The sequence below is a fragment of the Heterocephalus glaber genome, unplaced genomic scaffold, assembly GCF_053883595.1.
Source record: "Heterocephalus glaber isolate CG9 unplaced genomic scaffold, H.glaber_assembly_v1.0 deba00001729, whole genome shotgun sequence".
NCBI classification, from domain to species: domain Eukaryota; kingdom Metazoa; phylum Chordata; class Mammalia; order Rodentia; family Bathyergidae; genus Heterocephalus; species Heterocephalus glaber.
Window position 1 is genome coordinate 4952066 of NW_028258440.1, and position 259111 is coordinate 5211176.

A 259111-nucleotide genomic window follows, 5' to 3' on the forward strand; every position below is an offset into this window, starting at 1 on the left:
AGAAGAGAGGTGCTAGTAGGACTCAGTTAATCCACACCTCACAATCTGCGACAAAATGAGAGCCTGGTGCCTGACTTCTGGCTTTAGTGGCCAGAGTAGCTGGAGGTGATAACCGCAAAGCCGCCCAGGTGCGACCGTTATCCAATAAGCTACACCCGAATTTATTTATTTATAGAAGGGTCTTGCTATGTAGTTCAGGCTGGCTTTAAGCTCACTGTGTAGTCCAGGCTGGCCTCGAACTCCTGGCAATCCTCTTGCCTTAGCCTCCGGAGTGCGGGGATTACAGGCGTGCACCACCACCCCGGCTACTACACCCAAATAAATGATTTTTATAAATGTATTAAAATAGCAGTCATGGAAGCAACGTTATAAACACACACCACACTCAACACATTTGCGGTTTGGTTTCTTAGAGTTCATTTTCAACATTTTCCAAATCTATTACGTAAAAAAAAAATTATCCTCTCAAAGTTGGTCATTTTCCTTATAATTTCTCCTGTATCATTTGCAGTCTCTACCACAAAGACCAGTGTTTGACTAAACATATTCAGTCTTGTGTTAATCTTGAATTCTGATCCCTCTAAAATATAAACTATTCAAGATAATAGAATCAAGGAATCTAATCACTGGGAAGAAATTAGAAGTTCATTCCATAATATTTATTATAGACAGTTGTCTAGTCTTTGGTAGAATACTTCTAGTGTAGGTATACAGCACAAGTCAGCTCACTGCACTATTAGATAACTCTTAAAAAGTTCTAATGTGTATTGAACCAAAGTGTGCCTTCCATTTTCTACTAACTCCAGAAAGACAACTGGTCTGAATAAAAAGAACACTGTACTTGGAGCGAGAATGACTTTTTCTTTAATGTGAAGTTGGCGTGACATAAAGTTAACCTTTTTAAAGTGCACAATTTACATTGACAACATTGTGCCACCATTTTCATCACTCTACATTTTCCAACCCCATATCCATTAAGCAATTGCTTCCCATTCCTCCCTCCCCTGCACCACTAGCAACCACCAATCTGCTTTCTGTCTATGGATTTACCTATTCTGAAAGTCTTATATAAATGGAATCATACCATATGCAAACTTTTGTGTCTGGCTTCTCTCATTTAGTATGTTTTTAAGGTTCATCCAAATTGTAGCAAGTGTCAGTACTTCATTCCTTTTTATGGCTAAATAACATCCCATTGCATTTAAACAACACAAATTCTTCATCCATTCATCCACTGATAAACATCTGGGCTGTTTCCAATTTTAGGTTCTTGTTAATAGTTCTGCTATGAATTCAGACATTCCTTGTTTAATGACTGAGCTCCATACCTGCGACTAGGTCATTAAATGACTTGGTCGCTAAATGAGGAAGTGTATATCATATATGCATTACAATATTCAGAACAAAGAAATGGTCCAAGCAAACTGCAACTTGATGAATTTGCTTTTATTTGCATAACTCTTACATGCAGTACTATAATGTATAACAGAATATAAAACTACAGTACTATACAGTACAATCAGCAAAAATTACAGCACTATTATAAACAAGGTATACAAAGACATTGAGGCTCTACAAACAAGATGAATAGAACTGTACCAAAAAATAAAAGGGTCGTAAGTCCAAACAATCGTTAAAACAGGTAGATCAGCCAGGCATGGTGTCACACGCCTGTACCAGCACTTGGGAGGCTGAGGCAGGAGGACTGCCAAGAGTTCAAGGCCAGCTTGAGCTACATAGTGAGTTCAAGGCCAGCCTGAACTACATAGTGAGACCCTATCTCAAAAAACCAAAAAAAAAAAAAAATTAAAAAATTTTTAAAAACCAGAGAGCGGGCAGCGGGACGCTGCGCGCGCAGCTAGAGGAGGGAGGGCGCGCATACCGGCCCTACGGCCATGTGAAGAATTTTCAAATTTTCAACCGCCACTGTCTAGGCGGCTGTGCTTCTTTCCCCTTCCTCCGCTGCGCCTCCGAGCCGGATCCAGCCCCGGAAACTCGGCCCACGGAGCCTGCTCCCTACTGCGTGGCGGCCGTTCGGTCCACCAGCCCCGAGAAGCCTGTTTCCTGTGGCCCTGTGGCGCGGCTCCCGCCCAGACCCAGCATATAGAGCCGGGCGGCTGCCATGAACCGCGGAGCCATGCGGATCCCGGCAAAGAGCCCTTCCAGGGTGGAATCCAAGTGAAAAATGAAAAGAACAGATCATCTTTGAAATCTCTTAAAAATAGTAACAGAGCAGAAAAATCCAAATATAAGCCACTCTGGGGAAAAATATTTTATCTTGACTTACCTTCTACCACTTATCTGAAAAACTACAAAAAACATAAAGGACCTAGGAGGGCGAGTTGAAGAATTTCTCAGCAAAGATATCAGTTATCTTATTTCAAATAAAAAGAAAGCAAAATTTATGCAAGCACTGAGTCGAATTTCTCCTGTCCCAAGTCTAGAATCCGCGCTGTCGCGAGCAGGTACCGCGGGTAAAGAGGACTCAGACTCGGATGGCAGTTCACACACTTATATTATTATAATTCACTTCTATGCAATTATCACACGATATTAAATAAGACGATATTAAGTCTGCCAATTAGCACGTCCCTGTACCTGTACTGCGCAAGTCCTTATGGGAGCGCGACGTTTCCTCCCGTCGGGTCAGAGGGTCCGATCCGTAGACGAAGGGCGTCGAGTCGGCGCTAGGCTGTCCGTCTCTCTGCTGGCCTCGTCCTCTGGTCTCGTCTGGTCGGCGGCGATGCTCCTTCCAGCGGGATCAGGTGCAGGTGTCCCGGTCGATAGATCAACAGACTGACTAGTAGACTGGTCGGTGGGACGGATCGTCGACTTGCTTGAGGTCTTCAGCTCCTTTTATACTATTCTAACTGGGCGTTTGTGGTATTGGTTCAGACTTATCACACTGTCCATTTTGGACCACGCCCTGTCCAGTTCAGGGTACATCCTTATCAATTCCATACCGCTTAAGGTTCTACTTCTATATCTTATGGTCACTATGGTTACATATCACTCACAGCACTCTTAAAGTCACAGCACACTTTAGGGTTACAGCACGCTTAGGGTTATACAATTCCATCTTATTTCAAAGTGTTCTCCACACGCATATACTGCAGAAACCACTTCACCTCATCCCAGTCGTGATGGGAGTTCATTTAAGACTCCTGACACAATGTGTTTAAGCAGAGGAAAATTATTAGTTGAAAAAGCTATCAAGGATCATGATCTTATTCCTTCATGCCTTATCATAGGGAGTAAAGATTCTTCATATTGATGATATTAATGCTACATTGAACAAAAGAAAAAAGAGCTCTACTTAATCAAGAAATCAAGTACTTCTGTAAGAGCCACATGGAAAAAAATTGGTATTGGAACACAAAAAACAAGAACAGGAAGACTCAAAAAGGCTTTTGTTAAAGTAGAAGATATGAGCCAATTTTATAGGCCATTTTATCTTCAGCTGACCAATATGCCTTTTATAAACTATTCTGTTCAGAAGCCCTGCAGTCCATTTGATGTAGATAAGCCAGCTAGCATCCAGAAGCAAGCTCAGGTTAAACTAAGAATCCAAACAGATGGCGATAAATGTGGTGGAATCCCAGTTCAACTCCAGCTGAAAGAGAAGGAAAAAAAAGGATATTGTGAATGTTGTTTATAGAAACGTGAAGATCTTGAAACTCACCTTCTCAGTGGGCAGCACAGAAACTTTGCAGAAAGTAACCAGTACCAAGTTGTTGATAATATTGTGTCTAAATTAGTTTTTGATTTTGTGGAAAATGAAAAAGACACACCTAAAAAGAAAAGAATAAAATACAGTGTTGGATCCCTTTCTCTTCTTCAAATGTCCACAAAAAGACTGAACCAAAAGAAAGGCTAGACTTGCAACATATTTCTCAGAAAGACTTCAGGGAAGATAATGTACAGATGATGAAGCAGACTTTCCTTGAAGAAACCCAGGAACCCAAAGAAAAGTTCATGTTTATTTCAGAACCCATCCCTTTCCGTTCAAATGAATTGAAAGGACTTTATGAGAAAATGATTAATGAATGTTCCATGTTAAATGCAGCTGAAAATGACACAAAACAGAGTTTTACACAGCTACCTCCATGTAAAAACAAACAGGATTGCATTCTTGACATATCTGAACATGAATTAATTGTAAATGAAAATTCTAGTAGTCTACAGACATCTGTACAAGTTTCTCCTTTCAAGATGAATAATAATGCATCCTATCCAAAACAAAAGTCAGATACTATGCTTTTTCCAGCAAAAGACCTTCATTCGGTATTTGGTCATGATTCTGATCTGTTAACGACGAACAGTTCAAAAGAGCACCTAACAATAAAGACAAAACTCCCGTCCTGTCATCCTCCTGAGGAACTCAATGAATATGAAATCAAAAATATGGATAATTTACCTTCCAGTAAGAACAATCGAAAAGTGAGGATATTATTAGGATGAAATAAAAAAGAAAATCTGGAACCAAACGCTGAATCAGATAAGAAAAGAACTGAATTTCTTATTACACAAGAAGAAAACAGAATTTGTAGTTCACCAGTACAATCCCTACTGGATTTATCTCAGACTAGTGAAGAGAAGTCAGAATTTTTGGGTTTTATAAGCTACACTGAAAACAGTGGTATATGCAATATTTTGGATATTTGGGAAGAGGACAATTCAAATAATCTGTTGTCAGCATTTTTCTCTTCTCCTTCAACTTCTACATTTACTGGCTTTTAATGTTTAAAAAAATATACTCAGAAATAAGGTTCATGTTCTCACAATTTTTATAATTAGGATTTTTTGCTGACTTTGTTTACAGAACTATATTTAAATATTAATAAAGGTGATGTTTGCAATTTTTTACAGAATTGAATACCTATTACATAAAAATAAACTTGAGTCATTTAAAAAATTAAAATTAAAATTAAAAAAACAGGTTGGTCATTAAATGAGGAATATACAAGCATTTGATTGAGTACCAGTGTTACTTTTTTTTTTTTTTTTGGTACCAGGGATTGAACTCGGGACCTTGCGCTTGCAAGGCAGGCACCAGAACCACTGAGCTAAATCCCCAGCCCAAGTACCAGTGTTATGTTCTTGGAGTTATGTATACTTAGTGGTGAAATTGTCAGAAAACTTATTTGAAGCCAAATTTCTTCTTATTTCTAGCTATAAGCATTTCTATAAAATCCTTAATTTTTCTAAGTGTCGGTTTCTTAATCTGAAGATTATTTTTTTTTTTTTGGTACCAGGGATCGAACTTGGGACTTTGTGCTTGTGAGGCAGGCAGTGGAACCACTGAGCTAAATCCCTGGCCCATAAATATTTTAATGCTTCTATCGGAGTAAAGAGCTTAGCATATACTTAGTAAATGTTCATTGCTTTCTTTTCTTCTTTCTCCCCTTAATAGTCCTTCCATATATCATCCATCCCAGTAATGTTTTCTTCCACAGCCTTGATATCCCCTTAACCTGTCTTCATAGTGTATATTTTCTAGATCTCCCACCATCTTAGTTACCCTGCTCCCAGATGTCAGGGGGCCAAAACTTTCACTCTGCCATCTTAGGACCTATGGCTAAAGGGGAGAGTAGCTGGGAATCACACTTTGAATAAAAACAGATTAACAGGAAAAAAGACACAATTTCCATTAATATTCACATGCGTGGGAGTTCACAGAAAAGTAAAACTCAAAGTGGATAGAATCAAGGAATTAAATTAAATCAAGGAATTAAAAGGAATTTCTGTTAGATGTCTATCACTGTAACAAAATAGCTGACAAAAACAACTTACATGGAGGAAATATTTATTTTGGCACATAATTCCAGAGGTTTCAATCAATGATCTCTTGGCCAGGTTGATTTTAGGCCTGTAGTGAAGCAGTATTAGCACAGCAGAAGCACGTGACAGAGGAAAGCTGCTCACTTAATAGTGGCCAGGAAGCAAAGAGAGCACTCACTTTAATAACAAAACCCAACTCTCCAAACCCATTAAGCTTTGAATCTATGAGTGGATTAATCCATTCATGAAGTCAGAGCCTCATGATTCAATCACTTCCCAAAGGCCCCACCTTTGAACAATCCACCTTGGGGACCAAGCCTTCAACACATGACCTTTTAGGGAACATTTAAGATCCAAACCATAATACCCTTTTAAGAAAGGAGAGAGGGTTTCAGCTTCAAGGGATGAAAAATTGTGGGGAAGTGAAGAGGAAATATATGGGGGCTGGGGGGCTAATAGAAGACAAGGGCTATTTTCGTATGAAGTGTTTATGCAAATTCATCATCATGTCCATTCCCCATTTTCCATGGTAAGAGTTGCTCTCTTTTTCCTGGCATGAGGGGGGGTGATCATTCTCAAAGGGAAATTTATGCCCTGTTATTTTCTTAGACATGTAAAAGAAGAGTAGGGAACTCTTTCTGCTTCTGTTGATACTCAATTGTATTTAATTCAAAATAATACTTGCACTGGGCCCGGAATGTAGCTCAGCATCACAGCACCTGCCTGGCAAGCATGAGGTCCTGAGTTTGATCCCTGGTACAAAAACAATTTTTTGAATTAAAATAATAATAATAATAATAATAATGCTTTCACCAAAGTGCCATATTTTGGAGTGGCATATTCTAATCTCCTTCAAAACCAAATTGCCTACTTGTGGGATTTGGGGGCTCTGTTCAATGTACAGGACTAGATGCTAAACCTAAAGTGTGTTTTTTATTTGAAAATTTAGAATGTTTTTTATTTTCATTAAAAGACATTATTAAAAGAGTGAAAGGAGAGCTGGGGATTTAGCTCAGTGGTTCCACCACCTGCTTTGCAAGCACAAGTTCCCGAATTCAGTCCCCAGTACCAAAAAAAAAAAAAAAAGTGAAAGGGCAATCTCCAGAGAGAGAGAAGAGATTTTTAACCTATGTACCCTATAAAATAACATATCCAGTATATACAATGAACTCCTAAATCTCAATAACAATAAGATAAGCAACTCAATTTTGTAATAGGAGAAATATTTAAAAGGCAGTTTATAAAAGATTATATTCAAATGACCAATATGAAAAAGTGTTCATTATTACCCATCAAGAAAATTAAAATCATATGCACCCATCACCACCAGAGTGAAAAGGATTGATAATACAAAAGGTTGTGAGGGAAGTGAAGCATCTCAAATTTTCACACATTGCTGATAAAAGTATGTATTATATTTCTATTGCTGCGTTTAAAAATTGCCACAGATTCAACAACTTAGAATGACACACATCTACTGTCTCAGAGTTTTTGTAGGTCAAGAGTCTAGTCATTACTTCACCAGTGCTCTGGGGTCTCACAAGGCTGCAAATCAAAGTGTCAGCCAGATTGTTTTTATCTTGAGCCTTACTTGGGGAAAAACCTGCTTCCACACTCACTCAAATTGTTGAAGAATTTATTTCCTTGCAGCTGTAGCACTGAAGGCTTCAGTTTCTTGCTGACTTCGGGCCAGAGGCCACTCAGCTCCTGAAGCTGCCCCCAGTTTCCCTCTCCGTAGGCAGCTCACAACATGGCCACTTGCTTCTTCTAGGTAGAAAAATGAGAGTCTAAGATGGGGTTCAGTCATCACAGAGAACAGTAGGACTATTACTATGATGAAGATTATATCTAATTTTCAAAATTATAATAGGCCTCTTTTTCTCACTATAAAAAAGGCATAATCATAAAACAAACTATACACAAAGGTGGAAAGAAGAAAATGCAAATTATCTGAAATCCAAACATCTAAAAACTACCATTCTTGACAGCCTTCAGAGCCTCCTTCTAGTCCTCACCACGCATATACACAAGCTAATACCATAGTTCTTGTGATGTATGTGTTCCTCTCACATTCTCTTGTGGGGTGGCTTCACGTGTTGAAGTCAGTGGCCCAACTATTGCATTTTATGGACCTACTACATTGGGAAATAGATGTCTGCTTTTGTGTTCACAGTAATGCTGTCCCTTGATTTTAAAAGTTATGAAACTCTATGGAAGGGCGAAAAATACAAAAGAAAAAATTTTAAACAAGAAGATAAAAAACAAAGCAAATGCACAATATATCAGCTCTACTACCCAGATATCAGCCTTAACATCTTTTAATTACATTTATCTTCTTATCATTGACATTTTGAACCTTTTCCTTCCAGTCTTCTGTGTTTCATATAATGATATGAATATAGAATAAACCCTATTTTACCTGCAGCCTCCTCAAAGGCCTGACTTCTTCCCTCATCCCTCCTTGCTGCCCTCTCCTGTCTCATTTATCTTTCCTATCAGCTTCATGTTCTTCCCAGGGTTCCAAAACAAACAAACAGAAAGAAACTTGTCTAATTTTTTGTACCTTCTAGACACTACATGATCTCCCTTGATTCATAGCCCTTTTTAAATTTTTAATTTAACCCAATATATTCAAAATATTATCATTTAGCATGTAATCAACATAAAATTGTTAAGGAGAGAGTTTAGCCTTTTATACTATATTTTCATGTACTTCATACTCATGGCACATCTCAATTCAGAACAGACACATTTCAAGTGCTCAATAGCCACATGTGGCGAAGGGCCATCAGAGCAACCATGATGATAAATTTGCCATTACTATAATTAAAAACTTCTCCTTTTCAAATGACAATGTGATCTTAGAATAAGAAAATATTTAAGCTATGTCACAAAAATCACAAACTTTAAAAGAAAAATAGCCAAGCATGGATGGTGACACATGCCTGTAATCCCAGCACTCTGGAGACTAAGGCAGGTGGATCACTGCAAGTCCAAGGCCAGCCTCGCTACATAGTGAGTTCAAGGCCATTCTGAAGTACATAGCAAGACCTTGTTTCAAAAAACCAGATAAAGAAAAACAAATGATCTGGCTCCACCCAATGAATTATCACATAACTTCTCTAGTATGTCCCCCAAAGAATGTGGCCACTCAAATGTGGCCAACTGGCAGCAGCAGCATCCACTGGAGCTTGTTAGAAATGCATATTCTCAGGCTCCAGCCAGAGCCTATTTAAATTCGAATTTGCATTTTTACACTATCCCTAGGAGAGTTATTTGTCTGTTTGTTTACACATGAAACTGTTCTCTTAAACACCTCCAGTAGCAAGCAACTCATTATCCCATCCCCAAGGAAGACAAATCCATCTGTAAATACTTCTAAATTCTTAGAAAAGCATTTATCCTTTCTTTCTTTTTTTTTTTTCCCTGTCATCCCATTTATTAAAGAAACAGTAAGAAAAGATACAATGCAGGAAAAACACCAACCATCCTTCACATCAGGCTGAACAAAGCACAGTGATTTCTCCCCTTCTCCCCGCACCCCCACCCTAATTTCCATCCACACCAGTTTAAAGTTTGAGGGTTTTTGATAGGGAGTACCAGTGGAGAGGGAGTCAGATGAACAGAGCAGCCTTAAACATGGCCACCTCTAAGTCCAGGAGAAAGGAGCTGCAGGCCTAGTCAGTCAAGCAGAAATTTATCTGGTGGGTTGAAGTGGTTGTCCACATCCCCGTTCTGTGTTCAAGCCCCCAGGGAAAGGTCTGGCAGTAGGTGACCAGGTCCAAGCTGCCCATGTCAGAGCTATTGAAGTATGGTCCGTTCACCAATGCAACATCTCTAGAGCAGTGAGCTTGATTCTCCAGTGGGGAGCAGGAGATTACACATAAACTGGGACCAGGTCAATGTATCCCTGAGGAAAAGTCCACAAGAACAATTCAAGAAACTGGTAAGAAACAAAAAGCAGAAAGCTGTGGAACAAAAGCACATCAGGCTTCTGAAAGGCCCAAGTTCCTTCCTCTTGAGGCAAGTTATCATTCCCAATTTTTCACAGTCCATGTCCCACAAATAACATTTCACCTCCAGTCAAGAAAAAAGTAGAGGAAAAAGATAGCTCTTCTGAACTTGAGTCTCAGCTAAGTTCTTCAGACAGTAGTAGCTCTGTATGTAGATACAGAGCTCTTTACCTAAAGAGACAGTCCCTGCCCAGAACCACAGTGGAAAACAAATCGTCCTGGAGGGAAGGTGGTGTTTAAGGGGGTAACATTCCATTTGGGTACATTGTAGCCATTGGCCCCCCTGGTCTGGAGAAAGCAGCTGGGTTTGTGCAGGGAGGTTTCCCACCCTAGGAAACCGGACCACACTCTTGGCAACAGGGCCATTCATCCTTGGAAACGAAGCTGGGTTTAGACCCAGGGTTCCTGTTGGCCTTGCAAAAGGAGCTGGGTTGATACCCATAGGGCCTGCTGGAGAAGAGCCCAGATGCCCACCCGCCGACCTGGGGAAAGCAACTTGACCTGGGCCTAAAGGACCAGTAGACCTTGGGAAGGCAGCTGGACTTGGACCCTGCAGGCCAGTGGCCCTTGGGAAGTTAGCTGGGTTGGGGAATAGTGGCCCAGAGGCTCATGGGAAAATTGCTGGACTTGAGCCCTGGAGGCCAGCAGACCTTTGGAAGGTACCTGGGTTTGAAGCCAATGTCCCAGAAGACTGAGAGAAGGCAGTTGGGTTCAGTCCCCCTGAACTTGTCCCCCTGGGAAAGGGATTAGCATTCACCCCCATGGGGCCACCTGGCCTTGAGAAATGAGCTGAATTAGGGCCAATGGGGCCAGGAGCCCTTAACATGGGAGATGGATTTGGCCCTGGAAGGCCAATTCCTCGAGAGCTAGGACCTGTGTTTGGGCCTAGGGGGCCAGGTACTCTTGTCATGGATGATGGGCTTGTGCCCATGTTTCCAGAAGCCTGTGAGAAAGAAGCAGAATTTGCTCCAAAAAGGCCTGCTGCTCTTAAAATTGGGGCAAGATCCAGGCTTTGGGGTCCAGCCATTCTTAAGTTAAGACCAGATCCTGTGCCTAAGAGGCCACCTGCTCGGGTGTCCAGATTTGGGCCTGGACCCAGGCCTCCTGCCCTTGGGTTGGGCCCAAGACCTGGACCCACACCACTTGCTCGTGGGTTAGGCCCAAGGCCTGGGCCTGGGCCTGGGCCTGGAAACATACCTGACCTAGGGGCAGGGTTTGTACCTAAAAAGCCTGATCTCAGATTGGGATTTGGTCCAGGCCCCAGGCCAACTGGCCTAGGATTAGGAGGACCATTCCCAGAAGACAACAAGACACCTGATTGCAGACTGGGTCCAGATCCAGGTCCCATGGGGGCACCACTTCTGGGGTCAGGACTTGCTCCCAGGAGACCCCCTGTCCTTGGATTGGTCATAGGGCCTGGGCCTGGGAGACCTCCTAATCTGGGGTTAGACATAGGACCTGGGCCCGGAAGAGCGCCTGTTCTAGGGTTTAGAGCTGGTCCTGGTCCTGCACCCAAAAGGCCACCTGGCCTTGGGAAAGACACTGTGCCTGTGCCAGTAGGATTTATCCCTCTTGGAAAAGAAGCCATGCTTGGGTCACGAGCACCACCAGGAAAAGGTGCTGGATTTGAAGCCAATAAGCCTGATGAAGATGGAAAAGATGGGTTCCTTGGAAATGGGGCCAGATTTCCACCAAGAGAACTGGCTGCCATAAGGAAAGGATCCGAGTTCATGCCTAATGGGTGGCCTGTGTTCAGAACAGGACTCCCTGTGGTCCTAGGGAACTGTCAAGCCGTCCTCGAGGTAGCAGTGGTGCACGAGTCCAAGGAGTTGGCCGCTCTCTAGGGAAAATCCGGGGTTCCTTCATACTTTCTTGGGGACGTTGGTGATAATGGGATTGGGGCGGGTTTTTAAAAGGATCTTGTCTTTGATGAGTGCTGTCACCAGGTACCGGGTGGTGCCAGGCTCGTGGCCAAGCTCATCACAGTCCTGTTCCCCAGGAGTGTGTTTGATAAGAACTGCAAAAGGCTTCTCCAGGTGGATGATTTTCCCATACAGGATATGATGCCCCAGGATCAGCACCAGAATTCCCTCAGTGGTTGTAATGTAGGTCTCCCAGGAGGTTTCCAGCTAATTCAGTGCTGTAGCGAGCCTCGATCTCCCCCTGTAGCTCCATCAGCACCCATTCTGCCAGGCCTTCAGCCCCCGCACTGGAAATAACAATCTGCACCATGAGCTTTCTTTCTTTAAAAAGCAAGTGAAAATAAACTGCAATGGCGGCCACCTAGCGCAGCGCCTCGCGGCCAACGGGCGACAATCGAACCTCCCGCCGCCATCGCGGCCGCCGCGAGCCACATTTATCCTTTCTTTCTTAAATTTTCTATATGAGCCCAGCACTGTGCCAAACACTTCACTCAAATTATTTCATTTAAGCCCAGCACTCTATGAGATAGAGACTAATTCTGGCACCTTATTTTTTGTGGTCATGGTTGTTTTGTGGTAAAATACACATTGCATAAAGTTTACTATTTTAAAGTCGTTTTAAATGTACAATTCAGTTACATTAAATACTGTATATTCACAATGTTTGCAACCATCACCCCTATTAATTTCCAGAACTTTTTCATTATCTCAAATTGAAACCCACTAAATAATCACTTCCCCTTCTCCCCTTTTCTTCCAGTCTCTGGTAACCACTATTCTACTTTCAGTGTGTATGAATATGCCTATTCTAAGTGCCTAATATAAGTAAAATCATATAATATTTGACCTTCTATGTCTGGGATTCAAAACACATTGAAACCAAACACACTGAAAACAAAAATACTAAAAGAAAAGCTGGTTCTTTGAGAATGTCAATAAAATAAATAAACTCATAGCCAAATTGATCAGGGGAATAAAGACACAATTAACCAATATCAGGAATAAGATGGGGAGCTTAATTATAAATGCTACGGATATTGTGGCAGGTAGAATCTAAGATGATCCCTAATGACCCCAGTCTCCTGGTATTTGTGCCCTTGTATAAGCCCCTTCCCACTGAGTGTAGGCTGACCCAGTGACTTGCTTTTAACCAATGCAGTACAGAAAAGGTAGTGAAATATGACATCTGTGATTAGGCTAATGACAAGTCATCTTGCTTCAATGTCTCTGTTGCTAGATTTAATGAAGCAAGCTACCATATTGGAGAGGACAATGTGGCAAGTAACTGAGGACAACCTCTGTCCAACAGCCAGTAGTAAATAAGGTCTTCAGTCCAATAACCCACAAGAAACTGAGTTCTGTCAACAACTATATAAGCTAAGAAATAGGTCCTTTCCCATATAAGTCTTCAGATGAGATTCTAGTCTTGGTAACACTGATAACAGGTAGTGAGAGATCCTGAACAGAGAAACCACGTAGGCTGTGTCCAAATTTCTAACCTGCAAAGTCTGTGAGATAATAAATATGTGTTGATTTAAGCCACAAAACTTATACAAATTTGTTCCAGAAATAGAAAACTAGTACAGAGGTTAAAATAAGGAAATAATATCAACAATTTTATTCCAGTAAATTTAGCAACTTCAGTAAAATGGACAACTGAACTACTTTCTAAAAATATAGGAACAGGGATGTAGCTCAGTGGTACTGCACCTATCTGGCAAGTGCAAGGTCCTGAGTTCAACTCCCGGTACCAAAAATAAATAAATTAATTAAAATATATAAAATGACAAAGCTCATTCGAGAAGAAATCAATAATAGAAATAGTCTCATAACTATACAAAAATTAATTTGTAATTCTCACAAACAAAATTTGGGCCTAGACTTTACTGCATTTAAGGAAGAAATAATTATAATTCTGTAGAATCTCTTCCAGAAAATAAGAGAATACTTCCCAAATCATCCCATAAGCATTACCCTGATACCAAAATCAGAGATATCCCCCAAAAAACTAAAGACCAATGCCCCTGAAGAAGTTAAATTTAAAACTTAACAAAATTTTAGCAAATTGAATCTAACATATAAACATATAAAAAAAGATCTTTTATCATGACTACAAGGGTTTTGAGGAATATAAAGTGGGTTTAAAATCAAAATCTGTCACTGCAATTCACCACGTTAACAAAATAAAGAAAAATCCTATAATCATCTCTAAAAACACAGATAAAACATTTGACAAAATGCATCATCCATACTTGATTAAATCTCTTAGCAAATGAGGAATAGAAGGTGGAGGATTGCTTCAAAAGACCTACAGCTAACATTACACTTATTAATGAGAGACTGAATGCTTTTCCCCTAACATCAGAAACAAGGTAAGGCTATCCACTCTTAACCACTCACATGTATTCAGCAGGATTATACTAAAGAGAAGAAATGCTAGCCAGTGAAATTAGGCAAGAAAAAAAGGCATCCAGATTGTAAAGGAAAACCTTAAGCCCCCATTACTCACGAACAACATGCTGTCCAAATAGAAAACTTTCTACACTGTGCAACAAAAGCTACAACTAATAAGTGAGTTTAGTAAGGTTACAATATATAGAGTCAATAGATAGGAATCAATTGTATTTTTAATATATTAGTCATAAATAGTTGGATTTTTAAATTTTCAAATATTTAAAACAGCATAAAATATAAAATATTTTGTGATAAATTTGATGAAAAATGAACAACATTTGTACATTGAAAATTACAAAGAATTACTAAGAGAAAATTAAAATAGAAATGCTATACTAATGGTTTGGAAGACTCAGTAAAATGAAAATGTCAATTCTTCTCAAAATGATCAATAGGATCAACACAACACCAACTAAACTCTTAGATGCTTTCTTATAAAAACTAAAAACTGACTCTAAATTTCTTGCAAAAGAATCTAGAATAGACAAAACAATTTTGAAAAAGAATAACAAAATTAAAAGACACTAACCTTGATTTCAGGATTTATTTATAAAGTTACACTTTTCAAGATAGGGTAGTTTTATAAGAAATATAGATACATAGATTAATGGAAGAGAATAGAGAGTTTAGAATTGTGGCTATTTTTGACTGAGATGGCAAGGCCATTCAATGAATCTGTTTAACTTTGCTTAACCTAGTAACACTGTATACAAATATATTTAACCACAGAGATCTTTATTTGGACATTAGTGACACTCTATGAAACATTTTGGATACCATGATCTTGTTCCAACTTTTGCTTTAAATATGAGAAATGTAATGCCTAGAAAGTGTAATTCACTTGACCAAGATCATTCCTGTAATGGGAGATGTTTTCAGACATAAATCATCTGCTTCTTGTATTACACAACAAATTATCATTTTTATTAGTATGAACTATACCTTGAAGTTTTCAGAAGCAAATATTGCTTCTATTTCTGTGCTTTCACTATTTTCTGGTCCATCTGTATTATAAGACTTACTCTATACTACAATAAGCTGTTTTCCCCATGATTGACCACTTGATTGACCAATCTGATTCCCCAGATTGACCACTTCTTCCGCTTGGAGGATGTGGTCTGGTCCTTTTTGTTTTGCCCAATTAGTTCCAGTGATTACAATATGTTGGAATTTTACTAAATATTTTATGAATAAAATAGGTGAAATGATTTCTAAGAGAACATCTCAAGAACAAGAGTACAAACATCTGAAAGTATAGGACTCTACATTGGGAAAAGATAAAATATTAAGGGAGGAATATTTTCACAACAATGAATCAAGGAAGTGGATAGAGTAAGATATAGTCATATCACCATAACAGAGAAGATTTCTGGTTCAGGATAGCTGGTATGTTATTGCATAAACACTAAATAATTATATGCATTAAGCACCAAGTATATACTGTGTTCTATCCCAAAAAAGCATATTATGACATAATAGCCACATTAAAATAATTATTCCCATTTAATAGCACTGGACATATAGGTTTAAGTATCAATTCAATATGTTAAATAAAATCATTTAATTTATTCATTTATTCATTCATTCACTGGGAGACAAGGTTGCCCAGGCTGGCCTCCAACTCCTGGGCTCAAGTGATCCTCCTATCTCAGCATCCCAAGTAGCTCAGAATACAGGTTGGGAAATCACGATTTTTGCTCTCAAAATAAAGATGTTAGAATAAAAGAAAACAAAAGTATGTCACAGAAGGAACTAACATTTATGGATTCTGACATACATAAGTTCATTTAGATTTCATAACTACCATATAAAGTGTTATGGCTTGTATATAGATGTACCCACAAAGCCTCATGTGAATGAGGTGATGCCTTTTTTTCAGAGGTGGCTGAATCTAGAGTGTGTGATGCTGGGATTCAGGGAGTGTCATTACTAAATCAGTCCACTGATTAGTTTGACATCAACCTAATCCCTGTAGCCTAGATAGAGTATGAAAGGGGCAAAAAGACGCTGTTAAGGTTGCTTGTTGGTTCCCCTTGTTGCTTTTGCTGTCTTCTGCTGCCCTGAATTGTTGTCCCTCTGCCATGTGCCACCCTCCCTTGGAGCTAGCCATTTATTGACTGAAACCTCTACAAACCATGAGGTAAATAAATCTTTCCTCCTTTAACTTTGGATGTCAGGTATTTTGCCTCAGCAATGAAAAACGTAACTAAGACATGAGGTAAATATCCTGTCCCTTTTAAAGATTTTATAAACTGAAGCATCCTCTCTTCTAACAATCTGCATTCTGTGAGAACCTAGGTTGCCTAAATGTTCCTCTAGAAATTTCCAAATCCTAAAAAATTTTTGAAAAAAATATACAGAAAATGAGAAGACACTTAAGCAAGATGCAACCCCAAACTTCCAGCTCATCAAAGGCAAAGCCAGTTGGCCATGAGGTGGAACAGTTTGAAACCCACCTACCTGGACTCTCTGAAGTAACAGGAGAAGTAACAAAACAGATGAATGAGGCTCTAGAAAAAAATCAAATCAGAAATAGTTTCTCAGATAACTACAGAGATGGTGAGCATAAGGGAAGACATGGTTAGTGACTCTAGAGCAGATAGAGATTAAAAAAAAATAGAGGCGCTTAGGATAACGATGGAAACTATGAACGCCCAACAAAGGAAAGAAATGGAATCCATGAAACAGATTTAAACAGATATCCAGGAGGTTAAAAATTTCATATCCACTGAAAGTATACACAGCAGAATAAGCCAATGTGAGCATGGAATATCAGATGTAGAAGACAGGATTATAGCTAGCGATCATGAAAAGAAAGAGTTTTTTTTTTTTTTTTTTTTTTTTGGTACCAGGGATTGAACTCAAGTCCTTGCACTTGTGCAGCAGGCGGCGAAACCACTGAGCTAAATCCCTGGCCCAAGAAAGAGTTCTTAAAATAACAAAGAACTACTAAAAATTTTGATGCAGTGAACTTTTACAATGATTCCTATTTTTAAAGAGTTTAGTTTTTCTGACTTGAACCTCTTGCTGAACATTTAAAAAATGATAACATAGCTGAATATCAGAGGGCAAGTTTATCATTCCCAAGCCCTAGGTTCAGTCCTTAACACACACAAATACACACACACACACACACACACACACACACACACAAAATGATATCGGGTCCATCTGGTTCAGGACATGGAAATTAAAAACAGGTGCTGTTCAAAAGAGCATCCAAATTTTTAAAGAGTAGTTAACATCCTTTTAGGTAAAAAAGTAATTGTAACATTTTGTGGAACAAGTACAAAGGAAATGAGCATAAAATGCTTAATAAATTCCAGATAGTGTGCTAAACACTAATTCTCACATCTTCCTTATGACATTTTAAAAGTGGACTCTGTTTCTGAAATGTTTATAAAAATTATGAGCTTTAAAAAGTTATTTTGAGGGCCAGGGATTTAGCTCAGTGGTGCCGCGCCTGCCTCGAAAGCGCAAGGTCCTGAGTTCAATGCCCGGTATTAAAAAAAAAAATTTTTTTTAAGTTATTTTACAAAAGGAAAATTCAACCCATTGTAAAAACAGGATGCACTGGGAATGCAACTCAGTGAATAGACTACATTGTGGGAAGCCCTGAGTTAGATCCTTGGCACTGCAATAAATGAATGAATAAATAAATGAAAGTAAGGGCAGTGAGCCTTCGCTTTCAGCTGTGTGTGTACACGTGCATGTATGGGCATGTGTGTATGTGTGTGTGTGGTACTGGAGATTTAACCCAGGGCCTTCACACTGAGCTACATCCCTGGACCTTTATTATTTTTATTTTTATTCTTATCTTTATTTGAGGCAGATTCTCCCTAAGTTCTAAATTGCCCACTCTGGGCTCCAATTTGTGATCCTCCTGCCTCAGCTTCCGAAAGTGCCTGGATTACAGGCATGCACCATACCAGGCTTAGCCCATATTTTTAAATCATTAAATTATCTCCCATGTCAAAAAAATTACACAGTGATCTTAACATAAATGTGCATAGCTTTAAGGGCTAGAAACTAGTTCTGAACTAGCTTTCTTATTTATAACTGACATCTTTCCAGTATCATGAACTATATCAACCACATCTTGGGGACAATGGAAAGGAATCTGAGAGAAAATCAAGGTTTTTATATAAAATTCCAAATTCCTAAATGTCTAATAAACGTAAGGGTCAAAAGGTGGTTCATTATTACACTGTTTTCCTTTTGACTGGATAAATAAAATGATTGCTCTAGCATTATAGTTTTAAATCTGCAAATCCAGCCATTACATTGAAGTTCAGATGTCCAATTCCAGGAAGCTGCATTCCAGCCCAAAATCTCCAGCTCAAAGCTACCTTATCGCCACATCAACTCTCTCTCCTTCCTCCCTCTCTTCTCCTTTTCCTTTCTTTCTTTGCAAAACTCATCAGAATCTCAAGATGCCACAGAAAATTCACACTGCATCAAAGTCCAGCAGGGCACTCAGCTCCTTGCTGTTCCCTATTAGCACCCATGAGCTGCTCCTGGAATTCCTTTTTGGCCACTTCCTGCAGATCCTAAGGCAAAGAAAAAGGAGTCAGTGAGAGATCACTGAGGCTCAAAGTACAGAGTGGGGTGAGGGCACCAAGCTGACATTCAATACACACCCACCCCCCTAGATTCCCAAAGCAGTCCTTGCTGGATCCTTGAGAGTCCAGTGCCTGTGCCCAACCAAGTGTCCCCCATGCTACCAGGATCAGGCGACAGTTCCAACAACTGGCAACTGGTCTCTGCCCCATCCCAGCGCCCTCTATCCAGCTGCTGCCTGGGCTCCTAAGCATGTAGGACCAAGGCCAGATGAATGGTCACTTCTGCTCCCACCTGGCCAAGTGACAGCAGCCAGGGGGGATTTGAAATGACCAGCTTGCTTGGCAATTACAGAACTGACAAATTGCAGACAACTTGTCTCTAACAAAGCTATATCTGAGACTTCTAACACCTGGACGTCCCCGCCAGTGCCCCAGGGGTCAAAAAGCTCCCCTTTGGATGTCCAAGGCATGTTATCAAAAAAAAAATAAAAACATTGACAACTAGTCCTGTTATTGCCCACCTACCTTCTTCCCCAGCTCGGCCACCTCCCACTTTTGCTGCCCTACCCCAAGTCTGGCCATCCCTGGACTGAGAGCTGATAGCACACACCTCAGAGCAGGGACAAGTGCTCTCCTATGTAAAGGGGACTCTGGAGTCTGCACTGTACAAAGGAGCAGGAGGCCAGGGTGCTTCCTTACCTGGAACATCCTTGCCTCCCACCCCCAGCCACATGGAACCACTCGGATTAAAGTTCACTTGGCCTAGAGGAGCAGTCTTGGGCTTCCTCCTCCACTAGGAGCTGCCACTGTTCACTCTGCCCCATGGGGGATCAGGGAGAAGAGTGGAGCTTCTCAGATGGACATTGTTTTCCCTGGAGTGGTCTAAGCACCGAGTTAGGCTCCAGTGCCTACCCCTTGCCCTCAGACCTGAGGTGGTGAGCCCCCAGTTAACTTCTTAGTCTCTGTTTTGCTCCCACTACCAGCTTGGAGGAGGTGAGAGGCCAGAGAGTAGACTCAGAAGAGGCAGAGAGATCCTGAAGGTCACACCCCTCAGTAGTAGGGGGCTATGTGTATGTGCAGGCCTGCCTCCCCCCAAGGCAGGGGTGCCCCGGCCCACCAGAGCAGTGGGCACCTTGGCACCCTCTCCTTCTAGCTCTTTTCATGCCCTCCAGGGGCTCTGAAAAGGGGCCAGAAGGAGACAGCTGCACACACAACTGGATCAACTATCCAGTCTAATGATGGCTTGCAGTCCCTGGACTAGCCAAGTGCACAGATGCTCTACATCAGGGAAGGGAGGAGTAGGAATAGGGATTCATCTTTGGCCACAGATGAACTAGTTGACCAAATTGGTGTGAGCCCAATGCAGGAAAAAATGCAAAGCTTCTCTCAAACTCCACAAAGCTTGGTGAACTTCACTCAAACCTCCCTCCCCACACACACACATCTAAGGTCACTTCTAATCATCTGGCTGAGAGCCACAGAGTTGTACGGCAGGACAAGTCCTTGGGAAATGGATTAGGACAGTCGTTTTCATTTTACAGAGGAAGACTAGACAGGTTCTGTCACATAGCCACTATCTGATACAAGTTCAGAACTTTTCCTGGAGAAGAAACCTCAAGCAGGGTAGAAAGAAGACAAATCTCAATACTGTGAATTTAAGAATAGAAGAATCTCTCCAGGACAGTCAATCAGTTTTTGCGTTAGTGAATGCAATAAAGACATGTAAGATCCAAGCAGAAGAGACCCTGCTGAGGAAGGAGGCATATCCAGAATAATAAATCGCAAGAAGCAGCCAGGGTCCGAGAGCGACAGCATGGCAAGATGGAGCCACTGGTCAGTAAGTACATGAAAAAGTGCTCAGCATCTTTGGCCATTAAAGAAACACAATCAAAACAACACTGAGATTCCATCTTACTCCAGAAAGAATGACTATCATTAAGGACTGGATAAAAAACAAAAGCTGTCTAGGTTGTGGGAAAAAAGGAGCCCTTCTATATTGTTGGTAAAATGTAAACTAATATAAATGCTACAGAAATCAATATGGAGATTCTTCAACACACTAAAAATAAGGACTGGGGATGTAGCTCAGCAGCACAGTGCCTGCCTGACAAGCACGAGTCCCTGAGTTCAATTCCCGGTACCAAAAAAGAAAAGAAAAAAAACACCTAAAAATAGAAATCCCATTTGACCCAGGTATTATCTCTCCTGGGCACCTTCCTGAATTAAAGACATCATATTACAGTGATACAAGCACATCTATGTTTATAGCATTAAAATTCACAATAGCTAAATTATGAAAGCCGGCTATATGCCCATCAATAGATTAATGGATAAAGTAAATGTGACATACACAGTAAAAACAAAGGAGCACTACTCAGCCATAAAGATTTAAATTGGAGCCACTGGTAGGAAAACAAGTAGATCTTGAGCCCATAATACTAAGGGAAGTAAATCAGACACTGAAGACTAAATATTGCATGGTTTCGCTAATATGAGAGAGTCAAAATTTAAACAATTTAAGGAGAAAAATAAAAGAGAGAGATAGGAAACAAGGAAGTAAATTATGAGGAAATGGAAAGTGGATCAGGGGAAGGAAGAAAAAGGGAGTGTTAGGGGTGTAGAGTAAAAATGATCAAGATGCAGTATGTATATGTACCAATTCTCTAAGATGAATGTAATTATTATCTATCACAAATATATACTAATAAAAAACAAAAACATTGAGGCTCTGAGTTGACGAGAACAGGGAAGTAGATTCAGAGGAAGATATGGAAATACTTCCTTATACCTGGAGTTGTGCAGTGGGGAAGGCAATTGCATCTTGGGGATGGAGATTGCTGTGGTGTTTTCAATGGTGAAACCAAGACCTGTGCCAGCCCCTGTGGTAGTCACCCCAGTGTTCACTCCCTTTCCTTGGTGGCCATGTCCCTAACCTGGCCCCCTCCAGGAACATATGATTCTAATATAAGCAAATTAGCATAATTCCTATCTAAATAAATCTGCATAATCCCGTTCCCAATATTGGTTGGCTGTGGCTATGACCCAATGGAGGGAAATGGGAATAGTTATTTCCTTGAGAATTTTGGAAAAGTTTTTCTTTTATATTCTATAGGAGTTTCAGGGCAACTCTCTCTTCTGCATGTGCTCAGAGAAACAGGGAGCCATGCAGCTGTGAGCAGCCATATTCCAGCCAAAGGAGAGGCAAGTTAAAATTAAGAAAACCTTCACAAAGCATAGGTAGAACTAATCTGACTTTGGTGCCATTTTTGAGCCTCTGTGTCAAACAACTTCTGAATCCAGATCCACTTTTAAGGATTAAGTCAGCAGGGTTTGTGTTCTCTATCCCTTATAATCTAGTATTTCTGGCCAGGTATGGTGGCGCATGCCTGTAATCCCAGAACTTGGGAGGCTGAGGCAGGAGGAATGCTGTGAGTTCCAGGCCAGCCTGGGCTACACAATGAGTTCAAGACCAGCTTGAACTACACAGTGAGACTGTCTCAAAAACAAAACAAAACAAAATTTAGCATTTCTGATGCAGGCATAATGGTCATTTATCATAACAAAGGTCCAAGCATGAAATGGGCAGATGGATTTGATAACTTTTAAGGTCTCATCTGAGTGGTAAGATTCCACAGATGACTGATAGAGTTTGAAGGAAATCCTGGGCAAAGTGGAGCCATGTGATCTGTTCTCATGAATTAGTGTCCGTTCTCAAGAGTAATGGACAGCCAACTTTTCACTTTTCCCATACAACTGATTCAGAGAAAGAAGTAGCTATCTGCTCAGTTCCTTATAATGAGAGCTCCTGCAGGAGGCTAACTGAAAAAAATTCTTCATGTCTATTATGGCCCATAATGGTTTATTTTATAAATCTTTGTATCAGTCAGTATTTACTAGAGAAAGATATAACAAGATACACAAATATATATGAATTTACAATACTGGGTTACCATAGCCAGCCACAAAGTCAGATGAGGAAGAGTGCAGAAGCACACTGGAGACCCAGTGATTTAGTCAAAGGTCTGTAGCTCATTGCAGTGTCCCATTCAAGTCCATATCAGAAGGCCTACGAGTCTGCGTTGGAAGGCTGAAGAGTCTACACCGAAAGGCTAAGGAATCTGCACCAGAAGCCAAAGAGTCTGCACCGGAAGCCAGGAGATCACATCCAAGGTGAAGGCGAACACTGGAGCTCCTCTGAAGAAACAGAAACAGATCCATCCTTCCTCATTTCCCCTTTATACCATCCAGGTGATGAGCTGTCCTAGGGCGGGTCCTTCAGATCCTAAGGCAAGTCCTCCACACCCTAGGGAATGGAATTGCTGAGCCAATTTAGTTAAACTTCTTTTAACCAAACTTCTAGAGTTGACATAATCAATCAACCATCACAATCCTTTTCCTCATTGAGTTAGGGTTAGGGTTAGTCCTTTGAGAGTTAGCTGACAAAAAAAATTTTCCCATTCTGTATGTTATCTCTTCACTCTGTAGGTGGTTTCCCTTGGTTTGCAGAAACTCTTTATGTGATCCCATTTGTTCATTCTTGGTATTATTTCTTCTGCAACCAGGGCTCTGTTCAAAATGTCTTTGCCTACACTATGTCTTCAAGAGTTACACCTATTTTGTCTTCCAACAGATTGTTTCTGTTCTAATGTTTAGATCTTTCATACATTTTGATTTTAGTTTAGTGCATGATGAGAGATATGGGTCTAGATTAAATCTTTGGCATGTCAATAGATAGCCAGTTTTCCCAACACCATTTGTTAGAAGCTATCCTTCCTCCAGTGAACATGTTTGGCTCCTTTGTCAAAGATAAGGTAGCTGAGTGGGCCTACAGTTGTTTCTACATCCTCTATTCTGTTCTATTGATCCATAAGTCTGGTTGTTCCTTTTATTTTTATTTTTTCTAATACTGAGATAGGAGATTAGGGCATGGCAAAAACTGGCTGGGGAAGTAGGTGTGACCTGTTAATTACAAGATCCCAAACACTGCACAGAACAGTTCCCAAAGCCCAGCACATAGAGTTCTTGTGGGCCTGGGATTTAGCTCAGGGGTTCCACTGCCTGCCTCACAAGCACAAGGTCCCAAGTTCGATCCCTGGTGCAAAAAAAAAATTGCTATGCATAGAGTTCTTGTGAGAACTCAAGCAGGTTTTCAACAGGATGGCCTAGACTTGACATCAGCCTGAGACATGTAATCCCAGCACCACCTCTCACCAGATACGGAAGTTCTCATGGGTTTCCTTGAGATTTGGACAATATAAAACAAAGGCTGTGATGAGGAACCAGGAGAAAGCATATGGTCTCAAGGTGCACTCATTTAGCTATAAATGTCTGATGTTCATCCTTTATAGCAGAGTAGTACTCCATTGTATTAAAAAACAAAACATCTTTATCCATTCATCGGTTGATGGGTATTTAGGTTGTTTCCAAGATTTAGCTATTACAAACTGTGCCGCTATAAACATGGGTGTGCATATATTGCTGGGGCATGATGCTTTTAATTCTTGCAGGAAGATACCAAGAGGGGGAATACCTGGGTCAGATGGAACCTCTAGTTTTAGTTTTTTGAGAAATCTCCACACTGATTTCCACAGTGTGTACTTTTATCTTTGCTATTACCCTCTTTTTATATTTACTCAGCCCAAGCTCTCTCTGAAGAGCCAGTTCCTCTCCTACTCTTCACTTTTACTTTCTTGAATAAACTTTGCCACTGCTTTTTGCTTGTTTCATTCACTTCTTTGTTCAAGATGAGAAGAACCTGGAAGCCAACTCTAGGAGAGGCCGAACAACCCCAAACCTTTTAATGGTTGTTTAGTTGGTGAGCCACTTTGTAGAAGCAAGCTACCTGATAACAATACCATGTTGTTTTTATCACTGTAGCTTTGTAGTGTAACCTAAAGTCCAGGATTGTGATGCCCCCACCTTGTCCTTGTTGCTTAGAATTGCTTCTGCTACTCTAGGTCTCTTCTGGTTCCATATGAATTTTAGGATTGCTAATCCTAATTCTCTAGGGAATGCTACTGGTATTTTGATTGGGGTCTTATGTGGAGAGGATCATGTCATCCACAAATAATGTTAATTTAACTTCTTTCTTTCCTATCCATATTCCTTTCATTTGTTTCTCTTGTCTAATTGCTCTAGCTAATGTTTCAAGAATTATATTGAACAGGAGTGGTAATAGCAGACATCCTTGTCTTGTTCCTGATTTTAGAGTGGAAGCTTTCAGTTTTTGGCCACTTAGTATGTTTCTTTCCTTATTTTGGTAAGATTAGCTAAGGGTTTGTCTATTTTGTTAATCTTTCAAAGAACCAACTCTTCAATTCATTGATTCTTTGTATTGTTATTTTAGTCTAAATTTCACTAATTTCTGCTCTGATATTTATAATTTCCTTCCTTGAATAACTTTTGGGTTTGGATTGTTCTTATTTTTCTAAGACCTTGAGGTACATTATTAGGTTATTTATTTGAGTTCATTCTGTTTTTCTGATGTGGGAATTCACTGCTATAATCTTTCCTTTTAGGACTGCTTTCATTGTGTCCCATAGGTTCCAATGTGTCATACTAGCTATTTCTTGTTTGTAGAAACTGTCTAATTTCTTCTTTAATTTCATCTGTGACTCACTGATTATTCAAGTGGATATTATTTAATTTCCGTGTGTTTGCAGTTTGTCTTTTGCCACTGACTTCTAGTTTCATTACACTATGATCTGAACATATTTATTTGTTGCTTTTTGTCTAGTTGATCTGTCTCTTTGTGACAGTAGGGTATTGAGGTCACTCATTACAATTGTATTGGTGTTCATCTGATTTTTCCTGTCCATCAGTGTTTGTTTAGTGAAGTTGGGTATATATTTGTTAGCTCTTCCTGTTGAATTGTTCCCTTAACCAATATGTAGTGACCTTATTTGCCTCTTCTCACCAGTCTTGGCTTGAAATCCAGTTTGTCTGAGATTGGGATAGCAACTTCTGCTTTTTTCCAGGTTCCCCTTTGCATGGAATATTGTTTTCCATCCTTTGATTTTTTTCTCATCTGTGAGTTTCTTTTTTAATTCAATGTGTTTCTTGTATACTACATATTGTTGGGTTTTCTTTCTTGATCTATTCTGCCAATCTATGTCATTTGTTTGGAGAATTCACACTGACTATTCACATTGAAAGGTATTACTAAGAGGTAATGACTTATTCCTGTCATTGCTTTATTTTCCTGTTGCTGATTTCCTTATTTTTTCCCTTTTACCTATTCACTCATCCTGCCAAGTATATTCATTCTTTTTGACTTACTGGCATTACTTCCTTTATTTTCTCTTTGTAAGTTATCCTTGAAAATGTTTTGCAATCCTGGTTTGGTGATCATGAATTTCTTGAGGTGTTCCTTGTCATGAAAATACCTTATTTCACCATCAGTTTTAAAGGAAAGTTTTGCAGGATACATAAGTTGGGGTTGGAAGTTATTATACTTTAAAACTTAAAACACATCACTACAAGCCCTCATGGCCTTTAGGGTTTATGGAGAGAGCTCTGCTGTAATTCCAATGTGATATTGCCTTTCTCTAACGGCATTTAAGAATTTTGTCTCTGAGATGAACTTTAGGTGCTTTGAGTATAATGTAGTGCAGAGAGATTCTCTTTTGGTCATGGTTATTTGGGGTTCTATATGCCTCAGCTACATCTACGTTTATTTCTTTTCCTATATTTGGGACGTTTTCTGCAATTTTATGAGATTTGTGTTGTCGTCTGATTTTTCGCTTATTCCAATTATTCTTAGATTAATCTTCTTTGGATCATCTAACAATTGTTGGATCCATTATTTGTGTTACAGTGGACACTCAAGTTACAACTAGATTGGCATATAAACAACTTGAGTTATGACCCAAGTTACAACGGAATTTTAGTTTGTGTGTGTGTGTGTGTGGTACTGGGGATCAAACTCAGGAACTCACACTTGTCAGGCAGGCATGACACCACTGAGCTACATCCCTGGCCCTGGAATTTTAGTTTTAACTTACTAGCAAAGTCTTGAGTTTTGTCATGAATGCCGGCCACTTGTGCTTCCAGATGGTCTCAGATACAGATTTAACCCTTAAAGAGTTCTGGAAGGAACATTACAACATCCTTTCCTGTGTGGGGTTAATTGTGAAATCCTGGGCCAATGTTTCTCTAAGGACACTGAGATCTGCCTGTATATAAGAGAGAGACTTTGAAGGCTATGTAGGGGAGCCTGAGCCTTCAACTGACCAACTTGAGTTACAATCAGACTTCGTGATCGAATTGAGTTCGTAAGTCAAGGGTCCACTGTATCTTGTTTGTGAAGTGTCTTTGAGTATCATTGTCTTCTAGTTCTAAAGTTCTGTCCTCACATTCATCAATTCTGCTGCCCATACTTTCCATATGATTTTTAATCTCCTGGATTTCTAATTGAAATCTTTTCATGGACTCTAATTAATTCTTGGTTAAACTGGTCATTTTGTATTGTTTTGTTTAACTCATCTAGCTTTTTATTAGTATCTTTTGAAACCTCCTGCACCTTTTGGGGTATTACTTTCATTATCTGTTTAGTTACATCTTCTCTAACCCCATGGAGTATCTCTTTGAACTGTTTCCTAATCCCCTCTGTTATCCTTTTGACTAATTCAGGTGTGTGGCTTTCGCTATTCTACCTTTTGGTGCCCTGTGGATTGGCTTCTAGGGACCTGGGAGTTTTGGGAGGCATTTCTGTTGCCTTGCCTTCTCATGTTTCTATTGTGTTTGTTTGTTTGTTTGTTTTGTCCTGAGGTGTGTGGATGCTTATAGTCTAAAGACTTTGTTGCTAGTATAGAGATCTTTTTAGTTGCTTTTCAGTGATGTACTTTGGGTGTGGCTAACTATAATCCTTTGCCACAGGCCGAAGATCTGACCACCTTGGTTAATTTGAGAGGGTAGAATGCAGTGTACTTGGTCCAGCAGCCGAGTTCTCTAGAATATACTCTAGAATTGTTAATGTCACAGCGTTGGCTTACAGAAAAATAGTGACAATTATGTGACCTTGTTCATATCAAGCAAATCCGCTACAGTTAGTATCATCTAAGACAAACTAGATATTAACATACCATAATATGTACCACCCTTAATTCTAGAGAAGAAATCCACAATTATGGTGTAAACATTAAGACAACCCAGGTATTGACTTACAGCTAATATATACTAAATGCGACAGCTATTTCTCCACTAATGGTAGAAAAGAATTCAACAGGAATTTTACAGAGTTAACTAAGTATCAAAAGATTAATAAAAGCGCCAGGGATTTAGCTCAGTGGCACCGCACCTGCCTCACAAGTTCAAGGTCCTGAGTTTGATCCCCCATACCAAAAAAAATAAGATTAATGAAGCTTTATGGTCATACTATTAAAGATATAAGGTTTGGGAATGAGGAAATGCAAAAGGAAACTTTGAAACTTTAAACTCTGTGATATGAGAAAGAGGAGAGAGAAGTGGTACAAAGGATCTTATTGGAGAATAGGAGGATGTTTATAGAATTAAGGTAAGAGAAAAACTGGCAAGAAATAGATGAAAGTAAAAGAAAGAAAAATAAAGGAATTATATAGAGAATAAAAATGAATAAATAAAGCAAGAAAAAATTAAAAGGGAGAAGAGAAAAATAAAGAAAAAAAAGAAGGAAGAAAGAAAATAATTAAGGGACAAGGACAAAAAAAATTTTCAAAAACCTCAGTAAACTGATGAAGAAAAAAAGGGAGATAAAGAGAAGAGAACACAAAAACAAAACAATAAAAAGAATGTACATGGAGGAGAAAGGAAGGAAGAAAAAAGTGAACTTAGAAGGAAAAAATGGAAACAAAGCTTCTGTATGTAGGGAAGGGAGGGGGCTTGAGGGGGGAATGGGATAAAATAAAATAAAATTTATTTTAAAAAAAGAATATACACACTCCAAAAATTTTTTTCAACTTAAAAACAAAAAAAAAGAAAACAAGAAATTTCTCTGTAATTTCAAACATGTGGTTTTCTTCCAGAGTCTGCAACTTTGAGGCAGTGTCCAATTCAAGACGTGCTCTCCTTGTTCATTCTATTTAATAAAGAAGAAAGTCAGATCCCAGATCCAGGCTGGATGCAGTCAACAGCAGGCAGTAGGATTAAGGTAAGAGTGGTAATTCTGTGGCTTTCACATTCACTGTGATTCAGGCTGAGCCTAGCCTCTGGCTGTGGGGGTGGGTCTTGTGTCCTTTAGCTTAAACACCACAGGTGGTCTCTTGTCCGCTTGACCACAGCTCCCTGACCACAGCTGTCTCCAATAGCTGTTTTTCATCCAGTCACTGTGGAAGCATAACACTGAGACCCCTGAACTGAAGCCAACCTGTGGCTGCTCTGAGTCCCAGGTTCAGTCAGTCCTTCCCTGGAATGGTCTCTGACCACTCTCTCCAGGGGATATGGCAGGTGCTTGGATTAGAGTCACTCTCCAGCTGTTGCAGCAAACAGCATCCAACAATCTGTTCCACAGCTGCATTTGTCCCTGAAAGCCTCTAGAGTCCCCTTTTTCTTGTGAGCCATGAGTCAGGACCCAGGGAGGAAGTGCAGATTGTCCCTTCCTTTTTTCACTTTGTGTTTTCAAGAGATTCTTATAAAAGTATGTCCTCTCTCTGGCCACACAGACTTCCTATCTTGCCATATGATTTCTCTTGTTCATGCTCCCATCATGATGCCATCCACCACGAAGCTTTCACCAGAGCTAGCTGATCCTGACACATGCTCGTGAACCTCCAAAATTGTGAAACAAAGAAATCTTTTTTCTTTATGAAGTACCTAGGTTTGGGTATTTCATTATAGTAACAGAAAATGGACTAATACAGGGAAATATACATCAAAACCATGATGAGATAATAGGTTAGGTATAATTTTTAAGTGTTTTGCAAGGATATAGAGAAATTCAACATTCATCCAAGCTAGAATAAATATTAAAAATTATGGCCATCATGGAAATAGATTTAGCAATAGCTCACAAAGTTAAACTATAGTAAACCATATGACTAAAAAATTCTTAGGTATATATAGAGAATATTTAAAATATATATTCCCACAGTGACTTGTATACCAATGTTTATTGTAACATTATTAATAGGCCAGAGTACAATTAACTCAAATGTTCTTCAGCTGATGAGTGTCAATGGAAGCACACCTAAAGTACTTCTATATGCTACCACATGGAAAAACATTTAAATTCTTTATGTTAACTGAAAAAAGACAAAAGATCTATAACTTAACTGTGAACTTATATTTTATGAAATGTTTAGATTATGCAAACTTAAAAAGAGAATAAATATATTAGTGTTTATCATTAGGACATATCATGGGAAAGACAAATAGATGGTAGCCAAAATGTAAGGGAATTCTTTCTGAGGTGATGAAATTGTGCTATAATCACCACCTCTGGTGATGGTTGCACGTAACTGTGACATTAGTAAGTACCACTGGAGCCAGATGATGTAGCATACATCTGTAGTCCCAGAACTCAGAAAGTGATGGCAGGAGGTTCAGTTGAGCTGTGGAGTTATAGATCTGCTTCAGCAATATAACAAGACACTGTCACACAGAAAAATTAAATGCCATTAAATTTTATACTTTAAATGTGTAATTGTGTATCTATAAACTATATCTTTAAAAAGCAGGAATCACCCCACTGCAGACAGGCAGGTCTGCCCATGCCCTACCGAGGTCCCCAGTTGCGCAGAATACGGCGAATCAGCCCGCTGCACACAGGAAGGTCTGTGCATGCCCTACCAAGGTCCTGAGTGTCCTGAGTCGCGCGGAAGACACTGAATCGCCCCGCTGCAGACAAGCAGCCACCTAGTTCCACACTACAAAGACGCAGAGGACACCAGACCACCAGACCAAGGTACTGAGTCCCGCTGTTCCCGGCCCAGAGGTAGGGGCTTCTGAGCCGCTGTCCCACTGCTCCTGGTCCAGAGAAAGGGGCTTCCCAGCCACCATCCCTCCCGCTGCTCCCAGCCCAGAGGAAAGGGCTTTTGGGCCACCTTCTGTCCCGCTGCTCCTGGCCCAGAGGAAGGGGCTTCCAGGCCACGATCCCTCCCGCTGCTCCCAGCCCACAGGAAAGGGCTTTTGGGGCACCATCCCTACCGCTGCTCCTGGCCCCTGTCCCACCTCACCCAGCTCAGAGGAGGTAATCCATGCAGGCGCTAACAGCCCCCCGTGCCAGTCCAAATGAGAAAACACGTAAATAAGTCTCAAAACCAGACTTCCAGATCACCTACAGCAACCCCAAAGGGAAATGAGATGGAACACTCTGATACTCAACCACCTGGACCCACTGAACTGGCAACAAAAAGGGATCTGGAAAAAAGGAAATCAGAAATAATTTCTCAGATAACAGGAGAAATTGTGCCCCTAGTTCAAGACATGATTAATAAATCTAGAGAGGAGCTGAGGAACATGATGGAATCCCAACATAAGAAACAAATGGAATCCATAAAACAGATGCAAAGAGATTTCCAGGACACGAAAAATGCCACTGAAAGTCTACACAGCAGAATGAGCCAATGTGAGGACAGAATTTCAGATATAGAAGACAAGATTGCAATTAGTGACCAGGAAAAGAAAAATTGCTTCAAAATTATAAGGGAACATGAGAAATCAATCCAGCAGCTGCTAGATGATGCAAAGAAGAATAATATAACACTGATTGGGCTCAATGAGGAAACAGGAGAGAGTGCAGATGACATAAAAAAATCTCTTCACAGAAATAATGGCAGAAAACTTCCCAAGCAGGGGAAAAGAGCTTGACATACAGATGAGTGAGGCATATAGGACTCCAAATAGCCCTGATCAAAAAAAATCTCCACATAGGCATATAATTGTTAAGATTCCAGAAACACAACAGAAGAACAAAGTTCTCCAAGCAGTCAGAGAAAAGAAACAAATCACATAGAAAGGAAAGTCCATCAGAACCACAGCAGACTTCTCAACACAAACCATCAAGGCAAGAAGAACTTGAAGTGACATATTCCAAGCCCTAGAAGAAAACAGCCTCCAACCCAGATTGATGTACCCTGCAAAACTATCTTTCAAAATGGATGGAGAAATAAGATACTTTCATGACAAAGAGCACCTTAGGTACTTTGTGAATACCAAACCAGCACTCCAAAGACTTTTACACAGTATCCTAGGAACAGACATTGAGGATCACAACCCCAGGAAGGAAAGGAGAATGAACTCATCTGGCATGACAAGAAATTAAATGGAAAGGGGGAGAACCCAACAAAAAGAAAAAGTCATGGCAATGACAATACGTTTCAGTTATAACAATCAATGTTATTGGTCTCAATTCACCAATCAAAAGAAATAGACTGGCAGAATGGGTCAAGAAGCAAAATCCAACAATATGCTGCATACAAGAAACACACTTAATTTAAAAGGAAACTCATAGACTGAAAGTGAAAGGGTGGAAAACAATACTCCATGTGACAGGAACCCAAAAAAAAAAGCAGGAGTAGCTATCCTCTTGGCAGATGAAGTAGATTTGAAACCAGCACTGATTAAGAGAGATGAAGAAGGACACTACATCCTTGTAAAGGGAAGAATCCAAGAGGAAGAGATGACAATCATAAATATCTATGCACCAAACACTAGTGCACCCAACTATATAAAACAAATAGTAAAGGACATGAAAAGTCATATATGCACTAATACAATTGTAGTGGGGGACCTCAACACCCCACTGTCACAAATAGATAGATCAACTAGACTAAAAATAAGTAATGAAATACTAGAACTCAATCGAACTCTTGAACAAATGAACTTAACAGATGTTTACAAAGTCTTCCACCCCACAAAATCAGAATACACATTCTTCTCAGCTGCACATGGGTCATTCTCAAAAATAGACCACATACTCACACACAGAACATGTTTAAGTAAGTGCAAAGGAATTGAAGTTATCCCCTGCACATTATCAGACCATACTGGGATGAAATTGGAGATCCATAGCAAAAGAAACTCAAAAAATTTCATAAACACATGGAAATTGAACAACACACTTCTGAATAACCAATGGGTCACAGAGGAAATTAAAGAAGAAATCAGACAGTTCCCTCAGTTAAATGACAATGACAATACAACATATCGGAATCTATGGGACACAATGAAAACAGTGTTACGAGGGAAATTCATAGCAGTGAATACACATATTAGGAAAACAGAACGAGCCCATTAAACAACCTGATGCTGAACCTCAAGCTTCTAGAAAAAGAAAAGCAGGACAACCCCAAAGCTCATACAAGGGAGGAAATTATAAAGATCAGAGGAGAAATCAATGCAATGGAGACTAAGAGAACAATACAAAAAAATCAATGAAGCCAAGAGTTGGTTCTTTGAAAGAATCAACAAAATTGACAAACCTTTAGCCAACCTTGTCAGAAAAAGGAAAGAAAAGACCTAAATCCATGCAATTAGGAATGAAAAGGGTGAAATTACAACAGACCCAGCAGAAATCCAGAGGATCATCAATACCTACTTCCAGAACCTATACACCAATAAGATGGACAGCACAGAAGAAATGGGCAGATTCCTAGATACATATGAATTACCAGAGTTGAACGAAGAAGACCTAAACATTCTGAATAACCCAATATCAACCAATGAAGTTGAAAATGTAATTAAAAACTTATCAACTAAGAAAAGCCTGGGCCCTGATGGCTTCACTGCTGAATTCTACAAGACATTTAGAGAGGAACTGCTGCCACTACTGTTTAAACTCTTCAATGAAATTGAAAGGGAAGCAATACTCCCAAATTCATTCCTGAAGCAAGCATCACCTTGATCCCCAAAGCAGAAAAAGACCCAACTGAAAATGAGCACTATTGGCCAATCTCACTAATGAACACAGATGCAAAAATCCTTAATAAGATACTGGCAAACAGAATGCAGAAGATCATCAAGAAGATCATACACCCTGATCAAGTGGGATTCATCCCAGGGATGCAGGGGTGGTTCAATATATGAAAATCAATCAATGTAATACACTATATCAATAGAGCCAAGGACAAAAACCATATGATTATCTCCATAGATGCAGAAAAAGCATTTGACAAAAATCCAACATGCATTTATGATAAAAACCCTACAAAAAAGTGGAATAGATGGTCTCTACCTCAAACTGATAGAAGCCATCTATGAAAAACCAACAGCCAATATCATACTAAATGGTCACAAACTGAAATCCTTCACAGTAAAATCAGGAACAAGACAAGGATGTCCACTATCACCACTCTTGTTCAATATAGTTCTGGAAACATTAGCCATGGCAATTAGACAAGAGAAAGAAATAAAAGGAATAAAGATAGGAAATGAAGAAGTCAAAGTGTCATTATTTGCAGATGACATGATACTCTATATAGAAGACCCCAAGAACTCCACCAAAAGTCTTCTACACTTAATAACCAAATTCAGTCAAGTAGCTGGTTACAAGGTCAACACACAAAAATCAATAGCTTTCCTCTACACAAATGACAGACTCACTGAGAGAGAAATAGGGCAAATAATTCCTTTCACAATAGCATCCAAAAAACTGAAATACCTAGGAATCATCCTAATGAAAGAAATCAAAGGCCTCTTCTCTGAAAACTATGGCACACTGAAAAGAAAGATTGAAGATGATATCAGAAAATGGACAGACATCCCCTGCTCCTGGGTAGGAAGGATTAATATAGTGAAAATGGCCATACTTCCAAAACTGCTATATAGATTTAATGCAATTCCAATTGAGATTCCAGCAGCATACTTCATGGACCTTGAGAACACAATCCAAAAATTCATTTGGAACAAGAAGAGACCCAGAATAGCAAAAGCAATTCTAGGTAACAGAGACATGGCAGGGGGTATCACAATCCCTAATTTGAAACTATACTACAAAGCTACTGTGATAAAAACAGCATGGTACTGGCAAAGAAACAAACTTGAGGACCAGTGGAACAGATTAGAAGATGCAGAAACAATGCCAGACACACTCAGCCATCTCATCTTCGACAAAGGAGCCAAACACCGTCACTGGAGGAAAGATAGCCTCTTGAATAAATGGTGCTGGAAAAATTGGGCTTCAACTTGCCAAAGATTAAAGCTAGACCTATATCTCTCACCATGCACTAAACTAAAATCAAAATGCATTAAAGATCTAAATATTAAAATAGAAACTCTGAACCAGTTGGAACAGAGGTTAGGTAGAACCCTTGAAGACATCGGTGTAGGAAAAGATTTTATGAACAAAACCTCAGTTGCCCGAGAACTAGCACAAACAATCAATAAGTGGGATCTCTTCTTATTAAAAGGCTTCTGCACAGCAAGAGAAACCACCAGCAGCAGTGTGAAGAGACAACCCACAATGTGGGAAAAAATCTTCACCTGCTCTTCCTCAGACAAAGGTCTAGTATCTCGAATCTATAAAGAACTTAAAAAGATCAGACCTCCCAAATTTAAAGACCCAATCTGAAAATGGGCATCTGAAATGATCAGACATTTCTCAGACCAAGAAGTAGAAATAGCAAATAAATACATGAAAAAATGTTCAACATCACTGGCCATTCAAGAGATACAAATGAAAACAATGCTGAGATTCCACCTCACTCCAGAAAGAATGGCTGCTATCATGAAATCAACCAATAACAAATGCTGGTGGGGCTGTGGGGAAAGAGGAACCCTGCTCCACTGCTGGTGGGAGTGTAGACTGGTGCAACCACTGTGGAAATCAGTATGGAGATACCTCAAAGAACTAGGACTGGAAGTCCCATTTGACCCTGCTATTCCACTGCTGAGGCTCTTCCCCAAAGAATTAAAAGAATCATACCACAGTGATATATGTGTGCCCATGTTCAGAGCAGCTCAGTTTGTAATAGCTAAATCTTGGAAACAGCCCAAATGCCCATCAACTAGAGACTGGATAAAGAAAATGCGGTTTTTTAATAAAATGGAGTACTACTCACCCATAAAAAATGAGAAATTAGAGACATTTATAGCTAAGTGGATGCATATTGAGGCAATACTCTTAAGTGAAATAAATAGGACACACCTGTATAAATACCAAATAGTTTCTCTGGTGTGAGAAACTGAAAGTGTAAATAAGGACTAAATGTATAATAGGTAATGTGAAATAGGAAGAAAAGGGGCAAAGGGGAAGGAAGTGGGAGGGCTAGGGGAAAGGATAGAAGGGAATGGGATTAATATGAGAAAATGGAAAAATAGGAACAAAATCTTTGTAAATAGGGAGGACTGGAGTGGTTGAAGGGAGGGCTGGGCAAGGGTGAAAAATAAGAACCAAGAGAGACTATGTAAAGGTGCACATTTCCAATGATGAATGTCATTATATTGTATACCTACAATGTACCAATGATTAGAATGAATAATCGATAATGTAAAATAGGAAGAAAAGGTCCAAAGGGGTAGGGGTAGTGGGAGGGGCAAGAGAAAGGAAAGAAGGGAAAGGAAAAATGATGAGAAATGGAAAAAAGGGAAATAAAGTCTTTGTAAATAGGGAAGGGTGGAGGGTGTGAAGGGAGGCCTAGGAATCCGGAAAAAATAAGAACCAAGGTGCATTATGTAAATGTACAATTCCCAATGAGAAATGTAATTGTGTTGTATACCTACAATGTACCAATAAAAGAATTTAATACAAAAAAATTAAATAAACAGCAGAGTGTGTTTGTGTGTGTGTGTGTGTTTTGCTGGGGATTGAACTCAGAGCCTTTGCACTAAGCTACATCCCCGGCACTTTTTTTTTGAGACAGGGTCTCAGAAGTTGCTAAACTGCCAAGGCTGAGCTCGAACTTGCAGTCCTCACGTCTTCACTTCCCAGAGTGCTGGGATTTTAGGTGTACACCACCAACATTTTTTTTTTGGTTTTGTTTTGGTACCAGGGATTGAACTCAGGTCCTTATGCTTGCACAGCACATGGCGAAACCACTGAGCTAAATCCCTAGCCCACCCCAATATTTTTAAAATCCTACTAGTATTTCTATACTAAAAAATCAATAGCATTCCTGTACACAAGTAACAGACTCACTGAGAGAGAAATTATGGAAACAATACCTTTCATAATAGCATCAAAAAATGATATACTCAGGAATCAATCCAACAAAGAAAAAGACCTTTACATTAAAAATTACAGTTCTCTGAAAAAGGAGATAGAAGAGGATATCAGAAAATGGAAAGATATCCCTTGCTCTTGGGTAGAAAGAACCAACATAGAGAAAATGGCCATAATCCCAAAATTGCTATACAGATTTAATTCAATTCCAATCAAAGTACCTTTAGCATACCTCAAAGAACTAGAGAAAACTTGCCTAAAATTTATTTGGAACCAGAAGAGACCTAGAATAGTGAAAACAATTCTAGGAAAGAAAGGCAAGGCAGAGGGGGCATCATAATCCCTCACTTGGAATTGTACAACAAAGCTACAGTGACAAAAACAGTATGGTATAGGCAAAAAAAAATGGACTCAAGGATCAGTGCAACAGATAAGAGAATGCAGAAACAACCCCAAACACATATGGTCACCTTATCTTTGACAAAGGGGCCAAACACATTCACTGGAAGAAAGCCTCTTTAATAAATGGTGCTGGGAAAACTGGCTTTCAACATGCCAAAGATTAAAACTAGACCCATGTCTCTTGTCATGAACTAAACTAAAGATCTAAATATTAAAAGAGAAACACTAAGTCTGCTGGAAGAGAGAATAGGTAAAACTCTTGAAGACATAGGTATAGGCAAAGACTTCAGGAACAAAACCCAGACCGCATGGGAACTATCACAAAGAATCAACAACTGGGATCTCATCTTATTAAAAAGCTTTTTCACACCAAAAGAAATCACCAACACAGTGAAAGACAACCGCACAGAGTGGGAAAAATTTTTAGCCAGTTGCTCCTCAGATAAAGGACTAATATCTGGAACATACAAAGAATTGAAAAAAATCAGACTCCTCAAATTTAAAGACACAATCCAAAAATGGGCATCTGAGAAGAATGCACATTTCTCAGATGCAAAAGTACAAACAGCAAATAAATATTTGAAAAATGTTCAACATCACTGGTCGTTCAAGAAATACAAATTTAAAAAATGCTGAGATTCCATCGCACTCTAGAAAAAATGGCTATTATCAAGAAATCACCAACAACAAAGACTGGAGGGACTGTGGGGAGAAAGGAACCCTTCTCCACTGTTGGTGGAAGTGTAGACTGGTGCAACCACTGTGAAAATAAGTGTAAAGATTTCTCAAAAACCTAGGAAGAGTGATCTCATTTGACCCAGCTATTCCCCTTCTAGGTATCTTCCCAAAAGAATTAAAAGCATCATACCACAGTGATATATGCACATTGGCATTTATAGCAGCACAGTTTGTAATAGCTAAATCTTGGAAATGGAAAAAATGCCCATCAACTGATGAGTGGATAAAGAAAATGTGGTTTTTTAATATAATGGAGTACTACTCAGCCATAAAGAAGGATAAACTTGAGACATTCCTAGGTACATGGATGTACCTTGAGATCATACTCTTAAGTGTAATAAGTCAGACACACATGTTTAAATACTACATTGTTTCTCTATTGTGAGAAATTGAAAGTAGGAATAAGGATTGAAATGTATGATGGATGGTGGGAAATGGAAAGAAAGTGTTCAAATGGGAAGGGAAATAAGAGAAGAAAGAGGGAGAAAGGAAGGAAGTAACAAGAAAAAAATGAAAATAGAAGGAAAAATTGGAAACAAAGCTTTTCTACATAGAGAGAGAAGGGGGCTTGAGGGGAGAATGGGCTAAAATAAAACAAAATTAATTAAAAATTTTTTTTAAATAAAAAACTTCTGCACAGCAAATGAAACAGCCAATAGAGTGAAGAGACAACCTACATAATGGGAAAAATTTTTTGCCGGCTACTCCTCAGCCCAAGGATAAATTTCTAGAATAAAGAACTGAAAAATAATTAGACACTCCAAAATAAAAGACCTAATCAAAAATGGGCAACTGAAATGAACAGACATTTCTCAGAAAAACAAATAAAAATGGCCAGTAAATATATGAAAAATCATTCAACAACTCTGGCCATTAAAGAAATGCAAATTAAAACAATACTGAGATGAGGACCCCCCCAGGCACACCCACCAGCCACCAGCTTGGCCTGGTGGTAAGACACAGGTGGCTGTATCCTTCTCCTTCCAGCTTATCCCAACCAATTACATCCAGGAGACTGTGAGGACCACCCGGGCACTCCCACCAGCCACCAGATTGGCTGCATGGGAGCCTGGAACAACAGCCCCCTCCTCCCCTGGCCTCTGGCCTCTTGGCTGTGTAGCTACCTGGTTCCACACTACAGAGGCACAGGTGGACATAAAGGCCATTGTCCTGAGTTGCAGAAGTGGACATAGAGAGGGCCTCTCTCAGGCTCCCTGATGAAGACTGAAGCCCACTGGAAAGGTAAAGAGAATCTCTGCAATAAAGGCACACCAGACCACTGTACTTGGTAAGTTGGAGGGATCATCACCTCCCATTTGAACCTGGACTATCTTTAAGGGAAAGGCAGCTGGAACTGTAATAGAACCTTGCAGAGTTCAACTCTGCAGGAGGACAGGGAGCTCAAATTGGGACTAGCAGCCAGAAATCTGCCTCAATCTCACAGGTCTGTGACTGGCTTACTGAGACTCATTGACTTATAACTGCACACTATTGCCCACATTGTTTATTGTGACAGCAGATAAACAATATCAGGGTATGTGACACATACCCTGAAGGAGGCCCTTCATTTTTATTTTTTAATAAAAATAATTTTTATTTGTTATTTTCAAAATTACCACTATTATTTTGCTCTTATTTTTTATTTTTTTCCTTCTTTTTCTACTATTTGAAAATTTCTTTTTCTCTTTTTTCTTTTTCTCTTTTCTTTCTCTCTTTCTCTCTCCCTTCTTCCCATGCTGTCCCACATTGTTCTTCATCTCCTTTTCTTTCCTGTTCTGGGCCTAATTCGTATTTATTTTTCTTCTTTCCTTCTCTCGCCTGTGCCCTCTGGCCTCACTGCTAACCTCCCTCTATCCCTTTACCTACTTATTCCTCCCTCCCCAAATCCTTCTAACTCACCATCCAGAAGGGTAAAATTGCTATATTGAAGAGTTTATTTGCTATAAATATGTGTTGGCTTGGTCCTTGATCTTGATTTAATTCACACAATTAAAGGTGATAGGTTAACAACCTCCACAAATTTATCATTTTCTAAAAGGTACTTGATGCTATTGTGTTGCTGCTTGTGTCACTTGGGCTAAAGTTTTGTGATTGATCTAATCAGTTGTCCTTCCTAGTATAATGAAAATGAGATAGCCTCAGAGCCATTAGAGACTCAAAACGTAAAGACCAGCTATACTTGGAAGACACCTCTGAGAAGCAATCATTCCATAAGGGTTCTAAATACATCAACAAAGATACTTACAATAAGCAACTTCAAAGTATCAACCCAGGAACTAAACCAAGGACAGTAAGAAAAACAAAAATGAGAAGACATTTAAGCAAGTCACAAACTCAGACTTTCACCCCACAAAAGGCAAATTCTGGGGAAAACAAGGTGGAAAAGTCTGATAATCAACCACCTGGACACCCAGAACTGATAGCACAGGAAGTAACAAAACAGATGAATGAGGCACTTGAAAAATTCAAAGCAGAAATAATCTCCCAGATAATTACAGAGATAGTGAGCAGAGTGAAAGACATGATTAGAGGCTCTAGAACTGAAACAGATAAAATATAGATGAGGTCAGAAACATGCTGGAAGCCATGAATGCCCATTATGAGAAAGAAATGGAAACCATGATTGCCCAACATAAGAAAGAAATGGAATCCATGAAACAGATTCAAACAGATATTCAGGAGATTGCAAACTCCACTGAAAGCATGCAGAGCCAACTAAGAGAATCAGAAGACAGAATATTAGATGTAGAAGACAGGATTGCGGTTAAGGACCATGAAAACAGAGATTTCTTAAAAATAGTAAGGGACCACGAGAAATCAAACCAGCAGCTGCTAGATGATGCAAGGAAGAATAGCATAAGACTGATAGGAGGCCACGAAAAAACAGGAGAAAGTACAATTGACATAAAAAAACTGTTCACAGAAGTAATAGAAAACTTCCCAGACAGAGGTGGAGAATTGGACACACAGATAAGTGAGGCATACAGAACTCCAACTAGCCATAATAAAAAAAAATCTATGCCTAGACATATAATAGTCAAGATCCCAGAAACCCAACTGAACAAAATCCTACAGGCAGCTAGAGAAAAGAAAGAAATCACCTACAAAGGAAAACCCATCAGAATCACGGCAGATTTTTCAACACAAACCCTCAAATCAGAGAGCCTGCAGTGAAGTGTTTCAAGCCCTAAAAGAAAATAACTTCCAACCTAGACTGTTGTATCCTGCAAAATTGTCTTTCAAAATCTGTGGGGAAATTAGATACTTTCATGACAAAGAACACCTGAGAAATTTCATAAACACCAAACCAGCACTCCAAACAATCCTAAGCAATATCCTAGAAAAAGACAGTGAAGGTCACAACTCCATGAGGTCCAACAGAGGGAAGCCACCAGGCAAGGTAAGAAACTACAGGGAAAGGGAGGGAAAAAAAAGAAATAAAAGAGCCAACAATGAGACCATTATAAGCCAATATATATCAATTATAACTATCAATGTTAATGCTCTCAATTCACCAATCAAAAGAAATAGACTGGCAGAATGGATTAAGAGGCAAAATACAACAATATGCTGTATACAAGAAATACACCTAACTCAAAAAGAAATACATAGACTTAAAGTAAAAGGATGGAAAAGAGTTCTCCACATGACAGGAACCCAGAAAAAAGCAGGGGTAGCAATTTTATTTGCAGACAAAGTAGATTTCAAATCAAAATTAATTAAGAGAGATAAAGATGGTTACTACATCCTTGGGAAGGGAACAGTCCAAGAGTAAGAGATGACAATCATAAATATATATGCACCAAATATGAATGCACAGAAATATACAAAACAAATATTAATGGACATGAAAAACCAACTAAGCACTAATGCAATTGTAGTGAGGGATCTCAATACCCCATTTTCACAAATAGACAGATCATCTAGACAAAAAATTAACAACGAAATTCTAGAATTGGAGCAAGCTATTGAACAAATGGACTTAATAGATGTTTACAGAGTGTTCCATCCCACAAAACAAGAATATACATTCTTTTCAGCTGCACATGTGCATTCTCCAAAATAGACCACATGCTAGGTCATAGGACACGTCTAAGTAAATGTAAAAGAAGTGAAGTTACCCCCTGTATATTATCAGACCATAGTGCAATAAAATTGGAGAACATGACATAAGAAACTACAAACTCGCACAAACACAGGGAAACTGAATAACACCTTCCTGAACAACCGGTGGGTCACAGATGAAATTAAAGAAGAAATTAGACAGCTTCTACAAGTAAATGAAAATGCCAGTACAACATACAGGAATCTATGGGACATAATGAAAGTAGTTCTACCCAGGAAATTCATAGCAGTGAATGCCCATATTAGGAAAACTGAGAGAACTTAAATAAATAACCTAATGCAGAACTTCAAGCTCCTAGAAAAAGAAGAGCATAACAAACCCAAAGCTCATACAAGAGAGGAAATTATAAAGATCAGAGAAGAAATCAAAGCAATGGAGACTAAGAGAACAATACAAAAATCAATGAACCAAAGAGTTGGTTTTTCAAAGAATAAATAAAATTGATAAACCCTTAGCCAACCTTATCAAAAAAAAGGAAAGAAAAGGCTCAAATCCATGCAATTAAGAATGAAAAAGGTGGGCTGGGGATTTAGCTCTGTGGTTCTGATTCCTGCCTCCCAAGTGCAAGGTCCTGAGTTCGATCCCCAGTACCAAAAAAAAAAAAAAAGAAGAATAAAAAAGGTGAAGTCAAAACAGACCCAGCAGAAATCCAGAGCATCATCAATACCTACTTCAAGAACCTGTACTCTAATAAAATGGAAAACACAGAAGAAATGGACAGATTCCTAGATACATACGAATTGCCAAAGTTATATGAAGAAGATATAGAAATTCTAAACACTCCAATTACAATGAGTGAAATTGAAAATGTAATAAAAAATTTATGAACAAAGAAAAGCCCAGGTCCTGAAGCCTTCAATGCTGAATTCTACAAGACATTTAAAGAAGAACTACTGCCATTACTCTTTAAACTCATCAAGGAAATTGACAGGGAAGCAAGGCTTCCAAATTCATTACTGGAAGCAAGTGCTACTTTGATTCCAAAACCAGGGAAAGACACAACCCAAAAACAGAACTACAGGCCAATCTCCCTAATGAATATTAATGCAAAAATCCTCAACAAGATACTGGCAAACAGAATACAAAGGGTCATCAAGAAGTTCATACGCCCTGACCAAGTTGGATTTATCCCAGGGATGCAAGGATGGTTCAACATTCGTAAATCAATAAATGTAATACACTATATTGACAGAGTCAAGGACAAAAACCATATGATCATCTCAATAGATGCAGGAAAGGCATTTGACAAAATCCAACACCAATTCATGATAAAAACCCTACAGAAAATTGGAATAGAAGGTCTTTATCTCAACTTGATTAAGGCTATCTATGAAAAGCCAATAGCCAACATCATACTAAATGGTCAAAATCTGAAAGCTTTCACAGTATAATCAGGAACAAGACAAGGATGCCCACTATCACCACTCCTGTTCAATATAATTCTGGAAACATTAGCCACAGAAATTAGAAAAGAGAAAGAAATAAAAGATTAAATATATTAAAGGAAGAAGTTAAACTGTCATTATTTGCTGATGACAAGATACTTTACATAGAAGACCCAAAATACTCTGCCAAAAGAATTCTAGACTTAATTGAAAGATTCAGTAGAGTAGCTGGATATAAGGTCAACACTCAAAAAACAATAGCCTTTTTATATACAAATAATAGACTCACTGAGAGAGAAATTCAGGAAACAATTCCTTTTATAATAGCATCGCAAAAAAATGAAATATCTAGGAATCAGTCTAATAAAGGAAGCCAAAGACCTCTACAGTGAAAACTATAGCACTCTGAAAAAGGAGATCAAGGGGCTGAGGATGTAGCTCAGTGGTTCTGCTGCCTGCCTCGCAAGCGCAAGGACCCATGTTCAATCCCTGGTACCCCCCCCAAAAAAAAAAATCTCTTTTGGGCTGGGGATTTAGCTCAGTGGTTCCACCACCTGCCTTGCAAGCACAAGGTCCTAAGTTTGATCCTCCGTACCAAAAAAAAAAAAAAAATGAAAAGACATCCCTTGTTCCTGGGTAGGAAGAACCAATATAGCGAAAATGGCCATACTTCCAAAACTACTATATAGGTTTAATGCAATGCCGATTGAAATTCCAACAATATACTTCACAGAACTAGAGAAAACAATCCAAAAATTCATTTGGAACCAGAAGAGACCTAGAATAGCAAAAGCAATTCTAGGCAACAGAGATATGGCTGGGGGTATTACAATCCCCACCTTGAAATTATACTATAAAGCTACTGTGATTAAAAACAGCATGCTACTGGCAAAGGAACAGGCCCGAGGATCAGATGAATAGATTAGAAGATGCAGAAACAACTACAGATATACTCAGCCACCTCATCTTTGACAAAGGAGCCACCTATCATCATTGGAGGAAAGATAGCCTATTTAATAAATGGTGTTGGAAAAACTGGATTTCACCCTGCCAGAGATTAAAACTAGATCCATATCTATCACCATGCACTAAACTAAGATTGAAGTGGATTAAAGATCTAAATATTAAGACAGAAATTAAATTTGCTGGAAGATAAGTTAGGTAGAATTCTTGAAGGCACTGGCATAGGAAAAGACTTTATGAACAAAACCTCAGTAGCACAGGAACTAGCACAAAGAATCATCAACTGGGATCTCATCTTATTCAAAAGCTTCTGCACTGCAAGAGAAACTACCAACAGAGCTAACAGGCAACCTACAATGTGGAAGTGGCCTATATGTCCATCAATAGATGAATGGATAAAGAAAATGTATTTTTCAGTTGTCAGCTCACCCTCCTCGCTGGGCTGTGGGTATCCCCGAGGCGGGAGGAGCCCATGGGGGCACAGGCCTGCATGTTTCAGAAGCCGGCTCTTCCACTCCTCCCCTGGGGCAAGGCTCACCTCTGCCAGACCTTCCTTCCCAAGGGATTTCACATTGGAAGACATGGATGCTATTGCTAATGAGCTCAGCATCTATGACAAACTTTTGGAGACTGTTGACTTGGTGCGGCAGACTGGCCAGCAGTGTGGCATGTCAGAGAAGGCCATCGAGAAGTTCATCAGGCAGCTGCTGGAAAAGAATGAGCCCCAGCGGGGGCCCCCCCAGTACCCCATGCTTATCACTGTGTACAAGGTGCTCCTGACCCTGACCTTAGTCTTGCTCACTACCTACTTTGTGATCCAGCCTTTCAGCCCGCTAGCACCAGAGCCTGCGCTCTCCGGGGCTCATAGCTGGCGCACGCTCATCCACCACAACCGCCTCATGTCCTTACCTATCACCAAGAAATACCTGCCGGAGAGCAAGGGCCCTGTCCTGCCCACCGAGGAGGACAGACACTTCGCAGACCTCGACCCCTGGTGGCCCTACAACTGTGAGCACAACGAGTCGGAGCAAGTCCCTGCCAACTGCACTGTGTGCGCCCACCATCTGCCCCTCGAGGTGATGCTCCCGGAGGACACCCTGAGGATGTTCGACAGCCTGCGGCAGCTGGTGATCAAAACAGGACAGCCTCTGCTGACCGAGGAGATCCAGCGCTTCCTGTGCCAGTACCCAGAGGCTGCGGAAGGCTTCCCGGAAGGCTTGCTTGCCAAGTGGCAGCGTTGCTTTCCTGAGCAGTGGTTCCCGTTTCCTTACCCGTGGAGGAGACCTCTGAACAGATCACAAATTTTACATGAACTTTTTCCTGTTTTTACCCACCTCTCATTTCCAAAAGATGCCTCCTTAAAAAAGTGCTTCCTTCTTCACCCGGAACCTGTTATGGGGAGTAAGATGTATAAACTGCATGACCTGTTTGTAGTAGGCAGTGGCGAGGCCCTGTTGCAGCTCATCCAGCCCTTCCATTGCCGGCGACACTGTCAGTCCGTGGCCATGCCAGTCGAGGCAGGGGACATCGGCTACACCAGCGCCGCCCACTGGAAGGCCTACATCATAGCCAGAGGGGTCCAGCCTTTGGTCATCTGCGACGGAACCACGCTCTCAGAACTGTAGGCACCAGGACTACCTACCTATGGAGTGAGTCTGAGACCTGAAAGGCAGGTTGATAGAGAAGAAATAAAAACAAACAATGAAACCACAAAAAAAAAAAAAAAAAGAAAATGTATTTTCATACAATGGACTACTACTCTGTCATAAAGAAGGATAAATTTGGGGTGTTCTGCTCTAGCGGCAGCGGCGGCGGCAGGACGCGGAGCCTCCCCCGGGACTTGGCCTCAGCAACGAGGTGGCGGTGGCTGCGGAGGCTCAGGCAGCAGCTGAGGCGGCAGCGGTCTCAGGTGCAGCCGCTGAGTGAAGACCTAGTCCAGAAAGGGAAGTGTAAAGCTCCAGGTATGGGCTCCCTGCTGGATGGGTGTGCTCCATGGCCAACTTTTAACCTTCTTGCATGAGGCCTGCTGTGCAGACATGAAAAGTTGCTTTCAGAAAGCTCAAAGAAGATGAACGGCACCCTGGACCACTCAGACCAACCGGATCTTGATGCTATCAAGATGTTTGTGGGCCAGGTTCCCAGGACCTGGTCTGAGAAGGACTTGAGAGAACTCTTCGAACAGTATGGTGCTGTCTATGAAATCAACGTCCTAAGGGATAGGAGCCAAAACCCTCCTCAGAGCAAAGGGTGCTGTTCTGTTACATTTTACACCCGTAAAGCTGCATTAGAAGCACAGAACGCTCTTCACAACATGAAAGTCCTCCCTGGGATGCATCATCCTATACAGATGAAACCTGCTGACAGCGAGAAGAACAATGCAGTGGAAGACAGGAAGCTGTTTATTGGTATGATTTCCGAGAAGTGCACTGAAAATGACATCCGAGTCATGTTCTCTTCATTTGGACAGATTGAAGAGTACCGGATATTGCGGGGACCTGATGGCCTGAGCCGAGGTTGTGCATTTGTGACTTTTACAACAAGAGGCATGGCACAGACAGCTATCAAGGCAATGCACCAAGCACAGACCATGGAGGGCTGCTCGTCCCCCATGGTGGTGAAGTTTGCTGATACGCAGAAGGACAAAGAGCAGAAGAGAATGGCCCGGCAGCTCCAGCAGCAGATGCAGCAGATCAGCGCAGCATCCGTGTGGGGGAACCTTGCTGGGCTGAACACTCTCAGACCGCAGTACTTAGCACTCCTTCAGCAGATTGCCTCCTCTGGGACCCTCAACACCCTGAGCAGCCTCCACCCGATGGGAGAGCTCAATGCGATGCAGTTACAGAATTTGGCTGCACTGGCTGCTGCAGCTAGCGCAGCTCAAAACACACCCAGTGGTACCAATGCTCTCGCTACATCCAGCAGTCCCCTCAGCATCCTTGCCAGTTCAGGGTCCTCACCCAGCTCCAGCAGCAGTAACTCTGTCAACCCCATAGCCTCACTTGGAGCCCTGCAGACACTTGCTGGAGCAACAGCTGGCCTTAACGTCGGCTCTTTGGCAGGGATGGCTGCTTTAAATGGTGGCCTTGGCAACAGTGGCCTTTCAAATGGCACCAGTAGCACCATGGAAGCCCTCACCCAGGCCTACTCTGGTATCCAGCAATACACTGCGGCTGCGCTCCCCACCCTGTACAACCAAAATCTGTTGACACAGCAGAGTATTGGTGCTGCTGGAAGCCAAAAGGAAGGTCCACAGGGAGCCAACCTGTTCATCTACCACCTCCCCCAGGAGTTCGGAGATCAGGACCTGCTGCAGATGTTTGTGCCCTTTGGGAATGTTGTGTCTGCCAAGGTTTTTATAGATAAGCAGACAAACCTGAGCAAGTGTTTCAGTTTCGTGAGTTATGACAATCCACTTTCAGCTCAAGCTGCCATCCAGTCCGTGAATGGCTTTCAGATTGGCATGAAGCAGCTCAAAGTGCAGCTCAAGCGTTCTTCGAAGAATGACAACAAGCCCTACTGAGTGCCCCCCTCTGAGACTGGAGAGGGTCTTCTGATTCCTGCCGTTTGTTCATTGTTGTGCCTAAAGCATGTCGATGTGGCGTCAAGTACATCGTCCAAATCCCTGTCTCTTCAGCTTCTCTGATGCTTGAACTCTCACCTTTGACCTTGTGTTGATCTTTGATGCTGATGTGTATTTTTTATTATGTTTGTTTCTTTCTTTGTTTTTTCTTTCCTTTTTTTTTTTCTTTTCCTTTTTGTGCTGCCAAAATTGGTTTTGCTAGAATGACTGCTGAAGGGGAAATATTTAAACTTGCATTTGAATACAAAAATCTATTTTTCTAGAACTTCATAAGATAACCACTTGATTTTGTGATTCCAATTCTTTGTAATTGTCTTCAGAGTAGCCCTACTAGCACATACCGCGTGGTGTTTGTGTTTCTGTGAACACACAGCCGGTCTGTTTCTAGGCTTTGTTTCTGTGTGCTTAGTTTTAAAGACAACTTTGAAGTAAATAATGAAATAAAGGGTGTCACTAAACCTTTGAGGCTCCTGAGCACATTTTGCTGATACAGTTTGTGGGGCTTGAGGAGACCACATGTGTTGTTCTTATTTTTGTTTTTCTGAGTTCTTGACTGCAGAACACACCTGAACCCTCTCTTTGACAGCAGGCTGCAGTTTGGGCCCCAGCTATCCCTTTCACTTTTCTTCTGTGGTCTTCCTTGGGGTGACCCTGTTGGGCGCCCAGGACCTCTCCGGCCCATCCCTCAGCCTGCGGCTCACCTCCGTGCTTGTGCTACAGTCTCCACAGCAAAATGTGATGCTTTGATTTTTTTTGTTTTTGTATTGTTTTTGTTTTTATTTTGAATATTTTGCCCACTAAGATCATGCTCAGAAAAAACTAGTTTTGCATGTTTCCTGCTATTTCTTCACACCTTCGTATATATCACCTTCACCTCTCTGTTTTCTATAGTTTGTGCAAAAACTGACTGATTTAAAAGGGTTTCAAAGAAGCTGTTTTAAATTGTTGTGGGTTTGGTTATTTTTTTCAAGATAATATTGTTTTATTTTGAAGTGGCAACTTTCTCCTTATTGCCCATGGAGCGTGTGCCTGTGCACTTAGACTGTCACCTCGTGTGGCGTCAGGTCTGAGCAGGGTACCCAGGGTGCCCGGGAACTGGGCCGCTCCCCAGAGGGGAGGGGAGGGAGTGGCAGGGAAGCGGAGACAGAGCCTGCCGGCCAAGGGGCACAGGGGCACAGGAGGCCTAGCGCAGGACCAGCACCCAGCAAGGAGGGCGCTCTACACCTGCCCACGCTTTCCTGGGCCACAAGCACAATACCACAGTCTGCACACTGTTTACAGCCCTGAGCACCGCCCACCCCGCTCGCCGGCTCTTCCTGGCTCTGCTCTGCTGGCTACTGCGGTGGGGGCCAGGGCGGGGACACGTTTTCTTAATTGGGTGAAGAGCCACATAGCTGCTGTCCCTGGGTGCCAGGCCAGCCAGTACTTTGGCTCCCCGAAGGGAACTTCCCCTCTTCTCGTGTGGCACCGTCCACCATCCAGCCTCGGGGTCTAGGGGACTTGAGGAAGAATGTGAATGAAGGGGGAGAGGCCAGAGAGAAGAGAAGGCAAGATGGTCTGAGGAGGAAGAGGGAGCAGGAGAGGTGTTGGTGGCAGGACCTCCCCAGGCCTAAGTGCTGGGGACGGGACCGCCAGGGAGGAGGGTGCAGGAGTGCTGAGGGACGGGTCGGGTAGAAGCACTGGTCAGCACCGTGCACGCTAGGCTGGAGAGGGGTGTCCGCGGCAGGCTACCAGGCCATGCTGGAGGCCACTCCTCCTGGCAGGAGGGGCAGCCGGCCCCGGTGTCCACCAGGCTCAGCAATTCCTGGGGAGATGGGTGGGGAGAGCCAGGCCTGGCCCAGTACCCACCGCGCCCACAGTCTGACTGCACAGAGCCACCTCGAGGCAGGGGCGCCAAGGCTGCCTCCCTGGGATTGAGAAATTGTGCTTGCCAATATATTTTGCTTTCAATTCCAAGAGGAGCCCTGGGAAAACCTGTGGATAAAACCAAATGCCAAATGTTGGACGTTGTTTCCTTTTCCTTTTCTCTCTCTGATTGTTTTAATTGTTCTGTGGTGGTTTTAATGGATTTGAGACCCTGGAGCGGCAGCTGCCTTTCTGATTTCCGGCTGCTTTTTGTGAATAATTTAAAAAGAAAAAAAAAAGAAACTTTACATTTTGGAGACAAACCTGTGTGAGTTTTTTATTGGTACAAACGTTGTATTTAACACTAGGGGTTTTGTACAGTTTTTTGCCTTTTCTACTAGAAAACAATGTAAAGTGATTTCACAATGTGAAGAGAAAAAAAATTGCCACTATGACCAAACGCACAGTCTGTTCTTTAGCAACAACGGGATTCAATCAACTCAAGTCGAGATTCAGCCCTAGAAACGCTTTTCCTTGGCCTTGTTCGAGCTTTCCTTTCTTTCCTGTTTTGATTTGCAAAAGAAAATGTCTTTTTTATGTGAACTTATGTTGTACTCTGTAGAAAATTATGGATTTTATTTTAATGGTTAAAAAAAAGGTAAGAAAAGCCTTTGTTGCTTTTCTCACCCAATCACAGTTTGTGTAGTGGATTAAAAAAGAAAAAAATTGTTACCAGTTTGGAGCAAGGGAGTATGTGTTTCAAAGGACTCGCCTTCCTTTTTTGTGTGTTTTTCCTTTTGTCCCAATGGGAAACCTAAATCTGTTTTAATTGCACAGACACACAGACAAAAACTCATTTTGTATCTGCCAAGTGTGGTACCTTCCTTTGTTTATTTGCTATTAAACTGTTTGAGAAGAACAGAAAAAAAAAAAGGATAAATTTGAGTCATTTGAAGCAAAATGGAAGCACCTGAAAATCACAATGTCATGTGAAATAAATCAGACACACAAGCTTAAATATGACATGGTTTCTTTTGTCTGAGAAACCAAAAATATAAATGAAGAGCAAGCTAAAGGACAGGTTATAGGAAAAAGGGAGATAGATGTTTTTTTCAAAAGGGAAGTGGAACAAGAGATGGTGGGGGAGAAGTGAGCCAAAGAATGAAAAAGAATTAAGATGTGTTGTGAATTAAAGATATAAATATAAAAACAAAAACGCTGAACTGGCTGGAACAGAGGTAAGTTAGAACTCTTGAAGACATTGGGGAAGGAAAAGACTTTATGAACAAAATCTCAGCTGCCCATGAACTAGCAGAAACAATCAACAAGTAGGATCTCTTCTTATTAAAAAGCTTCTGCACAACAAGAGAAACCACCAGCAGTGTGAAGAGACAACCCACAATGTGGGAAAAAATCTTCACCTGCTCTTCCTCAGACAAAGGTCTACTATCTCAAATCTATAAAGAACTTAAAAAGATCAGACCTAACAAATTTAAAGGCCCAATCCAAAAATGGGCATCTGAAATGAACAGACATTTCTCACACAAAGAAGTAGAAATAGCAAATAAATACATTAAAAAGTGTTCAACATCACTGGTCATTCGAGAGATGCAAATGAAAACAACACTGAGATTCCACTTCACTTCAGAAAGAATGGCTGCTATCATGAAATCAACCAATAACAAATGCTGGCTGGGCTGTGGGGAAAGAGGAACCCTGCTCCACTGCTGGTGGGAGTGTAGACTGGTGCAACCACTGTGGAAATCAGTATGGAGATACCTCAAAGAACTAGGACTGGAAGTGCTATTTGACCCCACTATTCCACTGCTGGGGATCTTCCCCAAAGAATTAAAAGAATCATATCACAGTGATATATGTGTGCCCATGTTCAGAGCAGCTCAGTTTGTAATAGCTAAAACTTGGAAACAGCCCAAATGCCCATCAACTGGAGACTGGATAAAGAAAATGTGTTTTTTTAATAAAATGGAGTACTACTAAGCCATAAAAAATGAGAAATTAGAGACATTTATAGCTAAGTGGATGCACATTGAGGCGATTCTCTTAAGTGAAATAAATAGGACACACATGTGTAAATACTGAATAGTTTCTCTGGTGTGAGAAACTGAAAGTGTAAATAAGGACTAAATGTATAATAGGTAATGTGAAATAGGAAGAAAGGGGGCGAAGGGGAAGGAAGTGGGAGGGCTAGGGGAAAGGGTAGAAGGGAATGGGATTAATATGAGAAAATGGAAAAATAGGAACAAAATCTTTGTAAATAGGGAGGAATGGAGGGGTTGAAGGGAGGGCTGGGCAAGGGTGAAAAATAAGAACCAAGAGAGATTATATAAAGGTGCAAATTTCCAATGATGAATGTCATTATATTGTATACCTAAAATGTACCAATGATTAGAGTGAATAATTGATAATGCAAAATAGGAAGAAAAGGTCCAAAGGAATAGGGGTAGTGGGAGGGGCAGGGGAAAGGAAAGAAGGGAAAGGAAAAATGATGAGAAATGGAAAAAAGGGAAATAAAGTCTTTGTAAATAGGGAAGGGTGGAGGGTGTGAAGGGAGGCCTAGGAATAGGGAAAAAATAAGAACGAAGATGCATTATGTAAAGGTACAATTCCCAATGAGAAATGTAATTGTGGTGTATACCTACAATGTACCAATATAAGAATTTAATACAAAAACAATAGATCAACTAGACAAAAAATAAGTAATGAAATACTAGAACTCAATCGAACTCTTGAACAAATGAACTTAATAGATGTTTACAGAGTCTTTCACCCCACAAAATCAGAATACACATTCTTCTCAGCTGCACATGGGTCATTCTCAAAAATAGACCACATACTCACACATAGAACATATTTAAGTAAGTGCAAAGGAATTGAAGTTATCCCCTGCACATTATCAGACCATACTGGGATGAAATTGGAGATCCATAGCAAAAGAAACTCAAAAAATTTCATAAACACGTGGAAATTGAACAACACATTTCTGAATAACCAATGGGTCACAGAGGAAATTAAAGAAGAAATAAGACAGTTCCTTCAATTAAATGACAATGACAATACAACATATCGGAATCTATGGGACACAATGAAAGCAGTCTTACGAGGGAAATTCATAGCAGTGAATACGCACATTAGGAAAATAGAACAAGCCCAATTAAACAACCTGATGCTAAACCTCAAGCTTCTAGAAAAAGAAGAGCAGGACAAGCCCAAAGCTCATCCAAGGGAGGAAATTATAAAGATCAGAGGAGAAATCAATGCAATGGAGACTAAGAGAACGATACAAAAAATCAATGAAGCCAAGAGTTGGTTCTTCGAAAGAATCAACAAAATTGATAAACCCTTAGCCAACCTTATCAGAAAAAGGAAAGAAAAGGTCCAAATCCATGCAATTAGGAATGAAAAGGGTGAAATTAAAACAGACCTAGCAGAAATCCAGAGGATCATCAATACCTACTTCCAGAACCTATACGCCAATAAGATGGACAGCACAGAAGAAATGGACAGATTCCTAGATACATATGAATTACCAAAGTTGAATGAAGAAGACCTAAAAATTCTGAACAACCCAATATCAACCAATGAAATTGAAAATGTATTTAAAAACTTATCAACTAAGAAAAGCCCAGGCCCTGATGGCTTCACTGCTGAATTCTACAAGACATTTAGAGAGGAACTGCTGCCACTACTGTTTAAACTCTTCAATGAAATTGAAAGGGAAGCAATACTCCCAAATTCATTCCTGGAAACAAGCATTACCTTGATCCCCAAAGCAGAGAAAGACCCAACCGAAAAGGAGAACTACAGGCCAATCTCACTAATGAACATAGATGCAAAAATCCTTAATAAGATACTGGCAAGAGAGGGTGAGCCGGTCCCAGCACCCGGAAGGAAGCTCCCCCACCACCATCCCAGGTTCCTAGGGCAGTGAAGCTGAGCCGGTCCTAGCACCCGGAAGGAAGCTCCCTGCTTCCATCCCAGGCTCCTAGGGCAGAGAGGGTGAGCCGGTCCCAGCACCCGGAAGGAAGCTCCCCACCTCCATCCCAGGCTCCTAGTGCAGTGAAGCTGAGCCAGTCCCAGGAACCCGAAGCAAGCTCCCCGCCTCCATCCCAGGCTCCTAGGGCAGAGAGGGTGAGCCGGTCCCAGCACACGGAAGGAAGCTCCCCCACCGCCTTCCCAGGCTCCTAGGGCAGTGAAGCTCAGCCAGTCCCCGCACCTGAAAGGAAGCTCCCCTGCTGCCATCCCAAGCTCCTAGGGCAGAGAAGGTGAGCCGCATGCACGCCAGAAGCACCCCCCGACCCATGGAAATGAGAAGACACATAAACAAGCCTCAAAAATAGACTTCCAGATCACCTACAGCAACCCCAAAGGGAAAAGAGATGGAACACTCTAATACTCAACCACCTGGACTCTCTGAACTGGCAACAAAAGAGGATCTGGGAAAAATGAAATCAGAAATAATTACTCAGATAACAGCATAGATTTTGCTCATGGTGCAAGACATGATTAATAAATCTAGAGAGGACACAGATTAAAAAAAATAGAGGATCTGAGGAATATGATGGAATCCCAACATAGGAAACAAATGGAATCCATAAAACAAATACAAACAGATTTCCAAGAGATTAAAGTCTGCACAGCAGAATGAACCAATGTGAGGATAGAATTTCACATATAGAAGATAAGATTGCAATTAGTGAGGAGGAAAAGAATAATTGCTTTAAAATTGTAAGGGAACATGAGAAATCAATCCAGCAGCTGCTAGACGATGCAGAGAAGAATAACATAAGACTGATTGGAGTCAATGAAGAAAGAGGAGAGAGTGCAGATGACATAAAAAAAAAACTGTTCACAGAAGTGATGGCAGAAAACTTCCCAAGAAGGGGAAAAGAACTTGACATACAGATAAGGGAGGCATATAGGACTCCAGCTAGCCTTAATCAAAAACAATCTACACATAGGCATATAGTAGTTAGGATTCCAGAAATCCAACAGAAGAACAAAATTCTACAAGCAGTGAGAGAAAAGAAACAAATCACATGCAAAGGAAAGCCCATCAGAATCACAGCAGACTTCTCAATGCAAACCCTCAAGGCAAGAAGAGCTTGGAGTGATGTATTTCAAGCCCTAAAGGAAAACAGCCTCCAACCCAGATTGATGTACTCTGCAAAGCTATCTTTCAAAATTGATGGAGAAATAAGATACTTTCATGATAAAGAGCACCTCAGGAACTTCATGAATACCAAACCGGCACTCCAAAAAATTTTAGACAATACCCTAGGAAAAGACGATGAGGAACACAACCCCAGGAAACCCAGCAGAATGAATCCATTGGGTGTGACAAATTAAACGCAAAGAGGGAGAATCCAACAAAAAGAAAAAGTCATGACAAGGCTTTTAAAACTTTTGACTTCATCTCCCTAATGAGTGTATAATTCAATCTTATTATTGTACTGATTAGTATTTTTCTGATTCTAGAATTGCACACCTTTCCTTGTGCTATACTGGCTGTTTATCATCTTATGTCTACATTTTAATTGGGTTGTGTATTAATGAGCTCTAAGAATTCTTTATATATTCTGCTCATAGGTTATATGCATTGTAAATATGGTCTGTTTAAGGACTACTTTTCATTTTAATGATGTCATTTAAAGTTCTAAATTTTGATGGAATCTCATTTATCAATTTTTTTCTTTTATACTTCATGTTTTTTGTATCCTAGGTAGTTCTTGCCTGCCCTCAATTCATAAATATTTTCCCTTATAATTTCTTCTTAAAGGTTTATACTTTTAGGCTTTCTTATTTAGGTTCATATACCCCTTCAAGTTATTTTCATGTATGGAAAAAAAGGGTTGAGGTTTATTTTTTATATACGGATACCAGGTGTTCTAGTGCAGTTTGCTAAAGACTCTATCTCTTACTCGGCTCTTGAATCAAGTTTATATTCCATAAAATACTAATGTTAAATAATCTTTCAAAACTCAGTGAACCATATATGTGTGGTTCTATTTCTAGATTCTCTGTTTTATTCCAATGATCTATATGTCTTTCCTTACACCAACACTGCCTTGATTACTGTAGCTCTAGAAGAAGTCTTAAAATTGGGTGCTAAACGTCTTCCAACACTGTTTTTGTTTTTGTTTTTGGCTTTTCTGGGTCCTTTGTACTCCTACATAACTTTTAAATTTCAATATCCAGTTCTTCATTTATAGCAAGTATACACAGACCTGAATTTTTATATATACCTTGTATTTTCTAATCCTGCTAAATTCAAGTACATGTTCTAGGGGCTCCTAGAGATTTTAGTATTTTCTCTGTAGATGATCATTTCATCTACATATGAAGATTTTGCTTCTGCCGTGCCAATCCTATCCTAGTTGTGTCATTTTTTTTGCCAGACTATTTTGGTGGGGACTAGGTTTCAAAGTTTAACGAACAGATAAAGAGTAAATATATCTGCCCTTGTTCCCCACCTTAAGGAGAAAGCATTGTATCTTCTCCATTCATACAAGGCATTCTGGCTGGAAGTATGGAGTACATGTCTTTAATTTGTTGAGAAGTTTCTGTTCTACTTCTAGGCTTCTGATAGCTTTTACCATGAACAGCTGTAGAGTTTGGTCCAATACTTTTTCTCCAACTAGTGACAGGATCATATGGCTTTTTCCTTTCCTCTGTTAAAATGATGACTTTTGGGGTTGGATCTTCCAGTGCTGAACCAACACTGCCATCTCTATAACCAAACCACTTTGTACATCCTGCCAGAAATGACTTCCAATAGTTTGTTTTGTTAAACAAATTTCTATCTATGTTCATACTTTTTTCTTCTATTATCTTTATCCAGTTTTAGGATTAGCACAATGTTGAGTTCCTAAAATGAGGGGAGAAGTGTTCCTTCTTTTTTCTGCTTTGTTTGATATAATTTATCAGTTAAAATGTTTATGAGCCTGCTGTTGTCATATAGGTAGGTTTTTAAGCTAGGAATATACTTTCTTTAATAGGTGCTATTCAAATTTTATATTTCCTCCAGAGTTAGTTTCATTAATTTGTCTTCCAAGGTACTTCTTAGAAGTCATCAAATTTACTTCAAAAAAGATTTTTCTAATTTGCTTCCTATATCCTTTTAAATTCTGTAAAATCTGTGGTAATGTCTCCTAGATCTTAATATTGTAATTTTAAAAATGTATAACTGATATTGTGTAACAGGAAGAAAAGGTCTAAAAGAGCAGGGGAATTGGGAGGGGTAGGGGAAGGGAAAAAAAAGGGAGAGGAAAAAAATGGAAATAAGGTTGTTGCAAATAGGGGAGGGTGGAGGGGGTGAAGGGAGGGCAAGGGAAGGGGAAAAAGTAAGAACCAAGAGACTCATGTAATGGTACAAGATCCCAATGATGAATGCAACTGTATTGTATACCTAAAATGTACCAATAAAATTAATGGGGGGAAAAATAAGATACTGGCAAACAGAATGCAGAAGATCATCAAGAAGATCATACACCCTGATCAAGTGGGATTCATCCCAGGGATGCAGGGATGGTTCAATATACGAAAATCAATCAATGGAATACACTATATCAATAGAGCCAAGGACAAAAACCATATGATTATCTCCATAGATGCAGAAAAAGCATTTGACAAAATCCAACATGCATTTATGATAAAAACCCTACAAAAAATTGGAATAGATGGTCTCTAACTCAAACTGATAAAAGCCATCTATGAAAAACCAATAGCCAATATCATACTAAATGGGCAAAGACCAAAATCCTTCACACTGAAATCAGGAACAAAACAAGGATGTCCACAATCACCACTTTTGTTCAATATAGTTCTGGAAACATTAGCCACGGCAATTAGATAAGAGAAAGAAATAAAAGAATACAGTTAGGAAACGAAGAAGTCAAATTGTCATTATTTGCAGATGACATGATACTCTATATAGAAGACCCCAAGAACACCAAAAGTCTTCTACACTTAATAACCAAATTCAGTCACGTAGCTGGTTACAAGGTCAACATGCAAAAATCAATAGCTTTCCTCTACACCAATGACAGACTCACTGAGAGAGAAATAGGGCAAATAATTCTTCACAATAGCATCCAAAAAACTGAAATACCTAGGAATCATCCTAATGAAAGAAATCAAAGGCCTCTTCTCTGAAAACTATGGCACTCTGAAAAGAGAGATTGAAGATGATATCAGAAAATGGACAGACATCCCCTGCTCCTGGGTAGGAAGGATTAATATAGTGAAAATGGCCATACTTCCAAAACTGCTATATAGATTTAATGCAATTCCAATTGAGATCCTAGCATTATACTTCATGGACCTTGAGAAAACAATCCAAAAATTCATTTGGAACAAGAAGAGACCTAGAATAGCAAAAGCAATTCTAGGTAACAGAGACATGGCAGGGGATAGCACAATCCCCAACCTGCAACTATACTATAAAGCTACTGTGATAAAAACAGCATGGTACTGGCAAAGAAACAGACCTGAGGACCAGTGGAACAGATTAGAAGATGCAGAAACAACTCCAGACACACTCAGCCATCTCATCTTCGACAAAGGAGCCAAACACCGTCACTGGAGGAATGATAGCCTCTTTAATAAATGGTGCTGAAAAAATTGGGCTTCAACTTGCCAAAGATTAAAACTAGACCTATATCTCTCACCATGCACTAAACTAAAATCAAAATGGATTAAAGATCTAAATATTAAAATAGAAACTCTGAACCAGTTGGAACAGAGGTTAGGTAGAACTCTTAAAGACATTGGGGTAGGAAAGGATTTTATGAACAAAAGCTCAGTTGCCCGAGAACTAGCACAAACAATCAATAAGTGGGATCTCTTCTTATTAAAAGGCTTCTGCACAGCAAGAGAAACCACCAGCAGTGTGAAGAGACAACCCACAATGTGGGAAAAAAATCTTCACCTGCTCTTCCTTAGGCAAGGTCTACTATCTCAAATCCATAAAGAACTCAAAAAGATCAGACCTCCCAAATTTAAAGACCCAATCCAAAAATGGGCATCTGAAATGAACAGACATTTCTCAGGCAAAGAAGTAGAAATAGCAAATAAATACATGAAAAAAATGTTCAACATCACTGATCATTCGAGAGATGCAAATGAAAACAATGCTGAGATTCCACCTCACTCCAGAAAGAATGGCTGCTATCATGAAATCAACCAATAACAAATGCTGGTGGGGCTGTGGGGAAAGAGGGACCTTGCTCCACTGCTGGTAGGAGTGTAGACTGGTGCAAGCACTGTGGAAATCAGTATGGAGATACCTCAAAGAACTAGGACTGGAAGTCCCATTTGACCCTGCTATTCCACTGCTGGGGATCTTCCCCAAAGAATTAAAAGAATCATACCACAGTGATATATGTGCACCCATGTTCATAGCAGCACAGTTTGTGATAACTAAAACTTGGAAACAGCCCAAGTGTCCATCAAGTGGAGACTGGATAAAGAAAATGTGGGGGTTTTTTTATAAAATGGAGTACTACTCAGCCATAAAAAATGAGAAATTAGAGACATTTATAGCTAAGTGCATACACATTGAGGCGATATTCTTAATTGAAATAAATAGGACACACCTGTATAAATACCAAATAGTTTCTCTGGTGTGAGAAACTGAAAGTGTAAATAAGGACTAAAATGTTTAATAGGTAATGTGAAATAGGAAGAAAAGGGGCAAAGGGGAAGGAAGTGGGAGGGCTAGGGGAGAGGATAGAAGGGAATGTGATTAATATGAGAAAATGGCAAAATAGGAACAAAATCTTTGTAAATAGGGAGGAATGCAGGGGTTGGAGGGCTGGGCAAGGGTGAATAATAAGAACCAAGAGAGATTATGTAAAGGTGCAAATTTCCAATGATGAATGTCATTATATTGTATACCTAAAATGTACCAATGATTAGCATGAATAATCGATTATGCAAAATAGGAAGAAAAGGTCCAAAGGGGTAGGGATAGTGGGAGGGGCAGAGGAAAGGAAAGAAGGGAAAGGAAAAATGATGAGAAATGGAAAAAAGGGAAATAAAGTCTTTGTAAATAGGGAAGGGTGGAGTGGGTGAAGGGAGGGCTAGGAATGGGGAAAAAATAAGAACCAAGATGCATTGTGTAAATGTACAATTCCCAATGAGAAATGTAATTGTGTTGTATACCTAAAATGTACCAATAAAAGAATTTAACAACAACAAAAAAAGACTTCTTTACGTGTCTTCTCATTTCAACTTGGCGCGGGGGTGTGTGTGCTGCTGGTACTAGTGTGGTTCACCTCCTCGGCACTGGGGGCAGTGGTTTGGTGGCACAGAAGGTTGACCTCCCCTGAGCTGGGTGCAGCTCTGCTCATTGGTGCTATGGGAAGTGGTACAGCAGCCCAGAAGGTTCACCTTCTGACGGAGCCCACCGTCACTTGTCGAACAGCACCTGAATGGGGGAGTGAGGATGAAGAAAAAGAAAGACACAGAAATAGAGTCGGGAGGGCTCCCAGGGAGACTGAGAGCGCCTGTTTATTTTTCTCCTTCCCTTTATATCACAGGTGAGCTTGGTCATTAATCATGACCCTTATCCAAAGACACCTACTTCCTTGTTCTCTAGCTCTTTGGAAATTCCCCACCCTTATGGGCTTTCTTGTTTCTCGGGGTTACAAAACATTCATCATGTTCCAGGGCAATTTCTGGAGGTAAACATCTAATTTGGCAAGGACGCAGTTCCTCATAACATAGTCTTCTTACTCTATACGATGGAGGGTAAGATTTAACATGGGGCCTCTATGGCTAACACCGCTCTCCACAACCTTCTCTCTTGTTTTGTTTTTTGAGACAGGATCTTGCTATGTAGTTCAGGTTAGCATGAAACTCATGGCAATCCTCCTGCCTCAGCCTCCCAAGTGCTGGGATTACAGGTGCATATCATCATTCCTGGCTAGTTTGAGATTTGCTAGAATACTTTATGTTTGATGTTGTATGCATGCCATCAGGAGGCAAATATCTACTTGTCTGTTTTCATAAGGATCCTTTCCTAGCTGTACTGTTTCATCAGAGATGATAAAATGATGACACTCGATCATTTCTTCTTCATTTATTACTTGAAATATTTCTCTAAAGAGAAACCTTTCCATTTTAACTGAGTGATTGGCCCAGACCAAAAAAAGTGCAAATGATTTCCTTCTATTTTCATTTTCAAAATCTTGAATTGATTCCTTAATGTTCTTTTACAGTAGTTATGGCAAACCTTTTAGAGACAAGTGCCTGAACAGCAACCTGAAACCCACTTATTTATTGCAAAATGCCAACACTGCAATTAAACCCGAATACTGAGGTTTTAGTTTAGAAAAAACAACTCATACATTAACATCTTTTGTCTTAAAAGAAAAGTAAATAACACATATGCCATAGGTTCACCACCAGTGTTTTAGAGTATCAATCTAAATAAATGCATATATTTCAATCCATTATATTTATTATTCTAATTGATGCTCAAATTGTTTCCTCTTTGAGCAGCAGGAGAATCTTCAAAGTAGCTCCTGAGTTTTTGACATGATTCAGTGAGTGGCCTTTGATGCATAACCTCTGGTAAGACAAGATATTCTAGGATCATCTCACAATGTCTTGCCCCAATTCCAATTAATGTTTAAAAAACACTTGCAATTGGCCCATTTATGGCCTGATCTATAAAATAAACTAGGATGCATTATTCACCTATTAGAAATATTCACCTCTAGCATGAGCCTTGCAAACATTGAATTGAAAGATGGCAGCAGATGTGAAATAAAACATGTGGGAGAAAAAGTATATATATTTAGTCCATAGAACTCATTCATCCCTCAAAATATTCTGCATCTTGGAACAATGATTTCCTCTGATAGTTCCTGCCCATTTCATCATCAGCCCAGAAGATGAGAGTTGATGGAAATCTGATAACTGAAAGTATTTTGTCCATAAGCTTCACTGGAATTAGCTTGCTACTTACTCACCTGTGCAGGAAGTTTTTATCTAAAAGATTATTCCCTTACTCTTAAGAATTGTAAACAGAAAGACACTCTCTCCCAACCACCCAAAATTCACTATTTGGTTGCATGGCAACATTTGTTTATTTGTATTGGCTAAAATGTTAGTGTGAATTAAGCCATCCTATACATAAAAGCAATTAGTGTGTTTTTTAGAATACTGAAAGTTTTCTTTAATTTCTGAACATGATGCTTCTAATTCTGACTGATATATCATACAATCTGCCTCTTTCCTAGACAGAATGTTTGAAAGCTATTTTTCTAAGACTCCTGGATATTACCAACTCTTTTCTTTGTGAAAAAGTGAAGCATTCTCCAGAGGCAAGCCAGCATATATTTTCATGTTACACATATTTTCTTTATTTACTTAAGATTCATTTTATAACATTTTGAAAGAAATAAAAGTAAGATTCTATGGGCTAAAAATATTATAGCTCAGGAATAGAGCACTTGTCTAGCATGCCCAAGGCCCTAGGTTCTATCCTCAGCACTGAAAAAAAAATACTGTTGGCCAAATTTAAATAGCCAAGTATGGTGACACATGTCAGTAATCCCAGCACTTTAGGAGGCTACGGCAAGAGGATGACAAATTTGAACTCAGCCTGGGCAACTTAGCAACTTAGCAAGACCCTGTCTTAAAGTTAAAAATTTAAAAATGGGCTGATGCTGGGGATTTAGCTCAGTGGTTCTGGCACCTGCCTCGCAAGCACAAGGTCCCGAGTTCAATCCCTGGTACCAAAAAATAAAAATAAAAATTGATAAAAATGGACTGATGGTGTAACTCACTGTAAAGACCCTGGCTCAATTCCCAGCACTGCAAAAAAATTAAAAGCAATTAAAATGTATATCTTAAAAACACAAAATAACATTACTCTATGGAACAGTTAATAGGAGAAGTCTATTATCTTTCAAATTATAGGGATCTGAGACATGGAATGTTTATGTAGAACTCAGTGTACTTGAAACTGTAGAATTTACATGTTCTGCTCTCATGCTGTTTTATACTGTTATGTATTCTCAAAACTTAGTGTGAATGCATTCATATAGTCCATTCTGTCCATTTCTCCTTCTTATGGTTCATTTTGCTAACTGTGGGGACAGGAATATGTGGATGAGTAGGGTTTCCAGATAAAAATCCAAGACACACTTCCACTAAAAAGTGAATGATTCACTGTTTATTTTGAAATTCAAACCTAACTCTAATTGGGAGTCTTCTGGGGTTTTTTGTTGTTTATTTGTTTGTTTTAGTTGCTAACTCAGACAGCCCTATGGATGAATGGAAAGTACTGGTGATTGATCTTTTTAATTAATTAATTTTATTGGTACATTTGAGATATACAATATAATGACATTCATCATTGGAAATTTGCACCTTTACATAATCTCTCTTGGTTCTTATTTTTTCCCCATTCCCCTGCCCTCCCTTCAAACTCCTCCATCCCTCCCTATTTACAAAGACTTTGTTCCCATTTTGTCATTTTCTCATATTAATTCCATTCCCTTCTTTCCTTTCCCCTACCCCTCCCACTTCCCCTTCCCCTCTGCCCTTTTTCCTCCTATTTCACATTATCTATTATACCTTTTAGTCCTTATTTACATTTTCTGTTTCTTACACTAGAGAAACTATTAGGTATTACACATGTGTGTCCTATTTATTTCACTTAAGAATATCGCCTCAATGTGCATCCATTTAGCTATAAATGTCTCTAGTTTCTCATTTTTTATGGCTGAGTAGTACTCCATTTTATTAAAAAACCACATTTTCTTTATCCAGTCTCCAGTTGAAGGGCATTTGGGCTGTTTCCAAGCTTTAGCTATTGCGAACTGTGCCACTATAAATGTGGGTCCACATGTATCACTATATTATGATTCTTTTAATTCTTTGGGGAAGATACCCAGCAGGGGAATAGCTGGGGCAAATGGGACTTCCAGTCCTAGTTCTTTGAGGTATCTCCATACTGGTGATTGATTTTTGAAAATTAAAAATGACTATACTATATAATGTAGAGCAATAATTTCAAACTTTAATGTACATACAAATTAGCCTAAGTATTTGTTAAAAGGCAGATTCTGATTCTGAAGACATAGAGCAGAACTCGAGGTTCTGCTTTTCTTTCCTTTTGCAATATCTAGGACTGAATCTAGGACCTTCACACTGAACTACATCCCAGCCCTTTATAAAAAAATTTTGGACAGGATCTCACTAAGTCACTAAGTTTCCCAACTGGGCTGGAATTTGCAATCCCCCTGCTCAGTCTCTCAAAGCACTAGGATTACAGTCGTGTGCCACCATGCCCTGCTCATAAGCTTCTACTTTTCTAACAATGCTAGTAATCCTGATCTATGGACCACAGTTTGAGAAGACTGGAGTGAAAATATATTTCTGAGAGTTTGTGTGTGCACACTTGTGCACACGGCCCAGCATCTGAACTCACAGTCTGCACTTAGGGAATTCATCAACATATGAGTCTTGGCAAAAAGTTGATCCAGGTTCCCACTATGGAATCTAAGAAAGGTTCCAAATACCACTTTACCAGCCTTCCTTGCAGTCTAGATTTAGTTGCATGATCTACACTCCACCAATCAGAATTCTTACACAGGAACTTGAGTCAAGTTCTAGTAACACAAAAATGTTAGGATAGCAGAGCATTCTCTTACTTGTAACAGCCACAGCTGTGGACAAATCGAATTCCCAGGGCAGTGGTAGTAGTGGTGGAAGGAGGCAGAGCTCAACACACTCAGCACCATCTGTTAAATCAGTCTTCTCCCTGGGCTGAATCTGCAGCATGTTTTAGAATGGTTTCTGCTTTAAGAGGAGAGGACCAGCAGAGGGTGGTGCTGCAAGTCTGTAATCTCAGCACTCAGGAAGCTGAGGCAAAAACAGTGGGAGTTTCAAGCCAGCTTCAGTTGCTTAGAGAGTTCAAAGCCATCCTGGTCTAAATAGCAAGGCCCTCCCTGTCTCGAGGAGGAGGAGGAGGAGGAAGAGGAGGTGGAGGAGAAGGAGAAGGAGGAAGATGAAGAAGAAGAAGACATGAGAGGGGGCAGTTTCCGCTGTGGGAAGATTATCTATTTCCTGGCATACACCTTTATGTGTCTTCTTTTATATTACCTCTGCTGGTGACTGGTCTTGGCAAAATAGCACTAGATTTATATAACACTATCAAAACCAGTTATGTGACTCTGGGCAAATCACTTAGCCTCCAATTCCTTGGCCACTGAAAGACAATAAGATTCCATAATTGTATCACTGCATATATTCACATTATTATAATTATTTGCTTTCTACAACTTCATTGAGGCACAAACTACACATAGCAAAATTCACCAATTTCTTTTCTTTTTGCAGTACTGAGGATGAAACTCAAGGACACTCTACCACTGAACTACACCCTCAGCCTTTTTTATTTTATTTTGTGACAGAGTCGCACAGAATTGCCCAGGCTGGCCTCCAACCTGTGATCCTTCTGCCTCAGCCTCCCAAGTAGCTTGGATTACAGGCATGTGTCATTGTTCCTGGTATTACCCATTTCAAGTATACAACTCAATGACATTTAGTAAAATTACTAAATTGCACAATATCACCATAATCCAGCTTTAGAATACTTTCATCACCCCATTAAGATCCCTCAAAAACCCACTTATAATTAATCTTTATATCTACCCTTAGCTCCAGGTAACCACTAATCTACTTTCTAAAATTTTTTATAAAAATGTTTCTATAAATTTTATTTTTCTGGCCATTTCAAATAAATGAGATCAGACAATAGTAATTATTTGTTATACAAAATTTTTGGCTAGATAGTTCCCAAAAGGCCTTTGTCTAAGAGCAAAAATCAATGAAATTGAAAACAAAATGAAAAAATAAAGAAGAAAATCAATGACATCAAGAGCTGGATCGTTGAAAAGTTCAATGAAATTGACAAATTTTCAGCAAGTCTGACAAAGAAAAAAAGACAAATTACCAGCATCAGGAATGAAACAGATATTACTAAATATTCTGCAGACAATGAACAAATAGCAAGAGAATAATACAAGCAATTTTCTGCAAATATATTTTAGAACTTTCATGAAGCAGATCAGTTGATTGAAAATCACAAATACTATGTATCGAAGAAAACAAAACCAGATCATCTGAACACTCCTACAACTATTAGAGAATGTGAATTTATCATTTAAAACCTTCTCAAAAAAAAACTGGCAGGCTCAGATGATTTTACTGAATAATTTTATCAAACATTTAAACAGAAATAACACCAATCTTCACAGTCTTCTCCAGAAAACAGAACAGGATGTAACACTTCCCAACTTATTTTATGAGACCAGTATTCTTTTTTTTAATTAAGTTTATTGGTACATTTTAGGTATAAAATACAGTTACATTCATTGTTGGGATCTCATACCTTTACATGATGTATCTTAGTTCTTATTTTTTCCCCATTTCCCTGCCCTCCCTTCAGCCCCTCCACCCTTCCCTGTTTACAGAGACTTTGTTTCCATTTTTTCCTTCTCTCATATTTTTTCTTTTTGAGGCCAGTATTCTTTTGATACCGAAACCAAATAATACAAAACAAGAAAACCACAGACCAAGAGCTCCCATGAAGATCTTCCCACAAGATCTTCAACAAAATACTAGCAAACTAAACCCCACAATGTGTAAAAAGAATTACACACCAGGGGCAAGTGGGATTTATCCCATGCAGGAAAGGTTAGTTCAACATTTTAAAATTATTCTACATAACAAACTATACTAACAGTCTAAAAAAGAAAAATCCTGTGATTATAACACTTGATACCCGAGAAGTACTTGGCAAAATCCAACCCCAATTAATAAGAAAAGCTCTCAGTAAACTAGGAATAGAAGAGCACTTACTCAAATTGATAAAGGACATTTACAAAAACTTTCAGTTAGTGTTGTGCTTAACAATAAAAGTGCAGCATACTTAGTGATGTGAGGCTTTTTCCTAGCAAATCAAAATCCACTCAGGAGAGGACCAGAGTCCAGCCCACCCACCAACTTCCCTATGCCACTGGGCAGCTCCCCAAACCACTTAAGGAATTTTTTGTCCTTGCACCTGTTCTCTTTGTCTGCTGGAATGAGCGGCAGTGCCTTATCTTAGCCTAGGGGAGCTCCACAATCGCTTCTGTAGAAATCCTCAGACCTCCTCCGGGTTTGGTTCCCTCCACTGTGCTGTCTAAAGTGGAAATAAATGAGGGAAAAGTCAAAGCGTCCCTTAGACTAATATCAATTAGCATTTCTGTCAAGGTTTACACTAAATCCTGCACCCACATAAGGCTTTCTTAAAACTGCAAGGAGAGTGATGGTCTCTAAACTCTTCAGTTAGTCCCCTGCTTCAGCCTCCCAAATGCCAGAATTATAGGCATGGGCAACCACTCTTGACTCTCAACATTCTTGAGTTATCTCTATTATAGAGGACTTTAAACTAGAGAATTTTTCACCTGATATTCAGATTTGATCCATTCAAAGCACTTGTATTTTTGTTTTCATATTTGGAGAAACAAACCACCACACTCTCCTACACGTTTTCAGACTTATGACTATATATATATATATGAAAGAGAAACATAATGTGCCTTATTTTCTCAACTGAACTACATTCTCCTGAGACTGTGGCTGAACCGTAGGCCCATGGTATTCTTGAATATGATTAGCATGGGTAATTAACAGGCTAGTAAGGAAGGAAAGAAGAAAGTGCTAAAAAAAAAAAAAAAAAAAGGAGGGCCAGGGTTTAGCTCAGTGGTTCCAGTGCCTGCCTCACAAGTGCAAGGTCCCAAGTTCGATCCCCAGTACCGGAAATAAATAAATAAATAAATAAAAGAACAGCAAGGTCATGATGGTGTACTCTTAATCCCAGCATTCTGAGAGGGATCACAAGTTCTTAGCAACTTAGGGAGACCCTGGTACAAAATTTAAAAATAAAAAGTAAAAGAGGACTAGAGATGAGCAAGGATCCTGGATTTGACCCCCAGTGCCATGGACACACACAGGCGCGCACATACCTCAAAAAAAATGGCTTGAGAGCTAGCCGTCCTGCTCTGCAACAGACACCCTCTGGAATCTTGGTCAAGTCAGGCCATGCCTTTTTCTTTCTTCTTGAGAAATTAAAAACAAAAACTATTCCTACCACTCCCCATTTCACAAACATGCCATAAAAATAAACAAATAACTGAGGTGAAGCTGTACATGCTGGCACATACATGTAAATCCCAGCACTCTGAGGCTGAGGCAAGATGATCACAATTTCTAGCCCAGCCTGGGCAACTTAGTGACTTACTGAGACCCTTTCTCAAAAAGAAAAAATCTGGGGATGTAGCTCAGTTCAAAGGCCCAATACCTCCCCCGATCCCTCGCCAAAAAAAAAGCCTGAGGTGAAAATATTTAAGATTTTGTTTTGGAGGAAGGGAGCGGCAGACGAAAGACACTCCTTAAATAGACAATTTAGTGATAGGAAGCCACTTGACCTTCTGTTTAGAGACCAATCATTTAATTAAATTCAGCACACATCTGTTGAGCACTGATTGTGTATGTGCATTCTGTGCTGTATGTTATTAGCTTTCATAAGAGTAAAAATCTATTGATGTCATGCTAACTCTGGCGTACTCTGACCTTCTCCCATGCCTGCACCAGTTTCCAACCCTGAATCTGGCCCATTTTCCCTCTCTCTGTGCTCAAAGGCATCAGAGCATTGCTACATACATGCAAAAATGGTGTTATTTTTAGTGTTCTCCACTTTAGCATAAGCTGTGGCTTGTGATTCAAATATATCTGACAGGACAACACCCCAAGATCTTGTTTACTCCAGTGACTTGGGAGTCTCCTGGGAAAGAACATGTGGCTTTTTTTAAAATAAGGATTTATCATCTTATAAAATAAATGTGGGAGATGGTGTTTGGTCATATGAGTAGCTCAAGAATGTCATCATGTAACGACAAACGGGAAACACCAAAAGGCACCTAGGACTTGGAGGCAGAAAGTAAACTTTATTTATGTTGACGGGTCTGGTTGGGATAGTTTTTTAAAGAACCAGGCCAATTGTCTTTTGGTTTTTTATAGCTTATATAGGGTTTGTAAGCAGGAACTAAGTATAGAAGCAGAGAAAGCAGTTGATTGGTTATATATGGTATCATTATTATTGATTGGTTTATAGTAAGCTTAAATTCAGGTTAGAAAACATTAGTCTAGGGGAAGGTCAGCTAGATAAGGGTGACAGATATTTGGAATATGTATCAGTTTGGGTATGGTCTGTCAAGAAGGAATAGATAAGGGAGACATGTATTTGGAGTGGACATCAGTTTAGGACAGGATTGGCCTCTATGAACTGTAAGCCAAATAAACCCTTTCCCCCTCTAACTTTGGGTGTCAGGTATTTTGTCTCAGCAATGAGAGAAAAGTAACTAACACATGTGGCAGGCGATGCTCTGAACAACACCAAATTTTGCCAGAAAGAAATAAAAAGCTGCTGTGGTGTAGGTCACAAGTTCCTTCACTTTCCCTCTCACCCTCTTCAAAAGTTTGTAATACTCCCCTTTATTGCAAAATGTTTCTGTACCTTTCTTCCTCACCTCTAAATTATTTGTCTTCACCTAGATTTCTCACTATCTCAAAGGGAATGGTAATGCTCCCCTTATTTCAAGACCTGGCCCCCATTTGTCTCCCTTCTAGGTCCTTGCTTTTGTTCTAGCCCCTCACAGTGGTCCTTGAACCACACCTGCAGCCTGTTCTACCTGGCATAACATTAGTGAGAGTCTTAATTAATTTTCACATTGCTGAGACAAAATACCCAACATCAAATTTAAAGGAGGAAAGGTTTATTTAGCTCACAGTTTGTAGAGATTTCAGTCAATAATCAACTGGCTCCAAGGCAAGGTGGCATGGCAGAGAGGCATGAAGAGGGCTAAAGGTAGCAAAGCAGGGAAGTAGCAAAGCAGCAGCAAGCAACAACAGCCCTCTTTCTGTCCCTTATATTCTATCCAGCCTACCTACCATTAGGGAGTAGTAAGTAATCAAACCCAGGGTGGGCCTTACCATTATCCACGCCCAAAAATATGCTGAACCAATCAGTAGACTAATTTAGTAATCATATACCCTTGATCCTAGCATCACACACTCTAGATCCAGCCACCTCTGAAAAGTCCCACCTATGTCGACTGCATGAGGCTTTGGGGGACATCTAGACCCAAGCCATATCAGTGAAAATCCAAAGAGAGCTGAAGCCTTGTCTTTGAGGAAAATCCAGATTTTAAAAGGCAAAAACCTTCAAATCCTATTAGTTGATGCAGGGGTGGGGTAAAGAGTCAAGGACCAAGGGCATGCATTGCTGTTGCCTACTTGTATTTGGTACGTAAGGATTCTATGTTCCACTTTGGGGTGTAGGAGTTTTCAAGTGGTATCCTCAGAGACTTGGCTAGGGACTGCTTCCATCCCCTACCAGTGCCCCCTGTTTGTCCCAATCCCCTAAAATTGGGTTCCACTCTAATTTCCTAAAGAAACTCTGAGAATGACTTGGCTTGAACCTGAAACTTGATCCATTTCTCTCCTACACTTCCACTGATTTATTTATTCACTCAACAGATACTAAATTCTGTTCCAAGCACTCTGTTAAGGGAACTTTGGCAAACCAGCCAGCGTTCCCTGGCTTCATGGTGCTTCCATTCCGGTGGGGGAGCTTTGTCTCTCCCATAAAGCTTGGCTTGAAATACATGACTCTCTATGGTGACCAGGATGGCAACAAAACTTAACAGTCGGGCTGAGTTATTAGCTCTACATAGTATAACTCAATGTTTTATCCTTTACATGCAATAGCTGCTATTAGTTTAAATCATTTTGATATTTATACACCTCATAGCACGTCACAATTTTCACTGAGGCCATTGTTTTCGGAAAATTACAATCCTCAACAAAATAAACACAGTGTAGGGCAGTATTCTTGTGGTACAGTATGCTTTATTATAAACATGCCTTGTGTTTTTTTTGAATATTTTTAAAAATTCTTTTATTGGAAAGAATTTTTTTTAAAAAACATGCCTTGTCCGCTGAGCAGGTTAGGCCACGGATGGATGATTACACAAAACTAGGGTATGAGATCTGAGTTTATACATCATCAGTGTTATTGCCCTTTCTCTGCTCACACCTGTAACCTGTCAGATTATTTGGAACACTGCAGTGAGCTCCAGACCTTCGACTAAATCCTTTGGTCTCCACTGTGCTGACAGACCTGGACTCTTCCTCATCTGACTCTGTGGGTGGCCATTGTAAGCCAATCTTATAAATTCTTATATATTTGTATATCTTGTGTTATTTCTGTTTCTCTAGTAAATACTGACTGATACAGTGACTAAGTTGCCCAGGTTGGGCTCGAACTTGTGATCCTCCTGATTCACCCTCCCATCTAACTGTGCACTGCTTCATTTCCTCTTTTTTTGTTTGTTTGTTTGTTTTGGTTTTGGTTTTGATTTTGGTTTGGTCTTGTTTGCTTTTCAAAATTCACTGCAGTTTATCATTCCCATTTTTCCCCTTAGGAAAAAAAGAGATTCTCAAAAAATGTTATACCATACGGAACTACAAGACTGCTTTTGTACTTTCTACTAATCACAGTTCTGTTTCAGATGATGTCATGCATCCATAGTATCTAGTTTATCCTGAGAGTATCTGAACTAAAGCAACTCAGACTGCAGGCCATAAAATATGAGTCTGAGGAGGTAGATAGAACAGAAATCAAAATGAGGCCATTTAAATAAAATATGATTGAGTCCAGGAACACACCTCTGTGATAATATTCATATGTATGTGTATGTACGTATATATACATATTTATGTATGCATTTGTTTGTGAACCCATTTTCACTACTTCAATATAAGCAACTTGAGGTAAGAGACTGCCATTTATCTCAGTCTTCCCAATACTTGGCATAGTGCTCAATGAGCTTTTTCTGAATGAATTGATTAATTAATTAATATGTAAATGATAATTAAATGAATAATATTCAAACTCCTTTTCCCTACCACTATTATACAACATCTCTTCTAATCAGTTTGGTCCCTTTATTGTCTCACAGAAGCATACTTTTTTTTTTAGTACTGGGGATTGAACCCAGGGCCTTCACACTAAACTACATCCCAGCCCTTTTTATTTTTTGCTTTGAGATAGGGTCTCACTAAGTCACTAAGTTGGCCAGGCTAGGCTGGAATTTGTGATCCTCCTGCCTCAGTCTCCCATAGTACTGGGATGGTGGGCATTCACCATCACGTCCATCTCATACTTTTCATTTGTCTTGTTACCTTCCTACATGTCCTTGCTCTTACTACCTAAAATGCCTCTTTCTTGCCTTGTCAAGTTCAATTCATCCTTCAAGACACTGCTCAGTTGAAAATCTGTTTAAGGCCGGGCCTTCCACGTTTACTTCCATCTGCTGTAATTTCCCATTTCTATTAATTTACTCCATGATCTAAACCACATAGTTAGTCCTTGATTATACATATTCTTACATTGCTTACTAATAATTCCTGGGATGTTGAGCCTAGCTTGCCAATTAAATGTTAATGCCATAAGAAGAGTCTATGTTGTATACTTTTTCATGCCTGTCTCTAACATATGACATAATTCAAAGTAATGATTGCATAGCTTTAAACCTTTTACTTTGGGGACAGGGATGTAACTCGGTGGCGCTGCACCTGCCTGGCAAGCGCAAGGTCCTGAGTTTGATCCCCAGTACCACAAAACAAAACAACAACAACAAAAAAACTGAAGCTTCAAACATTTTACTTTGAAGAGGTAACTCAATCCCTGCCTAGAGTGCCACAAGAGCATGAAAACTCTCTTTTCCTGAAAATTATCTAAGTGGTCTAATCATCCTTGGAACTTATTTAAGAGCCTTCTACTGCTAAGTGGTTTAATTAGAAATGTGAAAGGCATAGAAAGGCCTTAATTGGAATCTTAGAAATCTGAGTGATTAAGCATAGTTATTCTGCCAAAACTTATGACACGAGTGACTTTTTCTTGCTGGGAGCTTCATTCTACTAGCTACTTATTCTGTTTATACAGTATTTGATTCTACAAGAAAACATGATTTGATATCCCCTCTATTATGTGCTGTATCCCCCAAATCACCAATCCTGATCTCTCATATTATCTGTGCATTTATTTATTCATTTATTCAACATATATTAGTGAGCATCTAAAGAAGTACAGTTATATAATATCTGAAATGCCAGAGCTAGAACCAGAATGTCTGGGATCAAATCCTGGTTTTATCACTTTGTAGTTGTATGATGCCTAACATGGTATTTAACATCTCTATGCCATCTCTAATCACGTCCTGGGGTGTACGGACAGAGGGGCCTCTAGAGTAGTAGGGCATCTCACAGGCCAATAGGCCACAAAGCTAGTTGAAGATAGCAGTGACTTGAGGCACACAGAAGGGCAAAAACAACAAAAGCCTCTGGAGTGAATACAGCCCTGAAGCAGACTGACCCTGCCCAGCCTGAAAAGTAGGTGTTACGGTTTATATCTAGATGTCACCCAAAAGCCTCATCTGCCCATAGGCAGAGCTTTTGGAAGGTGATTGGATTATGGTGGCTTATAGCTGACATGCTGTTAGGAGGTAGGGCCTGGTCAGAAGAGGTGAGTCACTGGGGTGTGTGGCCTGGAAGAGTTTATCTTTTTGATGTTCTCTCTGCTTCCTGTCTGTCCTACCATGAGCAGCTCTCCTCTGCCATGCTGCCCTGCTTTGGAGCCAGCAAACTATAGACTGAAACCTCTACAAACTGTGAGTCAAAATTAACTTCCTTCTTTAAATTGTGGGTGCCAAGTATTTTGTCCCAGTGATGAAAAAAGTAACTAAGATAGCAGGGCCAGCACTCAGCATTCAAATAGCAAAGTGGGTGTGGAAACACAACAGGTCTCAGTTGTAACTCATTATCCCTCACCAATATCTAGATGCCTTGGAAAGAAATGACCCAATCAAACATCTAGATGTGGAAAAAATTTTTGGACTCATTTCTTTTTGTTGTTGTTTGTTTTTTGGCATTTTTTTGTTGTTGTCTTCTTTATTTCCTCTTTTTGCTCTTTGTTCATTCCTTTTTCTTCTTTTTCTTCTCTTTTCATATTTGTATTTTCTGCTAATTTTACCTAATTGTATTTACTCTTTTTATTCCCTAATTGGATTTTTATCTCACTTTTCTCTCCTCATCTTCTGTCTTTCTTTATCTTTCAAGTTTTGATTCTATTTTTCCCTTTTCTCCTCCTTAATTTTTTTTTTTTTTTTTTTTTTGGTACCGGGGATCGAACTTGGGTCCTTGCACTTGCGCAGCAGGTGGCAAAACCGCTGAGCTAAATCCCTGGCCCTCTCCTCCTTAATTTTTAATTATTATTACTATTAACCCTTATTACTTTTTCACTATTAGATTATGCTATGGTTATTTATTTTATATTGTTAATGGTGGTATAGTTGTTGCTTTTAGTAGATCTTTACTGTATGTCAATATCTGTTTTAAAATTTATATTATTACTGCTGATCTGTTTTTTATTCTTAAGTGATACAGTTTCTTTTAATTGGTTTTTATAGTAATTCAATATCTAATTTGTCTCTAAGTCATTATTGGTCATTTCTATTGTTAATAGTGGGATAGGGTTGTTTTTACTGTATGTCAATATCCGATTCATCTTTGTGTCATCAACATTACTATAGTTTGTTTTCTCTTCTCTGAGTGGTTCTGGGGATCAAGCCCCCAAAAGAAGGCTGAATACTAAGAATACCTTCAAATAAAAGTGGAAGAGCTATCCATCCCAATAGGTGCACAAATCCCAATATAGAAACATGAGAAGTGTGAAAAAAGAAGGTATTTTGATGCCTCCAAATTTCCATAATTCATCAGTAACTGAATGCAAAGATATCAAAGTGGATAAAATACCAGACAAAGAAATTAAAAGACTGACTTATAAAACAATCCATGACTCTAGAGAAGACACAAATAAATAGCTGAAAGAAATAAGGAAGAATATATAGGATGTAAGGGGCAATTCCACAAAGAGAGATTCTGAGGAAGAACCAAAGAGAAATTCTGAGACTGAAAAGCTCAATAAGTCAAATAAAAAAAACTCAGTGGAAATTCTTCCAATCAATAGGACTAAGCAGAAGACAGAATTTCAGGGCTTGAAGATAAGGTTGAGGAACTATTACACAGATATACACACATGCCAGAAATTATGAACCAACCTCCAATAATTTGGTACATGTTTGAACCACCAAATTGTGATTTTTTTGGTGTAGAACTGGGCACCAAGGTTCACCAAGGCATATATAATATATTTAAAGAAATAACAACAGAAAATTTTACAAATCTTGGGAAGATGTGGATATCAAGTTACACGAAGCATTCAGAACCCCAAACACACATGACCAGAAGAAAACCTCCCCATACGACATTATAAGTAAGATGACAAGAGTACAGAAGAGAGAATTTTTTTGGGGGGGGACAGGGTCTCGCTATGTAGTTCAGGCTGACCTTGAACTCATTATGTAGCCCAGGCTGGCCTCGAACTTATGGCGATCCTCCTTCCTCAGCCTCCCGAGTGCTGGGATTACAGGCAGGAAAGAAAGAATATTGAAAGCGGCAAGTCATTTACAAAGGCAAACCTATCAGAATAACTCCAGACTTCTCTGCAGAAACTCTAAAGGGAGGTGGGGTGGCATGAGGTATTTCAATCCCTGGAAGAAAATAACTGCAAACACAGAATATTAGATCCACCAAAATTCAAAATTGAAGGAGAGAAAACTACTCTTGACCACCGCCAAAGGCCTCCAAGGCCCAATGTGCCTGGCTCCCACCCCCTCCTCCTGCCCTTTCCCTCAGCCTGTTCCCCTGCTCACTCTGCCCCCTCCCCCCACCCAGCTCTGCAGCTCTGCTCTTAGCAGCAGTAGCAGCAGCAGCAGCCACCGACAGCTCTGCCACCATGCCCCAGCCACAGGTTGCCCACAGTCTAGCAGGCTGATATAAGATCCCAGCTCCTATTAAAAGAATCATACCACAGTGATATATGTGCACCCATGTTCATAGCAGCACAGTTTGTAATAGCTAAAACTTGGAAACAGCCCAAATGCCCATCAACTGGAGACTGGATAAAGAAAATGTGGTTTTTTTATAAAATGGAGTACTATTCAGCTATAAAAAATGAGAAATTAGAGACATTTATAGCTAAGTGGATGCACATTGAGGCGATTCTCTTAAGTGAAATAAATAGGACACACATGTGTAAATACTGAATAGCTTCTCTGGTGTGAGAAACTGAAAGTGTAAATAAGGACTAAATGTATAATAGGTAATGTGAAATAGGAAGAAAGGGGGCAAAGGGGAAGGAAGTGGGAGGGCTAGGGGAAAGGATAGAAGGGAATGGGATTAATATGAGAAAATGGAAAAATAGGAACAAAATCTTTGTAAATAGGGAGGACTGGAGGGGTTGAAGGGAGGGCTGGGCAAGGGTGAAAAATAAGAACCAAGAGAGACTATGTAAAGGTGCACATTTCCAATGATGAATGTCATTATATTGTATACCTAAAATGTACCAATGATTAGAATGAATGATCGATAATGTAAAATAGGAAGAAAAGGTCCAAAGGGGTAGGGGTAGTGGGAGGGGCAGGGGAAAGGAAAGAAGGGAAAGAAAAAATGATGAGAAATGGAAAAAAGGGAAATAAAGTCTTTGTAAATAGGGAAGGGTGGAGGGGGTGAAGGGAGGGCTAGGAATGGGGAAAAAATAAGAACCAAGATGCATCATGTAAAGGTACAAGTTCCCAACGAGAAATGTAATTGTGTTGTATACCTACAATGTACCAATAAAAGAATTTAATTAAAAAAAAAAAAAAAAGATCCCAGCTCCTGGGCAACAAGAGTGAGCAGATGCGCTGCTGCCTCAGCCTCAGTCTGGCAGGGAGGAGGAGGAGCAACAGCAGGCCTTGTGCCTGGCACCCACTGCCCACTTGCTGATGATTCACGGAATGTGACTGTCACTTGCTCTGAAGGTATGTTTCCTCCCTGGAGCACATGATCCCAATCAAAGACATTTCTGATTCATTTACATCCTTGAAGAGCATCTGTAGATGAGGAAGGAAGAAGTGGGTGTGAAAACATTTACTCATAGCTCCTCTTCCCACAGTCAAGAAATACTTGGAAAACTAAATATGCTGTGAAATGATGGACATTTTTGTGATATCCCTATTCATCTCGAGGTCAAAATCTTCCAGGCACATAAGGCTCAGTATATGAAGTCATTACCAAGGAATTGCCTACACTTCAAAGCACTGCTAACACTAATGCTCATGTGGTTGCTGATGATCATACAGAACAACCAAGTCCAGATGGTTATCAGGGAAAGGGTTAAAAGTGATGAGAGTCAGCAAAATGCAGGTGTCCACTGAAGTGACTTTAGCTGCTGCCTTTTTGCAGAGAAACTGGCTATTTCCCCAGGAAAGAAATGTTATGTACAGGTAGCCTTTAGTGTGCTGTGAGAGTGTCCTTGGTTTTAGCCAGACCCAAGACACCAGTCTGCTGTAAGACATGCAGGCCTGTTAGCACCAAGCCTCATTTTATTCTGAACGCAGTAGTTAAGAAACTAACAAATTGGGTACAGGTGTTGGCATTTTCTCCCTCACTTGCCAAAGGCTCATTCTCATGCAGATTCTTCCCCAGAGGATTCTCCATCTTTGGTGCTGTCCCTTGCCTCCTTGTATGGTAATGTATTATTGGACTACGCTCACTTTTGCTGTACTTTTATAATAAACTTACTTTCATCTGTATAAAATCATGATGTGACTCTTTTTTGTTGGCGGAGATCCAAACGTCAACTTTCTGTGGCCACTACATATATGTGGCTCCTTGCTGTTGCAATGGTCCAGATAGACCTTTTTAGAGTCCAAGCTATGGGATGCACTTCACCCATATTCAGAACCTAAAACAGCACATGCTTATCCACTCAGGAATTAAGCCATTTCAGTGTGACTGCTGCAGGGAAAAAGTTCACCAGGGCTTACTCACTAAAGATGCATTGCCTAAAGCACGAAGTAATTTCCTAGTACTGGACTACTTAAACCAAGAACAAGAGAACCTTCTTCAGTATGATCTTGCAGAGTAGGTTTAGAAAGCAATTCCTCTGTTCAAATGTCTGTAGTTTCACAGGTTTCCTCAATCCAGAATTGTGAAAGCACTTTCCCCTTGGGACCTCTTGCTGGGCTGGCAGAAAAGCAAGAGGTGCCAGAGCAGCCAAAGACAAGCACTTGTGCTGAATCTACCAGAGATTATCCCTCAAAACCAGAGCTGTTTTCCATAACTATCGAGTAATTTTGTGGTTTGGCTTCATATTTTGGGAAATGGCTGTGCTTGGTCTTGCACATTTAAATTTAATTTTTTAAGCAAGAAAGGGTTCAGGAAAGAATCTCCCTTTTCACTTCATAAGCCCTGCCAATGATATTTTCTTAACTGAGAGACTGCTTCAGTAAGGATGCAACAACATGATGTTGAAACAGTAGAAATCATGAGACCTAGGAGAACCAATTGACTTAAAACATGTGCCAGATTTTTCCTTTCATTTTTTTTTTGTTTTTTTTTTGGTATCGGGGATCAAACTCAGGTCCTTGTGCTTGCAAGGCAGGCAGCAGAACCACTGAGGTAAATCCCCGGCCCTCCTTTCATTTTCATAAGTAGGCTAACAATAGATCATTAGGTAAAGAAGAAATCAGATAATTATTGACTGTCTTAAGCTGAAGGGGTACATGAGAAACAAGTTACTAAGAAAAATTTGACTAAGAGCCTGAGTAGATCTTTACTACTTTATGCAGGACATTGTAAAGCCTGTTGTTTTTAGAAGTGTTTATGGTAATCTTTCTTAAAAATTATTAAATACTTGCTGGGGATGTAGCTCAGTGGTGCCACACCTGCCTGGCAAGCCCAAGGTCCTGAGTTTGATCCCCGGTACCACAAACAAACAAACAAAGAAAAAAACCCTTCCAAAACCCAGCATACTTTTTAAAAGTGTTGTCTTCTTTTTTGTTTGTTTGTTTGTTTGTTTTTAAGACATTATGCAGTTCAGGCTGCGGTTGAACTCACTATGTAGCCCCGGCTGACCTCGAACTCACAGTGATCCTCCTGCCTCAGCCTCCTGAGTGGTGGAATTACTGGTGTGTGCCACCACTCCCAGCAGCTTTGTCATTTCTATTATGATTTTGGGGGCTGAAAATTTGTTATTAGGTAGGTATTCCCTGTACCTTTTAGTACCACTCCAAATGCAAAAAAAAGAAAATGACTGAGAAGTCAGGCTGTGGATGAAATGGCCGGGAATGCAGAATAAAATACACAAGTACCAACTTCATAGAAGCTCTTCTAATACTCCTTTTCTGATTAAAATTGACATTTACCTGGTCTTTGAAGTTGAATGCTTGGCTAACTAGGTCACTGCCCAAATCACTTCTCCCTTTGGCCCATCAACAGTACTTTCTCTTGCATATACTGGTGTGCTACCATATAAAGGAAAAATATTGGCGATTTTCTATATTTTATACAGAAGTTTATATATTGTTGGAGATGTCTTTACTGTGCTGTTTTGGGCAAAATAAAGAATTCTGTATTGAGACTAATTTTTTAACCCAACTAAGGTTGTTTACAAAATCTCACTCCCCAGAAATTGAAGGAGAAATAAAGATCTTCCAAGATAGGCATATAGTAAAAAACTTAATGATCACTGGACCAGTAATGCAGAAAATACTTGAAGGAATCTTGCATACAGAATAGGAAGTGTAGACAAGCTATTGAGAATTAGGAAAGAATCAAACATCAGAAAAATAACAAAATGACAGGAATTAGTATATACTTTTCTGAATGTAATTAGAAAAGTATGTAATGTTTTTCTGAATGAATAACTCTGAATGTAAATGGTCTTAATTCAGCAATTAAAGGGAAGACTGGCTGGTTGGATTGAAAAACAAGACCCAACTCTGCTGATTGCAAGAAACACCTCTCAATACCGAAGATATACAGAGACTGAAACTGAAAGGATGGAAAGCAATATTCTATGCAAATGGAACTTGAAAGCAAGAAGGAGTTGCCATGTTCATATCTGAAAAAGCAGACTTCAAGACAAAAATTAGACAAGACAAATAAGGTCTCTAAATATTGGTATATGGAGCAATCTATTAAGAAGATATATCAAGTGTAAAACATATGCACCAAATTATGTTGTGCTCAACTTCATTAAAAAAAAAAACACTACTTGGGCCAGGGGTTTAGCTCAGTGGCACTGCGGCTGCCTCACAAGCACAAGGTCCTGAGTTCAATCCATGGTACTAAAAACATAACAAAACAAAAAGCACTATTTAACATAAAGCAAAAAGTAGGCCACAATCCAATACTGGGTGACTTCAATATTTTACTCATATCAATAGATACGTTCTTTAGACAAGAAAACAACAGGGAAGCTTCAGAGTTAATATACACTTGGCCAGGGATTTAGCTCAGTGGTTCCAGCACCTGCCTTGCAAGCTCAAGGTCACAGAGATCCATCCCCAGTACCAAAAAAAAAAAAAGAGTTAATGTACACTATAACAGATGTCTACAGAACATTCCATGCAACAACTACAGAATACACATACTTCTCAGCAGCTCCTGGCATATTTCCAAAGTAGATCATATTTTAGACCATAAAAGAAGCCTTAACAAATTCAAAAAAGTTGAAATAATTTCCTTCATCTTACCAAATCATAATAGAATGAAATTAGAAGTCAACAGCAAGAGAAACTATACAAACATGAAAATTGAATAATTCACTTTTGAATGATTGATGAGTAACTGGAGAAATTAGAGAAGTAATTACAAAAATTCCTAGGGGCCAGAGATGTAGCTCAGTGGTGCCACACCTGCATGGAAAGCACAAGGTCCTGAGTTGATTCCTGGTACTGGAAAAAAAATTTCTAGAAGCAAATAAAAATGGAAACACAAGATACTAGAATCTCTGGGTTACAGCAAAGGCTGTTCTAATTGAGAAGTTATAGCTATGAGTGCTTATATTTTTAAAAAATCAGAGAGAACTAAAATAACCTAATGATACATCTCAAAGTTCTGAAAAAAAGAGAGAAAAATCAAAACCAAGAGAAGAAAAGAAATAATAAAGATCAGAGCTGAAAATAATGAAATAGAGACTAAAAGAACAATCCACAGGATCAGTGAAACAAATAGTTGGATCTTTGAAAAGATAAACAAGCTTTCTGTTCCCGTAGACAAACTAACAAAAAGAAACAAAGATGACCCAAATCAATACAATTAGAGATGAAAAGGGGGATGTCACAAAAGATACCATTTAAATCCAGACAATTATTGGTGACTACATTGAAAACCTATATTTGAATACATTAAAGAATCTAGAAGAAATGGATAAATTTCTAGACACATATAACCTACAAAAATTGAACCTACTGAATATAAAAAAAACCCTCAGTAGATCAAAAACAAGCAAGGGGGTTGAAGCACTAATAAAAAGTCTCTCAACAAAGAAAAGCCCAATACCAGCTGAGTTCGCTGGTGAATTTTACCAGACATTTAAAGAACAATTAACACAGGGCCAGGGATTTAGCTCGGTGGTTTCGCCACCTGCTGCACAAGCGCAAGGACCTGAGTTCGGTTCCCGGTATCCGCCCCCCAAAAAAGGAACAATGAACACTAATGTACCTCCAAGTATTCCATGAAATAGAAAGGGAATTAATGCTTCAGAACTAGTTCTCCTAGGCCAACATCACCATGATACCAAAATCAGACAAGGACACACACAAAACAAGAAAGTTATACATCAATATCCTTGATGAGCATAGATGCAAAAATTCATAATAAATACTTGCAAAATGAATTCAACAACACAATTAAAAGATTATACATGGGACAGGGATTTAGCTCAGTGGCACTATGCCTGCCTCGAAAGCACAAGGTCCTGAGTTTGATCTGCGGTACCAAAATAAATAAATAAATAACTTTTTAAAAAGAAAGGAAAAAGATTAAAAGATTATACATGATCAACTTGGCTTCATTCCACAGATGCAAGGATGGTTAACCTTATGCAAATAAATAAATGTAATAAGCCACATAAATAAAATCAGTGATGAAATCACATGATCTTCTAAGTTGACACAGAAAAGGTCTTTGACAAATTCAGTAACTCTTCATGATAAAAGTCCTGAGGAAACTAGGTATTGAAGGGTCATTCCTCAATATAGTAAAGGCCATACATGAAAAATCCACAGTCAATATCATTTTGAAAGTAGAAAATCTGAAAGCATTTCCCCTAAAATTAAGAACAAGCCAAGGATGCCCTCTCTTACCACTATTATTTAATATATTTCTTGAAATTTTAGCTAATGCACTTAGCCAAGAGAAAGCAATAAAGGGGATATAAATAGGAAAGGGAGAAGTCAAATTATGGATTACAGGTGATATGTTCCTATGTATGAGACCCTAAATATTTCACCAAAAAACTTTCAGAGCTGATAAAAATTCAGAAAAAGTAGCAGAATATTAAAATGACATTTAAAAATAAATAGCTTTCCTATGAAAAAATGTTCAGCATCACTGGTCATGCGAGAGATGCAGATGAAAACAACACTGAAATTCCACCTCACCCCAGAAAGAATAGCTGCTATCAAGAAATCATCCAATAACAGATGCTGGCGGGGGTGTGGGGAGAAAAGAACCCTTCTCCATTGTTGGTGGGAGTGCAGACTGGTGCGACCACTGTGGAAATCAGTATGGAGATGCCTCCAAAAACTAGGATTAGAGGTCCCATTTGACCCAGCTATTCCTCTGCTAGGTATCTCCCCAAAAGAATTAAAAGAATCATACCACAGTGATATATGTGTACCCATGTTTATAGCAGCACAGTTTGTAATAGCTGAAACTTGGAAACAGCCCTGTTGCCCATCAACTGGAGACTGGATAAAGAAGATGTGGGGTTTTTAAAAATAAAATGGAGTACTACTCAGCCATAAAGAATAAGAAACTAGAGACATTTCCAGCTAAGTGGATACACATTGAGGCAATACCCTTAAGTGAAATAAACAGGACACATACCAAATAGTTTCTATGTTGTGAAAAACTAAAAGTGTAAATAAGGATCAAAATGTATAATTGATATTGTGAAATAGGAAGAAAAGGTTTAAAGTAGTAGGGGAAGTGGGAGGGGTAGGGGAAAGGAAAGAAGGGAAAAGAAAATATGAGAGAGGGGAAAAAAGGGAAACAAAGTCTTTGTAAATAGGGAAGGGTGGCGGGGGTAAGGGAGGGCAGGGGAATGGGGAAAAAATAAGAACGAAGATACATAATGTGAGGGTACAAGATCCCAGTGATGAATGTAACTGTATTGTATACCTAAAATGTACCAATAAACTTATGAAAAAAAATAAAAATAAATAACTTTCCTATACACTAACGATGGACAGGTTAAGAAAGGAACCAAGAAAACAATCCATTCACAAAAACTTGAAAAAATCCAAAAATACCTAGGGATCTATCTAAACAAAGAAGTAAAAGACCTGTACAATGAAAATTTTAGAACACTGAAAAAAGAAATTGAAGTAGACACTTGAAGATGGGAAGACCTCCCATGTTCATGGATTTGCAGAATTAATATTGTTAAAAGATCATACTTGCCGATCATTTGTACTTCTTCCTCTGTGAAGTGTCTGTTCATTTCTTTTGCACATTTCTTGACTGTATCTTTAATTTTAGGTGGTTTAATCTTTTTTAGTTTGCTTTTTGTTTTGGGGTGGGGGGGCAAGGTCCCACCATGTAATCCAAGCTGGCCTCTAATTCACTATGTAGCCCAAGCCGGCCTAGAACTCATAGTGATCCTTGTGCCTCAGCTCCCTGAATGCTGGGATTACAGGTGAGAGCCACCATGCCCAGTTTTGAGTTCTTTATATTTTATAGACATTAGTCCTCTGTTTGAGGAGTAGCTGGCAAAATTTTTTTCTCATTCTGTAGGTTTCCTCTTCACTCTACTAATTGATTCTTTTGCTATACAGAAGCTTTTTAGTTTGATATAATCCCATTTGTTGATTCTTGTTGCTATTTCTGTGCAATTGAGGTACTGTTTAGAAAATCCTACACCTGTGTCTTCAGGTATTTTCCCTATTTTATCTTCCAGTAGGTTTAATGTTTTTGTTTTAATATTTAGATCTCTGAACTACTTTGATTTTAGCTTAGTACATGATAAGAGATAAGAGTCCAGTTTCAATCTTCTGCAAACAGATAACCACTTTTCCCAGCACCACTTATTGAATAGATTATCTTTCTTCCAACATGTTTTTGGCTCCTTTGTCAAAGATCAAATAGCCTAATGTATCTGAGGATGTTTCTGTACCTTCTATTCTGTTCCATTGATTGATGTATCTGTTTTCATTCCAGTACCATGTTGTTTTGATCACTATTGCTTTGTAATACAGTCTGAAGTCAGGTATTGCAAAGCCTCCTCTTTTGCTCCTCTTGACCAAAAATGATTTTGCTATTCTGGGTCTTTTCTGAATCCATATGAATATTAGGATTGTTTTCTCTAGTTCTGTGAAGTATGCTGTTGGTATTTTGACTGGGTTTGATTTGATTGGGTTGGTATTTTGATTGGGTTTTATTTTGGTTGCATTGAATCTGTGTAACAGTTTGGGGAGTGTGACCATTTTGAAAATATTGGTTCTGCCTATCCAGGAGCAGGGGGTCATCTTTCCATTTTCTGAACTCCTCTTCAATCTCCTTTTTCAGAACACTATAGTTGTCTTTGTGGAGGTCTTTCACTTCTGTGGTTAGGTTAATTCCTACATATTTCATTTTTCTTAAAGCTACTGAGAATGGCATTGTTTTCATAATTTCCTTGTCATCAAATTCATATTGATGTACACAACTGCTAATGATCCTTGTGTGTTTATCTTGTATCCAGTTACATTCCTAAAGTTGATGATTAATTCTAAGAGTTTTTTGATGGAGTTCTTTGGGTCTTCTATGTTTAGTATCATGTCATCTGCAAATTATGATAATTTGAGTTCTTCCATTTCCCTTATGTATCCCTTTTATTTCCTTCTCTTCCCTGATTGGTCTGGCTAATGTTTCAAGTACTATGTTGATTAGAAGTTGTGTTGCCAAGGATTTAGCTCAGTGGTTCCGGCGCATGCCTTGAAGGCACAATGTCCATAGTTCTATCTCCGGTACCACAAAAAAAAAAAAAAAAAAAAAAAAAAGAAGTGGTGATAGTTGACATTCTTGTCTTGTTGCTAGTTTGTGGGGGGAATGCTTTTAGTTTTTCCCCATTTAGTATGATGCTGACTGTTGGTTTGTCATGCATAGCTTTTATTAAATTTAGGTATGATCCTATAAAAACATTTTCAACATCTCTGGCCATTAGAGATATGCAAATTAAAACAACACTTAGATTCCATCTTACTCTGTAAATAATGGTAATCATTATGGAATCAAATAATAACAAATGTTGGTGTGGCTGTGGTGAAAAAGGAATCTTCCTACATTGTTGGTGGGAATATAAACCAATACAACTATTATGGAAATCAGTAATGGATATTTCTCAAAGAATTGAAATTAGAAATTCCAGATGATCCTCTTGCTAGGTATGTTCCCCAAAGAACTTAAGACATCATACTGTTTCGGAAAGAAATACACAAAAACACAGAATTCGGATAAAATAATAAAATTTCTTCTCGCCAATGGGCAGGAATGCCAGAAACCCGTCTGGTCAGTATTCGGGCCCCTTTTTTTCAGTGTTTCCTTTTTTATATCCTTTTTAGCCATTATCTCATCCCTAGTGGTCTTTGATGTGTAAATACAATTCCAGTTCCTATTTACAAGTCACAGACACAAGATAGGCACATATACATTGTAAATTCACCTTGCCATGGTAACTTTGTTAGGTTAATGAAGTTATGGGTTAGAGTCAGAGTCAGATAATCGTCACCTTAAACAAGGAGTTATGAGAAAAGCAAATCTTTTTTTGTTGTTGTTAAATTCTTCTATTGGTACATTTTAGGTATACAACACAATTACATTTCTCATTGGGAACTTGTACCTTTACATGATGCATCTTGGTTCTTATTTTATCCCCATTCCTAGCCCTCCCTTCACCCCCTCCACCCTTCCCTATTTACAAAGACTTTATTTCCCTTTTTTCCATTTCTCATCATTTTTTCTTTCCCTTCTTTCCTTTCCCCTGCCCCTCCCACTACCCCTACCCCTTTGGACCTTTTCTTCCTATTTTGCATTATGGAGTATTCATTCTCATCATTGGTACATTTTAGGTATACAATATAATGACATACATCATTGGAAATTTGCACCTTTACATAGTCTCTCTTGGTTCTTATTTTTCACCCTTGCCCAGCCCTCCCTTCAACCCCTCCAGTCCTCCCTATTTACAAAGATTTTGTTCCTATTTTTCCATTTTCTCATATTAATTCCATTCCCTTCTGGGAAAAACAAATCTTAAAAGAACACATTACTTATTTTGTTTCTACAACTACCTTAATATTCAATCTATTAAGTTATCTAAAACTTTTCCGTATCAATACTACAGTGATACATACATACCAATGTTTATAAAAGCACAATTCATAATAGCTAAATCTTGGAAGCAGCCTGTATACCCATCAACAGATGATTAAATTTTAAAATGTGACATCTATATATAATAGAATACTACTCAGCTATAAAGAACAACAAATTTGAGATATTTGTAAGAAAATGGGTGCACATAGAAAATATAAAGTTGAATGAAATAAACAAGACACATAAGCTTAAATACCATATGGTATCTCTCACTTGAATGAGGCACAGTACAAACAAAGAGAATAGTAAAAGATGATTAGAAGGGGAAAAGGGAGTGGATTTCTTGCAATAAAGAAGGTGTCCAAGGGAAAAAGCATAAGGGGTTAGGAACAGCAGAAGGGAAAATAAGTAGAAAAAGATATATCATGTCCAGGAACTTAATAACCTTGAATGTAAATATTATATTCCATAACATGAGCTAAGATTAATAATATAAACAAGAATGAAAATCTGTATAGGGGAATTAGAGGAGAAGCAGGATGTGGGAGGGAAGGGGAAGGGGATTTTAAAAAGAAATAAGCTATAGAATGTACATGTAACCATTCCCCAAGTTGACTGTAAATTGCATGTACGGCAAACATGTACTAATTAAATTTTTATAGTTTTGGGGAAAAGAGGGCCATACTACCAAAAACAATCTACAGATTCGTTGCCATCACCATCAAAATACCAATTATATTCATCACTAAACCAGAAAACACAATCCTAAAATTCATAAGGAAACACAAAAGACCCAGAATAGCAAATGCAATCCTAAACAACAAGAGCATGGCTAGAGGTATCACAATATCCAATTTGAAATCATACTACGAAGTCATGGCAACAAAAACATCACAGTACTGGTACAAAAGTAGATATTTAGGCCAATGAAACAGAATAGAGGATACAGAAACAAACCTAGGCAACTATAAGCATCTGATTCTGGACAAAGGAGCCAAAAGTATATGTTGAAGTAAAGACAGCCTGTTTAACAAATGGTGCTGGGAAAACTGGATCCCTATCTCACAATGTACAAAAATCAATTCAAAATGCATCAAAGACCTAGGGATAAGACCTAAAACTTTGAAACTGTTAAGGGAAAACAACTGAAGCCATAGACATAGGCAAGGATTTCTTGACTAGAACTCCAGTAGCACCAGAATTGATAGTAAATATCAATAAATGGTACTACATCAAATTAAAAAGTTTCTAAAGCCAGGCATGGTGGTGCACACCTGTAATCCTAACACCTAGGAGGTTGAGGCAAGTGGATCGCCGGGAGTTTGAGGCCAGCCTGGACTGCATAGCAAGATGCTGTTTAAAAAAAACAACAACAATAACAATAATAATAAAGTTTATGTATAGCAAGAGAAATAACCTCCCAAATTTAAAGACCCAATGCCAAAATGGGCATCTGAAATGAAAAGACACTTCTCAGATAAAGAGTTAGAAACAGCAAATATACATATGAAAAAATGTTCAACATCACTGGTCATTTGTGAAATAAAAATGAAAACAACACAGATCCCACTTCACTCCAGAAAGAATGGCTGCTATCATGATACCAACCAATAACAAATGCTTGAGGGGCTGTGGGGAAAAAAGGAACCCTTCTCCACTGTTGGTGGGAGTGCAGACTGGTGCAAGCACTGTGGAAATCAGTATGAAGATACTTCAAAGAACTAGGGCTAGAGGTCCTATTTGACCCTGCTATTCCCCTGCTGGGGATCTTCCCAAAAGAATTAAAAGAATCATACCACAGCAATATATGTGCACCCATGTTTATAGCGACACAGTGTGTAATAGCTAAAGCTTGGAAACAGCCCAAGTGCCCATCAACTGGAAACTGCATAAAGAAGACGTGGTTTTCTTTATATAATGGAGTACTACTCAGCCATAAAGAATGAGAAACTAGAGACATTTATAGCTAAATAGATGCACATTGAGGCCATACTCTTAAAGGAAATAAATAGGACACACATGTATGTAGGGAACAGGGGAAGGGGACGTTACCAGAACCTCTGCAGTAAGTCCTAGTCTCCTGCGAGCCACGGCAGCACACGGCGAATTACAGGAAAGGTAGACAAATGAGACTGAGAAGAAGCTGAGCTTTGGGTCTGATCAGTGCTGCTCTGGGCGGCAAAGACAAGAAGCCCAACCTTGCAGCACCTTTTATTTAGTACATCAGGAGAAACAAATGTAACAAACGAATATGTAGATTTCAGTATCACATTGGGATGAACAAGGTGTAACAGAAGACTGGGTGGGGACAGCGGAAATCTAAGAACAATGAGGAACTATGCAGATGAAGATTTAGTTCCTCCCAGGAACTACACAGATGAAGATTTGGTTCCTCCCAGGGTGTCTCTTGCAGGTGTGGTCTTGTCCTGGACCATTACAGCATCATGGGATCATTGAGATCTCCCTTGTGACCTGAGGCCAAAATGGAATTACGTCTTGGAATGTTATAGCTGGCCTGTAGGCAAGAGAACTAGGCCTACTCAAATGATTTTTCCCTAGAATTATGTAGCATTGCTCCCAACACATGTATAAATACCAAATAGTTTCTCTAGTGTGAGAAACTGAAAGTGTAAATAAGGATTAAAATGATTAAAATGAATAATTGATAATTTGAAATAGTAAGAAAAGGTCCAAAGGGGTAGAGGAAGTGGGAGGAAAAGGGGAAAGGAAAGAAGGGAAAGGAAAAAATATGAGAAAAGGAAAAAATGGCAACAAAGTCTATGTAAATAGGGAAGGGTGGAGGGGGTGAAGGGAACACAGGTAATGGGGAAAAAATAAGAACCAAGATACATCATGTACAGGTACAAGCACCCAATGATAAATGTAAATGTATTGTATACCTAAAATGTACCAATAAAAGAATTTAAACAAAAAATTAAGTATGAACAGTACATAAATACATGAAAAAATGTTCAACGTAACTGGTCATTCGAGAGATGCAAATGAAAACAACACTGAGATTCCACCTCACCCCAGAAAGAATGTCTATTATCAAGAAATCAACCAATAACAAATGCTGGAGGGGGTGTGGGGAAAAAGGAACCCTTCTCCATTGTTGGTAGAAGTGTAAAGTGGTACAACCAATATGGAAATCAGTATGGAGATTCCTCAAAAAGCTAAAATTAGAGGGTCCATTTGACCTAGCTATTCCTCTTCTTGGTATCTTTCTGAGTTAAAAGCATAATACCACCGAGATATATGCATACCCACGTTTATGGCAGCACAATTTGTAATAGCTAACTCTTGGAAACAGCCCAGATGCCCATCATTATATGGTACAGAATTATCTCCAACCCCTGAAGCATCATGGTCATTTTCATTATCGCTACCGCCTTCTTCTTCTTCTTCTTCTTCTTCTTCTTCTTCTTCTTCTTCTTCTTCTTCTTCTTCTTCTTCTTCTTCTTCTTCTTCTTCTTCTTCTTCATCTTCTTCACTTCATTACTATGATAAGAATCTGAACCATTCACTGAACAGTTCAATTTACTATTCACTTGACCTCTGAATAGTTCTGAACTTACAACACCCTTTGGACAACTGGTGGGAATAAGGAAGTCTGTTACTTGATGCATCACACTCACGTGATGTTTTGATCTTTCTCCTCTTCGGAAGAGGTTGTATCTTCTCCATTTGTAATCACAGAATCAGGTTTACTGTCAAATTCACCCAGTAATTCTTCTTGTCTCTCTAGTTCTTCAAGTCTAGCCCACAGTTTCTTATCAGCAAGAAAATCCTTGGATTTTACATCATTGGCAAAATCTGCTTCAAAAATATCTTAAGTTTTTTGTTTAGAATGAGGTTTATGAGCAATTCGTTGTTTTCCTTTAAATTTGAAGTCACTTTTAATTTCTTCCCTTATGTTAACAATATCACCTGCAGCATCACTCATTTTCTGCAAATCTTCTGTGAATTCAACTCTGGATTCAAAATTTTTCATCACTTTTTAAGAACCATCTATTGTTTTTCTTATATGTTCCTTCCAGTGCTCAACTAAACCTATAGCCTGCTTTGCGGAGCACTTTGCAAACCAGTTGCCCCCAAGTAAAACAGTCACTTCATTGGTATGGACCAGTTTTCCTGGCATGAAGGCAAAGGGGCCAAATGGTACCATGATATTCTAAGTACTGAGTCTTTCTTGAAGAGCATTATAGTCATCACCTACCTTCTTCCTTCTTCTGCTCCCCACGGAGTCGCGCCACCTCCTGGGCACGCAGCAGCGCCGCGGCGGAGGCGTCGGGTTCGGGTAGGAAGGGGGTTCCATGCCAGGGCCGCCGAGGGCCTCAGAGAGGCTAACGAGTCCTAAACAAGTGTTCATGGGAGTCGCGTGGCCGGCGGCTGCCCTGTGCCCCCCGTGCTCGCCCTCATGTACCCCGCGCCAGGCACCGAGGAGGCCGCGCCCGCCTTCGCTGCCACCGCGGGGGTTGCTGCTCACCTCTGGGCTGCCGGCGGCAGCATCTCACACGCGCTTGCCGCCCGCCGCCGCCGCTGCCGCAGGCTCGGAGCAGCAGACCGGCTGTGGAGAGCAGGAGGTGCCCCTCCTCTGGCCGGGCCCAGCCAGGCATCCCGCCCGTCATTACATGAATGGATGAAGAAAACGTGGTTTTTACGCATAATGGAGTACTGCTCTGCCATAAAAAGGATAAACTTGGGGGGTCTGGGGAATTAGCTCAGTGGTTCTAGCGCCTGCCGCGCAAATGCAAGGTCCTGAGTTCAATTCCTGGTACTGGAAAAAAAAAAAAAGGATAAACTTGAGATATTTTTAGGTAAATGGATGCACCTTGAGATCATACTCTGAAATGAAATAAATGAGACATACATGTTTAAATATCACATTGTTTTTCTGGTGTGAGAAACCAAAAGAGTAAACAAGGACCAAAATGGATGATAGATATAGGAAAGTAGGAAGAAGATGTTCAAATGTGAAGGGGAACAAGGGAGGGAGGAGGGGGAAGGGAAGGAAAGGAAAAGGGAAAAAAAGAATAGGAGAAAAAATGGAAACAAAGCTTTTGTAAATAAAAAGAGGAAGAAGAGTTGAAGGGAGAGGAGAGGAATGGGGAAAAAAAGAAAAATCAAGATATATCATGTACAAGTACAAATTCCCTGTGATGAATGTGATCATTACAAATATATATCAAAAGTGTACCAATAAAATAAATTTAAAAATAGAAATAAAATGCAATGTGGAAAAAAATGCGTTATACTCATTGAAACCCCTTCCAAAAAATGTGAAACTAGAAGGGAGGGTGGGGCAAGAGAGAAGTCGGGGAAGATTAAAGTATATTCTGTGCAGGTACAAATCTGCCAAAATGAAACCCATTAATCGGTATAATGAATATGCACTGATAAGAAAATGTGGGGCAGAAAAAATATTATGCAAGTTTTATGATAAGTATAGTAAGTTACAAACACAGATAACCTATCAGCCTATTTCATAAAGTTGCCTGGGGTCAGGTGTGATGGTGCATGCCTGTGATACCAGCACTCAGGAGGTTGAGGCAGGAGGATCACCGCAAGTTCAAGGCTACATAGTGAGTTCAAGGCCAGCCTGGACTACATAGCAAGAGCCTGTCTCTAAATAAATAAGTAAATAAAATTCCCTGGGCAGCCAAATAGATATTCCTATGTGATCTGCCTCAAACCTCTCTGGCCTTAGGAACATTATAGCTGATAAATACATGGCTAACACCTACCTTAGGCATTAGGCTCAGCCCAAATTCAGGCCAAGAAAGAAACCAGAGATAGAACTAGAGGAATAATGTTAACTTTTTTGTGTGTGGTGCTGGAGATTGAACTCAGGGCCCTCAGCTGGGCGTGCTGAGCAAGTGCTGTACCACTGAGCTACGTCCCCAGCTGCATTGACTTTTTTCAGGCCTTGGATAATTCTCCCTTCCTTTCCATCCTTTTTCATCTCGCCCCCTCCCTTCTAACTCTCTCATCCTCATTCCCTCCTTTCTCCTCCTGCCTTTCCTCCCACTCTTTCTTCCCAACACCACAATTGTCATCTTACTCTGGAAGAAAGTTGTTTCTTGTGCTGTCCTGTAATAACTTGGACAAGTTGGAGCCAGGCCATTGGATTTTTGTCTCAGTGTCAAAAGACTAATGATAGTTTATACCTAAATCACCCAATTCACAATCTTATGTATATCTTTACACCTTGTATTGAGTTTGTCTACAGAGAAGTCCTTTCACACTATAAAATTACTCTGTTGGGCTGGGGATTTAGCTCAGTGGTGCCACCGCCTGCCTCACAAGCACAAGGTCCTGAGTTCAATTCCCGGCACCAAAACAATTAAAAAATAAAATAAAATTACTCTGTTTCCTCTTTACTGAGAATAAAGTCATTGAATGTAGTGAATTAATGAAAGCATTAGTACTTAAGCTTTGCCCTCTGCCTCATTTCTCTAAATGTCCTGATACTGTACATACCAATAAAATACTGGTCCTCAAGTGTGTTCAGACTCTGTTTTCTAGATAACTAGGCTAAGACATCTGCTCCGGATACAAAAATATACATAATTGTTCTTTGTGAAAATTAAGAGTTCTTGAAAATAAAGAGTGAAAAATTATGTCTAAAAAACCAACTCTTAGATGTTCATAACATTAACTGAAAAAGGCAAAATGTAAATTTGTGTATACAGTCTAGCCTTAATTGTGGAAAAGGGAGAAAAAAGAATTGAAATTGAAGAAAATAAAATTTAACCATGATGCCTCTGAGTGGTGGCATCATATATGGTTTTCATCTTCTTTAAACTTTGCTATACAGTCAAAGTTTCCTGTAATGAACTTGTATTTTCTTTAATATTCAAAAAATATACTAAGAACTAAATTTAAAAATCCAAAAACAATAGTTTCTTGGTATGCACAATATTTATCGACAAAAATAATTATTTGTGAGTGTACATATTTCGGAGTTCACAACTGTTGCTCGGCTCAAAGATGAGTGATTACTTGGAGTTGATGTCCAATTCAAACTCCAAGAAGGCCCAGAGAGACTGCGCTTAACTGAGAACCCTCAGAGTAAGAGAGTCTCATAAAGACAGCCCCAAACTGAAGCTTCTGTGGCTTTTATTGATAGAACCAGGAAGGACAGGGAAAGGTCAGATTAGTCTGTTACATGATTAATCTTAGGTTCAATCTATGTGATAAATCAGTGTATGGGGAGGAGAGGGCCAGAGCATTCATTCCTTAAGGCAATGTGTTTTGATCCTACTTGGACTTGTGGCCCTGTAGGATATCTTTAATCTTTAACCATGCATTCTGGGAGGTTTTGAGCCTGTGGGTCCAAAATTTCCTTATCTCTGCATATCCAACTCGTAGGTACCTCTGGCCAACAATCCCCCCCATATATATGAACATATGTATGAAATTGATTAAAAGTTTTGAAATTTTCTAGAAAGGTTGATTCTTGATTCCTAGTGTTACAGAAATCTCAGAAAGAAATACACAGAGACACAGAATTTGGATAAAATAATAAAATTTCTTCTCCCAAGCGGGCAGGAATGCCAGAAACCCATCTGGTCAGTATCCACATCCCCTTTGTTCAGCATTTCCCTTTTTGTATGCTTTTTAGCCATTATCTCATCCCTAGTGGTCCTTGATATGTAAATACAATTCCAGTTCCTATTTACAAGTCACAGACACAAGATAGGCCATAAACATGTAAATTCACCCTGGCATGGTAACTTTGTTAGGTTAATGAAGTTACCCCTTAGAGTCAGATAATCCTCACCTTAAAAAAGGAGTTATGGGAAAAACAAATCTTAAAAGAACACATTACTTATTTTGCTTCTACAATTACCTTAATATTCAATCTATTAAGTTATCTAAAACTTTTCCATATCATTAGAGGATATAGTTGTTGCTGAATAATTTAACTGTTAATATTAGGAAATTCATCTACATATTCAAGTTTGTTGAAAATTAGTCTTTGAAACTAACAAGGCACAGGCATAAATACAGGAAAAATTAAATATGTAAAGACACAATAGGTACTAAAATTCACAATGATCAATTTTTAATACCAAGCATTGATTTATTGTTATTTCTGTTGTTATTTCAGAACTTTTTTTTTTTTTTTGCAGTGCTGGGAATTGAACTCAGGGCCTTACGTGTGCTAGGAATGCACTCTACCACTGACTTATATCCCAGTCCCTTTCTATTTTTGTTTTTTTTTGTTTTTTTTGAGGAAAGGTCTTAGTAAATTGCCCAGGCTGGTCTTGAATTTGCAAACCTTCTACCTCAGCCTACCGAATAACTGGGATTAAAGGTCTTTATCACCATACACAGCTGACCATGTTTTTGAATTATGCAATCCTTGTTTACAGATTATTAAGTATTTGGAGGTTTGTCTGATTTCTTGATTAGATTCAATATACACAAATCTGGCCAGATCATATATGTGATGTTGTGTTTTTGTGTCCTTCCCACGGCATCACACCTGGAGGTATATAATATCCATCTAGGCCTCAGTGACAATTATTTTAATCATTTATCCTGTTTTTAAGGTGTGCACTTAAATATCTAAGTTTCTGCTTACAGCTTGACAACATCATCTTCAGTATGATAATGGGCTTCATTATTTTTGACTCATACAACCTTTCATTATTATTGACTCATGCACCAGCTCCTCAATAGCCCCCTAAACTGTAAAAACCACAGAAGAGTCATTAACAGTTTTATTCAGTGATACAGTACATTCAGCACAGTATAGTACATTGGAATATATATTCCAAGCACCTAATACCAACCCATATTTGTTGAGTTAATGAACCAACAGGTGATTATGGTTGATAGAATATTGGCTAACACATAATTTATTATAATAAGTATCCTTATGGTAGAACATTTTTTTTCCGATACCAGGGATGGAACTCAGGACCTTGCGCTTATCAGGCAGATGCAGTGTCCCTGAGCTACACCCCCGGCCCTGGTACAGCATTATTAAAACAATGATAATTCAATATGTCCTGATTTGGCATACAAGAAAAAGATGGAAAATATATGGCTAATTATAATCACCATTTCCTCCATTTTGCCAGTATATTTAACTGAAACTTAATAGCCAAAACTGTCCAGTTTAGACTGCATTGCAGGCCAGGGATTTAGCTCAGTGGTGCCAGCGCCTGCCTGGCAAGCACAAGCTCCTGAGTTTGATCCCCAGTACCAGGAAAAAAAAGAACATAGACTGCATTACACATTCCCATCATCACTCTCTGGAGACATCATGAATAGCCTAGTTGGAGATAGGTCATTGGAGACATGACCTGGAAGGATTCATTCTTGTTCCTGATTTCTCCCTTCCCTCTATGCTTCATGGCTGCCATGAGCTGAGCATCTTTACCTCTCCATGCCCCTGTGCCATCCTGTTTCTTCCTTGGAGCCAACTGATCATAGACTGAAACCACGAGCTAAAATAAACCCATCCTCCATTAAGTTGTAGGTGTCATATATTATATCCCAGCAATAAGGGAAATGCCTAAGACAACCATACTCTCACCACAAAACAAAAAAAAATAAGTATATAAGGTGATGAATATGTTAATGTGTTTAACTTAAACATTCCATAATGTATACCTGTATAAATATATCATACTTGTCAATTAAAAAGAAAAAAAAAGGCCAGGGATTTGGCTCAGTGGTACCACACCTGCCTTGCAAGCACAAGGTCCTGAGTGAGTTTGATCTCCCTTACCAAAAAAAAAAAAAAAAAAGGAAAAAAGAAAACCACAGAGTGATATCCCTTGTTAGCACACACTAAAAATACTCAATGCAAGTTAAATAAATGGATAGATAACCTGGTTTTATGGGTTAGAAAACTAAATTTTTTAAGATGGTACCCCAATTGATTGATGGAATAAATGCAATCTCAGTAAAAATTCCAACTGTCTATTTTTGTTCAGAAATGGACAAGCTAATCCTAAAGTTCCAATGGAAGACACTCTAAAGAACCAAAAAAATATTAATAGCATTGGAAGATTCTTACTTCCCAATTTCAAATATTTCTAGAAACCTATAGTAATCAAGAGAGCATGGTACTGGCACAAGGATAAACATAGATCAATGGAATAGAACTGGGAGTCCAGAAATAGATCCTCATATTTACACTCAATTGATTTCAACAAAGGTGCCAAGACCATTCAATGGAGAAAGAATACTCTTCTTAGAGAATGGGGCTAGGACAACCGCAGATTCACATGCCAAAGAATGAAATTGACCCCATATATCACACTATATGCAAATATTAACTCAAAATAATCAAAGGCCTAAATATAAAATCTAAAACTATGAAACTCTTAGAAAAAAATCAGTTAATGTTTGTGACCTTGGATTAGCAACAGCTTCTTAGATATGACACCTGTTATAGTTTGAATCTTAAAAGTTCACCAGGCTATCTTAACTTTCTGTGATAGTCCATGCTGCATTTCCCAGACACAGCATGCACCTTTATCTTTCCTCTCTCCCTCTTTTTCTGTTTACTAAACCCAAGTTCACTCTGCAGAGCCAATCTCTACCTCATCTTCACTTTTACTTGGCCACTGGGGAAAAAGAAAGTCCACCAAAGGCTATGTGTTAAAGGCTTAGTCATCAGCATGTGGTGCTACTGGGAGGGGAGGGAACTTTAGAAGATGGTGCCTAATGGAAGGAAATGGGATTATTGAGGATATATCCTTGAAGAGAATTTTGGAACCTTGGTCTCTTCCTCTCTCCTCTTTTTCTTCCTGGCCACCAAAAGGTGAAGAATTTCCTCTGCCACACACTTCTGCCATGATGTGCTGCCTCACCACAGCCCCAAAGGCAACAGGGCCAAACAACCACAGACTGAAACCTCTAAAACCATAACCCAAAATAAATCATTTCTACTTAAAACTTCTTTTTTTATAACAATAAACACTTTTATTACATGAAGTAAGCCAGGAGGGAGGACTTTTTGCCTTTCCAGGCCTGAATTTTCCTCAGACAGAATTCCAGCTCCTTGCCTTCTAGCACATAGCCATCTACTCAGCCACGCTAGCCTGGTCTTGATGCAATGCAGGTGAGAAGCTTGCCCTGCTGAAACTGCTCCTCCAGAAGACTGCTAATTTTAGCATTCTTTTTCCTTTCGTCATATTTCTTTTGAATTTTTTTTTATCATTTTTTGTGTAAAATCTCTTTCTCCTCAGGAGTAATCTTAGCCCCTTCTTATGGCCTAGGGACAGTGCATAGTTGGATTAGTATCACTGTCGGTACAGTGTGCTGTCAATGAACACAAAGCAGTTCTTCACTAGAGTTTTACTGCAGACCAGCTCATTATTGGTTGCATTGTAGACAACATTAATGATCCTTGTTTTTTGAGTACAACACACAGAGCCCCAGGAGAAATTTCCCACATCTAGCCTCAGGGCACAGTACTTCCTGTTGCCTCCTCAGACTGTATGTATGTGGCAGGGGCCAATCTTAGTGTTGGAAGCAGGAGTCCCAACTCATACTTCCATTTTTTGTGGTAAGGCTTTCTTTTGCCCTGGTTTTTGTGGCACTTGTGCCAGTTGTCCCCAGAGATGCCTTTCTCTCAGCACTGGCTGGAAAGAGCTCATCAGTTCTTTATCTCAGGTATTTTGTCATAGTGGTGGACAGCTGACTAACAGCACCTGAAACACAAGTAACAAAAAAATGTACATTGGATTTCATTAAAACCAAACATTTGTGCATCAAAAGGAACCAACAAGTTAGTGCAAAGACAACTCCCAGGACAGGAAAAAATATTTTCCAGTCATATATCCATAAGGGCCTAGTATCTAGAATGTATAATGAATCCTTTCAATTTAACAATAGAAAGATAAACTGCAATTAGAAAATCAGCAAAAGTTCTAAAGTAAAATGAACTCTCATTCAAAGACTATAGTATAGCCACTTTTGAAGACAATATGGCAGTTTCATACAAAATTAAAATACCCTTGCCATATAATTCAGCATAAATGTTCCTTGGCATTTACTCAAAGGGGTTGAAAACCTATATCCACATAAAAACCTGCGTGTGGTTGTTTATAGAAACTTTAATTGCCAAAACTTAAAAGCAACCAAAATATACTTCAGTAGATGAATGGATAAATAATCTGTGGTACATCCAGACAATGGAAATATTATTCAGTACTGAAAAGAAATGAACCCATTAAGCCATGAAAGGGCATGGAGGAGCCTTAAACGTATTTTACTAAGTAAAAGAACGCAGCATGAAAAGACTACATCTATAGGATTCCAACCACATGACATTTTGGAAAAGGCAACACCATGGAGACAGTAAAGTCCAGTGATTGTCAAGAGCTAAGGGGGAGGGAGGAATGAATAGGTAGAACATAAAGGATTTTTTAGTGTAACTACTCTCTATAATACTATAATAGTGGATATGTGTCATTATAAATGTGTCCAGCCCCACAAGATGTACACCAAAAGTGAAGTCTAATGTAAACTATAGTTTGGGGACAATAATGTGTTAGTGTAGGTTCATCAGTTGTGATGAATGTACCAGTTTGGTAGGGAATTTTGATAATAGGGACAGCTATGTAGCAGGGTGGAGGGTATACAGGAAATTTCCATACCTTCTGCTAAACTTCTCGGTAAACCAAATACTTCTCTAAAATCATAAAGCCTATTTTTAAAATCAACAAAGTATTTGGATAGAAACCAAAAGATTATGTACAATTATGGCCAATAAGCAAATGAAAGGATGCTCAACAACATTAGTCATTTGAAAATGCAAATCAAAACCACAAGAAGGTTATAGGATGGCTATAAACAAACAGATAAAAATGGAAAAGTTCAAGTATTAGTGAGGTGGTGGAGAAATTGGAATCATAATAACTCCAGAAGGAATGAGAAAGTGGTATAATCACTATGGAAAAATTTGATAGTCTATCAAAAAGTTAATTATGGAGTTATTATATGATCCAATATTTACACTTCCATGATGGTTAAGGTTAATTGTCAACTTGATAGGCTTGGCAGCTCCCAAACTTCTTGGTGTATCTGGGTGGATCATAGAGGCATGACCTTGGACACCATATCTGGTCTCCAGCTTCTTTCTCACTGGTGCTGTCCCCCTGCTCTGCTTGCCAGACATCATGAGGGGAACAGCATCCCTCTGCCAAGCCCTTCTACCATGATGTCCTGCCTTGGAGCCAGTCAGCCTTAGACTGAATCCCCTGAATATACAAATATGTACACAAATATTCATAATAGCCAAAATATTGAAGCAACACAAATGTCCATCAACTAACAAGTGGATAAACAAAATGTCTTAAATCTACATAATGAATATCATTCAGCTATAAATAGGAAATATGCACTGCTCCAACATAGATGAACTTTGAAAACATTATACTAGAGGAAACCAGTCAAAAAAGATAAAATATTATATACTTCATTTACATAAAGTGTCCAGAACAGAAAAATCTACACAGACAAAAGGTAGACTTGTGGCTGAATAGGTCTGAAAGGTAGCTGGGGGTGAGTGGGTTGGGGTGAGTAGGAGTACGGTAGCTAATGTGTACAGGGTTTCCTTTTGGGGTAATGAAAGTATTCTAAAATGGATTATGATAATGGTCATACGTATTTGGGGATATACAAAAAAACATTGCATTGTGCCCTATACACATGCAAATTGTATGGACTTTGAACTATATCTCAATAAAACTGGTTTTAAAATCTTATACAGCAATATTCATGGTTACATTATTTATAATAGCAAAAAACAGGAAGCAACCCAAATGTCCATCAACTGAAGATTGAATGAACAAAAAGTTATATATTTCTGCAATGGACTATTATGCAGCCACAAAGAGGCTGATACACTGATACATGCTACAACATGGAAGACTCTACCTCAAAAATTATGCCTTGTCATATTACAAAAAAAGATATGTAGATTTAATGCAATACTCATTAAAATACCATCAGCTTTTTCATAGAACTGCAAAAAAATCTAAAATTTGTATCAAACCAAAAGTGCCCCAGAATAGCCAAAGCAATCCTGGGCAACAAGAGCAAGGCAGGAGGCATTACAATCCCCAGACTTCAAGTTATACTACAAAGCCACAGTAGTAGAAACAGCCTAGTACTGGCACAAAGAGAGACATTGATCAATGGACTAGAATAGAGGATGCTAAAGCTATCTGATTTTTTTTTTTTTTTTGATACCGGGGATTGAACTCAGGACCTTGCACTTGCGAGGCAGGTGCCGGAACCACTGAACTAAATCCCTGGCCCACTATCTGATTTTTGACAAAGGGGCCAATAATATAAGATAGAGAAAAGATAATCTCTTTAACAAAAGGTACTGGAAAAACTGGATATCCACAGGCAGAAGAATAAATCTTGATCTCTATCTCTTACCATGTACTAAATTTTTAAAAAATGGATCAAAAAACCTATGCATAAAAAAACATTGAATATGCTGGAAGAAAAAATTGGTAAAACTCTTAAAGTTACAGTTCCTGAACAGGAGCTCCATTGCATAAATAATATTAAGAATCAACAAATGGAATTATACCAAATTAAACAGCTTTTGCACAGCAAAGGAAACAACCAACAGAGTGCAGAGATAACCTAGAGAATGGGAAAAATTTTTTCACCAGCTACTCCTCAGACAGAGGATTAATACTTAAAATCTGTAAAGAACTCAAAAAATTAGACCACCACAAATAAAAGACCCAACCAAAACATGGGCAACCGAAAGAAATAGTCACTTCATAGAAGAAGATGTATAAATGGCTAATAAATACATTTTTAGAAAATGTTCAGTATCACTGGCTATTGGAGAATGCAAATCAAAACAACACTGAGATTCCACCTTACTCCAGTAAGAATGGTCATTATCCAGGACTCAAAAAAGCAACAAATCCGGTGGGGAAAAAGGAACCCTCTTATACTATCAGTGGGAATGTAAATTAGTAAAACAACTTTGGAAATAAGTATGAAGGTTTCTCAAAATCTGAAAATAGAAATTCCATTTTGACCCACCTATGGTTCTCCTGGGTATCATTCCAAAAGAGCTAAAGTCATCATACTACAGTAATACGTACATACCCATGTTTATAGCAGCACAATTCATAATAGCTAAATCATGGAAGTGATCTATATGCCCATCAACAGATGAATGGATAAAGAAAATGTGGTATATATACACAATGAAGTACTACTCAGCCATGGAGAAGGATAAATTTGAACCCTTTTTTTTTTTTTAAATGAATAGATCTTGAGACCATAATGCTACATGAAATATGTCAGTCACAAAATGTTAAATACTACATGATTTCTCTAACATGAAAGACCCCCAAATAGAAATAATCTAAAGAGCAAAATAAAGAGCCATGTTAAGAAACAAGGAGGTAGACTCTGTAGAGGTGATTTGGGGAAGGAAAAAACAGGGAGGTCTGAAGGGATAGGGGAAATACAACTAATCAAGATGTGATTTGCATATCTATCAAACTCCCAAACTGAATGTAATCACTATGTATTGCAAATATCTACTAATAAAAAAGGGTTTAAAAAAAATACATGTCTTGTGAAATAAATCAGACACAAAAACTACATATTGTATGATCCTCTTTATGTTTGATGTTAAATCCATAGATACACAAAATTAATTAATTACTGGTGGGGATCGAGGGTAGGAAGAATTGGGAGTTCATATTCATAAGCTAGAGGGTTTCTTTGGGGGATAGTGTAAATGTTCTGAAAATAGATCATGATGATTATGGTACATAATATAATAATACAATTGTAATAATATAATTGTCAATACATATGAAAATAATGCTATTGTATAATTTTAAATGGTGTCATGTTAGTTACTTTTCTTGTTGCTGAGACAAAATACCCGACACTCAAAGTTAAAGAGGGAAAGGTTTATTTAGCCCACAGTTTGTAGAGGTTTCAGTCCATAATCAGCTGGCTCCAAGGCAGGGGGCACAGCTGAGAAACAGTTCATGGCAGGCAAAGGTAGGAAAGCAACAAGGGAACCCTAAGAGTGTCTTTCTGCACCTTTTATCTTAGCTAGACTACCTGGATTAGGGCGGTGCCAAACCAATCAGAGTACTGGTTTAGTAATCACATACCCTTAACCCCAGCATCACACACTCTAGATTCAGCTACCTCTGAAAAACCTACCTATGACCCCATGAGGCTTTGGAGGACATCTAGACCAAACCGTAACATTTAGTGATCTTATCTCTTTTATTTTTTATTTTTTCAGTACTGCAGATTTAACCCAGGGCCATAACATTGAGTTACATTCCCAAGCCTTCTTTATTTTTTATTTTGATACAAGTCTTTCTAAGTCTCAAAGTTGACCAGGTTGGGTTTGAACTTGTGATCTCCTGTCTCAGTCTCCTAGAATGCTGAGATTGCAGGTGTGCAGCCACCCTCCACCCCCAGCTATTTTATCTCAATGTTCATAGTCGCCCTCCAAAAGCTATAAAGGAAAAGGTATATATAATGGAATTCTGGGAAAAATGAGCATACATGGAAAGTTAAGAGAACCAAGAATGGTTTTCTAGAAGCATAGGGAGGAGTTTTAAGAATAGTCATGAGGCCAAAGGTCTACTATCTAGAATATATAACGAACTCAAAAAAATCAGAACCCCCAAATATAGAGACCCAATTCAAAAATGGGCATCTGAAATGAATAGACATTTCTCAGACAAAGAAGTAAATGCAGCGAATAAACATATGAAAAAATGTTCAACATCACTGGTCATGCGAGAGATGCAGATGAAAACAACACTGAGATTCCACCTCACCCCAGAAAGAATGGCTGCTATCATGAAATCAACCAATAACAAATGCTGGCAGGGGTGTGGGGAGAAAGTAACCCTTCTCCATTGTTGGTGGGAGTGCAGACTGGTGCAACCAGTGGGGAAATCAGTATGGAAATACCTCAAAAAACTAGGATTAGAGGTCCCATTTGACCCAGCTATTCCTCTCCTGGGTATCTTCCCCAAAGAATTAAAAGCATCATACCACAGTGATATATGTGCACCCACGTTTATAGCTACACAGTTCGTAATAGCTAAAACTTGGAAACAGCCCAATTGCCCGTCAACTGGAGACTGGATAAAGAAGATGTGTTTTTTTTAATAAAAGGGAGCACTACTCAGCCATAAAGAATGAGAAACTAGAGACATTTAAAGCTAAGTGGATCCACATTGAGGTCATACTCTTTTTTTTTTTTTTTTTTTTTTTTTGGTACCGGGGATTGAGCTCAGGTACTTGTGCTTGCAAAGCAAGTGGCAGAACCATTGAACTAAATCCCCAGCCTGAGGCCATTCTCTTAAGTGAAATAAATAGGACACACGTGTAAATACCGAATAGTTTCTCTGGTGTGAAAAACTAAAAGTGTAAATAAGAATCAAAATGTGTAATCGATATTGTGAAATAGGAAGAAAAGATCTAAAGTAATAGGTGAAGTGTGAGGGGAAGAGGAAAGGAAAGAAGGGAAAAGAAAAAATATGAGAAAAGGAGAAAATGGAAACAATGTCTTTGTAAATAGGGAAGGGTGGGCAGGGGAATGGGGAAAAAATAAGAATGAAGATACATAATGTGAGGGTACAAGATCCCAGTGATGAATGTAACTGTATTGTATATCTAAAATGTACCAATAAACTAAATGGAAAATAAAAAAAGAATAGTCATGATGCTAGATGTGGTGGCACCTGCCTGTAACCCCAGAACTTGGGAGACTGAGGCAGGAGGATTGCTGAGTTTGTGGACAGCCTGGGCTACACAATTCAAGGCCAGACTCAACTACAAAGCATGATCTTGTCTTAAAAAAAATAAAGTAGTCAAAACGTCTAACTTCCCATGTGCTAATTCCATTGTCACCAGACATTCTTTTCATTATGATTTGGCTTCTCATGTAGACTGCGGACTTCTTTCTTTCTTTCTTTCTTTCTTTCTTTCTTTCTTTCTTTCTTTCTTTCTTTTTCCTTCCATCCCTCCTTCCTTCTTTCCTTCCATTTTTTGTTTTGTTGTTGTTATTTGACAGAAAATTTGCTAATATGTATTATACTTGCTAATATATATTTATATATAATATATATATATATTATTTATTTATTTATTTATTTATTTATTTTTCTTGAACTCAGGACTTTGCGCTTGCTAGGCAGGCATGGAGCCACTGAGCTACATCCCTGGCCAACAGTTATATTTTTTGAACGAAAGTTAGATCGAAATTTTAGTGTTATAAGTGTTTTCTAGGGCCGGGGATTTAGCTCAGTGGTTTCGCCCCCTGCTGTGCAAGCGCAAGGACCCGAGTTCAATCCCCGGTACCAAAAATAATAATAATAATAATAATAATAATAATAATAATAATAATGTGTTTTCTGGCCATTCTGCTGAGGCAAATTGACCCTCTCCCTTCCTAATTTTAGTTTGGATGTGTAGGCTTATGACCCTATTATTCACCAAGAGCATTTGTGAGCAATTTTATGACTAGGGGCATGCAAATAGGTCTGGGTTGGCTGGAGACAGGCAGTGGGAGTCCTTGGGCTTTTATGGTGTCTGAGGTGTGGGGCTGTAGATTAGTTTGAAATTTCTGCCATTGCTGAAGGGATGGCGAGCAGGTTGTAGAGTTGCCAAATTTCCCACCTGCAGCAAAAGATATGACAGGAGGATTGGAGAGTTGCCATTTTTATGAGCCAAAGACAGAAACACGTGATCTGCTGATTCATTAGTATAAATTCTTTCCTGTTGCAACGGAGATGGTGAGTCTGCTTTCTTATCAGCCTGTCTGATTTTGGAACGTTCAACTTTCCATGTTTTGTCATTTTGATTTTTCTCTGTCTTTTTCAGTACAGCTTATTTTTAGGGACTGAAGCAAATGGCTGCAGAGATGCGAAATAAGAAGCCAGTTCAATAGGAAATATCTGTCATGGAATAAGCCACACTGTGAAGTCTGGGTGGCTCTTAAGAAGTGAACCACTGGTGCCATAGACCTCATGAGAGAACTAGAAGAGGAAACATTCTTTACAAAAGCATAATGTTGAGAAAATGTCTGTGAAAAAGAGCATTTTGGCAAGTGTTTTTTTCTGTTTCCTTTTTCTTTTCTTTTTTAGAACTGTGTTACATCCCCAGCCCTTTTTTATTTTTTATTTTAAGACAGAGTCTTGCTAAGTCTCTGAATGGCCCAGGCTAGGCTTGAACTTTCAATCCTCCTGCCTCTGACTCCCCAAGTGTTGACAGGGGTGTCACCACACCTGGGTCAGTATTGTGCTTTATGTTAAAACTTGAGGACTCCTTTATATTTTTTTGATTTTTTTCTTTACATTTTATTTCTTTAAATATTGGTTTTGGTCCCCTCTTGTATATGGTTGGACGGTTTTTCTTGGTGTTTGCAACTGAAATATGAGGAAATGCATAGTGCTGTTGAGCAGGTGTAGGGACTGCAGACAGTACAGTGGCTGCCAGGGAACCGCTTTTGTCTTTTATTTCACATCTTTGGGTGATCATTGCTACTGTGTATTTGCATAAATGTTGTGCTTATCACCACTTTCTGTTCTTTTGGATTTGGAGTGGAGAAAAATCACACGGAAGGATCATGCAAGGGATTATAACAGTTAATAGCTACTTGGCTGCCTTTAAGTGAAGTTTTGTGGATTTTCTTTCCTTTTAAAATATCATGTGTCATTTGTGTGGTTAAACTTTGGGGTTCATCCTCTCATATACTGATTTACAAAGGGAAAATGTTTTTCTGGATTTTAAACTCGAAAATGCACCGCACATGGAGGTGTACACCTGTAATTCCAGCATTGTATGAGGTTGAGGCAGGAGGATGGAAGTTCTAGCCAAGACAGGGCTATTTAGCAATTTAGCCAGACCCTGTCATAAAAGAATGAATGAATAAATGAATGAACAAATAAGGGCCAGGATGTAGCTTGGTGTAAGATGTAGGTTTCACTAGGGGAGAGGGAGTAGGTAGTAATGCCTTGCATGGAGAAAGCTAGATTCTTGAAAATGCCCTCAGTCTGTGCAGGAGTTACTCAATGACTTTAAAAGCTTTCCGTTGTCTTCAGGCCATTTTATATCATTATAAAGCACACTTCTGTACTTTATACTGTATTCAATCAAACATTGTCCAACTGTGAGGCCAGAGTGATCCCGAGCACTTTCCTCCCCCCCCCACAGGGTCTTCCTGAATTGCTAAACTGCCCAGGTTGGGCTATACTTTGCAATCTTCCCACCTCAGCCTCCTAGAGTGCTGGTATTACAGGCATGTGCCACCAATCCCGGCTGTGTTTTGTTTTGTTTTGTTGAGACAGGGTCAGGCTAGCCCTGAACTCACTGTGTAGCCCAGCCTGGCCTCGAACTCGAGGCGCTCCTCCTGCCTCAGTCTCCTGAGTGCTGGGATTATAAGTGTGCACCACCACGCCTAGCTTTGTTAATGTATTTTTTCTTAAACTTGTTATTGGCAATCAAATGAGAGAATTAGGAATAATAAAGACAAGCAAAACCAAATATTTAAAATAAACCTGGTGAAATTAACCAATTAAATAACTTGATTCATATTCCATATATTTGGTTTAAAAAGTGAGAAATTGTCAAATGGGATTTAAAAAAACAAACAAAACTGGTGCCTCTAGACCTTTCGCATAGGACTCAAAATTCGCCTTTCCATGTGGTCAGATACAAGTTGGAAGACAGGTTCCCTGGTGAGATTGGCATCCCAGTTTGCCCCTCCCCCTTGCCCCAAGCCCCTGTCCCAGAGCCTACAAGCCCAGCGCCATTGCCTTCGAGCGTGTGTAAAGCAGTGCACATGTTTGCAATCGCGACCCGCGGTCCGTTAGAAGAGTTGCCCGGATGTGCAGAGGCGGAGCCGGCGACTACCCATGAGGCAACTCGCGTGGTTAAATACTCTACCCTCGCTGAGGCGCTCATTCCGCGCTGGAAATCTCTGTGACCGCTGTTGTTTCTTCAGCGGTCGCCTAGTATTTTCGCGCTCCTCCCTTTCCTCTTTCTCCTCCTCCTCCTCTGAGACCCAGTCAGGCCGACGTGCTCTGCTCTCGGTAAGCGGCTCCCGCTTCTGCTTCTGCCTGTGCCGCGAGTATACAGGCAGCGGCTCTCCCTCGTGGCCGTCAGGGCGACTGTGGCCGCCTGGCTCTGAGGAGAGCGGGCAAAGGGTCTTGATGCCCGCGTGGGTCGCCGGGATCCACTGGGGCGCGGGGGAGGGGAATGGACTTGGCGGCAAGGCGGCGGGTGGGCCACCATCTTGCGTCGGCTCCGGAGGGGGAGAGGGGGAGAGGGGGAGGGCTCTCGGAAAGGTAGCTGCTTGGCGGCGAGGTTTGGCCGCTCAAGGCGGGCCGCGGTCGCGAGGGCAGCTACCTCGCGGTCCTGGGCCGCGCGGCCCGCCACCGCCGCCGCCACCACCGCCGCCACCGCCGCCACCGCCTCCTCGTCCTATTCTCCCGAGGCCTGTGACTCTGTCCCCAGCTTGGTTTTGGCTTTTCTTTCTGAAGACAACTCCCTTTGGTCTTTTGTACGTTTGCGGCCGGTGTTCGATGGAGACCCGCCCACCCCCAAGTCCCTTCAGTCCGGGGAGTGATGGGGGGGCTCGGAACTTTGAGGCGTCTGGGCTCTCGCTGTCCCTCAGTTCTTTCCAGGTTCCCCCTCCCCCAACCAGGGTTCCCAATAATTCTGTGATCACACCTTTTTTGTTGCCAAAGGGACTGCCCTTCTGTGTCAGAAATCGTGCTCCATTCCGTTATTGTCTCAACTACGGTAAGAGCCCTGAAGAGAAACGTGGAGTTAGATGCGTGATTTTTCTAAGTGAGCTCTGCCGGTTTTTCTTAACGAGATGGAAAAAATTATCTCATTCTGAGGTTTTTTTCAGGAAACCTGCTCTAAAGATGGAAGAAGTACTGTCAACTTACCTCAAGTTTTAATGCTTTTTAAGGAGATATCTGAGGACATTATCAAGTGAACGAGTTTCCACAAGCATAGGAGACCCTCATCTAAGGGATTCTCTTTGTTTGAAAGAATTTGGTGGGTTTTTTTTTTTTAATCTGTGAACATCAATTTTTCGCTTTATTTTTTTTCTGTTTAGGCCTATGAGTTTTAATGTCTTTTAGTGCCATTAAACATAAATTTCAAACCTAGAAGTAGAGTTTTAAACTACACAAGTGTCCTTAGCTTTTGTGAGGTGTCCTTTTTTAGGGGTTACAGTGCAAACTCAAAGTGTCTCCTTAAGCAGAAACTTCACTGAGCCTATGAAGACACTGGCTTGCCCATAAAATTAAATTGGATCTGTGTACTTTTGGTGCTATAATATCAGTACAAATTGCGTTATAATTATGCATTGCATTTGCTTATTACATTGATATTACCCCTTTTGAGGTGGCCTGTGGGGTGTTGATAGAATTGTTTTGAGGATGAGGAATCGCCTCAAGGGGAGGACTTTACCAAGTGGCTAAGATTTTTTTTTTTTTTTTGGCAGTACTAGAACCCTACCCCCCACCCCCCTTTGAGACAGAGTCTTGCTCAGTTACCCAGGCTGGGCTCAGACTTGCAGTCCTCCTGCCTCAGCTTCCATGATTGCTGGGTTTACAGACAGGCATCATCACACCTAGTTTATGCCCTAATTTTTATGGGAGTGAGGTGGTGGAGAAGAGTAAGCAAGGCAATTCACCTAACATTTTTTTAAGAGATACTCATTTCTCCTCTCCTTTATATTTTTGACATTTTTTTCAACTTTTTAATATTTAAATACTGTTATTTCTAACCATGTTGAAAAGTTGAAGAATAACCCATTGAAAAAATTCTGATGTTGAAATTCAAATCTCAGTTTTTCCTGTCCAACTTATTTTCGCCAGTCAGATTTTATAGTCCAGTCTGCTTTTTTCAGTCCAGCGTTTTACAACTCTGCACTGTCCTTTTTTTTTTTTTTTTTTTGGTATCAGGGATTGAACTCGGGACCTTGTGCTTGTGAGGCAGTCACCAGAACCACTGAGCTAAATCCCCGGCCCTAATTGTCTTTCATTAGGGGAGAGGAAAGGGAAAGGGATGTACTGTATAGAGCTATATACCCTTCTTTCCCACTTGTTTTCCTTTTTCAGGAGGACATTGAGAACTGAACCACGATTTTTTCTTTTTTTCCCCAGGGCTGAGGATGGAGCATAGAACCTGGCACATGCTACGCAAGTGCTCTGTCTCTGGCCTACACCCAGCCCATTAAGAATGTTTTTGCTGCTCAATTCTTCTAATTGAGCAGGGGAATTTCCAAATGGTGTTTCTTTTTTTTTTTTGGTACCAGGGATCGAACTCGGTACTTTGTGCTTTCGAGGCAGGTGGTGGAACCACTGAGCTAAATCCCTGGCCCTGGGAATTTCCAAATGGAATCGGAATTTTGGTAACTAGAAATAATCTTAACATATTTACACTTGAAAAGAAAATCTATAGTCCCTCTGTTTCCTCATTGAATCCAGGTCCTTCCCACTGAGCTACATCTCTTTTTTGGCAGTTCTGGAGATCAAACCCAAGACCTTCATACTGAGCTACATCCTCAGCCCCCTTTTTTTGTTTCTTTGTTTGTTTATTGAGACAGGGTCTCACTATGTAGTTCAGGCTGGCCTTGAACTCACTATGTAGCCCAGGCTGGCCTCAAACTTGTGGCAATCCTCCTGCCTTAGCCTCCCAAATGTTGGGATTACAGGTGTAAGCCACCATGCACAGCTTCAGCCCTTTTTTATATTTTGAGACAGTTTCTAAATTCCCAGGCTAGAGATACTTCTGCCTCAGCCTCCCAGAGTGCTGAGATTGAGGCTTATGCCACCATGCCTGGTTTATAGTTTTTTAAAATGATAGAATATTGGAAGTTTATATTGAAAATATTATTTAAAAGTAACTTTTTAAAGACCAGAAATATTTATTCATGTATATTCACTAATAGACGTATAACTGAAAAATATTCAGAGAAGGACTTTGAAAAATATTTGATTTTCAGTCAGGTATTTTTAACCCTTCAGAGGTTGTAGCTTATCTGAGAGATACAAACTCTTACATATTGTAAGACTAACACATGACCTGAAACCTCAGGGTAAATAATGATTCAAGAAAATTTGATTTGCTCATTAATTTAAATAAAAATGTGTACCTAGACTTTTAAAATTCATTCTCTGCACAGCAGTTTTTTTTTTAAGGAATATCTCTGTTTACCCGCAGAATATCAGGAAAACCAGTCATCACTATGTATCGTCCAGGTTGAATAGACCATTTTATTTCTTACCTTTTTAAGTTCTTTTACAAATAATTTACATAATAAAGGAATGGTGAAAACTATTAGATATTTGTAAGAATTTAGATACGGCATACTTCATACTTAGAAAAGTGAAAATTCATTTTAGAAACTAAGAGAATCTAGTTATATTAAGACGGATACTAAAAATATATTGCAGAAATATAAGCCAGTGCCACTCTTACTAGGTGTTTTGTTTTAGAATTATTTTCATTAAAAGTATGTATGTTAATGTCTAATATACTTTTATTTTAGAATTTTCTTTTTACTGCTTGTACTCATGCCTTGTGGTATGATTTCAGGTAAAAAAGTTGAGCAAAGTACTCCAAAGTACTGTGGATGAATTTCTGGCACTTTTCAGTAGTGCTGCAAGCAAGGTATTGCTGTTTTCACTTTACAGATAAAACTAAGACTCCAAAAGGTTGATTAAGATTCTGTAGGTTTGGCAGCCAGAAGTGGTAGACCCAAAATTCCCAGATTTTCTGCCTCTATTTTCAGTGTTCCCACCATGACATTTACTTGACATTTTCTCTTGTAGATAATTTTTACTCCTATAAAATATGAATTAATAATAAATACATATTTCCTGGGATTACTTTAGCAATTAATTATTGTAGAATATCTTATGAAAATTATATATTTACTATATAGACTGGCTTTGAAAGTCGAGCAATTATGCATTCGTCTTTTTCCCAAACTGTGTATCTTTTACGTGTAAATAGTGATAAAAGTATACTTCTGCTGGGCATGGTGGCAGCACATGGTATAATCCCAGTGACTCCGTAGGCTGAAGCAGGAGGATCACAAGTTGAAGGCCGGTCTGGGTAATTTAGCAAGACCTCGTCTCAAAATAAAAAAATAAAATGTGCCAGAGATGTAGCTTAGCAGTAGAGTACCACTGGGTTTGGTACTAGGGAGTGCCACCAGAAAAGGGAAAAAAGTATTCCTAGAGACAGTCTTTAGCCAGAATATAATATAAAATTATTTTGCAGAAAGGAAATTGTATTATAATGCTACATCCCAAAAATGAACACAAAATAAAATGTTTTAAAATATAAGAAACTTCACAAGTATTATGTATGGTAAGGAACTTTGAATCCTATTGTAAACTAGCTGTTTTCATCAAATAGGTGAAGTGTAAAAACAGACAAAAAATGAAAACATAAATGAGGAAAATAGTAAAGTCATTAAAGAAATATCTTATCAAAATGCATCTGTATTTCATTTGTTTAGGCTTTCAAAATTAATTTGCACAGGGGCCGGGGATTTAGCTCAGTGGTTTCGCCTCCTGCTGTGCAAGCGCAAGGACCTGAGATCGATCCCCGGTACCAAAAAAAAAAAAAAATTAATTTGCACAGTGCAAAATTTTTTGGACAGAAAAAGGATGATGACTATGTATTTTCTTCCTAAGTTTTATGTGATTTGTTCCCCAAAACCTGGTTTGGGAGTTTGAATTGCTTAGATGCCAATGAAATTGTCTGAAGAAACCAAGGTATAAACCAGTGATGGTGAACGCTTTAGAGATGAATGTTCAAACTGCAATCCAAAACCCACTTATTTATCACAAAGTGTCAACACTGCAATTAAACCTGAATACTGAGGTTTTAATTTAGAAAAAACAACTCATACCTTAGCATCTTTTGTCTTAATACAAGTGCCATAGGTTTGCCGTTGTGTATAAACTGTTGTGCCTTGGATTTGAATACTGTGCCAGTTAACTCCTGTTATAACATTTTCAGACACCCATACTTAAAATGTTTAAAATATTCTCAGTGTTCTTAACACAACCATAAAACAAACAAGTGAAACTATAAAACTAATGACATTTGAGTCAACTTTAATATGTTGAATGAATAATATATTTTGCTGAAACAGTCGCTAGTGTTTTTCATGCCCACACTTTATACCTATTATTGAAATTATGTGGCCAGCCTAACTTAGTTATGAGATGCTAACCCCAGAGTTTGCTTGTTAGAGTTTTTTTTCTAAATAGCAAAACAAAAATCCTGAAATATTGTTAAAGAGCTCTCTTGGTTTATCTCTATTCCCAGAGGTCTGTTACCTATGGTTTGAAAAATGTTGGGATAATCCATTGATGACTTTATTTTTTAATAAAGTGCCAGAAATCTAGCTTGGAGTAGATTAAACGAAAAATAAACAATTATTTTCTCTCTTAACTGAAACCTTTTAGTGGATAATTTACTTCAAGCATGATTAGTGTCAGGTGTTCAAATGGTGTCATCAAGACTTGAATTGTCTCCCCTCTACCTCTTCCCTTTTTCTACCCCCAGAATCTTACAGTGTTACTATTCTCTTTGTTGGCTCTTTCCTCACAGGGTGATTCCGTCACTAACAGGCTTATATTTTACCAGCTTGTTTTCTTAATAGCTTTGTTGAGATACAATTCACCCTTTTTATTTTTTATTTTGCAGTACTAGGGATTTAATCCAGGGGCTCTCACATGCTAAGCAAGTGCTCTAACACTGAACTACCTCACAACCCCTTATTTATTTATTTACTTATATTTTAAGATGGAGTCTTGCTAAGTTCCCCAGGCTTGGCTGGAACTTGAGTCCTCTTCATTCAACCTCCGAAGTAGCTGAGATGATAGGCATGTGCTGCATGGCACAAAGCTCAATTTACCCATTTATTTTTTTTCCCATTAAGTTTATTGGTACATTTTTGGTATAAAATAGTTATATTCATCATTGGGATCTTGTACCTTTACATGAGTATCTTGGTTCTTATTGTTTTCCCCTTCCCTTGCCCTCCCCTCTTCACCAGCTCCACCCTTCCCTATTTGCAAAGACCTTGTTTCCATTTTTTTCCTTTTTATACTTTTCCTTTTCCCTTTTTTCCCTTCCCCTACCCCTCCCAATTCCCCTGCTCTTTTAGACCTTTTCTTCCTGTTACACAATATCAGTTATACATTTTTTAAATTACAATATCAAGATCTAGGAGACATTACCACAGATTTTACAGAATTTAAAAGGATATAGAAAGCATATTACAAAAATCTTTTTTGAAATAAATTTGACAACTTCTAAGAAGTACCTTGGAAGACAAATTAATGAAACTAACTCTGGAGGAAATATAAAATTTGAATAGCACCTATTAAAGAAAGTATATTCCTAGCTTAAAAACCTACCTATATGACAACAGCAGGCTCATATACATTTTAACTGATAAATTATATCAAACAATTAAAGCAGAAAAAAGAAGGAACACTTCTCCCCTCATTTTAGGAACTCAACATTGTGCTAATCCTAAAACTGGACAAAGATAATAGAAGAAAAGAGTATGAACATAGATAGAAATTTGTTTAACAAAACAAACTATTGGAAGTCAGATCTGGCAGGATGTAGAAAGTGGTTTTGTTATAGGGATGGCAGTGTTGGTCCAGCACTGGAAGATCCACCCCCAAAAGTCATCATTTAAACAGAGGAAAGGAGAAAGCCATATGATCCTGTCACTAGTCGGAGAAAAAGCACTGGACTAAATTCCACAGCTGTTCATGGCAAAAGCTATCAGGAGACTAGAAGTAGAACAGAAACTTCTCATCAGATCAAAGACATGTACTCCACATCTCCAGCGAGAATGCCTTATATAAATGGAGAAGATACAATGCCCTCTCCTTAAGGTGGGGAACAAGGGCAGATATGTTTACTCTTTATCTGTCCATTAAACTTTGAAACCTAGTCCCCACCAAAATAGTCTGGCAATAAAATGACACAACTAGGATAGGATTGGCAGGGCAGAAGCAAAATCTTTATATGTAGATGAAATGATCATCTACAGAGAAAATACTAAGAAATCTCTAGGAGTCCCTAGAACTTGTACTTGAATTTAACAGGATTAGAAAACACAAGGTATATATAAAAATTCAGGTCTGTGTATACTTGCTATAAATGAAGAATTGGATATTGAAATTTAAAAGTTATGTAGGAGTACAAAGGACCTAGAAAAGTTAAAAACAAAAACAAAAACAGTGTTGGAAGACGTTTAGCACCCAATTTTAAGACTTCTAAAGCTACAGTAACCAAGGCAGTGTTGGTGTAAGGAAAGACATATAGATCATTTGAATAAAACAGAATCTAGAAATAGAATCACACATATATGGTCCACTGAGTTTTGAAAGATTATTTAACATTAGCATTTTATAGAATATAAACTCAATTCAAGAGCCGAGGAAGAGATAGTGTTTTCAGGAAACGGCACTAGAACACCTGGGATCCGTATATAAAAAATTAACCTCAACCCTTTATTTCCATACATGAAAATAACTTGAAGGGATCTATGAACCTAAATAAGAAAGCCTAAAAGTATAAAACTTTAAGAAGAAATTATAAGGGAAAATATTTATGAATTCAGGGTAGGCAGGAACTACCTAGGATACAAAAAACATGATGTATAAAAGAAAAAAATTGATAAATGGGATTCCATCAAAATTTAGAACTTTAAATGACATCATTAAAATGAAAAGTAGGGCTGGGGATTTAGCTCAGTGGTTCCGCCGCCTGCCTTGCAAGCACAAGCACCTGAGTTCGATCCCCGGTACCAAAAAAAAGAAAAGCAGTCCTTAAACAGACCATATTTACAATGCATATAACCTATGACCAGAATATATAAAGAATTCTTAGAGCTCATTAATAGACAACCCAATTAAAATGTAGACATAAGAAGATGATAAATAACCAGTATAGCACAAAGAATGGTGTACAACTCTAGAATCCAAAAAATATTAATCAGTACAATAGTAAGACTGAATTATACACTCATTAGGGAGATGAAGTTAAAAGTTTTAAAAGCCTTGTCATGACTTTCTTTTTGTTGGATTCTCCCTCTTTGCGTTTAATTTGTCACACCCAATGGATTCATTCTGCTGGGTTTCCTGGGGTTGTGTTCCTCATCGTCTTTTCCTAGGGTATTGTCTAAAATTTTTTGGAGTGCCGGTTTGGTATTCATGAAGTTCCTGAGGTGCTCTTTATCATGAAAGTATCTTATTTCTCCATCAATTTTGAAAGATAGCTTTGCAGGGCACATCAATCTGGATTGGAGGCTGTTTTCCTTTAGGGCTTGAAATACATCACTCCAAGCTCTTCTTGCCTTGAGGGTTTGCATTGAGAAGTCTGCTGTGATTCTGATGGGCTTTCCTTTGCATGTGATTTGTTTCTTTTCTCTCACTGCTTGTAGAATTTTGTTCTTCTGTTGGATTTCTGGAATCCTAACTACTATATGCCTATGTGTAGATTGTTTTTGATTAAGGCTAGCTGGAGTCCTATATGCCTCCCTTATCTGTATGTCAAGTTCTTTTCCCCTCCTTGGGAAGTTTTCTGCAATCACTTCTGTGAAGGGTTTTTTTATGTCATCTGCACTCTCTCTTCTTTCTTCATTGACTCCAATCAGTCTTATGTTATTCTTCTTTGTATTATGTAGCAGCTTCTGGATTGATTTCTCGTGTTCCCTTACAATTTTAAAGCAACTTTTCTTTTTCTCCTCACTAATTGCAATCTTATCTTCTATATGTGAAATTCTATCCTCACATTGGTTCATTCTGCTGTGCAGACTTTCAATGGAGTTTTTAATCTCTTGGAAATCTGTTTGTATCTGTTTCATGGATTCCATTTGTTTCCTATGTTGGGATCCCATCATATTCCTCAGATCCTCTATTTTTTTATCTGTATCCTCTCTAGATTTATTAATCATGTCTTGCACCATGAGCAAAATCTTTGCTGTTATCTGAGTAATTATTTCTGATTTCATTTTTCCCAGATCTTCTTTTGTTGCCAGTTCAGAGAGTCCAGGTGGTTGAGTATCAGATTGTTCCATCTCATTTCCCTTTGGGGTTGCTGTAGATGATCTGGAACTCTGTTTTTGAGGCTTGTTTATGTGTTTTCTCATTTCCACGGTGTCAGGGGGTGCTTCTGGTGCCCACGCGGCTCACCTTCTCTGCCCTAGTAGCTTGGGATGGCAGCGGGGGAGCTTCCTTCAGGCTTCTGGGACCGGCTCACCTTCTCTGCCCTAGGAGCCTAAGATGGCAGCAAGGGAGCTTTCTTCCAGGTTCTGGGACCAGTTGAGCTTCTCTGTCCTAGGAGCCTGGGATGGAGGTGGGGAGCTTCCTTCCGGGTGCTGGGACTGGCTCAGCTTCAACAGAGAGTTTTTTAAAAGTGCTTAGAAATTTATATTTTGTAGAGGTTTCAGTGCATAATTGGCTGGCTCCAAGGCAGGGTGAATGGCAGACAGGCATCGGAGAGGAGAAACAACATGGCACACACAAGGGAGCAAAAGCAACAAGGGCTACTACCCATTTAAAGTATACATATACAGTTCAGGGCCGGGGATTTAGCTCAGTGGTTCTGGCGCCTGCCTCACAAGTACAAGGTTCCGAGTTCGATCCCCGTTACCAAAAAAAAAAAAACAATAAAGTATGCAGTTCAGTTGTTTTAGTATGCTCAGAGTTGTATAACCATCACCACAATCAATTTTTTAACATTTTCATCACCCTAGAAAGAAGCTCTGTGCCCAATAGCAAACATTCCCTTTTCCTCAAACCCAGCCCTTGGCAGCCATTACCCTACTTTCTGTCTGTGGATTTGCCATTTCTGGACATTTCATATAAATCATGTAGTATGTGATTTGTTTGACTTCTTCACTTTGTATAATATCCTCAAGGTCCATGTGTATAACATGTATCAGTGTTTAATTTTATCGATAATCTATAACATGGATATATCACATTTTGTTACCCATTCATCAGTTGATAGGTATTTGAATGTTTTTCAGGTTTTGGAGGTTATTAATACTGCTGTGTACAAACATCTGTGTACAAACTTTAATTTATGTATATTTCTAATTGCCTAGGAGTGAAATTTCTGAGACATATGTAACTAATGTTTAACTTTGTGAGGAGCTAAAATGTTCTCCACAGTGACTCTACCATTTTACATTCCTACTAGCAGTGTATGAAGGTACCAGTTTCATTATGTGCTTGTCAACACTAGTTGTCTTTTGATTACAGCCATCCTTGTGGGTACTAAGTGATATCTTTTAATTTAAAAAGTATTTTGAATTAAGTTAATTCATAATTTTAAGCTTTCTGTGGAATAAACTCTTTTAAAAGATGCTTAAATTTTATATGTATAAAAGTTGAAGCAAGCTGTGGGTGATGGCACATACCTATGATCCCAGCACTTGTGAGGCTGAGGCAGGAGGTTCACCATGAGTTCAAGGTTAGCCTGCACTACATAGTTGAGGCCCTGTCTCAAAAAAGTTGAAACCAAAAAATAAAAAGTCAATTACAATTATTTTTACAGGGTCTCAAAAAATTAATGGGTTGTGTTCAAGCCATGTATCATTTGAAATTCATATGTCCCCATAAGAACAGTGTATTAAACATGGCCATATTATCTCTACCTGAATCAGTAGCTGAAATGGAAAGTTCTTTCCTCATTTATTTTCACAATAACTCTTAGCTGCAGAACCAAGAGACCCTCTAGAGTTGCTATTATCAGAGCTTTAGGATCCCTACTCTGCGTATCTTTGCTGGATGTTCCATTTTTTTTCTGACAGCCAGCTTGATCCTCCACACCATTCCTTTCCTTGTCACCAAATCTCTGAAGTGCTAACTTGAAGGGGTTTCAAGGTGATAGTTTTAGAGGGCTCCAATCCTCCCAAAGAAAACCATAAAGATTTATATTAAACTAAAACTAATGTTATGATCCTTGAGGCTTGTGTTGACCAGTAGAAATGTTCTGTAGTGATACTGTCCGATATAGTAGCCACTAGTGACTTGTAGATTTTGAGCACTTGAAACATGGGTAGAATGACTGAAGAGCTAAATTTTTTATTTTAATTATTTTAAATTTAAGTAGCCATGTGTGGCTAGTTAATACCTCATTGGGTAATACAGTTTTAAATTGAAGTTTTGAAATAGGAAGAAAAGGGGCAAAGGGGAAGGAAGTAGGAGGGCTAGGGGAAAGGATAGAAGGGAATGGGATTAATATGAGAAAATGGAAAAATAGGAACAAAATCTTTGTAAATAGGGAGGACTGGAGGGGTTGAAGGGAGGGCTGGGCAAGGGTGAAAAATAAGAACCAAGAGAGACTATGTAAAGGTGCAAATTTCCAATGATGAATGTCATTATATTGTATACCTAAAATGTACCAATGATTAGAATGAATAATTGATAATGCAAAATAGGAAGAAAAGGTCCAAAGGAATAGGGGTAGTGGGAGGGGCAGGGGAAAGGAAAGAAGGGAATGGAAAAATGATGAGAAATGGAAAAAAGGGAAATAAAGTCTTTGTAAATAGGAAAGGGTGGAGGGGGTGAAGGGAGGGCTAGGAATGGGGAAAAAATAAGAACCAGGATGCATTATGTAAAGGTTCAATTCCCAATGAGAAATGTAATTGTGTTGTATACCTAAAATGTACCAATAAAATAATTTTTTTAAAAAGTAGTAAAATAAATTGAAGTTTTAGTTCAAGTGTTTATGAATATACCAGTTGAGGCTCCTAATTTCTGCTATGGGCCTCAAAACATCTCTGTAGCCATGGGCAGTAGATAGGACTTGTTTATAGACTACTTACACATTTAGTACTCATTTTAGGGTTTTTATACCAATAGATACTTTATATAATCATCTAATATAAAAGTGTTATGTTAATCTCGTAGACTATACAGTTATGACTCTTAAAAATATTTTCTGTGTGTATGTGTGTGGTACTAGGGATTGAACCCAGAGCCTTCACACTGGGCCACATCCCCAGCCCTTTATTTTTTGAGACAGGGTCTTGAGAGGAGTCTCTTAATTTTCCCAGGCTGGCCCCAAACTTGAAATCCTACCTCAGCCTCCCAGAGTGCTAGGATTACACATGTGTGCCATCATGCCCAGTTTATTTTGTATTCTTGATAGTCATGGATACTTAATGTTGAGCAGGAATTGTCATATTTATCTGCTTGATATATACATTATCTTAGTTCTAGTTTAGGGACAAAGCACTGTTAAAGTAGTTGAGTTGAAGAGATTTGTAAATAGATCTCAGAAATTTGCTAAAGGACAAAATTTACTAGAGAATCTTGTAATAAAAATTCAAACATTTGTAACCAGTAACTTTGAATTAAAGCAATATTTTTTTTCTGTGGACTAATCAATACAAAAAATACAGCATAAGGAAAAATTTGCTCTTGCCAATCTGAGGATACAGACAAAGATGAAGACTGAATTATTTCTGTATAGCCTACTTACCTTAGATTTGGATGCCTAATTTTGACCTTTCTGTTCTGCAACTGAAATAGTGTAAAAGTAGTATTTATATTGTATGTAGACCATATAGGATATGTTTGAGAATTCAGAATGCAATTCAGAATCAAATTCTTATTCTAAATAAAACGATTCAAATGTTTCTTGATAACATTTAATATAACAGCTTTTTGTGTGTGTGGTGCTAGGAATTGAACCCAAGACCTTCAAGCTGGGCTATGTCTCTGGCACCTTTTTATTTTTTATTTTTTTTGGTACCAGGGATCAAACTCAGAACCTTGCACTTGCGAGACAGGCGCCAGAACCACTGAGCCCTGGCCCCTCTGGCACTTTTTATTATTTTTTAAATTTTTTATTTGTTTATTTATTTAACTAAAAAGTTCCAGGGATCGAACTCAGGACCTTGCGCTTGTGAGGCAGGCAGTGGAACCACTGAGCTAAAAATCCCTGCCTATATATTTTTTTTTTGTATAGAAACATCTTTTATTCAGCTAATATGTCCCAAAACAGGTCAGTTAGTAAAATAGATTCTAGAGAATATGGCCTATACACAGCCCTCCCTCTCCAAAAATAACCCTGGGGGCGAACATTTCCCTCCCCCTGGGCTCATTGGGCATAAAAATGTTTGGCAGCTCTATTTATTATTTAGGCATGGGACACCATGTCCATGTCCCTCCCCTATTCCTAGGGTGCAGCAGCAGTAGGTGGTCACAGGTCTCCCCTCAAACCAGCCTAGTCAAAATTTTTGCCCCACCCCAAATATGGAACCAAAACAAAGAGCAAGTAGGTCCCCTGCACTGAGGTGTTGGGCAGGGCCCACCCCTGCCTATTTTTTAAATTTTGAGACAGTATCTCACTAAGTTGCCCAAGCAAGACTCAAACTTGAGATCCTCCTGCCTCAGCCTCCTGAGTCACTGAGTTATAGGCATGCAACAACCACTATGCCTGGTTTAAAATTTGTCATTTAATCATTAGATTCGCTCAAGTAGTAAATGTTAAAACATTCAGGGCCGGCAATTTAGTTCAGTGGCACCGGGCCTACCTCATAAGTGCAAGGTCTTGAGTTCGATCCCCAGTACCAAAAAAAGCATTCTGTTATGGAAATTTAATTACATGTATATATTAAACATACCAAACTCAGATTGCAAGGTTTTTGGAGGAGAAAAAGATTAGGTTTGTGTACATTTAACTTAACAAAATCCACTCCAAGAGTAAGTATCTTTATAGGGTAGAAATCTAAGACCTAACTTGCTACTTTGTCTAGTGTCACATGAATATGCTGGAGATTGAAATTAAACCCACAGGTTTCTAAATGAAGTTTCATGTTTCTTTTTTGTTGTTGTTGTTTTGTTTTGTTTTTGGTACCGAGGATTGAACTCATGACCTTGTGCTTGCAACGCAAGTGTGGTGCCACTGAGCTAACTCCCTGACCCTATGTTTCAGTATTTGATGTTAAAGTTACTCAAAATTGATTGATGTCATGTATTTATTCTTAGGTGATTCTGCAGCTTGATGGATGACAACAGCCCTTTTCAACAAAAAAGTAGGTATTAACTGCTGCAATTGGTAATAGTATGCGTAGATTTTGTACTGATAAATTTTCTTCAAGAGAACAGGTGAAAGACGACACATTTTCTTAAAAGCAAAAATGCTTAGGGCTGGCATGGTGGTACATGCCTGTATAATCCTAGCTCTGGAAAGCTGAGGCAGGAGGATCCCAAATTTGACCCCAGCCTGAGCAACTTAGTGCTATAGCAAGACCTGGTCTCCAAAAAAACCAAACTGCTGGGGATGGGGATGTAGCTCAGTGTAAAAGCTTTGAGTTTGATCCCTAGTACCACCAAAAAAGAAAAGGAAAAGAAAAACGCTTAGATTTATTAAAGTAATACATGCTATACTCATGGTTAAAAATGAACAATATACAATAAAAATCTAAGCAAAGTAGATATTAAATGTTTCCTCCGCATCCACAGAGATAGCTACTATTATAGTCTTGACAAACATAATCACAAACTTCCTCTAGACAAAATCTTTATTTTCTTTTTTAAATTTTTAAATTTTTCCATTAAGTTTATTGGTACATTTTAGGTATACAATACATTTACATTCATTATTGGTTACCTGTACTTTACATGATGCATCTTGGTTCTTATTTTTTCCCCATTCCCCTGCCCTCCCTTCACCCCCTCCACCCTTCCCTATTTACAAAGACTTTATTTCCATTCTTTTCCTTTTCTCATATTTTTTCTTTTCCCATCTTTCCTTTCCTCTACCCCTCCCACTTCCCCTACTCCTTTAGACCTTTTCTTCCTATTTCACAATATCAATTACACATTTTGATCCTTATTTACACTTTTAGAAAAACTTTATTTCTAAAACTGATGATGCTCTATGTGCTGTTATATAACTTAAATTTTTTCTTCAACAATATATCTTAACTATATTGACAATGGAAGTATCCAGTTTAAAAGAATAAAGAAGACCTATATGTTCATATGGTTTCACTATGATATCAGTATACATTAACTTCTGTCATTTGTTTAAATTTGGTATGCCTGACTTTGCCAAGTTTAAGTGCCTACTATATATCTAATAGACTACTGTATGCAAGAGGAAGTACAAAGGAAAGTGTTCTTCACTCTCGAGAAGCTTACTTTGAAGTTGAAAGTATGTAATTAAGACACATTAAAAATAGTGAGCAGTTTGAGATCTTATATAATAAACCTTAAATTACATGGTATAGACTATCAGTATAGTAAGAGGTGAAAGAAAAACAGGTTTAAACGTTTATTGAGGAAGTTGTAAATGTTCTGAGTTGGGAAAGGACAGCATTGATATTTTGTAGAGTATCTGCTTGAAATTACATATAGCATTTTCTTCAATCTCTGTAACCACTTCTATTAGGTAGACATTTTAAGCATATCAGAAGCGAGGAAATAGGCCAAATAATTTCTCCAGGGTCACATAATTAGGAAAAACTGCAATAAAGATTTGAACTTATGAAAGATATATTCCAAGAACATCATTGAATGCTAAAACCACAGATTGTAGGAAAACTAATGATTTAATTCCTTTTTTGTCTTAAAGTATTTATATTATGCACTGTGGCTGTAACTTTTGCAGTTTAAGGCACAACAGCAAAAACAACCGTGGATTTCTTTTTCTTTCCTCCAGTCTCACAGAGGGTGTGTTTTTGCCATAGATCTTAACAACCTTGACATACAAGGTTTTTTTCTTTCATTATTGAGACAGGAACTTTTATTTTTTCACTTAATGGAAGCAATTTGCAGCTTATCTTTGTCATATTTGGATCACCAGCAGCATTACTCTTGTGCTTTGGGGCCATTATTAGGTAAAATAATGGCTACTTCAATAAAAGCACTGTTGGACTGATAACCACGGTAACTACTAAGTGACCACCAGGTAGGTCGTATACACAGTGTGGATACATTGGACAAAGGGATGGCTCGTGTGACAGAGCAGAGTAACAGAGCAGCAAAGTGTAAGATTTCTTTATGGTACTCAGAATGACACACAATTAAAAGCCTATGAATTGTTTATTTCTGGAACTTTCCATTACTGTTTTCTGAACACAGTTGATTACAGGTAACCGAAACTATGGCATGTAAAATTGTAGGTAAGGAGGAACTACTGTATTCAATTCCATGTTGAGTCCTTGTTCCTTCCACTCTTAGAATAATGTGGGCAGTACAAGGTGAGGAGAAAGGATATTCTAAGTAGAAAAAATAGTGCAGATGAGAGCTCCAGGGAACACAGGGAGGAAGGTGATTTTTAAGTATGACTTTTAAGGTGAATTTTAAGTATGCAGAATACACAAATATTAAACTGAATTATGCTTTTAATTATTTGAGGACAATCTGTATACTATTTTTGAGGTATTTAGAAAAGGAGTCAGTTCATAATATTAATTACATTTGGGAGGATGGGAACAGTTTTTGCTTTGCGATTTTTTTTTTTTGGAGGGGGTTCTGTATGCTAAGAAATGATTTGGGGGCCTCCTAGGGCAGAGAAGCTCAGCCGGTCCTAGCGCCCGGAAGGAAGCTCCCCGCCTCCATCCCAGGCTCCTAGGGCAGAGAAGGTGAGCCAGTCCCAGCACCCGGAAGGAAGCTCCCCACCTCCATCCCAGGCTCCTAGGGCAGAGAAGCTCAGCTGGTCCCAGCACCCGGAAGGAAGCTCCCCAACCCCATCCTAAGCTTCTAGGGCAGAGAAGCTGAGCTGGACCCAGAACCCGGAAGGAAGCTCCCCCGCTGCCATCCCAAACTCCTAGGGCAGAGAAGGTGAGCCACGTGGGTGCCAGAAGCACCCCCTCCCATGGAAATGAGAAGACACGTAAACAAGTCTCAAAAACAGACTTCTGGATCACCTACAGCAACCTCAAAGGGAAATGAGATGGAACAATTTGATACTCAACCACCTGGACTGGACTCTCTGAACTGGCAACAAAAGAGGATCTGGGAAAAATGAAATCAGAAATAATTACTCAGATAACAGCAAAGATTTTGCTCATGGTGCAAGACATGATTAATAAATCTAGAGAGGACACAGATAAAAAAATAGAGGATCTGAGGAATATGATGGGATCCCAACATAGGAAACAAATGGAATCCATAAAACAAATACAAACAGATTTCCAAGAGATTAAAAACTCCACTGAAAGTCTGCACAGCAGAATGAACCAATGTGAGGATAGAATTTCACATATAGAAGATAAGATTGCAATTAGTGAGGAGGAAAAGAAAAGTTGCTTTAAAATTGTAAGGGAACACGAGAAATCAATCCAGCAGCTGCTAGACGATGCAGAGAAGAATAACATAAGACTGATTGGAGTCAATGAAGAAAGAGGAGAGAGCACAGATGACATAAAAAAACTCTTCACAGAAGTGATGGCAGAAAACTTCCCAAGGAGGGGAAAAGAACTTGACATACAGATGAGGGAGGCATATAGGACTCCAGCTAGCCTTAATAAAAAACAATCTACACATAGGCATATAGTAGTTAGGATTCCAGAAATCCAACAGAAGAACAAAATTCTACAAGCAGTGAGAGAAAAGAAACAAATCACATGCAAAGGAAAGCCCATCAGAATCACAGCAGACTTCTCAATGCAAACCCTCAAGGCAAGAAGAGCTTGGAGTGATGTATTTCAAGCCCTAAAGGAAAACAGCCTCCAACCCAGATTGATGTGCCCTGCAAAGCTATCTTTCAAAATTGATGGAGAAATAAGATACTTTCATGATAAAGAGCACCTCAGGAACTTCATGAATACCAAACCGGCACTCCAAGAAATTTTAGACAATACCCTAGGAAAAGACGATGAGGAACACAACCCCAGGAAACCCAGCAGAATGAATCCATTGGGTGTGACAAATTAAACGCAAAGAGGGAGAATCCAACAAAAAGAAAAAGTCATGACAAGGCTTTTAAAACTTTTAACTTCATCTCCCTAATGAGTATATAATTCAATCTTATTATTGTACTGATTAGTATTTTTCTGAATCTAGAGTTGTACACCATTCCTTGTGCTATACTGGCTGTTTATCATCTTCTTATGTCTACATTTTAATTGGGTTGTCTATTAATGAGCTCTAAGAATTCTTTATATATTCTGGTCATAGGTTATATGTATTGTAAATGTGGTCTGTTTAAGGATTACTTTTCATTTTAATGATGTCATTTGAAGTTCTAAATTTTGATGGAATCCCATTTATCAATTTTTTTCTTTTATACTTCATGTTTTTTGTATCCTAGGTAGTTCTTGCCTACCCTGAATTCATAAATATTTTCCCTTATAATTTCTTCTTAATGTTTTATACTTTTAGGCTTTCTTATTTAGGTTCATAGATCCCTTCAAGTTATTTTCACGTGTGGAAAAAAAGGGTTGAAGTTTATTTTTTATATACGGATCCCAGGTGTTCTAGTGCCATTTGCCGAAAACACTATCTCTTCCTCGGCTCTTGAATTGAGTTTATATTCTATAAAATGCTAATGTTAAATAATCGTTCAAAACTCAGTGGACCATATATGTGTGGTTCTATTTCTAGATTCTCTGTTTATTCCAATGATCTATATGTCTTTCCTTACACCAATGCTGTCTTGATTACTGTAGCTTTAAAGGAGGTCTTAAAATTAGGTACTGAACGCCTTACAACACTGTTTTTGTTTTTGGCTTTTCTAGGTCCTTTGTACTCCTACATAACTTTTAAATTTCAATATCCAATTCTTCATTTATAGCAAGTATACACAGACCTGAATTTTTATATATACCTTGTGTTTTCTAATCCTGCTAAATTCAAGTACAAGTTCTAGGGACTCCTAGAGATTTCTTAGTATTTTCTCTGTAGATGATCATTTCATCTACATATAAAGATTTTGCTTCTGCCCTGCCAATCCTATCCTAGTTGTGTCATTTTATTGCCAGACTATTTTGGTGGGGACTAGGTTTCAAAGTTTAATGGACAGATAAAGAGTAAACATATCTGCCCTTGTTCCCCACCTTAAGGAGAGGGCATTGTATCTTCTCCATTTATATAAGGCATTCTCGCTGGAGATGTGGAGTACATGTCTTTGATCTGATGAGAAGTTTCTGTTCTACTTCTAGTCTCCTGATAGCTTTTGCCATGAACAGCTGTGGAATTTAGTCCAGTGCTTTTTCTCCGACTAGTGACAGGATCATATGGCTTTCTCCTTTCCTCTGTTTAAATGATGACTTTTGGGGGTGGATCTTCCAGTGCTGGACCAACACTGCCATCCCTGTAACAAAACCACTTTCTACATCCTGCCAGATCTGACTTCCAATAGTTTGTTTTGTTAAACAAATTTCTATCTATGTTCATACTCTTTTCTTCTATTATCTTTGTCCAGTTTTAGGATTAGCACAATGTTGAGTTCCTAAAATGAGGGGAGAAGTGTTCCTTCTTTTTTCTGCTTTAATTGTTTGATATAATTTATCAGTTAAAATGTATATGAGCCTGCTGTTGTCATATAGGTAGGTTTTTAAGCTAGGAATATACTTTCTTTAATAGGTGCTATTCAAATTTTATATTTCCTCCAGAGTTAGTTTCATTAATTTGTCTTCCAAGGTACTTCTTAGAAGTTGTCAAATTTATTTCAAAAAAGATTTTTGTAATATGCTTTCTATATCCTTTTAAATTCTGTAAAATCTGTGGTAATGTCTCCTAGATCTTGATATTGTAATTTAAAAAATGTATAACTGATATTGTGTAACAGGAAGAAAAGGTCTAAAAGAGCAGGGGAATTGGGAGGGGTAGGGGAAGGGAAAAAAGGGAAAAGGAAAAGTATAAAAAGGAAAAAAATGGAAACAAGGTCTTTGCAAATAGGGAAGGGTGGAGCTGGTGAAGAGGGGAGGGCAAGGGAAGGGGAAAACAATAAGAACCAAGATACTCATGTAAAGGTACAAGATCCCAATGATGAATATAACTATTTTATACCAAAAATGTACCAATAAACTTAATGGGGAAAAAAAAATTTTACTATGGCCTTCCAGAGACTTCCAAGTCCTCAGTATTTCCATAAATTTTGTCCTATCTACTCATTATTTTACTTTGTCATTTTCTTCTAATCCAGAACTTTATAGTCGTTATTCAACAGATACTTGGAATAAAGGCAACAAATATAGTAAAGCTCTGGATTTTAAATAAACCTATTTGCAAACCACTTAAAAAAAAAAAGATGATTTGGGGCTGGGGTGTATGTCAGTGGCAGAGTGCTTGCCTAACATGAGCAAGGCCTTGGGTAGGAATAAAAGAAAAAAGAAATGATTTGTGGCATAGCTGTGTAGAGGAGGAAAATCACATTAAAAGAACGGCACCGATTTGTTAAGATGTTTCTTTTGTATGCCATCTTCACGCCATTGTTTTCAAGTAGTGCCTTTTAAGGTCATGCTAAACTATGGTCTTAATTTTGGATTGAAAGTAGAAATGGCATTATTTTAATATAATAGAATTACCTTTAGAAATGGCTGCATTTTAAAATAAAGATTTTCTTGTCTAAGCCAGAACTCTGAAGTTACTAGTTGTCCCCCATCCACCTCTCTACCACTTACATACAATCTTCATTGTTGTTATTTTACTTTAGGTCTACTTCAGTACTTCTTTTTAATAGAAAGAACGCAGTTTAAGTCAAACAAATCTGAAAAGGGTTTAAGTTGCATAACCACAATTTCTTTAAAGGAGTGGGGGTAAACAGGTGTGTCTGAACCCGTGTACACCTGTATGCTACCTCCTCCCCCAGCCTCAAGGCATCTACTTTCCCTTATTTAGCTGTTTTTCTAATTCTTTCCAAATTTGTTTTCAAACGTACATGTATGTACTACTCTTAAATTAATCAGTTTTTGTCATTAAATTCTATAGCCAAGTCTTATCATATTCTTATATAACCTCTTAATTTTTACATGATAAAATGCGTCAGGTGATCTAAATTTAATTTTTAATATGTTTGGGTTGGAGAAGTATCTCCTTGCAGTAATATTATAATATTCCCTGGCTGATTTGCTCCATAGGCCCATTGAGCAATTACTATCCTGAAACTTTCCTTTGTTTTTATATTGTGTTGAATGTCATGTTTTCTGCATTCTGTATTTTTCTCCTTCTTAAGTCCCATAATCCAGTGGATTCTGCCTGAGAAAGAAAGAGTAAATGGAAGGTAAATTTTGGCAAACTGAAATTCTCATCTTTCTTGATAGAAAATTATTAGATAATGACAAAAACTAATGATTTAAGAAAGAGCAGTATGTACACCTGTTGATCATTAACTCTTTTTTTTTTTTTTTTTTTTTTTTTTTTTACACATTACCTCATTTATTCTCACAACATGCCTGTGAGGTAGGGAGGGGCAGGGACTGTCCCCATTTTACAGAGGAGGAAGTTGAGGCACACAGAGGTCAAGTGACTTGTGCAAGGCCCCAGACAGCGGCCAAGCTGGAATGGGGCTCCAGAGCAGGCCCTTGGTTCACCCCTGCAGCACGCACCAGACAAGAGGATATCTCCAATGCCCTTGAGTCGTATACACAATAGAGAGCAGCCCTATACACAATAGAGAGCAGCCCGTTGTGTGCTGAGCTCTGCTGCACACGGCCCCGGCCGGGCTGCCTGCTCTTGCCTTGCTCTCCCCACCCCACCCTGCAGACCTGGGCCTTTGCAGCTCAGGGCTCATGACACCCTGGGAGTGGGGATTCAGGGGAGGATGACTGGGGTAAAAAAAAAATAGAACAGGAAACTCAGAGGCTGGGCTGATAGGAGGTAAGACCCCTCCCCACCAAAAGGCTGCTTACACACAAGTTATATATTTTTACACACACTTGTACACACATCTAGATATAGTACATGTAAAAATATATGCTATTCACATACCCGCCTCCTGCCAGGTGCCCGAGAGCCAGTGGTGGCAGCGCTGGTGGGCATGGTTGAGCAGATGGGCGTTTGTTAAATATACACTGTAAGGTCTGTGTGCATATGTACACATACATACAGACCGCCACTTGCCCTTGGGGACTGGACACAGGCGTAGCCAAGGACAGACAACCCCCACGCTGGCCAAAGCCATTCCGAGTCCTAGATTTGGTGAAGGAAGAAGGGGCTGGGAAGAAAAACCGCTGGAGGGTGGTAACCTGGCTTCACCTCATTTCCCCCAAGACCAACACCTTTCTCATCTGCGGAGAGGTAAGTCCTGCCTGACCCTGCCTAGGGCTGGCAGGTCACAGCGGAGGGCAGCCCTATCTGTGTGTGCACGTGCAAGTGTGTGCGAGCACTTGATGGCGAAGGAGGGATGTGTGTCCATCTCGCTGTTCTCTGGGCCCTTAGCCACAAAAAGGACTGAACCAGAAAGCTGCTGGCCTTGATGGTGACCCTGAGAGTGCTCTGAAGGGAAAAGAAAAATGTAGAATGAAAAATCCAAGGTCAGAGCAGGGTAGCTGGGAGGAGGAGGGACATGGCAGGTGCCCAAGGCTGCCCTTGGACAGTCGTCATCTTGTAAACAAGCTAGTGTAAGTTCTCATTAGATAGAACAAGTAAAAAGACCGCAGTCTGAGGCTGTGCCAGGGAGTTGCTGAGGTCCGCCTATCTAGTCCACCACGGCCAGCAAGAGGGAAAAAAAAGTTTTCTAGTTTTGTTGACGATTTTTGTGTGTGAAGTCTTCATAGCCTAAAGCTGGGAGGGACCCAAAAAAGCCAAATTGTGAGCCCTTGTATGCATCAATATGAAAATTGGCTCAGGGTCTCTAGAGAGAATAACCATACTAAAGGTTGATTAAATTTTGTTCCATCTGCATTGTTTTTTTTAATGATTTAAAATTGTTTCCTTCCTCCTTCGTGGTCTCAGAGCCTGGTCTGGGCCACGGGGACATAAATCTCAATGCTGTCTGCACTTTCTGTGGCTGAGTTCTGCTGCACAGAAGCTGCCCGCTTGGCTGTCAGGAGTCTCTTGTGGGCCTCCTGACACTGCTTGTCCCCTGCATCTGAGGCCTTGTCACGGCTCACTGCCGGCTTGGATTTGGCTGGCTTCTTTGGGACTGGAGGGGGTGGTTTCTTCTCTTCCTTCCCCTTCTCTGGGGTCTCCACCAGCTGCCAGCTGTTGGCCTTGAGGTGGTAGAGTTCATCAGACTTCATGTTGATGTCCTCAATGGACAGCTGTAGCAGGTCCCAGAACCCTGCCAGGTCCTGGGCTGTTGGATGTGGGTTGGCGTCAGGGTTCAAGTTCTGCTCACAGAGTCCTCGGAACTGCTGGAATTTCTGGGACATTAGTAGCTGGGCACTGCCCACAGCACTGAGGACCTTTCCTAAGACTTCTTCAGAGAGGTTGTTCTCTTTGGTCTCCTTGTCCATTTGGCAGCACCAGCCTTCCAGACACTCTGTTTCCGCCTGAAGTAGCTTCAAGGACCAGTAGCCATCTCGGTGGCAGGCCCCTGGTTGTGCTGGCTCTGCCGGGGAGCTGGAGGTCGACTCAAGCCAGGGGTCAAGTGGGGGCAGTGAGGACACCTCCAGGGCAGGGTCACTGTTGTCTCCATAGGAGAGGTTGCGCTTGATCTGGGCAATCTTGGGCACCTGCCGGGGGCCAGCATCAATGTTGATGGAGTTGGCATGTGGGGTACAGTCTGGGAGACTCCTCTCAGATGACTTACAGCTTGAGTCATTAGCATCCTGGGTATCCGAGTCAGTGTCCCGTCGGGAGGACATACTGTGAGAGGGGGTGCTGCTTTGCCAGTCGTCCTCTACCTGAACCCTGATGGACTGGAATTTGGTAGCGGGACTGGGCTCCTCTTTTGGCACTGGCTGAATGCAGTCAACTTGTATTCCTATTGTTGACAGTTTCCTTTTGGGGATGGTCTCAGAGTGGGACTCAGAGCTGGTCAGCATCCCTTGTTCACTTTTCAGAGCTGCATGTTTTGGGGGTGCCTCCGGGGCTTCAGGGGCTTGGGCAACTCCACCCCGCGTCACGCTAGGTGGTCGAGTACTACTGTCCAGGCTGTCCGACGAGTTGCTCAGGCCCGACTGGCTTGTCACTTCACTCTTGTGATCCTGGCTGTCCAGGTAGGTGTCCTGAGCAGACTCAGTACTGCTCTGGACTGTGACTGAGATGAACGGCTTTGATGTGGTGCAAGGAGGGACCGGTGGTGGGATCTTCTTATACGCCACTAGACATGATGAACCCTCCTCCCTCACGCGGCCCGTCCCGAGGCTCCGGTTTTGTACCGATTATTAACTCTTGATGAAAAAAATATGTACCTTGTGCTGAGTATAGTAGATTGGCTAAGTATAGAAAATTATTTTTAGTAAGATTTTTATATAAGCATTATTTTAACTCTTACACCTCCACCCCAACTTTAGGGTGTTCTTTTTTTTAAATAAATTTTATTTTATCCCATCCCCCCCAAACTCCCTCCCCTCTTTATGTACAAAAGCTTTGTTTCCATTTTTTAATTCTATTGTCACTTTTTTTCTTGTCTCTTTCTTCCTTTCTCCCTCCCTCCTCCCTTGTTCCCCTTCCCATTTGAACATTTTCTCCCCATTTCCCAACATCCATTATAAATCTCAGTCCTTATTTCCACATCCAGTTTCTTATACCAGAGAAACAATGCAATATTTAAACATGTATGTCCAATTTATTTCACTTAAGAGTATGGTCTCAAGGCCCATCCATTTAGCTATAAATGTCTGAAGCTCGTCCTTCTTTATGGCAGAGTAGTACTCCATTGTATTAAAAAAAACCACATCTTCTTTATCCATTCGTCAGTTGATGGGCATTTCGGCTGTTTCCAAGATTTAGCTATTACAAACTCTGCTGCCATAAACATGAGTGTGCATATATCGCTGTGGTATGATGCTTTTAATTCTTTTGGGAAGATACCAAGAAGAGGTATGGCTGGGTCAAATAGAACCTCTTAGTTTTAGTGACTGCACCAGTCTACACTCCCAGCAGCAGTGGAGAAGGATGTTCTCTTATTTCCAGCCTGAAATTTTATATCATGTCCCTCAGTGTAATTTTCTTTTCTATTCTTGATCAATTTGCTGGGTGCTGGTGGCCTTTCATTTTGGAGATTTATGTCCTTTAGAACTGGGAATTTTGCTTTGATTACCTTACCCTCCTTTTTCTCTCTCCTGTTTCAGAATTATTTTCAGTATGGGGGATTGAATCTAGGGCCTTTACACTGAGCTACACCCCTGGACATTTTTTTCTCTTGAACTGGTCTCTCTAAATTGCCCAGGCTGCGCTGGAACTAGAAATCCTCCTGCCTTAGCCTCCCAGAGTGCTGGGATTACAGGTATATGCCGTCACACCCTACTTATTTATTTTGAGACAGGATTTCAGTAAGTTGCACAGGCTGGGCTTGAACTTACAGTCTTCCTGCCTTAGCCTCCCAAGTAGCTAGCATTATAGGCATGTGCCACTGTGACCAGTTTTTATTAGATGTCTGTTGTACATTTTAAATTGATTTTTCTAACAATCTTGGCTTTTCTATTTGGTATTTTTTTTATCTTTTAGTTCCATAGTTGCTCAACTTTGGCATTTTGAGTTTTGTTTTTTTGTTTTTTGGGGTTTTTTTAACCTGAAATTTGGCTTTCTTATTTTTACTCTTTTCCTAAATGTTATTTATTTATAATAATTTTGTCTAGGGCCGGGGATTTAGCTCAGTGGTTTCGTTGCCTGCTATGCAAGTGCAAGGACCCAAGTTCGATCCCTGGTACCAAAAATAATAATAATAATAATAATAATAATAATAATAATAATTTTGTCTTATCTCTCTAAATGTGCTAATTGTAATCTCTGTAATATTTTTCTGCCCTGTGTCTGTGTTCCTGGTTAGAACTTAACAGGCTGAGTATATTCACAATGTGTTCTTTGCTTATTTTCTTCAGGTGAAAAATATGTAATCTGCTTTGGAATGGAATAAGCTTCATTTAATATCCCTATTTTCAGTCTGGTATTTCATCCTTGCTTTGCTTTGTGCCTAGTGGCCCTGAATCTAGTTTAGTTTTTCTTTTGTCTCTTATTCTCAATTTATCTCCCTGAATTTTTTCTCAGATAATGGTTAGGTATAATCCTCTTTGTAAATAGAATCATATCTTGTAATATAACTGAAACTCACTTCAAATGAATTTGACCTTAAAATTTATTGGCCATGGTAATTTACTGTCTTCTGTTATCTATCTAGTGACCAAGTCTTACTAGTTTATGTCTTATAGATTAAGTTCTCCAGTTTTTACTTTTGCTACCATGTACCAACTACAAATATAATCTATTTATATTGCAAAAATATTTTTTTAAAATAAAGTTTCTCTCCTTTTGAAAATCAGATAATTCAAAAATGGCTGAACTCTTCATGGAATGTGAAGAAGAAGAGCTGGAACCATGGCAGAAAAAAGTAGAAGAAACTCAGGTTGAAGATGATGATGATGATGAGCTAATCTTTGTTGGAGAAATATCAAGTTCAAAACCAGCCATTTCAAGTAAGCATTTATTTCAGTGAAGTTTCGTAAGATGGTTGTTCTTTTCTTTTTTATGGTATGTAAACAGATTTATCATAATTCATTACCTCCTATGTGACAAAAGATATATTCCTGATGTTCTCTGGCAAGACTACACTCAAATCAGCCAGAGGTATCTTTTGTACAAAGAACAAAGGACAAATTATAAGCCCCATGTATGTTTTTAAAATGTAAGCATATTGAAGATGGTTATTCTTTGTTTTGAATGGAAAAACCTGTGGACTATCATACATGTCCTTGATATATTTGTTCTGAAAGGAGCTGGAGGGGAAGAGGGCTAGAAGTTAGTAAAACCTTGTGATAATCATGGTGAGGATGTAGTTAGGGACAGGAATAAGGAAGTGAGAGGTTAAAATACCATATGTGAGAAAACAGTTAAACAGTGAGATTACCTAACAGCATTGTAGGCCTTCTGAGATCCTACTTTTTAAGGAAGCTATGTAGCCTATTTAATTTTGTTTTCTGTTTCTCTTTGCACCCCTGAAATAAAGAAAAGGAAATTATGTACTTTATTTAAAACAATCAGAATATACTAAATAGGTTTGTGTTAGTGTCTGATAAAGGTTGTCATATCCAAGCAACTGTCTCATCAAAGTGTCCACTTGATTCGTGGCTATTAAAATGCCTAGGTACTGCATGATTATGCAGTCTCTGGTCTGTGTACCAACAAGTGCTGTAGCTTCTGGCTACAGCCACCTTACAGCAAATACTGTGGTTGCTTGGTTGGTTGGTTTGTTTGAGACAGTCTCATTATGTACTGTAGTTCAGGCTGGCCTTGACCACACTATGTAGCCTAGGTTGGCTTCAAACTCATGGCTATTCTCCTGCCTCAGCCTCTTGAGTGCTGAGATTACAGACGTGTACCACCATGCCTGGCTGACAACTGCTATTTGTATTCATGGAGGAAAGGCCTACCCTTTAGCCGCTATACTTGGATGATATGGTCAGTCAGTACACTTTTACATCCTTATGGATTTCTGGCAAAAGATGCCCAGTGCCTTTGTGAATTATTAGACATTGTTATAAGGTCAAAATGAAGCTACCAGTGATAGCTTGTTAAAATTCCTCTCAAAAATGTAAAAGTACATGGGACAGAATACTGAATTTAAGGAAAGAAGAAGCAGATACTTTCCCATTTTGTTTACTTCTTTAAGCTGGAGAATTTACCAAATAATGTGGCCAGCATGCCCTTTTTCTTACTTACCATGGCAATGAACAACTGGCCCCTACCACTGATAATTTTTATGCTGAAATATTACCATATTTCAAAATTGTTACTCAAATCATTGTATTGAAAGCAAACAATTCACATTCATATTGGATTTATATCAATTGTAGATGACTGTTAATAGTACTCAAATACAATAATGTCTTGGTTTTAAGTGATTCTATCAAAAAGAGGATTGGACCCAGTAGAATTTCTTTTCGAAATTGTTAACTGAAAATTTGATTTTATTGATATTTGATGTGTAATCTGCAAACTATGTTAGCATGTTGAATATGAGCTAAATGTTTTTATAGAATTATCATGGGCCATGTAAAACTTGTGTTTGTTAGACTACACCCACCAAATAATAGCAATAACTCTTTAATGGATTGAGTAAATACTTACTGTGAATTTCTGAATGCAAACAGTGTCAAATTGTTCGAATAGGTCTTTTTCTCCTAGAAGACTTCTGTAGTACTTAATCGTGAGTATTTCATTTCCATGATGAGAAAACAACTGTACTTCTGTATGACCTATTATTTTATAGAATTATTGTGGAATCTGGTTGTGGTGGAAGATAAAAGGGAAAATTTTTGAGGATTTATGGTGTATTTTCATGCTTTGTACCTTTTCCTGATAAGCAATTTTAGGCAAATTTCTGCTCTCCTAAATTTCAATTTGATTCCTCAGTTACCTAGAAGTTAGAGTTCACATGAGTGCAAGAGGGAGCAATCTTGAATTGATCCAGAGTGTCCTGTCTGGCACAGATTGACTTCTGATGTAGTATTTCTGAAACCACTTAGGCTAATCCAATACTAAATTCTAGGTTTGATGATAATTTAAAACTCAAGAGCAGTGGTGATAAGTAATCCATTGAAAAGTAATCCAGTTGCCCCACCCATAATGCAAATTCGGGCATTTAGGAGTGTATATGTGGCATGAGGATTGGGGAAGGGCTTGATTTCAAGACTATACATAATCCTTACCATTAAGGGAAAGAAATGTATTTCTATTTTTTGTTATTATGGCTATATTTTTGGAGTTTTTATCTTAATATATTTCAAATAATGATTATTAAAATATAATTTTTATAGATATTTTGAACAGAAGTAACACCAGCTCATCTTCAAAGGGAATAAAGAATGAGTCACTTGGTCCAGGTACAATATTGCCATACTAATTTAAAGAAAAATATTTTGATACAATTGGTTATATAATAATATATTCAATGTGTTGTATAATTTTAAATACAGGTATTCCTGATATATTTAAGCCTGCAAGTCAACATTACAAAGACCCAACATCAAATCCAGTGGCTGCCTTGCCTAGATTTCATCCTGAATCTAAATCTTCACAGAGTTCTGCTATTGTTCAGAATATATCTAAATCTGTAAGTGTTTCTGAAATTACAGTTAGGTTAGGGACATATTGGGTATTATAATACTAAGTTAGAATTATGAACTGTCATAACTAGTTACCATTCCAGTAGAAGCATAATCACCATCAGAAAATGTCTCTTTATGATATGATTCAAACAATATCCAAAATACTAGCTACAAAAACTACTCAGCATGTTATTAAATCAGGTAATATGCTTAAATAAGTATAGTATTGAAAACTGCAATTTAAACGTAAATAAAATAAGCATAACTAGTAAATAATGACAGCTTTTTGTTGGTGTTAATGTTTAAATTCTTAAAAATTATTTAATATACTGTGTTGAGAACATTATAATCCTTTTAGCTATTTTGAAATATATCATAGATTATTGTTAACTATGGTCACGTTGCTGTGCTAGAACACCGGAACTGATCCATGTTTTTTATTTATGTATCAGCCTCTGACTATCTTCCCCATCATGATGTTGCATAGTAGTCTGTCGTTCATTTAACCACTCTACCATTGTTAGATGTAAAGGGGTTGGTGTTTTGTTTTGTTTTGTTTTGTTTTGTTTTTGCTATAGTTCTCCATTAAGCATTTTCATTCCCTTAGCATAAATTCTTAGAAGTGGAATAGTTAGATCAAAGGATGTCGATTTTTCAAAGCCCTTGATAAACACTACTGAATTTTATTTGCAGAAAAGTTTTACCAAAATATAATCTCTACTTTGCCATATTATTATTTTTTAAACTACTGTTTTTTTTGTTGTTTTTTTGTGTTTTTTGGTACTGGGGATCGAACTCGGGACCTTGCATTTGCGAGGCAGGCACCGGAAACACTGAGCTAAATCCCCAGTCCTGTATTATTATTTTTTAATTTTAACTTTTTTTTTCAAATTAATTCCAGATTTCTAGAAAATTATAAAAATAATGCAGATTAATAATTACTTTTGTGCTAATTTTTAGCCATTGAGTCTAAGTTTATCTTTACAGTCTAAGAATACAGTTAAATTTGCCCTTATATAAAATTTACTAAACAAAAAAACTAACATTTTGCAGGACTTTTCAAAGAATTCATCACAAGTTCAATTGGATAATTCTTCAGTCTTACTGTTTGACTCGTCCCAGGATACAATACCACTGTCCGCAGGTATACCAAAAACTCTTTTGGAAGGTTTGGTTTAGCATTTTTTCATAAAAATTATTTTAAAAAGACTTGGTGAATGTGTGTATGAAATTGAATTTCTATTTAGAAGTCTGTATTTTCATGTTATCTTTTCATGTTACAAGATGGATGATGCTAATCATTTCTGAATGCCCTTCTTGGATGATTTTATGTAAAATATTTAATAGATTTTTTTATTAATAAGGTAGCATGTATCCTTAAATACTCTGTGAAAAAAATATTTGAAAGACCATTAGTCACATGGTTATACTTGAATTTTTTTTTTTTTTTTGTACTGGGGATTGAACTCAGGACCTCGTGCTTGCCAGGCAGGCACTGTGCCACTGAGCTAAATCCCCAGCCCCTATACTTGAATTTTTAATAAACATCTTTCTATCCAAATGAATGATGTAAATATAGTTAGATGTGAATATAAGTTATAAGATGGTAGAACTAAAGAAATGGTGTTTTGCACGTGATACTCATTATATATATCCATTAAATAAATAGTGAAATTTCCCAATTAAAGAAGGGTTTGATTGTCTACCATGATAAAGTTCTTAGCTGAGCGTGGTGATTCACACCTGTACTTCAGTGCTCAAGAGGCTGAGGCAGGAGGATCACCATGAGTTTGAGACCAGTCTATATTATATAGTGAGTTCAAGCCTAGCCTGAACTACATAGTGAAACCCTACCTCAAAAAAAAAAAAACACAAAAAAACCTCTTCGTTAACTTAAATGAGTGTTTCAAAATAATTCTATCTACTTAAAAAATTTCCTACCATCAAAAAATTACTATATTAATACATATTTCACTAGAGAGAATTTTTTCAATTTTTAATTACTAACAAGTTGGCATACATTTATCAAACCAAAACAACAACTTCTGTAGTGATATGAGTGTCAAAATATTTTCCCATTTTGATAATACTGTACTTGACTTGATATTTACATATCTAGGGGTCTAGTAAAATAACCAAGAGCCAAAATAAATAGATATATAAAATAGTCATTTTAATTCTGATTTTACAAAACACCTGGTCTTAGTCGTAGAAAAATTCTGAATTAATGGAGCATCTGTAGGTTAAAGACAATGACTCTTCTCTCTTTTAAGAAGTCTATAATGCAGAGAGTAGATCTTTGCCTTGAATGGTAAGTACAATTGTAGTTGGCTAGAAAGATATAGGTTTGTTTGAAACAGGTCTTGCTGTGTAGATCAGGCTGACCTTGAACTCATTATTTAGCCCTGGCTGGCCTTAAATTTGTGGTGATTTTTGTCTCAGCAATCTGAGTGCTGGAATTATAGGCATGTACCATGATGCCCAGCTTAAAGTTTTTCCTTTATTTTTTCTTTTTCTTCCCCTGGTGCTGAGGATCAAACCAGGGCCTCATGCATGCTAGGCAGTTGCTCTGCCACTGAGCCACAGCCTCAGACTAAAGCATCTGTTCTAAAGATTTTTGTGGTCTTTACCAAGTCACCTAACTTCTTTATACTTCCAGTTTTCTCACATTATTAAAATAAATACTTTTGGTTTTTTTCTGCATAATACATGCATTGTCCAAACCTAAACTGAACCATTGGGAGATAAAGTTACTTATCTCAGGGCTTTTGTGAGGCCCAAATAAGATAACTGAAAAATGAAAACTGCATTATTATTAAAGGACTTAATAAATAATTGTTGCGTTGATAATTATGATAATATGTGGTATATATTTGGAAGCATGAATAATCAACTCCTGTCTAGAATGATCGTACAAGCTCAAATATACTTAAACATCAAAAGATAAGTTCATTTGAAGGAACTTAGTCCAAAGTATTCTCTGTGCTATAATTTTTCTCTTTCTTTTGGCTCCAAGTTTTTTGGTCTGACTTCTTTCATGATACATATTTTTTTATTTGAAAGAATCTTTAGAATTTTCTTCTATAAACCCTACTCCTAGTGGCACATTTCTATAATCTCATTATCCAGCAGGCTGAGGAAGGAAGATCAAGAGTTCTTGCCCAGACTGTAGTGAGACCCTGTCTTGAAAAATTTTTTTAAAAGGACTGGAGATGTAATTCAGTTGAAGAGTGCTTGCCTAACTTGCAGAAGGCTCTAGGTTCAATCCCCAGTACCATACACAAAAATAATTCTCTTGCATAAAACTTTAGTTCATTAATTTGTCAAATATATTTAGTCCATAAAAGCTGTTTGTACAATTTTTACTCCTTAGTTATATAAATATTCATTGTTCTTTTTTGTCATTTGTATGGTAGTTTAAATATATTATCTTTAATTTGCTCAAAGGTATTTTTAGTTAATTTTAAATGTAAGACCATTTTTAGTAGGCAGTTTTACATAACATTGTATATGAAAACATTTATAAATATCTTTTGAACTATTTAAATCTTTGTAGGTGTGGGTCAAACGTCATTTGGATTAAAACGTCCTTCTGCTTCTAAAATAAACAGTGTTAATCCAAAAAAGCCGAAGACCGGCAAACGTGTTTCTGAAATAAATCCCTCCTCTTCGTTGTCTTTAAATAATTCTTCAGAGGCATCTTCCCAGGTTATGGTATCACCGGGTAAGTATGAAATCCAGCATGTGAAAAAAAAATCATCTTACTTACGTATAAAGTTTAGAAATTGTGTCAAAATTTTAAATTATTACTAGTAGTTATTTGAGGTTTTAAAATAGGTGAATTTCGGTCATGAAAGTCCTTCATTTATTTTAGGTCCAAATAAATCATCAACTGAACAGAAAACCGAAGAGCCTCTCCTAAGATCTTGTCCAAAGTGCAATATTCAGTACAATCTTTTGGATCCTTTGAAATACCACATGAAGGTAAAAGCTTTTGTCAAAATTTTTTTTAAATGTTTAAAAATCCCTGAAAATATTAAGGATTGATATATAGTGAATGATGGTTTGTCCAGATATTCAGATAATAAATCTCATATTGGTGTTTTCATATAATTTAAGTAAAAATTGATATTCATGATTGTTGTCATACAAGTTGTGGTTGCTGTTGGTTTTTTGTTCTGTTTTGTTTTGTTTTTGTGGTACTGGGTATTGAACACAAGGCCCTACACAAGCTAGGCAAGTGCTCTACCATGAGACTATATCCCTAGCCTATTTTTAAGGACAAGATCTCACTAAGTAGCTCAGGCTGGATTCAAACTTCCAATCCTCCTTTCTCAGCCTCCCAAGTAGCTGGGATGACAATAGGCTACCACACTGAGCCCAATCATGAAATTTTAAAAATTAAATTCATATACACACTACAGTTTGTGCCTATTGCATTTCAATTTTAAATGAAAATATTGTATTAATCAGAATATTTTATTGACTGAATCATGTCATTCTTTTCAAGCTTCTGGTAAAGTAGGCATTTTTTAGGTGTTTAAACCTTCATATGACCTAAAAATGCCTTTTATTTTCTGTTCATGGTGTTATATGCATGTTACATTACTCATTGAAAATCTTAGTTTTGCCTTTTGTTTTTCATCACTCAGAAATAAACTGATGGAGCATTTCATTTGAAGTGATAGCTACAACTTAATACAGAATATAGCAGATGTAGTTATACATTAATTCTACCTTTATATTAGTGTAGGAAGCTCTTGAAATTAGGTTTTAAATAATTCTCAAAGTACTAACAAAGACAGGATTTAGAAAACATTCCTCTTGAATTTAGATGTTACAATAGCCTATTGTGTCATTGTAAAGATAGTCTTATTCTCTCTTTGCATGCCCTGTGTAAATATCATGAAGTTGGGGAGGAGACAAGAAAAAAGGTAATGTAGATGATAATATAGGGAAGAAAGTTTGAGAAGAGTGCAAAGTAAAGAAACAACTTAGGAGAAGATATTCTTTGCTGGTCCATTAATTAGCAAGCTTTTATTGAAATTCAGCGTTGTATGATGTGGGTGTGGTGGTACATGTGATCCCAGCACTGGAGAGGCTGAGACAAGAGGATTGCGAGTTGAAGGCCAGCCTGGACTACATGCATAGTGAGACCCAGTATCCAAAGAAAAACTGTGTGAGGAGGAAGGGGGACTGTTCTAAAATTCTGAATACAAATCTCTGTTCGGGGCAAAGCTGTATTGTTCTATCACTGCATCTACCTCTGTGAATGTGTTTGAGGAAGGTAAATCCCAAGTTCCACATTATCAATATTTTCTTTGATATTGTCCAATTCTATTTTATGGTATTTGTCTTTAGGATGTTACTGAGTCTACCTTTGTAACTTCAATGTGAATGCATTCTCTTTTGTCTTACTGTTAATGCTTTTTAGCCTTAATTCCATTTTGATTGATATCAAGCTCATAACCCTTGATTTCTTATTGTTTTCATTTACCTACTACATTCTTTGTTTATCACTTTATTTTTATCCCTTCCAAATCACATTGTTTTTAGGATATTTCTTACTTTCACCAAAATTATTTTTGCTTTCATAAGCATACATGAAAATCTCTATTAGGAGTTGAGTTAAACCCATTTATATTTGGATACTAAAGATTTAATTGATAGGATAGACTTAATTGGTTTTGGTTCTGTAGCAACTTTTTGTTATGCTTTCTTTTCTAAGACTTTCACTTTGTACTTGTCTTTTGTATATGTAGCTTGGATTTTTTGTAAAGTTTCTTTCCATCCTAACTTGTTTTATTATGCGGTCTTGTCCCTTTTTTACACCACTTGATTGAGGTAATGATTGACATACCTCAAATCAATAGTGCTTCATATATACAACTCAGTGTGTTCAGAGATAAGTACACATCTGCGAAAACATTATAATCTATGCCATAAACACATCCATTGCCTTCAAAAGTTTCTACACACCCCCTATTTTGTGTGTATAAGAAAAACACAACATAATTCCTACCCTATTAGCAATTTTTTAAGTATCCAATACAGTATTAACTACATGCTATGCTGCCATGTACAGGTGCAAATTCCTTATGATGAGTGTTATCATATGTATGCCTAAAATGTACCTATAAATGTTTTGCTTTTTTTTATTTTTTATTTTTTTAATTTTTTTTTTTTTTGGTACCGGGGATTGAACTCGGGTCCTTGCGCTTGTGCAGCAGGCAGCGAAACCACTGAGCTAAATCCCCGGCCCCAAGTTTTTTTGTTTTGTTTTGTTTTGTTTTTTTGGTACCGGGGATTGAATTTGGGACCTTGTGCTTGCGAGGCAGGCGCTGGAACCACTGAGCTAAATCCCCCGCCCTTTTTATTCTTTTATTGGTACATTTTAGGTATACAATACGTTTACATTTATCATTGGGTGCTTGTACCTGTACATGATGTATCTTAGTTCTTATTTTTTTCCCCTATTACCTGTGCGCACTTCACCCCCCCCCAGGCTTCCCTATTTACATAGATTTCATTCTCATTTTTTTCCTTTTCTCATAATTTTTCCTTTCCCTTTCCTTTCCCCTTCTCCTCCCACCACCCCTACACCTTTCAACCTTTTCCTATTTCAAATTATCAATTGTTCATTTTAATCATTTTAATCCTTATTTATACTTTCACTTTCTCACACTAGAGATACTATCGGTATTTACACGTGTCCTATTTATTTCACTTAAGAGTATGGCCTCAATATGCATCCATTTAGCTATAAATGTCTCTAGTTTCTCGTTCTTTATGGCTGAGTAGTACTCCATTTTATAAAAAACCACACCTTCTTCATCCAGTTTCCAGTTGATGGGCACTTGGGCTGTTTCCAAGCTTTAGATATTACAAACTGTGCCGCTATAAACAATGGGTGCACATATATTGCTGTGGTATGATTCTTTTAATTCTTTTGGGAAGATACCCAGCAGGGGAATAGCAGGGTCAAATGGGACCTCTAGCCCTAGTTCTTTGAAGTATCTCCATACTGATTTCCACAGTGGTTGCACCAGTCTGCACTCCCACCAACAATGGAGAAGGGTTCCTTTCTCCTCACACCCCTGCCAGCATTTGTTATTGGTTGATTTCATGATAGCAGCCATTCTTCCTGGGGTGAGGTGGAATCTCAGTGTTGTTTTCATCTGCATCTCTCGAATGACCAGTGATGTTGAACACTTTTTCATATGTTTATTTGCTGCTTTTACTTCTTTGTCTGAGAAATGTCTGTTCATTTCACATGCCCATTTTTGAATTGGGTCTTTGAATTTGGGGGAGGGTCTGATTTTTTTGAGTTCTTGATATATTCTAGATAGTAGTCCTTTGTCTGAGGTACAGCTGCTAAAAATTTTTTCCCACATTGTAGGTCATCAGCTCTGTTGGTCGTTTCTCTTGCAGTGCAGAAGCTTTTTAATAAGATGAGATCCCAGTTGTTGATTTTTTTGTGCTAATCCCTGTGCTACTGAGGTTTTGTTCATAAAGTCTTTTCCTATGCCAGTGCCTTCAAGAGTTCTGTCTAACTTATCTTTCAGCAAGTTTAGCGTTTCTGTCTTAATATTTAGATCTTTAATACGCTTTGATCTTAGATTAGTGCATGCTGATAGGTATGGGTTTAGTTTTAATCTTTGGCAGGGTGAAATCCAGTTTTCCCAACACCATTTATTAAATAGGCTATCTTTCCTCCAGTGAGGGTGGTTGGCTCCTTTGTCAAAGATGAGGTGGCTGAGTATGTCTGAAGTTGTTTCTGTATCTTCTAATCTATTCCATTGATCCTCAGGTCTGTTCCTTTGCCAGTACTATGCTGATTTTATCACCGTAGCTTTGTAGTATAGTTTCAAGTTGGGGGTTGTGATACCCCCAGCCGTGTCTCGGTTGCCTAGAATTGCTTTTGGTATTCTAGGTCTCTTCTTGTTCCAAATGAATTTTTGGATTGTTTTCTCTAGTTCTGTGAAGTATGTTGTTGGAATTATAATTGGTATTGCATTACATCTGTATAGTAGTTTTGGAAGTATGGCCATTTTCACTATATTGGTTCTTCCTACCCAGGAACAAGGGATGTGTTTCCATTTTCTTATATCCTCCTCGATCTCCTTTTCCAGAGTGCTGTAGCTTTCAGTGTAGAGTTCTTTTGCTTCCTTTGTTAGGTTGATTCTTGGATATTTCATTTTTTTTTCGATGCTATTGTGAAAGGAATTGTTTCCCGAATTTCTCTCTCAGTGAGTCTATTTGTGTATAAGAAGGCTATTGTTTTTTGTGTGTTGACCTTATATCCAGCTACTCTACTGAATCTGTCAATTAGGTCTGGAAGACTTTTGGCTGAGTTTTTTGGGTATTCTATGTAAAGTATCATATCATCAGCAAATAATGACAGTTTAACTTCTTCCTTTCCTGTCTTTATTCCTTTTAATTCTTTCTCTTTTCTAATTTCTGTGGCTAATGTTTCTAGAAGTATATTGAACAGGAGTGGTGATAGTGGGCATCCTTGTCTTGTTCCTGATTTTAGTGTGAAAGTTTTCAGTTTTTGACCATTTAGTATGATGTTGACTGTTGGTTTTTCATAGATAGCCTTAATCAAGTTAGGATAAAGACCTTCTGTTGCAATTTTCTGTAGCATTTTTATCATGAATTGGTGTTGGATTTTGTCAAATGCCTGTTCTGCATCTATTGAAATGATCACATGGTTATTGTCCTTGGCTCTATTAATATAATGTATTACATTTATTGATTTACAAATGTTGAACCATCCTTGCATCCCTGGGATAAATGCGACTTGGTCAGGGTATATGATCTTCTTCATGACCCTCTGTATTCTGTTTGCCAGTATCTTGTTGAGGATTTTTGCGTCTGTTTTTATTAGGGAGATTGGCCTGTAGTTCTGTTTTTGGGTTGTGTCTTTCCCTGGTTTTGGAATCAAAGTAGCACTTGCTTCCAGGAATGAATTTGGAAGCCTTGCTTCCCTTTCAATTTCCTTGATGAGTTTAAAAGTAATGGTGATAGTTCTTTAAATGTCTTGTAGAATTCAGCAGTGAAGCCATCAGGACCTGGGCTTTTCTTTGTTCGTAAATTTTTTATTACATTTTCAATTTCACTCATTGTAATTGGGGTGTTTATAATTTCTATATCTTCTTCATTTAACTTTGGCAATTCGTATGTATCTAGGAATCTGTCCATTTCTTCTGTGTTTTCCATTTTATTAGAGTACAGGTTCTCAAAGTAGGTATTTGATGATCCTCTGGATTTCTGCTGGGTCTGTTGTGACTTCACCTTTTTCGTTCTTAATTGCATGAATTTGAGCCTTTTCTTTCCTTTTTTTGATAAGGTTGGCTAAAGGTTTATCAATTTTATTTATTCTTTTGAAAAACCAACTCTTTGATTCATTAATTTATTGTATCGTTCTCTTAGTCTCCATTGCATTGATTTCTTCTCTGATCTTTGTAATTTCCTCTCTTGTATGAGCTTTGGGTTTGTTATGCTCTTCTTTTTCTAGGAGCTTGAAGTTCTGCAGTAGGTTATTTATCTGAGTTCTCTCTGTTTTCCTAATACGGGCATTCACTGCTATGAATTTTCTGCGTAGAACTGCTTTCATTGTGTCCCATAGATTCCTGTATGTTGTACTGGCATTATCATTTACTTGTAGAAACGGTCTGATTTCTTCTTTAATTTCCTCTGTGACCCATTGGTTGTTCAGGAGGGTGTTACTCAATTTCCATGTGTTTGTGAGAGTTTTGCGGTTTCTTATGTTATTGACCTCCAATTTTATTGCACTATAGTCTGATAATATACAGGGGGTAATTTCAGTTCTTCTGCACTTACTTAGACATGTCCTATGAGCTAGCATGTGGTCCATTTTGGAGAATGCACATGTGCAGCTGAAAAGAATGTGTATTCTGATTTTGTGGGGTGGAACACTCTGTAAACATTAAGTCCATTTGTTCAGTAGCTTGGTTCAGTTCTCAAATTTCATTGTTAATTTTTTGTCTAGATGATGTCTTGCTATATTTTTTAAAGTTAAAACTACATGCTATGCTGTATATTAGATATTTAGGCCTTATTCAGCTTTAATAACTGAACTTTTGTACCCTTTGACTAAATTGCCCTTTCTTTCGGACCATGACCGTCACCATTCTACTCTCAGCATTATTAGTTTGACTACTTTCGATTTCTCATGTAAGAGGAATCATGTAGTATTTTCCTTCCTGCAAGGATATATAATATTCCATATTATGTATAGAACCACATTCTCTTTATCCATTTGTATGTGACTAGACATTTAGAATTGCTTTCATGCCTTGAGTATTGTGAATAGTGAATGCTGCAGTGAATGAGACTGTACATTTGTCTTTGAGATTATGATTTCAATTTCTTTGACTACATAAGCATCATGCTGGATCATATGGTGGTTCTATTTTTAATTTTTTGAGGAACTTCCCATACATTTTCCACTGCATCATTTTACATCCCATCAACAGAGTACAAGGGTTGTCTTTACTCCACATCTTGGCAACACTTATTTTTTGTCTTTGATATGCCATCATAACAAGTATGAGGTGATGCCAGATTGTGGTTTTGATTTCTATTTTCTAAAGATTACTGAAATTGAATGCCTTTTATAAAATAAATTTTTCTTTCTTTTTTTTTCTCTTTTTTTGCACTGAGGATTTGCACTTTTAAAATTTTCATTGTTTTTAATTTTTAAAATTTTGAGACAGTCTTGCTAAATTGCCCAGGCTGGACTTGAAATTGTGATTCTCTTGCTTCAAGCCTCTCAGAGAACTGGGATTACAGATGTGTGCCACTACCCTTGAATGCCTTTCCTTTTTTTTTTTTTTTTTGGTACCGGACATCAAACTCGGTACCTTGCGCTTGCGAGGCAGGCGCTGGAACCACTGAGCTAAATCCCCGGCCCCTTGAATGTTTTTACACGTGGCTTTTGGCTTGGCTATTTCTATGTCTTCTTTTGAGAAATACCTATTCAGTCCATTTGCCCATTTTTAAATCAGTTTGATTTTTTTACTATTGAGTCGTGAGAGTTTTTATATGGTGTGGATATCAGATCAGATTTATATCTATGCTTTGCAAGTATTTTCCATTTATATTTGATTTTTGGTTCTTAAAGAATCCTTCGAGACATTCTACAACTGAAAATATATAATAAATTTTCTTATTGATATGGTTCATATATGGAAGTATTTCACATTAGTATCAACTTATATTAGATACTGATTTTATTTATGAGGTAGATGTCCCTGTTAGATATAAAAGCAAATAGATAGAAAACATTGAGATTTTTCAAAGCATTGAGATATAACTGGTGTTTAAGCCCCGTATCTTTTATCACCTTGAGTCTGCAAAATGTAAGACTGGCTGTTCTCAACATCTAATTCCAACCAAGCTTGATAAAACCTACTATTGTATGCTACTTGATAATTGAACTCATACATAATGGTGTATAAAAGTGCATTTCCCTTTAGACCATATCTTAACACATAAAATACATAATTTTTATCCAAGAAACAAATTATTAAATATTTACATCTGGAAAGCAGGAATTACAGTTACAGAGGTATTAGGTATATAGATATCCCTGATCTTACGGGTTTCAGTTTGTTCTTGAAGTTATTAAGATAATAGATATTTACTGTTGGAACTTTGTAGAATTGATAAGGAAAGAAGCCAGTATTTTGATGAGTGTTCCCAGGTATATTGCCAAGCATAGTTTCCCATGATCCAGCCCTAGTTGTAAACACAGAACTGGTTTTTGTTTTGATTTTTTTTTTTTTGATACAAGGTCTCACTATGTAGTTCACACTGGCCTTGAACTCACTATGTGGCCTAGTCTGGTCTCATACTTGCAGTGATCCTCCTGCCTCAGCCTCCAGAGTGCTGGGATTATAGGCATGCACCACCATGCTCAGCTGTTTTTGATTTTTTGAAACAGTGTGTTGCTATGTAGTTCAGGCTGGCTTTGAACTCACTTTGTAGCCCAGGCTGGCTTCAAACTCATGGGAGTCTTCCTGCCTCGGCCTCCCAAGTACTGGGATTACAGACGTGCACCACCACACCTGGCTCTTAATTTTGTTTTTGTTTTTCAAAATTGGTTTTTGGCATCTAGTATTTTCCTAAATCAGATGAGAACCCGGCGCATTCAGGGTGATATGGCCGTAGACAGGCATCTAATATTTTAGGAGATATAAATAAGGCTTTTTTTTTCCTCTTTCAGCGTTGTTGTCCAGACATGTTAAATAACTTTCTGGGAACTATTAAAACAGAACTTTCATCTGCTGAAGACACAACCAGTACTGGTTCTGAGAAAGAAAAATTGATCATGTTAGTTAGTGACTTTTATTATGGAAAGCATGAAGGAGCCGTGGAGGAAGAACCGAAGACTTACACAACCTTTAAATGCTTCAGTTGCTTGAAAGTTCTTAAAAATAACATTAGGTATGTAAATAGTTGCAACCATCGCTTTTGATAACTTGAGTTCCATTCCTGTGACTAGCTCATTAATTGAATTAGTCGCTAAGTGAGGAATTATATAGAGTATGTACATTATAATATTCAGAACAAAGAACTGGTCAAAGGAAACTCCAACTTGATGACTTTGCTTTTATTTACATAACTCTTACATGCAGTACTGTAATGTATAATAGAACAAAACTACGGTATTGTACAGTACAATCACCAGAAATTACAGTATTCTATAAACAAGATATACTATACAAAAAGACATTGAGTCTTTATAAACAAGATGTACAGAACTGTGGGGAAAAAAAGGATGGGTTGTAAGGCTGAGCAGTGGGCCTCAGTTTTAAGTCCAAATAGTCATTAACCAGGTAAGTCCATAAATGAGGGATTTTATTTGTTTAAAAATTACGATATTTCAGTTTGTGTCTTTGAGTATGAATATTGTAGCTCTTATTTTTCTTTGCCATCCCTAGACAAGGAATATTTTAACATGTTCTGCTAAGAACAGGCAGGTTATTATGCTGAAAAACCTTTGTCCCTATCTTGTATTTTAGTAGTTTGACTCTTGCATCTACCTAATTGTATTTTTTTTCAGATAGCTTAAGAGAGGACAAAAATAACTTTAGGAAAATTACTTTTTTCCCCTATATTTATTATTGACCTGGCAGTTTTTGTGAGATATTTTCTAATTTCTCTTGAATCATATTCTTATATTACAAGAACTATTTTATGCAGTCTGACCCTGCATAGTCTTTTTTTTTTTTTGGTACCGGGGATCGAACTCGGGACCTTGCACTTTCGAGGCAGGTGGCGGAACCACTGAGCTAAATCCCCGGCCCTGACCCTCCATAGTCTTAAGGCTCAACTTTTTCAATTCATATTTATAATTTTTAGCATATTTAACTTGTATAAAAAGTGACCTTTTATTTTAGGAGTGGGTTCTGTTCATTCATTCATTCATTCTTTCTTTCATGCAGTCCTGGAGATTAAACCTGGAACCTTCACACTGACCTACATCCCCAGCCCTTTTTTATTTAATTTTGAGAGAAGGTCTCACAAAGTCTGAGTTACCCAGGCTGGGCTCAATCTCGAAATTCTTCTGCCTCAACCATGCAGAGTGCTAGGATTACCTGTGTATGCCACCAGACTCAGCTCCTAGCCCTTTTTATTTTTTATTTTGAGACAGGGACTCAGTAAGTTTCCCAGGCATGACTAAAACTTTTTGATCATCCTGGCTCTTCCTCCTTCAGTGCTGAGGTTACAGACATGTACCACTCTGCCTGGCACCTAAAACATTTTGAAACACATGTTCCCAATAGAATTTTAAAGATGTTATACATGTATGTTTATATTTAGAAACTTGTACTTTATTATCTTTGAGATATATAGTATGTAACATAGCTTTCATTTTAGGTGAGATACTAACAAAATAAAGTAACAAGACACACACACATACATGCATACATATATATTTGTTGTTGTTTGTATTTTTAAGACAGTGTCTTGCTATGTAGCTCAGGCTGGCCTTGAACTTATGGCGATCCTCCTGCCTCAGCCTCCTGAGTTGCTGGGACTACAGGAGTGTGCCCATGCCCAGCTGTAACATGACATATTGATTGGTATTTTTCAGTACTTATGTAGTTTGACATTCATATTATGTGAGGTTGTTTTTCCAACATCTTTGTGGTTTTTTTTGTTTGTTTGTTTTTGTTTTTTGACGCAGGGTCTCCCTTGCTTGCCTCGAACTTGCAGTGATCCTCCTGCCTCAGCCTCCCAAGTGCTGGGATTACAGGCGTGCACCACCATGCTCCAACATCTTATTATAATAAGAATTTTCAAATATTCAACATATACACAATACCTATATGTGTGTATGTATATATATATATATATATATATATATATATATATATATATATATATTATATCTTTAAGACCTTCATGGTACTTTTGATGATAGACTTTCCTTCCTCTGATTATTTTATTTTGAAATACAAATAGAATTTCATATATGAAATTCATTGCAAAAAGTTTTAAATTTGAAATAATGCTAAAGCATTATAGCAGATTAGTGATTTTTCATAATAACTACATTAATAGATTATTTAAACTATATACTTTTTTTTGAGACAAGGTATTGCTATGTTGCCTAGGCTGACCTCGAACTCCTGAGCTCAAATGATTCACTTGCCTCAGCTTGAGTAGCTAGGACTATGGATGTAAATCTGCCTCTGCCACCTGAAGTGCATGCTTTTTTTTATTTTACAGAGATGTTATTTTTTATTTATTTATTTATTTATTTGGTACCGGGGATCGAACTCCGTTCTTGCACTTGCAGGGCAGGCGGCAGAACCACTGAGCTAAATCCCCGGCCCCAACAGAGATGTTATTTTGAGTTCCAATCATACAACTGCATTTTTAAAATTTTATGTTCAGATACTATGAGGTTCTTCTGTGGTTATAAATCTGAATTTTTGCACCTGTTGACAATCATTTATAGGTTCATGAACCACATGAAACACCACTTGGAACTTGAAAAGCAGAATAGTGAGAGCTGGGAAAACCATACCACCTGCCAACATTGCTACCGGCAGTATCCCACGCCCTTCCAGCTGCAGTGCCACATCGAGAGTACACACACTCCTCATGAGTTTTCCAGTAAGTGGCAATTTCATTGAAGTTCTGAATATTACTGATTTTGATCATCTAGACTGAGTGAGGGAACTTTTAAAATTCTGTTGAAAAATAAGAATAAGCAGTAGACTTTGTAATTTGAGGGCAAAATCAAAAAACAAGTTGTAACTCTTATAAGTGTAAATAAAATTTGCTACTAAAATTGAAATGCTCTTGTAAATAATTCATTAGTGGGAACCCCTTTGACATAACTCAGTGCTGTGTATGTAAGGTACTAAATTCATACACCCAGATCCATGGTTTTCAAATTTGAAATCAGTGGCCTTGATTTATACTTTATTATAAAAAATAATTACATTGGTACTTATCACTCATGATCTGGGAACTGGTCAGCTTGGATTCAGGGCCTAGCTCTGCCTCTTAATACAGCTGAGAGATCTCAGGCCAGTTGCTTAATTTTTCTATGCTTCGGGTTCCTTTTCTGAAAAACAGGGATAAAAATAGCAGTACCTCCCTGGTAGGAGAATTAAAACGCTAAATAATGTCCTTAGAATAGTGTTAGAGTCAACAGTGATAGACTTATTAGAACCAACTTCACCATTACTACTACCTCTATTGATTTTACTTCTTGTTATGGAAGTACAAAATGCATCCTTTTTTATCTTTAAAATGATATAATGTGTTTTTTCTACTTTCAGCTATTTGCAAAATCTGTGAATTGTCATTTGAAACAGAGCATATTCTTTTACAACATATGAAGGACACTCATAAACCTGGTGAAATGCCCTATATTTGCCAGGTACATAAATGTTTTATACTTTGACATTTGTTTGATTTTCATGTGCCATGAAATAGTATTGTTCTTTTGATGTTTTTAACCATTTCCATAAAATTAGTTACTGTATTAAAATTTGAAGAACCTCTTCATTAGTGAAAACTGCCTTGGTTTAACTTAAGCATTGTAAGTGGGAGTGGTGAGCTGGATTTGGCCTGCAGGCTATGGTTTGCTGACCTCTGTAGTAGACAAAAAAATATCCTTCTGGAGAAAGAGTGATGTGTGGGCTCATTATATAAGAAAGACTATAGACATGCCGGGGAAATGGGAAATGTTCTAAGTTACAGAGGGCCCAGTTAAGTCCTTTGGGACCAGTGTTTTTCCAGAATTTGAAATGACACCCAGTAATAAGAAAGCAAGATAAAGACAAATTGCCATTGGAATAGCCTTTAAAATCTAAAAAAGAAAATAAGCAGGAAAAACTTTGTAGAACAAGAAGTGTCAGAGCTTGAAAATTCAAATGAAGATGGGAGTGGTAGATCTGAAAAGAAGGAAATCTTATATTTGGAATATATCCCTAAGCTTTGAAAGATAACATCAGATTCAAAGGTTATCTTTATTGCTTGTCTTAATAGAAGTCTTAATGGTATAGGCAGCAGAGATAATACAGAATGTTCTTCTAAACAAGTGACTTGCCAGGCATGGTGGTGCACACCTATAGTCCCAGCACTCGGGAGGCTGTTTGAGGCCAGCCTGGAATACATAGTGAGACCCTGCCACAAAAAAACACACAAAAAATAACCAAATTACTCATTATTAATTTGATGTAATTGTATGCAAGTTATAAAATTTCAAGGTAAACTAAACCTTCTTTGTATTTTTAGGTTTGCCAGTTTAGATCATCAACATTTTCTGATGTGGAAACTCATTTTAGAACATCCCATGAAAATACTAAGAACTTGCTGTGTCCATTTTGCCTCAAAGTTAGTAGAATGGCAACCCCCTACATGAATCATTACATGAAGCATCAGGTGAGATTTAGTTCTTTTTTTTTTTTTTGTACCAGGGATCAAACTCAGGACCTTGCGCTTGCGACACAGACGGCGGCACCACTGAGCTAAATCCCCAGCCCAGCAGTTCTTTGTTCTTGATGTCTTAATGAAAAGATACACATATTGAGAACATTGGTTACATTTGTTTAGACAGAAATCAAAGTTGCCCCAAACAACACAATAAATATTCAGTTTACACAGAATTACCTGTGAAACTTCCACTTCTTTACTTTGCCTGCCTTCTCATGATAACTGAAGCCCATAAGTAGTGAAGGTTCTGAAATAGCTAGAAATAGGAACCCCAGAGTAGAGAGAAAAAGTGCAAATGAGTAGACTATTTTGAACTAAGGAAACTAAGATTGACGATTTACAGTCTTCTGTTTTCCTCTTTCTCTTCAAACCTTATTCCTACTTTGTAGCCCACATTTTGTTATGAGAAGGTTGTCTTCAGTGACCCAGAAAGGTCTCTTACAACAGCTGGTAACAAAGGAAACAGCACTGACATTTATTAGCAGATACATAATCTATACCAAAGAACTATATTTACATCGCAACTTGTTTTTTCTATGACTTTTGCCAGCTTTGCTATGTATTTTCTAGGGTTTCAGTGCTTACACCTTTCCCTTGAATTCTGATTTTATGCTTCCTGGTTCTTAAACAATTAGATGATCTTTTGGGCTGAAAACTTTGATGAGTGTTTAAAAGAGCAGCAGTGACTTTGCCAAAATCAGAAGTCAATGGATTTACTGAATCTGATTATGTAATCAAGTTTTGCCTCCTCATTGAGCAGCTCATTATATTTTCTTTTTTTTTTGGTACCAGGGATCGAACTTGGGTCCTTGCGCTTGCATAGCAGGCAGTGAAACCACTGAGCTAAATCCCCAGCCCTCATTATATTTTCTTATCATTGATTGCATTGTCATAGCCAGTTTATTCAGCGCAAGTGCTAACATGGCTTTTTTCTTCCAGTCATTAAGAAATCAACTTGTTAATTAGAATCATAAAAGTAGAATCTCCAGATACGTTCAGAATTACTTGTATTATCACTGGGATAATACCAGTGTACTTATTTTATTTTATCCTGGTGGACCACCTCACCCTTAAGAACCTCTGGCAAAATCTTCCTATTCTAGGGTTTTCCTAACAGTGTTGTTAATAGGCATTCCCTCAAATTGTTCCTGACAAAAGAAATTTGATGTTTGGGTTTACAGAATTTACTGGATGTCCTTCCTTATTTTTAAAAACAGGGGTTTTTAGAACTTGTAGTATCTAGTAGATACTATAAATCTCCAAGTAGGAGACATGCTATATTATGTTTTCCAAACTTGTTTCAGACCATCAAATCCTTTATTTACATAATATCTATAAACATTTCTTCTTCCTTGTTTTTTTTTTTTTGGTACTAGGGATTGAACTCAGGTCCTTGTGCTTGTGAGGCAGGCGGCAGAACCACTGAGCTAAATCCCTGGCCCTATAAACATTTCTTGAGGAATATAGTTTGGGAAACAGTATTCTTTGGGCTATTTCATCTTTTGGCCTTTGATTTTTAAAAGAATGAAACAAGATGGGCACAGTGGTACATCCCTGTAATCCCAGCACTGAAGGAGGCTGCCAGCCTTGGCAAATTAGTGACTTGAGGAGACCTTGTCTCAAAGTTAAAAAGGGGCTTGAGATGTAGCTCAGTGTAAAGGCCCTGAGTTCAATCTACAATACCACAAAAAAAGAGAAAAAAATTAAATATAAAGTAGTATCTCTGTTTCATTATGAAGCTTTTAGCATAATTCTTTCCTCTATTCTTTAGTAAGCTTCAGAGGGATATATAAAAAGATAGGTGGATGCACTATGTGGGCTATGTCTCTATCATTCTTCATATCCTAACTTGTATGTCTTGTCATTGTACCTGGAGAGTTATTGCAGCATGTCTGAGTTGTTCAAATTTGGTGTATTTTCCAAAGAGCCTGCTTATACAACTCTTGGAAATTGAATTCCTAAAATGTTATTAATAGAATAAAAGAATTCTATATCCCTGGGAACTTGAACCATACTGTATCAATTTGCCTAGATGATTTGTGTAAAAAGTACACTTCTGGTATCTGTGCATGGTGGTGGACACCTATAATCACAGCTACTTGGGAGGCTAAGGCAGTAGGATTACAAATTTCAGGCCAGCCTGGGTAACTTAAGGAGACCCTTTCTGAAGAAAAATCTACAGGGCTAGGGATAAACTCAGAGAGTAGTAGCTATAGCTTCTGTCCCCAGTACTGCAAAGAAAAAAATATGGTTATGGTGACCACTTGCTTTTCTTCTGGGAAGTCTGAATATTTGGTGAGTTCCCTCATAAAAGCCCTAGGCTCTTAGACCCAAAAGAGCTTTCCTATCAAGTAACACTTGACATATGTTGTAGCAGTTAGTTGTGGGAGGATTGATTGTGCCCTATGTATGATTGACTTCTTAGATGCTGATGCCTGGTGTTCATTCTCCAGAATCTACCCAGTGCCCCTGTCCTTAATCCTGCTCTATACCCTTTCAGTGTTATAAACCTAGCTGTGAGGATAACAACTTCTGATTCTTATAAGTCCTTCTAGTGAATCATCAGACTTAGGAATGAGTACTCATGGGGTGCACAAATGTACCATGGGTACTCTTAGTCTGTTTAGGCTGCTATAACATGCCACCATAGACTGTGTGGTTCAAAGAACAAACATGTATTTCTCATGGTTCTAGAAGATAGGAAGTCAGGGATAAAGGCACTGGCAGATTTGGTGCATGTCACCTGATTCATAAATGTCCATCTTTCCACTGTGTCCTCACATGGAAGATGGGGCAGGAATGCTTGGTTCCTTTTAAAAAGACAATAATTCCATTTATTAGGGTTCTAAACCTTTTTGACTGATTATCTTCCAATAACCCCACCTTCCAATACTATAGGAGGTTAGGATTTCAACACATGAATTTGGATGAGACATAAACATTCAGTCCTTTGTAGACACTCATATTTTTAGTAAATTTAGAGTACCTCAGAGCTAGGTAGTCAACAGTAAAGAAGAAAAAAAGTTTTGATATGGATTGCCAAGTATGGTGGCACACACCTGTGATCCCAGTACTCTGGGAAGCTGAGGCAAGAAGATCCCAAGCCACTTAGCCCTTTTGGGTTTTTTGTTTGTTTTGGTTTTGGTTTTTTGAGACAGGGTCTCACTGTGTAGTTTAAGCTGGTCTTGAACTTACTATGTGGCCCAGACTGGCCTCAAACTCACAACGATTCTTCTGCCTCAGCCTCCCCAGTGCTGGGATTACAGGCATGCACCACCATGCCTGGCAACTTAGTCCTTTTGAAAAGGTCATTGTGTAGGTCCTGGGTTCAGTCACCAGTACCACACACAAAAGAAAAAAAGGAAGGATTATTAGGCACCTGTCAGGGTATTTGCAGTTTGCAAAATTTTTTCAACAGACTCAAAAAACCACAGCTGAGCAGGATTATAATCTTGTAATAGAAATGACATTATTAATGCAGTTTTAGACAGTAAGAATTATTGAACTCATACTTCATTTTATTCTTTACTTTGAAAGCCTTGTAATTTTTTCCAAAAACAATATATTCTCATATCATGGGTGATTTTAGAGCTAATAATCTAGTTTTTACACTTTTAAGTAAAGAGAAGATTTCAGATATATTAAATATCTTCATTAACTACATAAGAATAGGTAGCTGCCATATGACAGCCCCTGGTGCTTTTATGTGCATTATTTTGTTTCATCTTTACAGCCACCTGTAAAGCAGGTGCATAATTGTTTCCATTTCATACATGAGAAAACAGAGTAAGTAACTTGCACACTATCACATTCTTAAAAAAAATAGCAGAGCCAAAAATTTATTTAGGCCCCAAGATTTTGCCACAGACTCACATCCCACAGACATTAGATCTAAAGGCAGAAATTATAGATAGGTCTGCATCACTTGTGAAATTTCCTCATTACCAAATGCTAAAGTAGGCTTGTCAAAAAGCTCAGCACAGACATTTTCTCCACCCTGGGAACAAATCACTATTTCTTTGGTTAAAAACCCTATTATCTTAACAATGTACTGTATCATCATCGTCATCCTTAGCACATTACAAGCATATATATGCATGAGAGAAATGTATAAGGCTTGAGTCTAATTTAAGGAATGGTAGATTAATGTCTCCCATCTCAGAGCTTTGAACTAGTTAAATTATGCCTGCTGTGCCCGTCAGTCTCTCACATCTGCTTCACTGTTTATTTAACAAATATTTATTAAGCCCAATATATGCCCAAGACTTTAGGTATGGGAGACACAGAAGTGAGCTGAGCAAAGTTTGTACCCTCTGGAATTTGTATTGTGGTGGAAAGAGAGTAAAACTGACTGACTAATGTCTGAATGTATATGTATGCCAGCTGGTAGTATATACAGCAGGAAGAAAGTACAGGTGGATATTCAAAACTTAAGTGAAGAGGTTATTACTGGTTTTTTTTATGAGGTAGTCCAAGAAGACTTCTTCAAAGGTGGTAAGGAAGTCATGTGGCTGTCTAGGAGAGAAAGTTCTGGCCAGAGGGAAGAAAAAGTAGGTAGAGTGATGAACATAACATTCATACCAAGGGTGTTCAGAGAACAGCAAGGTCAGTGTGGTTGGAGCACAGTAAACAAGAGGAAAAGAAGTAGATGAAGTTGTAACAATAGAATGCAAACCAGATCCTGTAAGCCCTTGAGTAAGTCAGAGAAGATTCTGGAGTGTTGTAGAAAGCCACTGGAAAATTTAAGCATGAGAGCTGCAGTATTTTTAAGATCTTTCTGGTAGCCATGGGAAGAATTGGCTGTAGGAGGGGTAAATAACAGAGAGAAGATAAGGAGCCTGTTGTAAGAATCCACATGAGTGTCTTTAGGCAAGTATGGATGGTAGCAGTGGTTGGAGATGATAAATGGTTATAAGTATTTTGTGCAGAAATCACTGGTAAGTTTTATTAATGGATTAATGGGTTGAGTGTAGGATGTGAGAGAAAGAGAAGATTTACAAGTAACCAAGACTTTTTTATCCCAAGCAGCTGTAAAAATGAATCATGGGCTGGGGATTTAGCTCGGTGTCACCGTGCCTGCCTCACAAGCGCTAGGTCATGAGTTTGATCTCCAGTACAAAAAAAAAAGATTCCTGTATACTGAGATATTTGAAGGCTGGGGAAGGAACAGATTTTCTACCATTATACACACACACACACACACATACACACATACACACACATACAGGGTGTATGGAAGTAATAATTCTGGAATTCAGTTTTGTCCATGTTGATTTGAAATGCTTAATGGACAAGGAGAGATGTCAGAACACATTTAGATGGCTATTAAAGCCATGAAACTGAGTGAAGTATAGGTATAGGTGGAGAAAAAATTTCTGGGAACTGTACTGTAGGAGATTTTCTGTCTTGATATCTTCCGATCTGTTTCTTGGCTGAATTTTCTCTTTCTTTCCCCCTCTCTCTTGAGCATATATTATGTTGATTGTACCTATGATATGATCCAATGCACTACACTTCTAAAATAGTCTGAAAAGGAAACTAAAACAGTAAAACACATTTTACTATATATTGTTTTGAACTTTATAGAGAATTTATTCATCACATGATAGCTGTGCAGTAGTAACTGTGCTCAGTACTTTCTTATATGTTACCTCATTTTGGTTTTTCAGAATGATTGTATCTTATAAAGAAAGTGATGTTCTTGTAGAGCCACACCTTTAGAGAAAACATGTTTTAAATTTACATATAATATTCTTTAAATATAAAATATTTTAATTAATGAAAGCTTACATGTAAAGATTGCAATTAATTATGTATAGTGAAAAAAATGCTATGGATGGTGATAAATTTTTCTTGGGTCCTATTTCCCATTGGTAAAATATAATGGCCTACACTTGAAGAAGGACTAGATCAAGGAGTTCTCAAACAATAGACCAAGAACAATTCTCTTTATACTTCCTTATGCATGCTGCCTAATATTATATCCTCTAACCACATGTGTCTCTTTAAATTTAAACTCATTAAATAAATTAGACAATCAGCTTCTCAGTTGCACCTGTATCATTTGAAATAGTCACTACTTAGGGCTAGTGGATACTATAATGGACAATGTGACTATAGAATATTATCACTATAAAATATTCTATTGGAGAGAAATGCATTGTACAACTCTAATGACAAAAGTTCTATTTTACCAACTTGTGAATCAAATCTAAATAGCAGAAACTATAAAGAATTTACTTTTTCTAAGGATAAAAACATAGTATAAATCATTTTCACAGTATAATTTATTTGAACAGTTTATACTTCAAATTTATAATTAAAAACTTTCACACAACTGGACAGGACTTTTTCTCCATTAGATCCTAAATGATATAATTTTTATGTTGGATGCTTATAGGGTAACAAATACTTTTAAAACTCAAATACTAATGCAATCAGTGCTTTTAAAACATAAAATAAGAGCCAGGTGTAGTGGCACATACCTGTAATCCCAGTTCCTCAGGAGGCTTAGGCAGGATCACAAGTTCTAGGTTACTCTAGGTAATTTAACAAGACCCTATCTCAGAACAAGGTTGTTTTAAGACAGACAGATAGAGAGCTTATCTGCCATGACAGACCCTGAGTTCAATCCCCACTGTAGCAAAAAAATAAAGTAACAGCTGGAGGTTTAGCCTGGTGGTAGCATAAGACCCTGGGTTCAATCCCTAGCATAAAAAAGAATATTTTATTATTATTTATGATAGGAATTGGTTAAAATACTAGTGTTTAAATTATTTACATAATTAAAATTAAGAGCAATTTCAGGTCCCAAGTTATTATTTCTAATATTTTCTACAAACAGAAAAAGGGAATTCATCGCTGTTCAAAATGCAGATTACAATTTTTGACCTGCAAGGAGAAAACAGATCACAAGATACAACATCGTACATTTATAAAGCCTAAAGAACTAGAAGGATTGCCTCCTGGAACAAAAGTAAGTGTTAAGTATGTTGTATTTTAATATTTTTATAATACAAATAAACTCTTGCATCGTTTGATCTATTGAATGTAATCTGAAAAAGTGACTTTTGATTGTTATTAACATTGTAATTTTAGGGCCGGGGATTTAGCTCGGTGGTGCCACCGCCTGCTTTGCAAGCGCAAGGTCCCGAGTTCGATCCTGGGTACCAAAAAAAACAGAACAAAAGACAGTGTAATTTTAGCTTTTATCATTCTTGTTGATGAAAAGAACTTCTAAACATTGGGGTGTGTGTGTGTGTGTGTGTGTGTGTGTGTGTGTGTGTGTGTGTGTGTGTGTGTGTTACAGTACTGGAGATTGATCCGGGACTCATACTGAGCTACATCCTCAGCCTTTTTCTTTTTTTTTTCTTTTTCTTTTTCTTTTTAAAATAATTCTAATTCAGGCGGCGGGGCAGGGCCGTCGTGCGCGGGCCTGCGCGCGGGGCCACGCTGGAGGCGGCGGCGGTGGCGCTGGAGACAGGAGCGCGCAGGAGCTGGAGCACAGTGGTTTGTGCACTGGCCCCCTAGGTGGCTTCGGGTGCCCAGCAATTGAGGCTCCGGAACGCGAGACCCGGGAGGGGGTTAGGGGGACGCCAGGCAGGTGGGGCGTGGAAGTGATGCGTCCTCGCCTCTTCTTCCTCCTCCTCCGGGTCCCAGTCTCTGCCACCTGCTCCTCCCGCCACCGCCGTGGTGCCCCCCCCCCGCGCCCCCTCCCGGGCCGTGGCTGCTTAAGCCAACCAGGGACTCGCCTGCCCGCCGCTCCTCTGGACCTAGAGGATCAAGACATAATGGGAGCATTTTTAGACAAGCCAAAGATGGCACAGCATAATGCCCAAGGGCAGGGTAATGGGTTGTGATTCAGGCTAAGCAGCATGCAAGGTTGGCGAGTGGAAATGGAGAGTGCACACATGGCTGTGATCAGCTGGCCATGTGGACTGGAAACATGGTCATTCTTTGCCGGTGTACCATGGGCGTACTGGTTCTCAGGTTGCCAAATTCTGCTGTGAGCATTTGTCAGATCGCATCACCAACAGCCAGGATGTTACAGGGTCTTCAGGAGCACCTTCTGTCCAAATGGAAAGAATGGCATCAGAACAGGTTTGCTGGAGATTGATGAACACTGACAGCTATGTCAGAAGAAACGTGGTGCGGACAGAAGTGGGGTAACAGCTGTGGGTGTCCTGATTTCTCCCCAACATACTTATTTCATTAACTTTGGAGACTCAAGAGGTTTACTTTGTCGGAAGAGGAACGTTCACTTCTTCACACAAGATCATAGACCGAGTAATCCGCTGGCAAAGGACCGAATTCAGAATGCAGTTGGCTCTGCAATGACTCAGCGTGTGAATGACTCTCTGGCTGTGTCCAGGCCCTTGGGGATTTTGATTACAAATGTGTCCACGGAAAGGTCCTAGAGAGTAGCTTGTCTCACCAGAGCCTTAAGTCCATGATATGGAGAGCTCTGAAGAAGATGTTCAGTTCGTTATTCCTGCACATGATGGTATCTGGGATGTTATGGGAAACGAGGAGCTCTGGGGTTTTGTAAGATCCAGGCTGGAAGTCACTGATGATCTTGAGAAAGTTTGCAATGAAGTAGTTGACACCTATTTGTATAAGGGGAGTCCACACAATGTGAGTGTGATTTTGATCTGTTTGCCTAATACACCCAAAGTATCTCCAGAAGTAGTGAAGAAGGAGGCAGAGTTGGACAGGTACCTGGAATGCAGAGTCGAAGAAATCATAAAGAAGCAGAGCGGGCAAAGGCATCCCAGACTTAGTCCGTGTGATGCACACATGAGCAAGTGAGAACATCCCCAGCCTCCCACCAGGGGGTGAATTGGTCAAAGGCCAAAATATAATTAAAGCCATTTACAATGGACTGAATCCTTACAAAAATGATGACACTGACTCTACAGCAACTGATGATATGTGGTGAAACTACTCATCTAACCATGGGATTTACTTCACCTCCAAAGGAAAGTACAGTCAACTTTGTTGAACCTTGTAACATCCACCCTCAACGTTAAGAAAGGGGATACGATGTGGGTGAGAGTGACTACACCAGAGAACTTCAGCAGTACAACAGCTAGCCCAGAACTGATTTTCTCTTTTTCATAAATTTGAGACTTACATAAACACGATTTCAAACCATAATTCATGTTGTAAATCAGACTCCAGCAATTTTTGTTGTATGATTATTTTTGAAAAGTGTAATTGTCCTTGTACAAAATGCTCATATTTAATTACGGGGATTTAGCTCAGTGGTTCCGCCGCTTGCCTCGCAAGCAGAAGGACCCAAGTTCGATCCCCGGTACCAAAAAAAAAACAAACAAACAAATAAAATCACTGTCAAAGGAAAAAAAAATCTAATTCACTTTACCGTACATTAATTTTGTCTTTGGTTGTCTTTCAATTTTCTACAATTTCCAACTTATACCTGTATTTAATATTGTTTAAATCTGCTAAAGACATTTCCTATATCTAAGGTTTATATATCACATATTTTCGTAAAATATTGACAAAACCAAATAAGCATGCCTTTTTTTTTTTTTGGTAGCAGGGATCGAACTCAGGTCCTTGCGCTTGCGAGGCAGGCAGCGGAACCACTGAGCTAAATCCCCTGCCCAAGCATGCCTTTTTTTAAGTCCATGCTCCTTCTACTGTTTATAAAATCTTATTTAATGATCAGAAACTCTTGGTTGTCACTCTTCAGGTACAACAGTCTTCCTTCTGAACTGCCACTCACTTTTTATATAAGCAGTAGAAAAACCAAAGAAATTATGCTAATCTTAGTTCTTGCCCTTGGCACTATAAAATGTGAACCTTTTTAAAAAATGAAACAAATACATCCAAAGCTCAATACATTCAAATGAGCTGAGTTCCTTGAAGGTAGTCGCCTTGGAAGGCCACAGTTCACTGTCTTAACTACACTGCCACTGCACAAAACACTTTTCAAATTCTTTTGGGGTTGCCCTCAAAGCCAGGTGTGTACTTTCTGCATTACCTCAAAATTAGATTTAATTTTTGGAAACTGTCACGTGGTACCAAATAATGGTAACTAAAAACAAATTTGGCAGTGCTGTTTTTAAAAAACAATGTATAATCAAAAAGTTAAAAATGAAAAATTAGAGACATTTATACCTAAATGGATGCACATTGAGACGATACCCTTAAGTGAAATAAATAGGACACACGTGTAAATACTGAATAGTTTCTCTGGTGTGCGAAACTGAAAGTGTAAATAAGGACTAAAAAGTATAATAGATAATGTGAAATAGGAAGAAAAGGGGCAAAGGGAAAGTGGGAGGGGTAGGGGAAAGGAAAGAAGGGAATGGAATTAATATGAGAAAATGAAAAAATGGAAACAGTCTTTGTAAATAGGGCAGGGGAATGGGGAAAAAATAAGAACCAAGAGAGATTAGGTAAAGGTACAAATTTCCAATGATGAATGTCATTATATTGTATACCTAAAATGTACCAATAAAATTAATTTTTAAAAAGTTAATAGTTTATGTTTCTTAAATTAACTTTGAATGCAGTTCTAAAAGAGCAAACCCATGATGTTTTGAGCAATGGTAGATTGCTGGGATTAGAAAACAACCTTCCAGCACGGTCACTATGCAGGATAACATTCATTTGACTGTCTATGTTCTGGCATATTTGTTTAAAGTGACATTCTGAGAGTTAAACTATTCTTTTAAAAAGGAATACCATTCTTAAAGAATTTTATTCCTTTAATGCATCACTGTCAAAGTAAGTGTTTTATTAGTAGTTCTCCTTTATCAATAAAAACTACTTTAAAAATCTTGAAAACAAGTAATTTATTTGCTTCCAAGCTTTTTAATGATTAACTGAAGGTAAAGTAATTTGAAATTTCTGAGATATTAAAGAATAAAACAACCTCAAATATAATAAAAACATATCAAGAACCAAACTACAATTTCTGAGCTGCACTGTTTATTTTTCTGCTTGAAACCTAAGTGACAGTATGCCGATATAGTCACAGGGTTTCATCTAAACCTTTACTACGTTGCAGACATAGAAATATACAGACACATTTCTTGAGAATTGACATTTTGCAAAATGCATCAGACATTTTCATTTAAACATGAGAAAAGGAAATGTTCAAAAGGGTATTTACCTTGTTTTTGCAGGTTATTTGTGAGAGAATTTCTGCAGTAAAACATGTTTAAATTTAACTAACAGTAGTGTGTGAGTGTATTTAAAATCATGACAAAGTATTCTCTCTGGTCATGTTGCCCATGACAAATTGCTATGATGTTGTTTGTATATTTAGGGCAAGATGTCAATACAGCATAAATCTTACGGTATTTTGAATTTCTTCAGGAGATTAAAGCTGTTTTTCGTGGGATAAATGCAGCAGCAAAACACAAACCAGTTGATCAAAAAAGCACTTCCACATAGCTCCACTAATTTTCAGGACACATCAACCTACAGTAGTTTTGCCATTTCCAGTTCTTTTAAGGGTTACATCTCTGCACTTAAATATATCTATAAGAGCTTGTTCTCCCTTAAGTCAGTTTGCTGACTACAGACTGCTTGAGAGAATTTAGTGTAGTATAACGTGCACTGCCTCTCTTCTGATGATCCAGCTCAAGGAGCTGGTTGACTCGATCATTTTGGCTGTAGATAGTGTTACCCAGTATGCACTGCACCAGCAAGCTTTCCATATCAGCTACATCTATGTTTAACTCCTTAGAAATAAAAGAAATATGTAGGGCTGGGGATTTACCTCAGTGGTTCCGGTGCCTGCCTTGCAAGCACAAGGTCCCAAGTTCAATCCCCAGTACCAAAAAAAAAAAATCAAAGCAAAAGAAATATGTATTCTTCTGTAAGGCTTAGTTAACTTTAGGAACACTTGTGTTCTGATGTTTCATAAAAGCTCTTCAATGTGTTCTCTTATGAAAGGATCATCCATGATGTTGCTGTGATTTGTTTTCAGAATCTTTTCAAATTCAGTGATGTCATTCTGATAGGTACTTACTAAATTTGTTATTGCTAGATTTCCTGGATCATTTTTGAATGACTTGGCCTCTTGTGATTCAAATGGATTTATCCCTGATTTCACTAGCATATTTGCTGAGACTAAGTGTTTTAAACAAGTAGTTTGTCTTGAACTTTCTGATCATCATACTCCTGAAGGCTTGAAAAACCATATGTGCCTTCTCAGATTCACCTTCTCTCAAGTGCATCTTACCACCGCTTTCTCTGTTGACTCACATGATCAGCGGGTGAGGGATAGCAGTCATGATGTGAAGTAACTGTTCATAGAGTGCTTTCAGTTTTGTTATTTTTCTGTGCTGTGTACATTTGAATTTCCAAAGCATATATTTCTAATAACTACCTTTTCCTCAATCAGTCTGGCAGGACTGATGTATGTAACTGACATAGAAATTTTTGAAGCTTTCCATATTCTGTCATTCTGAATATAATTTTCCAAGTTTTCTTTTGTTTGTCTTAAACCATAACCTATCATTCTTAGCATCTTTCAAAGCTTCCAGTGTTGTTTCATAGAATTCCTGCAGTAAATCTGTCTGGCATAAAAAAATCAGAATTCTGTTTAGAAGTGGAGATACAATCAAGAATAGAATTAATGAATTTTTCAGAATACTTTCTTGTGATTATACTCCAAATATAGGTCAAATGTTGTTTATATCTATTCATCATTTCTGGAAAGTTTTTTTTTGTTTTTTTGGTACCAGGGATCGAACTCTGGTCCTTGCACTTGTGAGGCAGGCAGCAGAACCACTGAGCTAAATCCCCGGCCCTCTGGAAAGTTTATAAACTTGAAATTAATCTTTTTTTTGACACATGGTCTTACTATGCAGTCCATGCTAGCTTTGAACTATGTAGCCCAGGATGGCCTTGAACTCACAGCGATCCTCCTCAGCCTCCTGAGTGCTGGGATTACAACCATAAGCCACCATGTCCAGCATCTTGAAATTAATCTTAATCGTTCGTCTCGGTGCTTTAAATCCCCATTCTCCTTTTTCACCTTCAAGTTCTCAAACTTTTGGAAACTGCTTAGAGCTGCTTTTGGGTCATCATCTTTTAACACTTTGGAATTATAATACTTATTTTCCAAATCCACATTTGGCTCGGAGTTACTATCTTAAGAGTATTTCAGGTTGTAGTCCTCTTCATCTCCTTTTTATTTTTGAGACAGGGTCTCGCCAAGTGTCTCAGCTGGCCTTGGACTCATGATTCTCTTGGTTCAACCCTCCCAAAGTGGTGGAATTACAGGGATGCACCACCATACCTCACTATGATGATTGCGTTTTTGAGTTGACATGTGCATTGTTGAAGTGATATTCTTTTGTAGACAGTGTAGCTAGATTGACTGTAGGCTGAGTCAACAGATTATTTTAGTATTTTGTAGACTGCTTTTGAGCTATTCCATTTGGCAATATAAAAATCTTTCAGCTGCTCGACTGAAGTTTTTGAGATCAGGAATCATGTTTAATTTATCTTTGTGTCCTGAGAATATGTCATGGTGCCTTGAATGTTATAGGTCTATTGAAGTTGGTATTGCTGGGTCTACTCTCAGAGAAACAGATTCTCCTGGATAGCCTTGCTGATTTTTAGTGAACAAGCACACATCTGACTATAGATTTCCTTTTCCCTGTTTGCCTTATGTACATGTTTTCTAGGACTTCTTTATCTAAAGTTAGCTCTTGAGTATTTGCTGCAGCAGAGGGATAGATAATCCAAAGTGAAATAATCATATTTGGTTTTGAGTACACACCTTTGAATGTGAGTATATGTTATTTGAATTAACTAAAATAACGTAAAGCAATGTTGTAGGCATGTAAGGCAAGTACCTGAGTTACTTTTCTCATCACTGAAACATAATACCTGACATCCACAACTTAAAGGAGAAGTTTATTTTAGCTCGTAGTTTGTTGAGATTTCAGTCCATAATCAACTGGTTCCAAGGCAGGGCAACATCCAGAGGAACATGGCAGAGGAGAAACAGTTCATGGCATGGCATGCAGGAAGCAGAGCACCATCAAAGAAGAAGCAAGGATGTATATGTACACCCTTTCAGGCCATACTCACAATGACTCACCTCTTGCCACCAGGCTTCACCTCCCAACATCACACCCAGCTATAAACCCATGAATGGACTAATAAGTATCACATACCCATGATCCAGTCACCACCCAAAGACCCCACTGTGAGGTCTTGGGGGGATATCTAGTAGCCATAACAGCAAGAGATGCCATCCACTGTTCTTCTTTGTGGTCCATTTATTCAGTGTTGGGACTAGACATGTAGAATACTAATGTAAGCAGTGCATCCTCTCATATCTTCCTTTATTAGTAATATAGATATGATGAGAATACTTTATTAATGTCTTACAGCATTTAGAATTCAACTTTCATTGTGCTTTTTCATGCATTCTATTTAATCCATGCAGTGATACATTGAGGTAGACAGGGCACATGTTATTCCCTATTATAGATGAGGAGGCTAGATAGGATAAATTTTTTATTATCTCCTGTTAAGGAAATTCTGAGCATCATTAAAATCTGTGTGCTATTTAATGAATTAGTATAACCTCCACCATAAGTTTTGGAAACACAAATCCCGCCTCATAAGTCCATGGAAGGAAAGAGAAGGCCACATTTACTAAAGTTCTGATATTGCAGACCTTTCCAGAGTTATTTCAAAATTTGAGATTTGAAAAAAAATTTATCGGTGCTGGTCATCAAACCTGGGGCCTTGTACATGTTAGACAAGCACTCTACCACTGAGCTATATCCTCAGCCCTTAAATTTTGACCTTTATATTTATGAAAGCTTTTTAGTTATATAAGAGTATTAAATAAAATAGCCATGGAATTATGGTTTTTTGATATTCATACAATTGTACTATCTCTTAATTATCTGTTAATATTTGTTAACATATAACTACTATCAATATAAAACTATAACAGTAAGTATCAAGATAAATTTCATTTAATTGGTATGATCATGTAGAATGAAAGACTTAACTATTGCAGTTTATACTTGCTCTTTTCAAAATAATACTTAAATTTTTGTATTGCCAATGACATAAGAGCTTGAAAATATAATTCATATACCATCCATTTGAAGTGTGTAGTTCAATAGTTGTATTTTAGCATATTCACAAAGTTGCACAAACATCATCATAATCAATTTTAGAACATTTCTATCTCCAAGAAAAACCTCATATTCATTAGCAGTCCCCTCTATATTTCCCCTACACCACTCCATGCAAACTTTAATCTACCTTTGGTCCCTGTGGATTTCCTGTTCTGTATAAATGGAGTCATATAATATATGATCTTTGGGGTAATATCTTTCACTCAGCATTTTTCCTAGATTCATCCACATTGTGGCATGTTTCCATGTCCTCTTTTGGCTGAATAATCCATTGTATGGATATTTCACATTTTATCCATTCATCAGCTAGTGGATATTTGAATGTTTTTCTCTTTTTTGCTATCATGAATAATACTTCCATTAAAAACTCATGGGCTGGGGATTTAGCTCAGTGGTTTCGCTACCTGCTGCGCAAGTGCAAGGACCCGAGTTTGATCCGGTACCAAAAAAAAAAGAGAGAAGGCACAACCAATTTTTTGGGCTGGGGATTTAGCTCAGTGGTTCCACTGCCTGCCTCGCAAGCTGAGGACCTGGGTTCGATCTCCGGTACCAAAAAAAAAAACAACTCATGTACAAGTTTTTGTGTGGACTTATGTTTTCGTTTTTCTTGGGAACCTACCTAGTAGTAGAATTGCTGAATCATGTGGTAACTGTTCTGTTTACTATGTATATCATATTTGAAGAAATGCCTGTCCTTTTTTTGTTTGCTTAAACTTTGGGTACCATATTTAAGAAACTATTGCCTAACCTATGGTCATAAGGATCATCATATCCTAAGAGTTTTACAGTTTTAATTTCTAAAATTTGGTCTTTGATACATTTATATCTAAATATGAAATAGGGGTTTGAATTAATTCGTTTGGGTCTGGATATCAGTTTTTCTAGCACTATTTGTTGGTAAGACTATTCTCCCACCCACCCAAAGAATTGTTTTGGCACCCTTGTCAAAAACCAATTAATCATAAATGTGAGGACTTGCAGGTGATACTTTTTTTTTTTTTGGTACCGGGAATCGAACTCGGGACCTTGCGGTTACAAGGCAGGCGGTAGAACCACTGAGCTAAATCCCTGGCCCTGCAAGTGATATTTTTAATGTGACTATGATAATTAATCTTTTAAATGTATGTATTGCTATTTTTATAGGTTACTATTCGAGCCTCATTTGGACCACCTCAGTCAAAACCATCAAGTACAACTTCCAGTTCTGTTCCAGTCTCCTCTTGTCTTCAGGTCTTACCTCCAGAATCTAAAAATACAACTGCCAAAAATCTCACAAAATCTTATGCAAGCAAATCTAAGACAACTAAGCCTCAGGCAACTGGGTCCACTGCAAATAAACCCAATACAAGTAAACCAAGTGGAGGTACAGCTAAATGCAAAGCAAAACTACCTTGCAAACAAAAGAGACAGCGCAACAGAAAAAATAAACTCACCACAGCTTTGAAGAACTTAAGGTGCACTCTCATTCCTGATATACGATACTAATTTAATCTTTAAGATTTTATTTTCATATAATATACCATATCATAAAACCCTCTGGTGCATTTACATGGTAATCACTTATCTGGCATAAAGGCCAAGCAAATGATGAAAAGGTACCTTTTGTATCTGCTTAGCAGGACTTGAGTCTTGTACACTGAGTCTTGTGTTTTGTGCTTTTATCTGGTGATAATTGAATTGGCTAATTTTTTTTATTAATAACTCTTTCCCTCATTATTTTTGTTCTAACAGTATATTCTATCCCCTTTTTTTTGGTCTCCATAAGGTGTCATCGGGGAATTTACAAATGTATTGAATGTCGTTCCAAAATTAAAGATTTTGCAAACCACTTTTCTATATTTATCAACTGTAATTTTTGCAAATACAACACTAACTGTAACAAAGCCTTTGTAAATCACATGATGAGGTAAGTTAAGCATGTGAAATGCCAATCAAAATTACTAGCAACTCAATGGTAGAGTACTTGCTTAGCATGCGCAAGATCTTAGGTTTACTCTCCAGGACTCCCCAACACATGTCATTCAGGAAGTTAAATTTTTTAAAACAGATTTATCTTATTAGAAGTAAGTTAATCTCATCAAGGAGCTAAAAGAATCTAACAAAATGGAACTTCTAGGATATTCCTTGTACTATTTTTCAAAATACTGGGACAAAAATTAGAATTATTAGACTAATGAAATTCAAATAGATTTATTAGGGATATATGTTTTTCTGTGGGAATTGTTTTTTCTTTTAAGTAGTTTTCAAATATGAAATTTTTCATGTTTTCGGTATATTTACCAAATTAATGCGTACAACCACATGTGTTACTCTCTTCAAAATGATCACTTTAAGAATGTCCAGATTTTATCATGATGCTAAGAACATTATTTTTCCTCCTGTTCCCTCTCTTCCTCTCCCTCTCTCCCCCCCATCTGTCTCTTTATTTTCTCTAGCCATCCATCTGTGTTTGCTTTCATTCATTTCAGCGAAATGTGAAATGAGAGACTATAGGGATATGCCAGTCATAAGCTGCTGTTGGAAATTGTTTCATACACTGATTCGGCTCATATTATTTGTGCACCTCCTATGTATTCTGCGCTAAGGAAAGACCTCAGAACCTGTATTACAGCCAGGCGTGGTGGTGCACAGCTATAATTCCAACACTACGGAGGCTGAGGCAGGAAGATCGCAGCGAGTTCAAGGACACCCTGGTCACCAGCCTAAACTACATAGCAAGACCCTCCCTGTCTCAAAGAACCAAAAAATATATAAACCTGTTTTACTTTCACTGGGACTTCATTAGGAGAGGTTTATTTCTTCAAGGTGGATTTTTTTAAATAGCCAAAAAATCTTTAGATATAAATGTAATGAGTTGATAATTCAATTTAAGATAATTCTACTTATTTTCAGTTAGAATTAAGATATAATCAGTAAAAGTAGTTTTCTTGAAGATTATGAGAAGATTGCTATGTTCCTTTCTTGTCATAGTATGCTACCATTGTGAAGGATTTGCCCATATTTTTTGATGACTTCAGTGCCTGACTTTCAAGAGTTTTTTTACCCCTTGATGATCAGCCTGACTTCATGTTACTTAGTATATTTTTGTTCCAGCAGTTCCAATCTACTTCTAACTTACTGTATTCCCTATCTTACCACCATCCCATTTTTACTTTATTACATTCAGTACTTATTTTGAATTCACATTACCACATGTCTTTGAGGATCTTGATCCTCTTTCCATTCCAGCTGCACCATTCAGTCAACTTCATCCTCCCTCAAGGTCATCTGTTTTGAATGCTACTGTGTTTTTGTCCTAGAATTTATTACATCATCAATGATGCTAGTTAGCCTTGCTGTCTTTGAATCTCATCACTTTTTATCTTCTTATGCTCATTTCTAGTGTACCAAACTCTGCTTGAGTCAGTCAGCTCTGAATACATAATCTTTAACTTTAATTTGGTCCTTTTAAAAGATATATCTATTTTAACATGACTTTTTATGGCCTTCAAGTTTTTATTATAGTCTCTCAGTTGTTAACCTTGCTTGTGTATTACTCAGAGGCCATTGTTTCTGTTTTCCCAAAGTGTTTTTTCTGCCTTAGGGTTTTTTTTCCCTTCATCCAGACGTTAACCTTAGAAAACAGATATGTCCCACTTTCATAAAGTTAACCCTGCTCTTCCTCTCCTGCATTTCCTCTGTAACATTATTTAGGTGTTTAGGTCCTTAATTTCATTTCTCTCTCTACCACACTGCTTCTTCCTATAGATGTTTTCAGGTATTTTTGAGGATAAAAATTTGTCTTTGTGTATTTTGCTTGTCTTCCTTTTATATCATCAATGTTTGTAAGATAAATATTCTTTTTTTACCCCTTATAATTTAAGTATCATCCCCAGTATCATTTACAGCTAAAGCTGCTCCCATAAAGTTATGTTAATGTCCTAATCACTAGTATGTTCACCATTTCCCATTCTTAATCCTCTGTGACTTTATTCATGTTTGATAATTTTGATTACTCACTTGGGGGAGGGAAGTGTTGCTGGGTATCGAGCCTAGGGCCTTGAGCATCCTGGACAAGCACTCTACCACTGAGCTAGTCTCACTCCCTTTTGAAATTATTCTCTTCAACTTCTGTTAAACTTACTGCCCATTTTTCTTCTTTCTTTTTGGCTACTCCTCTGTATCATTACTTTTCTTCGTTCAACCCTTCTTGCCCATTTATACTCCCTTTCTTGGTACCTTAACCACTCTCAGAAACTTATTGTTTCACCTTTTCCCTGTAAATTCTCTAAGATCCATTTCTTCATTTCTGACTATTTGACATTTTCACTTTTGACCTACTTTGCATTTATAAAACAAGTTAAACATTATCTAGGATTTAGAACACTTTTACCCTAATATCCATTAAGATCAGTCTTTTTCAAGAGTATTATTAATATAAAGGCAGAACACCAGCATGAAATAATTCACTGTCCTAAGTGGAGCTCATGGAGTTCTCTTAATCTTCCACCATACATTATAGCTTCTTAAGATCCTACCCTCTGTAGTTTTCCACTCACTTTGCACGGCTATAGTGGTACTACACCCATTCTCTCTGGTTGCTTTAAAAAAGGCTTCAGCCATCCTTTTCCTCAGTACTCTTGGAAGCAGTGCTGGTCTCTTACTCTGTGCTAAACACATGGCTAACTTAATGGGGCCTTAATTCTACCCCTAATTTATAGAGGATTAAATTGAAAAATATTTTAAGCATTTCTTAAACCTATTTGTGGTAGTCAGATTTTCATCAGTGTGAAAAAACACCTGAGGTAAACATCTTAAAAGGAAGAAAAGTTTGTTTTGGCCCATAATTTCAGAGGTTTAAGTTCACGATTGGCTGGCACAATAGCATTTGGGCCTGTGACAAGACAGCACATCATGGGAGGTAACATGGTAGTAGAACAAAACTGGTTGCTTCATGGCTGCTGGGAAGCAAAGAGACACGGGAAGGGGTTGGATCCCCAATATCCCCTTCCAGGACACCTCCCCAGTGACCTAACTTCCTTGCACTAGGACCCACCTCTTAAAGGTTCTACCACCTTCCTTCCAGTCGTACCACAAGCTAACAACCAAGCCTTTAAGCATGTGGACTTTGGGAGGCATTTAAAATCCAAACCATAACACCATGTCTCATTCTGTCCCTCACTGTCTGTCCCCTTTTTCATAGGCTCCCCAAATGCATTGTACCCTCTGACCCCATTCTGTCTTTAGGCATTCTCTGTATGCTCCAGGCTCAGTTTCTTGTGACTTCAAAACCTTCACTGTCATCCTGTACATTGAGCTCTTACTCATCATTAGCCTCATGTAAAACTGAAAACTTAACACTTCTCTCTAAAGGCTTTGTTAGGTCTTTGTTTTGCCCCTACTTCAGTAGCACCATGCTTCCCTTATTGACTCAAGTAGTAACTCCCCCAAATGGTTCACTTTCACTCCTACCTCTCAATGTGGACTTTTTCTCAGAGGCTTGAACTCTGTATGTATAGAAGCTTCATTTTCATGTGAGGTTGATTACCTTTATTCCTATCCTATACCAACTCTGTTGCTAGAAAATAATTCCCCAAAATGATTAATTTCCAAAGGATAGTTTCTCCATATTCAATATCTAAAGTGGCTTTTCCTTATTTTTTAAGACAAGGTCTTGCTGTCTGTAATTTAGGCTGGCCTTGAACTCACTATGTAGCCCAGGCTGGCTTGGAACTCACTTCAGTCCTCCTACCTCAGCCTCACAAGTGCTGGGGTTACTGGTGTGCACCATCATACCCAGCTTCCTTATTCTTGATTATTCCCTGGAATGCCCCCTCCTTCATTCTCAGTTGACCTTCTATGAAATATCTGCTCACCACAGCCACTCTTGGGATCATCTCTTTGAGTTCTATAACATTGAGTTATTCTGCCTTATGCATGTCTATATTATCTCCTTCAGAGCAAAGTTCTTTGTATTTACCATGCCACTTATTCTGAGGATATTTTATTGGAATTATAGCTAGCCAGAATCTTCCTTTTACCATGTATGTATACTGTCTTAGTTGCTTTCTCATCACTGAGACACAATAGCCAACACCCACAACTTAAGAGAAGAAAGGTATATTTTGGCTCACAGTTTGTAGAGGTTTCAGTCCATAATCGACTGGTTCCAAAGGGGGGTGGTACATGGCAGAGGTGAAACAGTTCATGGCATGGCAGGCAGAAAGCAGCGTCAAGGGAGAAGGAAGGATGTATATATACACCTTTCCAAGCCATACCTACAGTGATCCACCTCTTCCCACAAGGCTTCACCTCCCAACATCACACCCAGCTATAAACCCATCAGTGGACTAATCCAGTATCACACACACATGATCCAGCCACCTCCCAAAAGCCCCACCTGTGAGTGCATGAAGCTTTAGGGGGACATCTAGATATAAACCGTAACATATAGTACGCTGATGATGGTTACCTTGTATATGAGGATAACCACTGACCTGGTATGTGTGTTGGCTTGTTTGGGTCTGTCAGTGCAAGATAAAACTAGTGCTTCTTGCCAGGCGTGTTGGCACACGCCTGTAATCCTAGCACTCAGGAGGCTGAGGCAGAATTGCCACAAGTTTGAGGCCAGCCTAGACTACACAGTGAGACTCTGCCTCAAAAATACTTTAAAAAAAGAAAAAGAAAACCAAAGACTTGTGCTTCTCAAACTATCTTGGGTAAGAATCAGCTAAAAAAATTCTTGAAACTGATTTCTGGACCCTATTGCTATAGATTGATTCAGTAAAGTTGCAGTGCAGTTTAAGACTGTATTTCTAGTAAGCTCCTGGGTAATACTATTAGTGCTACTGGTCCATGGACCACAGTTTTAGTGATACTGTGCTGGGCTAATCCTAGCTAATCCTGTCTGGCTTTCTAAAACAGGAGAGATTTCCTTATCAGTTTAAAAGGGACTATAAAAACTGTTACTGTTGGCTGCCAAGTTTGGATTGTTTTTGATTTCTTTGCATGAGAGAAGCATTATTTGAACTCATGAACTCTGCTGCTTTTAATTTACTTTCTTTAAAAGTTCTAGTAATTGCAAAAAACTCTAAATATTTTATTTTATTGATGTTAATGGCATATAGCTCAAGTAACATTAACTTCCATGGTCATTAAGATTATCTGCTCTTCCCAATTCTATTGACATTAGAAAATAATTAATGATTTTTTTTTCCATAGGAATTTCTGTTACAGCAAAACATGTTAGCAAGTATCTTTTGTTCTACTCTTAATAGTTGAAAAAGTTTAATTTGCTCTTTGCATGTTTAACTCTTTGAGTATTCTTTTATAGTGGTGAACTACTGAACATCTAAGAATATTCTCAGGGAAATATGTCATTAAAATACACAACAGGTAAAATGGAATGTAAAATAATCTCGAATTAAACAAAATGCCTGTCTTAGTCCATTTGGGCTACTGTAATAAAATACCATAAAAGTAATAAAAATAAAATACCATAGACTCGAGTGGCTATTAAACAACATAAATTTATTTCTCACAGTTCTAGAGGCTGGGAAGTCCATGATCAAGGCATCAGCAGAGAGCACCTTCTCACTGCATCCTCACATGGTGGAAGGGGCAGTCCAGCTCTGTGGGGTCTCTTTTATAAGGGCACTAATCTTATTCATGAGAGTTTTACCCTTGTGGTATAATCACTCCACAAAGACTGGAAAGGCTCTACCTTCTAATAGCATCACCTTGAGGTTAGGATTTTACCATATGAATTTGTGAGGGGACACAGTGTTTTCAGACCATAACAGATGATAAGCAGAATTTTATTTAGATCCATGATCTTTTACTCAAAACTAAGATTAAACATGGAGTTGATATGTCATCCTGAAATTAATATGACTTAATGTATAATAAAACCTTGTTTGCCTTTTATCTCTCCAGCTCTCATACCACCCATCCAAGTAAACGGTTTTATATTTTTAAGAAGCATTCAGGAACTTTCAGGTAACTAGTTGATCTTTTTCTAGTCTTTGTACTAAAAAGTTATAGTAACTTTTTAAAACTTGCTATTAGGAGGCTGAGGATTTAGTTCAGTGGCACTGTGCCTGCCTCGCAAGCTCAAGGTCTGGAGTTTGATCCCTAGTACCGGGGGGGAAAAAAATATATATATATATATATTTTTTTTATTTATATATATATAAATATATATATTTATATATATATAAAAACTTGCTAATTTGAAAATCTGAATAATTGTTACTGGACATGATAAAGTTCTGTTTATTATATCCTTGCTGACTAAATCATTGCTGACTAAATTTTATTACAGTGGTGCCAATTATTGAGATGAAACCTTCATGCATTTATATTGTACAATAACAAAAAATAAAGCTGAGCATGGTGGTACGTGCCTGTAATCCCAGTACTCAGGAGGCTGAAGCAGGAGGATCTCCATGAGTTCAAGGCTAGCCTGGGTTACATAGTCTGTTCAAGGCCAGACTGAACTATATAACAAGATCCTGTCTCAAAAAGTTTTTAAAAATATAATAAAAAATAAGGCTCTCGAACAATATTTGAACAGGAGTAGTTTTATTAATGCACTGAGGTACTTGAAATTAATATATAGCTTTCATAGTTCTTTATGAAATGAAGTATATAATTTACTGTTCACAAAAATTATTAATATTTCTAATGGCATTGATAATTAAATTTGGTTACACCTAACTCACAATCTACTAAGCATTTTCTTTTACATTCTTCTGATTCCTCTTGTCTGCATTTGCCTTGGTTTAATTATTTTGCTCATATTGTGAAATGTTTGCCAGGCATTGAATAGTGCCTAACACATAATAGGCATACAGTAAATATTTTTAAAGGGATTTATTCTAAAGATGAGCTTTTAATTTGATTTTTACCTGTCAAGCTCAGCTGTGTCCTTGGTTTTTAAATTAACTATATGATTTTAAAGATTTCAGATGGTTTTTCCTCAATGTGGGTGGGTCTCAAATCTAAAAAGAAAATTGATCAATTTCTTATAGATAGAACTTAGCATATTTATACTTCTACAGAGCAATATTTTTGTAACTACTATTTTTTAAAGGAGGAAAGGTTTATTTAGCTCATAGTTCATAGAGGTTTCAGCTCATAAGTGGCTCTAAGGCAGGGTGGCATGACGGGCATTGGAGCATAATTACGATTTTATTAAAATGAAATGTTCATTCTTTAGCTATTTTTTGTGCAATTGTCATGTCAGGTCTTGTACAGCTCATAGTGATGAAGATGAAAGCCTGGTACCAATCTTTATACCATTTATTGGCAAGATGTAAGTGTGAACATAAGTAATTGCAGTAAAACAAGGAGATTTGTAACAAATACAATGAAAATTACACATTTCAAAGGAAAGAGAGGTTTCTACATGTTAGAAGAGATGCGAGGGCATTCTAATTGAAAGAAGTAGCATGCATAAAAGTACAGAAAGGAAAAAGCGTACACATTCTTCTGAGTCACAGTGAATAGTAGTACAGTTAGGATCAACACAAAGTTTATATAATATAGTATAAGATCAAAATCTGAGGGAATAATTCTTACATTTTTGAATCATTGAAAACAATTCCAGGAAGTTTAGAATTAATTTTAATTTGGAGAACATTGGGGAAACCACTGATGTTTTGAGTAGAATCAAGGGTACTGTACATGGATTAGGAGCCAGGTGTGGTGGCACATGCCTGTGATCTCAGCATTCTGAGTGGCTGAGGGAGGCGGATTAAAAATTTGATCCTAGCCTGGACAACTCAGCAAGACCCTTTCTCAAAAAGGGAGTGGGGATGTAGTTCACTACAAAAGCCCTGAGTTCATTCTCCGGTACTACAGAAAGATAAAAATTAAAAAGATGAGGTGGGAGCCCCGGGGAGAGTTCTCTTTTCTTTGTGAAGGGCAGGGCGCCCTGGAATGGGTTCGCCCCGAGAGAGGGGCCCGCGCCTTGGAAAGCGTCGCGATTCCGGCGGCGTCCGGTGAGCTCTCGCTGGCCCTTGAAAATCCGGGGGAGAGGGTGTAAATCTCGCGCTGGACCGTACCCATATCCGCAGCAGGTCTCCAAGGTGAACAGCCTCTGGCATGTTGGAACAGTGTAGGTAAGGGAAGTCGTAACGGGATAAGGATTGGCTCTAGGGGCTGGGGCGCGAAGCGGGTCTGGCCGTGAGCCCCCCCCCCCCACGCCCAGGCCCGCCCCCGCCCCCGAGGCCGTCCCTTCCTCCACGGCCCCGATCCCCCCCCCCCAAAAAAAGATGAAAGCCAGGCGTGGTGTCATACATATATAATCCCAGCACTCAAGGGGGTGAAGCAGGAGGATCACGATGAGTTAAGGTTGTAGTCCTATCAGATCATGTTTAAGAACCTAGCCTCTGGAATCAGAAGGTTCAGTTTCAGACCCAATGCTGTCCTTGATAAGTTACTAAATTTCACCCTGTCTTCATAGAAAAGTGATAATTATAGCACTCACTTTGGATGTTAGATTTAGATCAGATGATATCTAAAACCCTTTGCCTCCTACAAAGTAAGGTTTCAGTAAATTCTTAATAATATGTTTGCAAATATTGAATCCTTTAAGGAAGAAGAGAGTCGTAAGTAACTAATTTTCAGCTTCGGTATCAATCTGAGAAGTAGCATAAGAGACCAGAGAGAGCCAGGTGTGGTGGCCCATAATTCCAGCACCCAGAAGGTGCTGAGGCAGGAGGTGCTGAGGCAGTAGGATCACCATAAGTTTGAGGCCGGTCCATGCTACATAGTGAATTCAAGGCCAGCATGAGCTACAAAGAGACACCCTGTCAAGAGTGGGGGGAGGGGCAAGGCATGGTGGCGCATGTCTACAATGGCACTCCGGAGGCTGAATTAGGATGGCTACAAGTTCAAGGCCAATGTGGGCTACATAGTGAGTTTAAGACCAGCCTGAACTACATGGCAAGGCCCCAGAGAGACAGAGACAGAGAGACCAACCGACCAGACAGGAGGCAAGATTTTTTTGAGAGAAAAGTGCCCAGTTTCATTTTTCTGAAGATAAATTTTGATGAGTAACAGCTTGATGTAAATACAAAACAAGCTGTAAGACTAGAGCTACAGAACAAAAGTTAGTCTAAGGTATACTACAGGCTTTTATTCCTCTACAGGTAAGATGTTTCAGTTTCAAGTATCTGATGAACTTCAAAAGTATATTAATTTTGTGCCAACCTAAATAAGATCTAGACTGTAGGCTATGTGTACCTTTTTTGTTTGCTGCTGTATCCACAATACCTAGTAGTACATGTGTAAATAAGACTCTCAGGAAATTTATATTTCTATATTTGAGTGAATGTTAGATCCTTGCTTTGCCAATAGGCAAAGAAATAGAAAGATTGGAATTTGAACAAGTTATTTAAACTGTTAGTTGAGCCAAGGCTGTGCTTTAAGTCTCTGTATGCCAAGCTTTTAGCAACAAGTTGAAAGGAACTAATTTAAAGGGCACTAAATGTTAGCATGATTTAGATGTGACTGTGCCATTTTCTAGAGAAACACTTTAGATAGGTACATCAGGGTTGTAGAACAAAATTGATAGTCGTGGCACATAAAATTGAGAGTTATTACATAAGATAATAATTATTGAACTTATATGTGAATTTCCATACAATATAAGGTCCTTCTCACTGTCTTCTTTTCTTCACAGGGGCATTACTCTAGTGTGCCTTAAGTGTGATTTCCTAGCTGATTCTTCTGGCTTAGACCGCATGGCTAAACACTTAAGTCAACGTAAAACTCATACCTGCCAAGTTGTAATAGAGAATGGTATGTGTGTATGGGTGTGTGTGTGTGAGTATGTGAATTTGATATTTATTCAAGTATTTTTGGTCAACCACAGTATGGGCTCTTATATATTAAATCAGTAGTCTCACTGTTCACATATACTCTTTTAAATGTAAAACCCTTCTTCTGATTACAGTTTCCGAAAGTACCTCAACTTCTGAACCCACTTCTGAGTAAGTTTTTCATTCAGTCCATTTTATTTTGATGGATTTTAGCACTGTTGCAATTTTTTAATGTGTTATTAGTAGAAATGAAAAATATTAAAGTATTTTGTTTTTGTTTTTGTTTTTAAAGCTGCTTGTTGAAATAGATTCCTGCTCTATGGAGCTCGTGCAACCTGGTGCAAGACAAGTTGGAATTTCCTAAGCTCAAAGTTCTGAAGTGTTTTCTTACACAAAGACAGTTTCCTAAGTTCAAAGTTCTGAAGTGTTTTCTCTCATGAAGGCGGTTAACAAAGTTCATGACACTAGCTCTCATTCAGCTCTTTTTAGCTTTCAGATGGCACTAGATTCTTATTCCACCTTATCTTTGTGTCAGGTTAACATACCTTAACATGTTTTTTTTCTCCAGTTGGGTCTCTCCAAAAATACCTTTTGTTGCTATGGTCTTTTTTTGCTTTGCTTAAAATAATTTTTGTCTGCTGTACTTTCTTGCCTTCAAAATATTACATTCCAAATAACATGTCTTTTCATCTGTTTTTGTCTGTTTTGTCTGCTTTCTTAATTTCTTATAAGTCTTACATTTTTAGGTCAGATAGCTGTTTTTCCCCTCATTCCTTGTCTGTCATTGTTCTATTTTTCATATTTTTCAGATGCAGAAGCAACACAGAAATTTCAAAAAATGTCCAGTGTACTCCTGGACAGTGTCCCCCTTCGATGGACACAACTGATGCCTATTCTCTCTTTCCAAGGAATGTGAATTATTTGACTGTGAGACCTCTTCTAGTTTGTGGCCTTAAGAAATCAGATCTTGGGGAGAGTCCCTTCCTATATGACTGGCCTCCCATAAGGCTGATGCTGATTTGGCCAGAAATGACCTCAAGGCCCCCCAAATTGAGCACAACTTCTTCCTTGGGCTTTGGTTCTGGTTCTTAAGTTTATGAGTTGATTCTTAACCAAGAAAAGCCCATCAAATCAGTGCTTCAATGGCCAAGTTGAAGTTTAATCATTTTAGCTGCTTCTCTTTGATCTTCCTCTAGTATGCATGCAGTCTAAGAAGTATAAAAATTCTGGTTATGTAGGATACCAAGATTCATTTCATGTTCTTGGAAAAACAAACTTTCTAAAATTACAGTTCCAAAGTAACAGTTATTCATGTTGTCATTTAAAGTTTTATCCAGTATTCTGGAAGTTTTCAATAATACTAATATTTAGATTTTTTTAATTTTTAAAAAATTTCATTGAATTCTGGTAGCTTGGTTTTATGTTGTTCTTCATCAAATTTATGGATGTCCATTTTGTTGTCCATTTTTGTACTATTCTCTTTAAAGCTTTTGTTGTGTGTTTGTTTTGTTTTTGTTGAGAACTATAAGAAATTTCTTTAAAATTTTCCACAAACTTCATGTAGCTATCTACTGGTAGCTTCTTAATTTAGAACTTGTTCATTAGACATTACCTATTCTGTCTCTGTTGGAACTATCATTAACATCTTAGGGATCATGGGTTCATTGACATAAAGAATTGGCAAAAATGCCTTTTACAGACCTTAACATAAGTCTTAAAGTTACCTTTTTGTTCACCTGGTACATAATATCTTCTTAGCCATTAATGTAATTCCTTTGGATAAAGATAATATATTCAAAAATATTGGGACCAAAAAATGCACTTGTTTCTTGCCCATATATATAGATGTATATTTTTTTTAATTTGGTGTTTGTTTATTTTGGTTACATTGAATATAGATTTACTGAACAGTTTTGATGTTACTTATTTTTTTAATAAAATTTGTATTAAAGGCCTCGGGATTTATTTTCTAATAAATAACTTCACATAAAAACTGTAGATTGTATCATATAACTCAAAGCATTACTTTTCTTCTCACATGGAAGCCTGATTGATTTGCCTACAGACTGAGAACTTTATTCAATGCATCTTGCAGTTTTTCCTCTAGCACAATTAAAAGCTCACTCTACTAATTTCTTGAACTTTAAAAGCTACCAAAAGCCCTCTTTGTGATTTTAATAGCCATGAAGGTAGGCAGGCTCTAAAGTTGTTTGACTTAGTCATGAGTGTTTTGTTCTGTTTTTTTACTCTGAAATCAAAATTTAACTGAGCGTAGTGGTGCATGACTGTAATCCCAGCACTCAGGAGTCTGAGGCAGGAAGAATGCAGCGAGTTCGATGCCAGCCTGAACTACATAGTGAGACCCTGTCTCAAAAAAAAAAAAAATGGGGGGCGGGGGCCGGCTGGAATGTAGCTCAGTGTGAAAGCCCTGAGTTCAGTCACAAGTACCAAAAAAAGAGAGAGAGAGAAACACATTCTTGTTATTGCAGTATTTTAGGTAAGGCAACAGTTTCATGTTCTTCCATAGGATTCTATTTCCTACAGTATGTATTAAGGGTTTTTGTTTGTTTGGTTGGTTGGTTGTTTGGTTGGTTGGTTGGGTTTTTTTTGAGACAGGATCTATGTAGCCCAGGCTGGCCTCAAATTTAAGTCAATCCCCCTGCCTCAGCCTCCCAGTTGCTGGGATTACAGGATTGTGCCAACATCCCAGGCATGTATCAGGTTATTTTTCTTAAACTCTAATACTCTTTAAAGTTCTGTGTCAGTGGTGGTGAACCTATGGTGCATGTGCCACAACCATCTGTTATCATTGAAAGCCCTAAAAGATCCACCATCGCTGTTCTATGTCCTATAGTATCATTTTGTTTTACATTGTTTAAAACATTTAGGCAGTCAGTACTAAGTTTGCTTAGGGATAGGCAAGTTAGTTGAGTAGTTTAAGCTTGTCACTCTGATCCCTGTTTACCTTCAGGCTATTGTAATTAGTTCTTTTATCTGATTCATAAATAGCAATCTCCTAAATATTTATGGCTTTTTGCTTCACTGAAAGAAGTTATGATTGCCTTGGTTCCAGTCTGTCACCATTATTAGAAAAATAATCACTAAACTGCAGAGATTTAGAATCTTGCCCTTCATACTTTGACAGAACACCCCTTTGACCTCACTTATTTGTTCAGTACATACTTACTGAGCACATACCATGTACCTGCCCCTGTTCTAGGTGTTAAAGTACAGAATAAAATCTCTGCTGTCATAGAGCTTATATTTCAGTGGTGGGAGACAGACAGTAGAAAATCAGAAAATTATATAGTGTGTTAGTGATCTACAGAAAAATACTAGTAGAGGTGAATAGCAAGTACAGATTGGAGATTGGGAGATTGCAATTTTAAATTTGTTAGTCAAGGTAGGCCTCCCGGAGAAGATGGCACTTGAATAAAGACTTGAAGGAGATAAGGATGTGAGCCACTTGGGTATCTATCACAGGAGCATTCTAGAAAAAGGCAACAAATCCAGAAGCCCTCACAATGGAAATTTTAACCCTCACATTCTGCTGGTGCAAATGTAAAATGGTTCAACCATTATAGAAAAACAGTTTGGCAGTTACTCAAAGTGTTACATAAAGAATTACCATATGGGTCCGGGGATTTAGCTCAGTGGTTTCACCACCTGCTGCTCAAGCGCAAGGACCCGAGTTCGATCTCCGGTACCAAAAATAAATAAATAAAAGAATTACCATATGACTTAATAATTTACTCCTAAGTATATATCCAAACGAATTCAAAGCAGAGACTCACATACTTGCACATGCATGCTCATAGCAGCACTATTCAGAATAGCCAAAAGATGGAAACAGCTCAAATGTCATTAACAGATAAAGGAATAAAGTATGGTATATCTATTTGGATATTAGCCATAAAAAGGAATGAAGTACTGATTCTACATCTAACATATTTGGACCTCTTAAACATGCAAAGTGAAGGTAAGAGTCACAAAAGGACACATTGTATGATTCCATTTGTGTGAAATATCCAGAATAGACAAATTCATAGAGACAAGGCAGATGAGTTGTTTCTAGCAGTTGTGAGGAGGGGAATGCGATGTTATTCTGAGGTGAGAAAAATGTTTTGGAACTAGATATAAATGACAGTACAATATTGTACTAACTGCCACTGAATTGTTTGCTTTATGATTTTTCTCCCCAGGGAGTGAACTCAGGACCTTGCACTTGTGAGGCAGGCGGTGGCACCACTGAGCTAAATCCCCAGCCCCCATAAGATTAATCTTAAAGTAGGGGCTGGGGATTTAGCTCAGTGGTGCCACCGCACCTGCCTCGCAAGCACAAGGTCCTGAGTTCAATCCCCAGTACTGCAAAAAAAAAAGTAATTTTATGGTAGGTGAATCTCATCACATTTAAAAATATAAACTAGGAATATGAAGGAAGCCTCCTTAATCTAATAAAAATGTACAGCTAACTGATGATAAGGGGAGAAAGAGGCTCATGCCTCAAGTAGTAGTAAGACTGATAGGGCTATAGTAGAGTTGGGGGTAGGGGCTGACAGGTAGAAGATGGGGCCTGGGAAATCATGTGGACTGTGTAGAGTAGGGGCTTATAGGCAATTGTAAGGATTTGGGTTTTATTCTGGAATAGAAAGCCGTTAGTAGATGTTGAATAATTTATACCTTAACAAATTCTTAAGTACAGTCTTACCAGGATTGTTCCAACTGCTGTCTTGAAACAAGCAACTAAGGGCAAAATCAGGATATCATTTAGAAGCTATTATAATGATCCCAATGAGAGATTGTTATGACTTGTGTCTAGATGTCCTCCCAAAACCTCTTGTGGTCATAGATGGGGCTTTTCAGAGGTGGCTGGATCTAGGGTGTGTGATGCCAGAATTAAGGGTGATTACTAAATTAGTCCACTGATTGGTTTGGCAGCTGCTCCAACTGTTACTGTTCTATTGCTGCTGTTACTGCTGTAGCTATTCCTACTGAGAAGAGACCCTGGAAACTATACATCAGTGGAATCTTCTCATTGATAGTTTTAGTCGCAGCCCATCAGCACTGTGGTTATTCATAATTTTGGATTCTAGTTCTCAGGTCCTGGAATACATTCCTCTAAACTGCTGGGTGGATGACATTTTATCACAGTGCTTCAATTACATGCAGTATAATTTTGTAATGTTGGAAATTAATGTAGCTCTGCTTTTCTTGTCTAACAACTATGAAATGACATTGCCCTGTTGAACATCAGTGTAGAATCCTATCTGGAGGAAAACGTTTCCTTTTGTCCTTAGAGAATTCTTTCTTGAAAAGAAATTTTTTTTGTTCATTATTACCAGGAATTCACTTCCAGAAATTTTGACTACTTATCCAATACTATTAATTTAATGGAAATATGTAATAGTAGTAAAGTGACCTTTTGTGGGACTTTGAAATGATTAAAAATACCTTGCTTTCTCAGTTAAACAATATTGTGACTCAGTCTTGAATTGCTCTCTTCTCCTTAATCTTCATTTTCTATCTCTGGAATATCTATCTGAATATTCATTATATCATAGGAACATTTTAAGTTGTGCAGAACTCTTTATTTCTGATAAAATGTTGCAAATAGAATGAGATATGTCAGCCCGGGTGTGGTAGCACAGGCCTATAATCCCAGCACTGGGGAGGCTGAGGCAGGAAGATCACTGTGAGTTCAAGGACACCCTGGGTACATAGTGAGTTCAAGGCCAGACTAAATTACATAGCCAGACCTTGTCTTAAAAAAAAAGAATGAGGTATGTATACTTGACAAATCCTTAGAGCCTCAGAACGTATAAGAATTCTTGGTAAGTCATTAGATACTGTGAGCTCAGAAAACTAGGCTAGGGCCAGGGATTTAACTCAGTTTCGTACCAGGGATCGAACTCGGGACCTTGCGCTTGTGAGGCAGGCGACAGAACCACTGAGCTAAATCCCCGGCCCCTGTCTTCCTGTTTTTTGTGATAGTAGGGATTGAACCCAAGCCCTTAGCACTGAACTATATCCCCAGCCTTTTTAAATTTTTTATATTGAGGGTCTCACTAAGTTGTTAAATCACCTAGGCTGGGCTCAAACTTGCAATCCTGCCTCAGCTTCCCAGAGTGCTGAGATTACAGGCATGTGTCACCACACCCAGCTTTCATTTCTTGTTTAGTGTCTGTCTCTTCTGAGTGCAGAATTTTATTTGTGCACCTGTGTATCTCTGGAGCTTAGATTAGTGGCACATAGTACGTGCTCAGTAAATGTTGAATGCTTGAAAGGTATCAGAAGCAATCTGGGTCTGAGAAGAGGTAGTCCTGGTTAGAGAACTTGGAATGTTATCATCTTAATCCTGTTACAGCAGAAAGAGGCCCTGACCAAGAAGGGACAGGACCCAGACAGAAATGTGCCCATTAGGACAGTCATTGTGAGGTTCCCCAGCCATACAACTGCATCACAGTAGCCAAAAGGTACAAGAGCAGGTCATGTCTTTGGTGAACAGTCAGCACCTAGAGTCTAAGACAAGCTCATGGGCTATTCCATCTGGGAGAAACAGCAACCAGGGTTTCATCAAGCAACATTATCAACAAACAACAGGTCCTGAGCCCCTTGGATAAGATTTAGGGGCAAGGTGTTGGGTGGGGACAACTGGAAAGAAAACCAGTTCTGACTGGAGTAGTAGGTTCCAAAGGCTATGATGCAGGCAAAAGCCAAGAGATAAGAAGCAGACTTGGTGCTGGGCTGAGCCTTGAGGCCAGATGGGGATGGGAGAGGACCGTAGGGATGAGCCAGGTAGGGCCAGACAGCCTTTGTTTGGTTGGAAATGCATCTGGTATATGTTACCATTTGCCATCTGGGGACACAGCTTCACATGCTTTTAACAAAGGAAAGTGCTCAGGAGCTGTCATCCTGAAACCCCCTCCCAGCAGGATTTTAACAAGACAGCCCCAGAAGCCAAGTACAAGCTATTCTGCCTGAGCACATCCCCACTTCAGCTCCTCACTGTGGCTGCTCTGCTCTCCCTTGGGCTGTCCCTCCTGTCCAACACCCAAGGTCATCCCTGCCTCCCTACCTTTGCCCAGTTTCCTGCTCTTTACTAATCCAAATGTTATGCCTATTTAACATACAAAATAAGTCCAGTTATTTTTCTGAGAGCCTTCACTGATGTGGAGTCCATAAGGTTCCCATTTCCCATAGTACAAACTTGCACTTGATGTTGTCCAGTTCTGTTCTCAAGTAGTTTCAGTGTGTACATTATTCCTGCAGTTAAACTCTAGGAAATAAGAGAGCAGCCTATGTGGACATTCAAGGCACATATCTAGGAAACCAAGGAAATACTGAATCCATATCTCCTTTCAAAACTTGTCTATTCAAGGCCAAATGTGGTGGTACATGCCTGTAATCCCAGCATGTGGGAAGCTCATGCAGGATTGCTGTGAGTTCGAGGCCAGCCTAGTATACTGCCATAGGCAGAGCCTGAAGATGGCCCTTCGCCTAATCCCTACTCCCTTTCTCCTCCATAGATTAAGATTGTAAGGGCCAGGGATTTGGCTCAGTGGTGCCACCGCCTGCCTCACAAGCGCAAGGTCCTGAGTTTGATCCCTACAAAAAAACAAAAAACCCACACCAGATTAAGATTGTAGATGCTGGATGGCACATCCCCAGAGACAGTTACATTATGTATCCTTGTTCCTTTTCTGCTCATGCCCCAATCATGAGACAATCACGGTCAGCCTAGGCCATGTGGGCCATGTGGCACTAGTTACCCTGCCTTTCTACACTATAAATAAAGAGCGTACTGGACGCCAAGTAGCCTTTAGCTCATCAGTCTATGGTCCCACCTGGTCCCAGCTATCAAGAATAATCCTGGTCTCTTTGTCATCTTTTCTTCATCTCCCACCGCTCTCCCTGGCTTCGGACCCTACACTGTGCGGGTCGCAGCAGTATACATAGCAAGACTCTGTCTCAAAAGAAAAAGAAAGAGGGGCCGGGGATTTAGCTCAGTGGTTTCACTGCCTGCTGCGCAAGCGCAAGGACCTAAGTTCGATCCCCCGTACCAAAAAAAAAAGAAAAAGAAAGAAACACCTCTCTATCCAGCCATCTGCATTATCTCTCTAGCAAAAACATCTGATCCATGTACCATCCCCACTGGATGTTTCTGCCCACTAATGACACTGAAAGAATGAATTAGCCTTGGAGAAGTGTCTCAAACGATGGTAATTTCATGTAGCATAAAAAGCTGGTAGTGAATATGCATTGGCACTGGCCAGTCACTCTAGGGCAAGCTGCTTCCTCCACTCATCACAATCAGAAATATTTCCCTAGGGCTAGGGGTGTAGCTCAGTGGTAGAGCACTTGCCTGGCATACTCAAGGCCCTAGGTTCCACCTCCAGCAGTAGAAAGGAAGGAAGGAGGAAAGAAAAAAGTGGAAAAAAGTCTTCTTGGAGAAAAGCAAGACATAAAGCCATCTGATAATCTATACAAATTTTATTTTGATACCAATTTGCATGGAAACAAGCAGATGTCAGCATTATGCAGCCACGGAAAAAAGGGAAAGAAAAATCTTCAGTGATAATTTATCTTATATTTACACCATTTGGTTTCAACAAGGACAGGAAGCTTTACTGTTAGCTTCCTGTGGGAACTCCAGTTTCTGCACCTTCCCCTGCTGCCTCTCAGCATCACGATACAGCAGGGATTTCTGGGCCTTCAGTCGGCAAGCCAGGCACATGAAAATTGACTCCACATTCTGGCTCTCTTTGGGGTCCTTGGCTGATGTCTCAAACAAGAGCATGTTGTGGGCATCAGCAAATTTCAGGGCTAAGTTGGAGGGCACCTGGATCTGTTCCCTCAAGTCACACTTGTTGCCCACAAGCACCTTTGGGACTAGTGGGGGCACAGCATGCCCATCGCATTCTTGGATCCACATTTTGAGGTTGGTGAAGGATGTCATCTTGGTGACGTCATAGACAAACACTACTGCATGAACATTGCGGTAGTAATGCTCCACCATACTTTTGCGAAAGCGTTCCTGACCTGCTGTGTCCCACACCTGAACCTGAAAGATACAGAAACCCATGTATGGAGTCAGAAAAGGAAACATGAACAGACAGGAGAAGACGTGGTTCAGAGGCTTTAGAAAGTGAGGTTACAAACTCTGACACAGGAAGTAGTTCTCAAAGGATTAGTAGAATGGGCTTTTCAATGTGTAGAGAAGTTTTAGGGCTTGTTAAGTTTTTCTTAAGATTGTTCGTTGAAAATCTTGAGTTGACAACTTAATGAGATCCTGTCTCAACATTAAAAAAAACAATTTTTAAAGATGGGGGCCGTAGCTCAGTGCAAAGGCCCTGAGTTCAATCCCCAGTATGAAAGGGGAGGGGGAAAAATAAGGGGTTGAGCGAGGGAAGAGAAAGAAAGGAAGACAAGAAAAGAACAAAAGAGCGAGAAAGAATGCTGGGTTGAAAATCTGAAGGTTTTTAGACAAAAAACTTGGGCAGCTTTTCTGGAGGGCAATTTGGTAATATTGTTAAGAACTTTAAAAAATGGCCGAGGATTTAGCTCAGTGGTTTGGCTGCCTGCTGTGCAAGCGCAAGGACCCAAGTTCGATCCCCGGTACCAAAAAAAAAAAAGAACCTTAAAAATGTTCACAGCTTTTAGAACCTGTAACCCCACTTCCAGAAATCTACACAAAAGACATAGCAGAGATGTGCTCAAAATTCTGTACAAAGCTTTTAATCACAGTGTTATTTATACTTAAAAAAACAACAACCATCTGGGCATGGTAGCACACACCTGTAATTCCAGCTGCTTGGAAGGCAGCAGGAGGATTGTAAAGTCAAAATCACCCTGGGAAAATGAGCAAGATTCTGTCTCAAAACAAAAAAGGATGGGGATGTATCTCAGTGGTAGAACACTTGCCTAGCATGCACAAGGCCCCAGGTTAAATCCCCAGTGCTGAAGAAAAAAAAACAAAAAGAACACAGGAAATAGCCTAAACCTAGGAGAGAGAAAATGAAGGTGTATATCTATACAATGGACTATTATGCAGCCATTCAAAATAATGTTGTCAAAGACTAAATGGTGAGAGAAGTGCTCACAAAATACAAGTGTAAAAACAGGATACAAAATTTTTCAGGGCTGGGGTGTAGTTCAGTGGCAGAGGCCCTCAGTTCAATCCTCAGGACCCAAAAATTCATATGCTATGGTCTCGATTTTGTAAAAACATTAAACACATGTGCATAGAACATTAATGACTATGGGCACTGGGACTCTAGGTGATATTTTCTTCTTTTTTTTCCAGTACCGGGAATCGAACTCAGGACCTTGCACTTGTGAGGCAGGCGCAGTGTATTTTCTTCTTTTTTAACTTCCCAAATTTTCTCCTACAAGCACACATTACTTTAAAAATTTTTTTTTCCATCACTCTGTTGTTGATGTTGCAGTAGTAAGGATTGAACCCAAGGCCTTAGCACTGAGCTACATCCCCAGCCCCTTTTTAAAAATTTTGAAACAAGTTCTCATTAAGTTGCTAAGTTGCCCAGCCTGGACTTGAATTTGTGATCTTCTGGCCTCAACCTCCCAGTATGCTGGACTATAGGCATGTGCCATCATCCCTGGCTTGAATTACTTTTATTTATTTATTTATTTATTTATTTGGTACTGGGGATCGAACTCGGGTCCTTGCACCTGCACAGCAGGCGGCGAAACCACTGAGCTAAATCCCCGGCCCTGAATTACTTTTAAAAGAAAGCAAAATTATGGGGCCAGGGATTTAGCTCAGTGGTTCCGGAGCCTGCCTCGCAGCACAAAGACCTGAGTTCGATCCCCATACCAAAAAAAAAAGAAAGCAAAGTTAGTGTTATAATTTCACTTTTTACCTCAGTTAACTTTTAAATTCACTTCTCACTCAGTTTTTGTTTTGGGTTTGGGGTTTTTTTTGCTTTTTTGTACCGGATATCGAACTCAGGTCCTTGCACTTGCGAGGCAGGCACGGTGCCGCTGAGCTAAATCCCCAGCTTAAATTCACTTCTACATTACATAAATGATAATTTAACTCACTGGGTTTTTCTTCTGCACCTTGCCTTTGGGATAAAAGCTAACTTATGAAGGAAAAAGCTGATATCAGTAACGTGTGAAGACATAACACCCAAGGGATACTCTGAATTCCACACATTCAAACCCAATCTTTTTTCCCTTTTCTAGCCAACATCTTAGATGAGAGACATTCGTATTCAGAATGATGGTTCCAAGGTCCTATACAATTCTCAATTATCAAAGAAAATTTGATTATGGCCACTAATTTGCTACCATGCCTCTTAAAACAAGTATAGGCTTTATATGGAGTTAACAGTAAATATAGTCTAGTAAATATAATTTAATTTCCTTGCTGAGGGGAGATCTTACAGGGCCCCAGAGTCATCATTCTGACCATCAGTTTTCATTGTCCTGGCTGTCCATCATCTTCCATTGACATGGCCTCTAGATTCCTTTGGCATAACCCTTCTATTTCAGTGTTCAGGTCCCTTGGTCAGACCCTTCTCCTCACTCCTGGATGACAGCAATCCTTTGGTTTCTGGATGTCGCTACTCCAGTGCTGCTTTCAGACGAGCCCTCCTAAATGCCTGCTTGTATCTGCATACCATCTTCCTCAGTCGGGAAATTACAGTAGCCCTCACTCTACTGCATGTGGCATCAAATGGAAATTTTTCTGTCTGCCCTAATTTCACCCCTCTCAACCTGGGTTCAAACTACTCAGCTCCACCTGGTTCATTCCCAGCTCTGTGCCTCTGGTCCTCCTCGTCCACTCTTCCCCTCTAGATTTGGCTGATCCCTTTTTGCCCTATCGAGATCTCACCAATTCTTGAAGGCTAGGCTCATGCCTCCACATTCTTCCTCAAACCTTCTCCAGTTTCAGTTCTCTTTTCTTAGGAATTCCTATTGCACTTTGAGTCTGTATCATACCATTTAGAATATATTTATGTGTTCCCTGTTTCTTCAGTGTTCTTGGCAGCTCTCCAACTAAACTGTAATCAGTCTCTCTGCATCAGATCACTCACCATGAAGGTTGTCATTATCATCATCATCACCATCATCAAGAGCTGCATTGGCCTGAGCCATCAAACTACAAGCACTCTGGCCACCTGGGTATCTGCCCAGGCCATATCAGAGAACATTTGACTTTGGTTACACAGAAAAATGTAAGTCCTCAAAGTCTGGCCTATATCTGCAAACAGAGACAGAAAAGATTTTTCATTTCTTCTGCCTTTCTGGTGCTCCGAACAGGAAGAAAGGGAGAACAGGCTGAGAGAATAGAGATCAGTGGGAAGGGAGCAGGTCTAGCCCAGGAATAGGGTTACCACTTGGCTTCTGGTCTCCACTTCTCACCCCCCAGCAGTCTTCACTCTTGTCTCTTGTCTCTGAATAAGGCTGAATCCCTATCAGCCCTCAGGCATGTGGCAGATGCTTTAACACCATGAGCTCAGGACTCTAAAAATACCTGTCACTAGCAGGAACACGGGTGGGAGTGTGTGAGGTGTTAGGCTGAGTAAGGTTGGTTGTTTGGCTTCTCTTTGGTTTCCTAATTGTGTACACCATCCAAGTTGCCAGAATTGTGGAGAGGGCCCTCGCTGCTGGAGATCTCTCCCTTTCCAAAGCAATCCAGAGTCTCGGAGCTTTTATTTGGAATCTTGGAATTTCAATGGTAGACAATCGTCCCATCCCAGCTCTTTATGAACCCCTCCCATATTATTTGCATCCCTGTCTGTCATGAGAGGTGAGCCCAGAAGTAGGCTGCTCCCAATACAAAACAGAAGAACAAGTGGAGTGGACTCAGAACCCTCAAAGAAGGAGGGCTCATCATTGGGAGGTGATGGATACATGAAAACAATCTCTTTGTGTTTGGGGTTCAGTGTTCCTGTTCGTCTCAGCATCCTCATAACCCCCTGGCCCCTACCAGGCAGTGAAAGCACCTGCTTCCCTTTGCAGCTGTCTTTCCTCTCACCCTTTCCTCTCTTCCATGAGCACCATCTCCATGGATTGCACAAGGCTGATGACATCCCCTTAGGCCACACGCACAGACTCCAGATCCTCATTTCTCTTAGGGATTGCAGGATGTAGTGGAATCAAAGCGACTTGGATGAAAATCTTGGCCCAAATCATGTACTAGTTAGATATGCCAGGCAAGTTACTTCTGATATCTTCAGTGCCCTCATCCGGAAAATGAAGATAACAATAGTGATCATGTAGGGACAGTGTGAGGGTTAGCATTCCTTGTAAATACATGACATTGTGCCTAATATCATTATTCCTAAGTACAGTATCCACAGGGGATTGGTTCTAGAACTCTTGTGTATGCCCAAATCACAGAAGCTCAAGTCCCTTATATAAGATGGTGTAGTATTTTTATATATAATCTATGCACATCCCCCCGTATGCTTTAAATCATCTCTAGAGTACTTATAATACCAAAAACAATGCAAATGTTATGTAAATACTTGTTGGAAGGTATTATTTAGGGAATAATGTAAAAAAAAAACCTCTCTACATATTTAGTATAGATGTAGGTTTTTTTCCAGATATTTTTGATCCTTGGTTGGTTGGATCCTCAGATGTGGAGCCCATGGATCCAGGAGGCCAACTGTATGTACTGCATACACTTTCCCTTCCTCCTTGAGAAGCCCCAAACCTCCCTCACTGAATCTAGATGGACAACTGATTGGGTGCTGTTGGAAGGGCAGCATTCCAGCTCCTCCACTTAGTAGCTGTGTAAATGACTTGCTTGCCAAGTCATCAACCCTTCCTCAACTGAGACTCACTTTCCTCATCTCTGTAATGGAAACTTGATCCTTCCATGGTTCTGGGATGATCCAATAAAATAACACATGAGAAAGAGCTTTTGCAAAATGCCAAGTGCTGTGCAAATATTAGCTGTTGTTATTGTCTTGGAAATCCCATCAGCCTATTAGTATTGCTCCTTGGATCCATTGGTTCTCATCCTGGAAAGCACAGAAAGCTTAGCTGGAAGCTGAAATAGAGCCAAGGCCAGGACAGTCCATGGTGAGGGGTGCTGTCAATGTGCCATGGGTGGCTGGGGGGAGGCTCTAACTGATGGGGTGCTGGAGGAGGGTTAAGGGGCAATGTGGGGAGCTGCCAAAGATAAATGGAGCCTTTAAAACCATCTTCCCAGAGCTCTCCCTGCAAGAGCAAGCTTCAGCAAGCCCCCAGCCCCTGCGCGTGATCTTAGCTGACAGGAGAATTTCTTTTCTCCAGGGAACACATCTGGCATCTTTCCTCTAGACGAGGCATGAATGTTCTTTTGTTGGAGACCAGTGGGGGAGGGTAGATGTGTCCAAAAGGAGGAGACAAATACATCTGTAACTCTTGGGGGAGCCCCCCTGGGTGATGGTAAAAGTTTAAAAGAAATTTTTTTTTCAACTACTGCACTGTCCCATCTGAATGTAAGGCACACATCCAAAGCTGACACAGAATGGTGAGGAGGGCAGAGATACAGAGCAACACACACAGAAGAAGAGGCAGCCAGGGAGACAGAGAAACACACACTGATGGATAATTAACCATTAAGCTAACTGGCAGAAGATGGGAGCTCAGAAGCCCTCCGGAAGACATGATGTCATTCTGACTGCGGGCAGCTTCTCAGGAACACAGCCCAGCCTCCGTCCACTTGGTAATGTAACACAGGAAGGTTGTTTTTCCCAGTGATCAGCAGAGGAAGAGAATTCCACAGTCCTGGGCTGCACCTGCCCACAGTTACAGCTGACCTGTAGTTTGTCTGGACCCCAAGGCGGGGACAGAGGGGGTGCCCAGCCTGTAGGAGGGACCAAGCTACACAAGAGGGCTGCTTTAATGAAAATTTATATTATAAGTTCACTGCCTCCTCTACCCCATATTTCTTGTCTTCCAATATTTTCAGACTGTAACAGACTCAACATGTTTTAGCTAAACGCAGAGGCGATGAGCACATAATAGTCATTAAGGGAAGCTCTACCCTTCCTTTGAGGGTTGAGGGATGCCACCACGCTTCCTAGACTGATGCCAGAAACAACTGTTAGCTTCCCCATATGATATCCCATCATGTTGCTGTCCCAGGGAAACTTATGGGTTGGTTGAGCTGGTGGGGATTTATGCTCTCTTTTTTTGTGGTGCTGAGGATTGAACCCAGGGCCTTGTGTATGCTAGGCAAGTGCTCTACCACTGAACCACATCCCAGCCCCTTATGCACTCCTTTAAGTCTGGCAGTGTGATACATGGATAAAGCCCCAGCAAAGAAATTAAGGAAACCTGAGTTGTAGGCCTGGTTCTATATGATCTTGGGCAAGTCACTCTCTCTCTCTCTCTCTCTCTCTCTCTCTCTCTCTCTCTGAGCCTCAGTTTCCTATCTGAAGACATTGGATTAGAGAATCTCTATGGTCTCTTTTATCTCTGAACATTCTGATTCTCACACCCATGATGAAACAGCCAAGGTGAAAAAAGTAAAACCCAGGTACTCAGCTCAGTGTCCTGGGTGCAAGTGAAGGAGACTTTTTTTTTTTTTGGCGGTACAGGGATAGAACCCTGGGGCTCGGGCACATTAGATAAGCGCTGTAGCACTGAGCTACATCCCTCATCCCTGAAGGAGACAACTTAAAGGCTCTTGGACCCCTGACCTAGAAAAGACCAGGTTGGCTACCTGGCATCCTACCTCCTGCTGAGCACATCTCCCCTCAATCTGGGGGGCTAGATACTGTATTGTTCCCTAGAGTAGCGCACAATGGTGAAAAGCACAGCCTCTAAATCTGGAGTGAAACTCTGGCCCTGTCACAGGAAGGGCAGCATAAAGAGATGGTGAAGGGCCTGGGCTCAAGAGTCAAAGACTGAAGCTCAGATCTATGTGCCATTGGGCAAGTTATTTCATTTCTGTCACCCTCAGCTTGCTTATCTATAAAGTTGGAATAATAACAATAATCCTAATTTCATAAAGATGCTGTATCAAATAAGTCAACACTTGTAAAGTGCCTAATCTGGGCTCTTTGTTTATCCAATCAATAGAAGTTCTTCTTATTATTACTGCCTACTCATTGAAGGTTTTTCTCAAGTTTATGTTTATGAGAAACACTGGATTCTAAACATTGTGATGGTGTGGGGTGGGAGACACAGTGACTGGAGAAGCCAAATGGGGTTTCAATCCCCTAGGGATGGCTCTGAAGCTTAACAATATAACTTCAACTAGAGCAAATCAGCAAATCTAACCTGGGTTGTCATATGTGCCACCCTGGGACACAGAGAGCAGCTCAGGAGAGGCCACACCCTGCTCTGGGACTGAGAACAAGAACTGGCTGAGACCTCTTCTCTCCTCTCCTCTCCTGCCAGGGATGGATATTTTATAACCCCACAGCCTTCTATTTCTGGCTGTGGTCTAGGGCTATCTTGGCCTGTCATGCTAGACTTTTCTCTCTCTCCTTAAGGGGGAACCCCTGGCAGTAACCTCTGAGCATGGTTTTGGCACTTGCTCCTTGAAAAATTCCAGGCCAGCTAGAGCATGGGGCAAAAATCTCCTATCCAATTTAGCTCAGTGGTTCTGCTGCCTGCATTGCAAGCGCAAGGACCTGAGTTCGATCTCTGGTATCAAAAAAAAAAAAATCTATCCAGATCATGTGCCAGTTGCTATGCTCTGCTGTCTTTCCACAGACACTCTGGTCTCTTGCCGTGAGGTTGCAGCAGGTTTACAAGAGGCAGTCACCATCTCTCCACTTCTACACTCCACTATGAATTCTTGCAGACTCTGCCCTGGAGGGCTCCTCCTTGCGCAGTGTCACAAGGCTTTGTCCTCTTGAAAATATCATCTTCCCAAAAAAGCTTGTATTAAGCACTTATCTGCGTGTGGTGTTGTGCTGAGCTCTGTTTCTAGTGAGTCACACTATCACAGACTCTGCCCTCTGGAAAAAAAGTCTGGACTCTTTGGCAGAGACTGTGAAACCCAGTTTGGCTAAGTATGGGGGTGTAGAAAGGAAGGACATTCACCTCCCATTCCTCACTTTTCCAGCTCCTCCTCCCATCTCCCCACCTCCACCCTCTTCCTCTAGACTCCCAAACACTCCTTTTTCCTCCACCCAAATTTCAGATGGATTTATTCTCCCCCATTTAAATCCAAGGAACTCTTTGGCTCACTGTAACACTTAATTTTAAACAAATGATAGCATTAAACTTTAAGGATTCTGAAGGTTTAAGAGTCCATCCATAAATATATTTCTACTTTGGATTTTAAAAGACATGTCTTAGACATTTCAGAATCTTACAGCTTTACATTAAAGAAGCTAGACATACTAGAGCCATGCAAACACCTAGGAAAGGATAAAGATGGATAACTACTTTGACCTTAAAGCGGACTGTGACAATTTCCTCCTAAAATGCAAGAAGCAAAACAGATCACAGGTTTAAAAGAATGCTCCCTCCCTGACCATTGGGCTTTCCCTTGTCAGTACTTGGGTGCCCATCTTCCTGACATCTAGTTCTTTGGTCTGGTTTCCAAAGCCATTTTATAACACATTCATTTTAATGATCAAGAGTCAGGAGTCTTGCACAGTTTGGAGTGTTTCATCAGTCTCCCCAGTGGCTCAGTCCTTTTCTCCACCCAGAAGATAGGCCCTAAGGACTGGGGACATAGCTCACTTTAGAGCTCCTGCCTAACATGTGGGAGGCCCTGGGTTCCATTTCCAGGTAATGGAAAAACAGGGGCCTTGTGGTCATTGGGCTGTTTGACCAGCAAGAGTTTTGCCTCCACACTGACCCTCTCTGGGGTCTAACCATAGGCTCAAGAAAAGGTCAACTGGGCTGGAGATGTAGCTTAGTGGTACAGCACTTGCCTAGCACACATGAGGTCCTGTGAGGATTCGACCCTCAGTAGCTCCAAAAAGCAGGGTCAACTGTGGTTTTACAGGAGTTGGCCTTCCATGTTCCAAGTGCCTTTTTAGGAGCTCCCTCCCATCATGCTCACTGCCTCTCCTCCCATAACACAGAAAGTTGCCCTTGCTGTGTCCTCCTTTCCACCACTGCTGCACATTGACATATTACTCTCTTATTGAATTACTACCTTTTCTGAACTAAAGGTGAGCACAAATAATCAGACAGGAATATTTGTACTTAGCCTATTTGATAAACTAATGGGGAGGTCAAGGCACTTCCCTTGGCCCAAGTTGCCTTGCATTTTTATGAAGGCTTTCTGAAGACAATAGCAACAGAATGAGTAATGGGTGGTTCGTTTGTTAGGCACCCCAGACAAGTAAAAAAGATACATTTGAGAAAATTAAAGAACAAGTTTCGCCTATTGCGAAGGTGACCCTGTCTCAGTCTTTAAAATGGCTCATGGCATTGTGCCATAACCACCCCACTCTAAACTGCAATTTAAAATAAAGCAGCTTTCATTCTCTACAGATTTCCATCCATTCCTCCTCTCTAACGACACAGCACTTAGCCAGAGTGGCTTTTGCAGCCTATTGGCACCCAAGAGATAGAAGAGACCTCAAGGTGTGTAAAGTGCTTTGAGATCCATCCCACAGCCTAGGACCTAGGGATGTCTCATGCCTCCCTCTGCCCACAGGTGCCGCTGCTCCCACTCAGGGTCAGGGATGAGCTCAAACGTGCTTTTGCTGGCAGGAGCTGTCAGAGGCAAAAGGTAACAAGGCAACCGGTCCTGCTTGCCCTAAAAAATCGGATGGACTGGGGACAGCACCACAGAGACAAGTGAAAAGGGACGAGTAGATGCCCAGGGTCTTGGGCTCAGCAAGCAGTCACACAAGCACTGGACACTTACTAGAGCTATAGCTCAGGCAAAGCCTCCTCCCAGGTCCCTCCCTTCCTGGACCTGACTGACTGACTGCCTCACCTTGATCTTCTCGCCCTCGATTTCCACCGTCTTCTCCCTGAAGTCCACACCGATGGTGGCTTCAGTCTTGTCTGGGAAAGTCCCCCCGCAGAAGCGGAAGGTCAGGCAGGTCTTGCCCACGTTGGAGTCCCCAATCACGATGATTTTGAAGATGCGAATCTGCACGTACTGGTCCAGGGAAGAGTCGAGCTCCAGAGATGCCAGGCCAGCGGCTGAGGCAGGCTGCAGGCTCCCATGGCCCAGGATGGTCTGCGCCATCTCCCTGGGACCAGACCGGGGCCCCAACCCCCTTTGAGGGCTCCACACAAAGAAAACGGCCACGTTAGTGCGCTCCAGGAGAGCGAGCTTTGTGCGTGCGTGCGTGCGTGTGTGTGTGTGTCTGAGTGTGTCCGCCCGAGTGTGCGTGAGGCGACAACGTGTGTGTGCGCGCGCGCGCGTGAAAGGGGTGCCTCTCACCCAAGCCCCCCCCCCTCCAGCACACCCTCCTTGGAGCTCCGAGGCATCAACACAAAAGCCGGGGAGAGGAGAGATGGAGAGCAGGCAAGCAGCGAGCCTTCTGCCTGTGCGTGCCCTCGGACGGGACGCTTGGGCGCTGCTCCTTTACGTAAAGATCGTCCCTTCTGAACTCCAGGGACACACTGGCGAGAGGAAGCCCAAGGAGGAAAGGGAGGGGATGGGGAAAGTGGCACACACCACCCCGGAATAGACTTCCTTTCTCTTGCCTCCATTTATGTTATAGGTTCCAGACTCCCCACCCCCACTTGCTCGGAGCGCACAGGGCAGGAAGCACCACTGGGGAGGACAAAGAGAGCTGCACCCTAAGCGACACCAAAGCACTTGGCCTCGGTGCAACACAACTCGGCAGGAGTGGGTGGAGTGGGGGTCGGAGATACCTCTTTCACCTCCGGAGCGACAGGCAGCCGTGCCGAGCTTCCAGGGTTCCCTGCCCTCGCCCAAACCTAGGGATAAAGGGATGTTCTGTATTTAGTAAGCGGGTGTGCTCGCGGGGGCCCGAGGAGCCAGGGAGGGCGCTGCCAAAATTCGCAGGGATGGGTTGCGGCGGCGGGGGGGGGGGGCGCTGAAAGGAGGGAGACGGGGGCGCGGGGATATGTGTGTAGGGGGTGTTACTGTTTCTGTCATAGATTTGCCAGATGAAGGGGGGCGCGTACCAGGCGCCAACCTCCCCTTATCACACCACGAGCACCCATCCTCGTAATGTTCAGGAGAGTGGCTCCCATTGGCTGCCGCAGTCGGTTGTGTTTGGCTGGCCAATAGGGAAGGCCCGCTGCGGGAGTGGACCATACAGAGGATAGGAGAAGGGGCAGCAAAAGGGGACTTTGTTTCTGGAGCTAAACATTACAGATCCAGTTAAGGAATCTTAAGACATAGCATAAACTCCACAGTCTCTTGTATTCCTGAGCCTTCCATATAACCAAAAATCCTTCCAGAATGGCGGAGTTTTAAGGGGAGTTAGGAATCCCTAGGAGGGCTCACCCCTCTGCAACTGAATGTAGAACAAAGTGGTTCGGTCTAATTTGCCAAAAGCCTACATTATGCTTGGAAGATGATAAATGAACACAACTTTCTTACGGTATTACAGGGCAGCTTCCCAAAGCTTACTAATAATCACACATCTTGATCAAGACCCATATTCCTCCTTAAAGTGATTTGCAGGTTCAGAATGTGTTTGAAATACACTTTACTGACGTACAATTTACATAAAATAAAAGGCACCCATCTTATATTTAAAAGTTTTTTTAATACTACATGTTTGCAGTACATAATCATTACATTCGCTGTGGGGAATGGGTACATTGTACATAAACATCTTAATTCTTTTCATATCCCCTTGCCCTCCCTTCCCTCTTCCCTCCATCCCTTAATCCCCTTCCTATTTGCAAAAAATGTATCTCCCTGTTTCCTATTATTTATCTTTTATTTTGCTTTTTATTTATACTTCGGGTTTTTTATTTTTTATTTTTGTACCAGAGAGAGAACTCAGGGCCTTGCACTTGCAAGGCAGGTGGCAGAACCACTGAGCTAAATCTCTGGCTCAGGTTTCTTTTATAAAAGAAATCTTGCAATATTTGTGTGCCTGATTTATTTCACTTAACATTGTGGTCTAAAGGTGCATCCATTTTCATACAAATGACTCAAATTTATCCTTCCTTATAGCAGACTAGTACTCCACTGGGTATAAATACATTTTCTTTATCCATTCTTCTGCTTTATGTTTGTTTTTAAAACTTTACCCTTCCCTCACATATTTTATAAGCTAAGGTAATATATCTTATTTGTATGTGAGGCTGAGCTGCAGGAAGAGATGTGACTAAATCCTTTCCCACTAAGAGAAAAACCATTCAGTGCATCAGTGATGTTTGTATGCAAACTGGAATGCAACTACTTTGCCAAGTTAAAGTTACTCAAAATGGGATCTTCTAGTTAATAAGCTTATTAGCTGAGTTAGCAGATATATTTGTAGCTAACCTTTTAATCATATATGTGGGTCACCCATTTCTAAAACCTTAGATTACACTATTCAACATTAAAACCATCAAACGAAGGATTGGATATTAGTTGGCTAATCCAAGGTCTTCATTATGAATACCAATCATCACTGTACAGTATTTTGGTTTTTGATTGATGTCTAGATAACAGTTTGCTAGATCATTCTTCTTTGTACTAGAAGCTAATGCCTCTGATGATCTTGACATCCAGAAAAATAGTTGTAGAAAAGGAGAGGGGCAGTAAATATTTTTTTTTGTATTAAATTCTTTTATTGGTACATTGTAGGTATACAACACAATTACATTTCTCATTGGGAATTGTACCTTTATATAATGCATCTTGGTTCTTATTTTTTCCCCATTCCTAGCCCTTCCTTCACGCCCTCCACCCTTCCCTATTTACAAAGACTTTATTTCCATTCTTTCCATTTCTCATCATTTTTTCCTTTCCCTTCTTTCCTTTCCCCTGTGCCTCCCACTACCCCTACCCCTTTGGACCTTTTCTTCCTATTTTACATTATCGATTATTCATTCTAATCATTGGTACATTTTAGGTATACAATATAATGACATTCATCATTGGAAATTTGCACCTTTACATAGTCTCTCTTGGTTCTTGTTTTTCACCCTTGCCCACCCCTCCCTTCAACCCCTCTCGCCCTCCCTATTTACAAAAATTTTGTTCCTATTTTTCCATTTTCTCATATTAACCCCATTCCCTTCTATCCTTTCCCTTAGCCCTCCCACTTCCTTCCCCTTTGTAGGGGCAGTAAATGTTAATTGGGTGCATCCTGTACATATAGAGGAAGCTTAGTCAGCGCATAGCTAGAATGCTAAATTCCTGAGGAAAAAAATAAACATCGTATCCACATAAGATTATTTAGATGTACACTTCTGAAAAAAACTTGTCACTGAATCTACCTTTTGATTTCTGGAAAGGAGGTATTTCAAAATGGACTCCTTGCCCTAATAAAAAGTGTGTATTATCTCTGTGGAATAAAACGGGGGGGGGGCGCGCTCCACTTATATTTTGTGGAAATAGTTTGATGAGTATAGTGTATTAATTTTGCCAAAAAAGATAAAATATAATTTTAGTTAAAAGGACAAGAAAACTATCTCAATGCACCTATTGCAAAAAATGAAATATGCTTTACAATGCCTTTTAAATTCTTAAATTGTGCATCATTAAATTCTTTCAAATATGTACAGCTGTTTCACAGGTATCTGATTGTCATGATTTTAACAGTGTTTTCCAAAGCCTCTTTTGATGGGCATGGTGGCACACACCTATAATCCTAGCACTCAGGAGGCTGAGGCAGGAGGATTGCCATGAGTTTGAGGCCAGCTTGCTCTACATATTTAGTTCAAGACCAGCCTGGACTACATAGTAAGACCTTGTCTCAAAAAACCAAAAAACCAAAAAAAAAAAGCCTCTTCTACCAACAGATATGATCAACTTTGTATCTAATCAATCCATGTTTATTACTAGAGTTTTTTTTATTATCTTGTTGCTGCTGTTACAGGGTCTTCTTATGTTGCCCAGGCTGGCCTTGAACTCCTGGGCTCTAGTGATTCTTCTACCTCACTTGTTCAGGTATGTTATTGGTTTTTATTTTTTAAATTTCTTTTGGAGATAGGGTGTCATTATGTAACCCTTGAACTCACTATATAGCCTAGGCTGGCCTCAAACTCACAGCGATCCTCCTGTGTCAGCCTCCAGAACAGCAGGATTACAGGGGTGCACCATCACACCTGGCTGTTCTTGGTTTTTAGAAGTATCAAGAAACAGCAATGTCAGTGAGACCTTTAAAAAATACTAAATAAATATAAATAATTTTACCTTATTCTAGAATTAATATTTTCAATATTTGTTCTCGGAAGTAACTCTACATAAAATATGACCCATCCCCTGCACTTCTAAACAATGATCTATCTTGCCAAATCATTTGGGTATGGGAAACCTGTATCATTTTCACTCAAAAAGGAGTGCTTCCCAGGTTCAACTTCCTAAAACTATAACTTCATTCTTTATCCCCATCCCAGCAAGAAAAGAAAAAAGTAACTTCATCACCTATAGGATTAGAGCCAAATTCTTTTGCCAGTTCAGATCTGCCCTCCCCCCAATACTTAAGTATTCTTAGCAATACTTCCTGGATTTTGTCTTTTATACTTCTAGGAGTTTTAACAAGCAGCATGGTGCTTCTTGTAAGACACTTTACAAATAGTGTTTTTTGTTGTTGCTTTTTGTGTTTAGTTAGGGTATGGTACAGGGCCAAATACCTAGAGCCTTCACATTGAACTACATTCCCAGCCCTTTCTTTAAAAATTTGAGAGCTAGGAGTGGTGGCACACCCTTGTAATCCCAGGCCAGCATGGATTACATAGTGAGTTCAAGGCCAGCCTGAACTACATAGCAAAATCCTGTCTCAAAAGACAAAAAATTAAATTAAATTAAATTAAATTAAATTAAATTTTGAGATAGTTTCACTAAGTCGCTAAGTTGTCTTGGCTGGGCTCAAACTTGACAATGCTTCTGCCTCAGATACAGTAATGGCTCATTTAGTCTTCCTAACACCTCTTGAGACTGGTAGATGAGGAAAGTGAAGCAATCAAATGACTTGCCCAATTGGCAGCTAGGATTCAGCCTGGCTTGGTCTGGATCCAAAGTCAAGATGTTTAACAACTAAAAATGTTTCCTTTGATCTCAACGTATTTGATATCTGAAATATCATTCCTCTCCCTCCACTATTAGAGTTCTACTATCGTCCTTCAACACGCAGCTCAAATACTTTTGCATGAAATTCTTCCTTAACGATTCCATCCCAAACTCTTCTCCCTTGCTCTGGCACTGTGACAGATATTATTTCAATGACCAGTATGTGTCAACTCCTCAACTAGACTGTGACCCTTTCCTATATTTTTCATATCCTCAAGAACCCCTTTCATAGCACAGTCTAAGTGGTAGTTGCTAAAAACAAAAGCAAAACCAAGAAACAACTTATTAAATGACTATGTAATTCGGATGTTTGAAAAAGGTATATAGTGACTATTTCAAATTTAAGTTACACTTCGCAGAGTCAAAATACCTATTTTACACTCAGCTCCTCACCCTACTCATCCCACAACTCTGAAAATCCTGCTTCGGGTTTTTCCACAGAAGCGCGTGAAGCACACTTTCTGCCGCCATCCTGCTCTGGAGCACGGAAGCGACAACAGCATGAGGCTATTCGCAGTCCCTGGCACAGCATCTAGAACCTTGAATCGCATAACTTAGAAGTGAGACCGGGGAAAGAGAGCGCCGAAGGAGCATTTGTGTCTGAAACGGGCAGGGTGGGAAGCGCCAAAAACTTGTAAAAGACAGAAGTACATTCCGGATCTGGGAAGCCAGGCGCCCCACTCGGACCAATGCAAAAGAATCGGAAAGCCTAATTATGTACTTAGTAACCAGTGGCCTAGAACAGGAAAAAAAAAAAAGTGCGGTTCTGGGGTCTCGATTTGTGAAGTGCTGTTTTCAGTTCCCGTCACCTATACGGCGGCAGCACCAACCTCAGCCTCCAGGCCAAGCGGCTCCATCGGGCTCTCTTTGGACAGTTTCCCAAACTTGCTCTCAAGCCAACGCACAGGCACCAACTCCCGCAAAGTTGCTAACTCAAGCCAGAGCCGGATGCCTAGCAAAGCATGCCACAAATAAGCGCATGCGCAAAGCCTCTCACTGTGCGGCCCAATCGCAATGCATTGCTGAGTGCTACGCCTGCGCAGTAAGCCTTCGGTCGCCGTTCCCCATCCCTTGCTCTAGTGGGCTGGCTTCACTGTCCAATGTCCGCCCGGAGCGGGGAGGAGGAGCCTGCGTAGTGTGCGTGTGGAAAGAGGCGGGGGCAGTGGGCTCTGGCCCCTGGTGTTTGACCCTTCGGTCCGTTCCTGTGAAGAAAAGGCAGGAGGAGGAAGAGGTCTAGAGTAGCGGCGGCAGAGATGTTCCGGTGTGGAGGCCTTGTGGCGGGTGCTTTCAAGCAGAAACTGGTGCCCTTGGTGCGGACAGTGTGCGTCCGAAGCCCGAAGCAGAGGAACCGGCTCGCAGGTGAGTGACCCATCCCAGGCAACCCCACCGCGACGTCCAAGGGCCTGGGTGCCTTGGGCTCCCTCGCAGCGCTCCCCCGCCTCTCGTAACTCTTACACTCACAGTCGCGCGAATTACGGATTGGCGGGATACAAACCCTGAGTTTGCAAGCCCACGAGTCGGCACAGTCATGCCGACCTGACCTTCAAGAGATTTGAAGCCCAGTAGTCTGCTCCAGGCCTTTTCCTGGGAGGGTTTGCTGTTCTGGGTAATAGAACGACTGGTCTCGTCATACTGTCCATCACCACCTCCCTGCCACCCCTACCTCGTCTTTTTAAAGCAATGGGGTCAAGTAGACTTTGCCATTACTGGTTGTGATACTTTAAACCGGACATTTAAGTCCCACGCCTGTTTCTTCTGTAAATAAGGATCTTGGTCTTTAACACTTCAGTGAAAGGGTTTGCAGATTATGTTGTATTTGCCCCTCATGAACGATTCCATCAAACTTTAGGCCTGGAAGGGATTTTGTAGTAAAGTTTAACCCACTCATTTTATGAATAATAAAGAGGCACAGAGAGGTAAAATTACTTGCCCAAGGTCATATGATTAATAGGTAAAGCTAAAGATAATTTGCTAGTCTCTAGGCTCCTAATCCTCTTGATTCCACCCCACCCTACTTTCTAGTTTGACCTCAAAAGAACAAGAACTAGGCGCCCTTCCCAGTAATTAGCCCATTGTGCATCAGATAATCCGAGAATTTATCAGAACATGGTTTAAGCCCTCTTTCTTTCTTTCTTTCTTTTTTTTTTTTGTACCAGGGATCGAACTCAGGACCTTGTATTTGCCAGGCAGGAGCCGAACCACTGAGCTAAACTCCCGGCCCAAACCCGCTTTCTTAAAATCTATACAACTTCATGGACATAATGAAAAGAATTTTTTTTTTTGGTTTTTTGAAACAGAAGCTCACTATGTAGTTCAGGCTGGCCTTGAACTTGCAGCAGTTCTGCCTCACCCTACAAAGCGCTGGGATTGTTGCCGTGCGCCACCCAACATGAATGATCCTTTTTTTTTTTTTTTTCACCAGGGATCAAACTCTGAATCTTGCAGCTGAGGCACCACTGAGCTAAATCCCCTCCCCATGAATGATCTATTTTTATCAATAGTCTTTGAATGAGGGCATTTGCATTTACAGTATCAAATTATCTTTCAAGCTGGTGTGGTGGCACGTACCTGTAATCCCCCACTTGGAAGTGAGGCAAGGCCAGCCTGAGCTATGGAACAAACATAGCAAGACCCTGTCTCAAGTAAAACAAAAAGTTATCCTTGAGGCTTTACAATGTGGAAACACCTTCTAAAAATAAAATTAGGGCTGGGAATGTAGCTCAGTGGTGCCTCGCCTGCAAGTGCAAGGTCCTGAGTTCAATTCCCAGTACTGGAAAAAAAAAAAAAAAGATAAAAAGTGGAAAAAATTTCCCTTGCATTGATAGGGTCTTTGCAGATATGTATTTGAACAATTGTTCTAGTTGCTTTGAGTCAAAATATTTCCTGATGGGTGTGACTGAGTTATATCCTAGGACACATATTGCCTTTGGAATTTAAAGACCTTTCTACCTATCGTTTTAAAAGAGGGTACCATCAGTGGATGTCGTTTGTGTGGGTTTTGTAAATTGCACTGAAATTTATACAAAAATTCAGATAACCTGAAGATTTTCATCCACATTGGGCTTGCTAATGTTATGTACTGTACTTATTTTGTTTAATAGTCAGCTTTTACCAGCATTCTGAAATCTGACCAAAGGTTCTCACCGATTAAATATTCATTTGCAAAGTTAAATTTGTTTATTAGACATTTGAAGGTGGTTGGTAATATTAGAACTGCTGAAAAATACAGACTCAAATGGTTTTTTTCCATTGCATGGCTTTGTTTGAAGGCAGTCTACTGTGGAAAATATTCTGACTTCCTGACATATCCATTCATCTTTTTGTACATACCTATTCTTTGTCTTTTGGCTATGTACCAGAGTATGACATCACCAGCCTTTAAAAATGGGTAGGGGTAGTTTACAATTTCAAAATTATGTTATGATTTTATCATTTTAAGAATTAACTTTTGTAGCTTGATTACCAGTTGCTTTTAATTTGATTTCTTGGCTGGGTGTGGTGCACAGGACTGTAATCCCAGGCAGAGGCAGGAGGATTATTATGAGCTCAGGGCTAGCCTGGGCTACACCCTGTCAAAAAAAATCATACATATGATTTCTTTTTCACATAATAGCATCTGCCCTATTTTTGTAGAGCTAGGCAAGAGGCAAGGTTTATATACTATTTCCCCTCCCTCCCCTAGTTCTTTGTCAGGTTATTAGCTCATTTTGTTTTTCATTTTTCATGTAAATTTTTAAAAATTTTCATTGGTTTAGCAAACTTTAAGCCTGCCTTGAAACTATCTCATCAGCATCTACCACCATTGTCAAGTTCATTTGCATTATAGGTTGCCTTTTGCCTTAAAAGTACAATAGCTAGTATGTGTTCTACTTTAGTTACTTGGTTGCTCTGCCTTCTTCCAGAAATGATTGAAAGTAACTAATAGTCACAACCCTATGTCTGAGTTTAGCAGTAAGGAGCAATGGGTTAGGTAATGGATATTTTTTTGCTCTTTAAAGAGGAAACTGCCCGCTTTGTGGGTTATAATCCTAGCTTTGTGTTCACTGCCAAATGATACTTTTTTTGAAGCCTAGGAGTGTCTGCTCTTTCTGCTTAGACGCTTTACTGAAGAAAACCTTTGGCAAGTCAGCCTTTTTTGTAGCTAGTTGATAAGTTAGGTTTTCTAGAAATTTTCAAGCTTTTTGATGGAGTTGCTGCATGTCTCAACAGCTTTTAGACTATTTTTCTAAAATTTGCCTGGTTACATGAATTGAGTGGAGAACACAGCTCAAATTTACCCCAGGAGTTCCAGGAGAAACTTGGGAATGAGAATAAAAATGAATGAGAATTTCCAGGAGAGAGTCCTGGGAGGCTGTGTGTACCATGTGATCAGGCAAGTGTGGAAAATATTGTTTGGGATAAGTAGTGACTCTCCCTTTTATTCCACTGGCCTAAGGATTAAAAAACCGAAGTGAGCAGTCATGAGACTCTTGTAATTTGTGTCAGGCTCGTTTTCTTTTTTTTTTTTTTTTTTGTACTGGGAACAAACTCGGGTCCTTGCATTTGCAAGGCAGGCAGGCAGCGGAACCACTGAGCTAAATCCCTGGACCAGGAATGATATTTTTTTAAAAAGGTTGATAAAGTTAAATAGTTGTTGGGTTCCTTGCAAAGAGGATCTAGCCAGGCATGGTGGCACACACCTATAATCCAATCACTCTAGGAGGAGAAAATTGGAGGGGAAATATAAACATCTATACAATACTTAACCTTGATATCTTGTAAAAAGTAAAGTCATTTTAAGTATGTAAAAAGTTGGTTAGTTAATAATAATGCTGTATTACATTTCTGTTCAAGGAGTAGTTTATTTTATTTATTTATTTATTTTTATTTATTTATTTTTTTGGTACCTGGGATTGAACTCGGGTCCTTCTGCTTGCAAGTCAGGAGGCAGAACCACTGAGGTAAATCCCCAGCCCTCAAGGAGTAGTTTAAATGTCTACCCATTTACCCGTTTACTTCTTTTAAAGCCAACAAACTTTTCAATATCTTTTTTCTTTTCTGGGCAAATTGAGGCAGAAAGCTGCTGAACTTTCCCCAATCTATATATTTGGTTTTGTCAGCTTGTGAAAGGCGAGCAAACACAGAATAAACATGGTGTTAAATTAAAACAAAGTTACAAAGGCCCTTTTTTTTTTGAGATAGGGTCAGCTATGTATTCCAGGCTGGCCTTGAATTTGTAATCCTGCCTCAGGCTCCTGAGTGCTGACACTACAGGATATACCACACACCCAGGTAAAATAAACTTATTATGGTATCTATGTTTATGGATCTTCTAAAAGAATAATCAATTAATTAGCTTTTTGAGACAGAGTTTTGCTATGTAGTTCAGGCTGGCCTTGAACACTCTATGTACCCCAGACTGGCCTCAAACTCGCATTTCCTACTTCAGCCTCTCAAGTACTGGAATTACAGGTGTGCAACAACACGTCTGCCCACAATTTTATTTTATTTATTTAATTATTTATTTATTTATTTTTAGTACTTTTATTAGTAAATTTTAGGTGTACAATTCGTTCACATTTATATCTTGGTTCTTATTTTTGTCCCCATTACCTGTGTGCCCTTCACCCCCTCCACCCTTCCCTATTTACATAGATTTCATTTCCATTTTTTTTGCTTTTCTCATAGTTTTTCCTTTCCCTCTTTTCCTTTCCCCTTCCCCTCCCTTCACTCCTTCGTCTTTGGACCTTTTTTCCTATTTCAAATTATCAGTTATTAGTTTTAATCATTTTAAACCTTGTTTACACTATCAGTTTCTCACACCAGAGAAACTATTCGGTATTTACACATGGGTGTCCTATTTATTTCACTTAAGAATATGGCCTTGATATGCATCCATTTAGCTATAAATGACTCTAGTTTTTTGTTCTTTATGGCTGAGTAGTACTCCATTTTATAAAAATCCCACATTTTCTTTATCCAGTTTCCAGTTAATGGACATTTGGGCTGTTTCCAAGCTTTAGCTATTACAAACTGTGCCGCTATGAACATGGGTGCACATATATCACTGTGGTATGATGCTTTTAATTCTTTTGGGAAGATACCCAGCAGGGGAATAGCTGGGTCAAATGGGACCTCTAGCCCTAGTTCTTTGAGGTATCTCCATACTGATTTCCACAGTGGTTGCACCAGTCTGCACTCCCACCAACAATGGAGAAGGGTTCCTTTCTCCCCACACCCCCACCAGCATTTGTTATTGGATGATTTCTTGATAGCAGCCATTCTTTCTCTACCCATAATTAAAAAAAAAATTTATTTTCATAGATGAACCTGGGCTGGAGATTGGGGACAAACTAAATTTGTTAATTAAGCTTAACCATTTAGAACTTTTTCTAACCAGTTTCATTTTCTAAGCTTTGAGAGGTACCCATTTCTATTTCTGATGCATTATTATTTTTATAGGCTTCTGAAAATCTTGAAAATCTTGTCCAGATTGATATAAGCTTCTCCCCCTTTAATATTTTTATTTTCATAATTTGTTATTTCCAAGTATAAATAATTTTACGTTATGTGGTGATGAATGATTCTAAAACAGGTAAGAAATAATAAAAGAAAAAATTGTCTTTTGTAACAGTGGAGGTCTAAAGTCTGTTATCTATAATTCAGAAATTGAAATATGACTATCAAGTATTTGTACCTCATTTGCTAGTATAAAACTTCACCTGAATTGGAAAAAAGCTACTTATAATTTTTTAAATCCCACTTAGTGTAATTGATCATAGAAATACTACTGTGTTTGACTCTAGCTTGCTGCCCTTAACAGTGACGGGTGTCATTATTTGGTGTTTCCACTATACAGTATAGGCAGGACCACACAATCCCGATTTCTGAAATACATATTGTCCCAAGAATTTTGGCGAGAGACTGTAGGCCAGTGCTTGAGCTTGTGTTTTCACCTCGTGCCCTAACACTGTGAAAACATAAAGTAGGGTAAAGATCCCTATTTTACAATCTTTTTTTTTTTTTTTTGGTAACAGAGATCAAACTCAGGACCTTGCACTTGCGAGGCAGGTGGCGGAACCACTGAGCTAAATCCCTGGCCCAAGATCCCTATTTTTAATCTCTACAAATAAATATAGAAAGCCACCATACCAGGGCCCATTCTGTGTGTCTTTTAAAGCTTAGTCAGTACAGGAACACATCTAGCATCCAGTGAAGTGGTTCTTAAAGTATGGTACAAACCCCCCACCCCCAGTAACATCATCACCAAGGACACTGATGCCAAACCTTTTAGAGCTTTCAGTGATACAAGCAGCCTGCTGCACATGCATACCTTAGGTTCCACACCATTGAGCTCAGAACTTGTTAGAAATGCAAATTGGGCCAGGTGTGGTGACACATAATCTGCAGTCCCAGCACTTGGGAGGCTGAGGCTGGAAGATCCTCATGAGTTGGAGGCCAGCCTGGACTACATAGTGAATTTAAGGACAGCCTGAACTACATAGCAAGACCTAGTCTCAAAAAATCTTTGAAAGGAAGGAAGGAAGGAAGGAAGGAAGGAAGGAAGGAAGGAAGGAAGGAAGGAGGGAAGGAAGGAAAGAAGGAAGGCAGGCAGGAAGGAAGGCAGGAAGGCAGGCAAATTGTTGAGGGAAGGGAGAGAGAAGGGGAAGAGGAAGTAAAAAGAATGAAGACAGTGTATGTACCTATACCAACTCCCCTCAAAGAATGTAATCATTATGTACTGCAAACATGTACTAATAACATTTTTACAAATTAAAAAAAAAAAGAAATGAAAATTGCTGAGACCCTTCCAAGACTTGCTGATTCAGAAAATCTGGAAGTGGGGCCTGGCTATCTACATTTTTTAACAAACCCTCCAGGGGATGCTGACTTACTTTTCTGTTTGAGAACTATTGCTCTGCAGGCTTAACTTAGTCAGTTGCCTCCTGCTTTTTTGTGTCTTTCAAGCTAAAGTGGTTTTGTTTGTTTTGGTGGTACTGGTAATTCAATCCAGGACTTTCATAAGGAGTTATGTCCCCATTTTTGTTTTGTTTTTAATTTTGAGAGATGGTCTCACTAAGTTGTCCAAGCTGGGTTCAAACTTGTCATCCTCCTGCCTCATCTTCCCAGAGTAGTAGGATTATAGGTTTGCACCATCATACTGAGCAGTTTTTTCCATTTTTTAATATGAGAAACAGTGAAAACAGTATTTGCTGGGCATGGTGGTACATGCCTGTAGTCCTAGTACTCGGGAGGCTAAGGCAGGAAAATCTCTAGTTGGAGCCCTGCCTGAGCAACCAACTTAATGACTTAACAAGACCCTGTCCCAAAAATTTAAAGAGGGTTGGGGATGTAACTCAGTGTGAATTCCCTGGGTTCAATCTCCAGTGCAGGGGAAAGGGGCCAACAACCAGACTAGCATTCTGTGATACATAAAAAAGTATATGCAATTCAAATTTTAGTGTCCATAAATAAAATTTTGCTGGAACATAGCTGTGTACATATTGTCTGTGGCTGCTTTTATGCAACATTGGCAGAATTAAATAGTTTCAGCAGAGACAGACTGGCCCACAGTGCTGAAAATATTTACTATATGGTCCTTACAAAAACAGAATTGCTGCTCTAGATCAATAGTCAACATCTATGACAATTAATGACAGGGAAGGTACTGAGACCTACCTTCATCTGAAAATGTCAGCATCCTTCTGAAGGAAGAAATCTGTGGAAGTCTTAGATTTCTACATGCAAGTGTTATGATCATCAGATCATTGCATAGCTCTTTGTAATTTTACATGAAAATAGCCTTGTATTATTTTGGAGGAGTACGAGCCAAGTCATTGGAGGATACTTTAAATTTTGTTATTCTAGAAAATATTTCTTCTGAAATTCTTCAGTTTTTAGGGGGAGATAAATTCATTTATGAATTTTTTTTCTGATTTTCTTCTGAAACTTTAACATTTCTTTCTTTCACACAAGACTGAACTGTATCCAAGTTACATTGTATTGCAAGGCTTTAAATGTGCAAAGTTTTAGCCATTTAATTGCTCCTGAAATGGTTGTCATAATGTCCCCAATTCCTGTTTATTTTTGTACAGTTGTCTCCCTGTACCCATGTATTCAACCAACCATGGATCAAAAATACTTTTCAAAAAAATTTTTAAAATTTAAAAAAAAAAAAAAACCACATTGCCAGCGATTTAGCTCAGTGGTTCTGGCACCTGCCTCGCAAGCACAAGGTCCCGAGTTCGATCCCTGGTACAAAAAAAAAAAAAACTTCTCAAAAAAAAATTGCGTTGGGGGCCGGGGATTTAGCTCAATGGTTTCACCGTCTGCTGTGCAAGAGCAAGGACCCGAGTTCATTCCCCGGTACCAAAAAAAAAAAAAATTGTGTTGGTACTGAATGTGTACAGGCTTTTTTCTTGTCATTATTCCTTAAACAATGTAGTATAGCAACTATTTACATTGCATTGGACATGATAAGTAATCTAGAGATAGTTTAAAATATTTGAGGGGATGTATATAGGTTATATACAACTACTGCATCATTTTATATAAGGGACTTGAGGACGCACACATTTTGATATCTTCTAGGGGTTCTATAACCAATCCCCTGGAGATACTGAGGGATGACTATACCTACCTAGTCAGCTACCTGTGTTTACTTCACTCATAGTGAAGATATGAAGGGAGAGGTATTTGATGAACTGTGTTTTTCATGAACTTTTCTGGAAGCTGCAGATTTCCTCACAGGGCATTATTAAATTGTACTTTTAAAAACCCCACCAGCTTTTCTAAGAGGAAAGGTTTATTTTGGCTTACAGTTTATAGTGGTTTCAGTCCATAGTTGGCGTGGCAAGGCAGGCAGGAGGCAGTAAGCAGCAACAAAATAGCAAAACAGCAATAACAGCAGCAACAGTAGCCAAAAACTCCAGCAGTTTAAGAGCGTGCATTCAGATTATCTGTGGTACTTGTATGTGCAACAGTTGTGATTATGTTTGGTTGTGGTCATTGAACAGTGAACACCATGCAACCCACTGTGGAGCAAGTCTACTTTTACAATGCTTTGACATTTAATCATAAACATGTATTAACTATTGTATTTTTATGTATGTGTGTCTTTTAATAAATTGTGTTCCTTTAGGCAACTTGTTCCAGCGATGGCATGTTCCACTAGAACTCCAGATGACACGACAAATGGCTAGCTCTGGTGCATCAGGGGGCAAAATGGATAATTCTGTGTTAGTCCTTTTTGTGGGCTTGTCAACAATAGGAGCTGGTGCATATGTAAGTAGAAAAGCAGCTTGTGCAGTGAAGCTGCTGAACAGCTCCCACTGGTAGACTCAGCATTACTCTGCTTTCAAACTTTTGCAACTAATTCCCCTTTCTCCTTTTGAAAAAATTTCCAAAAAGCTTTAAAGTGCCTACTGTCTAATATCCTGTGGGAGCCATCTTGGGAATGGCTGAAATTTAATCTCATGTGGATTGATCTCTGCTCTTTTAACTTGTCTTTTTATTCTTGAAAAACACTGTTTTCTTATATTTGACTAACCTACAAAATTCTAACTGTTCTCTTGGGTGTGACACACTAACTTATGAATAAAGTCAAAATTCTTTGCAGCTCCTTAGCACAATATTTGATTTTGACCCATTTGTCAAATATTTTACTTTTTCCTCAGCTTGAGATTTATATTAAAAACAAGCAACAGTTTTTAATCAAAAATATTAAGCAGGGCTGTGGATTTAGCTCAGTGGTTCTGCCGCCTTCCTCGAAAGCACAAGGACCCAAGTTCGATCCCCATTACCAAAAAATATATATATATTAAGCCTTCCTAAAAGGAAAACTATTCCTGAGTCTCACCCAAAGACTAAATTAGAGAAGCAGCCCTAGTATATCTGATTTTACACTTGATCTTAGCCAAATGGCCGAGAAATAGCATATCTCTGATTTTAGAATGGAATTTGTGTGAGGTAAGAAATATGCTGCGTTTTTTGTTTTAACTTCACAAGGCTTACTGTGACTAAGCAGATCAGTCTAAAGTTGGATCCTGTAAGGTTGAGTAATCCAGCTCTGGTAACACCTTCTAATACCCCTGGTTGAAGAAAGCTGCATTTTGCTTACTAACAGCAAATGGTTGAAAGCCATTTCAGTATTAGGTCTTTCTCCATTGGTAAGACAGTGAACTTATGTTTATTCCTTGGTCACTAAGTTAAGATAGGGGACTTGCAAATATTTAAAGTTATCTATATTCTCCTACCCTGACCTGACTCCCAAATGCACAAGAAGAGGAAGTAGCTCTTGCCAGTTGTCAGTCAGCTCAGACTAGGAAATAGGTGAGATCTGTCTGATAACATACTTCGATGGAAGATACATTCTCCTTCAACCCTGGAGCAGCGTTTTTCCTTTTATCACACAGAGTAACCAAAAATGCTTCCCTGCTTTTCTGTTGAATATTTCTTCATTAATACTTAGTGCTTTTTCTATTTCCTTTTGTTTCTTCCCTGGCCATATCTTCACCTACAGTTGTGCAGTGCTATCACCTAGGATTCCCTTCTAGATCACTAGTGTCTACAGGTGCTTCTGGGAAAGATGGCAGCACACTAGTATACTTCTTAATTATAGGAGCAACAGTCACGGGGGCAGGAATTTATTATGTAAGATGCTTACACTAAAATATATTTTGGGGTAGGGTGGGTGAGTCCATGGCACAAATGAAAACTTGATCCGTTAGAATATAGTAAAACATTCACGGCATGTGCTTTTTTAGGTGTTTATTAAAGGGACATTGTCAGTCACTAGAGTCCTGAAATCTCATTCTTCAAACTATTGAAGTCCTACCAGATAGATCTGAAACCATAAATTTAAAGCCAATCCTCATCATCAACCCTTTCTTTGAAACTTTTGCCAATTTCATACTTTTTTATAATGCTAAATCATATTGTGCTTTAGTGCTGCATATCCAAAAAGACAGTCTCAAAGAGTAAATGTTACGCTTGATCTTAGCCAAAAGGCCAAGAAGCGATGAGTAAATGTTAAATAAAGGTAACTTAAACACCATTCATTTTGAATCATTTTAGGTAAAATATAATTTTTGTGTTTTGTAGAAAAGAACTCCAGTTTCACTATGAAAAGGCATTTTATTGAATGCTTCTGAGGAGGTTCAAAAGCCATAGAAATTGTAATATTCTCCCATCCCCCAGCCACATCCTCTACTTCAAAGTGAACTCATTTGGCAGTGTCCCTTTTGTAATCTTTTATTTGTTCGAACTATTGGCTGAAGTGGTGCAAGCTAACACATTCATGTAGATTGCTTTTTTTTTTTTTGGTACCGGGGATCGAACTCAGGTCCTTCCGCTTGGGAGGCAGGTGGCAGAACCACTGAGCTAAATCCCCGGCCCCGTAGATTGCTTTCTTAAGTGCCTCTCGCTCACAAGTCATGTATTACTCTCTGAGCCCTAACTTTTCCATTTCATATCTCTCTCAGCTTTTCCCATCAGTTCTACCCCATTCACTCAAAACTAGATGGAAAAGTGTTTGTGTTAGATATGTTTGCAGCAGTGAAAACCTGTTAAACCTCTGGTTTGTGTTGCCAGCCAGAGTTGGATGTCCTCCACAGAGTTGGCCATGCAAATTCTCTTGATGCCAAGCCACAAGACAGGGACAATCACTGTTGCTTTCTCCTGTCTGAGAAATATCTAAGAAGCACAAGTTCTTCTCAAGCCATTCAGTTAAATGGCTCATTGCCCTCTGTGTTTATCCAACACTGGTGGTAATAAAGCCATTACATTATAATGGCTCCAGGTTAAATGATAAGCTTTTGTCTACCTACAGCTGTTGTCAAACTATTTTCTATGCTTTTTTTTTTCCCGATACTGGAAATTGAACCCAGGGCCTTCACGCTGAGCTATGTCCTTACACCTTTTTTGTCTTTAGTTTTGAGAAAGGGTCTTGCTAAGTTACTGAGGCTGGGCTCAAACTTGTGATCCTCCTTCCTCTGCCTCCCACAGTGCTGGGATTATAGGCATGTGCCACCATACTCATCTGTACACTTTTGTTTTAGGTTTTAAATTGTTGAAAACTTGATATGAGTTGGCTTGAGGCTTTTTTTTCCCCTCTAAAATTAGTATCAGCCTCAAGAGAAATGTTAACCTAAAATCAGCATCCAGCTTTGGTGAGCTATGGCTAAAAGTTGCTTAGTATTGTGTTAGTTCCTTGGACTGCCATAACAGATTATCCAAGACTACATGGCTTAAACACCAAAAGTTTATTTTCTCATAGTTCCAAAGACTGTAAAGTACAGGGTCAAGCTTAGACAAGGTTCAGTTTCTGGTGCGAGTTCTCTTTGTGGCTTGTAGACAGCCACCTTCTTGTGTCTTTACATGGTTGGGATGGGATGGAGAGCTTGCTAGGTAGTTCTGGTGTCTCTTCTTCTTCTTTAAAAGGCACCAGCCCTAATAGATCAGGGCACTACTCTTAGAATTTCATTTAACCTTTGTCACCTTCCAAAAGCCCCACCTCTATATACTCTCATGTTGGGGGCTAGGGACTCAGCGTGAGTTAGGAGAGGACATGAACATTTAGTTCTTAACAGTGTCCAGGCATAACTTTTTCTCATTTGAGGTAATGTTCCTAATTTCAGTATAATTACTATTTTAGCAATTCCTGTATTAGGAGCGCTTTATCTTCTTTCCATTTCACCCCATTCAAAGCAATTTGTGCCTTTTTAAAAAATGTTACTATGATCCACAGAAAGAAATACATTTCATCTTGCAATCCATTGTATAGCTACAAATACATAAATTGAAACAATGTTTCAACCAGTGATACTTCTAACTGTGATACATGCCAGTATTTTTTTTCTTAAAGCTGGTTTTAACCTACAAATTGATTTAACAGCTGACTAATGGGTTGCAACCACAGTTTGAGAAACATTGATTTGAAGAATACTTTTGCTGCCTGGATGTAAACATGAACACTTGATTGGCATCCATGTGAGGGTTTTTCTTATTATTATTGGTGTCTTTCTCTAGGACCTCAGGCAGATCCCCAAATCTCAACCCTCTATTATTTTTCAGTGAGTAGAGCCAAAATGGCCTTTAGAATATTTAGTGAGATCTGGGCATGGTGGTCCATGCCTGTAATCCCAGCTCTCGGAGGCTGAGGCAGAACAATCACCATGAATTTGAGGCCAGCCTGAGGTCACAAAGTATAATTAGTGAGATTATTTGGGCCCTTTGCTGATAGGGTCACATTGCCTCAATCAGAAAATGACCTGTTAAGTTGAATAAATGCCATCATACCCATGTGTTTAGAAAAATTGTCTCTACTAATATTTTTCATAAATTTCTTAATGTAACATATATTTGTGTCATTAATTGGAAATCTGTGCAAACTGGGAATAAGAAGCCCCTGGGGGGAAGTGAATTTTAATTTAGTATGTCTCCATTAGAACATTTAGCTTAAAAGTTGCTATACGTACATACAGAACCTCATTCTTACCTTTTCCCCTCTGAACCTCAAGCTGTTTCTTTCCTCTGCTCTTCTGTTCATGTGTAAAGCCATTGAGAGGTAGGTGTTAGCTGGGCTTCAGCCATTTTTGGATATCACTCTCAATGAGTATGGGCCCAGTTTATTTTCTGTTCATTCTGTTGACCTGATGAAATCTTTTTAGGTAAAAGTCCTTTTTTGTGTGTGTGCCAGGGATTGAACCCAGCCCTCATGCATGCTAAGCATATGCTCTACCATTGGGCTGCCCTACCCCCAGCCCAAAATTCCCTTTTTAAATTTTTTGTACCGGGGATCAAACTCGGGACCTTGCACTTGCAAGGCCGGCGACGTAACCACTGAGCTAAATCCCTGGCCCCTCCCTTTCTTAAAAGAAAAAAAAATTAAGTATGATTAGATTTGTGTGTATATATAGTAATCTGATGCCAAGATTTAAAAAAACTTCCTGCAAGGGTCGTATTGATGCTTTGAAGTACAAAAGAGCAAAAATGTTGTGATTTTAAAAGTTATTTTGGGAGCCGGGGATTTAGCTCAGTGGTTCTGCTGCCTCCCTCGCAAGTGCAAGGTTGCAAGTTCGATCTCTGGTATCCAAAAAAAAAAAGTTATTTTGCTTACCACCTCTCAAAAAGTAGCTCATGGGGCTGAGGAATATGGTTCGGTGGTAGAGCACTCATCTAACATACACAAGATCCTAGGTTCAATTCCCAGCACCAAATAAACACAATTTAAAAAATAAAAATAGCCCAGTGCAATGATACATATCTGTAATCCCAGCACTGAGGCTGAGGTAGAAGGATCATAAGTTTAAATCCTGCGTGAACAACCTAATGAGACCCTGTTTCAAAATAAAAAATCTAAAGGACTGGGGATAGTCTCAGTGGTACAGCACCCCTGGTTCAAGCCCCAATACTGGAAAAAGTATATAAAAATTATAATAAAAAATGAAGTCATTAATAAACTCCGGTACTGCGTGTTATAAAACAAACAGCAACATCAACCTAATGGAAGATATCGTTCTTCAGTTGGAAGGGGTAGAGATGATACATACTATATTTGAAATACAGAAGGTGTTTAAGCAAGGTGTTTGACCCTTAGTAAATATCTTCGTGGAGCATGTCTGACTCTTCTACCTCAGTTTAGGAAAAGAATAGGCCAATGAGAGAAAGAGAAGTTACTATGTAAGAATGGGATACAGGCTAAGCCTGGTGGTGCATGCCTATAATCCCAGCACTTGGGAGGCTGATGCAGGAGGATCACTGTGAGTTTAAGGCCAGCCTTGACTACCTAGAGAGTGCAAGCCCAGCTTCAACTACACAAGATCCAGTCTCAAAACAAAAAAAAAGAAAAAAAGAATAGGATAAAGATGGCCCCTTTTCTAAGTACCTGGCAGTACCTGTAATGTCTATCAAGAGAACATAAAAACATGTTTCTCAACTTCTACCAAGGGCCACATAGAGTGTTTTCACATCTGGTGTCCAACATAGTCTAAAACCCATTTGTGTAAACCCATTTAAACTTGATTTAAAGTTTAGCCCTGTCTAATGCCTACTAGTATAAGAATTTGTTGCTATATCTGTACTTTCAAAATTAAGCATGAGGAGAGCCTTAGAATATCTGACACTGGCACATTTTCATCTGCTTTTGTGTAATCTTTTCACACCAATTGTGTGTACAACCACCATTTTTTTCTCAAGATCTTTGCCTTAATGATTTTAACATAGAGGAACTAACCTGGTGTAGACAAAAGCTTCTCATTTAATTGAAAGGTGACACTACTTTATGGTATGATTTAGCTGCATGGTGAAGTAAACTTTCTCCGTGTTTGGATCTACAGGCCTACAAGACTATAAAAAACGACCAGAAACGATATAATGAAAGAATGTCGGGGTTAGGGCTGACACCAGAAGAGAAACAGAGAAGAGCTGCATTATCTGGTGAGTATCCCGTTAGTTCTTGCTATGTGTGAGACTTCAAAAGGGAGCTATAAACAGTTTGAGTGCTATGATTTCCAGGTGTCTTATAGAAGTGATGTCAGAAACTGTAAGCTTCTAGCAACTGTGGTATTACCCCAGAGCTGAGAGCAATTTGTTAGTTATTTGGCTCACATTTGGGCTTGAGTAATGATTATGAATATAGGCTTGAGTGATTTAGTGATGATTATGATTATTTTTCTTTATATTAGATTTTTTTTCCTTTATATTAGATTCTTTTTTTCCCCAGTACCTGGTATCAAAATCACTACCTTGCGCTTGCTAGGCATGGTGCTACTGAGCTGTATCCCCGGCTCCTTTACGTTAGATTCTTAAAAGACAAGCTTGGTGAGGAAAACTACTGGAAAAAAGACAACCATTTTTTTTTAATGAGGAAAATGTTTTGATCTGTTTTGGTCCATTTTGAGTCTTCAGAGTTTTGTGTTTAAAGTTGTGTTTTTTTGTTTTTTGGGGGTTTTTTGGTACTGGAGATCAAACTCGGAACCTTCCACTTGCAAGGCAGGCGGTGGAACCCCTGAATTAAATCCCTGGCCCTTCTTTTTTTTTTTAAGTTGTATTTGTTTTCCTGAAGCACACAGTCCTAGCCATCACTTCCACCCATGATTCCCTTGGTTTTTCAGAGAGGAATGTTTTAATCCTTTAGTAAGGCCCACAGTTCATGTGGGTGGTTTGCATTGCTTTCTTCAATAGCAACACCTTATTCTCGAACATTGTATAATAATCCCTGATTGACCTCCTGCTTGTTCCCCCCTTATTGCTAACAAAAGGTGAAACTGAGCCTGATATTTTTCTGGTGGTCAGTGGAAAATTAATGGGAAGAACAGAAGCCTTCTAATATATAATTTCTCATATATATGTGTGGATTTTTGGAGGTTTTGTTTTATTTTGTTTTGTTGAAACACTGGGGAATAAACCCAGGCCCTGCACACTGAGCTATGTTTCCTGCTCATTTGTTATTGTTTCTTTTGAGGCAAGGTCTTAATAAGTTGTCCAGCCTAGGCTCAAACTTGTGATGCTTCTGTCTCAGTCTCTGTGAGTACTGAGATTACAGGCCTACACCACTGTGTTAGTTACTTTTTTTTTTTGGTACCAGGAATCAAACTCAGGACCTTGAACTTGCGAGGCAGGTGGGGGCACCACTGAGCTAAATCCCTGGCTTGTTAGTTACTTTTCTCTCATTGCTGAGACAAAATACCTGACGCCCAAAGTTAAAGGAGGAAAGGTTTATTTGTCTTACAGTTTGTAGAGCTTTTACTCCATAATCATCACTCCAAGGCAGAGTTGGAGAGGGTAACAGTTCATGGCAGGGGAGGATATCAACAGCAACAAGAGACTTTAACAGTGTCTTTCTATCCCTTTTATCTTATTCAGACTACTTAGGGCAGGTAACACTCATGCCCTTAATCCTAGCACCTGAAAAATCATGAGGCTTTGGGGGGACATTGAAACACAAGCCATAATGTCCTGCCCCTGGTCCCCCAAAGACTCATGCATATTCCTTTATGCAAAAAAAGCATTTAGTCCATCTCCAAGAGTTGCCAAAGTCCTAATAGTTTTAGCATTACTGAAAAGTCCTAGTTCAAAGTCTCCTGAGAAGTAAGGCAAACTCTTATCTGCAAGCCCCTGTATAAATGAAAAGAAAGTCAAACACTTCCAACATACAATGGCACAAGATAGACATTTCCATTCTAAAAGTTACAAACAGGGTACAAAGGAATGGGACAAAAACCAGCAGGACAAACATTAAATCTCACAGATCCCAGGCTCCTAGGGCAGAGAAGCTGAGCCAGTCCCAGCACCCAAAAGGAAACTCCCCGCCTCCATCCCAGGCTCCTAGGGCAGAGAAGCTCAACTGGTCCCAACACCCGGAAGGAAGCTCCCTGCCTCCATCCCAGGCTCCTAGGGCAGAGAAGGTGAGCTGGTCCCAGAACCCGGAAGGAAGCTCCCCCGACTCCATCCCAGGCTCCTAGGGCAGAGAAGCTGAGCGGGTCCCAGCACCCAGAAGGAAGCTCCCCTCCTCCATCCCAGGCTCCTAGGGCAGAGAAGCTGAGCAGGTCCCAGCACCCGGAAGGAAGCTCCCCGCCTCCGTCTCAGTCTCCTAGGGCAGAGAAGGTGAGCCGGTCCCAGAACCCAAAAGGAAGCTCCCCCACTGCCATCCCAAGCTCCTAGGGCAGAGAAGGTGACCAACATGCACGCTAGAAGCACCCCCCCCCACCGCCCCACCGTGGAAATGAGAAGACACATAAACAAGCCTCAAAAACAGACTTCCAGATCACCTACAGCAACCCCAAAGGGAAACAAGATGGAACAATCTGATACTCAACCACCTGGACTCTCTGAACTGGCAACAAAAGAGGATCTGGGAAAAATGAAATCAGAAATAATTACTCAGATAACAGCAAAGATTTTGCTCATGGTGCAAGACATGATTAATAAATCTAGAGAGGACACAGATAAAAAAATAGAGGATCTGAAGAACATGATGGAATCCCAACATTAAATCTCACAGTTCCACTTCCAGCATCCCCAGCAATCTGGCAAATTGTGAACTCCAACGGGCTTTAGTGGCTCCATCTGTGTGGCACTTCTGGTGGTTATAGCTCCCATGGCTTCTCTCATGGGCTAGCTCTGCTCCCTCCTTGCAGTTTTCCTCAGACAATCCGTGTTCCTGGCCTCTCCAAACTTCTGAGATCTCCATTGCACCTTTGGCTTCACACTCACAGCTTCACACACTGCCTTCTCGGGGGCACACTGGCTGGCCTCCTAGGCTTTCTGAAATCTGGGTGAAAGCCTTCTGACCCCACAACTCTTGCATTGATGCCAAAACCAGCACCACGTGGTTGACACCCAGGTTTGCTGCCAGCTGGAGCAGTAGCCAGGCTTCCTTCTCTCTTGGCTGTAGGGGTCAAGGGCCTGGATCACTGAGCACTCTGGACCCAATTCTGAGGAACAAATTCTCTAGGCCACTGCCATTCTGGAGCATGGTGCTCTGGGACTCTTCTCAAAACAAAGTCTCACTTTTGCAATTTTGAGGCTGCAAAGGTTAGAGTCCTGCTGTTTCTTGTAATGCCCTCAGGCCATCTTTTCTATTCTCCTGTTCCTTCTCAGCAATCAGAATCTCCTCTGCTCTATCTTTATTGGAGCTTCCTTTCTGGCCAAACTGCTACATTTTAAATCATTCTGTTTTAAATCAATCATCTTGCTCTTGATTCTCAACATAGATCTGGCTAAAAGCACCCCACATTAGCCATGTCACCACCTCAACATTAGACTGCCTTGAAATTTTCTTCTGCCACCCTTAATCTCAGTCTCAGGCACATTCTCTGGACATGAGCAAAATACAGACAAACTTTCTGCCAAGGTATAAAACACATCATCTGGAGTCTAGCAGCCAATGCAGTCCTTCTTCCCAGCAGAAACCTCCTGAGCCTGGGCTTTACTGGCTTTCTGGTCTTCTGAGCTCTGACCAGAATCTCCCATACAGTACAGCCTAAGGTGTTCCATCTCTGCTTGTTCAGCTGCCATCTCTGAACTTTCCTAATTCTTTCCCTTCCCACAAGCCAATTCCAAAGGCTCTTGAGCCACATGCCCAGGTAATGTCATAGCAACAACCCCACTCCTGGTACCAAATTATGTGTTAGTTACTTTTCTCTCATTGCTGAGACAAAATACCTGACGCCCAAAGTTAAAGGAGGAAAGGTTTATTTGTCTTATAGTTCATAGAAGTTTCAGTCCATAATTGGCACTCCAAGGCAGAGTGGGAGGGGGCAATAGTTCATGGCAGTAGAGGACAGCAAAAGCAGCCAGAGACCTTAACAGTGTCTTTCTGCTCCTTTTATCTTTTCCAGACTACTTAGAGTAGATAGCATTCACACCCTTAATCCTAGTGCCCTGGAGCCTAGCCCCACCATGAATCATTCAACATACACTCTAGATTCAGCTACCTCAAAAAGCATGAGGCTTTGGAGGGACATCTAAACACAAGCCATAACAACCACTGTACCTGGGTAATATATTTTAGGAATATCTAAATATTTAAGTAAGGTTCTAGTTGTAAACAGACCTAATGAATGACATTGGCAACTCATTCAACTCCTCCCTTTTTTTTTGGTAGTTTCACTTATGAAATGAAAGAGATACTTCTTCCATCAGGATACTATGAAGTGTTGTTGTTGTTGTTGTTGTTGTGGTTGTTGTTGTTTTGCGGTGCTGGCACATATTGCCACTATGCTACACCTCCAGCCCAGCAAATGTGTTAAGCTTAGTGTAAGTATTGTGTTTTGCTAGCTTTATGTAAAGCGTTGAGACAAGTACAAGGCAATTTTTGTTTGTTGTTTTGAGACAAGATCTGACTATATATTCTGCACAGCAAGAGAAACCACCAGCAGTGTGAAGAGACAACCCACAATGTGGGAAAAAATCTTCACCTGCTCTTCCTCAGACAAAGGTCTACTATCTCAAATCTATAGAGAACTTAAAAAAAAATCAGACCTCCCCAATTTAAAGACCCAATCTGAAAATGGGCATCTGAAATGAACAGACATTTCTCAGACAAAGAAGTAGAAATAGCAAATAAATACATGAAAAAATGTTCAACATCACTGGTCATTCGAGAGATGCAAATGAAAACAATGCTGAGATTCCACTTCACTCCAGAAAGAATGTCTGCTATCATGAAATCAACCAATAACAAATGCTGGCAGGGCTGTGGGGGAAAGAGGAACCCTGTTCCACTGCCGGTGGGAGTGTAGACTGGTGCAAGCACTGTGGAAATCAGTATGAAGATACCTCAAAGAACTAGGACTGGAAGTCCCATTTGACCCCGCTATTCCACTGCTGGGGATCTTCCCCAAAGAATTAAAAGAATCATACCACAGTGATATATGTGCACCCATGTTCAGAGCAGCACAGCTTGTAATAGCTAAAACTTGGAAACAGCCCAAATGCCCATCAACTGGAGATTGGATAAAGAAAATGTGGTTTTTTAATAAAATGGAGTACTACTCAGCCATAAAAAATGAGAAATTAGAGACATTTATAGCTAAGTGGATGCACATTGAGGCAACACTCTTAAGTGAAATAAATAGGACACACATGTGTAAATACTGAATAGTTTCTCTGGTGTGAGAAACTGAAAGTGTAAATAAGGACTAAATGTATAATAGGTCATGTGAAATAGGAAGAAAAAGGGCAAAGGGGAAGGAAGTGGGAGGGCTAAGAGAAAGGATAGAAGGGAATGGGATTAATATGAGAAAATGGAAAAATAGGAACAAAATCTTTGTAAATAGGGAGGACTGGAGGGGTTGAAGGGAGGGCTGGGCAAGGGTGAAAAATAAGAACCAAGAGAGACTTATGTAAAGGTGCAAATTTCCAATGATGAATGTCATATTGTATACCTAAAATGTACCAATGATTAGAATGAATAATCGATAATGTAAAATAGGAAGAAAAGGTCCAAAGGGGTAGGGGTAGTGGGAGGGGCAGGGGAAAGGAAAGAAGGGAAAGGAAAAATGATGAGAAATGGAAAAAATGGAAATAAAGTCTTTGTAAATAGGGAAGGGTGGAGGGGGTGAAGGGAGGGCTAGGAATGGGGAGAAAATAAGAACCAAGATGCATTATGTAAATGTACAATTCCCAATGAAAAATGTAATTGTGTTGTATACCTACAATGTACCAATAAAAGAATTTAATAGAAAAAAAAAAAAGATCTGACTATATAGTTCAGGCGGGCCTTGAACTTACTTTGTATCCCAGGCTGTCCTTGAACTCATGGCAATGCTCCTGCCTCAGCCTCCCAAGTGCTGAGATTATAGGCATGCATTACCATGCCTGGCTCCAACCAGTTTTTTTTTTTAAATAGTGGCAAAGAGTCATCTAAACCTTAAAGGAGATTTAGCATCTCTGGCTGTTGCTTACAGCTCCAGGAAACCCACCAGTTCCTCAAGTCAATGTACCAAGTCATGTTCCTTTCCTGCTCATCGGTGGAGGCACTGCTGCTTTTGCTGCAGCCAGATCCATCCGGGCTCGGGATCCTGGGGCCAGGGTAAGTAAGGTGCATGTTACTTTGCTTGGCACCGAGATGTAGTTTGCAAGCACCTAGCTAATGTGAACATGTTGACTTTTGCCTCTTTTTAAATGACTTGGCTCTGATAATCCTTGTTATTTTTCTGTCTAAAGGTACTAATTGTATCTGAAGATACTGAACTGCCATACATGCGACCCCCTCTTTCAAAAGAACTCTGGTTTTCAGATGATCCAAATGTCACAAAGACACTGCAATTCAGACAGTGGAATGGTAAAGAGAGAAGGTATATTTGTTTATGTAAAATGAGCCTGACTAGCAATTTCACTTGAGCACAGGGAATAGGTTAGGATTTGCCATAGTCCATGTACAACTAATAGGAAGGATAACTTGGCTGTATACTGTAGTCCACTATGGTATCCACTTGGCCCAGCTTAGAGGCAGCAAGCTACAAAGAACATTCTGGATTCTATTTCTAGATCTACCAACAATGGCAGTTTAACATTGGACTCTGAAATACTAATGCTTCTTTTTCGAAGACCTTTAGATTAAATTTCTGTGGTGAAGATCAGCTTGGCCTATGTTGTTGTTTCTTTATACTTGCCTGGACATGACTCATAAAAGCAAAAGAAACTTTAATGACACTTTCTTTGATACCTAGCAGGCATTTAGAATTGTGAGTATTGAGTGGGAATACCATAAGGAAGACCCTCTTTATCAGAATGTTTGCACAAAGGCTTGGAACTACAGGTCTAGAAGCCTTTTCTTTATAAAGGACCCTATATATCTCTCTATTCCAACAGGGAGATAGACTTTATGGGTATAAGAAAGGGGATCAGGGCATTGAGGGAGACAGAAGGAAGGGGAGAAAAGGGGAAGTAAAAAGGATCAAAATGCAATGTTTATGTACCAATTGGTACCCCTTGATGAATGTAATTATTATGTGTTACAAACATGTACTAATTTTTAAAAAGGAAGAAAAATAGGTTCTGCTCACCACATACACACACACAAAAGTTATCTCAATTCTAATACCATGTTCTTTGGCTTTAAGTTTTTCCTCATTAGTGATCCCTTTGACAAGGGATTAAATTTTACAAACCTACATACCTCACTATCATGGTCCATTTTCAGGCAGGATGCATACTTCCAATTAAGTTAGCTACCCTTAACTAATATATCATAATGAACTGTGTTTTTATTTTTTCAAGATGGGGTCTTGCTATGTTTCCCAGGCTGATCTCAAACACCTAAGCCCAAGAAGTCCTCCTACTCGCCCTCCTGAGCAGCTGAACTATAGGCACACATCATTGTGCTTGGCTTGTTTCAAGCAAAATTGTCTAGGAGCTAGACTTTGCTTTCCGTTGACTAGCACCATTCTGAGCAACTGATTTTAGTGGATACATTAATGCCAGCCCTATGGGTATCCCCCTTGTTCTTTGAAATGAATCCTACATCTAGAGCCAAGTTTCTTGGCCTCAGCACTATTGATTTACATTTGGGGCAGAATAATTTTTTGTGGGGGATGGTACTGTCCTGTGCATCATAGGCTGTTTGTTTGGAGACAGGGTCTCACTATATATTTCAGGCCATACTTGAACTCATTATGTAGCCCAGGCTGGCCTCAAACTCACTGCAATCCTCCTGCCTCAATCTCCTGAGTGTGGGATCACAGGTGTGTGCCACCATGCCTGGTTTTGCATCATAGGCTGTTTAGCAGCTTCCCTGGCCTCTACCCACTAGATCAGTACCCTACCCATATTATTACAGCCAAGAATGTCTTCAGACATTGCCAGATGTCCTCTGGGGGCACCCAGGTTAGAACCACCGATCCAAAATACCTCTATATAAGAAGTCACAACCAAGAGTTAGTCCCAGAGACTTACTCTGGAAAATGTTCCTATATTTTTTTCATGATGGATGTAATTTTACTAAAGATATAGGGGAAACCTATTGTAGTTCCAGCTGCTTATAACATTTCCCCTTCTTTTCCATACAGCATATATTTTCAGCCACCATCTTTCTATGTCTCTGCTCAGGACTTACCTCACATTGAGAATGGTGGTGTGGCTGTTCTCACTGGGAAAAAGGTGAGCTCGTAGGCTGCTTCCTTTGTCAAGGCCTACATAGATGCCAACCTGCACTATGGTGATGTGTATTTCCACTATTGTAGTTCATCAAAGAAGGGCAGGGCCCTTTTAGGATTAATATTGCTTAGTGTCTCTGGGGCAAGCACTAGAATCAAAGCCCAGGGTACCCTGCTGGATAAACTTTCTCAAGGAGTCAGATTATTAGGACCATAACCCTAAAAGTGGTTACTGTTTCTATTTGCTCTCCTGCCCATCCTGCTCCTTTCCGTTTTTCCATACTAACTTTGCTCAGGGATTATTGATAACAACAAATCGACAAATGTATATTGCTGAAGGCACAAAGCCCAGAGTTATTGGAATCTAGAGCACAAGTGGAAGGGTTCACCTTTGATAGGAACAGGCACGTTCCTCTCAGAAGGGGACGTAACATGGAGAAGGTAAAATACAGGTCTGTAGCAAAACATTCTGCATTAAGTGTCTTCTGTGTCTAAATAAATAACACATGGCAGGGACATGGAAAATGATTATAACATGTAAATGTGTATAAGATAGAGATGCAATGTGTTGTGGGAATTACTGGGAGGAGTGCCCAGTAAAGTGATGGATTCAGGGAAGACTTCCAAGAAAAAATCTTGTAGAATGGGAAGTCTCTGGGAATGAAGAAGGCATGAATTAGAGAAGAGCAACGAGCATTCAAACAAAAAACATTCAAGTAAAATGAACAGCATTGGGCCAGGGATTTAGCTCAGTAGTTCCGCCGCCTGCCTCGAAAGCTCGAGGTCCCAAGTTCGATCCCCAGTACCAAAAAAAAAAAAAAAAATGAACAGCATCGGCTCAAGGATAAGGAAAAGCAAGCAAGTAAGCAGCTAGGAAATTTGAGTCAGAGAGCAACGGGAGACAGAACTAGAAGTTATATAGGAACATTTTCATTACAGCTCACCATGTGAAAGAGCTTGGGCTTTATAGGCGATAGAGAGCTGTTGAGCTTTAGTTCCAAAACACTTGGAATGAATTTCCAGTAATTGCTGTTAGTTGTGACAAGGAAGGATTACAGGAGAATAAGACCAGAAAGAACATTTTTAAGATTATTGCATTAATCCAGGCAAGAGATGATAAGGGCCCAAATTAAGACAGTGGCGATGATGATAATAAAGTAGAAGAAAAAGAAAGAGTGAAAATTATGTACTACCTATTCTGATCTTGTAGGCAGTCTTAAAGGTTTTATGTACATCCCCATTTATCCTCACAATAATCTTGTGAGGTAGGTTTATTTCCATTTCATAGAGAAAGAAATTGAGTTTTTTTTTTTTTTCTTGGTACCAGGGATCGAACTCGGGACCTTGCGCTTTCGAGGCAGGCGCTGGAACCACTGAGCTAAATCTCCAGCCCGAAATTGAGTTTTTTGTAAATAAATTGTAATAATTTGCCTATATACACATAGCTAATAAGTGATAGAGACGGATTTGAGCCCAGGTCTGTCTGACTGCAGACATGATTCTAGAGCCCAGGTTCTCTTAATACTGTATTACTTCCTGATAGAAAAGTGATGGTGTCTGAGGTCCTGGCTAGATTCCCAGCACCCCGGCACTGGAAGATAAAGAACAGGTGATGATGACTAGCGGGAAACAGACCCGAGGCCTCCTTAAGAGGCCGACTTGGCGAAGCATCTGAATGGATAGAGTGGGCCCTAACTGAGAAAGGCATTGTGAAAGGAAGAACTAGTTCAAGGGGGAAGAGAAATTTCAGTTCTGGAGTTCCGTCCTGGTGTGAAGGTGTCTTCTGGGAAGTTGGGTATATGACTGTGACACTCAGAAGGAGGCCAGCTCAGGTAGATTCAGGAATCATGAGCATGTGTAGGAGTTGGAACCGTGAGAGTTGGTGGGGTCTCCCAGGGAAGAACTTAGCTAGTGAGAGGAGTGGGCAACCCCAACTTTCAGGAGGCAAACATAAGGAGAAAAATCCACAGGAGACTAAGGAAGAATTTACAGAGAATCCAGGACAGAAGCCAGGGCTGAAGGGAGTAGAGAAAGAGAGAAAACGAATTGAAATGTCCTGTTCAGTTTGGCAGTTTAGATAACCCCAGCACTCAGGCTGAGGCAGGAGGATCCCTGTGAGGTTGAGGCCAGCCTGGGCTACATAGTAATTTCAGGGACCATCTGGACTACATAGCAAGACCCTGTCTCAAAAAAACCAAAAATTAAAGGCGAGGTTTATTAGGGTTCACAGTTTAGTGTACAATCAGCCAGCTCCAAGACAGAAATACCACCTGTAAGTGTATGGGGAACATTTTAAATCTAAACCATGACACCACTCATGTCAAATTTGTCACTGCTGATTAGTTAATGCTTGTTAAATTGCTTGTCTTGGCTATTAAACTCTGAAGACGGAAAATATTTATCTTCCTCACCACTCTGTCCCTAGCAGTTAGCATTGCACCTGAAACATAGTAGTAGGTGCTCAATAAATATTTCTGGAAATTATGGTCTCACAGCTAGTAAGGCATGGAGCAGACTACAATCCAGCCTCTCAGGCATCAGAACTCAAGCTCTGAACCATAAGAAGTAGCATTACCGGCTGGCCACTCAGGTGCTCAGCTTGCTCTCCACACAGACCACGGGAGGCCGTTTACTGTTATGGGGAAAGGAAACAAAGGCTTTATTCGAAGCTAGCTCCAAGAAGATGAGAGGGAATAGGAGACAACAGACAATCCAGGCTTGCTTCAGCCCTCTCTTCCCTGTGGGAATGAAACTGGACCCTGAGCCCTTGAGGCCAGCATCTGCAATTCTGTCCATTCATCTGAGCTGAGGAGAGGAGGGAGTGGTGGGGATGGCCCTGGCCCAAGAAAGCTTGGAGAAGCAGCTTGTCTCTAAAATGAAAAAATTCTGACTTAAAGTTCCATTTTGTTGGTTATAGCAAGGAAATGAAGGGTGCCAGCAAGGGAGGAGCTCATGAGCACAGATTAGTTGGAATGGAACAGCTGGCCAGAGAGAGAAATCGAAAGCAAATATAGAAGATAGTGAGACTGAGAGAAAGCTGGGAAGTTGTGAGATATTTGAAGTGGAAAGCAGTGGTTTAGGAGATAACAAGAATCCGGATATGGTTCTGAAGGAAAGTATGAACCAGGTTCCAAGGTCTTCAGTGGCTGAGGAGAAGTGGCCAGGAGGTGGCTTAGTAATGGTGGTGTTCTTCAGAGGAGAGTGAAGGTGCAAGACTGGAAGCAGCAGCAGCAGCAGCAGCAGCAGCACCAGCGTCGAGAAGCCTGCAGAGTGCCAGCAGCTCTGCCTGACCTGGCCTGCGGTGTGGTGTGGGGGTAAACGTCCAGGATGTGCGTGTAAGCAGTCCTTGAGGGAGAGCCGAGGTTCAGGGAAGACAAAATGCTGGAGAAAGCTTTGTGTAGAGAGAGGTATTGTGGGTGTAGGAGAGCTGTAACAAAGAAGTAAGGACTCCAGTAGCCAAGTAGAAAAGGCTGTCCATATTCTCCATTCCCACAGTTCAGGTAGGACCTTTGGGGACAGGGCCTGCTGGATTTGACTTAGGAACTTAGAACTGCTTAAAGAAACGGTACTGGAAACTGTGGTTCCAGTGACTAGAGATGGCTTCTCTTTTGGTTTTTTGAGGCAGAGTCTCACTATGTAGTTGAGGCTATGTAGTGCAGGCTGGCCTTGAATTCATAGTGATCCTCCTCCCTCAGCCTCATGAGTGCTGGGACTACAGGTGTGCGCCACCACATTCAGCCTTAGAGATGGTTTCTTTTTTTTTTGAGACAAGGCCTCGCTGTGCAGTTCAGGCTGGCCTTGAACTCACAGCAATCCTCCTGAGTGCTGAAATTATAGACATGCACCACCACACCCAGCGAGATGGTTTCTTAAGAATAATTAATTCTGGGCTGGGGATTTAGCTCAGTGGTTCTGGTGCCTGCCTTGCAAGCGCGAGGTCCCGAGTTCAATCCCTGGTACCAAAAAAAAAAAAAAAGAATAATTAATTCTTCTCATTGGGCCAACAGTTAAAAGGTCCAGAGGCTGGGGGCAGGGGTGGTGGTGGAAATGCTCTGGAATTAGAATATGATGTGAATGTAGTAAAAACCACTGAATTATATATTATTATTTATTTATTTATTTATTTTTTGGGTACCGGGGATCAAACTCGGGTCCTTGCGCTTGTGCAGCAGGCAGCAAAACCACTGAGCTAAATCCCCGGCCCTGAATTATATACTTTTAAATGGTGAATTTTATGTTATATGAGTTAGAGCTCAATGAAATTCTTTTCAGAGCTAATTTCATCTCTACCTCGTGTGTGTGTGTGTGTGTGTGTGTGTGTGTGTGTGTGTGTGTCTGTGTGTAACTGCTCCAGGTAGTACAGCTGGATGTAAGAGGAAACATGGCGAAACTAAATGATGGCTCCCAGATCACCTATGAAAAGTGCTTGATTGCAACAGGTGGGTATTTCTGGAGATGCCTGGCTTCCCTGCCTCAGTAGCTATTCAAGTTTTAAGAGTCCAGCCTTCTCCGCAGAAGGCATTAGTACTTCATCTTAAGAAAACTGAAGGGCCGGGGATTTAGCTCAGTGGTTCTGCTGCCTGCCTTGCATGTGCAAGGTCCCGAGTTCGATCCCCAATAACAAAAAAAAAAAAGAAAGAAAAGAAAACTGAAACCTAGAGTCTCTGAAATGGGTGTCTTCTCTTGTTGTACAACCTGGCTAAGTCCACGTGCCTTGGATCATCAGCCCATCTGGATTCTCCTTGCTGTCCCTTCTGGTAAAAGCATCAAGGAGGTACCCATGTTTTTTTTCCCTGCTTAGTGCTCACCCTGTGCCCTGAAAGTGACATAGGCTTCTGGCTTCACTGCCAGTTTCCATGAGAAATCAGAAGAGACTAAAGCAGTTGGTGAGACCAGTGTTGCCATGGTAGCTGGTGAATCCTCATGAGAAACTAGAAGAGAATGTGGACGCATAAAGCAAGGCCTTCTGGCCAGCCATGGGGAGGGATCACCCCCTAAAAAGAGGCCTCGAACTGCTTTTCTGAGGAAATTGATCAAAATCCTGCTGTGAGGGCCAGTTGAAGGGACACAAAGCCATCTTGCCTTCTGGTAGTTGCCGTGGCACCACAGGTCACAGCAGGAGAGCCCCACCTGAGACGCTTGTTTGGGCTGGTTCCTGCCTGCTTCCAGGCTAAGGGACTTCCTCCTCTTACTTCCAGGAGGCACTCCAAGAAGTCTGTCTGCCATCGAAAGGGCTGGAGCAGAGGTGAAGAGCAGAACGACACTTTTCAGGAAGGTAATTGTCTCCTTAGTGTTTTCATTGTGTTGCTGTGAAGAGGTAATACAACCTCGTGGTTCCCAAGTGCTCACGCAGGAATTGGGAGATCCAAGTTCTATGTATGGCTCTTCTCCACACTTGTTATCTGGCCTTGAGCAAGTCACTTCCTCTCTCTGACACTCAAATACTTCACTCAAGGGTTTTAAGCTCCCAGGAGAAAAATACAGTTAGTGATTATATTGCTTGCTATAGTTTCACAGTTGGTTTTTCCTGATGTATTTCTTTCATTGGAACTCCTTATAGCCTCTTGGCGTTTTTCATTGCAAGTGGTGTGTTGAGAGTGGGGAGAAAGGTCAAGAGTACCACAATAAAGAGGCACAGGAGTGGCTTGCTTCTTAACAGTGTGATTTGCTTATAAAAACTGCTGTGATTTTCCAGCTTAGGTTCTTGGTAGAGTAATGTTTGTCAGCCTCAGCACTGTTGACATGTTGGTCTGGATAGTTGTGTGGGGAGCTGTCCTGTGCATGGTAGGATACTGTCAGCATCTCTGGCCTCTATCCACTAAATGCTCAGAGCATTTCCCTCTCCTGACAACCAAAAATGTCTCCAGAGACTGCCACATGTCCTCCTGGAGAAGGACAAACTCCACCAGTTAAGGACCACTGTCACTATAAAGAATGTTATCATGGAGAAAGAAATTCACATTACTAACGGGCTGTAACAGCCGCTCTAGACAGGGAGAATTTATGTGCAAATTACTGTTGTGGAAGATCTAGAGGAAAATATTTCCTAGGATTATTATCCTATGCCTCTTGGGAAATGAGTGGGTTAAACTGGTGTGATCCTGCAGATTGGAGACTTTCGAGCCTTGGAGAAGATCTCACGGGAAGTCAAGTCGATTACAGTTATCGGTGGGGGCTTCCTCGGTAGCGAACTGGCCTGTGCTCTTGGCAGGAAGGGTGAGTATTGATGAGTGACCCCGATTTTCTTTCTCTTCTCCTATCACATGTATCTGGTGGACTGTCACAAATTCTAGAGATGTATTTGCCAAAAGGAGTAGAAGGAGTTGGATTAAGGTTTATAGAGTGCAGGGCTGAGGGTGTAGTTCAGTGGCAGTGCTTGGTTTGATCCCCAGCACCACAGTAGAAAAGGTCTGTAGAGTACGAAGCTAAGCAGTGAGGTTAGTCCTGATGAGGGTCCTTCAGTGGTTGGGAGGCTGTCATCTGAGCAACTTAAAAAGCAATGCTTTCTTTCCTTTTCCCTAGCTGCTGTGCCAGAAACTCTTTAGAAGTAAAATATTAAGGGGAGTGAGTTACTAAAATGAGAAGGGTAATGCAGAATGTAGAACTGTATGTATGTTTGAACTGCTGCCCTGTGAAAATCCCAAAACTTCCTTCAGGTACATGATGGCTCCCATCTCAACAGGTTTGTGAGATTCAGTCTGAATGTTTCATGGCAACCGTTTTTTTTGTTGTTTTTTTTTTTTTTTTTTGGTACCGGGGATCGAACTCGGGTCCTTGGGCTTGCGCAGCAGGTGGCAAAACCACTGAGCTAAATCTCTGGCCCGCAACCATTTTTCTTAATGTGATTTCTCAGCTGTGTGAACTCAGGGCATCTTCTCAGGAGGGTGCTTCCAGTTCGGAGGTCTCAGAGTGCTTGTGTAAGCCTCAGGTGACTGCATGGGCAGAAGGGCACCGAGTTCACAGTTGGTAGCTTAATCAGGGACAGCAGTTCTGGCACCTGTTGTCTTTACCTTCTAAATGAACCAAGGTCCTTCTGCCCCTCTGCTCCACAAGTGGGAGCTCTGGATTGGCAGCCTTGCTTCCCTTCCTGGCCTCCTGGGATTAGCTCTAGCTTCCTGCTCTTACTGCTGCCTTTCTTCTTCCCAGCTCGAACCTTGGGCACAGAAGTGATTCAGCTCTTCCCTGAGAAAGGAAGCATGGGGAAGATCCTCCCTGAGTACCTCAGCAACTGGACCATGGAAAAAGTGAGACGAGGTAGAGAGACTCTTCATGTGCTGCCACTCTGGTTCCTTTGAGGGTAACCAAGGGTCAAGTTAGCTTTTTGGGGACCCCCTTGACATAAGCCCTGTCACCTGGGAGATGAACTGTTTCACCATTCCCCAGTCAGCCAGATTCATCCAGGCATTCTGAATCTGAGGTACCGGATTCCCAGAAATGCTAAAAATGGGCCATGTGCATACATTCTCACAACCCTGCACGACTGCCTGCATGCTGATAGTGACGGGTTGGACCCAGGGAGAGGCCTCTGGTCATTTTCCCTACTTCTCATGAAGGTCACTAGGCCCTGGCCTAATCTTGGGTCTTGTTTACCTTGACAGAGGGGGTAAAGGTGATGCCCAGTGCGATCGTGCAGTCAGTCGGAGTCAGCGGCGGCAAGTTGCTCATCAAGCTAACAGACGGCAGGAAGGTAAGGAGGGGAGGACAGACTGCCAGAAGGCCTTCCAGCCCTTCCCTCATGGTACTCCTTCATTTGACACCAACAGATACAGTTTCCTTGGCAGCCACCATTATTAACCTGTCATAATTATCCGAATTAACTGTCCCTCCCTTAAAACAGGATGATGAGAGCCAGAGCAGGCTCCTGTGGACCTTTCTTTTAGCTCCCCCCTGTCTGTATCAGATTTTTGTGTCCTTGCCAGGGTAGCAGATTTCTGTTTAAGTGATGTGGGGTTTGTGTCTGTGATTGGGAGTTGGCTTGTGACATGGAACTTAAGCCGGGGGTGGGGTGGCGCATGTCTGTAATCCTGGCACTCAAGAGGCTGAGGCAGGAGGATCAAAGTTCAAGGCCAGCCTCGCCTACATAGTGAGTTCAAGGTCAGCCTGAACTGCATAGCAAGATCCTGTCTCAAAAAAACAAAAAAGAAATGGAACTTAAAATCTATTTACCAGAGGAAAGTTAAGCCGTGATTTTTTTTTTTTTTTTGAGACAGTCTCACTATGTAGTTCATGCTGGCCTTGAACTCACTTTGTAGCCCAGGCTGGTGTCAAACTCGCCAAGATCTTCCTGCCTCAGCCTCCTGAAAACTGGGATTACAGGCTTGCGTACCACACCCAGCCACATGATCTTATTAAAGCCCCAGTTCTTTATGACATGATGTGCAGTCAGTAGGAGAAGTGGAAGCTGTGGTGACTGACTGAATTTCTTTTTTGCATCAGGTAGAAACTGACCACATAGTGGCAGCTGTGGGCCTGGAGCCCAATGTTGAGTTGGCCAAGACTGGAGGACTGGAAATAGACTCCGATTTTGGGGGCTTCCGGGTAAATGCAGAACTACAAGCACGGTCTAACATCTGGGTGGTAAGTGTGCTACAGCGTGACCAGACATGATTCATCGTCCCCAGCCTGTGAGCAGGTCTGCCAGGTGGAGTGCTAAAGCTCATTGACAGCTTAACCAAATAGGGTCAAAGTGTTTAGAGGCCGAGAGGAGAAAATAGAAACTTGTGAACTGCTTGGTTTAGAAGATCAAGTATGGTGTCATCTTCAAGCTCACAGAAGATGAGAAGAACACTGTGTGTGCCTTACAGGAAGAGAAGAGAACTCTTCCAGTTCTGCTTACCGGCAGTAGCCATGGCAAAACCCCTGACAGGCACATGCACCACTTTCCAGCAAATCCGCTATTCCCATAGCTCAGAGTGAGTCCAGGGAATGGTGGACAAAGCAGTTTTCAAAAGAAAAAAAAAGAAAGAAAGAAATGGAACTTAAAATCTATTTACCAGAGGTAAATTCCCTCTCGCTCCGTGAGGTGGTGCAGGTCTGTGATCCTAGCACTCGGAAGACTGAGGCAGAAGGATCACTGGGAGTTCAAGGCCAGCCTGAACTACATAGTGAAACCCTGTTTCAAAAATAAATCAAACATGTTCCCTGAAAAGGAAGATCATTTTCCTCAAGCACTATTTTTAGCTCTTTCTAAAAACCTATTATGACACAAACAAAGCTCTAGTACGTAGGAACCATGAGGTAATTTCTCCATCACTAGAGTTTACAAGTATATTGTGGACTTTGCAACTAAGGACATAGGAGCCTTGGAGGGATTTGTTTTCTCCTTCAAAAATTGCTTTCTTTTTTTAAAATGTAAAATGTACTGGATTTTTTTACTTCTTACAAAAATAATATATGCTCAATGTAGGAGACACAAGAAAGAGAAAGGGGGACAGTCACCTGCAGCAGCCACGAGTGTGTCAGAGTATTTCCTTCCCTTTGTTTTCTTGCACATAAGCTTTTTCTTTGTTTTTCATGGTCGTGGTAAGCATGCTATATATAAACATTTATATTCTGCTCCTTTTCACTTAACACTGTAAATGTAAGCATTTTCTATGTTCCTTCAAACTCTGTAAACAGTTTAATGACTATCTAATATTCCATTAAGTGTATTTCATAGTTTACTTTGTCACTGCTCACTTGTTAGATTTCTAGGTTGCTTTGAGGGAGTCTGAATAGCCATAAAGATGATAAAGGGTTAGAGAGCTTAAATGCCACATCCTGCATGAAGCTGATCCCCTTCGCCCCTAGCATGTCAGTTTCATCTCAGCAACCCAGACAGAATAATGCTTTTTGTACATAGTACTCCATAAATATTTGTTGAATGAATGAATGAGTGAATACAGAGTGATGGAAAAAGCCTTAGTCTTGCCAGGTGAGAGGCAATCACACCTAAAAGCTGCTTTCCACATATAGAAAATCATAGTTATCAAATAGCCTGTTTGCTAAGGATAGAAACGAAGAGAAACAGGAGTACATAAACTGAAGCACAGGAGACTTAGGTTAGTTTTTTGGAGACAGAGTTGTTTTGGTTTGTTTTGTTTTAAATGGAATCTCGTATGTTTTTAATAGTTGAAGTACGAATCTAACCTTTAGGTAGAAAACAATAATTAGTATTACAAGTGTTGTTTGAGCCCTCAAATTTATATCATCTTTAATTTGCCTTTTAAAAAAAAAATCATGCGTTCATGTTGTCTCCCTTTTTCCTAAGGCAGGAGATGCTGCGTGCTTCTATGATATAAAACTGGGTAGGAGGCGAGTAGAGCATCATGACCATGCTGTTGTGAGTGGAAGGTTGGCCGGAGAAAACATGACTGGAGCTGCTAAGCCCTATTGGCATCAGTCCATGTTCTGGTAAGAGTTCTGCGCCCTGGGAATGCAAATGGTTCAAACTCAGTGTTAGGATCATGACATAGAGTTGTGGTTTGGTCACCTCATGGGCCAGGTAGCTTCATACAGATAGGAAAAATTCCATCTCATGTCCATATGTCCTACCTCTAGTGGCCGTCTGGTAAAAGCGTCCTGCTTGACATAAGTTAGACAAGGTAAATGGATGGAGTTGGCACTAGCAGTTTTGACGAAAGAGCTCAGAGTTTGAGCTATAGTAGGTGGTACCAAAATGGACTGTTACGAGTAGACAGTATTTTTAAATTTATTCTTTACTGGTAACCCTAATGAGTCCAGCATGTTAGAAAAAAAGACAGCCCACTCATGTGTAACCCTTAAGATCAGTGATTCAAATTCAGGGGTTGCCCTGGCCTAGCCCTGTTTGATACCTTTTATTTTATTGATTTGAAAGATAAGATAGATACATTAAAAAAACTTGAAAGGTTCAAAAGCTAAGCTAGGCATGGTGGCTCACACCTGTAATCCCAGCACTCAGGAGGCTGAGGCAGGAGGATTGCCCCAAGTTTAAGGCCAGACTGGGCTACATAGTGAGTTCAAGGGCAGGCTGGATTACACAGTGAGACCTTGTCTCAGAAAAACAGAAACAACACAACAGAGGCTTCTAAGTGGTTGCTATTAGGAATATTTTCCACTGATAGAAATATATTTCAGGACAGTCACATACAGCTTTATGAGTGAGCAATAAAGAGATAACGGATGAATTTCAGGCTCAACACATATAGGATAGTACAGTTAGAAAAATGAATTCCTAACTATATGATGAGCTACTGTGACCAAGAAGATAAAATGTAGAGCAGCAGGAGCAGAACAGCTACAGTATCCTAGATTATGGCCAGAAAGCATGGTAATGGCCTTACATATTCTCCAAGTTCTTAGCATGTGAAGAAAGGTATAAGCCAGGCATGGTGGTGCACACCTGTATAGCACTTGAGAGGCTGAACCAGGAAGGTCACAGGTTTGAGGCCAGCCTGGGCTACACTGCAAGACCCTATCACAAGAAAAAAAGAAAAGAAAGAAAGAAGTGATGATGATAGGAAGTTTCCAAGAAGAATAATTGAAGTGACCAAGTGATGAAGGTGCCTCTTTGTGGAAAGCATTCCAGTCTTGAAAAATGAAGGTTTAGAATGCAAAATAATGTAGGTTAGTGAAACCCTAAGGTATCACAAATTCCATAAAAGTGAATGCTCTTTAAAGCTGCTGGGCTGGGGATGTAGCTCAGTGGTGCCTCACCTGCCTGGCAAGCTCTCCACACAGACCATTTTAGGGGTGAGTTAAAGAAAGGTGAATAGTAAAAGCAGGGAAGCCATCCCTCCCCAAATATGGCATGGGATAAAAGCATGAATAAATTTCAGAACGTTTAGATCACTGTATAGATATGTGATATGTGGAGTGACTTCTCGAGGAAAAATAAAGGCTGCTTGGGATAATCCTTTCTCACAGTTGGGCCCAGGTGTCCCAGCGGCGTTTGAACAGTTTGTCGTTTTCCTGTTCCACATCCTAGTTCTTTGGCAACCCAAGTGCATTGTCATGGAGAATGTGTATAGCCACCTCATCCCTTACAGTCTCTTGACAGCACGCCCTCTTCTCTTTCCCTAGGAGCGATTTGGGCCCCGATGTTGGCTATGAAGCTATTGGCCTTGTGGACAGTAGTTTGCCCACAGTCGGTGTTTTTGCAAAAGCAACAGCACAAGACAACCCAAAATCTGCCACAGAGCAGTCAGGTAAGGAAGTCCAACCACTTTTCTTGGAGGAATGTTGAGAAGCAGTGGTCCAAGGTCTCCTGAACAGGTGATTCTGTATTGGCCAAAGGAAGCTGGTCGTGAAAGCCTCTCTTCGTGTTATGCTTTAAAAGAAACAAAACCTAAAGTCCTCCCACTTCAGTGATGTGGGCTCAGGCAAGATCAGTGTCCTGGTCAAAGCATAGACTACTCAAATATTGTGGATGTGCATGCTAGACGCAGAGCAATGCCGGCTTGACGACTCTGTTCTTTAGTTTGTCTCTAAGGGCTGCAAAGATCTAGGTGATGAAGTAAACCTGAACTTTTTAGGTTTTGTTTTTGGTTTTCTTTTTCAATTTCCTGTTTCATGCTAATATCAAGAACCAGGGCCAAGGACCTTAGCTTAGGACCAGCTATTTTTGATGGGCCCAGGGCAGTGCAGCAATGGGCTGAGTAGTTTTTGAGCTGCTTCTAATTCCAGTTGTCAGATCCCAGTGCCACACTTGCTTTAGACAGCAGGCAGCTCTCCTGGAATGGACTGCCCTCCCCCATGGGTCTCTATTAACTCCTCGGCCTTGTCCCATGACCTTGGCTCAAGTTACTTAGCCTCTGTGTCTTTTTGCCAGAGGTGTTTCAAGACTAAGTTGCTATTTAAGGAGAAAGTAAGGCATTTTATGGGTCTGTAGGCCCTTTTCCCAAGTAATTCAAGTGTATCCCTTACTCCTTAATTCCCATCCCTCCTGGTAAGTGGATCTAGGAGACAGACCCAAGTCCTTTTCAACTCCGGGTCACTGTTCTGTCCCCTGGGAAGTGGGAAGTATTCTATGGAGTCCTATGGGTCTCAGAGGATGAGGTGGCCCCTTTGTGGGCTACCATTCCCTCCCCTCTCTTTTCCCGTAGGAAGAAACACCTCCAGCATGGCTTTCCTTATGGTCGTGCCTTCTGCTTTAGTGAAAGTGTCCCTCCAGCAGCTCTGTCCAACACAGTTTTCTGTTGTGATGGGAATGTTCAAGCTCTGCTCTGTCTAGGACTTTAGCCACGAGGTACATGTGGTAGAGCAAGGGTGGAGAAGCCCAGAGCACACTGAGGGGCATAAAAAACCAAACCACCTAGAAGCAGCTTGAAGCAGGTCTTAAAGACACTTGAGCTCTAGAGTTCCCCAAGCTCATAATAACTGAAGTTTGGACTTTGCCTGTGTGTTTGTGGGATTTGCCTCAGGGACCAGTATCCGCTCCGAGAGTGAGACAGAGTCAGAGGCCTCCGAAATCGCCATTCCTTCCAGCACCACTGCAGTCCCCCAGGCCCCCAGTGAAGGGGAGGACTACGGCAAAGGCGTCATCTTCTACCTCAGGGACAAAGTGGTGGTGGGAATCGTGCTGTGGAACATCTTTAACAGAATGCCAATAGCGAGGAAGGTAGGTTCCTGTCAGCTTTTGGAGGAAGACGGGAAGTGGGGGGGTGGCTTCGTCAAGTGCCCTGGGTTACCTGGTCCACCGTGGTCATGTCATAGAACAGAGATACAGCCTTGGCTCAGAACACTTCTTTTGTACTTGGACTTAGAGGGATGGCCTGGAGACAGACTGCTGGCGGTCTCCTCACTGGGGCTAGCAGAAAGCTGCTCCCACGCCTCCCTCCCAGTGCTCGCTGAGGACTGGCCTCAGTGGCCCCATCTGGTGGGCCAGGCCTGGGTGCACATGGAGCGAAGTAGAGACCTATGTCACTCTCTCCCTCAGATCATTAAGGACGGGGAGCGACATGAAGACCTCAATGAATTAGCCAAACTCTTCAACATTCATGAAGATTGAAGGCCCACGCTGGACTAGACAGCATTTCTCCATCCCTGGCAGAGGGTGGGATGGGTACAGGAGCATTTTTTATTCATCAGACTTTCTGAGCACATGAATGCGAATGATCAAGTTCTCTGTGAATATTTTCAGCCATGTAGGAGAATTCTTAATATTCACCTGCAATAAAATCTGATTCTTCTAAATTAAATTCTGTTCTCTTTTAAAGGGGACAGGTGGGTGAAGTGCTGTGCATATCCGACAGCAAGCAAACTACAGCTACTACCAAGTATGGTTTTTCTTCCCTGGATTTCTCTCAAGTGCACCTACAGAGCTCTCCCCACAACACTTGTCGCTCTCTTCTCCTCTAGGGAGGTTCACTATCTCTGTGAGGATGTTCTGGAGCCTCCCAAACCTCATCCTTGTTTGCGTGTCTCCCTGCCAGCCCATGGCGGAACCCTGGCCTTGAGGTCTTGCTCATGTTATGCCACCAGAGTTTAACCCAGGCTCTGGCTCAGTGTAGGTGCTTTGAGTGGAACAAATAAACAAGCACAGTAGATTTGGCTTTATGTGGAACAACTCCTGTCCCAGAACTGAATTCATCCTATGGGGGGAAGAAGGGACACAGAGTACTGGGCATGGTGGTGCACGCCTATAATCCCAGCACTTGAGAGGCTGAGGCAGGAGGATCACCTGAGTTCAAGGGCAACCTGGGGTATATAACAAAACCCTACCTCTAAAAAGAAAGAAGGAAAAAAAGAAAAAGGATACATAGTACAGGTAGACACAAGGGCTCAGAGACTGCATGCTTCCTGGGCAAACCTGGAGACAACTCCTTAGGCTCATGACCTCTTGACCACTCTACTCACCATCCCCTACACTAGAAAGTTGTCCTTTCTTTACTCCTTTTCTCGACAATATGCTTACAGGTGTACCTCACTTTACAAATGATTTGCTGGGAATACAACTCAAAGTTTCAAGGGTCAACTGATTTTTGGCATTTTAAATTACTTAACTATTTTGTTTTTTGAGATAGGGTTTTACCATGTAATGGAGGCTGGCCTCAAGTTTGCAATCCTCCTGCCTCAACCTCCTGATTGCTGAGATTACAGTCATGTGACACCATACCCAGCTGGACTGTGTAGCTTTCTTCCTTTTTTTGGGGGGGGGGGGGTACCAGGGATCGAACTCGGGACGCTGCGCTTGTGAGGCAGGCAGCGGAACCACTGAGCTAAATCCTTGACCCTTCCTTTTGATTTTTTTGAGATAGGGTCTCACTATGTAGCCCAGGCTGGCCTCAAACTCCAGATGATACTCCTGCCTCAGCCTCCCAATTGCTGGGATTATAGACATGCCCCAACATGCCTGGCTAAATTGCTTAACTTTTAAAAATCAAATGTGAGGTGGGTGTGTAGCTCGGTGGTAGAACATAGGCTCAACATGTACAAGGCCCTGGGTTCAATCTTCAGCACCAAAGATAAATGTAAAAGTCAAATCTAGTTTCAATTGAGAAATTTTTACTATTTTCAGGAGTCCTATTATGAATTATTCTATAAAGAGAAAATTATAGTGGACCCTTGACTTATAAACTTAATTTGTCCTTGAAGGCTGATTGTAACTCAAGTTGGTCAATTGAAGGCTCAGGCTTCTCACAGCCTTCTAAATCTCTCTCCTGTATACAGGCAGATGTCAGTGTCCTTAGAGAGACACTGGCCCACGATTTCTCAGTTAACCCCACACAGGAAAGGATGTTGTAATGTTCCTTCCAGCACTCTTTAAGGGTTAAATCTGTATCTGAGGGGCTGGAAATGTACCTCAGTAATACTGCACTAGCTTAGCATGTGTGAGGCCTTGGGTTCAATCCCCAGTACTGCAAAAAAATAAAAATAAAAACATGTATCTGAAACCATCTGGAAGCACAAGCAGACAGGATTTGGGTCATAACTCAAGACTTTGTTCATAAGTTAAAACTAAAATTCCACTTGTAACCCAAGTTGTTCATATATCAGGCTGGTTGTAACTTGAGGGTCCACTGTGTTGCCAGGCATGGTGGCATATACCTATAATGTACTCCCAGCACTCGGAGGCTGAGGCAGGAGGATCAGCATGAGTTGGAGGCTAGCCTGGGCTACATAGTGAGACCCTGGCCCCCCAAAAAACAAAGAAACTCTTGGTATTGGTGAGGAATACAGGACAATAGGATGAGATAAGTCCATAGAAAGGCTCACAAAGTACTGTGTCCATCCTTAGTCCACCGCTGCTGCTCGGTGACTTCCTAAAGCACCACTTGCTCTATTGTCCCCTCCCTGTTGAAGACTGCCTGTCACCAACACATCAAGTCTAAAGTCTCCCATAGCACCCACCCTGCCTGTCTGACCTCCTTTCCCATCTCTCTCTCTCTTTTTTGGCTTTTTTAAGACAAAGTCTCCCTGTGCAGTTCAGGCTGGCCTTGAAGTCACTGTCTCACCCAGGCTGGTCTCAAACTTGCAGAGATCCTCCTGCCTCAGACTCTTGAGTGCTGGGATTACAGGCATGCACCACCACGCCCAGCTTCCCCCACTCTTAATATGTACACACATGCACACATCTCATTTATTGCCACCTTTATTTATTTATTTACTTTTGGGTTTTTGAGACAGGATCTCACATTGTAGTTCAGGCTGAAACTGTTATTCATTTGTTTCTTGATTCTGCAGTACTAGGGATTGAACTCAGGGCTTATGCACTGAGCTACGTCCCCAGCCCTTTTTTATTTTGAGACAGGGTCTTGCTAAGTCACAAAGTTGCCCAGGCTGGGCTCAAACTTGCAATCCTCCTGCCTCAGTCCCATCCCCGAGTGCTGGGAATGTAGGCCTGCACCACCATGCCTGGCTTTGGGATTTTATTTTGAGGACCCCTGGCACTTCATAGCGCCTGAGAAACAAACAGGTGCCTCTGCCTTCCAAGCCAGGCCAGGGAGAAGCTGCTCTCCCCAGGCTCTATACCAGTAGGCTTGCTTGTGTTTCCTCATCGCCTTTGTCCCTCTCTCTCCAATGTCTTTAGATGAGGCACACAAGCTCTTCCTAGGAACTGGAGCATTTTATCAAAGCTGGCTGATTTCTTTCCCTCTCTCTCTCTCTCTCTCTCTCTTTCTCTCTCTCTTTCTCTCTTTCTTTCTTTCTTTCTTTCTTTCCTTTCTTTCTTGTACCAGGGATCAAACTCAGGACCTTGCACTTGCCAGGCAGGCAGGGTTGAGCTACATCCCCTGCTCCACAAGCTCTTCCTAGAGTATCGTCCACCCATGTGTCTTTGGGCTATCAACCCACGTTTCAGGGACAAGGCCATGCACTCTGTAAGTTCAGGTTTGGGGATGATTCTTCTTCACCTTGTGGAGTCTCAAGCCACTCCCCTACCTCAGTAAATTCTCCGCTCAATCTCAGTGGGTTTCCTGTCCACTGGATCCACAGGTCCAATGTGGTTGTGGAGCAGAGGGGATTCACAAGGGATCATGGTGCCCTGGAAACCCTTGGTGTTGCCAAGGCAGCAGTAAGGTATGTGCAGCCCCTCCAGGACCACCCGACCTCACTGCGGATAACTCAAACCGCTTTGCACTGCTTCCCGGTGCCCTCACCTTCTAGAATCTTCACCATGTCCCCACAAAATAGATGCCAGTCTTCACCAGAAATGGGCTCCACAACTACCAGGTTCTGCCTGGCCCATGGGTGCTTCCTCCTCTTCCCTGCCAGGGAGCCTAAGTAGCTCATTCTGCTGCAGGGCACAGGGACAGTGGGGTCTCAGATGCCAAGCCCAGTGGGGCTGATAGATGCACAGCTGGAGGCTGTGAGAAATCCTCTGTGAGAGCCTCAGAAACCTTTTGTCAGCTCTGCAGTGCTGCTGAGCCTCCACCTTCCCCTCGAATGTGGGCCTTCCTGGTTCTAATTATCTTAAATACTTTATTAACATTTATTAATTGTACATATAAATGGGATTCAGTGTGATATTTTCATACATGCACCCAGCATGCATTGATCAAACTCAACCTTCCAGGTGGGCGTGGTGGTGCACACCTGTAATCCTAGCACTTGGGAAGCTGAGGCACAAGGATCTCTGTGAATTTGAGGCCAGGCTGGGCCACATAGTGAGTTTAAGTTCAGCCAGAACTACATAGTGAGACCCTCTCTCAAAAACAAAATGAAGCTGGGGATTTAGCTCAGTGGTTCCGCCGCCTGCCTCGCAAGTGCAAGGTCCTGAGTTTGATCCCTGGTACCAAAAAACAAACCAACAAAACGAAAAAAACCAATCCAACCTCCCTTTTTCTACCCTCACCTCCCACCCACACACCCTTCTCAATCATAATCACTATTCTATTTTCACATTTTTTAGCTTCCACATAGGAGAGAAAAGATGCTAATTGTTCTTTTTAAAAAGAAAAAAATAATAAGTTTAGGGCCAGGGATTTAGCTCAGTGGCACTGTGCCTGCCTCACAAGTGCAAGGTCCTGAGTTCGATCCCTGGTACCGCCAAAAAAAAAAAAGTTTATTTTATTACATAAAGACATAAAATTCTACATATCTATGGGGTTCCATGTGTTACTTTGACACATTTATATACCTTGTATAATGTTCAGAGTAAACTTTTTTTTTGGTGGTGGTAGAGATGGAACCTAGGGCCTTGTGCATGCTAAGTGCATGCTCTACTACCAACCCACTCACCCAGCCATATCTGTTGTTCTGCAGGTTATTCTAAAGAGATAGTCAGCTATCCCACAGCAGGGACTGGTATTTTTCCTCAACATGGCCACATGCCCCCCCACACCAAACTGGCAAAGCACTGAAGATATCCTTGGTCGATTGTTGGATGATACTATGTAACAGGTTTGATAGTTTTTTTAAAGCCTCTAATCTCTGCAATTCAGGTTGTTTATAGGAGGATGTTCAGACCCCCATCATGTCACCCACGGCCCCAACTTGCCACTTACCAGGATACATTTAATTTACCGAGGGGATGGGAGATGGCACAGGCTGACTTCTGACTGCAGACAAGCAGTGCCTGATGAGGTTTGGCCCCAGATAGTGGCTGTGGGATTAGCTGGGCCACACCACAGTGCAGGACAGAGCTAGTCCCACCCTAGGGAGAAGAGTCAGGGCTTTGGCAAAATACCATGCACTGGGAGTCCACCCACTTGACTTCAAAGCTGCTTTCCTTCGACATTCTACAAATGGTATCAGATGGTACCTTGGCACCCTTCAGTGATGGCACTAGCCTTTGCCAGGCTACCTATAAGGCATAGCAGGAGACGTCCCAACGTTTCAAAGCCATAGAGATGCAACTAAACAAACAGTTCGAACACTGGAAACAAAAGTGATTGGAAAGGGGTCAGGTTAAGCATCTGAGTAAAAGATGAGGTCAACTTATGTCATTTTTTTTTGTTCTAATCAACAAAGCCTGTTTTGGAGACAAAGAGGCTTAAAACAGAAAGGGATGGGGGTGGGAACACACAGTGACCTACTGCACACTGCTTCCTTGAAGGAAAACCAGCAGCTCCTCTAGAGACCCATTTATACAAAGGAACTCTCCCCTCCCTTTCACAGCTACCCCTTCCCTTTCCCGCTCCCCTCGAGTTTGGCTGTGCTGTGCCCCTTCTGTCCCTCCTTCTCTGACTCCACCTAAAACAGTGTGCCCTTTCTGTCCCAGAGACTGTTGTGACTCAGCCCCAGTGCCTTGCTCTCTGGGCAGAAAAGTTAGGACCGCCTCTGGCTTCTTTCCCATCTTATCAGGGAATTTCTGGCGGGCACAGACACACGTACACAAAACCACACACATACACTCAGCCCAAGCCAGTGATGACGTCCCCCTGCCTGGCTGGTTCTACATATGGGTGTGACTGGGTCAGAGTACAGGGAGGGTCTAAATATTTAGATACTGGACTGCCAAGCTGTGGTCAGAAATCAGAGATCATCTAAAAATGGACATTTGGAGAACGAAAAACAGCCCCTGACATCAGGAAGCTAGCCTGGTACACTGAGCAAGGCCTTGGTTCAGCTGCCAACTGACCTGGCACTCACAGCTAGGTCTGAGTGTTCTGTTAAACATAGACATTCATGCGACATTGGCATCATACAAGGCCACTGTGTGACCATGATGAGTCGAGACAAAAATGGGACCACTCCATAATCATGTGTGAATGTAGACAGAAACATGAACATTGTCCAAACCACAAAAATGACCAAACTCCCCCTAGCCTGGCTAATTTGAGTGCTGCTTCCTTACCAATCTCAGCTTTAGCCTTGCTCTAGTCTGCCCTCTTATTGGCCAAGTTTTCTTTAACAAGACAGCCAGTCCTATCATAGGAGACCCCTGCTTCCCAACAGCGTCCAATCCAGAGAAGCCCAGCTTCCTTAAATCCTTCCCCAAAGTCCCCAATGCAACCTGAATCCTGTAAGTCCTTTCTAGCACCCTCTTGCTGAACCTCCTCCCCCCACCAATTAGCAATAAATTCGACTTGTTCCACCACAAGAGTGTTCCAGGTGCTCTTTGGCTGGAGGGCACTAACAATTTGGAGATAAACAGCCAAAATTTCTTCTGGAGGGCCATTCTAGGCAGAGACCCTAGGGAAAGTTGCCCAGTCCTGTCCCTTTGGAAAGTCCCCATGGAGCCTCAAGGGGTGCCTAGGACAGACTCCTGGAAGAGCCCAGTGCTCGTGTCTCATGTCCTGAGGCAGAGGTGCCTGGCCTTCCAGGTGGCAGGGGTGCTTCTTTTTTGTGGTTGTTGTTGTTTTGTTTGTTTTGTGAGACAGGGTCTTGCTATGAAGTTCAGACTGACCTTGAACTCACTATGTAGCCCAGGATGGCCTCAAACTCACAGCGATCCTCCTGCCTCAGCTTTCCAAGTGCTGGGATCACAGTGGTGCGCCACCACACTGGGCAGGGGTGCTTCTTGAGGAGCACCAACCATGGGTGTTGAGTTTAGAAATATGTGCATAAATGTGTTCACTTACGTAACGTTTCCTAACAAACCTTTTCTGACAACTACTGCTTGCTATGGGACTGTGCTAGGCCCTGGAGATAAGGAGGTGCATAAGATTGTGAGGCAGGCAGCAGAACCACTGAGCTAAATCCCCGGCAGGAGGTGCACAAGATATAGCAGTCCCTGGCTTCAGTGGCTTTATCACCTGGTGACAGACATGCCAAGCCAATGGGGACTATTAGCGCAACATAAGTGCTGGGAGTATGATGGGTCAGTTCCAGCAGAAAGTTCACAGCCCTCAGATTGCTTTTTTGTCCTGCTTCTATCTATCCTAGGCCTTTCTTTCAGTGACCCAGCCATGGTTCTGCCCCTTTCTCTGGTTGCATCTTCTCTGTCATCCCTGGGAACAGAACATGGGGAGTACTCTGCTCAGTAGAGGGCAGAGCTCACAGTCCTTTTGCCCAGAGAGATCACACGTCTCTGTTCACTTTTCCTCAGGCCACTTATTCTCTCACCTTCCCCTTGGAACCTGTGCTGTCTTCCCCCTATGTTTCTTCTCAAGGTCCCAGGAAGTGCTCCCTGCTCATGTGTTTTTTGCTGAAGTGGTGCAGCACAGTGGAAAGAGCACTCTTCTGGATTCAAGTCTTGGCTCTCCCACCCATTACCCACATGGACCTGGGCAGCCACTTTGCAAGGCCTGGAAAATGAGGGGAATAAGACAGTGGTGGCAAACCTGTGGCACGCGTGCCGCAATGGGCTGTTTGTTATCACTGAAAGTTCTAAAAGTTCCGCCATCAATGGAGATCATCTTTCTACCTTGAGACCCAACCTCCTGTGGAAAAGTCTCTCTGTGCTTCATCTGTCATGGCCTCCAGTGCTGGTCTCCTCTAAGGCCTAGAGCAGATACTAATGGAATTCAACACCCTCAGCAAACATCTCCCCCCCCCGACTCTGCTGGCCCTTGGATTCAACCACATTTATAAATTTATTGGTTTGTTTTTTATTTTTGTTTTTTTTTTCTAGCTTATGGCTTGTGATTCTTCTTTGACCTAGAAAGTTATATCTGGACCTAGGACCCCTAGAAATTGTACCTTGACCTTTTTCCTTCCATGCAGAGTTTTTCATAGGGGCATTTTTCAGCCCTTAAACCAAAGTTTGGCTTCAAATCCAGAATTTCCCCCATGAAGTCTTTATTGTGTGACTATTCTCAGCCACGATCCTACAGTATTCGTTCCTACTGAGCCTTTTTTCCCAATCCCCAGCAAACACCCTGCAAAGCTGGTGGATGTACAACTACCATACCCCAGGGAAGTTCTCAACTTGCTGCCAAGATAGGAGCTCAGGTTTGATCCCCAGCACTGCAACAATAAACAAGTAAGGAGCTCAGAAAACTTCCCTCATTCCCCATAAGCCCAAGCCTAGTTCTTACAACCCCCCCACACACTCCTAGTCCATGACTATTTCCACATTCACCCGGCTGTTAGCATAGGAACAATAAGTAATTGCGTTCAGGACAAGAAAGAGAGTCCAGCCCCATGATATGCTGGCTGGGGAAGTATGCTTAAGGACCATGCATCTCTGGAAGGAAAGGGGAGCTTCAGGTGTTTCAGAGGCCCTCGGCCGTCTTGTGGAAGCTAACATTTTGGGCAATCATCCTACCCCTGTGATGAGACAAGTTGGTTATGTCAGCCCTCCTCTGCCCTCAAACTAGACGGATGGGGATGGGGTGGAAACTGCCTCAAAATCACCCTCACCCCAACCTGACCTGGTTCAGCACCAAATTCCAGGAGGAAGAGCCGCAGTGATCCGTCAGGCCATCAGCTTGAAATAAGGCAGGGGTCCAGGACAACTCAAAGCTCAGAGCCCTCCACACTTGGCCTTTGGAGGCACAAGCCCTCCTGAGCCCTCCTCGAACTCGAGCTAGCTCTTGTTCGCCTGCTCCCTGGAAGAGGAAGTTACAAAGAGGCCTGAGCTTCAAGTGAACTGCCCTGTCAGTCAGGCCCAGACGCTGAGGAGAGCAGGGGATCCACAGCTGTGAAATGGCTAATTGGAAGGAAGACTGGCTTTGGGAGAAGTTGCAAACCTGCCGCTCCCTCCCGACCTTTCCCTGTGTGCTCCTGAGCTGCGTAGAATAGCGTGGCAGGAACCGAAGCGCAGAGGTCTCCACCCGGGCTCTGGCCCGACACATCCCTGGCAGCTGCGGCATGGAATCCTTCCCGGGAGCCCAGAGCCGCCCTTGCTCGCCTGCCGGGATGGGACAGGACCAAGGATGGGGGGTGGGGGTAGAAGGAACTGAGGGGAAGTTTCGAGGAGTGGGCGAGGCAGGGAGCGGGATTCTCATTCTATTGAGTCAGCGGATCTGGCCCAGTGTGACTTCACTGCTTCCCGAGAAGAGGCGCCCGGGGCAGGAGGCCGCCCAGAGTGCAGCAGCGGAGAGGTCGGAGTACAAGCCGCCTGTGCGCGGCAGAGTGCGGAACAGGCTCTGGGCTGGGCTAGACTGGCCAGGCCGCTTGGGGCTGGGGCGGCAAGGGGGGGGGGGGGGGGGGGCTTGAGCCAGCCGGCAAAGCTCGAGGCAGAGGACCCGACCTCTCTTCCTCGTCCTGCTTCTGGGACGCTCGTTCCCGCCGCCGCCACAGTCACAGCGGCAGCAGCCAGAAACGCCGCGCTGCGCGCGTGCCACCTGCAGGTGGCGCTGCAGAGGCGCCCTGCGCGCGCTGTGGGGAGGGTGGGGAGCCCAGCCCAGCCCAGCCCAGCCCAGCCCAGCCCCCCGGGGAACCTGGACTGGGGCGACTTGCGAGCTCTGGGGTGGGGGTGGGGGTGAAAAAGGCATGAGGGTCGCCAGAGACCCCGCTGCCCCTAGGGCGGGCCTCCGGAGAAGGCCTTCATCACGTTGGGAGAATCGCCCTGCGGCGGCGCGAGCGCCCCAGCCGAAGGGCTGGCTGCTGCGTGCTCCATCATAGTCCCTTGGGCCGCCTCCCGGGCCCGCAGAGCTCCGGGCGCTCTTCACTTCAGCAAAGGGATGGTGGTTTCAGGGCCGTTTTTGCAATCCGGAGCCGGTGCTCTTGACCCGCGGGCAGTAGAATGGAAACTCTGAGTCGCGTCTCAGGCGCGGGGGTGGGTTTCCCTGGTTCCCTGGAGACCAAGAATGCACCTCCAGCACAGTGTTGCAGACTGTGGCCAGGACTGGGGCGGTCTGGTACCAGGGTTTGGCCTAATGAGGGTCAGGGGTTCATCCTGAGGCTGTGTCTAGGGAAATGGTTAGGCGTTCAGTGCTTGTCAAGTCAACCCAGTCTTCCAGTCTTCTTCCTCTATATAAGAAAAAAAAAAAAAAGCTAAGAGGCCTAACTGGGGCTCGAACTTGCAACCTTGGTCTCCATAGAACGTTTGTGCCCTAACTTCTTGCAGGCCCTAGAAATCGAGAAGCGGCCCAGGACCTCCCACAGCAGTTTATGGTTATGTAGTGACTGTAAACAGATCAAGTCTATCAGGGCATGCAAAAATAACCTATGGCCAGACACCTTCCAGCTGAGGGGTAAAACAGCCGGGGGCGCCAGCCTCATCCTCTTGGAGGCCACTGTGGCCGTTTCCAGGGTACGGCTTTGCAGATAAAATATGTGCACAGTGTGAGCCTCTCTCTCCTGTGCCAAGAAATAAACCGCACCCAGTCTTGGGTTCCAGGCGCCTCTTCTTTCCTGTCAGTCCCTTTAGGTCTCCTGGTTTTTTAGGGTGTCCAGACCAATCTGAGAAAGTTGTGGAAAGATTTTCCATAAAGAGGAAAGGGGAGAAAAACCCAAAGGATCCTAAACATTCCCAAGTTTCACTGTGTGCCAGGAGAAATACTGTCTGTCTCCAGCCCAGACCTCAGAGCTTGGGCCTCCTTCCTACAGGGGGTGCTCAGCTATTCCTGGAAACCCTCTTCTTTCGTAGCCCCATCCCCAAGGGGGTCCCCCAGACCACAACTGATAAAAAGGATCAAAGTGCCAAAGCTTACTGCCCTCTGCCCCTTCTTTCTGCTCCCAAGCTGACCTGCAGTCCTCCACCTACACCCTGCTCTAATGCCCCCGGACGGGCTTCTCCTGGAGCAAAGCCTGAGCTGGGACCTCTCCCTCCAGCCTGGCCCTGCACCTTACTAGGTGACTGGGAGATCTGATATACTAATTTGTGTTAATATGATAATGGACACTAATGGGGTCACATGCTAAAAATGAGCCATGTTCTAGCCCAACATCACTGCCTCAACCTCGGGTCCAAGCTGTAGGCATGGGAATTTCAGGTTGACTAATCGCTGCTGTGGCTGGAGGAAGCAGGGGAGTAGGAGGAACCCAGGCCCTAGGAGGAGCTCAGGATGCTGATGCATTCTCTGGAGCTGCTGCCTCAGTTTCAGTTTCATCCTTGGCTGATATTTTTCTCGGATGAGTGGAATTGCTTTGGTTTCTCTCCAGCCCCCCCTCCCCCCACCCAGCTAGCTCCCTTCAGTCAGCCCTTCACTTAATAAGGGAAGAGATGGGAAGATAATTTGGCAGTGATGAGGAAAAAATGTACACATAGTCAACCTGCAGACACACGGGCTCACACACTCTACTGCCTTGCAGACTCACACATGCACACCGCCCCCAAAACACACATGCACGCACGAGTGGACTCGACACGCACATCTGAGACTCAAGGCTCTACATGCACACCCTGACTATGTCACACCATCACTCACAGCTTCGAGACCCACACAAATGCACACACAGGCAGGCAAGGCCCTGGAAGAGACGTGTGCCACACACAGCCCCATAAGCACACTCACACTCACTCACACAGGCCAGCAACAGCAGCAGCCACTGAGTTGGATGGCTTCCTCAAAAGAGGGCTGGAAAGTTTGTTTGCTGCCAGTGAAAGGGGCCTAGACATTCCATGAAATGACTCACACTGCACCTTTATAGATATTAAATGTTGTTTTTTGCTGCATTAAACAACAACAATAACCCTCATCCCATGACGTGAGGGCAGGGTGGGGAAACTGAGTGACTGCCTTCTTGTTGGCCTCTGATGAGCCCCCCATGTCCCTCATCCCCTCTACCAGGTATCCAGGGTCAGGCCCCATGTCTGAGCCGTTGCTGAACTCCCCTCGTATTCCAGCTCTCTCCACAGGTCTCCTAGATCTGTCTTTATGTCTGCCTACTTGAACAACTCCAGGGGGCTCCATTTCCCTTATAAAATATAAAGAGCACCATATGTGCCTGGAACCTCCTCCCCCGCTCTGGCCCTCTTCTCTATCTGAAGAGGGAGCACCAGCTTGATGGCTGCTCATGACACTCAGGCTCTGCAGAAACCCCTTGGTGCTCCCTGGGGTGAAGCTTCCATGTGTTTCTCTCCTGATGCACTTGCATCAGCTGTGAGCAGGTCAGCCAAGGCCCAGCCTCCTTGGCTTCACTCTGAGGACAACACAAGTCAAAGGGATGACACGAGGCAGGACTGGGGCCAGCAGATGCTGAGGGCTGAGGGGTTAACTCTGGCTCCACTAGACAGTGGCCCCAAACCCTGAATGCTACACGGCCTTTGGTAGGTGCTTAATGCAAGTCCCTGCTCCTGTGCCTGGGCTCTGTTCTGGCTCCAAGATAGGACTAGGGACCGGTGGGATTAGAGACTCCAGGGAACTTGCTGAACTCTGCCAAGGGCAACTTCATCCTTATTTTTTTTTTAATCAAATAAACCACAGGTTTGGGTCCTTCCTGCTTCCCAAATCTTGCACCATCCCAGGAGGACCACGAAGGGCCCTAAATCTATTTTCCTAACACCAGCACCACTCCTGGCTGTGGATGTGGCAGGGACAGCACTTCCCAGCAGCCACTGTGCTCAGCATTGATACGCCAAGTTCCAGTTCAGGCCAGGAGCATCTCCTGCTAGGCTGTCAAGTCCTTTCAGACAGCCTCCCTGGGCTGCAGTCCAGCCTACCAAAAAGTGGGCCCCAGCATTCCCCTGAAGTTCTGTAGGGGATCTCATGGTGCCCAGGCCTGTCTGGAGGGCAACTATGAAATTTTTCATCTTAATCACTGAAAACTGTGTAAGAGCCAGGTGTGGTGGTGCACCCCTGCAATCCTAGCACTTGGGTGACTAAGGCAGGAGATGCAAGGACAGCAAGGACAGTGAGTTAAAAACCAGCCTGACTACATAGTGAGACCCTGTCTCAAAAACCCAAATTAGGTCTTCAGTCCTCAGTAGGGTGGAGTTCGTGGACCAAATGCCTTTCTAAAGAACCCCAGTCAGGCATTCTCTCCAACCAAGTGAAGGTGGACAGGCCACTGAAAATTGTGATTTTGGAAGCTGCTACCAACTCCATCCCCTCATCTGCTTGCCTGTGCTTTAGCCTGGGGCCCCGCTCCCCTAACATGGGCCAGAGCAGTGATCTGTCATCCTGCCGTCTGGGAACTTTGGTATAATCTATCTCAGGAAACCCTATTTTGCAGCTATTCAACAAAACACTGCTTATGCTAACAATCCACGGCCTGGGACTTCAGGATTTCTGCCTGTTTGGGGGGGATACATAAGCCCTTCTCAGATAAACCCAACAGAAGCAAACCTAAGCTTACTGAACATAACAGAAGAACGATGATGGGCTTTACAGAAAGGATTGTGGGAACTTCTCAGCTTTCCAGGGGGAATATCCTTTGAAACCATAACTTCTCTCTGGCCTTTGGAATATGCTTCTCCTTCCAAATGTCTGATCAATCGGCAACTTTTCGTGCATATGTCGGTGGTGGAAAGTCAGGGCTACAGAAGCTGTGGCATGGTGGTGTTTTGTTCTGGCCACGGGTTTGAATAGAATTTGCTGATGCCAAAGGGTTAAATGAGACGGGAAGTAACCAGCCATCTTGTCTCCAGAGAACCCTGGGTGATTTGCAGAAGAACATGGGTCCTCAGGCACTGCTTGGAAAAGGAGAGAAAGAGGGGCTCGGCTTGGAGAGTTGTCATGGTGGGAGGGCAAGCTGAATGGACACTTCCACTTAGAAGGTGGTCCTACACAGGCTGTGGGCAGCTGGGAGGTCTCTCTGCTCCCCGTGGGATTTACGTTCTAAGGCCTGAGAGCAGTCAGCTAGGGGTGGAAAATAAGGTATCAAGGAGGAAGGAGAGAGACTGAGATTGCACTGCTGAGTGGCACAGCCTGAGCATCCACAGGCAACTCGAAAAGGGGAATTCCTGCCCAGTCAGAGCAGAGACAGTGTGGCTGTCCTCAGGACCGTGGTGATCTCAGCCTGGCTGGCCCCACCTGGCTGGGGCTCACGCAACAGGTAAGTAGGGAGCCAGGTGGGGAAGGCCCAGCAGGCTGTGGAGCAGCAAGGTCATGGGCAAAGGCAGACAGGAAGTTCACTCTCATGACTTCCAAGGTGAAGGCAACACAAGATTTTCATGAAGAGGTGAGTGTTGACTACGACTACCAGATCATGGTGCTGTTGTCAGTTTAGAGTGGCTGGGAAAGGCAGGAACTTACGGGATTTCCACAAGCTGTGGGCTGCAGGTCACCATGAACTGATCTGCAGTAGGAAACTCTTTCTCTGCTCAACCCAAAAGCAAGACCTGGCCTCAAATGTTGCATTGAGGCTTCAGCCTTGGTTCAAACCACACACACTCACAGGAAGTGTCCAGCATTAGTCCTCAGCAGCTTCTGTCTGCTCTGACTCTGCCACATTTGCTCCTGAGAGCTGGGTTGAGAAAACAAGATGAACTTGAAGATGATGCTGAAGATAGCTAACATTTATTGCAGACTTGTTAGGCACCAAGGACTGCCATAGACATAGGTTATCTTACTCAGCCTCGCCACAGCCTTAGGAGGGAAGTTCTGATTATCCTTAATTTTTAGATAAGGAAATTGAGCCTCAGAGTGTTTAAATGACTTGCCCAAAGTCACTTAGCTGGTACGTGGTGCAGCCAGAATAGGAACTCAGTCCTGTCCTTAGAGACCATTAAACTCTTGGCAAAATGGAAAAGTGTGTGTATCTTTTAGTGTGTTTCAAGGTCAAGGTAACTGCAACTTAGGGATGACTGAGATCTACCACAAACTTGAAAGGGGAGCCTCACAGGCAAGAGGTCAGTGCAGAACTGTGTGTCTCCAGGATCTGGAATCTCCTGAGGAAAGCATAAGCACCCAGAAAAGAAGACGTAGAAAATTGCTCTTGGTGCTTGTTGCAGGGATTTGGGTATTGCTAGCCAGGCGGTCTCAGGGACCAGTGTCCCAATTCAGCCACTAGAGCTTTCCCTGGCAACCCGAAATCTACAGATGCCTTTGCTGCTGGCATTCACTGCCACTCCTATCCCCAGGCCTGTGCCAAGGATTATCCTTCCCAAGGCCGAGGAAGCAGGCCCCTCCACCACCCCCACGTCTTCCCAAGGTCCTTCCTTTCTGCCCTGCAATTGCTCTCTAGCAAGGCCAAGGCCTGGCTGGGCCAGTCCTGTCTTCCAGAGCATGGAGTGATACTTTGCAGCAGACTCTCTCTGGAGGCCCAAGCTGTAGCATCAGGTGGGAACTGGTATGGATGCTGAGACAGGCCAGAGAAGCAAAGAGGAGACTCCGTGGGACATGGGTTGAAGTGGGCACCTTAAGGAGAAATAGCCTGGCTTTGGATGGGAGAAGAGTGAACATGCTTTTGTCCCAGCACCCAACCCTGGCTGCCTTTGCACCTGTTGTGTCCGCCCCTCTCCCTCCCGCTCCTTCCCTGGTCCATGTGCTCCGGGCCTCTCTCACTCCTAGGAGCGCAGGAAACTCCAATCACACCAGCCTGAAGATGTATTTGGTTTGGGACTCCACCACAGCGTTTGACTTGTTCTTCCCAAATTGTATCCTCCGGGCATCTCCTGGCCTCACCTACTGCTCACCCTGCCTCATAAAGTGCAGAGCAGGACCGGGGCCAGAGGCGTCAAGTGAGTGGAGTGCACCAGCCGGCGAGGTGGCTGGACTC

The 259111-nt window shown here is 40.2% G+C and overlaps 4 protein-coding genes and 9 pseudogenes across 11 annotated transcripts; 6 read left to right on the top strand and 7 right to left on the bottom strand.

The window, feature by feature from the left end:
- The first annotated feature begins 2122 nt into the window (after positions 1 to 2122).
- LOC110344939 (protein DBF4 homolog A-like) lies at positions 2123 to 4791 on the top strand (annotated as a pseudogene).
- A 6306-nt stretch (positions 4792 to 11097) lies between these two features.
- Positions 11098 to 12119, bottom strand: LOC110344937 (chromosome transmission fidelity protein 8 homolog pseudogene; annotated as a pseudogene).
- Positions 12120 to 44872: 32753 nt separating this feature from the next.
- LOC101701677 (bombesin receptor-activated protein C6orf89 homolog pseudogene) lies at positions 44873 to 46072 on the top strand (annotated as a pseudogene).
- A 309-nt stretch (positions 46073 to 46381) lies between these two features.
- On the top strand, positions 46382 to 47939 carry LOC101701321 (CUGBP Elav-like family member 1). The gene has a single exon (XM_004860060.3). The coding sequence runs from the start codon at positions 46488 to 46490 to the stop codon at positions 47937 to 47939; it is 1452 nt and encodes a 483-aa protein (XP_004860117.1). The 5' UTR covers positions 46382 to 46487.
- A 19052-nt stretch (positions 47940 to 66991) lies between these two features.
- Positions 66992 to 90859, bottom strand: LOC101699637 (unconventional prefoldin RPB5 interactor 1 pseudogene; annotated as a pseudogene).
- A 6550-nt stretch (positions 90860 to 97409) lies between these two features.
- On the bottom strand, positions 97410 to 107420 carry LOC101699278 (small ribosomal subunit protein eS8-like; annotated as a pseudogene).
- On the top strand, positions 107381 to 182546 carry Znf280c (zinc finger protein 280C). 5 transcript variants are annotated; one of them, XM_013077889.3, is made up of 19 exons: positions 107381 to 107548; positions 121529 to 121575; positions 133861 to 134013; positions 136354 to 136419; positions 136513 to 136649; positions 137698 to 137788; positions 140201 to 140368; positions 140519 to 140628; positions 148898 to 149118; positions 151643 to 151800; positions 152475 to 152575; positions 153436 to 153582; positions 160478 to 160609; positions 169929 to 170239; positions 170551 to 170691; positions 176700 to 176762; positions 180454 to 180572; positions 180727 to 180763; positions 180885 to 182546. In XM_013077889.3, the coding sequence occupies exons 2-19, from the start codon at positions 121545 to 121547 to the stop codon at positions 180898 to 180900; spliced, it is 2202 nt and encodes a 733-aa protein (XP_012933343.1). In that variant the 5' UTR covers positions 107381 to 107548; positions 121529 to 121544; the 3' UTR covers positions 180901 to 182546. The 5 variants fall into 5 exon arrangements, with proteins under 5 accessions (XP_012933343.1, XP_087055962.1, XP_021096214.1 ...); XM_087199836.1 differs by having other exon boundaries at positions 181400 to 181710; XM_021240555.2 differs by lacking the exon at positions 170551 to 170691.
- Positions 130369 to 131453, bottom strand: LOC106010656 (disks large-associated protein 4 pseudogene; annotated as a pseudogene).
- Positions 161111 to 162734, top strand: LOC101700122 (protein phosphatase 1A pseudogene; annotated as a pseudogene).
- On the bottom strand, positions 165045 to 167805 carry LOC106010655 (COP9 signalosome complex subunit 2-like; annotated as a pseudogene).
- Positions 182547 to 189067: 6521 nt separating the features above from the next.
- Positions 189068 to 200586, bottom strand: Rab33a (RAB33A, member RAS oncogene family). 2 transcript variants are annotated; one of them, XM_021240613.2, is made up of 3 exons: positions 200366 to 200586; positions 199473 to 199770; positions 189068 to 189653 (listed from the first exon to the last, which is right to left on the bottom strand). In XM_021240613.2, exons 2-3 carry the CDS (start codon positions 199728 to 199730, stop codon positions 189198 to 189200), a joined length of 714 nt encoding a protein of 237 aa, XP_021096272.1. In that variant the 5' UTR covers positions 199731 to 199770; positions 200366 to 200586; the 3' UTR covers positions 189068 to 189197. The 2 variants fall into 2 exon arrangements, with proteins under 2 accessions (XP_021096272.1, XP_021096271.1); XM_021240612.2 differs by lacking the exon at positions 200366 to 200586 and having other exon boundaries at positions 199473 to 200112.
- A 5209-nt stretch (positions 200587 to 205795) lies between these two features.
- Aifm1 (apoptosis inducing factor mitochondria associated 1) lies at positions 205796 to 243435 on the top strand. 3 transcript variants are annotated; one of them, XM_004860054.4, is made up of 16 exons: positions 205799 to 206054; positions 216196 to 216326; positions 221012 to 221111; positions 227087 to 227211; positions 227346 to 227476; positions 229190 to 229280; positions 233631 to 233715; positions 234475 to 234551; positions 235384 to 235492; positions 236423 to 236530; positions 236875 to 236963; positions 237713 to 237853; positions 239526 to 239668; positions 241319 to 241443; positions 242659 to 242855; positions 243174 to 243435. In XM_004860054.4, exons 1-16 carry the CDS (start codon positions 205949 to 205951, stop codon positions 243243 to 243245), a joined length of 1830 nt encoding a protein of 609 aa, XP_004860111.1. In that variant the 5' UTR covers positions 205799 to 205948; the 3' UTR covers positions 243246 to 243435. The 3 variants fall into 3 exon arrangements, with proteins under 3 accessions (XP_012933354.1, XP_004860111.1, XP_004860110.1); XM_004860053.4 differs by lacking the exon at positions 216196 to 216326 and adding an exon at positions 214816 to 214958 and having other exon boundaries at positions 205804 to 206054; XM_013077900.3 differs by lacking the exon at positions 216196 to 216326 and having other exon boundaries at positions 205796 to 206054.
- A 519-nt stretch (positions 243436 to 243954) lies between these two features.
- On the bottom strand, positions 243955 to 247524 carry LOC147821575 (large ribosomal subunit protein uL24m pseudogene; annotated as a pseudogene).
- Between the last annotated feature and the right edge of the window lie 11587 nt (positions 247525 to 259111).

Bases quoted from the DNA above. Each gene is read 5' to 3' on its own strand.
- LOC101701321 (XM_004860060.3), top strand. From the start codon at position 46,488: ATGAACGGCACCCTGGACCACTCAGACCAACCGGATCTTGATGCTATC.
- Znf280c (XM_087199836.1), top strand. From the start codon at position 121,545: ATGGATGACAACAGCCCTTTTCAACAAAAAA. The intron at 170,692-176,699 runs GTAAGTTAAGCA...TTATCTCTCCAG, and splicing joins TTTGTAAATCACATGATGAG to CTCTCATACCACCCATCCAA. The intron at 180,764-181,399 runs GTAAGTTTTTCA...TTCATATTTTTC, and splicing joins ACTTCTGAACCCACTTCTGA to AGATGCAGAAGCAACACAGA.
- Rab33a (XM_021240613.2), bottom strand. From the start codon at position 199,730: ATGGCGCAGACCATCCTGGGCCATGGGAGCCTGCAGCCTGCCTCAGCC. The intron at 189,654-199,472 runs GTGAGGCAGTCA...TGTATCTTTCAG, and splicing joins TCGAGGGCGAGAAGATCAAG to GTTCAGGTGTGGGACACAGC.
- Aifm1 (XM_004860053.4), top strand. From the start codon at position 205,949: ATGTTCCGGTGTGGAGGCCTTGTGGCGGGTGCTTTCAAGCAGAAACTG. The intron at 227,477-229,189 runs GTATATTTGTTT...TTTTCCATACAG, and splicing joins TGGAATGGTAAAGAGAGAAG to CATATATTTTCAGCCACCAT. The intron at 234,552-235,383 runs GTAATTGTCTCC...GTGATCCTGCAG, and splicing joins GAACGACACTTTTCAGGAAG to ATTGGAGACTTTCGAGCCTT.